Below are 288358 nucleotides of genomic sequence, written 5' to 3'. Positions count from 1 at the left end.
GTATCAGCTCAAGGTCAGGTGTCTCGTTTTTATACTGTTACTATGAGACGTGTGTGCGTGTTTTTTTTTTAATTATTGAAAGATTACTGTAGGCCTAGAGGCCTTTCCAGTGTCACCACGACAGGTGGACGAGCAAAGGCTCAGCCAGGAGGAGTGGGATTTGCTAACAGCTGCCCGAGCGCCTCCGAAAGAGACCTAACAACTCAAGAGCAGCTGCTTCGCGAATGAGTCTACCACCGGATCGGAATCGTGACCCGCTGAGAAGATCCGGCGAGAAACTCAGCGGGCTGATGCATGAGTTATATTGCACGTCGAACTCTTTGTCGAGTTCGACGAGTACGCCGGGGCCCCTTACCCTGCTCCTAGTGTTAGAGCTGAAGGCATATAATGCAAGAGTTATTGGATCTGATGGATCCGTAAGGACGTGTCTAGAGCGTCGACGGTGACTGGCTCCTGCGTGATCAGGATTCGGGTAGTAAGTAGTCAGCGGCGGCAACGATAAGGCGATTATCATGACGCATAGCCTTAGCGAAGTAACGTTCTGACGCTGACCTCATGTGTTTGCGGATCGATTCGAGGCCCAGATCGTCGTGCAGGTCGACGTTCCTCACCAACCACGGAGTCCCGACGGCTAACCCGCGAGAGCGGGATTGTGGGGATTGGAGGGTGTCTATATACGGGGTGTATGCGTGTGTCTTATAGTATAATATTTCTTTTGTTGGCTATCGACTTGTGATCGCCTTATTGGCTTAGCAGTAGCAACTCGGCTTTATTTTTATTTCTTTTTTATTACATAAATGAACGAGCTCACAACCCACATGGTGCTAAGTGGTTACCGTAGCCCATAGACATCTACAACGTAAATTCAGCCACCCACCTTGACATATGATTTCTAAGGTCTCAGTATAGTTTCAACGCATTACTGCTTCACGGCAGAAATAGGCAGGGTGGTGGTACCCACCCGTGCGGACTCACAAGAGGTCCTACGACCAGTATGTATCACGGGTTCCGAGTTCAATCCCGAAGACATTTGTGATTAGATTGGTAAACTTATACTTGTATTTTTTAGGCACATGTATGTACTCAATAGAATAGAAAATAATTCCGACTTGGGGCTTTTGTATTTCTGATGACTATGAGTCATTCCAAGGTAACTGTTTAATAACCCCAACTCAAGTCTCGTCGAGGTGTTTTAGATTTACGAATACTGGCCACATGTAATTTTCTTGCCAAAAATATCTAGCTTACAGAAATCGATAAACGTTTCATACCAATGCAGTTGAAATCTTGTTTGAAACTGGCCGAAATTTGTTATGTCCATGGACTCGTTAATGTCAGACTGACGTAGTGACATTATTCAGCTGCCCAGTTGTAGTTCTAAAGGAAAGTGTGTGTTCGTGATATAGAAAGAGGAGATGGAGCTCCGCGCGGCTATGCGGTCCCGCGCTTCGACGCGGCCCAAGCGACGAGCGGGAGCGGCTAGAGCGCGACACGACGACTCCGACGACGACGGCGCCGTCTCACTGCAGGCTATTAAGAACAAATACAAACAGGGACAGAAAGGTATTTCTCTCTCTCCCTCTCTCTCTCAATCTATCTCTCTCCCCCGCTCTCTCTCAATCTATCTCTCTCCCCCGCTCTCTCTCTCGTTTAATTTTTCTTACACGATGTTACATTATATTCCTTCAGTATAGTAGTTAATCGTGAACAATTTTTAAGTACGACTTTCATTAGAAAAATTTGTATCTGCCAGCGGGATTCGAAAACCGTTGTATCGCTAGATACGCATGCACCGCGTGTCCTTATCCTTTAGGCCTCGACGACTTTAAGACGTATCATTGAACATGGATTTGAAAATCAAAATTGAATAAAAACATTTTAACGTTATAGCGTCGGCCGGAGCGGCGATATACTCGTCAGAATCGGACGCTTCCGACGTAGAGACGCGTCGCGCTCGTCGCTTGGACCGCGCCAAAGCGCTCAAAGACTCGGACGACGAGGGAAGCGACGCGGGCGGCGCCGGCGACTCGCAACCCAGAAGCGGCAGCGGCAGCGGAAGCGGAAGCGCCAGCGGGAGCGAGTAGACTGCTATTGAAGTACTTTGACTTGTCTAACTTTGTTTTTCTGTAATTATAGCTAAATAAAATTGTAACTCGAATGAGATTAAACTACAAAAGTTTTATCAAATCTACCTTACTTTTTAATGAGTCCGATAAATGTCTCAGTAAACTATCACAAGATCGCACTTGTAAAATGTGCGAGCTGACATTAACAATGTCTATGGCCTCTGGTAACGGCATTACATATTGAGCTCCTTTGTTTATTTACGTTTCAAAAAAAAAAAGCTAAAGGGATATACATACTTGAGTACTAATTTAAAGAAATATAAAATATGTAAAATGAATTAAAAAATAATAATATATTTTTTATTTATTATAATTTAAATTCGCATTTACAACCGGCTGTCTGTTGTCTGTGCCAATATTGTTAATGAGGTTATTTAAAAAAAAACATTCCATTACACGTACTCTAATACATAATTCACTTAAGAAAATATTTTTGTTTATTTGGGAAACATACAATATTTAAAAAAATAGCTAAAACAATAGCCAAACATTTTTCACCATCAAAATCACATATAAGCAGAAAGTGAACAAAGTAAGAAAAAAAACTTTTGAGAACAATTCTTCGACGCTTTCCCTATTGTGTTCAGTGACATTATCGAATCAAAGCTAGACGCCGTGATGCAGTACTGAAGGTCTCTAAAGACTGAACGAAGGAACAGATTCATATGTATAATAGCATTAAGCTAATTTATTTACATAGGATTTTCTTCAAATGATACCTTCTTTGCGGTAGGCAGCGGCTTGGCTCTGCCCTTGGCATTGCTGCGTTCATGGGCGACGGTAACCACTCACCGTCAGGTGGGCCGTATGATCGTCTGCCTGCACGGGCAATAAACAAAAAAAAATTACATCGGACTAAAAGGAATGACTGGTATGGCAAAAAAGCATACAAAAGAAAAAAGAAAAACCATTGTTCAAAACAAATTCTAAACGATCATTAAAAAAAAACTGCAAGCAATGGACAGCAAAATGTTAATTGAATTATTTTTTATAATTAATTGAAAACTTGTTGTCCCAGTTAATGTTTGCATCGACCAACATTAGAGGCATGGGTACAGGAGTAAATCGTGATATCAACAATTTTAAGTTAATGGTAAACCAGGAACAACACCAGTGCTGTGAAAAAGTTTTCCTTGCTACAGACAGGCAGACGAGCTCACGGCCCATCTAACTTAATGTGGTCACCGTAGCCCATAGACATCACAACCTACTGCCTAAATAGGCGGCAAAAATAGGCATGGCGATGGTGCCTATTTTTGTTGGTTTATTAGACTACTAATATTTTTGCGAATTTAATTTTTACTATCTTCTTAGATCTTATTCCTTCATCGTGGGAGTCATTATTAATACGTCATGCTTATCTTAATAAATAAATAGATTTATATGTTTTATTTTTTCTTAATATCCATTTATTAGTCATCTCACGTCTACAATTTCCAAGTTATATACTATTTTGTGTACGATTCGTCCAATTCCGATTATGGTCCATCGTCCTTGATCAGTCTTAGTTGTATTATAGACTATGAATTCGCAGTTGGGATCGTTTCCCATCCGATCATAATATCGATCGAACGTCGTCTCTGGAGACGATAATTCGCAGCTCTGTAGATCGATAACCGGTCGGGGTAATTTAGGACGAAACGCACTCCCGATCGGAACTTGACAGTGGACTTCGGAATTTGTTTCTGAAAAAATCGAGTTTTTACGTTTTTTTAAGGGATTTTATGACCTGGTAACTAAGAACCTTAAGTCATGTCTGATTTTAGTTTTTATTCTTATTTTTATGAAAAATGATAATATGGAGTGAAATGAAATGAAATGAAGATGATTAATTTGAGACATTAATCAACTCGGATGAAACTAAAGGAAAATAGATGATATTGGATGAAAAATAATATGAGTAAAATTACTGAACATTTACTGAGATTTTTTCAGTGAACTTTTTGGAGGATCCCGAGAAGTTACGTCCAGCGGCTTTTTTTTCATTTTACCACATATGTGCACTTTCACAGATATTAAACAGTTAATAAATCACCGTTATTACACATTTAAACCTGAAGAAACACTAAATAGACAAAATAAAACAAATCCCACAACTTCACTCCTCGCGTTCCCGCCAAAAAGTCTTTACGTATTGTTTGGTTTTTAATGTTGCCATATCGGTAAATATAAAATTTTCTTTTTCTCGGGAGATTGTTTCGATTATTTACATCAACGAAATACAGCAGGACTATTCTGTGATTCGGATAGTTTCTTACCAAGCGCTTATTTATCCGTCAACGAAAGTGTCGAAAAAGCACAACAAATTACTGAGCTCATCCTAAGGCATCAACTTAGGATGAGCTCAGCTAGTGAATTTACACTATTTAACCATATTTTCTGTAACCCCACCCATAGCTAGGCATTATCTTAAAGGTAATCGATAAAATTGCAAAAACATAAAATCGATCAAGCCAGGAAATTTTGCGAACAAGTCACACTAAAACGATTAGTAGTTAAAGATTCTATTCTCTGCCGTATTTAGTGGTGGTAAGACGTCTTGTGAGTCCGCACGGGTGGGTGCCACCACCCCGCCTATTTCTGCCGTGAAGCAGTAATGCGTTTCGGTTTGAAGGGCGGGGCAGCTGTTGTAACTCTACGGAGACCTTAGAACTCATGTCTCGAGATGGGTGCCGTCGTCTACGTTGTAGATGTCTATGGGCTCCGGTAACCACTTAACACCATGTGGGTTGTGAGCTCGTCCACCCATCTATGCAATAAAAAATAAATAAAAATAAAGCCGAGCCGCTACTGCTAAGCCAATAAGGTGATCACAAGTCGATAGCCAACGAGAGAAATACTACACTATAACACACACACGCACACACGTCGAACCACTTAATACCAGGAGCAGTAAAAGCAATAATATAAATAAACTAGCTGTAACCGTCCGCTTCGCTGGGCATTTAAAATTAACATCATTATTTCTCACCCCCACAAAGATTCTCATCATTAACGCCCCCGCAACTGGTGTAGGGAGTCCAACACTCATATAAATATTAGCCTATCCATTAAGTACATGTATTTTCTACATAGATATCAAGTCAATCGGATGCATGGTTCAGTAGTTATAAGGGAACATCCGTAAAAAACACTGTAGATTTATATATTAGTATAGATAAATCGTACTAACCAATAATTTCGACGGTTATTATTTGAAATAGTTCCACCCAATTGCCGTCGATATCTGGGTAGAAGACACTGAGCACCCAATTGCCGTGGTCGCTTTCGATCAGCGGGCCCAGCGTTATTAGCTCCGAACTATCTCTCCTTAGAGACGTGACGTTTATTCTGATATCATCAAAATCGTTTTTAATGTTGCTTTGAATCGACTCCACCGAGTCTAAATCTATGACGTCACCAGTCGGTGCGTACAAATAGTGATGTGAGTATTTCGTTCTGAGATACGGTGCAGATATAGTTATGGTTTCGTTGAGCTTAGTAGAGATAAGCAGCGGCTCCAGCTCTATTTTGGTGTCGTCTGAAACACAAGAGAAATATTTCATTATGTACTTTTTTGCTGGAAAAAATTTCGATCGAAAATGTTGGTGGCGGTTAGATGAAACAAAATAATTGGTTGTCTGTAAAGTCGTTTTACGTGATAACGTCAGTAGGAAAACAGAATGTGTAGCAGAAAATGTTAGAGGAAAGTCTGAAAGTCGCACCTGTGACAGAGAAGTTGAGAAGTGCGTGTTTGGGATGGTATGGGCATGTGATGAGAAGAAATAACAATGAGGTTGGTAAGAGAGCTTTAACTATTGTTACGCCGGTAAGAGTAACGCCATCTATCGCCGAAGAGTCGAACAAATATCGAAGGATCTAGTGGCATCTAGAACGCTCGAGAAGTACAACGCCATCTATTTGTCAGATACCGGAAACAATACTCGAAATGTGTGGAATATTCTCGATAATTCTAGGGATGTGGTATCGGCTATAAAAGCGTTGCCGAGATTGCAGTCAGTTAGTAAACGGAACTACTCGAAGCGAAATAACGAACGGAGCACCTGAAGCGAAGCGGAAGAAGTAAATTGAAAATTTTAAAGTGTTTTAAGTGTTCTAAGTGTTAATTACAGTGTTAACTTGTAATTCGGTAAAATTTTTATTTATCCCAAACCCCAGCGCGTAACACTTTGAATATGGAAGGCTATCCAGGAAGGGGTAGATTGCGTGAAAGACGATATGTGAAAGAGGGGAGTGAGCGAAGAAATGGTATATGATAGAAGAGAATGGAAGGAGAAAACATGCTCCGACCCCAGGTGAGTGGAATGAAGCAAGAGAATGATGATGGCAGAAATATTCGAATTGTTGGCTCTGACGTCAAGCGAGGAGATTAATCTCTCAAATGTGCCACAAGCCAACGCTTGAGCCGATTATGCCTCTCTATCGCTTGTTCAGGGCTCTCGCTTGCACGCTCAGGCTCAGGCGAAACGTGACACTTTTTCGTGCGTGCAGGCAGTGCTTATCGATCGTTTAAGACTTTGTCAAAAAATGGAACTGTCAATTTTTTATTCGTCGCGACGTACATATTATTATACGGTCAACGGAATTGCAGTCATGCGGTCTGCGCCTTTGTTAAACCGAATGCTACAGCTAAGTTAACATTTGTTTTTGTCTACAGGCAAGGACAAATTGTTTACATCCAACATACTCGTATATGCAGCATAAATACGAATTATAAATGAATTGTATTCGTGAACAAACAACTATTGTGAAAGGTTCGGTTTTGTGCAGTGTTCGATCTGAAAACTTCATAAGTTTTCTTATGGGTAATTATGAGCGATTTAACATATTTGTTTAATAAAAAAAAATCGGTTGTCTGTAAAGTCGGTTTACGGACGATAGTTGAACGTGACAACGTCATAAGAAAATACTGATGGAATGGTTTCATTTTTCAATTATCGCAATTATCGTTGCTATAAACAATTGACACCACATTCATTTTTCACTGAACTTCATACTTGACGAAAACATGTAAATGTATTATTGTATAGCAGCTGTCCACGCGGATGCATCGCTCACTCAAGTAGGAGAGAGACAGATGTCGAACGCTGTTGAACGCTGCCGAACGCGGAGGCCGATTGTGCCTCTTTGTCGCTCGTTGCGCGCTCTCGCTTGCACTTCAAGCCTTAAATGGAACGCCCCAGAGCGAGGTAACGCCGCATGAGTCATGTTTTTTCGTGCGTGCAGCCGGCTCCATCGTATTATAAGACGTTGTCACGTCAAAAACTACCATTATTATCTATACATTGCTGCCATCTAATAGGAAGGTCATTTATGCCTTTGCAATAGAACTCTGGTGATCTAGATTCTACAAACTGTGTGATAGCATTTTGTACTGCCTCCTGAGAAGAAAACTTTTCATCACTTAGAAGATTGTCCAAGTCACAAAAAAAATGGCAGTCCGTTGGAGCACGGTCTGCCTAATACGGAGAGTGACGAATGTTTTCTAATGGCAGTTCCTGAAGAGTTAAAACGGTTTCTCGTGCTGTATGAGGTCTCGCGTTATCATGGAGCAATAATGGTGAAGATCGATTCATGAGGCGGGTCTGTTTCCCTTCAAGTTTTGCTATCATTGTTCGGAATTCGGCACAATAGATATCTGCCGTTATTGCTTGACCAGATCGGAGAAACCTATAGTGAAGAACGCCATGCTGAGACCACCAAATAGTTACCATTACCTTTTTAATGGTCATCTTTGCTTTAGGACACTGTTACGGCGTTCGACCTGAGGCCAGCCATTGCATTTTTCGCTTACAGCTATCGTTTTTTTTTTTCTCTACCTATGCTGATAGGCTTGAGAGGCTATTTCAACTTCTCCTTGACGTGGAGGTGAGCTCACGGAGCTCTAACCGGGAGTGTTGTTAACACTGGCCCTAGCAAGAGCAGTGCTTCGCAGAATCTACCATCGGATCGGAAACGCGACCCACTGAGAAGATCCGGTGAGAAACTCAGTGAGCTGTGTATATGGGTTCGTTCGTTAATTCGCTCGACGAGCGAATTAACCCATATACACAGCTCTAAGTAGCAAGCCTTGCTAAGTAGCAAGCCTGAAGTCTGAAGTATAATTTACCAAAATGACCACTGCGTATGCTTGATTTCGTAACATAGCATAGCTTTTGGCTCACGATGGTTTGATGGCTATTTCGATTTTGCTTAATGGTATTTTTACACCCTGTATAAGAATTCAAGGCCAACTAGAAGTAGTCGTAAATTATTTTAAACACTAGTATGACATAAATTATTTTAAGTATCACTTTAAGTGACAAGTGACTGTCACGAGTCATCGCACAAGAACGCTTAAGAATTGCAATCGAATTTTTAAATCTGTTTATTTTGATATGCGCGCAATGTAACACAATAAATAATAAATAAATAAATCAAATTGATTATCTACTGGTGGTAGGACCACTTGTGAGTCCGCGCGGGTAGGTACCACCGCCCTGCCCATTTATGCCGTGAAGCAGTAATGCGTTTCGGTTTGAAGGGTGGTGCAGCCGTTTTAACTATACTGAAACCTTAGAACTTGTATCTCGGGTGGGGGGCGCGTTTACGTTGTAGATGTCTATAGGCTCCAGTAACCACTTAACACCTGATGAGCTGTGAGTTCGTCCAACCATTTAAGCAATAAAAAATAATATTATCTAAAGATATTGGAATCTAAAGGATATAAAAACATTTGAAATGCCAAAATATAAAACTGTGTCAAAAACCACCAAGTATATATACACCGATAAGATACTCACTATGAACAAGATATCGATTGTCGAACGGTACACTGCTGCTCGTAAGAACAATTCGAAGTACGATGGTGACGAAACATCGACCGCGCATGACTGCGATCTCCAGCGCACTGATACGAGAAAGACTTAAGACCGATACTGATACGGGCGTTACGCTTATTTGAACGACTACAATTATTTATTTCAGCGGTATTAAAAGTCATTTGTGTACATACATGTACGCTGAAAAAACAGTACTTTCGTGTTCTTAAAAGAATTCATATTAGGCTGCATAATGTTATCGAGCGTGTTTTTTAAACGTGTTCTGGTAATCTCGAGGGATTATACTAGATTCTCCGGGCGCGTAAATGAGCTCATGGGCCTCTTACCTGCAAAGCAGTGCTTCACAGAATCTGCCACCGGATCGGAAACACGACCCACTGAGAAGATCCGGCGAGAAACTCAGTGGGCTGTGTCTATGGGCTAATTTACCGAGCCGAGCCTTTCGTCGCAAGGGACGGGCTCGACGAGAACGATGACCGGTGCTTGAGGTACCTAAAAACACCGTTGGTGGATCGAGAGGATCTGAAATGACTTGTTTAGGGTGACGTCAACTGTTTACCATTCGGTCTGCAGGATCGGGAATGTAGTTACCGGCGGCCACGATGAGAGGGTTCTCGTGTCGTGTCGTTTTTTCGAAATGACACATTGATGCTGACTGTAGATACTTACTGATAGACTCGAGGTCCAGGTGGTCGTGGAGATCCACGTTCCTTACATATCACAGTGTGTCGAGCAACTGACTTGCGATGACACGTGGACAATGTGTTGACTACGGGTTCGTCATTTTTCGATCTAGAAGTCTAAATGAACCCTATCACTTGGGGTAGTGAGCTCTTCTCTCAGAGTTTCCTAGTGATCTAGCAGACGCTTCACTCCAACGGGCGAAGAAGAGAGATTAATATAGACACTGAGCATTGGATATTGAAAATTTCACCGTATACTGGTTACAGTAGCTATCGCTGCCATATCGCATATTTAACATTGAAATGGCTCGATCCGAAATTCTTATTTATTTAGTAAACTACAAACGTATAATTGAAAAATTGTAATTGTTTTAGTTTTTCGATTATAATACTTTAAACTATGCGCTTGTTTTAAAAGCTACGGATAGAGTATGTTTGTCATTTTCCGGAGGGCCAAAACGCTACTTTGAAAAAGCGGCGAAACACGATATTCCTCTTATCGTGGCAGTCGCTAATTACTTCTCCGACCTACGCGACGGGGCAACGCAAAGTCGTTGTCGCCCGAAACATGTCTTGTCGGATCCACCGAATCCACTTTCGGTGTTTTTAGGCTCCTCAAGCACCGGCCACCGTAATCAAACGACACGGGAACCCTCTCATCGTGGCCGCCGGCAACTACATTTCCGATCCTGCAGACTGAATGGTAAACAGTCGATGTCGCCCTAAGCACGTCATTTTGGATCTTCCCGATCCACTAACGATGCTCTTAAGTACCTCAAGCAACGGTCACCGTAATCGTCGAACTTCGATGGCAACCTAACCCATGGACACAGCCCACTGAGTTTCTCGTCGGATCTTCTCAGTGGGTCGCGTTTCCGATCCGGTGGTAGGTTTTGCGAAGCATTGTTGCTGGAGCTAGTGTTAGCAAATTCACTCAGGTTGAGCCCGTGAGCTCACCTATCCGCCCGAGCGTTCTTAAGGCAAAAAAAGTTGTTTTCTGGATAAAAGAGGACTGTTTAATTACTTACGGACCGTTTAAGTACTATACTAAGACCTTAGAACTCCTATCTCAAGGTGGGTGGCGGCATTTACGTTGTAGATTTCTATGGGCTCCGGTAACCACTTAACATCAGGTGGTCGTGAGTCGTTCGAAGTATGAATATAATTTTCTTAATTGTTTTAGTTAAGCCACTTTCATTCTAAAGGTACGATATCATTATGTTCTGCGTGTTAAGGGAGTAGCGCATTTTTTTTTGTTTTTTTTTTTATTGCTTACATGGGTGGATGAGCTCACAGTCCACCTGGTGTTAAGTGATTACTGGAGCCCATAGACATTTACAACGTAAATGCGCCACCCATCTTGAGATATAAGTTCTAAGGTCTCAAGCATTGTTACAACGGCTGCCCTTCAAGCCGAAACGCATTACTGCTTCACGGCAGAAATAAGCAGGGTGGTGGTACCTACCCGCGCGGACTCACAAGAGGTCCTCCCACCAGTAAATTATGAGCAACGCTCTCTTTTTGTCAGATTCTCGCCTTGTGGAAAAACACAACCTTCAATTTCATTATAAAATTAAATTAGATTCTACAAAATATTTATTTGTACATGATTCACGTAATCACACAGAAACATAATACCCAGACTTTAGTATTTCTGGTTCTTTTTTGTTATTTAAATTATCTACGTTATCTTGTAGCGTCAATGTTTTTATCTTAAAATTTTTATAATGGAAACATAATGTTTTAACGGCAGTAAAACAATATTATTGATCGTTATTTAATGGCGTGTAAGATAATAAACTGTATAGGTAGTAATGTATTCTGAATCAATATTATTTTGTCGAATTATTGGTGTTCAGTTAAATATATCCTGTAGCGTGGCATGGACATGTGAGGCGTAGAGAGAAGATGCATGTGACTAGGAGATGTATGGAAATGGTAGTGCAATGGTAGTGGTAGTGCATGACGATATGAGAGAGAGAGAGAGAGGAGTGAGTGTTGATATGACGGCTCATAGAAGAGAATGAAAGAGAAAAATTAGTTCTAAATTAATTCTAGTATCTCAAGGAAGCTGGTTATCCATAACACATTTAGGCTATGCTGTTTCGGCCTAGGAAATGAAATTCACATAATCAAGAGCCTTTAAGATAATGCTTATTTAATTTCTTTATTTATTGTAGAAATGATTGATAGGTTTTATTCTAGCTAACCAATAACAGAGCCACAGAAGATTTTAAAGAAGGGTAAAGTGTAAAAGAATCTATATCTACTATAATATGTTAAAATGCAGCCGAGTACATAAGAACACACATGGTACAAAATAAAACAAACTTATATATGTCGGAGAAGCCACAATTATTAACATCATCATCAGACATCGTAGGGGCGAATAGGGTGATCGAGCTAAGAGAATTAATTAGTACGCCAGTAACGTTTGTTGTCTTAGAACTATTTAGAAATCTTCTTTTGACGTTAGCAAACGAAAACGAATGACAGTTCTTAGGACAGAGGCACCGCTCTTCAAGAAGGCTGGTTGGTAAGTAAGTGTAATGGCGTCTACGCGCCTCCATCGGCTAGGCTCTGTCGTAGCACGAAGTTAGCCGAGTTCCGACGATACCGCAAACATACTGCCATCACATGCTACCAAACTAATTACCGTCTCCGACATATAAATACGAATCAGGAATATATGTAATTAGCTATAAATCGTATATATCATCAATCAATTACGATAACAGGAAACGCTGTTTCGTTTGTCTTTTGAAACATTCGATGTTCTGGCTTCAGATCTTTTAAGTTAGAGTTCTATAATTGTCTTGATGGCTAATGCATCGCCGTATCTTTTTTTATTCATGGGGAATCTCACTTAACGGTTATGCGGCCGTCGGAGGTCGAGACCGGATTATGTCGGACTCAGGCGCCTCCAGAGAGTTCGCAGACCGAAATCTTCGCCCTCTTCCAATTGATCCTAGGAAAATACGCCTTTTGGAAGGCGCGCGAGGCAGCCCGCAGCGTGAGCCGCCCAAGATCCGCCCCGTAGAACTTACTACCGACTTAAGTCCCAAAGAGCTCCTCCTTTCCGATTAAGACGGTACCCACGACGGTTCTACAAAGATGCGCGCCACGACCCGCCGTATTTACTAAGAGTGGGTACCAAAAGCCCGAGAAAAAAGTAGTCAGCCAAGCGTGGCGAGGTAGGTATGAGATAGTTAAAGCTCCCACGCTGACGTGGTGGATTGTGAAGATTAAAATGGAGGAGGAAAAGGATGTGATAGTAACTAGGCCTTGAATTTCGTAATGGAGTACTAAAATTTTCCCATTTTTTAAGGAATTTCAAGAAAATTGTACGTATTTAGATAGATAAGTTTGGAATGCATTCAGTGAATGGCAATCAATAACTGCAATATGTTTTTTCGTGCACATGTCAAAATTACTTTTTATTTATTTACTGATTTAAAAAAGTCATACTTGTACAAATAAGACATTAAAATAGTTAAGTATTTTCGCGATAGTCGAATAGGCTATGAAACAAACTTAAACAAACAATCGATTTATCCTCTGTTATCTATTTATTGTAAGTTTTTTTATCTATTTACGCGGCAGTAGCTGTAGACACAACCCATTGCAAGTATGGAGAGAGTCGGGTATTAATACCCGGGTACCGACCCTGTGCGCAACCTTCGGCCCAAGAGAACACTCCTACTACGGCGCCGTTATCCAAAATAGGGCTTCCATTGTCACCCTGAAACAAAAAAAAAAACAATTCAATGTATTCAATCCAAAAAAGAAGTAATATTATCTTAATCATTTTTAGTATGTATACGTGTTTAGGTTTGTGTGTGTCTATAAAAATTTAATTGGGTACACCGCGTGTAATTCGTTTCCAAATGATTATTGACCACCTGATGGGAGTTTGGAAGAGATCGCTCTTACCTATCATATCAGGCAGCCGATTGTATTTTTTTTGTATTTAATGTTTCACATCATTTTTTTTAGTCTCTCTCTTTTGTTAGTCCTATGTATAGCTTGGTACAATTGTTACTAGCTTTTCAAGGATTTTTTTTTGCCTTAATACCGTTCGATGAAGATTAGATGGTGCGCTAGGAGTTTGTTGATGTACCTAATACATTTTACGACAGAAACAGAGAGTGAAATTTCTTAAAAATTATTTATGACTATTCAATATTTTTTCATTCATTAATGTATTATTAATATCCATTTATTAGTCATCTCACGTCTACAATTTCCAAGTTATATACTATTTTGTGTACGATTCGTCCAATTCCAATTATGGTCCATCGTCCTTGATCAGTCTTAGTTGTATTATCGACTATGAATTCGCAGTTGGGATCGTTTCCCATCCGATCATAATATCGATCGAACGTCGTCTCTGGAGACGATAATTCGCAGCTCTGTAGATCGATAACCAGTCGGGGTAATTTAGGACGAAACGCACTCCCGATCGGAACTTGACAGTGGACTTCGGAATTTGTTTCTGAAAAAATCGAGTTTTTACGTTTTTTTAAGGGATTTTATGACCTGGTAACTAAGAACCTTAAGTCATGTCTGATTTTAGTTTTTATTCTTATTTTTATGAAAAATGATAATATGGAGTGAAATGAAATGAAATGAAGATGATTAATTTGAGACATTAATCAACTCGGATGAAACTAAAGGAAAATAGATGATATTGGATGAAAAATAATATGAGTAAAATTACTGAACATTTACTGAGATTTTTTCAGTGAACTTTTTGGAGGATCCCGAGAAGTTACGTCCAGCGGCTTTTTTTTCATTTTACCACATATGTGCACTTTCACAGATATTAAACAGTTAATAAATCACCGTTATTACACATTTAAACCTGAAGAAACACTAAATAGACAAAATAAAACAAATCCCACAACTTCACTCCTCGCGTTCCCGCCAAAAAGTCTTTACGTATTGTTTGGTTTTTAATGTTGCCATATCGGTAAATATAAAATTTTCTTTTTCTCGGGAGATTGTTTCGTTTATTTACATCAACGAAATACAGCAGGACTATTCTGTGATTCGGATAGTTTCTTACCAAGCGCTTATTTATCCGTCAACGAAAGTGTCGAAAAAGCACAACAAATTACTGAGCTCATCCTAAGGCATCAACTTAGGATGAGCTCAGCTAGTGAATTTACACTATTTAACCATATTTTCTGTAACCCCACCCATAGCTAGGCATTATCTTAAAGGTAATCGATAAAATTGCAAAAACATAAAATCGATCAAGCCAGGAAATTTTGCGAACAAGTCACACTAAAACGATTAGTAGTTAAAGATTCTATTCTCTGCCGTATTTAGTGGTGGTAAGACGTCTTGTGAGTCCGCACGGTTTGGTGCCACCACCCCGCCTATTTCTGCCGTGAAGCAGTAATGCGTTTCGGTTTGAAGGGCGGGGCAGCTGTTGTAACTCTACGGAGACCTTAGAACTCATGTCTCGAGATGGGTGCCGTCGTCTACGTTGTAGATGTCTATGGGCTCCGGTAACCACTTAACACCATGTGGGTTGTGAGCTCGTCCACCCATCTATGCAATAAAAAATAAATAAAAATAAAGCCGAGCCGCTACTGCTAAGCCAATAAGGTGATCACAAGTCGATAGCCAACGAGAGAAATACTACACTATAACACACACACGCACACACGTCGAACCACTTAATACCAGGAGCAGTAAAAGCAATAATATAAATAAACTAGCTGTAACCGTCCGCTTCGCTGGGCATTTAAAATTAACATCATTATTTCTCACCCCCACAAAGATTCTCATCATTAACGCCCCCGCAACTGGTGTAGGGAGTCCAACACTCATATAAATATTAGCCTATCCATTAAGTACATGTATTTTCTACATAGATATCAAGTCAATCGGATGCATGGTTCAGTAGTTATAAGGGAACATCCGTAAAAACACTGTAGATTTATATATTAGTATAGATAAATCGTACTAACCAATAATTTCGACGGTTATTATTTGAAATAGTTCCACCCAATTGCCGTCGATATCTGGGTAGAAGACACTGAGCACCCAATTGCCGTGGTCGCTTTCGATCAGCGGGCCCAGCGTTATTAGCTCCGAACTATCTCTCCTTAGAGACGTGACGTTTATTCTGATATCATCAAAATCGTTTTTAATGTTGCTTTGAATCGACTCCACCGAGTCTAAATCTATGACGTCACCAGTCGGTGCGTACAAATAGTGATGTGAGTATTTCGTTCTGAGATACGGTGCAGATATAGTTATGGTTTCGTTGAGCTTAGTAGAGATAAGCAGCGGCTCCAGCTCTATTTTGGTGTCGTCTGAAACACAAGAGAAATATTTCATTATGTACTTTTTTGCTGGAAAAAATTTCGATCGAAAATGTTGGTGGCGGTTAGATGAAACAAAATAATTGGTTGTCTGTAAAGTCGTTTTACGTGATAACGTCAGTAGGAAAACAGAATGTGTAGCAGAAAATGTTAGAGGAAAGTCTGAAAGTCGCACCTGTGACAGAGAAGTTGAGAAGTGCGTGTTTGGGATGGTATGGGCATGTGATGAGAAGAAATAACAATGAGGTTGGTAAGAGAGCTTTAACTATTGTTACGCCGGTAAGAGTAACGCCATCTATCGCCGAAGAGTCGAACAAATATCGAAGGATCTAGTGGCATCTAGAACGCTCGAGAAGTACAACGCCATCTATTTGTCAGATACCGGAAACAATACTCGAAATGTGTGGAATATTCTCGATAATTCTAGGGCTGTGGTATCGGCTATAAAAGCGTTGCCGAGATTGCAGTCAGTTAGTAAACGGAATTACTCGAAGCGAAATAACGAACGGAGCACCTGAAGCGAAGCGGAAGAAGTAAATTGAAAATTTTAAAGTGTTTTAAGTGTTCTAAGTGTTAATTATAGTGTTAACTTGTAATTCGGTAGAATTTTTATTTATCCCAAACCCCAGCGCGTAACACTTTGAATATGGAAGGCTATCCAGGAAGGGGTAGATTGCGTGAAAGACGATATGTGAAAGAGGGGAGTGAGCGAAGAAATGGTATATGATAGAAGAGAATGGAAGGAGAAAACATGCTCCGACCCCAGGTGAGTGGAATGAAGCAAGAGAATGATGATGGCAGAAATATTCGAATTGTTGGCTCTGACGTCAAGCGAGGAGATTAATCTCTCAAATGTGCCACAAGCCAACGCTTGAGCCGATTGTGCCTCTCTATCGCTTGTTCAGGGCTCTCGCTTGCACGCTCAGGCTCAGGCGAAACGTGACACTTTTTCGTGCGTGCAGGCAGTGCTTACCGATCGTTTAAGACTTTGTCAAAAAATGGAACTGTCAATTTTTTATTCGTCGCGACGTACATATTATTATACGGTCAACGGAATTGCAGTCATGCGGTCTGCGCCTTTGTTAAACCGAATGCAACAGCTAAGTTAACATTTGTTTTTGTCTACAGGCAAGGACAAATTATAAATGAATTGTATTCGTGAACAAACAACTATTGTGAAAGGTTCGGTTTTGTGCAGTGTTCGATCTGAAAACTTCATAAGTTTTCTTATGGGTAATTATGAGCGATTTAACATATTTGTTTAATAAAAAAAAATCGGTTGTCTGTAAAGTCGGTTTACGGACGATAGTTGAACGTGACAACGTCATAAGAAAATACTGATGGAATGGTTTCATTTTTCAATTATCGCAATTATCGTTGCTATAAACAATTGACACCACATTCATTTTTCACTGAACTTCATACTTGACGAAAACATGTAAATGTATTATTGTATAGCAGCTGTCCACGCGGATGCATCGCTCACTCAAGTAGGAGAGAGACAGATGTCGAACGCTGTTGAACGCTGCCGAACGCGGAGGCCGATTGTGCCTCTTTGTCGCTCGTTGCGCGCTCTCGCTTGCACTTCAAGCCTTAAATGGAACGCCCCAGAGCGAGGTAACGCCGCATGAGTCATGTTTTTTCGTGCGTGCAGCCGGCTCCATCGTATTATAAGACGTTGTCACGTCAAAAACTACCATTATTATCTATACATTGCTGCCATCTAATAGGAAGGTCATTTATGCCTTTGCAATAGAACTCTGGTGATCTAGATTCTACAAACTGTGTGATAGCATTTTGTACTGCCTCCTGAGAAGAAAACTTTTCATCACTTAGAAGATTGTCCAAGTCACAAAAAAAATGGCAGTCCGTTGGAGCACGGTCTGCCTAATACGGAGAGTGACGAATGTTTTCTAATGGCAGTTCCTGAAGAGTTAAAACGGTTTCTCGTGCTGTATGAGGTCTCGCGTTATCATGGAGCAATAATGGTGAAGATCGATTCATGAGGCGGGTCTGTTTCCCTTCAAGTTTTGCTATCATTGTTCGGAATTCGGCACAATAGATATCTGCCGTTATTGCTTGACCAGATCGGAGAAACCTATAGTGAAGAACGCCATGCTGAGACCACCAAATAGTTACCATTACCTTTTTAATGGTCATCTTTGCTTTAGGACACTGTTACGGCGTTCGACCTGAGGCCAGCCATTGCATTTTTCGCTTACGGCTATCGTTTTTTTTTTTCTCTACCTATGCTGATAGGCTTGAGAGGCTATTTCAACTTCTCCTTGACGTGGAGGTGAGCTCACGGAGCTCTAACCGGGAGTGTTGTTAACACTGGCCCTAGCAAGAGCAGTGCTTCGCAGAATCTACCATCGGATCGGAAACGCGACCCACTGAGAAGATCCGGTGAGAAACTCAGTGAGCTGTGTATATGGGTTCGTTCGTTAATTCGCTCGACGAGCGAATGAACCCATATACACAGCTCTAAGTAGCAAGCCTTGCTAAGTAGCAAGCCTGAAGTCTGAAGTATAATTTACCAAAATGACCACTGCGTATGCTTGATTTCGTAACATAGCATAGCTTTTGGCTCACGATGGTTTGATGGCTATTTCGATTTTGCTTAATGGTATTTTTACACCCTGTATAAGAATTCAAGGCCAACTAGAAGTAGTCGTAAATTATTTTAAACACTAGTATGACATAAATTATTTTAAGTATCACTTTAAGTGACAAGTGACTGTCACGAGTCATCGCACAAGAACGCTTAAGAATTGCAATCGAATTTTTTAATCTGTTTATTTTGATATGCGCGCAATGTAACACAATAAATAATAAATAAATAAATCAAATTGATTATCTACTGGTGGTAGGACCACTTGTGAGTCCGCGCGGGTAGGTACCACCGCCCTGCCCATTTATGCCGTGAAGCAGTAATGCGTTTCGGTTTGAAGGGTGGTGCAGCCGTTTTAACTATACTGAAACCTTAGAACTTGTATCTCGGGTGGGGGGCGCGTTTACGTTGTAGATGTCTATAGGCTCCAGTAACCACTTAACACCTGATGAGCTGTGAGTTCGTCCAACCATTTAAGCAATAAAAAATAATATTATCTAAAGATATTGGAATCTAAAGGATATAAAAACATTTGAAATGCCAAAATATAAAACTGTGTCAAAAACCACCAAGTATATATACACCGATAAGATACTCACTATGAACAAGATATCGATTGTCGAACGGTACACTGCTGCTCGTAAGAACAATTCGAAGTACGATGGTGACGAAACATCGACCGCGCATGACTGCGATCTCCAGCGCACTGATACGAGAAAGACTTAAGACCGATACTGATACGGGCGTTACGCTTATTTGAACGACTACAATTATTTATTTCAGCGGTATTAAAAGTCATTTGTGTACATACATGTACGCTGAAAAAACAGTACTTTCGTGTTCTTAAAAGAATTCATATTAGGCTGCATAATGTTATCGAGCGTGTTTTTTAAACGTGTTCTGGTAATCTCGAGGGATTATACTAGATTCTCCGGGCGCGTAAATGAGCTCATGGGCCTCTTACCTGCAAAGCAGTGCTTCACAGAATCTGCCACCGGATCGGAAACACGACCCACTGAGAAGATCCGGCGAGAAACTCAGTGGGCTGTGTCTGTGGGCTAATTTACCGAGCCGAGCCTTTCGTCGCAAGGGACGGGCTCGACGAGAACGATGACCGGTGCTTGAGGTACCTAAAAACACCGTTGGTGGATCGGGAGGATCTGAAATGCCTTGTTTAGGGTGACGTCAACTGTTTACCATTCGGTCTGCAGGATCGGGAATGTAGTTACCGGCGGCGACGATGAGAGGGTTCTCGTGTCGTGTCGTTTTTTCGAAATGACACATTGATGCTGACTGTAGATACTTACTGATAGACTCGAGGTCCAGGTGGTCGTGGAGATCCACGTTCCTTACATATCACAGTGTGTCGAGCAACTGACTTGCGATGACACGTGGACAATGTGTTGACTACGGGTTCGTCATTTTTCGATCTAGAAGTCTAAATGAACCCTATCACTTGGGGTAGTGAGCTCTTCTCTCAGAGTCTCCTAGTGATCTAGCAGACGCTTCACTCCAACGGGCGAAGAAGAGAGATTAATATAGACACTGAGCATTGGATATTGAAAATTTCACCGTATACTGGTTACAGTAGCTATCGCTGCCATATCGCATATGTAACATTGAAATGGCTCGATCCGAAATTATTATTTATTTAGTAAACTACAAACGTATAATTGAAGAATTGTAATTGTTTTAGTTTTTCGATTATAATACTTTAAGCTATGCGCTTGTTTTAAAAGCTACGGATAGAGTATGTTTGTCATTTTCCGGAGGGCCAAAACGCTACTTTGAAAAAGCGACGAAACACGATATTCCTCTTATCGTGGCAGTCGCTAATTACTTCTCCGACCTACGCGACGGGGCAACGCAAAGTCGTTGTCGCCCGAAACATGTCTTGTCGGACCCACCGAATCCACTTTCGGTGTTTTTAGGCTCCTCAAGCACCGGCCACCGTAATCAAACGACACGGGAACCCTCTCATCGTGGCCGCCGGCAACTACATTTCCGATCCTGCAGACTGAATGGTAAACAGTCGATGTCGCCCTAAGCACGTCATTTTGGATCTTCCCGATCCACTAACGATGCTCTTAAGTACCTCAAGCAACGGTCACCGTAATCGTCGAACTTCGATGGCAACCTAACCCATGGACACAGCCCACTGAGTTTCTCGTCGGATCTTCTCAGTGGGTCGCGTTTCCGATCCGGTGGTAGGTTTTGCGAAGCATTGTTGCTGGAGCTAGTGTTAGCAAATTCACTCAGGTTGAGCCCGTGAGCTCACCTACCCGCCCGAGCGTTCTTAAGGCAAAAAAAGTTGTTTTCTGGATAAAAGGGGACTGTTTAATTACTTACGGACCGTTTAAGTACTATACTAAGACCTTAGAACTCCTATCTCAAGGTGGGTGGCGGCATTTACGTTGTAGATTTCTATGGGCTCCGGTGACCACTTAACATCAGGTGGTCGTGAGTCGTTCGAAGTATGAATATAATTTTCTTAATTGTTTTAGTTAAGCCACTTTCATTCTAAAGGTACGATATCATTATGTTCTGCGTGTTAAGGGAGTAGCGCATTTTTTTTAGTTTTTTTTTTTATTGCTTACATGGGTGGATGAGCTCACAGTCCACCTGGTGTTAAGTGATTACTGGAGCCCATAGCCATTTACAACGTAAATGCGCCACCCATCTTGAGATATAAGTTCTAAGGTCTCAAGCATTGTTACAACGGCTGCCCTACCCTTCAAGCCGAAACGCATTACTGCTTCACGGCAGAAATAAGCAGGGTGGTGGTACCTACCCGCGCGGACTCACAAGAGGTCCTCCCACCAGTAAATTATGAGCAACGCTCTCTTTTTGTCAGATTCTCGCCTTGTGGAAAAACACAACCTTCAATTTCATTATAAAATTAAATTAGATTCTACAAAATATTTATTTGTACATGATTCACGTAATCACACAGAAACATAATACCCAGACTTTAGTATTTCTGGTTCTTTTTTGTTATTTAAATTATCTACGTTATCTTGTAGCGTCAATGTTTTTATCTTAAAATTTTTATAATGGAAACATAATGTTTTAACGGCAGTAAAACAATATTATTGATCGTTATTTAATGGCGTATAAGATAATAAACTGTATAGGTAGTAATGTATTCTGAATCAATATTATTTTGTCGAATTATTGGTGTTCAGTTAAATATATCCTGTAGCGTGGCATGGACATGTGAGGCGTAGAGAGAAGATGCATGTGACTAGGAGATGTATGGAAATGGTAGTGCAATGGTAGTGGTAGTGCATGACGATATGAGAGAGAGAGAGAGAGGAGTGAGTGTTGATATGACGGCTCATAGAAGAGAATGAAAGAGAAAAATTAGTTCTAAATTAATTCTAGTATCTCAAGGAAGCTGGTTATCCATAACACATTTAGGCTATGCTGTTTCGGCCTAGGAAATGAAATTCACATCATCAAGAGCCTTTAAGATAATGCTTATTTAATTTCTTTATTTATTGTAGAAATGATTGATAGGTTTTATTCTAGCTAACCAATAACAGAGCCACAGAAGATTTTAAAGAAGGGTAAAGTGTAAAAGAATCTATATCTACTATAATATGTTAAAATGCAGCCGAGTACATAAGAACACACATGGTACAAAATAAAACAAACTTCTATATGTCGGAGAAGCCACAATTATTAACACCATCATCAGACATCGTAGGGGCGAATAGGGTGATCGAGCTAAGAGAATTAATTAGTACGCCAGTAACGTTTGTTGTCTTAGAACTATTTAGAAATCTTCTTTTGACGTTAGCAAACGAAAACGAATGACAGTTCTTAGGACAGAGGCACCGCTCTTCAAGAAGGCTGGTTGGTAAGTAAGTGTAATGGCGTCTACGCGCCTCCATCGGTTAGGCTCTGTCGTAGCACGAAGTTAGCCGAGTTCCGACGATACCGCAAACATACTGCCATCACATGCTACCAAACTAATTACCGTCTCCGACATATAAATACGAATCAGGAATATATGTAATTAGCTATAAATCGTATATATCATCAATCAATTACGATAACAGGAAACGCTGTTTCGTTTGTCTTTTGAAACATTCGATGTTCTGGCTTCAGATCTTTTAAGTTAGAGTTCTATAATTGTCTTGATGGCTAATGCATCGCCGTATCTTTTTTTATTCATGGGGAATCTCACTTAACGGTTATGCGGCCGTCGGAGGTCGAGACCGGATTATGTCGGACTCAGGCGCCTCCAGAGAGTTCGCAGACCGAAATCTTCGCCCTCTTCCAATTGATCCTAGGAAAATACGGCTTTTGGAAGGCGCGCGAGGCAGCCCGCAGCGTGAGCCGCCCAAGATCCGCCCCGTAGAACTTACTACCGACTTAAGTCCCAAAGAGCTCCTCCTTTCCGATTAAGACGGTACCCACGACGGTTCTACAAAGATGCGCGCCACGACCCGCCGTATTTACTAAGAGTGGGTACCAAAAGCCCGAGAAAAAAGTAGTCAGCCAAGCGTGGCGAGGTAGGTATGAGATAGTTAAAGCTCCCACGCTGACGTGGTGGATTGTGAAGATTAAAATGGAGGAGGAAAAGGATGTGATAGTAACTAGGCCTTGAATTTCGTAATGGAGTACTAAAGCTTTCCCATTTTTTAAGGTATTTCAAGAAAATTGCACGTATTTAGATAGATAAGTTTGGAATGCATTCAGTGAATGGCAATCAATAACTGCAATATGTTTTTTCGTGCACATGTCAAAATTACTTTTTATTTATTTACTGATTTAAAAAAGTCATACTTGTACAAATAAGACATTAAAATAGTTAAGTATTTTCGCGATAGTCGAATAGGCTATGAAACAAACTTAAACAAACAATCGATTTATCCTCTGTTATCTATTTATTGTAAGTTTTTTTATCTATTTACGCGGCAGTAGCTGTAGACACAACCCATTGCAAGTATGGAGAGAGTCGGGTATTAATACCCGGGTACCGACCCTGTGCGCAACCTTCGGCCCAAGAGAACACTCCTACTACGGCGCCGTTATCCAAAATAGGGCTTCCATTGTCACCCTGAAACAAAAAAAAAAACAATTCAATGTATTCAATCCAAAAAAGAAGTAATATTATCTTAATCATTTTTAGTATGTATACGTGTTTAGGTTTGTGTGTGTCTATAAAAATTTAATTGGGTACACCGCGTGTAATTCGTTTCCAAATGATTATTGACCACCTGATGGGAGTCTGGAAGAGATCGCTCTTACCTATCATATCAGGCAGCCGATTGTATTTTTTTTGTATTTAATGTTTCACATAATTTTTTTTAGTCTCTCTCTTTTGTTAGTCCTATGTATAGCTTGGTACAATTGTTACTAGCTTTTCAAGGATTTTTTTTTGCCTTAATACCGTTCGATGAAGATTAGATGGTGCGCTAGGAGTTTGTTGATGTACCTAATACATTTTACGACAGAAACAGGGAGCGAAATTTCTTAAAAATTATTTATGACTATTCAATATTTTTTCATTCATTAATGTATTATTCGCTGCGTATTTTCCTAAATAAAAACGGTTCTCTGATTGATTAGTGGTGATTCGTTGACGTCGCCCAAAACACTTCATTTCGGATCCTCCCGGTCCACTAACGGTGCTTTTAGGTACCTCAAGCACCGGTCATCGTTCTCGCTGAACCTGTCACTTGCGATGACGGGCTCGACGAGTAAATTAACCCTCAGACACAGCCCACTAAGTTTCTCGCCGGATCTTCTCAGTGGGTCGCTTTTCCGATCCGGTGGTAGATACTGCGAAGCACGGCTCTTGCTAGGGTTCGTGTTAGCAACGTCGTCAGGTTTGAGCCCCGCGAGCTCACCTAGTTAGGGTTACGCTGAAATAGCCTCTCAAGGCTATCAGCTTAGGTAGGAGAAACAAAAAAAAGGTGATTCGTAACGACAAGTTACCTGACATTGTCCTCTGACACCGACATCTAGCCACCCAAGACAGACCATGTCGCTAGCCACCGTGAAGCCTAGTTCGCTGTACCTGTTTGAACATATTTGCTGGTCCACCACCCATATAACAGTACGCCTCAGCTGAACCGAAGACGCTGGATCTGTTGACTTGAACGAATGTACATAATTAATATTCACGATTCTAGAAATACAGAAGGTGTTATTTAGCATGTGCTAGAACGGAAATAGGCTAAAACTTCTTTTAAGAATTGCCTAAAAATATATATAACCTCAACCTAACCTATATAATAAATTGTAGAGCGAACTTGATTTACTTATTTGAGGTGTTTTTTTATAGCTTAGATGGATGAATGAGCTCACAGACTTTCTGGTTAGCGGTCTAGCCCACCTTGAGACATGAGTTCGAAGTCTCAGTTCTAGTTTACTGATGGTAGGACCTCTTGTGAGTTCGCTCGGGTAGGTTTTTTTTTTTATTGCTTAGATGGATGGACGAGCTCACAGCCCACCTGGTGTTAAGTGGTTACTGGAGCCCATAGACATCTACAACGTAAATGCGCCACCCATCTCGAGATATAAGTTCTAAGGTCTCAGTAAAGTTACAATGGCTACCCCACCCTTCGAACCGAAACGCATTACTGCTTCACGGCGGAAATAGGCGGGGTGGTGGTACCTACCCGTGCGGACTCACAAGAGGTCCTACCACCAGTGATTACGCAAATTACAATTTTGTGGGTTTGGTTTTTATTACACGATGTTATTCCTTCACCGTGGAACTCAATCGTAAATATTTGTTGAGTACGTATTTCACTAGAAAAATTGGTACCCGCCTGCGGAATTCGAACACTGGTGCATCGCTACCCTGTGGTAGCGGTGGTATCACCACCCTTCCTATTTCTGCCGTGAAGCAGTAATGCCTTTCGATTTGAAAAGCGGGGCAGCCGAGGCCTTAGAACTTATATCTCAAGGTGGGTGGCGCATTTACATCGTAGATCTCTATGGGCTCCAGGTGGGTTGTGAGCTCGTGCACCCATCCAAGCAATAAAAAAAAGTATGAATTATCTATGGATCTACTCCGGCGGCGGAGTAGAGTTCATCTCCAGATGTCTAGTACGGATTTCATTAGAAAAGTTGATGCGTCAAAAATGTATCGCATCATTACTCACAGATACGGCTCCCCATCCAATCGCTTCAACGGCTTGGTCGTTACTGAAAGTGTAAGTTCGGCCTACAAGGCCTGCAGCTTCGACGAGACCAGCCTCGAACTGAATGTTGAATCTGGTCCTGAGAACGGCAATGTCGTTGGCCCGGGTCGTGGGAGAGAAGCCAGTGTGGGGCGTGATTCGGCTTATGATATAGATCATTCCTCCAGAGTTACTGTAGGCTGAGCCAACTCTGGCCCGCCACAAGACCACTTCGTGGGCACTACAAAAAAAAACCAATAATTATCGACGTTTAGTGTTTAATTGTGTTTTTTTTGGGATTGGACAGCCCTTATTGACCCAAAGTGAATCAAAACTAAATTTACGATATATTATTACGTGAAGCAAAAACTTTGTATCCCTTTTTACGAAAATTGCGTGGACGGAGGAGTATGAAATTTCCCACACTTATAGAGAATATAGAGAAGGAGTGCAGAATGTTAATATTTTCTTAAATTATGCATAAAAAATACATTAAATCAATAAAAAAAAACATTACACACACTACCATGTATTTGACATACACACGTATGCATACTATTTGTTTATTGTCAAACTTTTCTTATTGTTTAAAGTCTGTGGTCAATTGACAACAGATTAATATTGTTTATCTTTATTAATATTAGTGTAGTCTTGGCTAAATCTGTGATTATAGAAGTATAATAGTCTTTGACAATAGAATCATAACAGTGTACAAACTTATAATATCAATTAATTATAGTCGAATTTCGACTACGGGGGGACCACTAGTTTACGATAAAAAGAGTACTTGTGATTTAAAGTTGATAGTTCGTAATAATTCCTTCATTATTTAAACACCCATACCTTGACTTTCACGCGAAAGAAAAGAAGCCAGAAAAGAAACTGAACGGAAACATCATTCATGCGGTCGATAAAATTTTTCCTAACTGACTAACTTAACTAATTTTCCTGCCTAACTCTCCATCGTATTTTTACCTTCATTACCTTTACGAGAGTGCTTTGAGCCCCAAAATACTCACTTGTTTCCAGTATAAAAACAAGAAGCTGCCGACAAAATTGCATTTCTCGTTAGAATACTGCCCCCGCATCTATGAGTGAACACACCGCTTCCGGGATTGTTCAATAAAGCCGTAGCAAATGGATAAGATGTAATCGGAACTAGCGTCCCTCCTCCTATTCTCTGACTTGGATCATCTGGAGAAAGATATATTCCTTAAACAACTTTAGTTAGCTACGTAGACATTAAAATGTAAAATAAGTAAAACCAGTTTTGTAATAAGAGTTCGCTTTTTTTATTATTGTTGATAACGATACACTTGTGTAAAAAGAATGTTTTAATTACCTGTAGCAGACACTGCACTCACGTACAAGAAAAACAATGTAATTATACTGTTCATTCTTGCACGTTTTGGTCGCGACTAATCAACAATACGTTTTAATCGCAAAATAATCGACACTATCATTCAAATTAGAGTTTATCTAAAAGAAAATACATTTAATGATTTCCACCTTGAAATTATTATCTATAATCGAAATAATGGACAGGTCTCTCGTAGGCCACATAACAATTGATAATAGCTTTGATATGATTGAATTTAAATACATCATATCTAAGAACAGAGTGTGTTTAATGTGTCGGCAGTCTTTTGAAATACGCAATAGCCTTGATTGTGACTAATAATTTGGACTACGTCTCAATACAACCGTCAGCTGAAGCTTGACTCGTCATAACTGAGGAATAATGATAACAAGATATTATATCTTTGCAATGAACGCGCTGTGAACTTTGATCTTTGTGCTTAGTTTCAGTTTTTTAACGTTCTCGATAGCGTTAAAGTTAACTTAAAGAACAATGGCAGCTTTCTATACAACATTTTACCTGATATCTATTTGAGGCGTCTTGAAACAAAAAAATACTAAAACGATAGGAATAACATAGCTTAAGCTTAATCAGAAATATTTTTGGTATTAGAAAGTCACAAAAAAAAGATATCAACGTGTTTACTTTATAATTTGAGGTTATCTATCAATAAGAGATGTCTCTGATTTTTGTAGGCACGGACTATAACAAATTGAAAAAATAAGTAAACGATATGTTTAAATAACATTTTTAGTTTCATTATCATAGATGAACCAAGGATACACCTCTAATAGTACTCGAGTAGGTACCCTTAGCAATTGCAGAGCTACCTAGGTACATATACATATTATATAGTGTGTTCTTTCTTCTTTGTAAATGTGTAAAAATGTGTGTCAGAGATAGGTACTTTTAACCTTTTGAACGAATTAGTCACATATTTGCGACAAACGAAGGCTTGCAAAGCTAATTTACTATACCTAGTAGAATTATTTTGTCCATGCAGTTTGGGACGTTTGGGTCATAAAAAATCGGAGCGGTGAAGCGAGTATTTCCCTCTCTCTTCCACTCACGAGCCTTATGGACGGGCACAGTGATGCGCATTATGTCAGTTGTCATACTGTAAAAATCATTTCATCTGCAGTGCTGCCATTACTATTACATATTTAGTTATTTAATTAAGTACTAATTGTAACAAAGGATAATTAATATTATTATTTTCATTTTAAATACTGAATATTATCAATTATCAAAAAATATTGCTTTTTTGTGCCAATAGTATAAATGCCATCCTTTACAAATGTATTAAACCGGAAGTACACAAAAATCTAATTAAAAGCTTATTAAATTAACATTTTTTCGTGGCTTTGCCACGTAAATCTAACATCGTATAAAAAACGAGCAAATAAAATGATGAAGTTTCATTTATGTCTTAATCTTAGACGCCTTTTAAAACATTCAGGTAAAAAATTGCCATTGTTCTTTGTATGCAGTTGGAACAGCGCCCCTAGCGGCAAACGTAGCCAAACCTCCACCGCGTAGCAGAAAGTTATATAATTTTTGTAGACATAAATAGCTATTAGTATTCGCAGTAGTAGGCTTAGGATTAGGGTTGTACAGTTAAGAAAAAAAATAAACAAAAATATTAAAACAAATAATGTATTTATTACGAATTGTATTAATGAATTGTCAACAAACATAATAATTATGGTATATATTTCTGTACGGTGTTGTAAACTAAGCAACGAAGGGCATTTTACATTATAATTAGTGTGTAATTGAAATTCAACACGCAAACGATTGAGTAACGCCAATTTTAAGTCTTGTTGTATGGATGATAAAGAAAAAGAGAACTGTGTGAGGTATTTAAATGAAAGTGTTTGAAAATTGTCCAGCCGCAAAAAAACCCATAAAATATCGCCAGTATAGCAAGTTCTGAGTAGAAATATTTGCTCTAGCTAGGGCTAGTGTTAGCAAATTCTGTCAGGTTGAGCCCATGAGCTCACCTACCCGTCCGTGAGAAGCTGAAATAGCCCTTAAGGCTACCAGCGAATAGGTAGGAAAAAAAAATTAGCGAAATGACTTTTGGCCCAATCTTTCATATTAAACCACTTGCTACAGTGGCGCCACTTTAAATTGATAGTTTTCCACTGGACACTTTTTCATACACAGATAGTGTTACCTCCAGCTTCCTTAAGCTGTGTCGGGTTTATTTAAAACCGATCGCAATACAGCTATGCGAACGCGTTTTTCGGACGGCCAAGAGGACAAATAAATCTATCCTGGATCAGCTTCGCATCCGAGTCAGGCTCTCAACAATCTGTTAACAGAGGATCCTCAGCTACTTCGGTCATATTGCCCGCTGACAGTCAGATAATTTGAACAAAGTGATTATGACGGGCAAAGCAGAAGGAAAGAGAACCCGCGGCCGATTACCTAGCAGTTGGTGTGATCAAATAACCGCCCTAACTGGGCTGCCAGTCGCAACCGCCATTCGAGAAGCTGAGGACCGGACGAGGTGGAAACAGCTCACGAGACAGGCCACGGTCAAGTTTCAGGGACACGACCTTCAGCAATGAAGAAAGCGACGAAGAAGCCGCGCGTATAATTCGCATACATATGTACATACGTACCAGCTACTTATAATGTATTTGGTAGCAAGCATGTATTTTTTTATGATTGAAGGATTACTGGTGGCTCGGAGGCCTTTCCAGTTTTACCAGGACAGGTGAGCGAGCAAAGGCTCAGCCAGGAGGGGTGGGATTTGCTAACAGCTACCCGAGCGCCTCCGAAGAAGACCTGACAACTCAAGAGCAGTTGCTTCGCGAATGAATCTACAACCGGATCGGAATCGCGACCCGCTGAGAAGATCCAGCGAGAAACTCAGCGGGCTATTGATCCACACTCAAATATATGCACAGCTGTTTTGCGCTGTCTAAACGCTACCGTCATTAATGATTTGATTAAGATTAAATACGGAATCTTCTAAAGACAACAGGCACTTGATATAAATATTTTTTTAATCTATATATTTTTTTATAAAGGACTTTTATATATCGTCTTTTCGCATTAAAAGTGTACAATTTACATACAATAAATACTGTCAAAAGAGTATAGTTTATTTATATATTTTTTTTTTTAGTTTATCTATGTTTTGAATACTATTAAGAAAATTTATACATAATTTTATCTTACTTTAAAAGAGAGGAAATGTAACCGGTAAAAAAAAATGCTGGAAAGATGATTAATATCAAAAAAACACTCTCCTAGTGCAATTAGTAAGTTTTGAGATTATACAGTTTTAATGCGAGAATACGATATATATCTAATTTTTTTTCCACGGTATATTTATTTTAAGAACACTCGCGGCAAAAATTGTTCTTTTTTTGTTGTTTTTCGTTCTTCTAAACGCCGCCAACAGGCTTCTGTTTCCGGAAGCTGTTCCGGATATTGGTACTCAAACGCGAGACCCGGTCGTACGTCCACTTCCTGTTCTTCTTGGGGCCGAGGCTGACTCCCACCAGCACCGTCGCCAGCAGAATGAACATCACCACGGTGAACAAGTATATCGAATAGACCGTGGCTGAAATTAAATTTATAGAGCTGTTAATTAATAGTATTAAGAGTATTAATTAAGAGGTATTAAGCGGTAGGCAGCGGCTTGGCTCTGCCCCTGGCGTTGCTGAAGTCCATGGGCGACGGTAACCACTCACCATCAGGTGGGTCGTCTGTTCGACTGCCTACAAGGGCAATAAAAAAAAAAGGTGGTGTTAAGTAGTTACTGGAGCCCATAGACATCTACAACGTAAATGCGCCACCCACCTTGAGATATTAGTTCTAAAGTCACAAGTATAGTTACAACGGCTCTCCCACCCTTCGAACCGAAACGCATTACTGCTTCACGGCAGAAATAGGCAGGGCGGTGGTACCCACCCGCGAGGACTCACAAGAGGTCCTACCACCAGTAGAAGTACTCACCGGTCCTCTGGTTTAAGGTCCACAGCAAGTTCTGGGTGCTGGTTCTCGTTATCTCCGTCTGCCCGTGAACCTTAGCGGCCACAGTCCAGGGGTGAAGGTTCAGCGTTGTCTGGTCACGCATCAGCAGTGCGCACAGACCTTCCTGAAGATTACTCAGGCTCTGGTAACCGCTCGGTACATTTTCACTTGTGAATCCTGCGTGATAGTTGCAAAACACGTTATAATTTAAGTCCGTAGTGTTTCGTGACATATTAATCTGTGGATCGAAGTTGGTTGCTGCTTTCTGTCACAGGAGACCATGGACCGCGAGTGTCTTCTATCAAAAGTTCAACTTGTCAAAGTAAATAATGTAAATTAAAATTTTTTTAATCTATCTATCTATATATAAAAATGAATTGCTCTTCGTTAGTCTCGCTAAAACTCGAGAACGGCTGGACCGATTTGGTTAATTTTAGTCTTGAATTATTTGTGGAAGTCCAGAGAAGGCTTAAAAGGTAGATAAATAAGAAAATGCTCGGAATTATATAAAAATAACAATTTTGGTTTTCCTTTGATATGTCCCCTGTCAGATGGATTCCTTTTGTTTTTTTTTTAAGTTTATTTTATACAAAAGTAGTTTCTTTTATTTATCAATTGAGGCACTACGAAGTCTGCCGGGTTAGCTAGTGTAAAATAAAATTTTCTATTGTATTATTATAAATATCAATGCGATCGACCACTTTTACCAAATTGTTTCTGTAGCACGTTTTATCTTTATTAAAATAAAACCAATATCGTAGCAAAAAAAAGTAAAACAAACAAAATAAAATGGGATTATCTTCGACGTAGTCGAAATTAATGAATAGTGCAATTATTAAGGATAACTCAAAAACGAATAGTCCAATCTTAATAAAATTATAATCGATCAAACGATAAGCACTAGCTTTAAAATAAGAAGAATGGATTCATCAAAACCGGTTCATGTAAAAGAAAATTTTGGAGGAAAAAACGCTGGGGAATCCATTTACGGATACCCGGTCGAGGGGGGTAACGGACCGGGTTATGTCGGACTCCGGCGCCTCCTGAGAGGAAGAAGGGGAGAAGAGAAGGACCGAGGTCCTTCACCTCCCCCAATTTCTCACAGGAGACTACGCCTTGAAAAAGGCGCGCGAAGCACTTGCCCCGCAGAACGACTACCGACTAAACCCCATCGAGCTCCACCACACCGATTACACGAAACTTACGGTACCGCGGTGCGCGCCGAAAGTCTCGCCTTAGGCAGTACCCGTACTGATGTTAAGACGGGATTTCATCCCGGGAAAATCCCGTAGAACCTCGTCTCGGGAGACACACCGTGAGCGGCGCACAGGAGCCCCCTTGCACCGCTTCACCACCGGACCAACAGTGGAGTGCCGGGCGCCCCCGCACCTGGCACTCGATAGTCCCTACGAGGGCTGAGCGGCGGCCTCTCGCACGCGCCGTCCACCCCGCCTTCTGCGCTGAGGAGCCGAAGAGGGATCCCGTTCCCTTTCGCGCTCCTCAGCCTCACGAAGCGCCATGACCAAGTCACAGAACCCAGCCATGGCCTCCCACGAACTCCGGTCCTCTACCATACGGGCGACTATAGCCCGCAAAGAGAGGTCCTGCCCCAACACCGCGACGAGGTTTCGCCACGGGTGCTCCCACCGTGGGCACGCTTCTAGCGCGTGCTGAGCGTCATCGTTCGGGTGCCCGCACTGGTGGCAGCCCGTGGAGGAAATCTCAGAAGAAGAATAAAATCGAATTTAAAACATCTTCCTTTTTGTTGATAGGACCACGCAGTTACCATGTATCTAGTTCGATCTGTTACACAATAAACATACAGAAACTTTAAATACACTATTATGTATTCCTATTATTATCTCTCTCTCTCTCTCTCCCCTCAACCGTCACTTGTGCCTTAGATTCAAGTTTCGATCAATGCCGCTACCAAGAGACATGTGCTTTATATCTCAATTGTATAATAAGAGCTATGGCCCGCCCTTCGCACCGGAACGCTTTAACGCTTCGCGGCAGAAATAGGCGGGGCTAAAGTACTTAACTCAGAAGACGCTCTACCAGCAGTTCAAATCAAATCAAAAAAATTTTATTCAACATAAATGAAAGTACATACTTGTTGAACGTCAAAAGAACCACCGCCAATTCACAAAAACTAGCCTCCGTCCCGAGAAGAATTGGCAAGAAACTCAGCGGGCATGTTTTTTTTTTTAATATTAGATTATTTTTTTAATATTAGATTTTTTAAAATAATCATTTTTACATGTGTATAATAACATAACAATTATTACAATATTGAAATGCCCGGAGCGAGCAACTCATTCCCACTTTGTGCTATCTTCTAGTTAAAGGTTCTTCTGCTCCAATTCATCACTCCAGTTTTCCTCTCAAATCTATTGAATAGATCACGAGCGCCACTCACCTAGACCGTCTATGCGCACGAATCTGCAGTACTCCAACTCTTCAGGCGTCTCAACGTCGGCTTCCACCATCAGACCGCGCGGATGAATGTAATGCCTAACTCTCATTTGCTCTGAAAAATTTTAACAACATTAAAAAGCTAAGACTGTTGTTCTGGTGGTAGGACGTCTTGTGAGTCCGCGCGGGTAGGTACCACCACCCCGCCTATTTCTGCCGTGAAGCAGTAATGCGTTTCGGTTTGAAGGGCGGGGCAGCCGTTATAACTATACTGAGACCTTAGAACTTATATCTCAAAGTGTGTGGCGCATTTACGTTGTAGATGTCTATTTACGTTGTAGATGTCTTACGTTGTAGGGCTCCAGTAACCACTTAACATCAGGTGAGCTGTAAGCTCGTCCAACTATCTAAGCAATAAAAAACTCTTTGACACTTAAATCTATGGTTAAAGAAAACAAAAACTTTCTCCCTCTCTTGGTGTTAGACTCAATAATGGTGTTAGTGGTGGTACCACCACCCCGTCTATTTCTGCAGTGAAGCAGTAATGCGTTTCGGTTTGAAGGGTGGGGCAACCGTTGTACTGTTACAAGTGAGACCTTAGAACTCATGTCTCAAGGTCAGTGGCGGCATTCATGTTGTAGTTGTCTATGGGCTCCAGTGACCACTTAACAGCATGTCGGCCGTGAGCTCGTGCACTCGTAAAGCAATAAAATAAATAAAAATGAAGATTTCTGTTTAAAAGTCTTAGTAAATTTAAAATGAATTTATGTGAATTTTAAGAACGATACAGTTCGTTAGTACAACTGATAACATCTATACTAATATATAAATCAACAGTTGTTTTTACGGATGTTCCCTTATAACTACTGAACCGTGCATCCGATTGACTTGAAACTTGGTATCCATGTAGAGAATACATGTACTTAATGGATAGGCTAATATTTATATGAGTGTTGGACTCCCTACACCAGTTGCGGGGGCGATAATGATGAGAATCTTTGTGGGGGTGAGAAATAATAATGTTAATTTTAAATGCCCAGCGAAGCGGACGGTTACAGCTAGTAGAACTATATTATATATAAACAGCTAAACCGAACATCAGTGAGTGAGAAGTTGTATTATGTAAAAAAAAATACGTATGTTCTCGCATTCTATGAATCTTTACCGAAAATATGAAGAGTGATCTCCGCCCGTTGTTCCTGCTCAGTGTCCAAGAGTCCGACGTGGCAACTCCATCGACCAGCATCAGTTGTCAACAAGCCATTAAATCTGACTCCACACTCGCCGGCAGCGAAGCCATTGCCTACATACTCAGTGTAGGTAGAGGTGGCGCCTGAAACAAAACAATTTTTTTTCTCCTACCGACGCCGAAAGTTTGGTTTTCCTCCCGCTGTACAGGGAAGGAAGTCTAACTTTTCCTCCCTGTGTACTGACAAGTGCGCATGCGCGTTAGTGTCTACGTCTGCTCTCACGCACCTAAAATTCTCCGCCATTGTTGTGCTCGGGTAATTTGCAATACCGTGTTTAGTGTAAAAGCGAAATAAACAAAAGGCAATAAAATTTAATAGTGAAGTATTAAACAAAGATGAGTTCATCAAACAGTTCTTGCTTCAATTAGTAGTAGTTTATTTAAAAATTAAAAAACAGTGAATTTTATGAGGGGGGGCTTTGGCTCGGGTGGCAATTTTACACGCAGGAGGAAATGTCCAACTTTTCTCCCTTGGTGCACAATGTACTATTTCCTACCTAAACTTATGGTCTTGAGAGACCATTCAGCGTAACCCTCAAACCTGACGTCGTTGCTGACACGAACGACGTTGAAATCGTCGTGGCTTAACGGATAAGACGTCCGGTGCATTCGTGTTGAGCGATGCACCGATGTTCGAATCTCAGGCGGGTACCAATTTTTCGATCGTGTAATAAAAATGAAACCCGCAAAATTATAATTTGCGTAATTACTAGTGGTAGGACCTCTTGTGAGTCCGCGCGGGTGGGTACCACCGCCCTGCCTATTTCTGCCGTGAAGCAGTAATGCGTTGAAAACACGAATAAAACAACATTTTCTGAAAATAAATCGTAGCTAGATAGATTTATCGCCCCTGAAATCCCCTGTATACTAAATTTTATGAAAATCGTTGGAGCCGTTTCCGAGATTCAAATTATATAAATATATATTTATATACAAGAATTGCTCGTTTAAAGATATAAGATAAATACAAACCAGGCGTAACACTGAATACTGTTCCGTTTTGAGCTCTGAAGTAACAGTATTGTATCGTAGCGGACACAGAGCACGACATCACAACAGCCTGACCTTCAGGAGACGACACGTAACTTGTATCCGCACTCAGGATTGGCTCTGAAAAAATTTAATTAAAAAAATAATAATAATAGTTTAAAAAAACTAACAAAATACGCTTCAGGACGCTTTCAGGATATTATCAAAATAACCCTTCTACTCATATCTGTTAATAAAATATTTATAACTACTGATACCGTGCACCTCACACTTTTTTTTACAAATAAAAACATTTTTACTTACACTATTTTTAGTTCAAATTTATTAAAATTTATTTTCTATTTTTTTTTCTGTTTTTTAGTTGGATTTTCTATAAAAGCGTATTTTGTTAGTTTTTTTAAACTATTATTTTTATTTATTTTTCATTTTTCGGTCTTTAACAAGTCTACCAAAAGCGTTAATCCCACGTTTTGAGGGGGTCAAAATCATATTCAAAGATTCCGTTACAAACATACATACGTCTGAAGCTAATAAAAGCTTATTAATAATTTGATGTCTTCCGGGTTGGCGACTCAATTATATAATGTGCTATGCAGTACAACCTGTTTGTATGCAGTATATACAGACAGCATAAAAAGAAGAGAAATTTCATAAATAGCCACATATAACAATCTAAGTTTTACGACACACTACAGAATCTCGTTTACGCGGCGGTAATGGACCGCATAAAAAGTTCTTCATTCGTTGAGTGAAAAAAAAAAATCGCTTTCGTCACTTGAGCATACAATTTCAATTATTTTAATTTTTTGACGCAATCAAGTCAGTGATTAGAATTTCTGTGACGAAGCAAATCGCGCAAAAATAAATGCTTATACAAAAGATTCACACGATAACAGGTTTAATGCGCCGATGGATCCGACTGGATATATCTGGTCCTAATATAAGGCAGATCCTACAGCCCAAGGATCATGTTAAAGAGTAAGCGCAAGGCAGGTGAAGTGGAGACAACTTGTAAGGACCCTATGTACCAGCAGGGTTTTTTTTATGATTGAAGGATTACTGGTGGCCCTGAGACCTTTCCAGTTTCACCAGGACCGGTGGGCGAGCAAAGGCTCAGCCAAGAGGGGTGGGATTTGCTAACAACTGCCCGAGCGCCTCCGAAGGAGACCTGACAACTCAAGAGCAGCTGCTTCGCGAATGAATCAACTACAGGATCGGAACAGTGACCCGCTGAGAAGATGCGGCGAGAAACTCAGCGGACTGATAACCAGCAGGGTACCCTAGGACTACAACAGTAGTAGACATCACAATGCAAATACTACCATCCGTTTTAAGCTATAAGGTTGAATTGTAAATTCTGCAAAGGTTGTGCACCTTAAAAAATACAGACGTATTCAAATCTACAAACTATAATTTTTATTACCGCACGACTAATCAAACAAAAACTTACCAGTGACAACCTTGTCTTGGATTTCCGATGTGTCCAGTAACCAAGGACAAATAACCGGTAGGAAACCATAGTGAGTCTCGGTTTCAGTTTCCATGCCGCAGCGCCACAGACCCAGGTCTTCCTCCGAAGGGTTCGTCAGCCGGATCCCACACACGTGGCTGGACAAGTCGGACTTGTAGCTGCAGACGCAGACAAATATATCTTTTATATCCACAACTGGCTATTTTCTTTTACATGAACCGGTTTTGATGAATCTATTCTTCTTATTTTAAAGTTAGTGCTTTTCGTTTTGTCACATTTAAATTTTATCAAAACCTGACGATTGGTTTCTGAGTTAAATCCCTACTAATATATAAATGTGAATGTAAGTTTGTTTGTTACGCTTTCACGCGAAAACTACTCAACCGATCATCATGAAACTTTGTACACATATTCTTGGAGGTATTAGAAGTAACATAGGATACTTTTTATTAAGAAAAAAAAAAAATTTTTTTTACGAAAAATTTAAAAATTGTTTGTCAAAAAATCTCAAAATCTAGCTTCTTCAACGCCATCTACCGGTTCAGTAATGAAGTTCCAATCCTGAGTACTGTAAATGAAGTCGCGGGTAAAATTTAGCGTTATGCCAAAGTAACTATTCCACGCAGACGAAGTCTCGTAGCAAAAGCTAGTCCTTATTAATGCATATTTAATTGATTTCGCTACGTTGAAGATAATCTCGGTTTATTTTATTGGTTTTTGTTTTTTTTTTGCTACGATATTGGTTTTATTTTAATAAAAATAAAACGTAAAACAGAAACAATTTAGTAAAAGTGGTCGATCGCATTGATATTTATATTAGTACTAGCTGACCCGGCAGACTTCGTAGTGCCTCAATTGATAAATAAAACACCTAAACTTTTATATAAAACAAACTTAAAACAAACAAAAGGAACCCGTCCGACGGGGAACACATCAAAGGGAAAATCAAAATTGTTATTTTTATTTAATTCCGAGTACATATTTTCATATTTATTTACTTTTTATACCTTCTTTGGACTTCCACAAATAATTCAAGACCAAAATTAGCCAAACCGGTCCAGCCGTTCTCGGGTTTCAACGAGACTAACGAACAGCAATTAATTTATACTAGAGGTCCCGCAGTAGTCGAAATTCGACTATAATTAATTGGAATTGTAAGTTTGTACACTATTATGATTGTATTTTATACTTCTATAATCACAAATTTCGCCAAGACTACACTATAAAAAATATTAACACAGACAAATAATATTTAATCTATTCTCAATTTGACAACAGACGCCAAGAACAAAAGTTTGACAATAAATAGTATGCATGCGTGTGTGCGTCAAATACATGGTATGTAGTGTGTGTAAGGTTTTCTTTATTGATTTAATGTATCTTTTATGCATTATTTAAAAAAAATATTAGCATTATGCACTTCTTCTCTATATTCTCTATAAGTGTGGAAAATTTCATACTCCTCCGTCCGTGCGATTTTCGTAAAAAGGGATACAAAGTTTTTGCTTCACGTATTAATATATAGATGTATATAAAGATATCGTATATACGTAAAATATTGTATCGAGATCCGCAAGGGACAACAATGTAGTTAATTTGCTTATCAAGCTACAAATGATGGCTGAATGGACAGAAGCAATGACCCTATAAGGATTGGCACTACCGTTGTGTCTGTTTTTATCACAAAGCCGTCATACTTTTGTCTTTCATGGCGATAGGACGTATTCTGAATCCACACCAGTTATCAACACCAAACCGTGATTTCTGGCGTTAGTCAGTCGCAACATCAAATTAAAATGTTTTGATGTTAATTTTATTTTAACCCTCACTCTTCCAGCCGCTACGGTGGTTGGTTCACTGTGCACTCTGTGCGTCTGTGGAACTCAGTTCCACACTCAATCCGTGCAAGTCCCTCACTTGAAGTATTCAGGAAGGCATTAAAGGAGCACTATCAATCAATTTAGTATTACTTATATGTATTTATTTTATGTATTTCATTATGTATGTACGTGTATGTATATGTTTATGTTATTTATGTGTGTAATTGTGTATGTATATAGTTTGATATGATGTATTAGTGTTTATTTTTGTTATTTTTATTGCTAATTAGATTGTACTCGTCTACCCACTAATGTAAAGCTTTCCTTCTTTGAGAACGGTTAGCTGGTAGATAACTCAATTGTTGAGTTAAGCTCGCCATTTTTTTTATATCTTATCCCAATTACTGTATTTTATTAACAGTGTGTACAAATAAAGAATAAAGAAAAATGGTTGGACCGGCGTCATTCATTCGCGCATTGACAAAAATGGTTCATCTAAAAAACGCAACTGATACTAAACTTCTTGTCATTAAATTAGCAGATCTGTTGTCAAATCGTCAGTCGTACCTGAGATTCGATATCTTTACTCCGCCTATCTTTATGTCACCTTCCCAACCATCTAGAGTTTGTCGGATTATGTGTTTTCCATAGATATTAAAAAAGGATGGGAGATATCACGCATCCTTGGCGAACACCCTTATGGAATTTGAAACGGCCTGATGTTAAATCTCCTACAGTCACAGTGCCGTATCCTGACTCATACAGCTTACGAACCAGCATTACGAAGACCACTAGTAATTACGCAAATTATAACAAATGGAAGGCTGGCGTAAATGACGATAGAAATAAGAATGTTGTAATTTTGATAATAAACAGCGGAATTTCAAACTAAAGCTTCATATTTGAGGGTGAATAGGTTATAGAAAGAAAACTCACGTCACTTCGGAGCCGTGGTAAGCGTATCTGTCCTCTCCGACTCCGCGTGAAGCGATCAGGACTTTGCCGCGGGGATCGCGGAACTTACAAGCGCGGACTTCGACGTTGCTCGTAAGCGAACAGGATATGACCACCGAAGGACGTTCCCTGCGCACGGAAGTCTGTACTTGTCTGGATCCTGCATGTTTAACGTATATTTGAAGTGAAACTTCTTTAGAATCGTTGTGATTTCAAACTCGATGAAACGAAAAAATAAGTCCATAGAGACACAAACACATAAATGTATAGGATTCAGCCGGCGAGAGAATGAGATAGAACACATTAGACGTTCTCAGTGTAGTGTTTTTTTTAATACAGCGCCATCTACTAGATTTTTTAATACTAACTCGTAGTGAATTTTAATTTAGGAATATACGTGAAGTTAAAATATCAATTCACAGAGGGCGCTACCTCATACTATAAAAGATGATTTACAATTATTTACTAATGACAAAATTTTACATATACTTAGACATTTAGGATAATTGTATTTTAATTTTTGAAGGTTTCACTTCTACCACGTGTGAATTGCACACATGTTTTTTTTTTACTACATGGCTGGGTGGACGAGCTCACGACCCAAAGATCGCCTATTAACCAAAACGTTGCATAAACTTAAACCATTTTAATTTCTAATCATTGTTGTCAATATGAATCTGAAACAGCTAACCTGCACCTCTAACGTGAACTGTAAAAGTGAGTTCTTCAAGTAGAATACGCCCTTGTAATCCAATAGACATCTTCCATTTGCCATTATGGTTTCTTGTCGCTCGATCGACACGGATCACGCATCTGCCGAAACCTTCATATACGGTCACGCCTAATGGATCTTCTAGTTTACAAAACACCAAATCTTCTGGACCGATTTCCGTAATCAGCTTACTACCTTCAATTATTGTTAAATCTTGCACTTGTATTGTACTTCTTTCTGAAAGCATAGTTTTCTTTAAAATATAAGGTACATACCCAATCTAGACATTTTTTATTTATTACCCTAATCGGGAAAAAACGTCCGTAACGTAAGATTTTTTTATTGCTTATATGGGTGGACTTGCTCACAGCCCACCTTGGTCTTAAGTGGTTATTGGAGCTCATAGACATGTACAAGGTAAATGCGCCACCCACCTTGAGATATAAGCTCTAAGGTCTCAGTATAGTTACAACGGCTACCCCACCCTTCAACCGAAACGCATTACTGCTTCACGGCAGATATAGGTAGAGTGGTGGTACTTACCCTTGCGGACTCACAAGAGGTCATACCACCAGTTAGCCAAAACATTTGTTGTTAAAACTTTTTAAAATTCATGTTGCGTATGTCCTCTTAAAGTAACTATAAAAATCGGTACACTGCGCTGGCGGTATGACCCCGAACTGGGTTTTGGCATCCGACAATAAACGTCCCTATTAATCCCGGCGCTGCGCAACATGTTGCCAGTCCGACACTTGGAGCTCACGTTTCATTCCACATCGTTAGACCAGCGGTACTGGGGCCTCCCTACGGGGCGGCGTCTCTCTGGTACACACACCCGCGTACACCCGTTTCACAGGCTCCGCGCCTTTATTTCCACCATCATCGGTATAGTAAACACATAAACAATATCTTAAGAGCTCCAATACTGTTATAAGAAAAGAATCATCAAAAAACTTACCGACAACATTAACATTTATTACAGCTCTGTATAAAATTGTATCTCCATATTGTATTTCCCATTCTCCACTATCCTGATCCGAAACGGCTCTAGCCAAGAATCCACACAGTCTCGCGTTTGGTTCATCTATTTCGAAAGCACGTGAGTTAGGAGCAATGAGTTTGCAGGTGTCTTGTTTGTCTACCGGATTCTTCAGTCTAAGGTATAAATCGTTGCCTTCAGTTATTGTAATGCTTGCAGAATTAGGTTCGACGCGCTCTAAAACAAAAGTAATACTGTATAAGTTTCCCTGCAAGCCTGGAATTGTGTTTGCATTTAGTATGAGATTAGTGTATATATTACTGGTAATGTATTGTGCTGATGTATAAAAAGCTGCTAGAAAATAAATGAGTACAATGGAATGACCTCGGGTAGGGAGAGATGGCGGGATATCGTGAGACACATAAAATCTACCCCCTCCAACACTACATGACGATCACGACCACCCTGTCAAGAGTGACACGATTCAGAAGAAGAAGAAGAAGAAAGAAAATAAATAAGAAACAGTAATAAAAATAATCATTTTTCATTTATTGCTTTGGAAAAACTTTGGAAATTTCTTATTTTTTCACGTTTGTTTAATATTTATTTTTATAAAAATAAAACGGCAATTGTCCAATCTAGCTCATACAAAAAACAATAACGAAAGGAGACCGACCAAAAAAGTAAATCATAGTACTTAAAAATTTTCGATTTATTTACAGTTATTCCAACTGTAAACTACTTTCAGAAATGCCCATCATTAATAATTTTTACACATCTATATGTCTAGAGAGTGTACCGATCTACATTTTACTGCTTTATGTTCTTAAATTTACGTATTCCATAACATACCCGTGCTAATACCTCTAATACCCTAAATCAGAAACACCCAAGAAAATGGAGCCGACTTCAAACAGTCGGGTAGAAGTAACGCAACGGAAAACAATTAATACACATTTATAATATACCGGAATATACGTTTATGTACCTTCAATGTGAATTTTAAATACAAGTCTTCTTTCCATAGGATCAGAGAGCATCGTTACTTTTGAAATTAAAACCCATTCGCCGACCATATCTTCAGATAGCACAGTCATTCTTATTCCACATTCCACATTCGTATCTTCTATAATCTCTATCCCTTGTAGGTTGAAGCCATCCATTAAGGTGTACTGTCTTCCCGAAGGTGTCCTGATCTGACAGAGTTCACTTTTAATGAAATCTCCACGATTTATGATGATCTCGTGGGTCGCACCGATTTCAGTATCGTATTTCCTATCGTCAATCGTGGTCACAATTCTGTCAACATCGTCAATAGGATTTGCAGGATCTAGAAAAATAATAATCATTTTAAGTCATCTTTCAAATCAAGACATGGCAATAATAATAATAAAACTTTTGAAGAAATTTGTATTTGTTGGTTATTTACACCTGAATTTTTAAGTCAAAATAACTCGGTACTATCTAAATCTAACTGATTGATTGCTCTTATACTAAATTTACCTTCGCGTATGACTTCAAAAGGCAATTGTCTCTCGTTAAATATATTTCCATCATTGAATTTCCCGACAATTTGCCATTTCCCAAGCATTACTTCGCTAATGGGACCGATCGAGATACGGCAAGCTGTAATGCCGTCTACATTTACAAACTGAACTCCTTCGAAATTGTTCTTGCCAGTACTTTGATAAGCTTGCCCTGAAGGAGCAACAAATTCACAGCTGTCCATCGTTCCGTGACCACTAACTTCTACTGATATTGTAGAACCCAAATTGATCACATGTCTTTTTGCATCCAAAACAGTTAAATTGTAAGCTTGATTGTAAGGGTTGTCAGTATCTGAAAATTCAATATTTTTTATTAAATTATATAACACACACTGATCATTAAGTATTTTAATTAAGCATGTATGTACGCGACTTTTTATTTATTTATTTGGGAAACAAACAGTACAATATAAATATATAATATTTAAAAAAATAGCTAAAACAAGAACCAAATATGTTTCCACAATCAAAATCACATATAAGTAGAAAGTGAACAGAGAAGAGAAATTTAAGTTACAAAAGCAACACAATACGCACATATTATTTTGCACATCAACTTACACTATAAGACAATAATACTATAGATTATTAACCACAAGTTTATGCCTTACCATACAACTCAAAGTTCATAGGCAAACGGACTTCATTCAGTCCTAGCACTGATCTAAACATTCCATAAAGTTCCCATTGTCCCAACATCTCCTGTGTTAAAGGGCCAATTGCGATACTACAACCCGTTGTACTGGATTCTGCGCGGATGATGCCAGGGTATTTCGTCTCCGGTAAGACGACTAAATCTTCACCATTTGGCGTAACAATATGGCACGTTAACAAAGATCCTGAACCTATAACGACTGGTGTCAAAATTCCATTGAGATTGACGGGATGGTTGAAAAGAGGCTGAGTTCTGGAGTCCCATAACGCATGGGGTGCGTTCTCACTGTCTGAAAACAATTGTGAAAAGGTTTTATTGAACTTGAAACTTACAAATTTTTAAAGCCACGAAACTGAAACTTCTCAGAATTCGAAAATACATTTCATCATAATAGCTGGTTTGAAATTTCTTTTGTTTAATGAATTTCTTAAGATGGGCAAACGATCTTAAAGCTGACCTGATAATAAACAGCTATCGGAATCCATAAACACCACAACGACCTCAAGACACTCGTGTTCACCATTGACTTTCACGATGTAGGAATAACATCGCGTAATAAAACTACTATAAAATTGAGACACTAAGACCTCAAGTTTTTCAAGGTGTGTGGTAGCATTCACGTGGTATATGGCTTCCGGGAACCACTTAATACTACATGTTGTGAGAGTCGTTGAGTTGAGTACTAGAAGTACTAATGAAGAGCGCTGGTGAATACTAGAAGTTGAGTGAGTTGTGAATTCGATTACGCGTCTATGTATTGATTAATCCACGAGTAAACCTGTTGCACGTTCTACCACCATCAAAAATATATTTGGATGTTCTTGTCCAACTTACTCCATTCAATAGTGACGACCTGACATCTTCGCTCCTCAGCACCATCTCGTCTTCCACAGAGAGTCCACTTGCCCAGTAAATTTGACTTCAATGGCCCGATACTGATTCTACATGAAACAAAAACGCTTTTACTTTGTACTTTAACTCCTGGAATTTCTATTTCTGCGGCCGTAATGGTTTTTCTGTCAGGGGTAATGACAGTGCATATTTCATCGTATCCAATGTTCGGTAATGACACATCAACGATTTGTTCAGTTCTGGTGAAGCGTCTGATTTCAGTTAACCATGTAGTTTTGCCATCGTCTTCATCCGTTTCTTTTTTTTCTTCTGATTCTTTTTCTTTTTCTTCTTCTTCTTCTGATTCTGTTTTTTCATCATCGGATTCATCGTGTTCACCTGGAACTGTATCATCGAGTGTTTTCAAAACGTTGTATACACAGAAAATTTAATCCAATCAGGTAATTTTAAAATATTTACCAAAATAAACTGAGCTAGACTGAGTTCGTGCTAATTAAGTCACTAAGCATCCTAATAATTTTCATTACTCACTATAAATAGTTTCTGTGGAATCTTTAGACTATCAAAACACTGTTATCATATGGATCGGTGAAAATAATAACTCAGTAACTACCAAAAAATTGTAGACATGAATTACCGTTATCGTTCGATCAATGATGTTTCGATGCTATCTGGAAACGTGACTGGATACGCGTACGTTTTCATAATTACGTTAATCATTTAATCATGTATTACCTATGTTGATAGTGAAGGGTAATGTTCTCTTCACAGGACTACCGAACGACGTGGCTCGGCTAATGAGAGTCCAGGCGCCTTCTATCTTTTCGGTTACTTTAATCTTAATGCTGCAATCAACCCCCGCTTCGGTTATAACATCAATAAAGTCAAGTTCTTGAAGAGAATGTGGCCCGCCATCTGGAGTCTGGATTAGACATTCGGTATTAGTGAATCCATCGTTTGATGCGATAGAAACGGCTACTGTGTCGCCGATTTTGACGTCGAACTCTTCTGGAGGTAGTTCGTTGACAATGTTACCGGTTACCGTACCTAGAAAAATTTGAAAAGGTTCTTTAACTACTGCAGTACTTCAAAACGATGTAACATAACGATAGCGCGATTCGGAAAACTAATAACGCAATCTATCGTGTAATGCGGTAAACGCGCATAGTTTATTTACTTTAATAACTTTGTATAGAATCGAGATATCATGATCTCTTTCTTGTAGATAAAAATCCAAAAGCCTAAGAAATAAAACTGAGGCAGAGATTGATATCTACCGAGTAACTTTTGTCTGATGAACGCAGATAGTCATTTCCATCTATCCTCAGTGACCTTGAGAGGTTATACTAGATTCAACGCGTTCACGGGGCTTTCACGGGAATTTCCTAAGTCTAGCCCTAACAAGAACAGCGCTTCGAATCTACCGCCGGATCGGAATCGCGACCCACTGAGAAGATCCAGCGAGAAACTCAGAGGGCTGTGTCTATGGGAGCAAAACGGATCACCTATAGCGTATCTTTAGACAGCTACCATTAATTGTATGTGTAATCTATAACACGACGTGTGAAGACAACCCAGGCCGCACACATATCATACTTTCAGAACCGAAATGGCTTAATTAAAGTTTTTATGAAAATGAGCTGCTTTATATTATTCTTTAAAGGATTAATAAAAAATTATTCCAGCAGTTTAAAAAAAAATTTTTTTTTGATATTAAAAATGTTTTTTTTTATAATAAAACATGAAATTTTAAATTTTATTTAGAATAGAACAAAGTACACTATCGGCCTCTTTTAAATCAGATTCAAAGTTTAAAGTATGCGCTTTAAGGCTTAAAATACTAAAATCAAAACTGAAGAATTACAATTCTTCAATTACATTTTGGTGTTTACCAACAAAGCAAGAAATTTAGATTAAACTACTTTAATTCTAAAGGTGCGATATAATTTAACAGGTGTCTCATAAATACGGAACATATGACCCACCTGCCCAGAATCACATTACACCTTTAATCCATAAAATTTTAATTCTATTTTAAATTAGTAGTAATTTTAAATTATTTGTTGTTTGCTGTTTATCGTCGCACGGTGCTATTTTCTCAACTGTTGCTTTCGATTTAATCAAAGGCGCATAGAGAAGTTCCAACATTTATTGTAATGCTGTTTCTTGGATGCTATGGACTAATAATTCCAACTTTTTTTTTTACTGCCTTTGCTGATAGATAGCTTTGAGCGGCTATATCAGCGTTTCCCTACCGATAGGTAAGATCTCGGGGCTCAAACCGGAGGTGTTGCTAACACTGACCCTAGCAAGAGCAGTACTTCCAAGAATCTACCACCGGATCGGAAACGCAACTCACTGAGAAGATCCAGCGAGAAACTCAGTGGGCTATATTCGATGATGAGGGCTTGTCAATACTTTCTAGATGGCTGTGTCTAGAATGGCTTTCTAGATGGTTAATTTACTCGCCGAGCCCTTCGTCGTAAGCGACAGGTTCAGCGAGGACGGTGACCGATGCTTGAGGTACCTAAAATTCTATTCTGGCTCTACGAACTATTTTACTCATTAAAGAGGAATTTGTGCTTGGAAAGAAAAGTATTATACTCTTGTGTTCTGTCTTCTTTGACGTAGTGTTTCACTTGCAAAAGTCGAGAATGTCACCTTTTAGCAGAGGCATAATAAATATTACTAGTGGTCCCCTAGTAGTCGAAATTCGACTATAATTAGTTGAAATTATAAGTTTGTACATTAATATGATTCTGTTGTCAAATACTTCTATAGTCACAGATTTCGCCAAGACTACACTTTAGACAAATATTCATAAAGACAAAAAATTTTACTCTATTCTCAATTTGACCACAGACTTTAAGCAATAAGAAAAGTTTGACAATAAACAAATAGTACTTATGCATGCGTGCGTCCGTCAAATACACGGTAGTGTGTGTAATGCTTTTATTGCTTGATTTCATGACTTTTCACGCATATTTTAAAAAAATATTAACATTCTGCACTCCTTCTCTATATTCTCTATAAGTGTGGGAAATTTCATACTCATCCATCCGCGCAATTTTCGTAAAAACGGGTGTAAAGTTTTTGCTTCACTTATTAATATATAGATAATATTGCCGTAAATAATATAAATAATACAATATATCACACGTAATATACTTTTCCATAAGTCGTTTGTATAAGTCATTTCCTAAATATTTCCTGTGTGATTTTTGTGAATATGAAAACATTATCAATATAATAGTTTTCTGTATTCCTTCTTTTTTTTTTTTTGGTCAGGAGGAAATCGCCGGACTTCCGCCCTTTTCTGGGGATACTGGGCGGGGTATGTCAGAGTCGAACTGACTAAAACCTCCTGTCGCTCAACAACCAACGTCCAAACCTCGCATGAGACAGAACTCAAGACAAGGCAAAGGAGAGAAAGTTAAGCGCTTAGTGCGGAGCACATCTCTCCCATCACCCTCCCCCTCGGGACGCCGGACTGGCGGTCGTCGGCGCCACGACCACCAGCCCTCTCGGTCGGCAGGCTGTCCGGAGCCCGCCTAGATGGCGCCGGTTAGATGTGTACTATATACTCCTTCCGATCTTTATACGCCTTCCATCAATATTGTTAGTACACAAACATGTACATTTAATATTAAAGAATTACAAAGTAAATGTTTGTTTTATTGTTTGTTTTGATTAGTAGACTGATTGCAAATAAAGTTTATCGTATAAATCAAATGCAATGTAGGTACATAAGTAGCTAACTCGAATAATTCACTTAATCTATAATAAATTAAAGAAAAGATAATGCAACGTGATTTCGAAAGATTTGATTTTATTACTGGTGGTAGGACCTCTTGTGAGTCCGCGCGGGTAGGTATCACCACCTCGCCTATTTCTGTCGTGAAGCAGTAATGCGTTTCGGTTTGATTGGCGGGGCAGCCGTTGTAACTATACTTGAGACCTTAGAACTTATATCTCAAGGTATGTGGCGCATTTACGTCGTAGATGTGTATGAGCTCCAGTAACCACTTAACACCAGGTGGGCTGTGAGCTCGTCCATCCATCAGAGCAATAAAAAAAAACATATATTGCGAAAATTCCAACAAAATATCTGAAGGTTCTTAAATAAGTTGGCCATTTGACACCTTGAGATGTGAGGTCGAAATCGGTATCGTATTTCACAGCGACTATCTCAACAATAAACTGCTCTTTGCGCAAATATCTTATCTAGCGATCATTTCAATCAATTTTCCATGAGAGTCGAAGCGATAAGATACGAGTTCAGAAAAATGACATCAAAAATATTTTTGTTCCAAATTCTGGCGAAAACTTACTGCGGAAGGTGACAGTTAGATTGAATGTCAACATTTATCGGAAATAGCTTTTACCCGCGACTCCGTCCGCGAGGAATAGTTAATAGAATAACGCTAAATTTTACTCCCACTTCATTTATGTAGAAAGTGAAAATAGTTTTGAATTATAGAATGCTAAGGAGCTATTTAAACCCCTATTTTGAAACAGTCTTTTGTTTCCGTTGTATTGGCTTTGCCGTGGTGTTATATAGCCTATAGCCTTCCTGAATAAATGGGCTATCTAACACTGAAAGAATTTTTCAAATCAGACCAGTAGTTCCTGAGATTAGCGCGTTCAAACAAAAAAACTGTTCAGCTTTATAATATTACTAGCGACCCGCCCTCGCTTCGCTTCGGAAACATTAAAACACACATGAACCCAAAAAAATAATAAAAAAAAAGTAGCCTATGTTCATCAGGGACAATGTCGGCTTCTAATGGAAAAAGAATTTTTCAAATCGGTCCAGTAGTTTCGGAGCCTATTCGAAACAAACAAACAAACAAATCTTTCCTCTTTATAATATTAGTGTAGAGTATAGATATAAAAAGGTTTAAATGGGGTAAATAATACATAAATATGAACCTTAGTTATTTGTTTCGTATTGAATTCGCCGGACTATACACGTCGAGGGCCGTGGGTGGGACATGTAGGTTTTTTTACAGACAAATTAATAAATTCAGTGTTTACATTATTAATTTGTTCACGAACAAAATGAGAATTACGTCTATTTATAGCTTTGTAATTTGACTAAGATCACCTTTGAATTCTTTTAAATGATCTAGACGCGCATGAATTCTCTATGAATAATTAATATTCATCCTCATTACGTCATTCGATGGAGTCTTAAATCATCCTGACAGATCAGCTGGGCTCGCACTTGTTTTGTATATTTGTAAAATTATCTTGAATCTCCCTGATGGTAGGACCTCTTGTGAGTCCGCACGGGTAGGTACCACCGCCCCGCCTATTTCTGCCGTGAAGCAGTAATGCGTTTCGGTTTGAAGGGCGGGGCAGCCGTCGTAACTATACTGAGACCTTGAACCGATATCTCAAGGTGGGTGGCGGCATTTACGTTGTAGATGTCTATGGGCTCCAGTAACGACTTAACACCAGGTAGCACACCAGTGAGCTCGTCCACGCATCTATGCAATAAAAAAAAAAAAAAATATGTCGTTAGTGGTATTGAGGCATCTGTCAAATATCTTGTGTTCTATGATGGCTACTGGCACAGATTTGTACTTAAGGCGTTAAGCATAATCATATTATAATCGCGCTTTGTGTAAAAGGGACAGATGTACTCCTCCAAAAACTTAAAGCGTCTACTTTTTTTTTGCCTACCAAAGCTGATAACCTTGAGAGGCTATTTCAGCGTAATCTTAACTAGTAGGTGAGCTCACGGGGCTCAAACCGGAGTGATGCTAACACTGACTCTTTTTTTTTTTTTTTGTCAGGAGGAAATCGCCGGACTTCCGCCCTCCCCTGGGGATGGAAGGCGGGGCATGTCGGAGTCGAACTGACTAAAACCTCCTGTCGCTCAACAACCCGCGTCCGAACCTCGCATGAGACCCATGAAAAGGCAAAGGGGGGAAAGTGAAGCGCTTAGTGCGGAGCACATCTCTCCCATCACCCTCCCCCTCGGGACGCCGGACTAGCGGTCGTCGGCGCCACGACCACCAGCCCTCTCGGTCGGCAGGCTATCCGGAGTCCACCTAGATGGCGCCGGTTAGAATGGGTTATCTTACGGAATACCCCGCTGGGTCAGAACCAGCGTGGGTCGAGGATAGCCGGCCTTCCATCACCCGGATGCTCTTGCGTAAAACGCGTGCAGAGCAGCTTGCACGTCGTCTTCCTAGGCCCCCTTCGCCGGTCCCCAGACCGACATATGAAGGGGACCCGAAACACTTAGAGGGCCAGGGCTTGGGCGAGATCCGCCCCCCTGGCCCCCGCTCGACGGCGGCGGGCTTGCGCGTCTCTCGCGCGCCCCGCCGCCTCCTTCTGCGAGATGGTGCACTCGCAGAAGTCGAGCATCGCCTTCCACGACTCGTCGTCGCCGAGCATCGATGCCACAACACTCGGCACCGACAAGTCGTTTCCTATTTTTGCGACGAGGACACGGCGCCACCTCTCCCATGCGGGGCAGGCAACGAGCGTGTGCTCCGCTGTGTCTAAGTCGCAACACTGACCCTAGTAAGATTTCGCAGAATCTACCACAGGATTAGAAACGCGACCCACTGAGAAGATCCGGCGAGAAACTCAGTGAAAAAACAATTCTTCAATAAACGTATAGGTAATATCAAATTATATTCTGCCTTCACTGGCTGTATAAACACGACAACAGACAGTTGACTATAATAAATATTTACCCTGTTTTTCAACAAGACAGGAATGCGATGAGATACAGTAAAAAAAACTTTGAACTTCGTCGCAAGATAACTATACTAATAAATTACCAACATTGCTATTATTGATAAGCGTAAAAAAACAGATTTATTTTTGTATTTACAGTTGTCGTTTTGAATTGAGCACGTCTTGAGTTTGTTGCCGATTCCGCTGTCATGAAATTTGATTATGTATCTGTGGTTACGGCAGGCTCAATCTTTTGTCGGTAGGGCCCAAAAATTCCTTGGGCCCGCGGTCTGCTCCCAACACCTTGCAGATCGTCAAGTCCCACGTACCCTGCGCGCCCCATATGGCACAGGGCTCCTCGTAGGAGGTTCGAACGCGGCCCGAAAAAAAAAGGGTTCAATCTACGCTATCGCGAACATTAAAATACTCGCACTAAGCACGCTGATCAAGGAATTTTAATACTTAAATCGCGTAATGTGGACTAATAAGTGCATAATAATATGTTCCATGCGGGGTAACTAAGAAAAATTACACTTCATTGTCGTGCGGAAGCAATAACTATTATATGATTCAGTGTTGGGAAGAGATGAATATAAATCTATGATGATTTAAGAGAGAAGGGCATTTTACATCTTTACCGGTAGGTGGCAATTACTGAAAACGCTCGCGAAAGTAAAATATTTGCATTGAAAATATGATTAGAGAACGAATTAAGGAAAACGTGACAATTGCCTTGTTGCTCAAATTTCTGGTTCTAGAATGTAATTTGATCGCCTCATAGATCCAGCTAGTAGTGTTTTTGACGTCCGAACGTTTTTCCAGTGACGTCTTTCTTAGGTACCTATCACTCTGTCAATCCTAAGAGTCTTATCTAGCTCTTCCATGCACACACATAAATAACTTATCGCATTTTGCGCAAATGCACGCGATTCTTTGTCAAATCATAGTTTATAAATAGCGTTTGCTGTTATAGCATTAAAATATCCAAGTTCAACGACCCTGTGTAAGCCTTCTAAGAGGAGTACAACCGGATCCCGAATGGCTAGTATCTTCGAAAGAGATATTAACGCTGACCTCATAATTGAGCCGATTAATTACAGCCGTCAGGATTACTACCAAAAAGACCTAGGCGACGATAGTAAGATAAAATCGATACAAAGCATATTGAATAGAAAACATACACTAACAAATAGGCACAAAAATCTTCTGTTTCTAAATAGACTAAGAAAAAAGAACAGTTTTTATTTTTATTACCTTGACCTATGTCTCTCTTTTTGTAACGGAATTTTTCAAAATTAATTTTCGCCTCTTCAGAGCTTCCCGTTACCTTGAAAATTACATTAATCTTATACTTGATACAATATTATTTTATACTTGGGCAAAGAATAGGATAATCAATTTAAAAAAAAACGTTTGAATTTTTACTTCGGCTTGGTGTTTAAACGTGTTTTTATTTTATTTTATTGCATAGATAGGTGGACAAGCTCACAGTCCAATGCGCCACCCATTTTGAGATATAAGTTCTAAGGTCTCAACTAGTTACAACGGCTGCCCCACCCTTCAAGCCGAAACGCATCACTGCTTCACGGCAGAAATAGGCGGGGTGGTGGTACCTACCCGTACGAACACAGAGGTCCTACCAACAGTAAAAATTTTAATTCTGGAACTTTTACATTATATACATTTTTAATCTTCTATATTCCAAACGTTTATATACCTACCTACTATATACCTACTTTGTTTAGTATCTTAATGACGTGCGTTAGTGTTATCGTTCCAAGTCGTCGTGGCCTAAAGGATAAGACGCCCTGTGCATCTGAATCGAGCGATGCGTCGTACCAGCGTTCAAATCTCGCAAGCATGTACCAATTTTTTTCTAATGAAATACGTACTTGATAAATGCTAACGAATAACTTCGACGGTGAAGGAAAAACGTCGTGTAATAAAAATCAAGCCATGCAAAAACTATAATAAGCGTAATTACTTGTAGTAGGGAGTCTTGTAAGTCCAAGCGGGTAGGTTTCACCGTCCTGGCTATTTCTGCAGTGAAGCAGTAATGCGTTTTGGTTTGAAGGGTGGGGAACGGTTGTAACTATACTGAGACCTTAGAACTTATATCTCAAGATGGGTGGCGCATTTACGTTGTAGATGTCTATGGGCTCCAGTAACCACTTAACACCAGGTGGGCTGTTAGCTCGTCCACCCACCTAAGCAATAAAAAAAAAGCAGTAATGCGTTTGTTTTGAAGGATCGGGCAGCCGTTCTACTGTAAAAACTGAGACTCAGAACTCTGGTGGCGTTTACCTTGTTGATGTCTATGGGCTCCGGTAACCACTTAACACCAGATGTAACAGCAGGTTTAATATTAAAAAAAAAAATGTCAACATTTTTTGAAACACTTTCATCTCATCTAAGACTCCAAAAGCCACGAAATTTCAACAACAAAGGGAACAGTCGCGTAAATAATTTACTGAAATTAAGAAAAGAATTAAATAGGTACAGATTAAAGAATAGATTATAAAAAAAAAAAATTATCGATAGTTATAAAATCTGTAATCATAAAAACAGATTTAAAAAAAAACACATTCCGACTACCTCACCAGTTTTTATCTTAGAGTTTCGATCAAATGTGCATCTTGCGCTAATGCTTGCACAGATAATATACATAATAATGTAATGCCCTAAAATAATGATGATAAAAGTTTTGTTAAATTTTAACAATTCAAATCGCGTTTAAAATTATGCCTCAAAGTAGAAAAAAAATAAAAACATAATATACCAGATCATTCCACCACCCGACCCTTTGTAGTCTGCGAAAATGCAAATATATATATGAAACAAATGTTACCTTTGTTGTCGCGTATTTTTTTTTATTCAACAATGGCTGCAATCTGCTTACAGTAATATTATTTTCGATATACGCGAAACGCAATTATAAAGTTAGATACCTTTCTATATACATAGGTCTCTATGTGATTAAGGCGGTACCATAACATCAGGTGGGTTGTGAGCTCGTCCACCCATCTACGCAATAAAAAAAAAAAAAAACCATAATAACGCAATATAATAACGCGTTTAGGGTGCTGGTGGTGCTGCCCCGCTTTTGTAGCGCATCAGGGATGTTTGCAGACGCGCACATAGATTGTTTTTACGCTACCATGCGTAAGAGGTGTGCATCTCTGGTAAGCAGAGTGAGGGCCAGCTCCAACAGTATCCTGAGCATGATCGCAAGCAGGCTGGACTGTGTATACATGGGTCGCTGTGGTGCCATCTCCCATGGGATGTTACGACAGTAATTCATTGTGATGTAAATATAACTACTAACATAGGTCTAAGTCTTATTAACAATTTATATGAGTCATGGTTACTTGCAATAAAACATTATTATTATTATTATAACGTCAAAATTATTAAAATTAAAATAGAAAACTTAAGAATTTAAATCGTAAAGATAGCATTAATACTCGTATATCTAATTAAAATATAGTAATAGAAAACAAAACAAGATCGCGTCTCTAATTAATTATGAATGCGTTTTTTTCATATAAAAATAATTAAAAAATAAATCCTTGTTACCTCCGAAAAGGACGGCCAAAGCCATCCAATGAGACAACCGCATCCTTTGTGCTCACTAACACTACTATAAAATATTATACAAATACGTGGCGTATAAACCGATAAATCCGCTGATATGCATATTATTTTATTACACTTATCATATGAAATTGGTCATGCCTTCACCTGCTTTTAAAAATCGATGTTGTACCTACTATATTTGATTAGCTTTAAAAACGACATAATTGCCTGTCTGATTACAATTTCGAATGAGATTTTCGACAGTTTACCTTCAGACTTCAAAGTAAAATTAACATTGCTTTTTATGAGGGTTTTTATTGAATGAATCAAAATTGAAAAATAGTTCAAATCTTCTTTCAATAAATAATAAATAGGACCAGTTAAAAAATATATTGAAAATATCTTGTGAATAATTTTTTTTATTTTTTTTCCTTCTTATGCTGATAGCCTTGAGAGGCTATTTCAGCTTCGCCCTAACATGTGGGTGAGCTCACGGGGCTCAAACCGGGAGTGTTGCTAACACTGGCCCTGGCAAGAGCAGTGCTTCGCAGAATCTACCACCGGATCGGAAACGCGACCCACTGAGAAGATCCGGCGAGAAACTCAGTGGGCTGTTTCCGTGGGTTAATTCGCTCCTCGAGCCCTTCGTCGTAAGCGACGGGTTCGAAGAGGACGGTGACCGGTGCTTGTGGTGCCTAAAAGCACCGTTAATGGATCGGAATGATCCGTAATGACGTGTTTTGAAACTTTATAGTACATAATGTTAGTATGGAAAATTTCTAGTAATTTGACGACGCAGTTTCTTACTTCTTTTACTTGTTTGCGGCCCACTTATTGTTGAATTACTTATTGGGATTCTAGATATAACAGAGCGAACTCCAACACCACGTGAGCAAATTTTAAAGTTAACCGGACCTTTGGAAGTTGGTGAAAATTAATTTGAAAGATATTGTTGCATAGACAGATAGTGGTCAAACTATTAAGAACACGGCAATGAATGCTTCTTAGCGTTAATAACGTAGGCCTTAGCTTCGTTTATATGATAAATTATAATTTGCGTAATTACTGGTGGTAGGACCTCTTGTGAGTCCGAATGGGTAGGTACAACCACCACCCTGCCTATTTCTGCCGTGAAGCAGTAATGCGTTTCGGTTTGAAGGGTGGGACAGCCGTTGTAACTATACTTATATTTACTATACTTATATTTACTGGTGGTAGGACCTCTTGTGAGTCCGCGCGGATAGGTACCACCGCCCTGCTTATTTCTGCCGTGAAGCAGTAATGCGTTTCGGTTTGAAGGGTGGGGTAGCCGTTGTAACTATACTGAGATTTTAGAACTTGTATCTCAAGGTGGGTGGCGCGTCTACGTTGTAGATGTCTATGGGCTCCAGTAACCACTTAAAATCAGGTGGGCTGTGAGCTCGTCCAACCATCTACGCAATAAAAAAAAAAAAAAAAAAAAAACTTGAGACTTTAGAACTTATATCTCAAAATGGGTGGCGCATTTACGTTGTAGATGTCTATGGGCTCCAGTATTCCTTAACTTTAGGTGGGCTGTGAGCTCGTCCATCCATCTAAGCAATAAAAAAAAACTTGAAACTTGCTACGGACGTTCCTGGAAACTCAGCGAAGTTTTTACTTTATCCACAGATTCGGTAGAATCTGGCGCCAAGTTCCGTTCAAAAATCCCGTTGTAAACGGAGCGCCAGACTACCGACTGTGTTTACTGTGAGCAGAACAGTTTTTTGAGGTTGCGAAATTTTATTTAATTCTACGGTACTTCTGGTTCCTAAATTGTATATTATATCAATCACTCACAACTTTATTTTACTGATATTAACTAGTTATATCAATTACAACAATTAATCTACTTGAAATTATTAATTTTATCACCACAAACTATGGCTCGCTCAAAAATTTCGATCCTGACTTTTTTCGATGTAAAAAGTGACATGCCACAGACTATAAATATTCGAGAATGGTAATCTACGGCCGCCAGGGTGCGCTGGAATTATTCCTATTTGTAATGGATTTTATGACCTGGTAACTGAGACCTTTAAGTCATGTCTTATTTTAATTTATATTCATATTTTTATGAAAAATGATATTATGGAGTGAAATGAAATGTGATATTATGGAGTGAAATGAAATGAAGATGATTAATTTGAGACATTAATCAAATGGGATGAAATGAAATGAGATGAGATGATATGGAATGAAATATAATCTCAGTAAAATGGTGGTGGTCATTTACTAAGATCTCAGTGGACTTTTTGGAGGAAACCGAGAAGTTACGTACAGCGGCTTTGTTTAATTTTCCCACATTTGTGCACTTTCACAGATATTAAACAGTTAATAAACCACTATTATTACACATTTAAACCCGAAGAAACACTAAATAGACAAATTAAAACAAATCACACAACTTCACACCTCGCGTTCCCGCCAAAAAGTCATTATTCCTACATAAACTGTAGCTTCAAGGGGATAGTTTGCAGTTCTTATTGAACGGTTTATACATTAAATAACGTTAATGTTGTTACTGTTAGTATTTTAGTTTAAGTACTGCCGAAGCAAGTACTGTTGTTACTGTTGGAGAAACAATTTTGTTTTGTAATGTAATACCGAAATACTTTACGAGATGGCGTTACAAAAAATCCCTTCCCAAAACTATAAAACCGTTGTGATTGTCTACGAATAATAAATAATATAATAACTAATATTTATTCGTAGGTGATTGTTTAAGATGCTATGAATATTTCGGTTTTGATTTCATCAAAATAACTTGAACTTTACCATTGAATTCCGAAGAAAATTCTAATTAAGGCTGAGTTAAGTTCAGCTTTTTATTTAAGCCTCTTACTGTAGTTTTTAAATTACATTTATGCGGATTGATGTTTCAAGGCTTTCAGATTTTAATTTTAAATTCTGAAATAATTAAGAACAGCGTCATCTACCCTTCACATTTGAAACAAAATTTAATTCGGTTTAAATTTGTAAAAGTTGATGTTGATTATTATTACACTGTAACGCAGCGTTCCGTTTCGCGGGGCAACAGCAGCCAAAGGGAATGTGACTCAGGTCCGTGCCGCGACGACCCACCCCGCGCTACCCGCGCCCGCGCATCTGTTGCATCATTCGCACCCCCAATTAGTGCGCGCCAGACTTTGAAGCGGAATACACGCGTCCCCGGTCGATACCGGAACTGACAACCCGAGAGTCTCATGCCAGTCGGGCACCTAACATTAAACTGGCAGCCCAAGCGCGGGCCCTTTAACTAGTATTTCGGAGTGAATCTACGTAATTACGACACGTACTCGTCGTCAGTCACGGCGTCAATCCGATTTTCAAGACGTTGAAGAAGAAATTGGTTCAACCGCGGGACCGACGCCAACATTTACCGCAAACAACGTGGCGTCATTACAAGAAAGTCAAATGGCAGCATTCGAACGCCTACTCGACCGAGTTTTTGAGCATAAAACTCAACTCGAATCATCAGCAACACCGACGTCGGAGCCGACATCGCCGCCTTCCTCGACGCCCGCTCACCATTCTGGGTACTTCGCGTCATGCACGGCGCGGTTCAGCGGAGCGCCCGGCGACTCACTCGACGGTTTCCTTGACGCGGTCGAATCATACAAAGATTGTGCTGACGTAGGACACGCCATCGCGTTACGAGGACTCTCGATGTTACTAACCGGAAATGCAGCCGTGTGGTGGCAAGGCGTTAAAGCTAGCATCACTTCCTGGGACGACGCTTTATCATCGTTACGAAGCGCTTTCGGTGATTGCAGACCGCCCCATCGAGTCTACTTAGAGCTCTTCAAAATGTCGCAAGGACAAAGAGAGAAGACGGAGATCTTCGTTGCCAGAGCACGAGCCCTACTAGCTCGACTCCCACCTGGTGACCTTAGTGAGAAAGTTCAAATTGACATGCTTTACGGCCTTCTACACCGTCGTGTTCGTAAAAGATTAAGAAGAGACGAAATAACTTCATACGACACGTTATTAAAGAAAACGCGCCATATCGAGGACTCCATCTACGAGACCAGTCCGCCTGAATTTATTCATCATCCTCAGCGAGCGACGCCACGTTCATCGGGTAGTACCGTAGGCGAAGTTCCCGCCGGTGCTTCGACTTCGCAGCATACATACGCGCGGATGACGCCGCGGAAAATATTCAACTCGGGCGCCGCTGGCGGCCCGCCACGCGACGACAGCGCTGCGACGAGCACCGTTCGAGTCCCCGCGCCTCGCTACACGAACACTGATAATGTATCATCTACGTCGATTGTTAAAAGACTGTTCTGTGTTTATTGCAAAAAGTACGGACATATTCGTGATGAGTGTTTAAAATTAGCGTCAAAAACGAAATTCGACAACGAAAATACGCAAGCTGTATCCTCGTGTTACGGGTGTGGTACCAAAGGTGTTACTCGGTCTCAGTGTACAAAGTGTAACGCAAGTTATTACGCCGTCGACGCTGCACGGACCCGATCAGTCACATCCGATTTACCTATTGGTAAAGTAAATACACAGCTGTCAAGTTCAGTGAACTCTATTCATCGCGACAGCTCGTTGCATACAGCTTGCACTTCAAACACCGTAAAGTCGTCCATTTATATTAATAATAATCGTAAACAATGTTTTGTTGATAATGAAAATAATTATTATCCTACCGATTTTAAGGCGATTCTTCCTCCGCGCTTTTTCGGTACTGATAACAAGGTTAGACTTCAAAATTATTCTAGACTTAATCATAATATAAACAATAATATTAGTTCTAGGAATGGGCCCCTGATGCGTTACTCGAGTGGTACCGAACCAAAACATAGTTATTCCGAGGTACCAAGTGGCCGCGATAGGGTGACCATGATGAACGAAAATAGGGTGACCATGGAAAACGTCGGACATTTTTCGACGATTAATTCTAATGTGAAAAGTGTTGCCCAGAGTAACTCTACTGAGCACCAGGTTAGGTTAAGACCAATTTTAAGTGTTCAAATTTTAGGTATACGAGGTAATGCTTTGTTGGATACGGGAGCTAAGAGTAGCGTTGCCGGTGCGTTGCTTTATGAATTGCTGTTAAAGCATAACCATCCGTGTGAGGAAACCAGGCGTCGGGTGAGGCTTGCAGACGGTTCCGCGCGCACCCGCCGAGTTTTGCTCACTACTCTAGAAGTAAGGATAAGTCCCGAAAGGTCAGTAACCCTTGAATTTACTGTTTTTCCAGATGCTCAAAATAATGAAACTTTGCTTGGCATGGATTTTTTGGTGGCGGCAGGTATTGTGCTTGACTTTGCTTCATCCACTTGGCATTTTTCGGGAAAACGGGTTACCTATCCAATTGAATATGAGTGCCCTAAGCCATGCATGTTTGCTTCTACTGCTGACTTCCTGCGTGATGATAAGGGTTCTATGCTTGGCTCCGATGAACGGCAGCAGCTATCACATTTATTGCAGCAGAATGGAGACATCTTTAGGGTGGGGGGAGCCCCAACCCTTTACGCCGAGCACCACATTGATACCGGTGATCATCCGCCTATATCGGTACCGCCGTATAGGCTCACTCCTGTGCTTCAACAGCGAGGAGAGGTTCTCGCAATCGATTTGTTCGGGCCACTGCCAGAAGAAGAGCAGGGGGAGCGATGGGTACTCCTGGTAGAGGATGTAGCTACAAGATGGGTAGAACTCTACGCACTTGTTGATGCCACCGCCGTGGCTTGCTCCCGAGTCCTACTGGAAGAGTATTTCCTTCGTTATGGCTTGCTTATGCGTCTAGGGGTGTAACACGTAAGTTCATGCCACGACGGGATGGCCCGTATCGCGTAGTAAAAATAGTTAGTCCTACAACGTACTTCATAGCAGACTTGTCAAACAATGTCATCGGCAAGTATCACACCGCGGATTTAACCCACTCTCCGTCAAATTCAAGTACGGATCCAATTATGCCAAAGAGGCAGAGAGGAAGGCCGCGTCTTCAGACTAACAGTCCCAAGTTGGACTCGGGACGCGTTCCCAACTTGGAGGGGGAGTATGTAACGCAACGTTCCGTTTCGCGGGGCAACAGCAGCCAAAGAGAATGTGACTCAGGTCCGTGCCGCGACGACCCACCCCGCGCTACCCGCGCCCGCGCATCTGTTGCATCATTCGCACCCCCAATTAGTGCGCGCCAGACTTTGAAGCGGAATACACGCGTCCCCGGTCGATACCGGAACTGACAACCCGAGAGTCTCATGCCAGTCGGGCACCTAACATTAAAACACTAATTAATTGAGCGTTTCATTAGCTTTTAAGCTGAGTGACTATAATTAATTTATTTTTATTAAGTAATAAATGAGCAAAAAATAATACTTAACAAAATGATTTGAAATCCGAACAAAAACAGTTTCACTGTAAAAAATTGCGCCAAGTCCACGTTTATAAAACTCATCTCAATAACATTTGCACTTTACAAAAAAAAGAAGACTTCAATAGCTTTCATTCTCTACAAAAATATGTGAAATACAAAAAAATACCAAGAAACCGTCATAAAGATGAAAAAATTAAAAAAAAATTGTTGAAAATTTAAAAATAAAAAAATAAAAATTTTATCGTACTTGGCGCGCGTCATTGAGTACCCCAAAATTTTTCGGAAGAATTTCAACCCGAGAAAAAAACCATTTTGCTTTAATATACAGTGAAAGCTGAAAAAGTTACCCAGGTTGTCTTTTTCGCTCTTGTTAGCGTTTTATGAGAAATTGAGACAGAACTACGGTAATTTTCAACAGCTCTCACTATATACCTATGGGCTATTATATGCCAAATCGACCACTTTTGCGTTCGACCCCTTTAGATTCAGCTGAAACTTTATTATTCTTTTCTACCCTTTGAAAAACATCTTTGAGAATTTTTTCAAATGTTTTGAAGCCAACGTATACATACGTATCGACTCGTAAGTAGCTTGTATTTGTATAAGCGAACACGAGAGGGTGTTTAGTTCAAATCATAAAAGATGAGTGGGAAATGAAAAAAATTCAAATAACATACATATGAGATGTCGATTTTACTTAACTTTTGTAAAACTTATTATGAAATAATAATTCATTAATTACATTTATGCATTTCATAGGTTGACCTACTTATAAATTTCTAAACATTGAAAGGATGTTCATTTATCCTGAAAAATTTGGGGTACTCAATGACGCGCGCCAAGTACGATAAAATTTTTATTTTTTTATTTTTAAATTTTCAACAATTTTTTTTTAATTTTTTCATCTTTATGACGGTTTCTTGGTATTTTTTTGTATTTCACATATTTTTGTAGAGAATGAAAGCTATTGAAGTCTTCTTTTTTTTGTAAAGTGCAAATGTTATTGAGATGAGTTTTATAAACGTGGACTTGGCGCAATTTTTTACAGTGAAACTGTTTTTGTTCGGATTACCATTTACGCACAACAGACGACAGAAGTTAAAAGTATTTCAAACAGTCGTGGCTTAGTAACAATTACTCATGTGCCCGGCCGGTTTTATTCGTTAAAATTAAACTATCCATATGATTTACGAAATACAAGATACAGTCCTGCCTATAATCTCTGATCGAACTTTGTCGTAATCTGTTCTACTTTGTAATCTTATCAGAATATACTTGTTATAATCATATGCAATCGGTACTAACTAAAATTTTTAAAATCATTCGTGACAATGAATGAAATTTAATGAATTCGATGAAAATTTATACGTTTTTTTTATCGTGCTTAGTGATAAATCTAGCAGTATTTAGTATAATTATTAAATAGGCTTTGAGTGAGCTTGAGATATAATTGCGGCGGTTCTCATCAAGAGAACGTACTCACATGGAGATAACAATTAATCACGGGATATCGTACGCCTTTACGGAGGCACGTAGCGGGATTCCGAGGCCCATCGGAACCCCTCTATCGGGGAAAATCTCCCTACACTATGGGACACAGGAGGCTTACTTGAGGGTGTACGAGAACTGATGTCTTTTTTACGACTATAATATATTTTTACGATTTTAATATAATTGTATAACCTAACTTGTATATTAGTAGATCAATACATAAATTAATAAATGCACAAAAAAGCCTAAACTAACTCGGCAATGAGTTGAGTTACCCGAACCCATCTCACTGGTCTGACCATAAATACTGTTGCATAAAAACTTTTCCTTTTTTTTCAGCTTTATAATTAATCTGAATTTGGAACATATTGTATATTATTTTAAAAACCTCTTTCGATTTTGCACCATTTTACATATTTTTTTCGTATTTATTATCAAAGCTTATTCACGATTGAAGACCACTACAATAAGCAAAATGATAAAGTATACGCTCACAGTTCTAAAGAAGCTGCTCAAGTGGTCGGAAGGGTCATCATCTTGCGTCAGTGACGGTTTGGTGGGGCGTGTCTTATCAACGACTCACAAAACTACATTTTTGTGAAAAAGAATGAAAACTTCAGCCAAAGTGTATCAAGATACAGTCTTGAATCATGTTGTGAAACCTCTCAACAATACCTACTCTGCACCTGGTCACAAGGCATGAACTACTCAATCTTGACTTGAAATCAACGTTCCGGACTTTATAAGAGCTGAAGACTGGCCCTCATCTGGCCCAGACCTCAACCCTTTAGACTTTAAATTATGGTCAGGTTTAGAGGAAATGGCCTGCTCTAAGCTACACGGCAACTTTGGGTCTCTTAAAAAATCTTTGGAGCAAGCAGTGACGAAATTTCCCTTGGAAGCAGTGCGTAAATCCATAGATTCGTGGCCATACAGATTAAAGGCCCGTATAAAAGCCAAAGGTGGCTATTTCGAATAGAATTTGATGAATATAGAATAGATGATGATAAAATAGATAGATGAATTTAAATCCACTGGATTTTTTTAACTGGGGTTGCCTGAAAGATAAAGTTTATGCCAAAACAATGGCAACAGTTGACGAAGCGTCAAAGAATCTTGGAGGCTGCAGAAAATATGAACAGAAGGGTATAACGGAGACTCATTAAAATATCATTTTTAACAAGTGTGTTGACGTAGATGGTCAACAATTTGAACATTTAATTTAAGTACGCAATAAATATCTTAATTTCTCATTATGACTTTCATTGAAAGTCTCAAAATCCTTTTTTGAACTGTAAGTAATTTTTTCAAAAACTAAGCTAAATAATCCTTTTTGTGTCTTGTTAAGAGAATTCTTAGAATTTTTGCAAGTGTTGTCATAGTATTGCAGCAAGCACCATTTCAGAATTGTAATGAGTTGCGCTATCTTTTGTAATAACATGCTTTAATACATTTCATCCATTTTTATTACACAGTAGCATGTCAAAGTTGATAAAAAGTTAAAATATTCTAAAATTTTAAGAAAAAAGATTTTTTATTTTATTTTTATATTAAAAACTACGAATTTTGGACCTATTTGGAACTGCAATTAATAGTTATGTTACTTAGGTAGCTAATACAAAAAAATGTGGTATGTTCACATTTGTGACCACTGTATCTAATCATAGGGTGTAGAGTATCAAATTACATTTTTCAAAAAAGGTAATGAATATTTAAAAAAAAAGGGCTAGATTGTTTATTTTATTTTTCCTTGGGTAGTTATTGATCCGACCATACACTGGTATCGGGATATCGTATCGATATTACGACCGCGACCGTCTCCCTATCTGCCAGAGTTCTGTAACCGTTCTTTTCGTCACCGATTTGAGCCACGTGCTTCGTTAATCGAGGGGAATTCTAGGTTACGGCACGGCGGTCGATGGCCCATACCGTCTGCTGATATAGGGTCATCAGGGGCGCGTCTAACCGCATTGTCCGTTCGTCGACTTACCCTATGGCCCGCATTAATCACAACTTTATTATTTTTTATAAAAAACCTGTCGTCTTGTTTGGCTAACTAAGTTTGTTTATATTATTTTGATTTATTTGGAAACCGATAGGACCTTTGCTCGAGTGTAAAGTAGTGATGTGATAATTACCTGGAGCCACTGCGTTCATCCACAGTGCGTTTCCAGAGATCTTTTTTGCCACGTACCATCCGGCTTTAGAATGAGCTCCTCTCTACGGTGTTTCTCGAACTCTGTGACATGTCCTTCTTCAAACGAGGCTTGTGGAGAATACTTAACGGTAGGCATTGGCTTGGCTCTGCCCCTGGCATTGCTGAAGTCTGTGGGCGACAGTAACCATTCATCATCAGGTGGACCGTATGCTCGTCTGCCTACAAAGGCAATAAAAAAAAATAAAAAAAATATGTGGGGAAACGGGAAGAATGCTCCACGAAATTGTTCGAGATGTTCCCATCACTAAAATTTGACGATGGTCAGGGGTGATGAGACCGTCGTCGCTGTACAGTACATCAATATTATCTTGGCGACCGCTTGGCATTGATTATGCCCATAATCGAGAGTAGCTGCTTACGTTCAGGTGCTCACCAGTAACAGCAATAAAAAAACCTGATGTCCTTCTTTTTTTTCGCAATTTTTGGTTGATCAGTCGTCGGGTTCGCTGCTGGGGCAGTAGACCGAAGTATCGTAGGGACCTGAATTCGGTATAGTACCGAAATGAGAACTAACTAGTCTGATGCTGTCATCAGAAAAATCTCATACTGAACGATGAATATTCCCTCAAAGTGTGCAGCTGTTATTTTATTTGCGTTTCACTCATTGAAAGTGAACTGTCATTATGCAATAGTATCTTCAATCTTGTCCTTAAGATGGCTCCGGAATTCACATTGCGTTGACTATAGGCTCACCTATTATTAATAGATTGGTCGTTCGCACAAACTAAGCAATAAAAAAAAAGAAACTTTAGGGTTTTTGTAACCGATTATACCGTAACTGAATATTTATACTTATTTTTCAGATCAGTAAGCATCAAAAGCTACGTGCCCGTCGACGTGTGAAAGTACTTTGCCCACACACGCGTGCACATTAGCCGGACTGACCTGTTTTGGGCCAGATAATTTTAACGCTCTTGTTAGGGTTTCTATTCAGGATATTTCTGCCTCGTAGCAGTCATAGAGCTCATCATGGGATCAAGATAACAGTCGTAACATTTCAATGTAAAGTTATCTTGATCCAATGGTGATGGGTGTAGCTACGAGATTCAAGATTCGAGATTCAAATCCACCAACTACACGACGTATGCCCACTAAGTTTCTCCCCGGATCTTCGTGGGTCGCGATTCCGATCCAGTGGTAGATTCTGCGAAGTATTGCTCTTGCTAGGGCTAGTGTTAGCAAATTCTCTCAAAAGGTTGAGCCCGTGAGCTCACCTACCCGTCCAGGCGTAGCTGGAATAGCCTCTTAGGCTACCAACGAATAGATAGGAAAAAAAATAACAACGTATAATGATCCCGCACAAGGGAAGGGGAGATGAGGAAGTATCTTATCTACTTTTGCCGTGAAACAGTTATACATTAAAGGACATACATCTTCTTCTCTATATATAAAAATGAATTGCTGTTCATTAGTCTCGCTAAAACTCGAGAACGGCTGGACCGATTTGGCTAAATTTGGTCTTGAATTATTCGTGGAAGTCCAGGGAAGGTTTAAAAGGTGAGAAAATATAAAAGCTCGGAATTATATAAAAACAAGCAATTTTGTTTTTCCTTTGATTTGATTCCATGGACAGCCAATAAAAAAAAAGAATTAAAAAAGAGGGCTATTATTAAATCAATCATTAACAAGTCGTCGACTTTCAAACAATCTTAATGTTCTTAATTTTGTTTCGTATTTAATTTAAATGTAATCTGATCGACATTCTAAAGTCCCAATGTATGACTCGTTAATTGTAGCTAGTAGTATAAAATTATTATAATTATTGCATGTGTTCGTAATTTGTACTTGTTTAACGTGGCAAAACAAGTTGAGTGGCGATATTGTCCTTTCGCCTATGCTCCCTGCTCGAAAGAAATGCGTACAAATAAGCAACAGCGGCACACACGGTGACACGAAACTTATTCGGAGCAAAACTAAAATGTTCTACAATAAATATTGCAATTATGATAATAAATTTAGTTTTCTGCCCAACAAAGTCGGTTTACGTTTAAGCTTTGGTTAGTGTTATAAGTCGTTTTGGAACCGTACCATGCAAAACTGGCGCACCAGTGGCGATGCGGCGCGGCACCGCACGTCATCAGTCGAACTCGAGTCAGCGTTGAGATAGAACAGTTGTATACAGATTCAAACAAGTATTTGAATTATTAACAGTATAAAAACAATTAGAAGTATTGATCATAACCGTGTTTTTACAGATAAATTGTGTCGCGAATACTTAAAGTGTGTGTTCCTTATTAACAAGGATTAGGTGTTCAAAAAGTAAGTATGTTATAAATATATAGTTTAATTCAAATTGATTTTTGTGCTTTTTAATTTGATTTTCCATTAAACTAGATTATAAAAACGTACCATTGTGTTGTTCACAACCTTTTAAAATGTAAGTTATTTAGTTACTCGTAATTATACTAAATATTTTTTACAAAATTTGCTAGTGCATAGTGGAATCACGTTGTGTTCTGTATTCCGTTACTTGTGTATTCTTTCGAACTTGCTTCGCCAACCAGTCAGCCGTATCATAACCCAAACAGCATATCCAAGCGAGACTGTTCAGTTTATGTTTCGTAAATATTTTATGTCATTATTTACTTACATTCCATCTCCGGACTTCGACGCTAGTTACTCAGTGATTAATATGCCTGGATGCTTAAGTTTATCTCTATAAACTGTCTGACATGCGGTCGCACTTTGAGGTTTGTTTATTATTTATTATACACATTATCTCGATCATGATGCTATATTCAGACATTTCCTCTAACCTTTTTGGAAGTAAGATCTGTATGTGTATGGAGAACTATGAAGTATGGAATTAATTGTTAACTGACACGTCTTGAACTAGGTTAGTAATCCAAAAATGAATTAGTTTACTTCGTGAACAATTAAAACAAGATCAATGCGAGAAAAAAAAATGGTGTCACGATAAAACATAGATTTAATATTTCTAAAACGAATTTTAAAAAAAAACAATGGAACATCTAACCGAATTAACAATCTCACATATTTCACACACGAATAAAGAAGATGCGTTGAACTCACAACAACGGTATAATAATAGACAGAATTAACACGTCATGTCTGTAACCAGAAGAGAGACGGAAATTGATGGTAAATAATCAATGTGCAATGGGATTCGCTGACTTCCTTAAACGAACTCTAAGGAATTGTCAATGATTTATTAATATTTACATTAAAAGTCGTTAAAACGGACATCACGATGGATGCGTTAAACGTAAAAGTTGAAAGGTTTATTTGAATATACGGAAGCCGGGAAACTGTAGAGATCGAAACGGAATGGCAAACCGGACACAACCTTCACACGAATGAAGGGAACCACTTCTAGAATTGGATGTGCTGTCGTGATGTTTAATTTACTGTTCGACTCGTCATTTACGGATCATTTTCCATTGTGTCTAGTAGCTGGATAATTGTTTTAAACATGTATCGTAAAATACGTGTTGACTAGCATAAATATTGCCATACCCTCATTGAACCTAAATTTTCTGTTTTTTGTTAATTCAATCTCTTATTAGTCGGTCGTGAAATTAATTGACAACCATCAAATTATAACTATAATCATTGAAAAACGTGAAACGGATAAATATTTTGTAATTTATTCAAAAAGGCATTTACAATTGTTAGAATCGATTTAGATTATGAAAAGGGTTTTCGATTATGTGTAAATGGCGAATTTTAAAACAGTTTTTTTTCTTACTTATGCTGATAGCCTTGAGAGGCTATTTCAGCTTCGGCCTAACACGTAGGCTCACGGGGCTCAAACCGGAGTGTTGCTAGCACTGGTCCTAGCAAGAGCAGTGCTTCTCAGAATCTAGCACCGGATCGGAAACGAGACCCACTGAGAAGATCCGGCGAGAAACTCAGTGGGCTATGTCTATGGGTTAATTTGCTCGTCGAGCCCTTCGTCGCAAGCGACGGATTCGACGAGGACGGTGACTGGTGCTTGTGGTACCTAAAAGCACAGTTAAAACGAGTTATGGTGTTGTTCTATACCTATAGGAACATACATTAAGAACCCATACACATTTTTATATGTATATTGCTGTCCACCTTGGAGCATAAGATCAAAACCGGCCCTTCAGACCAGCCCGTGATTCCTTCCAGCAGGAATAAACTATACTAACATGTCCGATCTCAACTTGTGCCGATGAAAGGAAATACGAAAGTAATTAATATGAAGATCCACTTTTCTGAGCAAAATTAAGATAAATAGCTCCAGGTAATTTGCCACGTCTTCTGATGACCAATAATTATCGGCTTATTTGACACAATCTAAGGTTTGCTTCAAACTTGGATATATAATAAACGCATTGTATTTTTGTCTTAAGCATCTGCTAGAGTCTAAATATGTCCGCAATGGACATTTTAGTCTGAACTGAGAGCCGATTTAGACGTTCTACATAACAATGTTACAGGAAGCATAGCCGTATGCAAAGATTGATGATCCGTCTAAAATATCGACTAGATTTTTTCGCATTGTTTGCTAAGAAACAATTACACACTGTACTCTAGTCAAGTCACGAATGAATTACGAAGAGTTCGTTGCCCAACAGTGAGATAATTTCGAAGCTGTGACTCAGACGCGTGTCACTAAATATGTTCAAGAGTTACGAAATAAATGAAAAAAATTAGGTAACGGTTTTGTGGAAGGTTTTGCTTGTAGGCAGCGGCTTGGCTCTGCCCCTGGCATTGCTGAAGTCCATGGGCGCGGTAACCACTCACCATCAGGTGGGCCGTATGCTCGTCTGCCTACAAGGGCAATAAAAAAATAAATAAAAAATAGCTCATTCGTATCTCTATAGTTCTTTGTTTATTGACTTAGATACATAATTAATGTTATAATACGTGAAGCATAAACTTTGTATCCCTTTTTACGAAAATTGCGCGGACGGAGGAGTATGAAATTTTCCACACTTATAGAGAATATAGAGAAAAAGTGCACAAAGCTAATATTTTTTTTAAATAATGCATAAAAGATACATTAAATAAATAAAGAAAACATTACACACACTACCATGTATTTGACGCACACACGCATGCATACTATTTATTTATTGTCAAACTCTTGTTCTTGACGTCTGTGGTCAAATTGAGAATAGATTAAATATTGTTTGTCTTTATTAATAGTTTTCTATAGTGTAGTCTTGGCGAAATTTGTGATTATAGAACTATAAAATACAATCATAATAGTGTACAAACTTACAATTTCAATTAATTATAGTCGAATTTCGACTACTGCGGGACCACTAGTTAATGTTAAAAGCTACATGCTTATTTTTTATGGATTGAATGCTATTCGCATCGATTTTCCTTGTGTTACATAATTGTGAAAATAATTAAATTATTAATAGCATTTTGTTCGTTATTTTTGTTTTTTTTTTTATAAAACTGAGATTTACAAATTAATGTATTCAACATCTATTCTATTTATTATATTGCTATTAACCATATACTTGTATGATGTCCCAAAGTTACTACCTATTTTCTTTGTGTCGTTTATTATTATTATTATTTTATTGCTTAGATTGATGGACAAGCCCACAGCCCACCTGGTGTTAAGTGGTTACTGGAGCCCATAGACATCTACAACGTAAATGCGCCACCCACCTCGAGATATAAGTTCTAAGGTCTCAGTATTTACTGAGTCAGTATAGTTACAACGGCTACCCCACCCTTCGAATCGAAACGCATTACTGCTTCACGGCGGAAATAGGCGGGGTGGTAGTACCTACCCGTGCGGACTCCTAAGAGGTCCTACCACCAGTGATTACGCAAATTATAATTTTGCGGGTTTGATTTTTATTACACGATGTTATTCCTTCACCGTGGAAGTCAATCGTGAACATTTGTTGAGTACGTATTTCATTAGAAAAATTGGAAGATCGGTGCATCGCTACATACGAATGCACCGGACGTCTTATCCTTTAGGCCACGACGACTTCAATAATACGACTTAAGAAATAAGCTATGTATATTTTTGGAGCTAATAACTCTATAACATCTACGAGTCATTATGTCTTCAAATATTTTTTTGTTTACAACTATTACACAATTAATGTAGAAAATCATCGTCACCAATTTCAAAACAGACTCACTTACGAAATGCGTTTCTAAAATTCACATAAGAGATCTTGATCACTTGCATACTACCTATTTCCTTGATACATATATTTCTGTCAACCTATTGACCCACTACAAATTTCAACACAATCTTGATTTCACTTTGCCAATTCAACAACAAGTTATGGTGAATCTTCTGTTTTGAATAGAATACAAATGTTCACGATTGACTTCCACGGTGAAGGAATAACATCGTGTAATAAAAATGAAACCCGCAAAATTATAATTTGCGTAATTACTGGTGGTAGGACCTCTTGTGAGTCCGCGCGGGTGCGTACCACCACCTTGCCTATTTCTGCCGTGAAGCAGTAATGCGTTTCGGTTTGAAGGGCGGGGCAGCCGTTGTAACTATACTGAGACCTTAGAACTTATATGTCAAGGTGGGTGGCGTATTTACGTTGTAGATGTCTATGGGTTCCAGTAACCACTTAATACCAGGTGGGCTGTGAGCTCGTCCACCCATCTAAGCAATAAAAAAAAAAGTTACGTTCTCACATGGAATTAGAACGCTAATGTTGATTTTAAACCAGAGCGTATTATCTGCCCTAGTTCATACAAGTTAGGTTCAATATTTCATAAGTATTTATTGTTATTTCCTTAACAATAGCCGTGCGCGCACAAGGAATAACTTCGTATATATTTTCTAACTTATACGTAGCATTACAACACAATTGAGTATTCGTCATAATATGTGAGTTTCTTAAAATAAATGCGCTTGCATGATCCAAGTAAAACTAATGACAACGAGCCGTATGTTTTGGCGATTTTATTTCGGTAAAACTCAGCATCGGTCAGCGTTTTCGTGGAACTTCGAACTAGTTCGTCATGCAACCTAACCCATAGACAAAACTCACTCAGTTTCTCGCCGGATCTTTCTTCGTAATGGGTCGCGACTTCGATTCCGTGCTAGATTCAACGAAGCAATGCTCTAGCTATGACTAGTGTTAGCAAGAGCCTCGTGAGTTCAGCTACCAAACCGTGCATTCAGCGAAGCACTGCTTTTGCTAGGGTTAGTGTTAGCAAGTCCTCCTAGGCAGTGTCCCGTAAGCTCACCTACCAAACCGTGCGTATCTCGAATATTCCCTCGAAACTACCAACGATTAGGTAGGGGAAAAAAGGTAGAAGATCATTGTATTCATTAAAAAAAAGCTAGGTTAATGAATCATTTAATGAAAAAAGAATTTATATTGCCTCATTTATCGGCCGTCTGGTGTAGTGGTGACATGGTCACTACACAAGGGGGTCGCGGGTTCGAATCCCGCCAAGCGAAGATATTTGTATGATAAATATAAAATGTCTTTTCCAGGGTTATGGATGTATATTAAATATATGTATGTGTATAATAAAAATCTTACATTTATTTCCGTTATCTGGTACCTGTAACACAAGTTCTTTACGAACTTATCACGGGACCAGTTAACGTGGCGTGATTGTTAGTAAATATTTATTTATTTATTATTTACTCATTGATGTCTTAATGTGTAATCGTTTAAAGCTTAAAAATTTTGGTCCCTAGTTTTATGGGAAGTTAGTTTTGGTCTAGTATTGTAAACTTAAAACGCTACTAATACTATTTCATTGCTAATTTTTGTTTTCGACGGTCGGCTATTTTTTGACTAGTTGTTTTACGATAAATTTTTGACTGATAGCGGATTCAATGGCTTATTTTGCTAATTTAGCAATAACTAAAAGCTATCTCTAGAAAAAAAACTTGTCAGTATAGATATTTCGGATCATAGCTTGGAAGAGAATTGGAAACGCGATTCCATAGGCAACCGTGTCATAACAAAACAAAATCCGTTTTCCTTCACCGGTTGATGACTGTAATTGTATTATTAAATCTTACTAGTACTTACCACTAACAATGGCTCGTGACGCAAACGTCGACAAACATGCACACGAGAATATCTTATTTCGAAATAATCTTAGTCCAAATTGAACCATGTCCACATAACATTATAGTCTCGATTCCACCGGCAGCCTATGAGTGAATTTGTGTGTAAGAATTTGGATAATCCGTTTTTACAGATGTACTTCAGTGAACGTGATTCATCTTCAAGAACAGTATCGTTGGTGCTAATTCAATTGTTTATATCAAAACGTTCGCATATAGTTTCAAATTAAGAGTTTTAATGGATATAAACTATTTGTATGTATATGCTAATTTTGAATGGATGCTTAATGCGGGATACTTAGCAAAATAATTTAGTTATATTGTATTTTTCGCTACCTAATGAACTATTAATGGAGTTAGGTTAGTGGCTATGATTTTCTCTTTTATTCAATTGTTTATATCAAAACGTTGGCATATATTTTCAAATGAAGAGTTTTAATGGATATAAACTATTTGTATATATGTATATGCTAATTTTGAATGGATGCTTAATGCGGGATACTTAGCAAAATAATTTAGTTATATTGTATTTTTCGCTACCTAATGAACTATTAATGGAGTTAGGTTAATGGCTATGATTTTCTCTTTTATTCAATTGCTTATATCAAAACGTTGGCATATATTTTCAAATGAAGAGTTTTAATGGATATAAACTATTTGTATATATATGCAAATTTTTAATGGATGCTTAATGCGGGATACTTAGCAAAATAATTTAGTTATAGTATATTTTTCGCTACCCAATGAACTTAAGGTTAGTGTTTAGTGGCTATGATTTTCTCTTTTAGGATTTCTAATTGACCCGGATTTTCTTCGGAATATTTTGTTTAGAATACTTATTATTTAGGTAATAAATTGAAGGTAAAAAATTAAACATTCAAATACTATATTATTATTCTCAAAATTTTATATATACTAGAGGTCCCGCAGTAGTCGAAATTCGACTATAATTAATTATGATTCTATTTTCAAATACTATTATACTTATATAATCACAAATTTCGCCAAGAACTATAGAAAAATATTAATAAAGACAAACAATATTTAATCTATTCTCAATTTGACCACAGATGTCAAGAAGAAAAGTTTGACAATAAATAAATAGTATACATGCGTGTGTGCGTCAAATACATGGTAGTGTGTGTAATCCTTATTTTATTGATTTAATGTATTTTTGAGACATAATTTAAAAATATATTAACATTCTGCACTCCTTCTCTATATTTTCTATAAGTGTGGGAAATTTCATACTCCTCCGTCCGAGCAATTTTCGTAAAAAAGAATACAAAGTTTTTCCTTCACGTATTAATATAGATATAGATAAATGTCAAGTTCTGCATATTTCTATACCGCGGGAAATAAATAAATTCAAACAACGTTAATTCCACTAAGATTGGCATTAATAAATGAATGCATATATCTGGCAGCCATTTTGAAAAAAGTTGCCTTAACTGAGATTTATAAATAAAATTTAGGTCGGACACACACAAATCAGACACAATTTCATGTGTATGTGTTTACTTCACAATGTTATCTGTAGACAACGATTTATTCGCTCAGGTATCTCGGTCAAATATTAATAAACTGGCAACACTCGTTAGAGTTTCGTAACCAGTGAACTATTATTAGTCGATTAGACTGAGAGGAAGGCATTCTGGAATATCGATATATTTGCATCATATAGTTAATGCAATTGTAAAACTTTTTTGTATCAAAGTAGAAATGAGGCCGTCAACGTAAAAATGGCTTAACCCATAGTTTTTCATCTTCGTGCATTTATATTGCAATTTATTTAAAACATAGTAAATTTTGATGTAAAACCGGCCTATTCCTAGTTTCACCCATAGATAACATATGACTTTGCAATAACTAATTTTTGGCGCGTATTGTTTTTGTCAACGAAGCAGTGCAAAAGTAAATTCAAACCTCATTATATTCAAACTATAGTAAACTTATAGGCCACTTTTCCGCTGACGGCCTCAAATATGCATTTGTTTTGATTTACAACTAAAGTTCTTTTCAAAACTGTACCCCTTTGGGATCGGTATTAGAATACGTTTTAAACATTATGAAACGAACCAACATAAAGTTTTTTTTAAGGGATTTTATGACCTGGTAACTAAGACCTTTAGGTCAAACCAACATAAAGCCATATCTATATTTTTTATAGGGATACTTCTTAAGGGGCGATTCGATAATCGATACATAAGAGGGCTAAAAATGAGTGTAAAATTTTAAAGTGACATTTTAACGCACATTTCGTTACATGACAGAGAAGAAATTTACATATCCAAAGAGAAAGATAGCTATATATTTTGACACCACAGAATTAAAGCAAAAGAAAGCGACCAATATACAACAATTAAAAGGTATCTTCAATAATCAGTAAAATACGTGATGGACATAATTTAATAATAGTTTGTGTATTGACAACAAAATTACTAAGTCAACTCTCATACAATCATAAAGAGAGCTTCATAATTTTATTTCTAAATTCGGCTTTGATGTTCTATTATAGCCGACCTAGTATCAGAAGCGCACGAATTTCTAACCAAGAGTTCGCTCGACAAGGCGAATTGTCTGCTTGTCTAAATAGAAGCAAGTAGTAACCTTTGAATGTCTTTCGAAGTACCAGGTTGTGATAAATGTAAGCAGTTCTCTTTGAATTCGTTCTTTAGAATTTGATAACACTAGCTCTAGCAAGAGCAGTGCTTCGCAGAATTTACCACTGGGTCGGTATCGCGACCCACTGAGAACCGTTTCAATATTAGTGCTCTCATCGCCTTTCCAATCCTCCAGGCCGAGTTGTAGGCTGTTTCTCGATTAATAAGGCTCCACTGTTAGCACGTGCACACGCAGTTTTTCTCATACCTGTAATTATTAAGGGATTTTTGCATTTCCCTTAATACGCGACATTTATCTAATTTAATTAAAGTAATTAAAGGTCCGCTTCATCTGGTATTAGCATCAACAATTCGATGTTCCTAATTGAATTTCAATTAAGTTTACCCCATTCACATTCTGCATTCATTATTCTGAAGTATTTATTAATTTTTTATGATATTCTTTCCAAAATTTTAAACTTTAAATGTCTCTCCGGTAATGTTCCAAAAATGTCGCTTTAACCAAATACTCTTTCACTTCTCGATATATAACACGGATCTAAATCTGCCGCAAAACATTCACGAATTCCGGTTTGAAAGGTGGGGCAGCATTTTGACATTATCATCGAGATGATGACCACATTACTAAAAATGCCATTCAAGCCTAAGAGCCATAGACGAACATATAAGATACCACACAAAGGTTTTTTTGGCACTTTATGTTCGAAACTCTAAGCTTTTTTTTTATTGTCCATGTAGGCAGGCCAGCATACGGCCCACCTGATGGTGAGTGGTTACCGTCGCCCATGGACTTCAGAAATGCCAGGGGCAGAGCCAAGCCGCTGCCTACCAAAATGCTTTGCTTTTTTGTAATCGATAGTTTGAAATAAATAATACTTAATAATAATACCTAAATGTATTATTTATGGGCCCCTGTAACCTCTTAGCGCCAAGCGAGCCGTGAATTAGTCTTTCAATAAACGTTACTAAAATAACTTCTCAATACAATATAGCGAACATTGTTATTCACATCACATACGAATAATAAGGAAACATCAATAAAAGTATTCAGAGTTCACACGTGACACGTACGTTCTGTGTATCACTACTAGATAAAACATCCGTAGTAACACATTTTAATGACGTCATAGATTTATATCTAATATTAGAAACTAAAGTCGACGACTTCGGCTCGATCGCAAAAATAAAAATAAAGAATAGTTTAAAAAAAAACTAAAAAAATACGCTATTATAGAAAATCCAACTAAAAAATAGAAAATAAATTTGAATTAAAAATATTGTAAAAAAAGATGATTTTATTGTAAAAAAAAGCGTGAGGTGCTTTTCAGGATATTATCAAAATAACCCTTCTACTCATATCTGTTCATAAAATATTTATAACTACTGATACCATGCACCCCAGTTTTTTAAAACTATTATTTATTTTTCAAAATCATTTTCAAAGATTCCGTTACATACTAACATGCATACGTCTGAATCTAATAAAAGCGTATTAATAAAAGTAGATGGAACTTCCTGATTCTTGAAAATTCTAAGAAAAATTACAAATATAATTAATTAAAATTATAGAGGAAAAAAAACTGACGCAGCGAATTTGGCAGCGGTAAGCGCGCAATGTAATAACTTTTACATATGGGGTCATTGGCTTAGAAACGGCCTATTTATCTGGCACAAATACGAGAGGAACTTAAGCAACATCTATTACTGAAAAAACAAGCATCTTGCGCAAGAATACCAATTAAATTGTCAACAAAATCCGAATGAAACAGGGAACTGGTGGTAGGAACTCTCATCAGTCCGCGCGGATAGGTACCACCACCCTGCCTGTTTCTGCCGTGAAGCAGTAATGCATTTGGGTTTGAAGGGTGGAGCTGCCGTTGTAACTATACTTGAGACCTTAGAACTTATGGTGAGTGGGTGGCGCATTTACGTTGTAGATGTCTATGGTCTCCAGTAACCACTTAACACCAGGCGGGCTGTGAACTCGTCCACCCATCTGAGCAATAAAAAAAAGTTATTAATTACAAATAGTGCCACAACTATAGCGAAGTCTGGATTAGCCAGAGTTAAATATAACCGTAACAATTCAGTACTACTCTTCTTTCTACGTGAATATAAACCGGTTTTCCATCTTTCAAATCGAAACCCAAGACTGCTTCGCGACCAAAAATAGGGAGACTATAGTAGTTACCCCACCACACTGAGGCTAAAGACAAAGGGAAGATTTTCCACTGAGCGGATGAAATTGCTCGGTAGGCTGACGACCCTAATGTTGTTCGTAACTTGTATATATCGTCGTTGTCAAACCAAAATCTGCTATGTGCACCTTTTGAGATTTTTACTTTTTGACCTTTTCATATAGTTCATAGCCCTATCTACCGTATAAAAAAACTGTTATGTCTATAGCTTTAATATTTATCTATAGCTTTCATCTATACTTCTATATTAATATTTTAAAGAGGAAAGATTTGTTTGTTTGTATTGAATAGGTTCCGAAACTACTGAACCGATTTGAAAAGTTTTTGCACTGTTTCGAAGCTACACTATTCCCGAGTGACATAGGCTATAATCCTTTTTGAAAAAAAATAGGGATCCTTATCAAAACTCCAATAATGTAACCGAAGGTGTAAAAAAAATACCTAAAATATTTTTTCAATCGCGTGCCTTGCGAAAACTATTGATGATAGAATAAAATAATGTACTAAGACTTTGTAGAACACATTATTAATCAAAAAAAGTGTCGCGACAGCATATGTCTAAGTATTATAGTTATGCCGCAATAAGTGTTCTTTTATTTAAAAAAATAAAACAATGTCAATTATCGTTGAAATTTTTGTTAGACCCGAGCGGAGCCGGAGCGGGCCGCTAGTTTGATAGAGTTCTTAAAAATTCACCTTCATATAAAATTTTATACGAAAATGTTTTTACTCGTTAATTCAAAACAGAGTTTTTGCATATAGCAGATTTTGGTTTGCCAGCGACGATATACAATATTATCTTGAAAATGTCTTAAGCGAGATTCAGGCATCTATCAAAATATCTTGCTACCTTGTCTACCGCCACAAATACAATAAGAAAGCTATTGAAGCGCGGCACTAAAAGCTTGTTTTGGTAACTAGAGCACGAACGCGTTCTACAATGAGCGCTGTGTAGACAATGTCGAAACGGCATTCGGGAAACGTAACGTGAAAACAGGACAAGACGGGAATAGAACCGCGGCCCGGTTGCCATGGTAACCGCCTCCCCGACGCTCCGGAATAGCACGCAATTCCCGTTTGGAAAACTTCGAGAAACGTCTCTAAACATTCCACGTGGGTCGCAATTACTCTTCAATGATAATATCTGGATGAGGGAGGCCGTGCAATTGGACAGGCGTACGTCCAGCAGTGGACTGCTTGCTATAGACCAGTATCAACATCCTTGTCAAGCATAAGAGCCAAATATAGATATAACACAGAATTGAAATTTATACAAAGAGCCATTTTTTTAACACTCATACATACTTACTAGGCAAGATAATGAGCAAAATTCCGTGCCTGAACTAAATATTTCGCGGAAGAGCCGCGGGTTGCCGACCACTGCTATAGGTTAATGATGATAATCGGTTGCTTGTCCGCACATGACTTCAGAGATTTGCTAACACTAACCCTGGTAAGAACAGTGGTTTGCTGTATCTACTAACGGATCGGAATCGCGTCCCACTGAGAAGATGCGGCGAAAATTCAGTGGGTTCTGTTTATAGGCTAGTTCGCACGTGGAGTTTACATGAGGACGGTGACCGGTACTTCTAGAGCCTAAAACCACCGAGAGTGGATCCCGGGGATCCGACAAGGCATGATTTGGGCGACGTCTGCTTTGCTTTTCAATCTACCGTTACATTCTTATACAAGGTACATGTACCCGCTCAGAGCATCGCAGTCTCATATGCGCCTAATGCTAATTAAAACGAAATATGATTGAGTCTCACACGCCAGAACTTACGAAACACGCTTGGCTCACTCACTGTATCAATGACACAGAATTTTACCAAATGTTCGTGTGCCAATATACAGCTTTCGGCTTTCAGACGTCTCGTGCTGATCGGTGCCAGAATATAAATCCATGATATACCCTGACAATATTATCGCCTATTTCTCGAACAATAGTGTGACATACGGTCTTTCCAAACTTCGAAAATTTATGTTAGAAACAAGAAAAAATTAATAAGAAATGAATATACAGTATCCCTCTATAACACGGTAGATTGGTTCAACAGGCGCTGTAGGAGTATTCTCACATAACGCGCTTGCATGACCCTATATAACGCGTTATGTACAAACATAATACAATATAACCAATGTTTTACGATTCAAAACATAAAGAACACAGATTCTATAAATTCATTTAATTTAATTTTCTAACAATAAATTTGACCAAAGGTGTGCGAAATTGACTATGAACTGTACAAATAATTGTAAATTTTACAGTACAAAAATATAAAATATGAAGTCACCGCGTTATTTGGGGGAATACTCGTGTTATACCAGGGACTGAAATCGCGTAATATGAAAATGCGTTATAAGAGTTACAAGAGTAAGAGTGATAAGGGCGTTATTGTATATCTACATAATATGTCTACGAACTTGTGCAACAACACCCTCACAATGAGTAATTAGTTTAGACTTTTAGAGAAATTCCCTGAGAAACGGAATATGATGTTTTTTTCGTTTTTCGAGAAACGTTTATATAATTAAAACAATTTTTACAGTTTAATTTCTTATCGTGAAATTATTTCCGAATTTGAAAATACTTTACAGTTTTCGTGGTCGCGGACGATGAAATTACCAACGTAGTCGTTGAGAAAAACGAGAAAACAAATCGTAAAAGAAATCTTAACAAATACATATATGACATATAAATTTAGCATCATTAAAAGTAAAACCATTTATTTTCGAATTCCTAATTTAACAAATTTACATATTTATTAACTATTTTGTCCCGTAATTCATGAAATAAGTTTAATTAAGTTTTTCTTTTTTGTTTTGAAATAAAAAAAAAGATAAAATTTAACAATACTATTTTCTTTCTAACAAATCAGATTCGCATAAGAGTGAGACGTAAAACTTTGTGGTTCAAAGTAAATAAAAATAACCCTGAAATTGTGAAAAAGTGGTTTTTTGCAAACATCACGCACATAGCAGAGTACTAACAGTGTATTTGAATAGTGCCGTTGCCCTTGACAGAGATTGTATCTGTTATCTTTCGCTTACGAAATAAATAACAAAGTTGTTAACGGTGTGAGAAAATATATTTACCTTTTGTCCGTCGATCATACAACGTAACTGTAAAATTGGTTACATAAAAAAAATGTATACTGGGGTTTCGGCAAAAATAATCATGGCATATGTAGTCGTCGTTGCCTAAAGGAGACGTCCGGTGCATTCGTATCTAGCGATGCAACGGTGTTCGAATCCCGCAGGCGGGTATCAATTTTTCTAATGAACTACGTACTTAACAAATGTTCACGATTGACTTCCACGGTGAAGGAATAACATCTTGTAATAAAAATCAAACCCGCAAACCCTCTTGTGAGTCCGCACGGGTAGGTACCACCACCCTACCTATTTCTGCCGTAAGGCAGTAATGCGTTTCGGTTTAAAGGGTGGGGCAGCCGTTGCAACTATACTGAGACCTTAGAACTTATATCTCAAGATGGGTGGCGCATTTTCGTTGTAGACGTCTATGGGCCATTTACATTTATTTAACACCAGGTGGGCTGTGAGCGCGTCCACCTATCTAGAGAAAAAAAAAATAGCTACGTCTGGACGGGTAGGTAACCTCACGGGCTCAACTTGAGAAAATTTGCTAACACTAGCCCTCGCAAAAGAGGAGAGCTTCACAGAATCTACCATCGGATCGGAATTGGGATCCACTGAGAAGATCCCGCGTGAAACTCAATGGGCTGTGTCTATGGGTAGATAAAAAAAAAGTATCGCAGTCTCAGAGTCCTGGAGGTATCTGACACGCAATCGCGCTCTATGATGCTTATTAACAAACGAAGCTTGTTCGATAAGAGCCAGCCAAGAGAATGCGTTATCGTTATTCGTGATGTGAGAGGCGATCGCGACCTCAGACGCTGCTGGCTATTCAATACGTTTACATACTAAACGCTTAGCATTACCCTCGCACGGGTCAGGGACGCGAAACAAAATTTTGTTGTCTATACGAAAACAAAAAAGAAACTTAATAGGTAATCGTCCTCATATAAAATTTTATTGAAATCGTTATACAAAATAACTCGTGAATGCAAAGAAGACAAGTTGCTTTGAAGCACATCGTAAATATATCACTACATAGTATAAAACAAAGTCGCTTTCTCTGTCCCTATATCCCTATGTATGCTTAAATATTTAAAACTACGCAACGGATTTTGATGCGGTTTTTTTAATAGATAGAGTGATTGAAGAGGAAGGTTTATATGTATAATAACATCCATTAAATAGTGGAGAAATCAATAATAAATTACAGTTTCCGAAGCGAAGCGAGGGCGGGTCGCTAGTTATCATATGAAACAAATATTTTGAAGGAAACATATATTTATTCTTTGATTTATTTATTTAATTAGATATCTCCAACAAACAAACTAACAAACTCGAACAGATGACAACAACTTTAAAAAAAATAACAGAATAATTGAATAACAATATGACGATGAGACTTTTTGGCGGGACCGCGAAGACTAAAGTTTTTTTTTATGATTGAGGCTTTACTGGTGGCCCGGAGGCCTTTCCAGTTTCACAAGGACAGGTGGGCGAGCAAGGGCTCAGCCAGAAGGGATTAAAGTTGTGTGTTCTGTGTGAACTGTTTTATTTATCTTTTTTATAGTTTTTTTGTCCCTTCAGCTTTAAATGTTGTAATAACGGTTGTTTATAAACTTTTTAGTATCTCTGAAAGAGCACAAATGTGAGAAAATGAAACAAAGCTGGACGTAGCTTTTCGGGACTATCCGAAAAGCCCACTGAAGAAGTCCCAATAAATAACCACCATTTCACTGAGACTATATTTAATTCCATATCATCTCGATTCATTTTAATTCATCCCAATTGTATAATGTCTCTTTTCATTTCGCTCTATATCATTTCTTATGGAACAGAATAAACAAAAGACTGCACTGTATGGTGACTGACTGACCTCCGCTTTTCCATTTGGAAAAAATAGAACTGCTACCAGTTATACAATGAAAATATATTTTTAGCAACGGCTTAATAATTTAAATAAATAAAAAAAATACAAAAGTGGGCAGGAACGATCGACACAGAATATTAAATCTAAGACAAGTGAACGCTGCGCGCGCTTCCAGCAAAAGTGATCCGAGGTGGCGTGATGTCCCCGCTGGTCGGTCGGTTGCCCCTCCAGATGACGAGTTGCCCCTCCAGATGACGTCACGAGTCCACGTGAGTGCTCGTCGTCAATGGCTCCGCCCATCGACTTTGACTTAAGAGGGAGTCGCCTCTAATACGGCCTCTCCTGACTGGTGGACGTCCACGTTCACCTCGATGTCATGACCGTCTTCAATCTCTGACGATGCAGGACTCACTGTGTGCACAGCGTTGCTATCGGGGTGTTCTATGATATCGTCATAGAAATAGATTGTTTGCATTACAATCATGATTTTGGTACCATGAACCATTAGTAAAAGTTAGTAGTTTTTGTGAGCATTTTACATCACATTTCAGTGCGTTCATGTATAGTAGGCTCTTGTTGAGTTACGTTAGATGTACTGACGACACGGCACTGTTACCATATCGGGTGTATAATATACTGTGAGAGTAAAGTCTGGTTGACATGGCCAAGTTAACATGTCAAGCTAATACACTCGTAACGTGAACTGCTTTACCACGTCACACCTTTACGTGAACTTTGTTACCACGTCATAACATATACGTGAACTATGTTACCACGGTACAACATCTACGTGAACTATGTTACCACGTAAATCTCTGCGTGAACTATGTTACCACGTTACAACATCTACGTGAACTATGTTACCACGTAAATCTCTGCGTGAACTATGTTACCACGTAAATCTCTGCGTGAACTATGTTACCACGTTACAACATCTACGTGAACTATGTTACCACGTAAATCTCTGCGTGAACTATGTTACCACGTTACAACATCTACGTGAACTATGTTACCACGTAAATCTCTGGAAGCATGCAGTCAACCCCAAGAATGTTTGACATTACGCGTCACTGGTGACTCAACTAGTGCCTGAACCCTACGAGGACTCGGCCTAACCTGACCTCCACCAAAAATTAAATCAACTCGTGAATCTGTAGACTAGCGTTCGCGAGTCAACCAGAGGGCCCATTATGCCCCGTATCATTATTAAAGTTCCGAGTTTGTCAGTCAGACCTCTGACCATCTTAATACAGAGCAACGATCTCCTGGCGCACTCGACGTATGAGGCAAAGCAATCTGATGCTAATTGCATAGCATTATAAAGAATATTGGCATACTCTAACTTTCGCGGACACAACGGCTTAAAGTCTTTTACGAAGTTACCCCACGTCCGGTCACTAGACAATCACACGTGTAACTAAGTACGCTCATCACTCTTAAGACAGCCCAAAACTCGTGACAGATACTCAGTGCCTTCCCAGTTAAGGATCTAGTCCATTCTACTTCCTTACACAATGTGTCTATGTATTGCACGGCAGGGTAAAACTTAGAAATAAAGTAACCATGAGCTAGATCTGAATTTACGAATCTAATGGATTCGGTTAACTTCCGTGCTGGTGTGGTAGTTGCCTTTTTATTGTCACAACGCGTGGTGGAACTATTTTACATCTATTCTCAAACGCGGGTACAATCGACACGGCGATGGAGCAACACGGCGTCCCGTTTGCATGATCACCGACCTGGACAGTCGGACTGTTGTCTAATTGACGTATTGATGGAGTGTGTTGCCGACTAGTAACATTTTGAACCCTTCGAATGTTATTTCCACCCATCGAAACTGAGCATTCAGTCTCGAGCATGTTCTATCGCGTCAATAAAAATAGACCGTAAGGTCGGTTGTGATAAAGTCGTTGAGCTAGTTACTTGGTGATTTATTACATTTCATAAGAGGGTATCCGACAAAAAAATCTACTTCGCACCAAGAATCGATATCATTAACGCTGGGGTCAAAATTAGAAATATAAAAATGGTTCGACCTTACTTTGGACAGTGCACTTAATGCTCCGATGATCCTGTCTGTAGCGTCGTACGCGCGGGACTCTGACGGCGGCGGTGATGTGATTCCCAACGCCACCACGGGTCCGGCGCCACCACCGTCCGCGGTCGAGGGACGTGCGTCTTCTATCTGCGACCCTAGCGGGCTCGACTCACGCGCAACGTTCACATTTGAGTTTTAAGCAATTAAACGCGCCAATATTATTCTCCAATATTGGTCTCGAACATTCGGCGAATGCGAGCGTCCTCCAGTTACACGTATATCGGTCATTACGTTGTTAATTTAATGCAAATTTTAAAAATAAACTGTACGCCAGGATAACCCAAAAGCGGATAGGGCACAAGCCCTATCCCACTTCTGATTTTAGCAACGGCTTAATAATTTAAATAAATAAAAAAAATACAAAAGTGGGCAGGAACGATCGACACAGAATATTAAATCTAAGACAAGTGAACGCTGCGCGCGCTTCCAGCAAAAGTGATCCGAGGTGGCGTGATGTCCCCGCTGGTCGGTCGGTTGCCCCTCCAGATGACGAGTTGCCCCTCCAGATGACGTCACGAGTCCACGTGAGTGCTCGTCGTCAATGGCTCCGCCCATCGACTTTGACTTAAGAGGGAGTCGCCTCTAATAATATAGAATCCAGAATAAAATAACTTCACATAAATAACAAAATATACACTTAATTAGAAGAAAAAAAAATACAATATATCAAGAGCCTTGCCCTTAATCCCGGTCGAAGTATTTTACATCTTAACCAAGATTTCTAGCAGTTATAGTCAATTAGTATTTAATGTAGTTTATAATACCTATATTATTATTAATGTATTATTATGGATTTCATATTTCTTAAAATTACTCATTTTAATTTTACTTTTCTAATTTCAAGATGTTTTCTACTATTGCACTGTCGATTGCGCCTATAATTGAGGTGACATAATATTTGTCATGTACTTATTGACAATTTGGCAATGCTTTGTATTGATTATCACTTTGTTGGTGCAACTAAACCAATAAATAAATATTAAATTTAATTAATTTATATATATACGTAGATGCTTTAACTGTAACAAGCCCTGAATGTTAGTTCAAGCTTCGCAACGATACGAAACATATCCATATTTGATTAATATCCGAACAATTTTTTTTTTTTATTGCTTAGTTGGGTGGACGAGCTCACAGCCCACCTGGTGTTAAGTGGTTACTGGAGCCCATAGACATCTACAATGTAAATGCGCCACCCACCTTGAGATATAAGTTCTAAGGTCTCAGTATAGTTACAGCGGCTACCCCACCCTTCAAACCGAAACGCATTACTGCTTCACGGCAGAAATAGGCGGGGTACCTACCCGTGCGGACTCAAAAGAGGTCCTACCACCAGTAATTATGCAAATTATAATTTTTGCGGGTTTGATTTTTATTACACGATGTTGTTTCCTTCACCGTGGAAGTCAATCGTGAACGTTTGTTAAGTACGTATTTCATTAGAAAAATTGGTACCCGCCTGCGGGATTCGAACACCGGTGCATCGATACATACGAATGCACCGGACGTCTTATCCTTTAGGCCACGACGACTTCAAAACAACAACAACAAACAATTGTAATTTTTAAAGACGCGATAAACAATTTGCGCCGTTCGTACATCTATCGGATATGGTTCAATAAACTATTCACATTTGGCGGTCCCAAGTTCGGATTTCACTGGGGTCTAAGTACCGAAAACATCCACTTTAGACACAAATACAGCCAAAGTCTAATGCATATAATATGTAACGAATATGCTGATTCCGATAAGAATCTAACTCGATCCCCCCTGGTCGGGGTCACTGACCTCTAGATTAACGAGGCGGTCTAATATAGAAGAAAATAGATATAGAATATAATTGACGAAGATACAGGCTTTTAATTTTATTATTTTTTATTATATTACTATTAAATCGAGGGGAGAAAAGGCTATTTGGTTTAAGGGACATTTCGCTTATAACGCGACATTTATTATTATTTAATTAAAAGCGCCTTTTATTTAGTATTAGCATCACCAGTTCGGTGTTTTTAATTGAACTTCAATTAAGTTTACTCCATTGAAATATATGAATAAGTTTTTTTTTGTTATAATATTATTTCCAAATTTTAAACTTTAAATAGCTCTCGTGTAAAGTTGCAAAAATTTAGCTTAAAGCAAATACCCCTCGATAATTATTATCTTATTTTATTTTACTATGTTAATAGATTTATAGCAGAAATGTTTTTGTCACGGAAAATTCTTCCGAAAATAAATTCCCGTATCACAAATACTATTTGGATTTATTCAAAACGTCCAAATGACTGTTTTACCCTCGTCGAATCAGAGATCCAATTGCGCCAATCTATTTAGTATATTTAAAAATAACTAGTACGTTTAGTTAGGATTAGCTGAGTCCCGCGATGTTACCCGCGATTATTGTCGTACCGCGGATGCCGCCGTGGGGCGAAGCTAGTCTAAAAAAGTAGCTTAAGTTACTCCTTATATCATCAGCTAGCAGTGAAAGTCCCGTAAAAATCGGTCCAGCCGTTTTTTTTTTTTTTTTTTTTTTATTGCTTAGCTGTGTGGACGAGCTCACAGCCCACCTGATGTTAAGTGGTTACTGGAGCTCATAGACATCTACAACGTAAATGCGCCACACACCTTGAGATATAGTTCTAAGGTCTCAGTATAGTCACAACGGCTGCCCCACCCTTCAAACCGAAACGCATTACTGCTTCACGGCAGAAATAGGCGGGGCGGTGGTACCTACCCGTGCGGCTTCCGTTCCAGAGATTAGCCGGAACAAACAGACAGACATACAAAATTAAAAAAATATGTTATTTTGGTATATGTACTGTGTATACATACTTACGCATTTAGTAAAAAGTGGTTATTTTATTATTACAAACAGACACTCCAACCTTTATTTATTTGTATAGATATAAACAAAATAACAAACTAGGCGTTGGATGGGCCCGCATGGAAAAATCAATAATGTAGATTCGTGACTCCGATATATTTGAATAGAAATTGTCCAATTTACTTTGGCTGTGGGTGGAATGTCACCGCGTGCATTTTCCAGTGAGACCCTGCCGCTGCTCCACGCAGATTGCTTGGTCGGCATCAGTAAGGTTAATCAGTGTTCAGAGACCCATCCACGGATGAAGAACAAATTCGAATCGTGGTTATGATCGTGCTGTTATACGGGATTCTATAAATTTAGACTGGATTTAATTAAAACTTTTACAATAATTACGAAATACAAAAGATTTAGTATGGTATGGATACAGTATACCCGATCCTATAGACCGAATGGTAAACAATTGACGTCGCCCAAAACACGTCATTACAGATCCTTCCGATCCATTAACGGTCCTTTTTGGTACCAGAAGCACCGGTCACCGTCCACGTCGAACCCGTCGCTTGCGACGAAGGGCTCGACGAGCGAATTAACTCATAGACACCGCCCTCTGAGTTTCTCGCCGGATCTTCTCAGTGGGTCGCGTTTCCGATCCGGTGGTAGATTCTGCGAAGCACTGCTCTTGCTAGGGTCAGTGTTGGCATCACTCCGGTTTGAGCCCCGTGAGCTCACCCACTAGTTGACGTTACGCTGAAATAGCCTCTCTAGGCTTTGAGCTTAGGTAGGAAAAAAAAAGATAGGCGCGAACGCGGCGAAGGATGGAGACGAACTGATTAAATGGAGCGGGAGTGGTAATGAGGTATGGTATGGACAAGGATATGGCAAAGCTGATGCAGCAGGAATACGGTAGGGTCTGCATATTTACGGTACTGAGGCCCGGATATAACAGTGCGGTGTATAAAAATACAAATTGCAAAGACTAAGGAAAAGGCATTAGGAAAAAGCTCGCGCGATTGAATCCCTACTCGAAAATACAATCATAACAACCTTATTATATCTAGTGCCGTTCCATTATTAACGTTCTTAAAACGGCTTATCCTCCTCCTTGCATCGATAATCCTCAATACTGAGGGTCGTGGCCTCCTTTAGTAACTTTCTCATGGATTATCCTGCGTCACCCCTGCCTATTCTCGGCTGCGCGGATAGGAACGTGGGCTGAAGTTTTGAAAGTAGAGCGTTACTGATCCGACCAGTGTGCTTATTGCGAGTTCTTTAACGCTCTCGATAACGTGACAGTTAATTCGTATGGAGTTGGAATGATTGCCTACGTTTGCCGCTAGGGACGCTGTTCCGACTGCATACAAATCTGAGTTAACTTTACGCTATGGAGAACGTTAAAAAACTCGCACTAAGCACTCAGATTACACTTCTGCCTTCTGCCTTTATCCGCACACCTTGCCAACAGGCAAGTTATGGTAACAACCAATATCAATAAAAAAACGAATACAGCTCTTGAAAATCGGAAGCCAAACTCGTTAAATACTAAACATACATGACCGATGCTTTTCATATATTTCCTAGTATTACGTATGTTTCTTTGTTCACCAACATAGTTGCAAGGCTTCGCAGTATGAAATGGCTCATTAGCCACAATGTGATTGATTTCAAATCGACTTCGACTTTAAAGGCCATAGCGGGTGGCGCTGTTCACGTTGATGTCCAAGGGCTCAGGTAGCCATTTAAAAAAAAAATATTATCACATTTGGAACAGCAGTAAGAAAGATCTAATTGAGAAAATGAGGGTGCTCAAGAATTACGCTACTTTATAAAACTACGTTGACTCTACAGTTTGGATATTAAATTGATACAAATTTTTTACTTTGATATTTTATTCTAAATCGATTAATGAAAATGTGAAAGTAGATCCTCCACTTTGTGTTTGAAAGATCATTAGAAAAGAGCTCGATGCTAATTTTATCACCCAAACTAAAATTCTAAGAAGAGGTCGACGAGCGAACTAACGCCCATTGAGTTTCACGCGGGATCTTCTCAGTGAGTCGCAATTCTGATCCGATGGTAGATTCTGCGAAGCTCTGCTCTTTTGCTAAGGCTACTGTTAGGAAATTCTCTCAGGTTGAGCCCGTGAGGTCACCTACCCGTCCAGACGTAGGTCCAGACGTAGCTATTTTTTTTTTATTCGCAGCCCACCTTGTGTTAAGTAGTTACTGGAGCCCATAGACATCTACAACATAAATGCATCACCCATCTTGAGATATAAGTTCTAAGGTCTCAGCATAGTTACAACGGCTACCCCACTCTTCAAACCGAAACGCATTACTGCTTCACGGCAGAAATAGGCGGGTGGTGGTATCTACCCGTGCGAACTCACAAGAGGTCCTACCAACAGTAACAGTAAGTAGCTAGAATACCCTCTTAGGCTACCAGCGAAAAGATAGGGAACAAAAAACATCTGTCTGTAATTAGACTGTCTAAAAATACGTGTCGCGGACTACTGCGGTCTTAAAAAGTTCTTACTTCACCACAATTATTCGGACCCAAAACGACTTAAGTCAATTGTTTCAATCTATGTATACTAATATATAAATTTACAGTGGTTTTTACGGATGTTCCGTTATAATTACTGAACCGTGCATCCGATTGACTTGAGACTTGGTACCCATGTAGAAAATACATGTACTTAATGGATAGGCTAATATTTATATGAGCGTTGGACTCCCTACACCAGTTGCGGGGGCGTTAATGATGAGAATCTTTGTGGGGGTGAGAAATAATAATGTTAATTTTAAATGCCCAGCGAAATGGACCGGTACAGCTACAGCAGGTACAGCAGTAAACTTATAAGATTGATAATGTGAACGTTCCGGTCTCGATTTTAATGCGTAGTCCTGATTCCGCCGAGTCCCCGACATTAGCCGAGTCGACTCGAACACGCCCGAAGTCCACCGAACTATGACTCACTGACGCAGGTGCTTCACCCTCTTCACACATTCAGAGATATATTGGGATACAATAAAACCCCACAGCAATGTATGTTGCATTGAATAAAACGTAATTTGTAAGACTTTTCGAGAAAGCGTTTCATTATGCTATTGATAATTTATATTTTACTGGTGTTAGGACGTCATTGTGAGTCCACACGGATAGGTACGACCACCCTGCCTATTTCTGCCGTGAAGCAATAATGCGTTTCGGTTTGAAGGGTTGGGCTACCCCTGTATTGTGAAAAGTGAGACCTTACAACTCATATCTCGAGGAAGGTGGCAGCATTTACGTTGTCTATGAGCTCCGGTAACCACTTAACATCAGGTGGGCCGTGAGCTCGTCCACCGACCTATGCAATAAAAAATAAACCGTCACAACGTCAATGCCAGAGTCGACCTTGATACATTACGCCAAGTCTCAGTTGCTTTGGCTCAAACTGCAAAACCAAAATTCCCTGCGAGCCAAGACTAGCAACATTTTTTTTATTAGACATTTTCTCAGATAAAAGTATTTCACAGAAATATAACAGGACCAAATAAAAATATACTTGTATGAATTAAATAATTCAAAATGCAACCGGACATTAAGTAATAACATAGTTAAACCACTAACGACAACTATATTTGGGAGAGCTTAATGATTTATGATATTAAAACACTAAATAATTTAACCTGATAATTGGTTTTTTTTTTATTCCTACAAATACATATTATACAAATTTGCGTTTTAGTGTGTATGTTTCGTATTTTAGGCTCGATTTACGTCACAATAAGCAAAGATGAATTCTACTATATTATACAACTATAATTCTATCTAGCGGCACATAATAGATAATACTGGTCATCTCTGGAAGAGACCTTTACCTTTAATCGAGAGGATTCTTGTTAACAAAACTATATATGTATATAATTTTTTGATTAAATCTAACTTTTACTAATTAATATCTTCAATCACATTATTATTCGCAATGGAAATAAATTTAAATAAACTACTTAAACATGATATTATTTATCGTTCTTTTTTTTTAGATACATTAAATAAAATAAAATAAAACTTGAATTCGTGAAAAATTCGGTATGCGCACTGTTTTTTTTTCTTTGAAATTGTACTATGAAATAAAAAGACATTTTATTTCATTTATTTATTCATTATTAAGCAAAGACGCGCTTGGCCCCATTCTGTGAACTTTTCACGGGAATTCTGAATGATACGAATCGTCCGATTCCCTGTAATCACTCTTTTATTCAGTCCGAATATAATTTACTAGATCTTTACTATCTTAGAATTTAGAATTTATTCTAGATATTTTTTTTATTTTAGAATTTAGATCTTAGAATTTACTAGAACTTTGAAAAATCGGTCTTCACTGAACAGAACCACGGCTCTTAAATAGTCCGTAAACCAGTGTTTTAGTCTCGGCGTATGTATATTTGCATTTAGGTCGTGCGGCTCCTGTTACAATGGCGACCGGCAAGGCTGCTCCCGCCAAGGTTAAAGACCGGATCGAAACTTGTTATTTTTTTTTATTAAACGACTGATATTTTTCGAATAATGCTTGGTCACGAAAATATCATAATATTCTATGAATTAATGATGTGTATGGCATAAGTTTTCTTGTCGAACGTAATCTGTCACAAATTTCGAACTGTATTACTAACAACATGCTTGCATTTATTTGTAGGTTAGTGACGTTTTCATACCCGATCCTGTGGACCGAATGGTAAACAGTCGACGTCGCCCTAAACACGTCTTTACGGATCCTCCCGATCCACTAACGGTGCTTTTAGGTACCACACCAGCACCGGTCACCGTCCTCGTCGAACCCGTCGCTTGCGACGAAGGGCTCGACGAGTGAATTAACCCATAGCGACACAGCCCACTGGGTTTCTCGCCGGATCTTCTCAGTGGGTCGCGTTTCTGATCCGGTGGTAGATTCTGCGAAGCACTGCTCTTGCTAGGGCCAATTTTAGCAACACTCCCGGTTTGGGCCCCGTGAACTCACCTACACGTCAAGGAGAAGCTAAAATAGCCTCTCAAGGCTGTCAGCATAGGTAGGAAAAAAAGAAAAAAGAAAGTGACGTTTATAAAAATGTTCAAGAGCATCCTCCGTGTTAATAGTAAGTAGGTTAAGTAGTGTAATTGTTTAATGTATAGTGTGAGTAAAATTATTTTCTTACATTATTAAGTTAGATTGTTATCGTGTTTTTTTTGTTGTCGTATAGTTTTAAGAGCCATTGTGTACAAATTCGTCAAATTTGTCTTGCTTAGTCGTGCGCACATGGCGTATAAATGTACATTGCTTCCCGCCAACTGTTTTTCCTGGTCGTTAGCATATTAATAACTGGACAGTATAGAACATATCGAGGAATAAAAATATATTTTGTTTAAGCAACATTATTGCGACTTTGTAGGAGAGCTATTTAAAATTTAAAAATTGTAAAAAATATATATAATAACAAAAGATCTTCTAAGGCTATTTGAATAGAGTAAACTTAATTGAAGTTTAATTAACAACATCGAACTGTTGATGCTAATACCAAATAAAGCGCACCTTTAATTACAAATTACTGGTACAAATTACAAATATTTACTGGTGTTAGGACCTCTTGTGAGTCCGCACGGGTAGGTACCACCGCCCCGCCTATTTCTGCCGTGAAGCAGTAATGCGTTTCGGTTTGAAGGGTGGGGCAGCCGCTGTAACTATACTGAGACCTTAGAACTTATATCTCAAGGTGTGTGGCGCATTTACGTTGTAGATGTCTATGGGTTCCAGTAACCACTTAACCAGGTGGGCTGTGAGCTCGTCCACACATATAGGCAATAAAAAAATAAAAAATAAAAAGATAAATGTCACTTATTAAGAGAAATTTCGCTTAAACCAAATAGCTGCGATATATATTTATTAAAAAAAAGAAGAAGAAAAATGTATAAAATACTGTCAAAGTTTTACTGAGAAAAGGCAATATTTACTTACAATCACTAACTGTTTACGATAAACAAACCACACCAGATGTTCCAATAAGTACTTCCCAAACTATAACACTTAAAGTCCTTATCAACAAAACAATTTCACTCGAAGATCCAATACTTAGGCATGGTTAGACTAAGGACATCTTATCAAGTAAAAGTAAACACACAGCTTCGAATACAATGAAAACTCGACCTTAAAACAGCGGACCAGTGCTTATTATTCCTTTTCTAAAATCAATCTTTATCTGAACGTGTGTTATATCATAGGGTGACTTTCGACAGTCCCCTTCAGACGAGTGCATAAATCAGAGCGCAGGAGCAGGACAGAGAGATAGTCTTTATAAATCACGCACTGAATGCGCAGAGATAAGGCAAGAAATATCCCATTATGAGTATTGAATGTTCAACAGTAACTGTTTATTTAATGACAAATATTAATGCGCAAACTATACCTATGCTAGGAGCGTATAAAATTTTCCTATATTTATCTCACTAATGTTTTATATACAACTAGATGATGACCGGTATTTTTTTTTGATAACGCCATGTTGTGGTCTCTTTAAAGCAGTTAGTTGCTCTCAGTTAAGAAAAATAGTATTATTATTCGCCAATAGATGTCGGGAAGAGTCACAAAGTTGATTATTGAAAACACGAATAAAACAACATTTTCTGAAAATAAATCGTAGCTAGATCGATTTATCGCCCCCGAAATCCCCTGTATACTAAATTTTATGAAAATAGTTGGAGCCGTTTCCGAGATTCAGATTATATACAAGAATTGCTCGTTTAAAGGTATAAGATAAGATAACAATGTGTTTTCACTTCCTTCTCCTCAACATGGTGGTCGTAAATATTCAAGTCAACCACGCGTGGTTCGATTTTCAACCGCAGTTCTCTGTTACGCGCTTCTGTTATTGACGGTATATGGTTACATGACAACACGTCCCATCTGTTGTAGATTGGTTACCAGAGTCTGTAGAAATAAGCTTAAGGCGCCACCCGCTTTGAAAGTCTGGAAACAGAAACTTAGCGTTCAAATTTGAAGTCGTCGTGGCCTAAAAGATAAGACGTCCAGTGCATTCGCGTTGAAGCGATGCACCGGTGTTCGAATCCCGCAGGCGGGTACCAATTTTTCTAATGAAATACGTACTCAAAAACGTATAATTTGCATAATTACTGGTGGTAGGACCTCTTGTGAGTCCGCGCGGGTAGGTACCACCGCCCTGCCTATTTCTGCCGTGAAGCAGTAATGCGTTTCGGCTTGAAGGGTTTGGCAGCCGTTGTAACTATACTGAGACCTAAGAACTTATATCTCAAGGCGGGTGGCGCATTTACGTTGTAGATGTCTATGGGCTCCAGTAACCACTTAACACCAGGTGGGCTGTGAGCTCGTCCACCCATCAAAGCAATAAAAATAAAAAATTGTAAGGCGCTTATGTTTCGCGGCAGAAATAAGTGGTTTTCATATTAATCTTATAAAAATACAGGTTAGTTAAAACTAGTGGTCCCCGGTAGTCGAGATTCGACTATAATTAATTGAAATTATAACTTTGTACATTATTATGATTCTATTGTCAAAGACTAATAAATCTATTTAATCACGGATTTCGCCAAGACTAAATACACTTTAGACAAATTTAATAAAGACAAAACAATATTTAATCTATTCTCAATTTGACCACAGACTATAAACTGACAGGCTGCAATAAGAAAAGTTTGACAATAAACAAATACCTAGTATGCATGCGTGTGTGATCAAATACACGGTAGCGTGTGTAATGTTGTTTTTATTGATTTAATGTACTTTTTATGCATAATTTAAAAAAATATTAACATTCTGCACTCCTCTCTATTCTCTATAAGTGTTGGTAAATTTCATACTCCTCCGTTCGCGCAATTTTCGTAAAAAGGGGTACAAAGTTTTTGCTTCACGTATTAATCTATATATATAAAAGATAGTCGTGTTAGTTACCCTATTTATAACTCAGGAACGGCTGAACTGATTTGGCTGAAAATTGGTGAGGAGGTAGCTTAAAACCAGGAGAAGGACATAGGATACGGATTTTTATCACGTTCCCATGGGACGCGACATAAAACGTGGTATAACAAAACGCAACTGACAGCTAAACGTAATATATTCTATGGTTAATTATAATAGAATTTTGAAGTTGACCGGTTGATGTGTTTGAAACAAACCGTGTGGCCATAGATTATACACTTAATATATTTGAGATAGATGCGCAACTCTCATTTTTATTTTTGCTTTAGTTAGAGCCCAGGACAGCAGGCGTCGCTGCTGTCGATTATTAATCTCCCTACCCCCACCAGGTGGCTTTTTTAGTAATTTTAATATTTTTTATAATTAACTCTCTTTATGAAAAAATCTTATCGTTTAGAATCGCTGAAATTCCCGGTAGTACTTATGAAATATTAAAGAACGTTTGATTGTGTTCAGCATTCTAATCGATAAGACCTTTTCATACAGAGAGAAAACAGTTTTTTTAAATAAAAAGCTGTAATTCTCTGTAAGCTATTTAATTTCCCTATATTACAAACAATTTACTGTTAAAAGATAGTATGAACGTACAATTGTATAAAATTTCGAATAACAATAACTCCTCTAGATTAATCCTACTAGAGTACTTAATAACATTAAATCGAAAGTTATCTAAAAGTTAATTAAGTCTAGATAATCAAATCATTCAATGTCACTTAAGTCATTTGTGCGAAATATAAACATGTCAGCTTTCCATTACAAACATAGTAGACAATTTGAATTAAATTTAATAAATTTGTTTCTTAACTATAGCAGTTCTTGCTTAAAGTTGATCGTGACAGATCATGACCTTGTATGAAAATATTACATCTATAAACACTACCTATGCTTCGTCATACAATAATTGTCATTTATACTAGCATTGTAGAGATAATACACACACTAAAGTGAATACTAAATTATTCTTAGCATTCTTATAAACATTTAGAAATTTAAGAAACGATTAACCCACAATCATGTTCATAACATGTGACATTTTGTTCTGCACAAACGTTTTATTACATGATTTGAAAAACAAAAAATGTTTAAAAAATGTAATGATGATTTAAAGTACTCTTAAATATTGATAGTTTGTACTTAATGACGCTTATAGTAATCTTAGACATGATTACATTAGTTATACTTTTATTCCCTATCTAAATTATTTCTATTCTGACGTTTCTGATGCTTTAGCTTTGGTAATACTAGATGAAACAAACAGCAGATTGAAAGAAAATCATCTTAAAGTTAATTACATTCATTACAAACCATTAGTTTACATTTTGTTAAAAAAGAAACTGGTGTTCGTTACATGCAAATGAATTATAAACATACACATGCAAACATAAAATGTAAATTTATCTTTTAATCCAAATTAAATGTACACTAATATTACATCTAAATAATAGAAAGGGTTTCGAAAATTTTTATTGCACTCAACAGCAGACGAGCACGCAACCCGGCCCGTGATAAGTGGTCACCAGTGCTTATAAACTTCAGCAGTGCCATAGGGGTTGCTGTCTATCACTTAAGTTTTAATAAATTATTAATATACTCAGTCACAAGCATATTGATTTCACATAATGAAAATGTAAGAAACATAATCGTGTTTGGGCATTTTCATTTATATCTGCTCATACAGAAAACACAACTTAGCAAATATATTCCACAGTAAATCTAAATAATTGCAAATAATGCTTTTAAAGACCGTTGACTTTTGATCATTAATTAAAATCATCTTCTCGTAGAATTTACAAAAGGTTATTTACAAAAATTTATATCAGTATTTTCATATATTACTAACTTACTAATTACAACTATTCAAACGTAATACTATAACTATAAGAACTAAACAACCTATTTTAAAACAAAATTGGCATCAATTTAGTTCTTATGAACTATTTCAATTATTAATTTATCAATTATAAACATATTTAAAAAAAATTAAGATCCCTTGAGAGTTCACGTTCCTTGCTGAATCAGTTTCTCTTCTGAAACGGAGAAACAAAGTATCTTAAGTATGTAACAAATATTGAAAAAATACGACCATGAAAAATTTAGTGTTAATGTAATCTTACTTACAAATTAATATATTACATAACACGTTCTGGTTCAAATATAGTGCATCAATATTTTCATGTTTCAGACATTTTAGTGCTCCTTATAATTTTTCCATAAAATTTTGTCATTATCAAACCTTTGTCTACAAAAATAAAAACATTATTTTATATTGGGTAGAAGGATGAACGTGGTCACAGGCCACTTGGTGTAACTTAGTTATCAAACACCAGGAAACAAAACGTGAATGCCATCATCTAACTTTGGATGTGAGATCAATTGTGCTGTATTTTATTTAAACAGGAAAGCATGACTGATTGATCATTCCAAAAAACTAGTTCGGGCCCACTTGACAATAAGCATATAATACGCTGAGTTGCAAAACATAAATACTTCCACCCACTCGAGACAATTTTATTATCTGAGGTGTGTGTGTGATAGTACGAGACTTAATACCGACTGTTTTGATCAAAACTTAACATATATGATAGCTAGGCAGCAGAAATAGGAAGGACCATTAGTTGGTGCTAATTCATTTAATTATATTATGAATAATAATTATGTTAGTAACTGTAAAATTGGTTACATAAAAAAAATGTATACTGGGGTTTCGGCAAAAATAATCATGGCATATGTAGTCGTCGTTGCCTAAAGGAGACGTCCGGTGCATTCGTATCTAGCGATGCAACGGTGTTCGAATCCCGCAGGCGGGTATCAATTTTTCTAATGAACTACGTACTTAACAAATGTTCACGATTGACTTCCACGGTGAAGGAATAACATCTTGTAATAAAAATCAAACCCGCAAACCCTCTTGTGAGTCCGCACGGGTAGGTACCACCACCCTACCTATTTCTGCCGTAAGGCAGTAATGCGTTTCGGTTTAAAGGGTGGGGCAGCCGTTGCAACTATACTGAGACCTTAGAACTTATATCTCAAGATGGGTGGCGCATTTTCGTTGTAGACGTCTATGGGCCATTTACATTTATTTAACACCAGGTGGGCTGTGAGCGCGTCCACCTATCTAGAGAAAAAAAAAATAGCTACGTCTGGACGGGTAGGTAACCTCACGGGCTCAACTTGAGAAAATTTGCTAACACTAGCCCTCGCAAAAGAGGAGAGCTTCACAGAATCTACCATCGGATCGGAATTGGGATCCACTGAGAAGATCCCGCGTGAAACTCAATGGGCTGTGTCTATGGGTAGATAAAAAAAAAAGTATCGCAGTCTCAGAGTCCTGGAGGTATCTGACACGCAATCGCGCTCTATGATGCTTATTAACAAACGAAGCTTGTTCGATAAGAGCCAGCCAAGAGAATGCGTTATCGTTATTCGTGATGTGAGAGGCGATCGCGACCTCAGACGCTGCTGGCTATTCAATACGTTTACATACTAAACGCTTAGCATTACCCTCGCACGGGTCAGGGACGCGAAACAAAATTTTGTTGTCTATACGAAAACAAAAAAGAAACTTAATAGGTAATCGTCCTCATATAAAATTTTATTGAAATCGTTATACAAAATAACTCGTGAATGCAAAGAAGACAAGTTGCTTTGAAGCACATCGTAAATATATCACTACATAGTATAAAACAAAGTCGCTTTCTCTGTCCCTATATCCCTATGTATGCTTAAATATTTAAAACTACGCAACGGATTTTGATGCGGTTTTTTTAATAGATAGAGTGATTGAAGAGGAAGGTTTATATGTATAATAACATCCATTAAATAGTGGAGAAATCAATAATAAATTACAGTTTCCGAAGCGAAGCGAGGGCGGGTCGCTAGTTATCATATGAAACAAATATTTTGAAGGAAACATATATTTATTCTTTGATTTATTTATTTAATTAGATATCTCCAACAAACAAACTAACAAACTCGAACAGATGACAACAACTTTAAAAAAAATAACAGAATAATTGAATAACAATATGACGATGAGACTTTTTGGCGGGACCGCGAAGACTAAAGTTTTTTTTTATGATTGAGGCTTTACTGGTGGCCCGGAGGCCTTTCCAGTTTCACAAGGACAGGTGGGCGAGCAAGGGCTCAGCCAGAAGGGATTAAAGTTGTGTGTTCTGTGTGAACTGTTTTATTTATCTTTTTTATAGTTTTTTTGTCCCTTCAGCTTTAAATGTTGTAATAACGGTTGTTTATAAACTTTTTAGTATCTCTGAAAGAGCACAAATGTGAGAAAATGAAACAAAGCTGGACGTAGCTTTTCGGGACTATCCGAAAAGCCCACTGAAGAAGTCCCAATAAATAACCACCATTTCACTGAGACTATATTTAATTCCATATCATCTCGATTCATTTTAATTCATCCCAATTGTATAATGTCTCTTTTCATTTCGCTCTATATCATTTCTTATGGAACAGAATAAACAAAAGACTGCACTGTATGGTGACTGACTGACCTCCGCTTTTCCATTTGGAAAAAATAGAACTGCTACCAGTTATACAATGAAAATATATTTTTAGCAACGGCTTAATAATTTAAATAAATAAAAAAAATACAAAAGTGGGCAGGAACGATCGACACAGAATATTAAATCTAAGACAAGTGAACGCTGCGCGCGCTTCCAGCAAAAGTGATCCGAGGTGGCGTGATGTCCCCGCTGGTCGGTCGGTTGCCCCTCCAGATGACGAGTTGCCCCTCCAGATGACGTCACGAGTCCACGTGAGTGCTCGTCGTCAATGGCTCCGCCCATCGACTTTGACTTAAGAGGGAGTCGCCTCTAATACGGCCTCTCCTGACTGGTGGACGTCCACGTTCACCTCGATGTCATGACCGTCTTCAATCTCTGACGATGCAGGACTCACTGTGTGCACAGCGTTGCTATCGGGGTGTTCTATGATATCGTCATAGAAATAGATTGTTTGCATTACAATCATGATTTTGGTACCATGAACCATTAGTAAAAGTTAGTAGTTTTTGTGAGCATTTTACATCACATTTCAGTGCGTTCATGTATAGTAGGCTCTTGTTGAGTTACGTTAGATGTACTGACGACACGGCACTGTTACCATATCGGGTGTATAATATACTGTGAGAGTAAAGTCTGGTTGACATGGCCAAGTTAACATGTCAAGCTAATACACTCGTAACGTGAACTGCTTTACCACGTCACACCTTTACGTGAACTTTGTTACCACGTCATAACATATACGTGAACTATGTTACCACGGTACAACATCTACGTGAACTATGTTACCACGTAAATCTCTGCGTGAACTATGTTACCACGTTACAACATCTACGTGAACTATGTTACCACGTAAATCTCTGCGTGAACTATGTTACCACGTAAATCTCTGCGTGAACTATGTTACCACGTTACAACATCTACGTGAACTATGTTACCACGTAAATCTCTGCGTGAACTATGTTACCACGTTACAACATCTACGTGAACTATGTTACCACGTAAATCTCTGGAAGCATGCAGTCAACCCCAAGAATGTTTGACATTACGCGTCACTGGTGACTCAACTAGTGCCTGAACCCTACGAGGACTCGGCCTAACCTGACCTCCACCAAAAATTAAATCAACTCGTGAATCTGTAGACTAGCGTTCGCGAGTCAACCAGAGGGCCCATTATGCCCCGTATCATTATTAAAGTTCCGAGTTTGTCAGTCAGACCTCTGACCATCTTAATACAGAGCAACGATCTCCTGGCGCACTCGACGTATGAGGCAAAGCAATCTGATGCTAATTGCATAGCATTATAAAGAATATTGGCATACTCTAACTTTCGCGGACACAACGGCTTAAAGTCTTTTACGAAGTTACCCCACGTCCGGTCACTAGACAATCACACGTGTAACTAAGTACGCTCATCACTCTTAAGACAGCCCAAAACTCGTGACAGATACTCAGTGCCTTCCCAGTTAAGGATCTAGTCCATTCTACTTCCTTACACAATGTGTCTATGTATTGCACGGCAGGGTAAAACTTAGAAATAAAGTAACCATGAGCTAGATCTGAATTTACGAATCTAATGGATTCGGTTAACTTCCGTGCTGGTGTGGTAGTTGCCTTTTTATTGTCACAACGCGTGGTGGAACTATTTTACATCTATTCTCAAACGCGGGTACAATCGACACGGCGATGGAGCAACACGGCGTCCCGTTTGCATGATCACCGACCTGGACAGTCGGACTGTTGTCTAATTGACGTATTGATGGAGTGTGTTGCCGACTAGTAACATTTTGAACCCTTCGAATGTTATTTCCACCCATCGAAACTGAGCATTCAGTCTCGAGCATGTTCTATCGCGTCAATAAAAATAGACCGTAAGGTCGGTTGTGATAAAGTCGTTGAGCTAGTTACTTGGTGATTTATTACATTTCATAAGAGGGTATCCGACAAAAAAATCTACTTCGCACCAAGAATCGATATCATTAACGCTGGGGTCAAAATTAGAAATATAAAAATGGTTCGACCTTACTTTGGACAGTGCACTTAATGCTCCGATGATCCTGTCTGTAGCGTCGTACGCGCGGGACTCTGACGGCGGCGGTGATGTGATTCCCAACGCCACCACGGGTCCGGCGCCACCACCGTCCGCGGTCGAGGGACGTGCGTCTTCTATCTGCGACCCTAGCGGGCTCGACTCACGCGCAACGTTCACATTTGAGTTTTAAGCAATTAAACGCGCCAATATTATTCTCCAATATTGGTCTCGAACATTCGGCGAATGCGAGCGTCCTCCAGTTACACGTATATCGGTCATTACGTTGTTAATTTAATGCAAATTTTAAAAATAAACTGTACGCCAGGATAACCCAAAAGCGGATAGGGCACAAGCCCTATCCCACTTCTGATTTTAGCAACGGCTTAATAATTTAAATAAATAAAAAAAATACAAAAGTGGGCAGGAACGATCGACACAGAATATTAAATCTAAGACAAGTGAACGCTGCGCGCGCTTCCAGCAAAAGTGATCCGAGGTGGCGTGATGTCCCCGCTGGTCGGTCGGTTGCCCCTCCAGATGACGAGTTGCCCCTCCAGATGACGTCACGAGTCCACGTGAGTGCTCGTCGTCAATGGCTCCGCCCATCGACTTTGACTTAAGAGGGAGTCGCCTCTAATAATATAGAATCCAGAATAAAATAACTTCACATAAATAACAAAATATACACTTAATTAGAAGAAAAAAAAATACAATATATCAAGAGCCTTGCCCTTAATCCCGGTCGAAGTATTTTACATCTTAACCAAGATTTCTAGCAGTTATAGTCAATTAGTATTTAATGTAGTTTATAATACCTATATTATTATTAATGTATTATTATGGATTTCATATTTCTTAAAATTACTCATTTTAATTTTACTTTTCTAATTTCAAGATGTTTTCTACTATTGCACTGTCGATTGCGCCTATAATTGAGGTGACATAATATTTGTCATGTACTTATTGACAATTTGGCAATGCTTTGTATTGATTATCACTTTGTTGGTGCAACTAAACCAATAAATAAATATTAAATTTAATTAATTTATATATATACGTAGATGCTTTAACTGTAACAAGCCCTGAATGTTAGTTCAAGCTTCGCAACGATACGAAACATATCCATATTTGATTAATATCCGAACAATTTTTTTTTTTTTATTGCTTAGTTGGGTGGACGAGCTCACAGCCCACCTGGTGTTAAGTGGTTACTGGAGCCCATAGACATCTACAATGTAAATGCGCCACCCACCTTGAGATATAAGTTCTAAGGTCTCAGTATAGTTACAGCGGCTACCCCACCCTTCAAACCGAAACGCATTACTGCTTCACGGCAGAAATAGGCGGGGTACCTACCCGTGCGGACTCAAAAGAGGTCCTACCACCAGTAATTATGCAAATTATAATTTTTGCGGGTTTGATTTTTATTACACGATGTTGTTTCCTTCACCGTGGAAGTCAATCGTGAACGTTTGTTAAGTACGTATTTCATTAGAAAAATTGGTACCCGCCTGCGGGATTCGAACACCGGTGCATCGATACATACGAATGCACCGGACGTCTTATCCTTTAGGCCACGACGACTTCAAAACAACAACAACAAACAATTGTAATTTTTAAAGACGCGATAAACAATTTGCGCCGTTCGTACATCTATCGGATATGGTTCAATAAACTATTCACATTTGGCGGTCCCAAGTTCGGATTTCACTGGGGTCTAAGTACCGAAAACATCCACTTTAGACACAAATACAGCCAAAGTCTAATGCATATAATATGTAACGAATATGCTGATTCCGATAAGAATCTAACTCGATCCCCCCTGGTCGGGGTCACTGACCTCTAGATTAACGAGGCGGTCTAATATAGAAGAAAATAGATATAGAATATAATTGACGAAGATACAGGCTTTTAATTTTATTATTTTTTATTATATTACTATTAAATCGAGGGGAGAAAAGGCTATTTGGTTTAAGGGACATTTCGCTTATAACGCGACATTTATTATTATTTAATTAAAAGCGCCTTTTATTTAGTATTAGCATCACCAGTTCGGTGTTTTTAATTGAACTTCAATTAAGTTTACTCCATTGAAATATATGAATAAGTTTTTTTTTGTTATAATATTATTTCCAAATTTTAAACTTTAAATAGCTCTCGTGTAAAGTTGCAAAAATTTAGCTTAAAGCAAATACCCCTCGATAATTATTATCTTATTTTATTTTACTATGTTAATAGATTTATAGCAGAAATGTTTTTGTCACGGAAAATTCTTCCGAAAATAAATTCCCGTATCACAAATACTATTTGGATTTATTCAAAACGTCCAAATGACTGTTTTACCCTCGTCGAATCAGAGATCCAATTGCGCCAATCTATTTAGTATATTTAAAAATAACTAGTACGTTTAGTTAGGATTAGCTGAGTCCCGCGATGTTACCCGCGATTATTGTCGTACCGCGGATGCCGCCGTGGGGCGAAGCTAGTCTAAAAAAGTAGCTTAAGTTACTCCTTATATCATCAGCTAGCAGTGAAAGTCCCGTAAAAATCGGTCCAGCCGTTTTTTTTTTTTTTTTTTTTTTATTGCTTAGCTGTGTGGACGAGCTCACAGCCCACCTGATGTTAAGTGGTTACTGGAGCTCATAGACATCTACAACGTAAATGCGCCACACACCTTGAGATATAGTTCTAAGGTCTCAGTATAGTCACAACGGCTGCCCCACCCTTCAAACCGAAACGCATTACTGCTTCACGGCAGAAATAGGCGGGGCGGTGGTACCTACCCGTGCGGCTTCCGTTCCAGAGATTAGCCGGAACAAACAGACAGACATACAAAATTAAAAAAATATGTTATTTTGGTATATGTACTGTGTATACATACTTACGCATTTAGTAAAAAGTGGTTATTTTATTATTACAAACAGACACTCCAACCTTTATTTATTTGTATAGATATAAACAAAATAACAAACTAGGCGTTGGATGGGCCCGCATGGAAAAATCAATAATGTAGATTCGTGACTCCGATATATTTGAATAGAAATTGTCCAATTTACTTTGGCTGTGGGTGGAATGTCACCGCGTGCATTTTCCAGTGAGACCCTGCCGCTGCTCCACGCAGATTGCTTGGTCGGCATCAGTAAGGTTAATCAGTGTTCAGAGACCCATCCACGGATGAAGAACAAATTCGAATCGTGGTTATGATCGTGCTGTTATACGGGATTCTATAAATTTAGACTGGATTTAATTAAAACTTTTACAATAATTACGAAATACAAAAGATTTAGTATGGTATGGATACAGTATACCCGATCCTATAGACCGAATGGTAAACAATTGACGTCGCCCAAAACACGTCATTACAGATCCTTCCGATCCATTAACGGTCCTTTTTGGTACCAGAAGCACCGGTCACCGTCCACGTCGAACCCGTCGCTTGCGACGAAGGGCTCGACGAGCGAATTAACTCATAGACACCGCCCTCTGAGTTTCTCGCCGGATCTTCTCAGTGGGTCGCGTTTCCGATCCGGTGGTAGATTCTGCGAAGCACTGCTCTTGCTAGGGTCAGTGTTGGCATCACTCCGGTTTGAGCCCCGTGAGCTCACCCACTAGTTGACGTTACGCTGAAATAGCCTCTCTAGGCTTTGAGCTTAGGTAGGAAAAAAAAAGATAGGCGCGAACGCGGCGAAGGATGGAGACGAACTGATTAAATGGAGCGGGAGTGGTAATGAGGTATGGTATGGACAAGGATATGGCAAAGCTGATGCAGCAGGAATACGGTAGGGTCTGCATATTTACGGTACTGAGGCCCGGATATAACAGTGCGGTGTATAAAAATACAAATTGCAAAGACTAAGGAAAAGGCATTAGGAAAAAGCTCGCGCGATTGAATCCCTACTCGAAAATACAATCATAACAACCTTATTATATCTAGTGCCGTTCCATTATTAACGTTCTTAAAACGGCTTATCCTCCTCCTTGCATCGATAATCCTCAATACTGAGGGTCGTGGCCTCCTTTAGTAACTTTCTCATGGATTATCCTGCGTCACCCCTGCCTATTCTCGGCTGCGCGGATAGGAACGTGGGCTGAAGTTTTGAAAGTAGAGCGTTACTGATCCGACCAGTGTGCTTATTGCGAGTTCTTTAACGCTCTCGATAACGTGACAGTTAATTCGTATGGAGTTGGAATGATTGCCTACGTTTGCCGCTAGGGACGCTGTTCCGACTGCATACAAATCTGAGTTAACTTTACGCTATGGAGAACGTTAAAAAACTCGCACTAAGCACTCAGATTACACTTCTGCCTTCTGCCTTTATCCGCACACCTTGCCAACAGGCAAGTTATGGTAACAACCAATATCAATAAAAAAACGAATACAGCTCTTGAAAATCGGAAGCCAAACTCGTTAAATACTAAACATACATGACCGATGCTTTTCATATATTTCCTAGTATTACGTATGTTTCTTTGTTCACCAACATAGTTGCAAGGCTTCGCAGTATGAAATGGCTCATTAGCCACAATGTGATTGATTTCAAATCGACTTCGACTTTAAAGGCCATAGCGGGTGGCGCTGTTCACGTTGATGTCCAAGGGCTCAGGTAGCCATTTAAAAAAAAAATATTATCACATTTGGAACAGCAGTAAGAAAGATCTAATTGAGAAAATGAGGGTGCTCAAGAATTACGCTACTTTATAAAACTACGTTGACTCTACAGTTTGGATATTAAATTGATACAAATTTTTTACTTTGATATTTTATTCTAAATCGATTAATGAAAATGTGAAAGTAGATCCTCCACTTTGTGTTTGAAAGATCATTAGAAAAGAGCTCGATGCTAATTTTATCACCCAAACTAAAATTCTAAGAAGAGGTCGACGAGCGAACTAACGCCCATTGAGTTTCACGCGGGATCTTCTCAGTGAGTCGCAATTCTGATCCGATGGTAGATTCTGCGAAGCTCTGCTCTTTTGCTAAGGCTACTGTTAGGAAATTCTCTCAGGTTGAGCCCGTGAGGTCACCTACCCGTCCAGACGTAGGTCCAGACGTAGCTATTTTTTTTTATTCGCAGCCCACCTTGTGTTAAGTAGTTACTGGAGCCCATAGACATCTACAACATAAATGCATCACCCATCTTGAGATATAAGTTCTAAGGTCTCAGCATAGTTACAACGGCTACCCCACTCTTCAAACCGAAACGCATTACTGCTTCACGGCAGAAATAGGCGGGTGGTGGTATCTACCCGTGCGAACTCACAAGAGGTCCTACCAACAGTAACAGTAAGTAGCTAGAATACCCTCTTAGGCTACCAGCGAAAAGATAGGGAACAAAAAACATCTGTCTGTAATTAGACTGTCTAAAAATACGTGTCGCGGACTACTGCGGTCTTAAAAAGTTCTTACTTCACCACAATTATTCGGACCCAAAACGACTTAAGTCAATTGTTTCAATCTATGTATACTAATATATAAATTTACAGTGGTTTTTACGGATGTTCCGTTATAATTACTGAACCGTGCATCCGATTGACTTGAGACTTGGTACCCATGTAGAAAATACATGTACTTAATGGATAGGCTAATATTTATATGAGCGTTGGACTCCCTACACCAGTTGCGGGGGCGTTAATGATGAGAATCTTTGTGGGGGTGAGAAATAATAATGTTAATTTTAAATGCCCAGCGAAATGGACCGGTACAGCTACAGCAGGTACAGCAGTAAACTTATAAGATTGATAATGTGAACGTTCCGGTCTCGATTTTAATGCGTAGTCCTGATTCCGCCGAGTCCCCGACATTAGCCGAGTCGACTCGAACACGCCCGAAGTCCACCGAACTATGACTCACTGACGCAGGTGCTTCACCCTCTTCACACATTCAGAGATATATTGGGATACAATAAAACCCCACAGCAATGTATGTTGCATTGAATAAAACGTAATTTGTAAGACTTTTCGAGAAAGCGTTTCATTATGCTATTGATAATTTATATTTTACTGGTGTTAGGACGTCATTGTGAGTCCACACGGATAGGTACGACCACCCTGCCTATTTCTGCCGTGAAGCAATAATGCGTTTCGGTTTGAAGGGTTGGGCTACCCCTGTATTGTGAAAAGTGAGACCTTACAACTCATATCTCGAGGAAGGTGGCAGCATTTACGTTGTCTATGAGCTCCGGTAACCACTTAACATCAGGTGGGCCGTGAGCTCGTCCACCGACCTATGCAATAAAAAATAAACCGTCACAACGTCAATGCCAGAGTCGACCTTGATACATTACGCCAAGTCTCAGTTGCTTTGGCTCAAACTGCAAAACCAAAATTCCCTGCGAGCCAAGACTAGCAACATTTTTTTTATTAGACATTTTCTCAGATAAAAGTATTTCACAGAAATATAACAGGACCAAATAAAAATATACTTGTATGAATTAAATAATTCAAAATGCAACCGGACATTAAGTAATAACATAGTTAAACCACTAACGACAACTATATTTGGGAGAGCTTAATGATTTATGATATTAAAACACTAAATAATTTAACCTGATAATTGGTTTTTTTTTTATTCCTACAAATACATATTATACAAATTTGCGTTTTAGTGTGTATGTTTCGTATTTTAGGCTCGATTTACGTCACAATAAGCAAAGATGAATTCTACTATATTATACAACTATAATTCTATCTAGCGGCACATAATAGATAATACTGGTCATCTCTGGAAGAGACCTTTACCTTTAATCGAGAGGATTCTTGTTAACAAAACTATATATGTATATAATTTTTTGATTAAATCTAACTTTTACTAATTAATATCTTCAATCACATTATTATTCGCAATGGAAATAAATTTAAATAAACTACTTAAACATGATATTATTTATCGTTCTTTTTTTTTAGATACATTAAATAAAATAAAATAAAACTTGAATTCGTGAAAAATTCGGTATGCGCACTGTTTTTTTTTCTTTGAAATTGTACTATGAAATAAAAAGACATTTTATTTCATTTATTTATTCATTATTAAGCAAAGACGCGCTTGGCCCCATTCTGTGAACTTTTCACGGGAATTCTGAATGATACGAATCGTCCGATTCCCTGTAATCACTCTTTTATTCAGTCCGAATATAATTTACTAGATCTTTACTATCTTAGAATTTAGAATTTATTCTAGATATTTTTTTATTTTAGAATTTAGATCTTAGAATTTACTAGAACTTTGAAAAATCGGTCTTCACTGAACAGAACCACGGCTCTTAAATAGTCCGTAAACCAGTGTTTTAGTCTCGGCGTATGTATATTTGCATTTAGGTCGTGCGGCTCCTGTTACAATGGCGACCGGCAAGGCTGCTCCCGCCAAGGTTAAAGACCGGATCGAAACTTGTTATTTTTTTTTATTAAACGACTGATATTTTTCGAATAATGCTTGGTCACGAAAATATCATAATATTCTATGAATTAATGATGTGTATGGCATAAGTTTTCTTGTCGAACGTAATCTGTCACAAATTTCGAACTGTATTACTAACAACATGCTTGCATTTATTTGTAGGTTAGTGACGTTTTCATACCCGATCCTGTGGACCGAATGGTAAACAGTCGACGTCGCCCTAAACACGTCTTTACGGATCCTCCCGATCCACTAACGGTGCTTTTAGGTACCACACCAGCACCGGTCACCGTCCTCGTCGAACCCGTCGCTTGCGACGAAGGGCTCGACGAGTGAATTAACCCATAGCGACACAGCCCACTGGGTTTCTCGCCGGATCTTCTCAGTGGGTCGCGTTTCTGATCCGGTGGTAGATTCTGCGAAGCACTGCTCTTGCTAGGGCCAATTTTAGCAACACTCCCGGTTTGGGCCCCGTGAACTCACCTACACGTCAAGGAGAAGCTAAAATAGCCTCTCAAGGCTGTCAGCATAGGTAGGAAAAAAAGAAAAAAGAAAGTGACGTTTATAAAAATGTTCAAGAGCATCCTCCGTGTTAATAGTAAGTAGGTTAAGTAGTGTAATTGTTTAATGTATAGTGTGAGTAAAATTATTTTCTTACATTATTAAGTTAGATTGTTATCGTGTTTTTTTTGTTGTCGTATAGTTTTAAGAGCCATTGTGTACAAATTCGTCAAATTTGTCTTGCTTAGTCGTGCGCACATGGCGTATAAATGTACATTGCTTCCCGCCAACTGTTTTTCCTGGTCGTTAGCATATTAATAACTGGACAGTATAGAACATATCGAGGAATAAAAATATATTTTGTTTAAGCAACATTATTGCGACTTTGTAGGAGAGCTATTTAAAATTTAAAAATTGTAAAAAATATATATAATAACAAAAGATCTTCTAAGGCTATTTGAATAGAGTAAACTTAATTGAAGTTTAATTAACAACATCGAACTGTTGATGCTAATACCAAATAAAGCGCACCTTTAATTACAAATTACTGGTACAAATTACAAATATTTACTGGTGTTAGGACCTCTTGTGAGTCCGCACGGGTAGGTACCACCGCCCCGCCTATTTCTGCCGTGAAGCAGTAATGCGTTTCGGTTTGAAGGGTGGGGCAGCCGCTGTAACTATACTGAGACCTTAGAACTTATATCTCAAGGTGTGTGGCGCATTTACGTTGTAGATGTCTATGGGTTCCAGTAACCACTTAACCAGGTGGGCTGTGAGCTCGTCCACACATATAGGCAATAAAAAAATAAAAAATAAAAAGATAAATGTCACTTATTAAGAGAAATTTCGCTTAAACCAAATAGCTGCGATATATATTTATTAAAAAAAAGAAGAAGAAAAATGTATAAAATACTGTCAAAGTTTTACTGAGAAAAGGCAATATTTACTTACAATCACTAACTGTTTACGATAAACAAACCACACCAGATGTTCCAATAAGTACTTCCCAAACTATAACACTTAAAGTCCTTATCAACAAAACAATTTCACTCGAAGATCCAATACTTAGGCATGGTTAGACTAAGGACATCTTATCAAGTAAAAGTAAACACACAGCTTCGAATACAATGAAAACTCGACCTTAAAACAGCGGACCAGTGCTTATTATTCCTTTTCTAAAATCAATCTTTATCTGAACGTGTGTTATATCATAGGGTGACTTTCGACAGTCCCCTTCAGACGAGTGCATAAATCAGAGCGCAGGAGCAGGACAGAGAGATAGTCTTTATAAATCACGCACTGAATGCGCAGAGATAAGGCAAGAAATATCCCATTATGAGTATTGAATGTTCAACAGTAACTGTTTATTTAATGACAAATATTAATGCGCAAACTATACCTATGCTAGGAGCGTATAAAATTTTCCTATATTTATCTCACTAATGTTTTATATACAACTAGATGATGACCGGTATTTTTTTTTGATAACGCCATGTTGTGGTCTCTTTAAAGCAGTTAGTTGCTCTCAGTTAAGAAAAATAGTATTATTATTCGCCAATAGATGTCGGGAAGAGTCACAAAGTTGATTATTGAAAACACGAATAAAACAACATTTTCTGAAAATAAATCGTAGCTAGATCGATTTATCGCCCCCGAAATCCCCTGTATACTAAATTTTATGAAAATAGTTGGAGCCGTTTCCGAGATTCAGATTATATACAAGAATTGCTCGTTTAAAGGTATAAGATAAGATAACAATGTGTTTTCACTTCCTTCTCCTCAACATGGTGGTCGTAAATATTCAAGTCAACCACGCGTGGTTCGATTTTCAACCGCAGTTCTCTGTTACGCGCTTCTGTTATTGACGGTATATGGTTACATGACAACACGTCCCATCTGTTGTAGATTGGTTACCAGAGTCTGTAGAAATAAGCTTAAGGCGCCACCCGCTTTGAAAGTCTGGAAACAGAAACTTAGCGTTCAAATTTGAAGTCGTCGTGGCCTAAAAGATAAGACGTCCAGTGCATTCGCGTTGAAGCGATGCACCGGTGTTCGAATCCCGCAGGCGGGTACCAATTTTTCTAATGAAATACGTACTCAAAAACGTATAATTTGCATAATTACTGGTGGTAGGACCTCTTGTGAGTCCGCGCGGGTAGGTACCACCGCCCTGCCTATTTCTGCCGTGAAGCAGTAATGCGTTTCGGCTTGAAGGGTTTGGCAGCCGTTGTAACTATACTGAGACCTAAGAACTTATATCTCAAGGCGGGTGGCGCATTTACGTTGTAGATGTCTATGGGCTCCAGTAACCACTTAACACCAGGTGGGCTGTGAGCTCGTCCACCCATCAAAGCAATAAAAATAAAAAATTGTAAGGCGCTTATGTTTCGCGGCAGAAATAAGTGGTTTTCATATTAATCTTATAAAAATACAGGTTAGTTAAAACTAGTGGTCCCCGGTAGTCGAGATTCGACTATAATTAATTGAAATTATAACTTTGTACATTATTATGATTCTATTGTCAAAGACTAATAAATCTATTTAATCACGGATTTCGCCAAGACTAAATACACTTTAGACAAATTTAATAAAGACAAAACAATATTTAATCTATTCTCAATTTGACCACAGACTATAAACTGACAGGCTGCAATAAGAAAAGTTTGACAATAAACAAATACCTAGTATGCATGCGTGTGTGATCAAATACACGGTAGCGTGTGTAATGTTGTTTTTATTGATTTAATGTACTTTTTATGCATAATTTAAAAAAATATTAACATTCTGCACTCCTCTCTATTCTCTATAAGTGTTGGTAAATTTCATACTCCTCCGTTCGCGCAATTTTCGTAAAAAGGGGTACAAAGTTTTTGCTTCACGTATTAATCTATATATATAAAAGATAGTCGTGTTAGTTACCCTATTTATAACTCAGGAACGGCTGAACTGATTTGGCTGAAAATTGGTGAGGAGGTAGCTTAAAACCAGGAGAAGGACATAGGATACGGATTTTTATCACGTTCCCATGGGACGCGACATAAAACGTGGTATAACAAAACGCAACTGACAGCTAAACGTAATATATTCTATGGTTAATTATAATAGAATTTTGAAGTTGACCGGTTGATGTGTTTGAAACAAACCGTGTGGCCATAGATTATACACTTAATATATTTGAGATAGATGCGCAACTCTCATTTTTATTTTTGCTTTAGTTAGAGCCCAGGACAGCAGGCGTCGCTGCTGTCGATTATTAATCTCCCTACCCCCCACCAGGTGGCTTTTTTAGTAATTTTAATATTTTTTATAATTAACTCTCTTTATGAAAAAATCTTATCGTTTAGAATCGCTGAAATTCCCGGTAGTACTTATGAAATATTAAAGAACGTTTGATTGTGTTCAGCATTCTAATCGATAAGACCTTTTCATACAGAGAGAAAACAGTTTTTTTAAATAAAAAGCTGTAATTCTCTGTAAGCTATTTAATTTCCCTATATTACAAACAATTTACTGTTAAAAGATAGTATGAACGTACAATTGTATAAAATTTCGAATAACAATAACTCCTCTAGATTAATCCTACTAGAGTACTTAATAACATTAAATCGAAAGTTATCTAAAAGTTAATTAAGTCTAGATAATCAAATCATTCAATGTCACTTAAGTCATTTGTGCGAAATATAAACATGTCAGCTTTCCATTACAAACATAGTAGACAATTTGAATTAAATTTAATAAATTTGTTTCTTAACTATAGCAGTTCTTGCTTAAAGTTGATCGTGACAGATCATGACCTTGTATGAAAATATTACATCTATAAACACTACCTATGCTTCGTCATACAATAATTGTCATTTATACTAGCATTGTAGAGATAATACACACACTAAAGTGAATACTAAATTATTCTTAGCATTCTTATAAACATTTAGAAATTTAAGAAACGATTAACCCACAATCATGTTCATAACATGTGACATTTTGTTCTGCACAAACGTTTTATTACATGATTTGAAAAACAAAAAATGTTTAAAAAATGTAATGATGATTTAAAGTACTCTTAAATATTGATAGTTTGTACTTAATGACGCTTATAGTAATCTTAGACATGATTACATTAGTTATACTTTTATTCCCTATCTAAATTATTTCTATTCTGACGTTTCTGATGCTTTAGCTTTGGTAATACTAGATGAAACAAACAGCAGATTGAAAGAAAATCATCTTAAAGTTAATTACATTCATTACAAACCATTAGTTTACATTTTGTTAAAAAAGAAACTGGTGTTCGTTACATGCAAATGAATTATAAACATACACATGCAAACATAAAATGTAAATTTATCTTTTAATCCAAATTAAATGTACACTAATATTACATCTAAATAATAGAAAGGGTTTCGAAAATTTTTATTGCACTCAACAGCAGACGAGCACGCAACCCGGCCCGTGATAAGTGGTCACCAGTGCTTATAAACTTCAGCAGTGCCATAGGGGTTGCTGTCTATCACTTAAGTTTTAATAAATTATTAATATACTCAGTCACAAGCATATTGATTTCACATAATGAAAATGTAAGAAACATAATCGTGTTTGGGCATTTTCATTTATATCTGCTCATACAGAAAACACAACTTAGCAAATATATTCCACAGTAAATCTAAATAATTGCAAATAATGCTTTTAAAGACCGTTGACTTTTGATCATTAATTAAAATCATCTTCTCGTAGAATTTACAAAAGGTTATTTACAAAAATTTATATCAGTATTTTCATATATTACTAACTTACTAATTACAACTATTCAAACGTAATACTATAACTATAAGAACTAAACAACCTATTTTAAAACAAAATTGGCATCAATTTAGTTCTTATGAACTATTTCAATTATTAATTTATCAATTATAAACATATTTAAAAAAAATTAAGATCCCTTGAGAGTTCACGTTCCTTGCTGAATCAGTTTCTCTTCTGAAACGGAGAAACAAAGTATCTTAAGTATGTAACAAATATTGAAAAAATACGACCATGAAAAATTTAGTGTTAATGTAATCTTACTTACAAATTAATATATTACATAACACGTTCTGGTTCAAATATAGTGCATCAATATTTTCATGTTTCAGACATTTTAGTGCTCCTTATAATTTTTCCATAAAATTTTGTCATTATCAAACCTTTGTCTACAAAAATAAAAACATTATTTTATATTGGGTAGAAGGATGAACGTGGTCACAGGCCACTTGGTGTAACTTAGTTATCAAACACCAGGAAACAAAACGTGAATGCCATCATCTAACTTTGGATGTGAGATCAATTGTGCTGTATTTTATTTAAACAGGAAAGCATGACTGATTGATCATTCCAAAAAACTAGTTCGGGCCCACTTGACAATAAGCATATAATACGCTGAGTTGCAAAACATAAATACTTCCACCCACTCGAGACAATTTTATTATCTGAGGTGTGTGTGTGATAGTACGAGACTTAATACCGACTGTTTTGATCAAAACTTAACATATATGATAGCTAGGCAGCAGAAATAGGAAGGACCATTAGTTGGTGCTAATTCATTTAATTATATTATGAATAATAATTATGTTAGCAAATAATATACCGGGAAAATAGTGTAAACTCACCGTTATCAAGGCATCCGAAATAGCATTTCATTTTCGATCTTCGAGGCATGCTGATTTTTAATAATAAACATTCTGTAAGAAATGAAAATAGTTACACAGGCTTACGAAACGCTAACGAAGAAAAAAGTATTGGAGCCAAGTTATGTCTAAAGAGAATTCAAAACAGAGTTTCTCAATGTCTAATCGTCTAATATTCTCATAAAGCTAAAAGTTGCTCTAAATTAATACTACAACGTAAAATAACTCACACCAAGACCAAAAAAAAACGATTTAAAAAATTAAATCGTTACGACATTTTGAAAACTTTTTTTTTTTTTTTGAGATTGTTTTACGGCCCTGGAATTTTGAAAACTTCAAAGCAGTGTTTCCACTTACGTTTTTTTTAACACATTTTACCCTAGTTTCTTTTGAATTTACCCTAGAATTTCCTAGACAACTTTCATAAATCCTTTATATGAGTCGACTATTATCAAAGCCGGCAATCTGACTTTTGGACAATGATTGGTAAATCAGAAAAACGAATTATTGACTTTATATTCCATTGGCAGTCACAAAACTCTTCGGAACGACATCTTAGATAAATAACAGGTTAACTATTAACCTTTATTTAATGCAGGTTTTGAACCGTATTCTTTGAAGGAGACGATTATATTCAAATAAATCTGTATTGACATATCAATAAAATTTTTTTGTCCAAATGCACAGATTGCCACCTTTGATAATAGACGACTCATATAGAAAGCGTAAATAAAATACAGAAAATAAACCACAGCATATTATTTAATGTAGGTATATATAATATAAACGCCCCCAGAAGATCATAGATCTATAGGATTAGAATTTTCAAGGAAGTCGACGCATTGCTTTTATATTCTTTTGCTGCACAACCTAACACTGTTCGGTTCTAAAATTGAGCAATTGTTTGCTGGCAAAGTTGGGAACTTTCTATGAAGCAAGCCGTTCAGGGTTTCATTAGAAAGCCTGTTTCTTTTGTCAGTTTTTAAATTTGAGAACACTGAATAATCTTTCCACCTCAGTCTTTGAAGAAGGAACTGCTAGCAAAAGTGAAATGACAATTACAAGGTTTTCGTAAATGAAATTACCATGATAATCTTTCATGGTACATGAAGTACCTGTATATTACAATACAAGTAAGTTCTGGTGACATCAACGAAAATAGGTAAATAAAAATTTGGCGGATTATACTTATTGGGATTCTGGGGAATCCCTAAGAAAAAGCAGTGGCTTAATCTATGATTTACTTTACTAGAGGGTTACTGTTGAATCAAACCTTTATAGTTTTTATACACAACTCTGTTTTATTCTTTTACTTGTCAACTCGACTTAATGTCATTCTCTCTCCATAAAATAAAATGTTCATTGTTTTACTTTAATTATCGTTTATTTTAAAATTCACAACAGTTACTAGTATAGGCTTTGCTTTTTACCCCGAAATATCCTAAATCCTGGTATTTTTTAAATTGTCTTTATCATCCAAAATATCAGCTATTTTTCCCTAAAAAAGGGAGAATTCCCTAAAAGTGGAAGCACTGCTTCAAAGTACGCTACATTTTTTATTGAGTCAGAACTCATATCTGCCATCTAGTGAGTTTATTAGATCATTAATGCCTAAAAGTTACAAAAATGACGTCGCCACAGGAGTAAGATGACGCTAGTTGTATGTTATTTTCCTTTGTATGGCAGTTGCACCCCCCTGCGTGTGGCGGAACAAAGTTCGTCGGGTCCACTAGTATATATAGATATAGAAATGTAAGGGTTTCGTTTTGGACATGACATCAGTGATGTGAAATCATTATTGTCAACTCGTCTTTCCCTGTGATTGGCGATTGAAGCTTGAGCTCATTTCGTTGCATTTTCTCAATAAATGCATATTCAGTTTCGATTTGTTACCCAACCAACTCAATTTTTGGAACACGGTTATTTAATCAACTCATTATATAATCGCGAAACGATTTGTCGGCCGAGATAACTGTTCTTCGTGGTAAATCATAAGTTGCTCGCATTAAGAGAGGGCAGTGACGTCATCTCGCCCCGATACCATCCAATGAAGCTTTAGTTATAAAACAGAATTTCGCATTAAATCAACCAACACTTGTGTTTTTGTAAGAATTTTTGGAACATTTGTTTAATGTAAGTCGACGCATAAAGATTTTTACACGACACCACGTTTATTAACCCTTTTAGTGCTGAGTTTATTTTCACATACATATATTGCAGAAATTGCTAAAGTATTTTTGAAAAAGGAATATATCCTTATACTATTATTATATTTTGCGTTGTATGATATAGCTACCGCCACAGCACAATCTTAAAACCAAAATATCGAAACCACTGGAACAACTCTCGAATGTTCTAGAACATTCATTGAGTGTTATTCCAGTACAAGTAACGCGATCTGTCGTCAAATAACATAAACAGATATCGAAACAACTGGAACGTCTCGAGAATGTTCTGGAACATTGTAGTCTTTGTCGAAACGACAAGAAAAGCGTGGCATAGTCGACATGAGGAGAGTTCTATTTGAAACAAATCGAGAACGGATGATCTCAAGAAAGCAAAGACGTGGTCGACGTGGATTGTTATAGTGGTCTTCGTTAATTGTCGTAAAAAATCTATATAATAATATAAAAATTAATTGCTGTTCGTTAGTCTCGCTAAAACTCGAGAACGGCTGGACCGATTTGGCTTATTTTGGTCTTGAATTATTTGTGGAAGTCCAGAGAAGGTTTAAAAGATAGATAAATATGAAAATGCTCGGAATCAAATAAAAATAACAATTTTGTTTTTCCTTTGATGTGGCCCCCGTCGGTGGGATACTTTTTGTTTGTTATAAGTTTATTTCATAAAAAAGTTTAGGTGTTTTATTTATCGATTGAGGCACTACGAAGTCTGCCGGGTCAACTATTAAATAAATAAATAAAACATTTATCCTGAGCCACAACTCCTAATACTGCAAATTCTTTAACAATTCCTATTACCAAATGTCTATTACAACATCTAACCTAACGGTCATTACGCGCTGTGTGAATCAGAGAAAGTCAATGTTAAAGACTAGATCGATTGTCTGTGAACCGCCTTAGACTGTAATTGTCAACGAGAATATAATTGAGCTTTTTATACGCCAGCGTTAAATAAAAATCAAGAAAAACAAAGAAAAATCGTTACAAAATTATAGCTTGGGGCTTTTGGAATATCAACTCATTCAGTTCATATATGTAGCTTTCGATTCCCACCATAATTTAATAGAAATGTTCATACATTGAAAATGTTTGCACGTTATAGAACTGTTTTTATTCGTTAAGAGCGTTCTCGCGTCCCGCGCCATGTATCTGAGCTTAAAATGATGTTTTTGGAAATTTATAAATCTAAAAAAAACTAACATTCAAAGCATATTGGAGGCTAAAGTAAATGATCTGTTTGGTGTGTTTACATGCAACATGACTTAAAAAATCCTGCCCTGGTAAAACTGGTAAGGCCTCCGGGCCACCAGTAACTTCTCAAACATAAAACAAAAATTAAAAAGAGACATCAAAAATTTTGATTAAAATGTAGAAATTAATGTCCATTACATTAATGTACAATTATGTCTTGATTTATCGAATGCTATGCCGCATAGTCGCAAAATATTTCAAACATTTTCGTGATCCCCGAGAAATATAATATAACAGCTTTTTTTTAAATATATACAACCGATAAAATAATCATAGAAAGTTTCATCAAATCATAGAAAGAATATTTGAGACGAGATGAGCATACGAATTCACACACACCAGACTAGTTGTAACCGTCCGCTTCGCTGGACATTTAAAATTAACATTATTATTTCTCACCCCCACAAAGATTCTCATCATTAACCCCCCGCAACTGGTATATGGAGTCAAACACTCATATAAATATTACCCTATCCATTAAGTACATGTATTCTCTACATGGATACCAAGTTTCAAGTCAATCAGATGCATGGTTCAGTAGTTATAAGAGAACATCCGTAAAAATCACTGTAGATTTATATATTCTAATATAGACTAGAGCCATCAATAATGCTGGAAATCAATATAAAATCAAAAGATTAACGATTCGCTAATTAACTAAATGAAAACCGGTCGGAATATAACACATAATTAGAAAATGATATCGTTTCGCTTTCCCTTTCGTTCTGTCACCAACTCGCTGATCCACGGAAGCTTTCACCCAAAGCCACATCCCAATAAAAAAAGCCCACATCTAAGCGAATCGCAACGAAAAATTCGTTTCGTATCTCTTTAGTCTATCTACAAATACAACTTAGTTGGTTTTCATTTAAACCTCCGAATCCAGAATGACTAATCGGCTGATGATGAGAATAACTGATGGTAGGATCTCTTGTGAGTCCGCACGGATAGGTACCACCACCCTGCATATTTCTGCCGTGAAGCAGTAATGCATTTCGGCTTGAAGGATGGGGCAGCCGTTGTAACTTTACTGAGACCTTATATCTCAAGGTGGGTGAGCCTATAAACATTTACGACAAATTCTGATACATGTAAGTATAAAGAAATAAGAAACATCCCTATTATTTATTACTTGCCTAGAACGAGATCATTGACATTATAATTTAGGGGGTTTTTTCCACTTCGAGACATTAGTTCGAATCCTGATCACGCAGGAGCCAGTCACCGTCGACGCCCTAGACACGTCCTTACGGATCCATCAAATCCAATAACCTTTGATTTAGACACCTTCGGCTCTAACACTAGGAGCAGGCTTAGGGACCCCGGTAGCCGTACTCGTCGAATTCGACAAAGAGGACGTGATTCTGTCGCGATTCCGATCCGGTAGTAGATTCATTCGCGAAGCAGCTGCTCTTGAGTTGTTAGGTCTCCTTCGAAGACGCTCGGACAGCTGTTAGCAAATCCCACCCCTCCTGGCTGAGCCTTTGCTCGCCCACCTGTTCTGGTGAAACTGGAAAGACCTCCGGGCCACCAGCAATCTTTCAATCATAAAAAAAAACATGTGTTCGAAATAGTAATACAGCGGTCTTCCTAAAAATGAGAAGGCAAAGTTATAGCTTTTACCCGAGCGGGCTAACTATACGTCCAGTACAAATATTTGATTTCCTTATTCCCATTAAATTTCAGAATAAAAAAAAATGCTCACAAATTTTCCTAGTATCGGAATGTAAGAATCGGGATGCATTTCCTCTTCATATCCACCACGCAGGCGTTTAGCTCCGTGAAACATTTAACAAATTAATGAAACAATAAAACTACTGTTGCTGGAGATGATATTTGTGTGACCTACATCGTGGAAGGTCCGTGCGAACTATGTGAAGATATCGTTCCGATCGTATCGAAGTGTAGTGCTGTGTCGCATGTCTTTTGACTGACAAGAGATGGGATGAGATATGTCGATGAAATATATCTAGTTTTTTTTTTTTTTTTTGAGGTAGTTTGGCAGACAAGTTGACTGTGCATCTGATATATAAAGAGATCAAATTCGATTGAATCTACAAAATTGGCAGAGTAATCCGGTATAAAAATTGAAAAAGTTTAGGAAAAGTATAATATAAGCGTGGAACACGTAAGACGTAACTACGGCCAGTCTTTATTTAGAAGCTAGGTCTTGCACGCAGCTTCGCTTGCGTGATTTATATTTTATACCAAATTTCGTAAAAGTCGAATCAGCGGCTTGGGCGTTAAAACGTAATAGACAAAGTTACTTTCGTATTAATGATAAAAGGTTATTTGGTTTAAGCGACATGTTGGCATTTTACAGGAGATCCATTTAAAGTAAAAAATGTCATAACAAAAACCTTATTCAACTATTTGAATCAACGTAATTGAAGTTCAATTAAATACATCGAACTGTTAATACTAATAATACCAAATAAAACGCACCTATAATGACAAATGTAAATGTCGCGTGTTGAGAGAAATGTTGCTTAAACCATATAGCCTTTCACCACTCGATATGTAAATTCCAACTAACAACATCCAATAGTACAAAAGGAAATTTATTTATTTTCAACGACGAAAATATTTTTGCTATAATATTCCGCTTCACGAAACGAACCTCAAAGAAACACACCAGTGTGCTTAGTGCGAGTTTTTTAACTTCTCGATCGCGTAAAAGTTAAGTCAAATTTGTATGGAGTTGGAACAGCGCCCCTAGCGGCAAACGAAGGGAAGCAACTCCAACTCCATACAAAATTATCACTAAGGACGCTGACGGTCACCGTCCTGTCGCTTGCGACGAAGGGCTCGACGAGCGAATTAACCCACAGACACAGCCCACTGAGTTTCTCGCCGGATCTTCTCAGTGGGTCGCGTTTCCGATCCGGTGGTAGATTCTGCGAAGCACTGCCCTTGCTAGGGTCAGTGTTAGCAACTCTCCGGTTTGAGCCCCGTGAGTTCACCTACAAACGTTAGGGCGAAGCTGAAATAGCCTCTCAATGCTATCAGCATAGGTAGGAAAAAAAAATTTTTTTTGATGAAGAAAAAAAAAGAAAATTCGCTATGTTCAGTAGTGTTACCAGTCTTTATTTAGCTAACCCCTATTTTGGTTACTTTTATTAAAATGAACAGATTGTTTTTATTTTAATGTTAAGCAATTTTAGAACTATTTTTGTATGTAAAATTTTAATTGTACGCAATAAAACGGTGTGAAACTTACCGTTACGCGGTACAACAGTCTATCTCTGAACAAACCGGTTTCAAATGATTACCCACAAGACTGTGTGATCTCAAGTGGCTACTTTCTTTACCACAAACAATAACAACGTGTTCTAGTAGCATTATTACTTGAAACCACACGTTTTCACTCTTCACACATACCACGTTATGGTAGGTTGAGTGGACTTATCGATATTTACCACCATTTATTCTAACGATCGTTAATAGTTTACGATGAACGCCTTAATGAGTTATGGCCACTTCATAAGTAACTAGTTTCGTATCGATTCTGGGAAAGCATTCATCGATTTATCTTTCTTTTCAGATCTGTTATCAGGACAATCATGACATCTACCTTATCAGTGCGGGATCGAGCCTCGCCAAGTGACGTCGTTTGAGTCGATATTAAAAAGTTAATCCATAGCCATAATAAAATTCAGTGCGTAACGGGATCGCCTATCGATAACATTCGATCGGTAAATCGTTCGCATCCCTAGAGCTTCCAAATTTCAAACGAGTACTTCGAAATTCGATTTGAAAATATTTAAATTCGCGCCGCGTCCGTTAAGTGGAAACGTTTTTCGAATTTTGTAACCAGTGTGTAAGTGGACAGACAGTACAGAAGTCAGTAAACAAAATGGCGAGTACCGGCGGTGAAATTTGGCTTCAGTGGTTCGCGTGCTGCTACCAACCCGCGGCTCAGGCGCAACGAACCCGCCGGAGAATAGACAGGTCCATGATCGGCGCGCCCACGAACTTTCAACACACGGGCCACATAGGTGAGTCGAATTCATAATCATTTGTATGTTTTATAAAGGAAATCCTTCATCTAAATTCAATTTTATTCAAGACTACACAACATTGTACCGATGATTGAATACGAAGTAACATTTGTTGCATTTCAATTAATTCAAAGATCTGATTTAAAGAAAATGCATCAATCGCGTGTTCATTTGCTTAAATCATTGATTTCGTATGTGAGCCTGAGCAGATGGGTAACGCCATCCTTTTTTTCGCTACCTATGCTGATAGCCTTGAGAGGCTATATCAGCGTTACCCTAGCGTGTAGGTGAGCTCTCGGGGCTCAAACCGGAGGTCTTGCTAACACTGGCTCCAGCAAGAGCAGTGGCTTCGCAGAACCTACCACCGGATCGGAAACGCGACCTAATGAGAAGATCCGGCGAGAAACTCAGTGGGTAAATCGCCACGAAGCAACCGTGAGAAAATGGATACTTTAACATCATTGTCGATAGCAGCGTTCACGATTTGGGCTTTGGCCACTGCTTATCATCAGATAGCCTGCGAACTAGTCCGTTAAAAAAAGTCATATAGTGTAGATTTATGAATATTAAAATTCCTTCTTCAAGATTCATTTCTATTCATATATATACATGTACAGGGTGTCCCACAAGTTAACATATCATATATCATAAATGTAAATATATCTGACTGGTATTACGCAGTTGAGATAATAATTATCTGCAGGTAAATGTCGAAATAATTCTTATCAAAAACACTTCAGGGTGATCAGGTGTAATCCTTGATATCGATAAAACGAATGTATGCACTATCGATAACCTTAGTTGGGACAAGGTGAACGACCCAGCGACAACTATTAAGGGTGGTTTAAGGTTTAACAATTTCTATAAGTTCGAAATTGGGCATCTTCCCTTAGAGAAGGAGATTGATGAAGTGGCTTTAAGGGATAATTTCGAGTCGCCATTTGCGTTTAACGTTTACGATCGTGTAATTATTATTATTTTTAATTTTTTTATTGCTTAAATGGGTGGACGAGCTCACAGCCCACCTGTTGTTAAGTGGTTACTGGAGCCCATAGACATTTACAACGTGAATGCGCCACCCACCTTGAGATATAAGTTCTAAGGTCTCAGTATAGTTACAACGGCTGCCCCACCCTTCAAACCGAAACGCATTACTGCTTCACGGCAGAAATAGGCAGGGCCGCGGTACCTATCCGTGCGGACTTACAAGAAGTCCTACCACCAGTGAAAACGGTCAATCCAGTCAATTTACGGGAAATCAATTTTTTGTTACGGAGTACAAATAACAAAGTCAATTTTTGAAATTGGTGTCGAAAACAATTATGGCACCCTAGACATTCTAGAATATTCTTCTATACTGTGTCATCGTAAGGGTGGCTAGACAAAAAAACAAAATTTTATTAAAATTCTCATTACAAATAAATGTAGTTGACGGGTAGATACCCAAAACTTTGTAGATCAATAATCTTTTTATAGAATTACGGTCTTTGTGATAACATGGCAACACATTTTGAAGCTAAGTCAACAATATCTAAAGCAATTCGTATTGACGCTAGTAACGTTACGTCTTACCGTAGTTAAGGTCGTTAGGAGGGTAATATTGCGCGTGGCGCCCTAACTACGTCATACGTGTGCAATCAGTTTCCATGTTCAAAACGAGATTAGATTGTATTTATTTGAATGTTGGTAGCTAGTCTGACAAATGACTCGTTTTTGCTAACGTAAATGTTTGTCGAGAAATCAGTGTTTATTTACATGTTTAGAAAGAGACAGCAATATTGAATCAGGTTTGGCGGGATGATGATTCCCATACAAACAACAACAAAGAGAGCCGCAAGAACATTACAATCTCGATCAGATTAAGATTATGCGAGATTAATAATAGACCTTTTAGCGTTTGACATAATGGTTAGTTTCTAATGGACATCGTATATGTATGTATACAACTGTTACGTAAAACTAATTCGATTCGTATTCAGCATGCATTGGCGTTCGTCCGAATTTGGTTCGCCGAGAACTGTACCGTGTCTATATTAGTAAAAACTATGCGTAAAGTCAGAGCCTACAACTTATTCGGTTATTCTAGTGAAAAGAAAATGTCGAAAAATACATTCTAAATAACAATAATAGCATGTCCAAATTCGAGGGTATTCTTTGAACAAACCTCAGGCAGGGGTGAAAGTGTGCAAAATGTATAATAAAATACTAAAAACGAAATATTCACGATAAGTAAATAAAACACATGTCTACGTAAATAATTTTACTGGTGTTAGGAAATCTTCAGTCCGCACCTGCCTATTTCTACCGTGAAGCAGTAATGCGGCTTGGTTTGAAGGGTTTTTTTTTGTCAGGAGGAAATCACCGGACTTCCGCCCTCCACTGGGGATGGAGGGCGGGGCATGTCGCAGTTGAACCGACTAAAACCTCCTGTCGCTCAACAACCAGCATCCAAACCTCGCATGAGACAGAACTCATAAAAAGGCAAAGGGGGGGAAAGTGAAGCGTTTAATGCGGAGCACATCTCTCCCATCACCCTCCCCCTCGGGACATCGGACCGGCGGTCGTCGGCGCCACGACCACCAGCCCTCTCGGTCGGCAGGCTATCCGAAGTCCGCCTAGATGGCGCCGGTTAGAATGGTCTATCCTACGGAATACCCCGCTGGGTTAGAACCAACGTGGGTTGAGAATAGCCGGCCTTCCATCGCCCGGATGCTCTTACATAAAACGCGTGCAGAGCAGCTTGCACGTCGTCTTCTTAGGCCCCCTTCGCCGGTCCCCAGACCGACATGTGAGGGAGACCCGAAACACTTAGAGGGCCAGGGCTTGGGAGAAATCCGCCTCCCTGGTCCCCGCTCGACGGCGGCGAGCCTGCGCGTCTCTCACGCGCCCCGCCGCCTCCTTCTGCGAGATGGTGCACTCGCAGAAGTCGAGAATCGCTTTACACGACTCGTCGTCACCGAGCATCGATGCCACAACACTCGGCAACGACAAGTCGTTTCCTATTTTTGCGACGAGGACACGGCGCCACCCCTTCTATTCAATTCACAAGAACCGGGCGAATCGCCTCGACGGTCCTACGACCAGTCGAAGGATTAGCCAGCCGTCTGGACCATGACTCCAGCTGGTTTGAAGGGTAGGGCAGTCGTTGTACTGTTAAAACTGAGACTTTGAACTTATGTCTCGAGATAGGTGGCGGCATTGACGTCTTAGGTGTCTATGGGCTCCAGTAACCACTTCAAACCAGGTGGGCTGTGAGCTCGTCCACTCACCTAGCAATAAAAAAAATTTAAAATGATATTTTATATGGTCAGACAAGTTTACAGTGCACCTTCTATCCTCGGTCACAGCCCACTGAGTTTCTCACCGGATTTTCCAGTGGATCGCGTTTCCGATCCGATGGTAGATTCTGCGAAACACTGCTCTTGCTAGGACTAGTGTTAACAATGTCACCAGGAGGACACCAAAGCCGAATGAGACACCATACTCACGTATTATGTTAAGTATTCAAATTTAAAAATCTTTTTCTTTCTCGTAATACATAAACTCCAAAAACCTACTTAGAAACTCAATCTAGGTCGTTAGGTCAAACTTTAATGTAAAATACAAACATTTAGAATCGTAAAATACGATAATACGAAGCAAAAATCAACACGGAACATAATACAACGCGATGTCCATCTCTGATTTCGTTACGTATTCTATAAAGCAAAAACAGAGTCCGGTTCACACTGCATTACAACATCTAGGTGTTTAGGTTAAACACAGTTTAGAAATACCGCTACGGAACTTTCTAGAACGAAAATAAACAATGAAAACGCGATCGTAGATTAAAGAATTAATTAAAGGAATTGATTCAATGTACTAACGAGTTGACGTCCCGTCTTATGTTAAGCGACTGCTGATTCGCATAGACCAGTGGACGGCAAATCGTGGCTCTTTTGTTCCTCGACTACGAACCAAGACGCCTTCAGCTCTAACGCTAGGAGCAGGCTTAGGGATCCTTATAACCGTGCAACGTAACCCATGCATCAGGCCACTGAGTTTCTGACCGGATCTTCTCAGCGGGTTGCGATTCCGATGCGGTAGTACATTCATTCGCAAAGCAGCTACTCTTGAGTTGTTAGGTATCCTATGAAGGCGCTCGGACAGCTGTTAGCTAATCCCACCCCTCCTGGCTGAGCCTTTGCTAGCCCACCTGTCCTGGTGAAACTGGAAAGGCCTCCGGGCCACCAGCAATTTTTCAATCATTAAAAAAAGGCGAACGAAATGTTTCCGTATTTAATAGCTATGTAATTATTTCTGGAATAATGTCCCTTACTAAAGCAAAGCATATAATGACTCTTTTAATAAATTTCAACTGTGCATTATCTATATTTGGCTCTTTTGGATGATGATTGGACGAGGCATAGACGTATGCTGATGCCCATAGTTCGGTACGTGAATCGATCAGTCAGAACTAAGGAGTAGTATCGAAACAACACTTCTAATGCTAATAAAAGCTTATTTGTCATTAAAGCTATAATACTATTTCGCTAATTTACGTTAAAATGAAATAATAAAACTGAAATAATATAAATTAATATAAGTTAGAAACCTTTGACAATATGCAACGTTTTTTTTATATATAATTCGCCAACAGGCTTTTTTCGATTATTTCCAATAATTTAAACACTCAGTACGTTTTAAAATAATATCCTTTCAGCACATTATGACAACATAAGTAAAACAATTGCGTATTCATTAATTAAAGAAAACGAATAATACAAAATATCAACATGGTATATTAAAATATAGGTAAACAAAAGCCAAACGTGTTTCCACAATAAAAACAACACAAGAGTAGATGGCGAACAGAAATAATTGAAATTAATGAAATTAAATTTACGAAAAAAAAATATTTAAACAGTAAAAAATACTACTTAATAAGTGCTTTTGTGACACCAGTCTTTAAACTCACGTCCAGTTATCATGAACCTACATTTATAAAACATCTTAAACATTTTTAAATTAATTATGAGTTGAATTATTTATCACCGGATAATTGATGAGGTATTCCGGGATTGATTAAGCTGGTATTTGCGAAACAATTCTTAATCAGTCATCATGAAACAAGATAGCTTCATAAAAATTTTAATTAAAAATTAATGTTAATTAAAAAATTACTTAAAAAAGTTTATCCGTGTCAGATACCAATACACAATTCAATTGTCAAATAATATATGTGTCCGTACTTTAAAAACTTAATGAAAAAAAACACTTAAATACCAAACTAAACTAATGATGAAATTAATTTTCTCGTATTGATACTGATTTGGATTTTAGAGGGAACCTAGAAAATTATTATAATGTCATCGGACCTTGATGCGTGAGCAAATATTCAAGATAATCGGAGCTTTTGAAGTAGGCGAAAATGACATTAAAAGATTTTGTTACATACAAATTAAATATACGTACATACATCAAACCCAATAAAGAGGTAGATCTAAAGGAAGTTTGAAAATGGCATCTGTGACAGAGAAGCTGAGAAGTGCGCGTTTGGGATGGTATGGACATTTGACGAGACGAAATGAAAATGAAATTAGTAAGAGAGGGTTAACTATGAATGTGGATGGATATAGAGGAAGAGGTAGACCTAAGAAGAAATGGATGGATTGCGTGAAAGACGATATGTGAGAAGGGAGTGAGCGAAGAAATGGTATATGATAGAGGGGTATGGAAGGAGAAAACATGCGCCGACCCCAGGTGACTGGGAGAAGGGCAGGAGAATGATGATGATGACATCAAAGCCAATAAACGTGTTTTAGAAGGAGGTTCGATCGAAAGACTGAAGTTTTTTTTCCTGCCTAAGCTTACAGCCTTGAGAGGCTATTTCAGCGTAACCTTAGCTAGTAGGTGATCTCACGGGGCTCAAACCGGAGTGATGCTAACACTGACCCTAGCAAGAGCAGTGCTTCGCAGAATCTACCACTGGATCGGAAACGCGACCCACTGAGAAGATCTGGCGAGAAACTCAGCGGGGTGTGTCTATGGGTTAATCCGCTCGTCGAGCCCGGTGCTTGTGGTACCTAAAAGCACCGTTAATGGATCGGGTGTATCCGTAATGACGAGTTTTGGGCGACGTTGACTGTTTACCATTCGGTCTACAGGATCGGGTATGTAGTTTCCAACGGCCACAACAAGAGGGTTCTCATGTCGTGCCGCCTTTTCAAAGTGAGACTGAAGTAAGGAGGGAAATAGATATTAAAGAAAAAACTGAACACGCCTTAGTAATCTTAGGTATTTGTGTTCGACGGAGAAGCGCGCGCGCATTCATGCGTTACAGAGATCGTTTCGGTATTTCGTCTCGTAAATATAGAATACGCTAGTTAGGGTTGACAAGCACACCGGATATACACATTCGAGATTTATAATTTTTATTAGTAAAGGATTAATTAAGAAAAACAATACTTTGATGACATCCATAGGGTTGGTACCTACAATATAATATTCTTCTCGAGTACCTTTTTGAGTTATGAAAACATTCGACATATCCGAAAAATTATGATTAACGCTCTCATTTCGTGTGTTGTTTTGGTTATTGGAGCCCGCAGGCTTCAGCACGTTAATACTTTCAGGGGCGTTACTAGATTTTTCGGAAACTAATTAAAAAAAACTGGAAGTAATGGCGATAACTCGTGAGGCACATAAGATCTGTAACGATACTGAATGACGACCACGACCGCTCTGACAAGTGTGATACGACAAAGAAGAATATAAAAAAACGGTGTGCGTGCAACTTGGTGCACGTGAATGAAGTGAAACTTCTTTTTCGATGTGGAGTATTGTGGTTTTCTTCATTTTTCAACCTTAAATCAGATTGCTCTTGTAATAGGGAATGCTGTGTATAAAAGATGTGACATCTTCAACATTTATATTATATATATGTCGTGGATAACGACTTTTAGTTGTCGTGGATAACGACTTTTAGTAATATTAAGACGGTGGTTTTGATTATTATTTTAAATGATGAAATGTTGTTTTGATAAATATCACAAAATGAAGGGTAGACTCCGTAACGCCACAGTATAAAATGGCGGTACGTGGACAGAGTCGTGGCATTTCCGTGTCAGACAGTCATTCCGTCCGTCTCAGTCAGTGAGTCTCTGGCAGTCACTGGTGGTAGGACCTCTCGGGAGTCCGCACGGGTAGGTATCACCACCCCGCCTATTTCCGCCGTGAAGCAGTAATGCGTTTCGGTTCGAAGGGTGGGGTAGCCGTTGTAACTATACTGAGACCTTAGAACTTATATCTCGAGGTGGGTGGCGCATTTACGTTGTAGATGTCTATGGGCTCCAGTAACCACATAACACCAGGTGGGCTGTGAGCCCGTCCATCCATCTAAGCAATAAAAAAAAAAAAAAAAAAAGTCAGTCAGTCAGTCGGTCTGTCGGTATGTGCAACGAAACTGTCGGTTTATCCTGTCATTGTGAAAGTTGTGTGTGTTGAGTTTCAATAATTATTATTCAAAAGGTTTTATTGACTTTTTATAAACTGAGTTCTACCAAATACGAGTGATCACGGAAACTACCGCTCAGCCATCCCTGACGTGTGCCAACATATATTTAAAAAAATATTGGTTCCTTTTTTTTTTTTTTTTTTCCTACCTATGCTTATAGCCTTGAGAGGCTATTTCAGCTTCACCCTAACGTTTGTAGGTGAGCTCGCGGGGCTCAACCGGAGAGTTGCTAACACTGACCCTAGCAAGAGCAGTGCTTCGCAGAATCTACCACCGGATCGGAAACGCGACCCACTGAGAAGATCCGGCGAGAAACTCAGTGGGCTATTGGTTGCTAACGCTCGGGCTGACATATATACTACGCGCATACGTTCGAGTGCCACGCATTCACTCTCGCTCTGTCTCTTTCTAGTATTGGAAGTCACATTAAAAGTTTCACTTCAAAAAATAATGCCAACCCTATATGTGTAGTTGTTTGGGGACGATCCAAGTTAGTCCGTCCGGACATGGAGTAGCCGGCGCGTGACTCATCTAATGCATTCTGCAGTCTGCTCACTTCGATCACCACATACATACGTACGCACGCTAACTCATCAACTTGCAATTGTGTCGAAATATCACTTGGAATATGCAGATTGTTGAAAAATTATGAACTTTGTTGACGATTAAAAAAAAATTGATTTGCATCGCATTCTTTCGTAATTAATACCTAAACAACGTTATTATTACAAGTGCGATGCAAATAAATAATTAGATCGTTTTCATTATCTACACTTATATTACGAGTAATAGGTAGGCAGCGGCTTGGATCTGCCCCTGGCATTGCTGTAGTCCATGGGCGACGGTATCCACTCACCATCAGGTGGGCCGTATGCTTGTCTGCCTACAAGGGCAAAAAACAAAAACTTTGTACCTCATTTTACGAAAATTGCGCGGACGGAGGAGTATGAAGTTTCCCACACTTATAAAGAATATGGAGAAGGAGTGCAGAATGCTAATATATTTTTAAATTTAGCATCAAAAATACATTAAATCAATAAAAAAAACATTACACACACTACCATATATTTGACACAACACACATATACACTTTTTTGTCTATTGTTAAAGTCTGTCAATTGAGTGGTCTAATTGAGAATAGATTAATATTATTTGTCTCTAGTGTAATCTTGGCGAAATCTGTGATTAAAGAACCATGCTTATAGAAATGTGACAATGGAACTTTGTTAATGTTCAAACTTATAATTAAAATGTCAAAATGAAAATAACTTAGGGAATTACAACAAGAAATACTTTAGTACGTTTTTACAATGACCTTCTGTTTTTGTTTTGAATGCTTTAATGCAGAAAAGACCATAGTTCATCCGATGTTGACATTAGCGTGAGCAGATACCATATTATAAACGTCTGACTTTGTTGATACTGAAAAGATATTTATAAACAAGGAAAATGACTACAACCAGACCACAAATATTCAAGCCATAGAATCTTATAGATCTCTGTAGTCAGGTCAGTCAGTAGTCCAGTAGTCCAGCCCGCTCTTTTCTTATTATAATACAGTATCTTTAAGCTTGAATTATAATGCCCGTCACTATGATAAATGTCGTCAAGAACTACAATCAATGTAAATTTTGATTGAAAATTTTTACCTTGGTTTTCGCGCGTCAGAAGTAAAGTACTTTTAGTGACATGCACGGCGATGATCAGAAAAACGGTAAAATATTTGGGACCTCGAAAATAACAAAGTTGAGAGAAAAGACTAACCCATAGATAGGACCCACTGAGTTTCTCGCCGGTGCTTCTCAGTGGATCGCGATTGCGATCCGGTGGTAGCTTCAGCGAAGTGCCGCTCTTGCTAGGGAGGATGTTGACCAATTTATTCAGGCTAAGCTCCGTGAGATCGCCCACCAGCCAGGGTGAAGCCAGAATAGCCCCTCGAGGATACTAGCAGATAGGAAAAGCCGTTTTAACTAAATACAGTTGTTTGTTAAGTCTTTCTTTGTAGTTCGAATAAACTAAACGATTAGTTTTTTATTTAGATTAGATTTAAGATGCTAACTTAAAAATGGAACTAAAAAAAACAATGAATTAAATCGAGCTAACATTATCACGTTACGAAACCGCGACATCTGTTTCTTCATGTACATGTCTTGAAACCACATATGGCCAACAGGAAGATACGTTACGGACACATTATTATTAAACCTCACTCCGCTTGGTGAACTCATTGAGATATATTTCGCAGATAATTGCATACAAACTAATTTACATATCGTCTATAATCCATTCGTTTTTTTTTATTACTTAGATAGGTGGACGAGCTCACAGCCCACCTGGTGTTAAGTGGTTACTGGAGCCCATAGACATCTACAACGTAAATGTGCCACACACCTTGAGATATAAGCTCTAAGGTCTCATGTATAGTTACAACGGCTGCCCCACCCTTCAATCCGAAACGCATTACTGCTTCACGGCAGAAATAGGCAGGGCGGTGGTACCTACCCGCGCGGACTCTCAAGAGGTCCTACCACCAGTATTAAGATTATGCATATTACTTAATTACTAATATTATAAATGTGAAAGTGTATTCTTCTTGTTCTTTCCTTCACCTTGAAATAAAGCAACGGTATGGATTTTTTTTAAAGTGTATTAGCACTAGCAGTCGTATTGGAGGCGGATGTTGCGAATACTATGGATTTTGTTTTTTACCTATGCTGATTGCCTTGAGAGGCTATTTCAGCTTCGCCCTAACGTGTAGGTGAGCTCACGGGGCTCAAACCGGAGTGCTACTAACACTGGCCCTAGTCTCCCTATCTATGGACGGCGCGCCAGACCAACTTATCCATTCTCAAGGAGTTCGCTATTGCCATAAGGCTGTTCGCTATCTGCTTCCAACGTATTCTCACTTCTACTTCGGTCACATCGCCCGTAGAGGCCCCGGTAACTTATAGAAGTTGATGGTAGTTGATCAGGTTGACGGTAGAAGATCACGCGGACGCTCACTTACGCGCTGGTCAGATCTGGTAAAGACGCTCACCGGCCTGCCAATAACAGAGGCTATAAAGACCGCCGAGGACAGGAAGACATGGGGAAGCATTGTGCATCGAATGGTCAACATTTCAAATTAGACACGACCTTAAGCATTGATGAAACCGACTCAGAAGAACTATTATTATTATTATTTCTTTATTGATTAGATGGGTGGAAGAGCTCACAGCCCACCTGGTTACTGGAGCCCATAGATATCTACAATGTAAATGCACCACACATCTTGAGATATAAGTTCTAAGGTCTCAAGTATAGTTACAACGGCTGCCCTATTAGCAGTATTAGCCTAAGATAGAGCATAGGCCTTCCTGCAAAGAGCCACAAGGCCTTTCAAAGACACGACCTTCAGCAATGAAGTATGCGACTAAGAAGAGAGCCCAATAAAGTGACATGGACAAACTCGGAAAGACTTCTCATTGCGAAATTGCACTGACAATTTCCTTGTCCACCATAAGCAATACGAAGAGAGCTCTCGAAGCGAAGTGACCAAAGAAAGCGACAAAGTGAATTGTGATTATGAAGTCTACCTTAATAGTCGCGATCGAGTTTTAAGTAGCTTTTTTTTTCGTAAACAGATTTTATTTATCCTGAACTCCAGCTCATAACATTATAATTAGATTTTTCATTAGTACGTATTGGCGATGTGATTAGTCCAGACTAATATAATTATGAGATAGGCCCACTGAGCTTCTCGCCCGATCCTCTAAAGGGGTCACGATTCCGACAGCTACTGTTAGCAAAGTCTCTTAGATTGAGCCCATGAGCTCACCTACCCATCTGGACGTAGCTAGAATATGCCCTAAAAGCGACCAGCAAATATTTAGGGAAAAAAACAAGACGGCTTCCTTTATAAAACTTTCAAACAACCCCAATGCCACCCTTTGCGCTATGAACAGATTTTATTTTACGTATTATAATTTTTTTTTTTTTTATTGCTTAGTTGTCTGGACGAGCTCACAGCCCACCTGATGTTAAGTGGTTACTGGAGCCCATAGACATCTACAACGTAAATGCGCCACCCACCTTGAGATAAGAGTTCTAAGGTCTCAGTATAGTTACAACGGCTGCCCCACCCTTCAAACCGAAACGCATTACTGCTTCACGGCAGAAATAGGCAAGGCGGTGGTACCTACCCGTCCGGACTCACAAGAGGTCCTACCACCAGTAGATATTCATCTTCTGAGGAGATAATATACGAATTCGTGCTATGTATGTTGTATTTTATATATAAAACACATTAAATTAATAATATCGTTTTTTAGTTTTAAAATATTTATGAATTTTAATAAATTTTATTCATCAAAACGTTATTCAGTGAGAAATTTACCAATTAAAATGCTTTTAATAGGCCAATATGTAACGGAACATTTGAATGTCATTTCGCTCGACTTTGAGACGTCCGATTGACTTGAAAATTTGCATAAAATTCGATGACAATACGTATCTTCTTTTTCTCCACTTTATCCCATTAGGTGGGGTCGGCACAGCTAATTTTTCTCTTCCATTCTCTTCTATCAGCCGTCATCTCAACACTCACTCCTCTCTCTCTCATATCGTCATTCACACACTCCATCCATGTCTTCTTCGGTCGACCTCTTTCCCCCTCTACCTTGCACTACCATTTCCATACATCTCCTAGTCACATGCATCTTCTCTCTGTCCATAGCACGCTACCACCTACGTTCTAATGTCCTTACCAGTATCAACGTGTTCAAAAAAAGATGAAATTAATTGTTAGTTATAGCTAACTGTTGGCCCGAGGGTCGTGAATTCGGTTCCCAACTCAGTTTTTTTTGACGAAGAGACATGTTGGCTCTTTATCTTGGTTCTTAATTATATTATCTATATTTGTCTATATGTAAACGTAAAAAAATATTTCCGGTTTCCATAGCACAGGGATTTCTAGTTTGCGGCCAAATGGCATTGTTGTGATCTTTAAAAATGTATTATTAGAGGCGACTTCCTCTTAAGTCAAAGTCGATGGGCGGAGCCATTGATGACGAGCACTCACGTGGACTCGTGACGTCATCTGGAGGGGCAACCGACCGACCAGCGGGGACATCACGCCACCTCGGATCACTTTTGCTGGAAGCGCGCGCAGCGTTCACTTGTCTTAGATTTAATATTCTGTGTCGATCGTTCCTACCCACTTTTGTATTTTTTTATTTATTTAAATTATTAAGCCGTTGCTAAAATCAGAAGTGGGATAGGGCTTGTGCCCTATCCGCTTTTGGGTTATCCTGGCGTACAGCTTATTTTTAAAATTTGCATTAAATTAACAACGTAATGACCGATATACGTGTAACTGGAAGCAGGGTGGGAGGACGCTCGCATTCGCCGAATGTTCGAGACCAATATTGGAGAATAATATTGGCGCGTTTAATTGCTTAAAACTCAAATGTGAACGTTGCGCGTGAGTCGAGCCCGCTAGGGTCGCAGATAGAAGACGCACGTCCCTCGACCGCGGACGGTGGTGGCGCCGGACCCGTGGTGGCGTTGGGAATCACATCACCGCCGCCGTCAAAGTCCCGCGCGTACGACGCTACAGACAGGATCATCGGAGCATTAAGTGCACTGTCCAAAGTAAGGTCGAAACATTTTTATATTTCTAATTTTGATCCCAGCGTTAATGATATCGATTCTTGGTGCGAAGTAGATTTTTTGTCGGATACCCTCTTATCAAATGTAATAAATCACCAAGTAACTAGGTCAACGACTATCACAACCGACCTTACGGTCTATTTTTATTGACGCGATAGAACATGCTCGAGACTGAATGCTCAGTTTCGATGGGTGGAAATAAAATTCGAAGGGTTCAAAATGTTACTAGTCGGCACACTCCATCAATACGTCAATTAGACAACAGTCCGACTGTCCAAGTCGGTGATCATGTAAACGGGATGCCGTCTTGTTCCATCGCCGTGTCGATTGTACCCGCGTTTGAGAATAGATGTAAAATAGTTCCACCACGCGTTGTGACAATAAAGAAGCAACTACCACATCAGCACGGATGTTAACCGAATCCATTAGATTCGTAAATTCAGATCGAACTCATGGTTACCTTATTTCTAAGTTTTACCCTGCCGTGCAATACATAGACACATTGTGTAAGGAAGTAGAACGGGCTAGATCCTTAACTGGGAAGGCACCGAGTATTTGTCACGAGTTTTGAGCTGTCTCAAGAGTGATGAGCGTACTTGGTTACACGTGTGATTGTCTAGTGACCGGACGTGGGGTAACTTCGTAAAAGACTTTAAGCCGTTGGGTCCGCAAAAGTTAGACTATGCCAATATTCTTTATAATGCTATGCAATTAGCATCAGATTGCTTTGCATCATACGTCGAATGGGCCAGGAGATCGTTGCTCTGTCTTAAGATGGTCAGAGGTCTGACTGACAAACTCGGAACTTTAATAATGATACGGGGCATAATGGGCCCTCTGGTTGACTCGCGAACGCTAGTCTACAGATTCACGATTTGATTTAATTTTTGGTGGAGGTCAGGTAAGGCCGAGTCCTCGTAGGGTTCAGGCACTAGTTGAGTCACCAGTGACGCGTAATGTCAAACATTCTTGGGGTTGACTGCATGCTTCCAGAGATTTACGTGGTAACATAGTTCACGTAGATGTTGTACCGTGGTAACATAGTTCACGCAGAGATTTACAGCCTGGCCACGGGACATTCGCCGATACGAATATTCGCGCGGTGCGAACGGCGAAGCGTCTAGCGACTAAAATAAGAGCATAGAAATGTACCTATAGTAATCGGCAAACTTCTTGAGCAAATGACCTTGACTGCGCAGAACCGAATTTTAGATCACTTTGGTGGTGAGGGTGAGGCGCGACGGCAGGGGAAATCGTATCGAGCGCGTTATTGGTAGATCAGTCGAACCTTGCGTCCCGCACCGCGCCCTCATTCCGCTTGCTCCCAAAAGTACGCTTGCGCACAGTGGAAAGTCTATCGTTATTAATCGTTCAGTTATTTGTTATAATTGCTTGTGGACTTTGTTGCCATTGCTATTTGTTGAGTGTTTGTTGATTTTTTATAAAACATACACTATGCCGTGACAAACTGGTGTAGTACTTAAAAGAAAGGGTAGAAAATTTGTGTACGACGTATATTGCTTCTTTATAAAACAGGGGAAGAATGATATGGAAAAATTAAAACAGACTTCGGAAGCAACAAAAACATCAGTGAGTACTGTTAGGTGCATTATTAACGAAGCTAAAGGCTCTGGCTTGCTCGCCGTGTTTCGGACTCCGGGTAAGAAAAGATCAGGGAAGAAGAAAGTTACCGGAATGGATAGTTTCGTTCAATCTGTAATAAAAAGATGTAATCATAATAACTACATAACAAGCAGCGAAACTCCGTACCGTAGAAAGGCTTCGAAAAATTTAAAGAAGATATAAATTTTAATGGCTCGGAATGAAGCTTACGACGGATTATGAAAGAGCTAGGCTTCAGATGGAAAAAAAGAACAGAAAATAATCGGAAGCTGGTAAATGAAAAAAGTAACATTCGATTACTACGAATCGAATATCTTCAAAAAATAATTAATTATAGACAAAAAAGAAGACCGAATCGACCGAGTTGTAAACTACGCCGATGAGCCCTATGTCGACTCATCACGATGATAGCGACTCGGGTGATGAAAACAGTGATGATGATGATGGTCAAGATTATGATAACGAAAAAAAAATTACAAATACCAGCTTCGCTTCAACTGAACCAAGACCTGGCAACAGCTCTAGTTTTGACTTAATAGAAGGAATATCTATTTTACCCCAAGATTAAATTATTACAATTATTAACCTATATGTTTTGTTGATGTTCTAATAAATATATAAATAAATACATATGTTGATTTTAATAATTTAATAGCATTATGACGCAGAGTAAGTAATGTTTTTGCACGTGAGTGTACCATGCGCAAACTTACCCCCACTACGTCAACAAATGCTCAAGAAGTTTGCCGGTTATTATAACAAGCCACGCGCACCGGCGACCGGCGAAGCGACCGGCGAAATGTACCGAGCGAATCGCGCGATGCGGCGGGCGAGCAAAACAAATGCATGAATACGGACGGCGCGAGCCACGGAGTCGAGCGGTAGTCGCGGCGAATAGTGCAGTGATTAAATGAGTTTAGTTGTTTTCGCCGCGAAAAATTACCGCCGAAATTTTTATATTTTTTATTTATTTTTTATTTTATATTTTTAAAGTCGTCGTGGCCTAAGGGACGTCCGGTGCAATCGTGTTGAGCGATTCACCGGTGTTCGAATATCAGGCGGGTACCAATTTTTGTAATGAAATACGTACTCGACAAATGTTCACGATTGATTTCCACGGTGAAGGAATAACATCGTGTAATAAAAATGAAATCCTCAAAATTATAATTTGCGTAATTACTGGTGGTAGGACCTCTTGTGAGTCCACACGGGTGGGTACTACCACCCTGCCTATTTCTGCCGTGAAGTAGTAATGCGTTTCGGTTTGAAGGGTGAGGCAGCCATTATAACTATACTTGAGACCTTAGAACTTATATCTCAAGGTGGGTGGCGCATTTCCGTTGTGGATGTCTATGGGCTCCAGTAACCACTTAACACAACGTGGGCTGTGAGCTCGTCCACCCATCTAAGCAATAAAAAAAAATTAGCTGAAATACTAGCTAGACCAGCTATTTGGAAGTCTAGCCACCCAAAGTATTTCTCGTACTTCTTGTGGAATTCTCCATCTTTAGGTATACTCCGATTCTTATTCAAATCATGTACTTCTCAATCTTTTCCAAATAATAGGTCCTGAACCAAAAATCTATTAATTTGTAAGCAATATCGAGATAATTTCGATATAGACATTTCGCTGTCGGACTTCCTTACTAGTCGCGGCGGCGAACGTGAGTACCCGTGGCCTGCAAACGGTGCTGCGCGAATGGTCGCCTCGTCCACCGCTTCGCTGTTCGCACCGCCGATCCCCGTGGCCAGGCCGTTACGTGGTAACATAGTTCACGCAGAGATTTACGTGGTAACATTGTTCACGTAGATGTTGTACCGTGGTAACATAGTTCACGTAGATGTTGTAACGTGGTAACATAGTTCACGTAGATGTTGTAACGTGGTAACATAGTTCACGTATATGTTGTGACGTGGTAACAAAGTTCACGTAAAGGTGTGACGTGGTAACGCAGTTCACGTTACGAGTGTATTGGCTTGACATGTTAACTTGGCCATGTCAACCAGACTTTACACTCACAGTATATTATACACCCGATATGGTAACAGTGCCATGTCGTCAGTACATCTAACGTAACTCAACAAGAGCCTACTTACTATACATGAACACACTGAAATGTGATGTAAAATGCTCACAAAAACTACTAACTTTTACTAATGGTTCATGGTACAAAAATCATGATGGTAATGCAAACAATCTATTTCTATGACGATATCATAGAACACCCCGATAGAAACGCTGTGCACACAGTGAGTCCTGCATCGTCAGAGATTGAAGACGGTCATGACATGGAGGTGAACGTGGACGTCCACCAGTCAGGAGAGGCCGTATTAGAGGCGACTTCCTCTTAAGTCAAAGTCGATGGGCGGAGCCATTGATGACGAGCACTCACGTGGACTCGTGACGTCATCTGGAGGGGCAACCGACCGACCAGCGGGGACATCACGCCACCTCGGATCACTTTTGCTGGAAGCGCGCGCAGCGTTCACTTGTCTTAGATTTAATATTCTGTGTCGATCGTTCCTACCCACTTTTGTATTTTTTTATTTATTTAAATTATTAAGCCGTTGCTAAAAGTATATATTAAAGTCTGTGTTTGAAAAAAATGTTTATTTTATTTTATTTTAATGCCTAGATGTGTGGACGAGCTCACAGCCCACCTGGTGTTAAGTGGTTACTGGAACCCATAGACATCTACAACGTAAATGCGCCACACACCTTGTTCTGTATAAACGTTCCGGAGCCATCACAATCGGATGTGATGCAATTTGGTACACTAGGGAAGGCTTCTGTCCTATTATCTTCAACGTATGTTAGATGGCAAGCGAAACGTTTCAAGAAATCAATATTTTTAATAAAAAAAATGAATTGCTGTTCGTTAGTCTCGCTAAAACTCGAGAACGGCTGGACCGATTTGGCCGATTTTGGTCTTGATTTATTTGTGGAAGTCCAGAGAAGCTTTAAAAGGTAAATAAATTTGAAAATGCTCGGAATTAAATGAAAATAACAATGTTGTTTTCCCTTTCATGTATCCCCTGTCGGACGGATTCCTTTTAGGTATTTTATTTATCGATTGAGGCACTACGAAGTCTGCCGGGTCAGCTAGTTTTTAATAAAACCAGCTATAATATACAATTTAGAACGAGAGCCGGCTTTATTACAACACAAAACAATCATTCGTCCAATAGACCTAGAAATCACTATTATAATAAAAACAATGCAACGCACACACTTAATGTCGAAATAAAGCAATTAGAGCTATCTTTACATGTTTTCATTTGAATTCGGTTGCATTGTTTGGAAATATTCTTGATTCAGCACGTTACTTATATCATTAACACGTGTAATTTAAAGTTCATTAGTCGTTAGATGCGTTCTGAGTGAGCACGTTCAACAGATGAGTCGTTCGGAGAGCAAGCCCAATACACGATTTACCAACTTCGCAAAATTATAATTTGCGTAATTACTGGTGGTAGGACCTCTTGTGTGTCCGCGCGGGTGGGTACCACCTCCCTGCATATTTCTGCCGTGAAGCAGTAATGCGTTTCAGTTGGAAGGGTGGGGCAGCCGCTGTAACTATACTTGAGACCTTAGAACTTATATCTCAAGGTGGGTGGCGCATTTACGTTGTAGATGTCTATGGGCTCCAGTAACCACTTAACACCAGGTGGGCTGTGAGCTCGTCCACCCATCTAAGCAACAAAAAAAAAAAAACATGTCTACTAGTTTAAGAACAATGACGTATGCCCGTGGCTAACAAAATAAAACTTAAAATATCTATGCACACAATGCCCACTTTTTTATTTATTTATTTTATGAAAACCAAAGATTTCAAGGTAATCAATGAACGAGGATATCCGCATTATTCCGCGGTCACGACTTATTATCCGATACTATCCGATGCGCGGTCACATAAATCAATTATTATATGCGATGCGTGGACGAGCTCTCGGCTTCCCTGATGTTAAGTAGTTACCGGAGTTGACAGACAACAAAGTGAACACCCCCCACCCTACAAACCGAAACGCATGCTTCAGCGCAAAAATAGGCAGGGCAGTGGTACCTACCCGTGCGGACTCGCAAAACGCCCAATCATCAGTATCGATTGAACATCAATTGCATCATGATCATTGCATTTACTGGTGGTAGGACCTCTTATGAGTCCGCACGGGTAGGTACCACCACCCTGCCTATTTCTGCCGTGAAGCGGTAATGCGTTTCGGTTTGAAGGCTGGGGCAGCCGTTGTAACTATACTGAGACCTTACAACTTATATCTCAAGGTGAGTGGCGCATTTACTTTGTAGATGTCTATGGCCTCCAGTAACCACTTAACACCAGGTGGGCTGTGAGCTCGTCCCCCCCAATTAAGCAATAAAAAAATAAACGTATAACACGAACGAAACCACCAACAAAGTCTTAAAAACTATCTAAATAAAAATTATAAACAGGTTTTAATTACCTGTTTTAGTCACTAATAAATATGATTGAAGATTCATTGGCGTTTCTATAGTTCCTGCGTTATTTGACTGTGGGCTCCTATTTTTCACCGGTCACGGTTCTCGTCGAACCCGTCGCTTGCGACGCAAGGTTCGGCCAGGAAATATAGCCACAGACATAGCCTCTCGCCTCAGTTTCTCGCAGGATCTTCTAAGTGACTGATGTTTCCGATCCGGTGGTAAATTCTGCGAACCACTGCTCTTGCTAGGGCCAATGCTAGCAACGTCCTCAGGTTAGAGGTCACTAACTCGCTCAGTTACATAGCATAGCCTCTAAAGGCTACCACCAGCTTAGGTAGGTTTTTATTTGTGGTAGGACCTCTGAGAGTCCGCGCGGGTGGGTACCACCGCCCTGCCCATTTCTGCCGTGAAGCAGTAATGCGTTTCGGTTTAAAGGGTGGGGCAGCCGTTGTAACCACGGAATAGATAAATAAGGTTGGAATGGTAATGTAGGCGGGGCAAGCGTGCTACAGTTATGATTCTACAATCATAACTCGACCTATTCTTTCATTCACCGCGTTTAATGCGCTTCGGACTACTTGGGCGAACAGATCTCCGCTTTATAATGCCTGTTGTGCAATTATAACTTGTAAAACAAAAAGTCAGACCTCAAGTATAGAGCGAGGAGGTATATCTTTCGATCGGTAAGTCGAAATTACCATTTAATTACAATATTATTTGTCTAAAACATAAAAATATACTGAGCATTATGAAATTCCAAACATTAACAACATTATTGCAACAAGTCAGAAATAACATACATTGCGCGATGTGTACTCGCCCATTGAACGCAATGACCAAGTCCGCTTCCAATGTACTACATGCATTGCGTTCTCTACACTTTAATCTTTGAAATTTCGGCCTTTGCCCTGATTGGCCGTGGTGCACGGCGTTAGTTTGTCGATAGTGAGGTGACCATGTGGTGAAATATAATCATCGACAGAATTCTCGACTATATTTACATTTGACATGGATAATTTTTGTATTATTTTATATTTAATTAATGATATCTAGTATATTCTTAGTGAGACGTATTTTGAGTAAAATAAATATGTATAATATAAAGGGACATGTAGACCTCTCATTTACGGGTATTTACTATATTGTCTAAGACGTATTAAAATCTAAGTAAAATGCTATTTGACTTATGCAATAAATTATAAATTTTAGGCTTCCTAAAGAACCTAACGCCAGGGAACAATGGATTGACGTGACAGGTAGAAACTGGAGACAAAGACGAGTACCATTTGCTCTAAACATTTTACTGAAAATGATTTTACCATAAAACACTTTGTTTTGAAAAATTCATTCGCAATTAATAGCAAGCGCCAACTGCTTAACAAATACGTTTTATTCCAGGGACAGTGATTATTTGTAATTAATAAAAGTAAAATAGTTTTTTTCCAATATTTATTTCATGTTTCATTTTTCCCCATTCATTCGTCAGATAATTTATCGTTAAAGAATATCGGTTTTATCAAGCACTAGCGTGTATGAACATTTTTATTGCCTTTTTGCGTGTGTGAGTGTGTATGCATACAGGAGTTTTGTGTTAGTTTGCGAACGAATATCTGCCCTGAGATTTATGTGTGGGTGTTTTTGTTGTGTGCGAAATATTTGTAATCATAGTTTGCGTATGTGTAGAAATTAAAATAGTGGGGATGAAGCGGCGACACTAGTTCTAATACAAAATTAAAGCAAAGGCCTTTCCAACCTTATTTATCTATTCCGTGGTTGTAACTATACTGAGACCTTAGAACTTATATCTCAAGGTGGGTGGCGCATTTACGTTGTGGATGTCTATGGGCTCCAGTAACCACTTAACACCAGGTGGGCTGTGAGCTCGTCCACCCATCTAGGCAATAAAAAAAAAGGTTAGGGAAAAAACCTACCTAAACCTTTTATCCTACTCATTTGCTGGCAACCCAGGGGCTATTCCAGCAACGCACGGACAGGGCTTCCGAACAGTAACGTGCTAAACACTAAAGCTGCTTTCAGATTACGCTATAATATAATAGCATATAGTACATAGTTCATAGCACAACAATATCGCGCACCATACATTGTTGTGGATACGTTCACGCTGTGCTGTACTATATATTATTGGCTTACTATGCTATACTATATGGTATAGTATTTTATTTTATTTTGGTCAGGAGGAAATCGCAAACCTCGCAAACCTCGCATGAGACAGAACTCATGAAAAGGCAAAGGGGGGAAAGTGGAGCGTTTAGTGCGGAGCACATCTCTCCCATCACCCTCTCCCTCGGGACGCCGGATTAGCGGTCGTCGGCGCCACGACCACCAGCCCTCTCGGTCGGCAAGCTAACCGAAGCCCGCCTAGATGGCGCCGGTTAGAGTGAGCATATGGTACTATAGTATAGCGTAGTCTGAACGCAGCTTAAGCGACTAAAACATACACGAAAAACCAGATAAATTTAAAAACTACACTATAATCGTTTTAATGGATGCGACCTTCGTCCAAGGCGAACACATTTGAGCGTGGAGCTGATAGCAAAATGAACAGCGTTGTATATAAGTGGCTTCACCCGTATTACCATGAGCATAGCGCTTCCTCTAAAGAGTCAAGGTCAAATAATAATTATAAAATTCGGAATCTTTTACAGTGTCCTTTACGCAAATTTTTTCGACTGGCCAATAGTTAAACCGGTTGTCGATAATACCAAATCAGGGAGAGCGTCCAGAATAGTGCCATTAACGTGTGATAGGTGGCGTGCGAGTTGTTTCAATAAATGTGTGTCACTTATATGGACAATTATTTAATTTTTTTATCTATGTATTTATTGGGCCACCTCTAATTATTTAAATGCTTATTTAGAAATAGTTATAGCGAAACGTGGCTGGGATTTACCAGTCAGAAATAAATACAAAAACTTGATGTTAAGCTATTTAAATTACCAGAGTAGATAGAGCTTTAATGACCTGGATTCATGATACAAAATTTTAATTGAAGCACAAAGTGCAAACTAAGACGTTCCTTCGGCTAAAGCAGAGAGGCTCGTAAACTTATTTTGTCTATTGCCCACTTTGAGAATAAATTATTTTATAGCGCCCCCATTTTTTCACCCTTTAAAAACCACTATAGCGAGTGCTCAGTCGGTGTCTAAGAGTCCTCCTAGATGAAATTACAAATCGCCTCGCAAGCCTTTACACAACGCCTCCATTTTTTTCTGGGTCTCTTGCTGCCCCCCTTTAGGACTGCAGCGCCCGCAAGGAGGTGTTATCGCCCACTTTGGGAAAGGCTGGACTAAAGGGCCACGCAGCTCATTTCCATACGCGTATTGTTTGATAGCTGCAGTCTGTGGTTTGTAGGAAGCGTTTAACCGCTTAAGTGGTGACCTTTATGGCGCAAACGGTTCAGTAAGATAGCCTCACCGGTGAGCACCGTGGTCCGAATGAAAATACTCGATTTGTCATATGGCGTTCAACGCGTTAAGTAATTTAAATCACTTGCATAGTTTCTCCTTTACAACTAACATCTCCGTGGGAGGAGATTTATGGTCCGGTCCATGGAAAGATTTACGATATGTTCTCACAGCGAAAGTCTGCGTGCGGTGATACTGTCACATATGCCCCTCAATAATAACGCAATATAAATAATAATTAGATGATGACCGCGCTTTGCTCGGTTTTTTTTTATTACGACATCTTGCCTTGCCATCGCCTTTAAAGCGGTTAGTTGCCCTCAATTAAGAAAAATAGTATTATTATTCGCCAATAGATGTCGAGAAGAGTTGATTATTGAAAAAAAAACATTTTCTGAAAATAAATCGTAGCTAGTAGTATTTATCGCCTCCGAAATCCCCTGTATACAAAATTTTATGAAATTCGTTGGAGCCGTTTCCGAGATTCATATTATATAGGTATATTAATATACAAGAATTGCTCTTTTAAAGGTATAAGATTCAGAATAAGGCATTCTTGAATGCATGGTTTCTATATAAAGACGATTTATTACTAAAGCGCGGCCGAACAGATTTGGCTTTAGTAGCGGAAACACACATCTTTTGTACTATTTCTTTTATAAAATAAACACAGTGCCAGTCACAGTTTCCTTTTTTTTTAAAAGAGCTCCTGAATCCACCCCGTAACAGTACTATACCATGAGACCGATAACATTGCAATAAGTAATCATCATTATCATATAACATATTTTCTCCTTCCATACTCTTCTATCATATACCATTTCTTCGCTCACTTCCCTCTTACCCATGTCGTCTTTCATACAATCCATTCATTTTTGTTAGGTCTACCCCTTCCTCTATATCCTTCCACATTCATAGTTAACACTCTCTTACCAACCTCATTTTCATTTCTTCTCATCACATGTCCATACCATCCCAAACGCGCACTCCTCAGCTTCTCTCTCACAGGTGCCACTTTCAGACTTCCTCTAACAATATATACATTGCAATAAGTAGTATTCATAAAGGAATCGCTTTGGTTACAAAATAACATGCTGCTACTGAATTGATGTCGTGAAATAAATCATTTTTGCCAACAATCACAAGGTACCGCGAAAATATGCATAAACAAATTAAATTTCTGTCTTCGATAAATTGTTGAGTAATAAAATCGATAAAATTTATTAAAATGATTTTATTATTAATTCAATATTCTTCAAATGTGAATGTCAAAAGTGGAATGAAAAAAAAACAGTATTGCAAACACAGACGTATCAGTAGTATTAATATTCTATTTAAATTAGTTTTTATGAACTATATATATGAGGCTATTTGTGGACGTCAATAAAATTTATTTTACGATCATTTTAATATTTCGAATGTTGCATAGTTTGAGGTACTGTGGCTTAACGGACTAGTATTATGTTAGCGGTCATACCTTCAGACGACACGTCTCAAAGTTAGTGAGATACATGTGGATACTGCCTAAGATTTTTTTTGAGTCCCCAATAGCTCTACTATGAGGTGTTTCAGGATTATCCATTCTTTCTGGGACACCCTGTATATTTATTCACACGACCAAAGTAATTTCAATGTCGTGCGTTATCAGTATTAACTTGCGTGTTATTCGAATGAAGCATTAATGTCACGAAATTCATTATCAACCTACCGTATTTCAGGGTCAACGGATGTCGACATTCCGGCGTCGCTTCTCCACTCTATGCAGAACCAGATGCAGAGTAAAGGTGGATACGAAATGGCGTACGGCGTCAAGGTAATTAATATAAATCATTAATAATAATTAAGTTACGCCGGTAAGGCCAACGCCATCTATCGCCGAATAGCCGTAACGAATATCGAAGGATCTAGTAGCATCTAGAACGCTCAAGGAGTACAACGCCATCTATTGTCCGATAGCGGAAACACACATCGAAAGTACGCGACATGTGAGGAATGTTCTCGACGATTATAGGGATGTCTATCGACTATAAAAGCGTTGCAAAGATGGCACGCAGTCAGTCAAAGCCCGAGCAGAGGGGATTGCCCCGAGGCCCCAAGGGGACACGAAGACCCAACGACACGCAGTCAGTTAGTAATCGGAACTACTCGAAGTGAAACAGCGAACGAATCGCCTGAAGCGAAGCGGAAAAATTGAATTGAGAAATTTAAAGTGTTCTAAGTGCTAATACAATTTCAATTTATACTTCGCTGGGGCGCGTAACAATAATTAATAATAAAAAAAAGCTTGTATTTCCATATCCTTAATTTTCATTGCAAATGTTTTTTTTTAGTGCTTAGATGGATGGACGAGCTCACAGCCCACCTGGTTTTAAGTGGTTACTGGAGCCCATAGAAATCTACAACGTAAATGCGCCACCCACCTCCAGATATAAGTTCTAAGATCTCAGTATAGTTACAACGGCTACCCCACCCTTCGAACCGAAACGCATTGCTTCACGGCGGAAATAGGCGGGGTGGTGGTACCTACCCGTGCGGACTCCCAAGAGGTCCTAACACCAGTGATTAGGCAAATTATAATTTTGCGGGTTTGATTTTTATTACACGATGTTGTTCCTTCACCGTGGAAGTCAATCGTGAACATTTGATGAGTACGTATTTCATTAGAAAAATTGGTACCCGCCTGCGGGATTCGAACGCCGGTGCATCGCTACATACGAATGCACCGGACGTTTTATCCTTTAGGCCACAACGAAAAATGTGGTATTTGTTTGTTAATGTTTAGTTAGTTATTAATGCTTTGTTTATTGTCTATAGGTTAATAAGTTAGTTTTTGTTATTGGATATGTACGACTCCTCGAAGGCCTCCTCCAGTCCTTTCTACTCATCTCTGTCCTTGCCGATAATTTGCCAGTCCTTATCTATTGTTTCGGTTGTCGTCAGCCCATCGTCTTAATAATAATTAAGCAATTTAAAATTATGAGGGTAGTTAAAGCTTTAGTGGCCTAGATTCATGATGCAGAAAAAAAGCACAACTTTAAGTGAAGCACGCTTTATACTGGTGGTAGGACGTCTTGTGAGTCCGCACGGGTAGGTACCACCACCCTGCCTATTTCTGCCGTGAAGCAGTAATGCGTTTCGGTTTGAAAGATAGGACAAGTCGTTGTACTGCTAAAACCTGAGACCTTAGAACTCATGTGTCAAAATGGGTGGCAGCATTTCCGTTGTAGATGTCTATGGGCTTCGGTGATCACTTAACATCAGGGGGGCCGTAAGCTCGTCCACACACCGAAGCAAAAAATAAAAAGAACGTTTTGTGAGTCCGCACGGTAGGTACCACCACTCTGTCTATGTCCGCCGACGAGTAAATTAACCCATATTAAGATAGCACTGAGTTTCTCGCCGGATCTTCGCAGTGGGTCGCGTTTCCGATTCGGTGGTAGATTCTGCGAAACACTGCTCTTCCTAGGGCCAGTGTTAGCAACACTCCCGGTTTGAGCCCCGAGAGCTCACCTACACGCTAGGGTAAAGCTGAAATAACCTCTCAAGGCTATCAGCATAGGTATGAGAAAAATGACAACTCCATCCACGAGTTTCGACCTCACGATGTTGTCCCATGGCATCATGTCCTCGCCTAACCGCAGAGCATACGCGACTACATATTAATTTGTATTCTTTGTAAATATTCCAGGTTTACTGATGCCCATCGCACCATCAAGGACCATAGTGACAAAACAGAGTCAAGAGTGGCAGAAGGACGGTGTGTCTTATTATGATCTAATTAAACGTATTTATTTTAAGTTTAGTTTAACCTCTTGTTGTGTATATGTATAGGAAGACCATAAAAAAAATTTAAACGAAATTGTAACGTTACCTATTTTATTATATTTAAAAAAAAAAATTAATATCGTTTTGGGGACTATGAATTTAATTTAGTTAGTTATTTGAATTTACGTTAATTAAGTTCCTTTGTGTGTTTAAGTTACGATTGTACCGGTTCGTTGAAGGTGTTTAACGGTTTTTGTACTTTATTTTTTTTTTGTATTGGAAAAGAAACCGTGAAATTAATGTTAGTAAACGCGTATATTAGTTTGCCGCGTTACGATCGACGTGAGATTGAAATATAAAATCGCATATGTGTGTACTTTTTTTTCCTGGCAACTACAGCTGTTTTTGGCGGGACGAGGGACGTTTTGTATTAATTTTGTCGAAGCCCGTTCTAAAAAGAATAAAAGAAAACTAATTGGAAATTAAATTGCTGGATACGGCTTCGCGATCCTTCTAAAAAGTCTCAACGAATTCCCGCCATTTTACTTTAGATTAATAAAACAACATACGGTCTTAAAGTAATAAAAGCCAATTAAAAACCGCAAAATAATATGAGTAATCAAAAAAAACAACAACAGGGATACGAATTAAAAAAAAACCTCAAGTTTACAGTTCAACGTGAAACAATTGTAATTGCACATACCTGCATATCGATACAGTCATTATATAAGTTATAATATATATTTAATAATAAAAACCTTTAAGATTGTGTACTCACTTCGGCGGTTCGTTCTCAATTTGTTGAAATTTACGTAAATAATATACAAAATTTGGTTTCCACGACAACATACAATAGCAGTTATGTACATTGTACATAAAAATTCGTTACCAAATATTTGAAATAGAATTTTGATTACGAAATATCTTAAGCTTAATGGGAATAGTTAAGGGCACTTCGAGGCAACTCAACGAAGGAACAATGTTTTTATCATAAATTACTAGCCGTTAAGATGAGATTGTCTTTGAATTTATAACATCTAAGACCGTTTTGTAACGGAACCTTGGACCGGACAACACTTTAAATAAGATAATAGAGAAAAAAATGTTTTACATTAAACGCAATCTAAGACTAAATTCAGTTGACGCACGGGGTCGTTGTCCTCATGCGACGCATGGTGCGTACGCCAGCTACCTACCCTCTAGATCAGGGCTGTCCAAACTACATACCTTTGCGAGCTAATTAAATTTACTACAAAAGCTGCTGCGGCTGCGGAAAAAATATTTAATAAAAATAAGAAAAAAAAATACGGGGTAATAAATACTTTCCAGAATTTTCCCAATAATATTAAAACCTTTAAATGATATCATGGGAATGAAATGTGACTCAAAAAAAATAATATTATACCAAATATTGATTATATGTTTTGTCAAGGTATTCTATTATCCAAACTATTTATATCCATAACTATTTTCTGATTAAAATATGGGTCGCGGGTAGTATGAAAACGGGCTGTAGTCTGGACAACCCTGCTCTTCATAAAATCTGTACTTACCAAGCCGACAGGTATAGTTGTTGCAAAGTACGAGCACACGTGGCCTTTATTTGTAGTTCTTACTGGTGGTAGGACCTCTTGTGAGTCCGCACGGATAGGTACCACCGCCCCGCCTATTTCTGCCGTGAAGCAGTAATGCGTTTCGGTTTGAAGGGTGGGGCAGCCGTTGTAACTATGCTGAGACCTTAGAACTTATATCTCAAGGTGTGTGGCGCATTTACGTTATAGATTTCTATGGGTTCCAGTAACCACTTAACACCAGGTGGGCTGTGAGCTCGTCCGAACATCTAGGCAATAAAAATAAATAAATTGTAATTGTAAATACACATTTTCATTTGTGTGACGGAGCAGTTCTTTCCTTTTTTCATACCTATGCTGATGGTCTTGAAAGGCTATTTAGCTTCTCCTTGACGTGTAGTTGAGCACGGGGCTCTAACCGGGAGTGATGATAACACTGGCCCTAACAAGAGCAGTGCTTCGTAGAATCTACTACCGTATCGGAAACGCGACCCGCTGAGATGATCAGGCGAGAAACTCAGTGTGCTGTGTCTATGGGTTAATTTACTCGTCGAGCCCTCGAGGATTATAATGGTATTTTCTGGTATGGTCTGGCAGCCATGTTTATGTTAAATAACACGGGATAGTATCTTAGTATGGTAGAAATTTTTAATTTAGAAAACTTTGTTGTTTTTTCTAAACATTTTGAACTATTTGAGTCGATTTGAGACATTGCAATAATTTTTTCCTTTGACATATTAAATTCGTGTATTTTCACGCAATTATTCTTGTTGTCGTTACAAATCCAATTAGTTTAATCACTCCACTATTGAACCTAATTGAAGAACCTCTTTTATCTCGAAAATATGTACTTTTTTGTATACAAAAAAAAATTGACGCAATTTTATCGTCAATTGTGTATTTTTAGTCAAAATATTCTCATAAACTTTAGAATATTCATAGTTTTATTATATATAATATTATAGTTAATTAAAGATTACTTACTGTCTTAAGAAGTGTGGTAAAATATATTATCAACTACCGATGAAATTTTATATGAACTTCTCATAAAGTTTGATTTGTTTACAAACAATTTCCGTATACTATAAGCTAGTGGTGATATGGTGATCCTATTCGGGTATTTTAAAAGTTGTTATTAAAATCAGTTGTTAAATAGAGACTAAACATTTGTTAAAATTTTAGCTGCCGCATTCACACAGAATGCAATAATTAATTATACTGGTGGTAGGACCTCTTGTGAGTCCGCGCGGGTAGGTAGCACCAACCTGCCTATTTCTACCGAGAAGCAGTAATCCGTTTCGGTTTGAAGGGCAGCCGTTGTAACTATATCTTAGAACTTATATCTCAAGGTGGGTGACGCATTTACGTTGTAGATGTCTATGGGCTCCAGTAATCACTTAACACCGGGTGGGCTGTGAACTCGTCCACCCATCTAAGCAATAAAAAAAATTGCTAGAATCATCAGAATCACCTAACGCGTTTAGTGCAATAAAAAAATTTCACTTAAATTGATACTTCTTAAACATTGATATGACAGTTCTATCAGTTCCATGTCAAAGAAATGTTACACTTCTCAGGGCAGTATTTGATTACGTGTATGTCCTTATGTGTGTACAGTCTTCTTGCCCGAACGTTTTTTGGGCATCGAATGACTGGAGAGTTTATACAGGAGACTGAAACGCAAATATATTTCATATACAAACGAATAATTAATTGAATTACGCATGTGATACGACCGTGTTATAAGTGAATCGTATTTACGCATTTTCATTCTGTTGCATTAAGGGAACGTACCCATACTACATGACCATTTTTTTTTGTTTTTTCGACCTCTCCCTCCCCTCTGTGATCACTCGTAGTATATACCAAGACCCCCCCTTTCCCCCTTTAGTTTTCACGTAGTAAATCATAATTATGATTTTTAATCATATCACACGCAAAAATTAAAAAATAATAATAATAATTTGGTTCGCGCTATATTCGAATATAGGTCGAAAAAATGTAACTTATCTCTTCAAGTTTACTTATTACTTTACTTAAGACAATATCATTAGCCATTAATTCCCGAATAGACTGTTTTTAAATCAAAAAATTGATGCGAAGAAAATGTAGTTCAATTCACTTATTCACACGGTCATTGGCACAAAACATTCTTCCATAGTAGTTGTTTTATTGGCCGTATTATCGCATAATATACTATCGTTTTATAGATCTATCTCTTCTAATATGTAACGCGTGATTATTACCTATATGTATTTCTTGCATCTCTGAAACGATTCGAATCAAGTTTTGTTTTTAAAGTTTACCCCTATCCGTTTATCTCTTTACAAAAAAAAACACAATTTTAGACACAATAAAAACATGTTTCATAACGCCATCTCGTAGATTTCTGAAGTAGTCTCATAATTACTACTTAAAACCTATAGTAGAATTATTTTGTCCGTGCAGTTTGGGTCATAAAACATAGCCCGACTAGGGCGGTGAGCATGTTGGGCGGGCGCAACGCCATTATCGATAAAAACAAATGAGTCATCAAAGGCAGGTTACACGGGGGCGGGGTGGTATACGAAGGGTGATGAGACATTGCTATTTTATGAGTCATTTGTTACTTACCTGCAAATTATAGGTACATTATGTCTAAGGGAAATGTGTTTTTATGCATTCGTTTTCTGAATTTCTTTAGTGACACAATGGCTACTCCTTTGTTTTGTATCAAAACGGCAGAATTTATTCATATTAGTAATATGAATATTATATTGTTACCACAGAATTATACTAGATGGCGTTACAAACATGTATTGGTTACAGCAAAAATAGAATGAAATATTTTGATAGATGCCACCAAGTTAATGAAATTTGGATGTATGTATATTAATAAGAATCGATATAGCCATTTTCAGACATTCTATATATCGGGATATTAATTGGATAAACTTCCGTCTCGGTAATTCTAATAAAAATATATTGCTTGGCCATTCAAGATCGCGAAAACTTAAGTTACTTTTGATGTTATTATATTATTTTATAAAAAACACGTACTTAATGGTCGTGCGGTCACGGGTCATCACCTTTAGTGATTTGTTGGCAATATTGAGATATTACAAAAAAAAATGAGAGCGATTTTTTCGCCCAAACACAAATTGCTGTTTCTATTGCATTAAAACAACTTTTAGACTGTTTGGAACGATGGGCTACTAATAATCGTTTGCACGAAGGACCGTCTTTAAGAAACGGGCCAGATAAAAACTAAGCAATAGTTTTTTAACCCAATCGTCTCAACAGTAGAATTCATGAAAAAACACATTTCATGTTATTAATTAGTTGAATAGACTATTAAATATTATGCGATAATACGTATCACATAGAATATTAGCACAAATAAGGCCGTCAGCGCAAAAATGGCCTAAGCTTACCATAGTTAGTATAGAGATGATGAGGTTCGAATTTACCCTTATAATACTTCGTAGGCAAAAAAAATACGCCCTAAAATGATGTTTACAAAGTCATCTGTTATCTACGGATGAAACTAGGGATAGGCCGATTTTGCATTAAAATTTATATATAATATGTTTTAAATAAATTGCGATACATAAGCACGAATATGAATTGTGGGCCTAACCACTTTTGCGCTGACGGCCTGAAAAATCGTATTGTATTTGTCTGACGAATTTTATTTTGTAACACAGAGTTTTTTTGAAAAGATTTTGCCGTTTTTTGATTAAAACGACAAAGTACTGATAAGCGAATTCGTGATGTGTTTACATGTTTACATATTATTGTATAGACAGTTTATAACGGATTTGTTCTATTAAAGAACGTGAAAATATATAATTTTGTTGTTTTATTAATTTTACCATCAAAAGTATTTGTTTTTTTATATTTGAGAGATTACTCGTGGCCCGGAGGGCTTTCCTGTTTTACCAGGTCAGGTGGGCGAGCAAGGGCTCAGCCAGGAGGGGTGGGATTTGCTAACAGCTACCCGAGCGCCTGCAAAGGAGATCTAACAACTCAAGAGTAGTTCCCAAACATCGTTCCGGCAATTTGAAGCGGTGAAAGAAGTTCTCCGCTACAACTTGCTTCGATGATCTATCTAGTGTCGAGGTGATATGTAACGTTAAAACTTTGAAATATTTGCAGGGATGCCACATGTCCATTTCATTCATCTGTATTTACTATATACTCTATACAGTGTACTCTTTATTTCATCTTATGCCGATATTACTGGTGGTAGGACCTCTTGTGAGTCCGCGCGGGTGGGTACCACCACCCTGCCTATTTCTGCCGTGAAGCAGTAATGCGTTTCGGTTTGAAGGGTGGGGCAGCCGTTGTAACTATACTTGAGACCTTAGAACTTGTATCTCAAGGTGGGTGGCGCATTTACGTTGTGGATGTCTATGGGCTCCAGTAACCACTTAACACCAGGTGGGCTGTGAGCTCGTCCACCCAACTAAGCAATAAAAAAAAAAAAAAAAAAAAAATATTGAAATCCCGGAGGCAGATAATAATTAATTTTTTAATTAACGAATAAAATTCGCTCTTGAATCACATTCACAGACTTTCACAATGAAGGAAATATTTTCACCTATTTAGAATCAAAATAAAACTAATAGTCCAATAGGTTCTCGACACGATACGAAGAATTATACTCTCAAATTAGTTATTGTAGCAACGATATGAGGAGTGCACGTAAAGCATTTTTATACCAGAGTTTCTCGTCAGATCTTCTAAGAAGGTCTCAATTCCAATCTGGTGGTAGATTCTGCGAACCACAGTCCTTGCTAGTGTTAGCAAATTTTCTCAGATTGAGCCCGTGAGCTCACCTAACCATTCGCAAAAAGCTGGAATAGCCCCTTAGGCTCCTAACATTTACCTATTTAGGTAGTAAAAGGAAAGTCAAAAAACGCAGAAACTATAAAAAAAAAAATACCCAATGGATTTTCAATCATATTTATTAGTGACTAAAACAGGTATTTAAAAAATTAAAAGTTACAAATATCCAAAACTTGACAGTATAAATTATCGAAAACAAATGCACGTTAACACTTAAAAAATATTGTATGTTTTTTTTTTGGTATACTTTATAGTGTGCTTTTGGTTCGCTCATCTCTTCCTATTGTTATGTCTGTGCTCTGATCGAGCCCCACTTGGTTTGGACTTTTCTTTGTAACGAGATTCATCTGAAATAAGAATAACTTAAAAATCAAACTTATATCGTCAGTGGACAACAGAGTTGTGCAGATTATAAAATAATTAACATCATTAGCACAACAATTTTTAAATTGATGCTGATTTATAAAAAAATAGTAAATATGTAGTTGTTCCAATTTTCAGATTTTTTTTTTTTGCTAGATAGATACTTCACTATATTGCGCACGATATTAGTACCTACCAAATAACCTTATTCTGGGTTCAAAATTTTTTTATTGCCCGTGCAAGCTGATGATAAGTGGTTACCGTCGCTGATTGACGTCAGCAATACCAGGGGCAGAGCCATGTCGCTGCCTTTTTTTTATTACGTAGATGGTTGGACGAGCTCACAACCCACCTGGTGTTAAGTGGTTACTGGAGCCTATAGATATCTACAGCGTAAATGCGTCACCCACTATGAGATATAAGTTCTAAGGTTTCAAGTATAGTTACAACGGCTGCCCCACCCTTCAAAACGAAACGCATTACTGCTTCACGACAGCAATAGGCAGGGTGGTGGTACCTACCCGTGCGGACTCACAAGAGGTCCTACCACCAGTGTAATGTAGTGTTCGATTAGTGATTTTTACTTTCATTTTTATCACTAACCCACAAACTGACAAAACTAAATACACTATCGATAACGCTTATCGACAACAATAACGCGCATCTCTATACCCGTCCATAAGGCTCGTGAGTGGAAGAGAGAGCGAAATACTCGCTTCATCGCTCCGATTTTTTATGACGCAAACTGCACGGACAAAATAATTCCACTATAGTTACTTTTATCTTTATGTCGGTGCCTCCGTTCTCGGGAGCCGCCGGAGCCGCGGGAGTCTGGCGAGGAGCGTCTGCGCGGGGAGCGCGGCGGCTCGCCCCACCACCACGGCGGCACCGACGCGCGCCCCCGCAGCGCCGACCCCGGACCCGCGCTCGCAGCCCACGCCCCACGACCGGCCGCCTGAAACTGGAATACACAAATTACATACCGGCATCAGGAAACATTCACATGTCTATTATTGCTTGACAGCTACATAAATATATTTTTTAATAAATAAAAGATGTCAAAAAATTGCAGTTCTAGACATTTCGCAGAGGGTACCAAAATGTCATCAATGTATCACTAATGAAAATCTGATAACACGCCAGACCATGGTCGCGCATTATCAGTGGTCGAGGTGGGTAGATTGATTTTATATACTTGCGTCAAGATATTATAAAATGGACATGCCATTATGATTTTTTTTTAAATTGAAAAAAAATATTTTTAATTTCCATACATACAATATACAGATACAATTTCTATATTTTTGAGATAATATAACAAAAACCCTGTCTAAGTTTTGTCTCATACTGACAAGCGTCATTTCTAATTCAATAGAAAGGGACAAAATACGGTGTAACTATTCCATGGTGTTTTTTTATAAAATAAAATACTGATTTCTTTCACCGTTAGCTAGTACTGGTAGCGTAGATTAATATTGTTAATACGTTTTTCACCTTAAACACAGATTCATGATAATTTCAAAATTCCGGAACAAATATCACAATAAATATGAAGTTCCGGTATTTTAGAGGCATATCCATATTATCCTCTACGTTTGACGTCAACGACCTTAAATCAATCTACCTACTCCGACCTCTACTCATTATACACAGCTCATGATGTACAAACTCACCAAACCAAACAGTTTTATTATTATTATTAATTGTATCTATCAAAAACTTTTTTTTTTAATCGCTGGGGAATCCATTTACGGATACCCGGTCGAGGGGGGTAAGAGACCGGGTTATGTCGGACTCCGGCGCCTCCAGAGAAGAACAGGGAGAAGAAGAAGACAGGGGTCCTCCTCTTCTCCCAATTCCTGGCGGGAGACTACGCCTTGAGAAAGGCGCGCGAGGCACTGCACGGCGTCAGCCACCAAGAGTTACCCCGCAAAACCGGTCTATCAAAAACCTACCAAATACAAGTTGTAACACAGTGAGAAAAACCACTAAACAACGTTGACAGTGTATAGGAATTAATCTTACTTGTGGGTAGTTCGGCGGTACACGGTACGGCGCAGCGGGTGCATTGACCTCGCCCTCGGCACACGTCGCGGGAGGCGCCGGTAAACGAGTCGGACTTTCCGGAGTTGTTAACTGTCCATACAATTAATGAAAGTTTTACAAGAATTTTATCTTGTTTTTATTGGTAAATTCAAAATTTGGTCTTTTGAGTCCGCGCGGGTAGATACCACCGCCCCGCCTATTTCTGCCGTGAAGCAGTAATGCGTTTCGGTTTGAAGGGTAGGGCAGCCGTTGTAACTATACTGAGATCTTAGAACATATGTAGTCGTCGTGGCCTAACGGATAAGACGTGCGGTGCATTCGTGTTGAGCGATGCACCGGTGTTCGAATCCCGCAGGCGGGTACCAATTTTTCTAATGAAATACGTACTCAACAAAATTTTCACGATTGACTTCCACGGTGAAGGAATAACATCGTGTAATAAAAATGAAACCCGCAAAATTATAATTTGCGTAATTACTGGTGGAAGGACCTCTTGTGAGTCCGCGCGGGTAGGTACCACCACCCTGCCTATTTCTGCCGTGAAGCAGTAATGAGTTTCGGTTTGAAGGGTGGGGTAGCCGTTGTAACTATACTTGAGACCTTAGAACTTGTATCTCAAGGTGGGTGGCGCATTTACGTTGTGGATGTCTATGGGCTCCAGTAACCACATAATGCCAGGTGGGCTGTGAGCTCGTCCACCAATCTAAGCATACCTTCTGTTTTAAGTTATTGAAATCGTTGCTCATGTCTCGATAGCGCTGCAAGCACTCCTGCCACATCGACGCCATCTCTGCCATCTCGGAGCGTTGCTTATTTATTTCTTCCTGGTAAATAAAGAAATAGAACAATACTTTGTGTTTCATTAAATATTCGATAAAAAAATTCATAGACGCAATCTGTAATCGTGCTTATATTTATATGTGTATTATAATTTAAGGTAACAAAGACTTGTATTGGACTTTCTATCTAACTCAATAACTCAACACAATGTTATTGTATAATTTATTCCTATCAAAGGCCGTATAATTGTATTACTTTGGCCTAACATTCAGATTCAAAATTCAAAATCATTTATTTCAACTTAGATGTCAGTATGACACACTTGTTGAATGTCAAAATAAAAATAACAATGTTAACTCTACCACCGCACCGGTTCCAAAAAAAGCCACAGTCCTGAGAAGAACCGGCGAAACATACTCAGCGGGCTTTTTTTTGTTTTTTCTCAAATAAATATCTATTTTTTAAATAATTAAAAATATTGACATTAATCAAAAAAACAAGTCAAAAAATACAGTTAAAAATAATAATAATAATAATGAAAAAAAGGGTATTCTGAGGATATGCCAAAAAAAATTTAATTTTTATTTCCACTACATACTATTTATGTTTTTATTTAAATTTCGCAGCACTTGTGCTGTTGGAAAATGAATTTGGGACAGCGACCACGTAGGATCGCCAATAATTTTCATTGGCTGTCGATATTGGCGGCTCACATTGACCATCTTCCTTCTGATTTCTCATCAAAATTTTAGATTCGAACAATGATGTAGCCGTTTTACAAGACAAGTATCATTTTTGTAGAGCCGATTATTGGTTCACGTTGCATTACGTAGAAGCACAGATAACCCCCAAGATTATCAGTGGGGGTTATCTGTGCGTAGAAGGATGGTGGATTAGATTGTGAATTAGAAGAGAATGTGGTGCATTCAATGAGACCAACACTCAGCATTGGGTGGACGCGGGTTGAGTATTGTGACGTTACGTGGGTGACAAGGGGGTTGGGGAGTTACGTGGGTAGTAAAAAATACAAAGATTAAGCAATGCGTGGTATGTGGTAACCATAAGTCTGGCGTCAGTGTCTCCCACGTCTCTGGCGACAGTCTCGTAGCGCCGCATGCACTCGCGCCACAGCCGCAGGTGCGCCGCTGCCGACTCGCGGACATTGGAGGCGGACTCCTAAACGGACATACAATTTGGTTACACTGCATCGAAACTATTGCGCTATTGCAATGTGTTCACAATTATAACGCGTCTGTGTCGGTAATATTCCCCTTTTTTTATCTTTATTACTTAGATGTTTGGATGAGCTCACAGCCAACCTGATTGTTAAGTGCTTATCGGAGCCCATAGACATCTACAAAGTAAATGCCGCGACATACCTTGAAACATGAGTTTTAGTTTTTACAGTACAACGGCTATTCCAAACCGTTCAAACTAAAACGCGTTACCTAGTGCTTCACAGCAGAAATAGGCAGGGTGGTGGTACCTACGGAACAAAACTAACATTTTTGGTTCTTCGAGCCGGATCGAATCGTGAAAATTTATATTTTTGTTGTTACGATGATAACTAAAAATGGCAAGAGGTGCCACCAATTACCATTTTATCAACATTTACCATTAATTTCTCAATGTTTATACAATAGCAAACTAAAGATATCGTCTACACAACTTTTTTTATTATTTCATAAGAAAAACAAATGCCAATCAACTTAATTGCGGATTTAAGAGAACCGTTCTCAAACATGAAGATGAACTAAATAGATAAAGAATACCAAGAAACAGTTACATTAAACAAATCTTAATACAACACGGAAAGTAACAAGAGTTACAACAACAACACTGTGAAGCAAAGATTAATGATAAAAGCTTGTAACAAAAGCCTGATTATCGTTTATCGTAGATAGACAAAGCTCCAATAAAACTAACATGAACACTTTTATCTGGTCCTGGAGTTTGTGAAACCCCTTTAAAACACCTCATTAGTTCCTTCCACAATTTCATCATTTTATCCATTGCTTCTCTTTGTTCTGTGATTTCTTGCTAAAAACAAAAATATTCTTATAAATTTTTTATTGACCTTGTGGGCAGACGTGCACACGGCCCACTTGTTGGTGAGGAGTTACCGTCGCTCATGGACTAGCAATGTCAAGGTCAGAGCCAAGCCGCTGCCTACCGTTAAGTACTCTCCACAAGCCTCGCTTGAAGAAGTTTGAAGAAGGAATGTGATGATAGAATTTTTTAGCATCAATTTATATTTATTTAATAAATATAATCATATGGCCCCAAACTCCAAATATCGAAGGTGGGAGAAATGGGACAACTTATTCGAAGAGAACTTGGATATACCTTTGCGCGAAATGGACATATTATAATCACACAAAATGCTTTATTCAGCGTTGTCAAGCACTGTGCCAGCTAAAGCCAGCTCTAGCCCCTTCCTGATACTTATTTCGGCAAGGGAATCGGACCCACTTGTGGAAAAACAAGGGATTCTTTAGTTTAAGGATAATACCTCAACACTTAGCATCATGATCATCGTCATGATCATCATTAGATTATGTGTTTTTTTTATTATTATTATTGTTATTGCGTATTGTATCAATAATTAAATTGATTAGATTGTACTGTTCTACCCACTTTTGTAAAGCTCTCCCTCTTTAAGAACGGTTAACTGGTAGATAACTCAATCGTTGAGTTAAGCTCGCCATTTTATAACTTTTCGCCATTATTGTATTGTGTTAACTGTATGTACATGATGTGATACAAATCTCAGACCCCAAAAAGGCTTGTCCAACTTGCAGTCTGCAGCTGGCTTTAACTAAATTTGTTAATGTTTAAGGTAAGTAAGAAAACGAACCTTGACAAATCTCAAATAATTACTTTTCCCGCTCGCAGTGCTCGTCTCTCCGTCGGCCACGCTAAGCCCCGAATCTCTTTCTCTCTCCGAGTATCTATCCCTGCCTTCGTCCTCGCGAGATTCCACAGAATTTCTATCATAGTTCCTCCTGCTTCTCTGTTCGGCGACAGACAGACGACTTTCAATCGGTTTTCTATCACAATACTTGGATCTCTCAATGTATTTTCTCTCATCATACTTCCTGTCCCTCTCGCCATCTCTTCCAACGTATCTCTTACAATCGCTTCCCTCATCGTATCTCCTAGTGTTATCACTCCTGGACGTCCGTCTGCATCTATCATCATTTCGATTCACCTCAAAGCTCCTAGACGCCTTCTGTTCAAAATATCTTCGTTTATCTGCGTAGTCCGTGTCTCGCTCCGGTTGCCTGTAACGATCGTACTCGCTCCTGGGACTGTCGCGTCCGGGATATCGATCTTCGTTCTCCATTTTTGAATGCTTCACTACTAATTTGCTCGCATATTTGGGAATATCTTTCGAGTAGCACGAGGCGCATCTATCGATAATCCGTTCGTCGATTCTACCCTTGCTGCGAGATACATCTGGATAGATATCGTGACACCTCGATCGGTTCGACTCGATCTTGTCCCTAGATCTATCGTGGCTCTTGTACCGCTCGTGGCTCCGGTCAACGTTGTAAGAGTCGCGTCGCGTCACTTCACACTGTAGAGATTTGTGGCTTTGCGTTCGTGGCTGTAACAGAACCCGAAATTGAGTCAATTCAATGGCAAAAATTTAAACAGCTTTGTAACAACGAATGCACTTCTGGTGCACACTTTGTACTGGTGGTAGGATATATAGTGAGTCCGCCCGGGTAGGTACCACACCCCTGCCTATTTCTGCCGTGAAGCAGTAATGCGTTTCGGTTTGAAAGATGGGGCAGCCGTTGTAACTATTCTGAGATCTTGGAACTTATATCTCGAGGTGGGTGGTGCGCTTACGTTGTAGATGTCTATGGGCTCCAGTAACCACTTAACACCAGGTGGGCTGTGAGCTCGTCCAACCATGAAAGCAATAAATAAAAAAAACTTGCATTATTACCACTGGAAATACTTTCTTATCGTTCATCTGAGCGCACAATTTCGCAAATGTCTCGAAAAGTGCAGTCTGATCAATCCCCGGCGACGGAGATACGTCTTTAGTTGGCCTGAAAATCCAGTTCATAATGTTTTTATCGTGAACTTCAATATTTGCATTACGTTTGTTTAAATACAATATCGGCGATTAAAGACTATTTGATTGAATCAATATTTTTGTAATTTCACAAAAGAGCCATTTAAAGTTTCAAAGGAAAAAATATCATGACAAAATAACTTCTTCACCTACATAATTGAATGTAGTAAATATAATTGATGTTCAATTAAAAACAACGAATTCTTGATGCGAATACCAAATAAAACGCATCTTTAATTACAAAGATATCGCGTATTAAGTTACCAAAGTCGTCGTGGCCTAAAGGATAAGACGTCTGGTTTCGTATTGCGATGCACCGGTGTTCGAATCCCGCAGGCGGGTACCAATTTTGCAAATGAAAATACGTACTCTACAAATGATCACACGATTGACTTCCACGGTGAAGGAATAACATCGTGTAATAAAAATCAAATCGCAAAATTATAATTTGCGTAATTACTGGTGGTAGGACGTCTTGCGAGTCCGCACGGGTAGGTACCACAACCTATTTCTGCCGTAAAGCAATAATGCGTTTCGGTTTAAAGGGCGGGGTAATCGTACTGTTGCAAGTGAGACCTTAGAACTCATGTCTCAAGGTGGGTGGCGACATTTACGTTGTAGATGTCTATGGGTTCCGGTAACCACTTGTAGATGTAGTAGTAGTAGTATAGTGCTGCTTCTAACTGTATTAGGTAGGCGCTGACACGAAGGGTGGTTTACACAGTGAGTATCAATATGTACTGCTTTGAATAGTTTATTGAAGATAAAAATATACACAAACAAACTATAACACAAGTGGTATGAAAAAGAACCAACATGTAGGAGTAATAAAGGCATTGACACGGACGATGGGTAACAAAGCGAATATCGATATGTACTGCCCTCAGTTTTTTAAGATTCCGAAGTGTTGAACGACAATAATGTATGATTGCCTAAATTCATAAGCGACAGCGATTTTGTTGAATTGTAAGGCGGTTGCCCAAGTAGTGGCGGGTAAGTGAGTCGCGACACACTCAACACGAGTTGGGTAATGAGCTCGTCCACACATCTAAGCAATAAAACTTAAACGAAATAGCCTTTCACTATAACATTATTATATTTACTTTTCGCGTTCTTTAGAAGGCACGTCGTCCCGTCTATGTCGGTGACGTCGGTGCTCTCTAGGAGTGGAGGCTTCTCGCTCACAGCTTCCATGGCGATCGTGACGTCTGCGGTGTCGTTGCCTAAACAAAAATCATAATTAACTAGTAGTATAATTGAATATGCAATTTCGAAAAGGGCACATGTCGCATATTTTGTCAAACACGTTTTTTCATATACGTATAGTTTTGAGGCTTACCTACACCCATTTTATAATAATTCCACTAATTTTCAATTGGAAATTAACACTATGTATATCTCAAAAGTTAATATTTTAAATTTTACACTGCTTTAGAAAATGATCAGTTTTTTTTTCATTTCCTGAACATTTTACATTTTCAGAGATGTGCCCTTTTCGAAATTGCATATTCAATTGAAATCGCGCAAAATTAGCGATTAAAATTTTTGAAACCTAACAAATTTTTTGTACCTCTTTTCTCTTTTATTGTGGACGTTTTGTAATGGAAAAAATCTTCGTGGCCTAAAGGTGAGAAGCTCGGTGAATTCGTATACGACTTGTGCCGGTATTCAAATTGCGTGGGCACATTGTGTCAATGTTTTTCAATTATATACGTACTTAAGGTAAGTATAAAGTCGTGTAAGAGAAATCAAAAATTTAATCACACATAAAAATTACAATTTGCGTACTTACTGATGATAAGGCCTGTATGGTAACCACTTAACATCAAGTGGGCCGTGAACTCGTCTACCCATCTAAGGAATATAAAAGACTGAACAACTTGTCACAAGAATTTTGTCATTTTGGATCCTCCCGATCCACTAACGGTGCTTTTAGGTACCTCAAGCACCGGTCATCGTTCTCGCCGAACCCGTCGCTTGCGACGAAGGGCTCGGCGAGTAAATTAACCCACAGACACTGCCCAGAGTTTTTCGCCGGATCTTCTCAGTTCAGTGGGTCGCGTTTCCGTTCGGTGGTAAATTCTGCGAAGCACTGCTCTTGCTAGAGTTAGTGTAGCAACGTCAGGTTTGAGCCCCGTGAGCTCACCTACTTGTTAGGGTTACGCTGAAATAGCCTCTTAAGCCATCAGCTTAGGTAGGGTAAAAAAAAATCTCATCTGTTCACTCCAACTGATTTTTTCCTTTTCTTTGTCTGCTAGCTATAGATGCAATTTAATTTATCAATACTCTTTTTCGAAATAATATTTTTTTAAATCACGTTAAAATATCAGAACATTTAAAAAACAAAATGATTTTTTTCGAATTTCCATCATTCATAAACAAATTTAGATATTTCTACTTATAGTTCACGGGGTCTCTCATCATTAGAAGCATACTTTTTCTTATCCCTTTTAATAGCTTCCTCGAGGAATGCATAAATGAAGGAGTCTTGATCTCGAGGTACAGAATCAATGCCGCCGTCACCTTCCTGAAAATTATAAAAATTAAATAGAAAAGGCTTTCCAAAGGTAAAACAATAAAAAAAAAGATGTGTGGTGTAGTGGGACACCGGATAGGAACGAAATTCCTTATTATAAAAATATTAATTTTAAGTTCTATTCGAGGTATAAAGAAAATAAAAAAAAAATTCATTTTTGTACGCTATTACAAAGTTAAGTTGTATACTGCGTGCATTACTAATTTGTACGTTATTACAAAGTTAAGTCGTACACTGTGTGCATTAGGTTTTTTCCCGGTTAGGGTGCCCCTCCGCATCGTCCCATAAGGAACTTCGTTCCAACACACACGCACGCATATACGCACTCACACACACAGGCACACACTTCCAAATCTTACTTGATTGGGAGAGATGGATCGAGGCGTTGAAACCATTCCAGCTTTCAGAGCAAGTGAAATGCCGTCCCTTCTGAAATTGTGTTAAATTTAAAACATAAAATACCCAGTTTAAATAAGACATTACACATTATTCAGCTCTATTTATCTATATCCATTTCATCGCATTATTTTATCTATCTGTGTTGGGATAGAGTTGAGATAGCCCACGACCTACTTGGTGTAATACCTGCATACTAGTAGCGTTTTTTTTTATGATTGAAGGATAACTGGTGACCCAGAGGCCTTTCCAGTTTTCCCAGGACAAGCGGGCAAGCAAAGGCTCAGTCAGAAGGCTCAGTCAGGAGGGGTGGGATTTGCCAACAGCTACCCGAGCGCCTCCGAAGGAGACCTAACAACTCAAGAGCAGCTGCTTCGCGAATGAATCTACTACCGGATCGGAATCGTGACCCGCTGAGAAGATCCGACGAGAAACTTAGCGAACTCATGCATGAGTTATGTTGCACGTCGAACTCTTTGCAGAGTTCGACAAGTACGGTTACCGAGATCCAAGTCTTGCAGCGGATTTGTTCAGAATATAATGTAATTACTATATCCTAGCTAGTGCCTAGCTTCCTTTTCTCCGTTTCTTTTGTATATTAGGTATCTTATACTGTAACCTACCAAAACATCATAAGCGTTTATAAAATTGTGTGATTGACTTATTTATTTCTAAATCCAAATTTCCCGCTAATGTGAGAGTAAATAAACTAGATGCTATATTAGCTCATTATCGATAATAACAGCAATAATTTATATTTAAAGAAATACGGAAGCCGATTTTTACGGAACATGAATCTTTCTATCCGATTTAAAGATTTTATGCTTGTACCGAGTAATCTTTTAGAGACAAATCAGACGTCTGCTAAGTGCTGCATTCACGCTTTTTTTTTATGATTGAAAGATTACTGGTGGCCCGGAGGCCTTTCCAGTTTCACCAGGACAGGTGGGCGAGGAAAGGCTCAGCCAGAAGGGGTGGGATTTGCTAACAGCTACCCGAGCGCCTCCGAAGGAGACCTAACGACTCAAGAGCAACTGCTTGAACTGAACTGAATGAATCTACTGCCGGATCGGAATCGCGACCCGCTGAGAAGATCCGGCGAGAAACTCAGCGAGCTGATGCATGGGTTAGGGGCATTCACGCTATGGAGGCAAGCGTATTACAAACACAAATGTAACCAATGATTGGTCAATCTATCTATTTATTGATATTATTATTTTACAGAGAAAACATACGTTGATCGTCGATGCCGTCTCGGTGATCGGAATGATCGATGTTCGTTCATTGGAGATGGAGCCAAAGATGGACTGCTCAATTCCCTATTTAGAATAATATATAAGATTCCCGCTAAATTGTATGTCAAAGGAAGCACAATATGAGCTCCTTAACCATTTGACTGTCATGTAAGTCATCAGTGCCTTACAGTAATTATATCGATATATGTTACTAAGGCGCCGTAATATCTAGTATACTCTGGGAAAGACGAACCTGAAGATACTGAGAAAGAATCTATTTCTCACACTAAGGCTACCTTCACACATAGTCTCCGTGTATACGGTACCCGTTTTAACGGATACGACAAAAAGTTATACTTTGTTCACACATAGGCACCGTATAACGTTCAACGTATCCGTCATTGCTGGATACGATGTTCACAAGCAAATTCGTAGTATACCGCCGCTATACTCATTACGGATCCTCCTGATCCATTAACGGTGCTTTTAGGCACCACAAACACCGGTAACCGTCCTCGTCGAACCGTCGCTTGCGACGAAGGACTCGACGAGCTAATTAACCCATAGACATAGCCCACTGAGTTTCTCGCCGGATCTTCTCAGTAGGTCGCGTTTCCGATCCGGTGGTAGATTCTGCGAAGCACTGCTCTTGCTAGGGTCAGTGTTAGCAACTCTCCGGTTTGAGCCCCGTGAGCTCACCTACAAACGTTAGGGTGAAGCTGAAATAGCCTCTCAAGGCTATCAGCATAGGTAGGAAAAAAAAACTGCTATGGTGAAACTTAGTCTAGCTGCACCGCCCGCCGGCCCCCTCACCCCCGCACAGTTTCTATCCGATAAAACCGTACGGAAACATGACGGATACATATTCCGTTCATCCAGTATTCGATGACAAAACGGAATGTCTATATATTTATGTATATGTATTTATTTAAGTACTATGTATTATGTATGTTATATATATACACATAATATATGTTTAAGTAATATCCCCTTCACACTACACCTACCAAGCTTCATCTCTGCACTCCCCTAAGGTAGACTGTTAGAGAATGCCTATGGCATTAAGTCCGCCTTTATACTTTCTAGTATAAGAAGTTATAAATAAATAAATAAATAAATGTCATAATTTACCGGACCGTTTTTTTTTTTACTGTATACAGTGTGCTTAGTGCGAGTTTTTTTTTTCGTTCTCGATAGCGTAAAGGTTAGCTCATACTTGTACTGGAATGGGATCGTTTGCGTATGTTTGCCGTTAGGGGCGCTGTTCCAACCCACGGCGAAACCTCGTCGCGGTATTGGGGCAGGACCTCTCTTTGCGGGCTGTCGTCGCCCGTATGGTAGAGGACCGGAGTTTGTGGGAGGCCATGGCCGGGTTCTGTGACTTGATCATGGCGCTTCGTGAGGCTGAGGAGCGCGAAAGGGAATGGCATCCCTCTTCAGCTCCTCAGCGCAGAAGGCGGGGTGGACGGCGCGTGCGAGAGGCCGCCGCTCAGCCCTCGTAGGGACTATCGAGTGCCGAGTGCGGGGGCGCCCGGCACTCGACTGTTGGTCCGGTGGTGAAGCGGTGCAAGGTGGCTCACGGTGTGTTTCCCGAGACGATGTTCTTCGGGATTTTCCCGGGGATGAGATCCCGTCTTAACATTAGTACGGGTACCGGCTAAGGCGAGACTTCCGGCGCGCACCGCGGTACCGTAAGTTTCGTGTAGTCGGTGTGGTGGAGCTCGATGGGGTTTAGTTGGTAGTCGTTCTGCGGGGCAAGCGCTTCGCGCGCCTTTTTCAAGGCGTAGTCTCCTGTGAGAAATTGGGGGAGGTGGAGGACCTCGGTCCTTCTCTTCTCCCCTTCTTCCTCTCAGGAGGCGCCGGAGTCCGACATAACCCGGTCCGTTACCCCCCTCGACCGGGTATCCGTAAATGGATTCCCCAGCGTTAAAAAAAAAAGGGGGGGGCGCTGTTCCAACTGCATACAAAATTAGCTTAACTTTTACGCTATCGAGAACGCTAGGAAACTCGCACTAAGCACACTGAATACTGTACCATATGTGAAGTCGCTCATACGACTCCATGCTCCATCGATGAAAAAAAATGTATCCGTCAAAACGGACCAGTAAAACAGAGACCATGTGTAAACATACATTAAAAACAAAAGAAGGCAATCCAGGCGCTTAGTAACAGAAATCGACATATGACTTCAGTGCGCCGCGTAGGGCACCGGTGACTTACATGGAAGTCAAAGGGGTTAATATTTACTTTTTCTAAAAATATGTACTGTTCTTTTCATTTCTAAATTCATTTTCAGAAAATAAACGACAATCTTCTTTAATAATAGAAGTATTTAGATCAAGATCTTAAAGCACTGAATAACAGGCACCCATTGTTTGAGTGACACGCTTACCGAAAAACCGAATACTGTACCATTGATTTATAAAGTACTTTCAGATTTGGTTGAATCAACTGGTTACTGGCGGTAGGACCTCTTGTGAGTCCGCTCGTGTAGATACCACCATCCCGCCTATTTCTGCCGTGAAGCAGTAAAATGCCTTTCGGTTTGAAAGGCGGGGGCAGCTGTTGTAACTATACTGAGACTTTAGAACTTATATCTCAAGGTGGGTGGCGCATTTACGTTGTAGACGTCCATGGGCTCCAGTAACCACTTAACACCAGGTGGGCTGTGAGCTCGTCCACCCATCTAAGCAATAAAAAATAAATCTGACAGAGATATATATACTGAACCTTTTCACATTTTTGACATCAGACCGTCCTTCGGAATTTTGGGCAACAAACAACTCCTGTAGACTTGGTTTGGCAGAATTGACTCTGCACATGGTAGCTTGGGAGCCCTGTAGATTTACTGGAGTTTAATCTTTATTTTCAAATTATCACTAACCATGTAGGTACCCACTCCTCATCGTGAAAACAATATGAACCAATTTGCGACAAAACAAAGCCTTCGCAGAACTTCAGTTCACACTTGTCGTCGTGGCCTAAAGGATAAGACGTCCGTTGCATTCGTATCTCTAGCATTGCAACGGTGTTCGAATCCCGCAGGGGTGTGGTAATTTTTGTAATGAAATACGAACTTGACAAATGTTCACGATTGACTTCCACGGTGAAGGAATAACATCGTGTAATAAAAATTAAACCCGCCAAATTATAATTTGCGTAATTACTGGTGGTAGGAAAGCTTGTGAGTCCACACGGGTAGGTACCACCACCCTGCTTATTTCTGCCGTGAAGTAGTAATGCGTTTCGGTTTGAACGTTGCCGTTGTAACTATACCGATGGGTGAGTGGGTGGCGGCATTTACATTGTAGATGTCTATGGGCTCCAGTGACCACTTAACAACAGGTGGGCTGTGAGCTCGTCCACCCATCTAAGCAATAAAAAATAAAATAAAAAAACTTCGGGCAAATATTCGTTTTTACGCCCGTCTTCTAATAAGTATATTTTTAGTATGTAAATATGTATCTTAATATTTCCTATAGTAAAACTTAATTTGGAGCCACAGAACCGTGTGACTTGACGTAACTAGACTAGAAAATTTTCTATACCATTTTATCTACACATGGGTACACTACACATAGATGACCTTCACCTCCTATATATCAGCATTGGTTCTAATTTTTAGTTTAGTTATTACATAAAATGGGCCCCAGATACTACTGGCGCAGAAACTTACACTAGATATTTCATCATTGGCGTTGTCTTGTCCCTCCCGTTTCTTCCTCGCACGCTTACATTTTGAGTCCGATACTTTGAACAATTTTTTGCTATCGCTTGGCTGACACTCCATCGAATATAATCAAATGGATCTCGCGACATCAGAGCAACCCACTGTTTCAATTTTGACTCCACGAATTTTGTTCCAGATTCGTAACCATAAAAAGAGAATTTTCAAGTATAACAAAACCGAAAAAATATCAAATGTGACAGAAGGTGAAAGTTGAATAAAGAATAACAATAAACTTGACTTTTCTCTTCTGCTTGCCGAAGTTCAAATTTAAAAAGCTAAAATCTATTCGTGTATTGTACTGAGGTTGACTTAGAATAGAGTGAAATAAAATTTTATGCGGATCGAGAGCGTAGTATTTGTAATTTATTCCTAACCATAAATGCAGTTCGACTCATAAATTATAATCATCAATTTTGTGCATGACTGTATAAATCAGGCTGTATAATTCAAATCAGAGTCGTAATGAAATCTTCTCTATTATCTCCACGAACGTGGGAACGTTTTCCAGGTCAAACAGGACGAGCTGCATTAATGATTGAAAACTGAAGTGTTGTTCCAACACGAAAGGTGAAAGTAACGTTAAAGCCAATCAACAAAAGAAAAGTAAAATTTCAGATTCAATTTCAATATATTATAGATTATTGTAATAATTCACATTAAACTTAACTAAACTTATAGCCCACATAAGCTCCTCACACTCTTCCACTAGGTTCTCTTATAGACAAAGGCGCTAAGGGTACTTCGGTATAAATTCTCCATCATAAAACCAATAAACAGATTCAAGTCCCATTTTATTATAAAAATCAAAATTACGAGTTATAATACATCTTTCTCAATCGAACAATAGAAATCGATTATAGCACATTGACATCCGTGTAAATAAACCATCATGGACATAAATAACAAAGAAGTTTCGTTCAGTCGGCGAGGGCGGCGGTCCGTAAGCCTATATGTACAGAGCACCCGCGGGGTAACCGTCCGCCGTCACTCACAGTCACTATCACTCGACTCAATGTTCCTGGAGGTCGTCGTCCACGCGCTGCTGGCTGCAGAAGTACAGCACGTCCGCCAGCTCGTGCGCCACCTTCTGGTCGAGGATCTGGCTCATGACCAGCGAGAGCAGCCGGCGCTCGTGGCGGCGGATCAGCGGGCGGTTGTCCGGGTGGCGCGCCAGCCGCAGCAGCGTGGCGGCCGCGCGCCGCAGCATGTCCAGGCTCGTGCCCATCGCGTCCGGGTTGTCCCGCAGCGCCGCCACGCCGTGCTGGTTGGCCACTCCCAGCGCCGTCTGCTCGGCGCGCTCGATGAAGGCGACCAGCTGCGCCACCGCCGGAGGGTGTCGCGCCACCTCGCGCGCCGCCGGCTCGCCAGCGCCCGCCAGGTAGTGCAGCAGGTTCACGGCGAACTCTCGCACCACAGGCCGCTCCGGCCGGCACAGGTCCCGCGCCAGCCCGGCACACAGCGCCGCGATGCGACCGCGCGGCGGTGTCGCCAGCACCAGGTCCACGTTCGCATCCGTCACGCAGAGCTTGCACAGCGCCTCCAGCGCGAGCCTGCGCGGCGACAGAGGGGAGGCGGCGCCCGCGGCCGGAGGAGCGTCTCCCGCGACGGCAGCCGGACACACGCTCCAGTGCAGCAGGCCGTCCAGCAGGGGCCGCGCCACGGCCTCGGGCTGCCCCGCAAGTTCCACGCCGCCCGCTATGTTCGCACAGCAGACGAGGGCGTCTTCGCGGAGCTGCGCCAGCGTGTCCCACCACCACTCGGCCCCGCCGCGCAGCGACGAGCAGCAGGCGGCCGCGTCCGCGTCGTCCCGCGCCGCGCGCTCGTAGGCGCGGGCCCGGGCCGCTCGGGGCGCGTGCTCGTGATGCAGCAGCAGCAGTTTGCCGGCTAGCGCCAAGAACGCACCTGACCGTGAAAATTCTACTTCGTTACCGGGAACGAAAGTGAGTCCGCGCAAAATGTTCGATAGGGCGATGCAACGTCGCGCCAGAGCGTCTCTTGTTTCACTGATTAAATTGAGACTGGGTTCGTCGCGTTCATAACATTCGTCTTCATAATCCTCGAGGCGGCGCCGTTTGAGGACTCCGGCTGGATCGCGCACCACTAGAGCGGGCCTGCGCTCCGGTTCTAGATCCATGGGTTGTTCATCGAGATCGTCGGAATCTGGTCGCGGCGTTTCCGGCGGAGGGGGCGGGGTGGCGAGGCGGGGCTCGGGTGCGGGTGAGGGCGGCGGGGGGGAGGGCCGCCGTCGCGCCGGCATGACGCGCGCAAACTGGAGATGTAGATGCTCGGCCCGGAAGCAGGGCACAAGGTGGGCGGCGGCCGGCGGAGCGGGTGAGAGCTGCCAGGGCTCCAGCACGTCCTGGACGCCGTCGGGCGGATCTTCGGGTTCGTCCTCTGGCGCAAACAGTTCGTCATCGGAGCGCAGGTGCACGGGATGCCGGCGGCGTGACTGCAGCGTGTAGTTCTCGCCGGAGATCACCCGCACGCGGTGGGCGGGGTCGGGCGGGGCGGCGGCGGGTCGCGGGGCGGGGGGAGGTGTCGGCGACCGAGGAGGCGCATACCACGGATCTTCATCTGTGGGAGGCGCGTCGAACACGTCGCTGAGGCTTCGGTGAAAGTGTTCGAGCAACAGGTCGAGCAAGCCCGGCATGTGCTGGAGTCCGAAGTATCCTATGCAATTGTCGTCGAAGAGTAGAATGTTGAGGATATCGAGCGCCCAGCAAGTTTCTGCCAGAAGGCCGGACTTGAGGGCCATCATGATACGCCAGGCGTCGACGGGGGCCACGTCAGCGCGGGTGAGTCGCCGCCGCTTCTCTGCGCTGGGCACGGTGCCCTCGACGCACTCAGTGGGAAACGTTAGTTCTCGCTTTATTTGCGTTCCAGCTGTCGTCACGCCCTGTAATGAAGTTTAATAATTGATTAAAACTCTAAAATTAATATGTACCAGTGAGTAACCACCACCCTGCCTGTTTTTCACATACTAGTGATCGGGTTAACACTTAGAGGTTAGAGCGTCTATGAGCTCTTCTTTTCGTTCCCGTTAATGACATATTTAAATAAATACATTCAGGACAATTGTTGAGTTTTCTCCTGCTGGTTACATACATGGTCATAGTGCTTGCTAGTCACAGCAAAAAAATATCGTGACCTTAATATATCTTAAAATCATGATAAAATCCTGGGGAACATGAGTGAATATGTATTTGCATTTGGTTTATCTAATAATAAGTTCCCAAAGATATTTTTGTATTTCCTTAGAAAATTATGCTAAAAAAATGAACTTACAGTCGATGGAACAGATGATGGTGGATATCCGTCTTGGGTGGGAGGTCGCGGCGCTCCGCCCCACGTTGGACCACCGCTCGTCTATAATTAGGGCATTTTCAAAATTAACAATTTATTAATTAAAAATTAATAAATTAAATAAATTGTTCAGAACTATTTATAATCTACACATTTGTACTGTTTTACTGCAGTTCATAACGAACATCAAAACTAAGATTGTTTTTTTTTCTATTTTTTCTATACCTTTTTTTTATTGCCTTAGCAGGCAGACGAGCATACGGCCCACCTGATGGTAAGTGGTTTTTACGTACAGCGGTGGTATGGACAGCGACAGGACAGAACATGTCATAGCGTTCGGGAAACACCGTGGAGGGGAACTTATTCCAAAGCCGGATGGTACGTGGCAAAAATGATCTCTGTAAATATATATTTTTTGTTCTGTACCTGTGAGGGGTAAGGTTGGTGTGTCCAGGCTGGTGGCGGCTGGGGGCCGGCGGGCGGCGGGCGCCACGCTGCCGAGGGCGCGGGCGGTTGTGGCGCGCGTGGGAAGGCGCCTGCCCACGCGCCGCCGAACCTGGCACCCGCCGCGCCCACCGCGCCCACGCCGCCCACCGCACCCGGCGCACCGGCGTACCCAGCGCCCTCGCCTTTCGCGAAGTCCGGATGTCGGCGCGGACTGCTGGCGCCGCCCGGGGCAGCCCCGCCTCCCGGTATCGGCTTGCCGCCCCCATACTGAGCACACAATTCCAACGTTCTCAATCTATTAAAACTATACAGTTCACTGCGATTTCACCCTGTATTGTCAATCAATATAACAACAACATAGGTAATTAACAATCAATTATTTATAATATGTATCGAAAACATTGATCATTTAAGCACAATACAGAGTGAAATAATTTTCGACCTCATTAAATGCGTCAATTTTCCAAAACGATATATAAATACATTTTCAATTTACATTATATACTATCGATGTTTAAGAACAAGTTCCACCGTTAACCGTTGTATCAACAACTTAAACTAACTCAATAGACCTTAGACGGACGCAAATAGTGAGTTCGAGAAGCGACAGTAAATTTTACGTTGGCCGTGCACCCATAATGTAGTACGCATTAAAATGATTATTTCATACAAAAATCGATTAACGAAAACGCTAATAGATTTTCGTAAATATTTTTACACAGAAGCTACGGCTCCATTACGTTGTAGCCAAGCAAACATGATAAATATAATATATGAAACTGAACGCATGCACATGATTTAGTGACCGGTAGGTAATAATTCATCGTAAGCCACCACCACACACTCTAAACCTTGACTTCCATGTTTCGATTATTTTAATTTTGTTAAATTTTGAACCATCGAACGAAATTTTAATGAGATGCCGGTGTCCGGCGTCGAGTTGAAAAGCCAATTAATCACACCGCAAGCCAAAAATTTTGTTAAACGAAAAAAAAAAATAATTAAGAGAAGAAATAATAAACAGTGACAGCTGAATAATTTCTTTTGTTTTAAGCGAGTGGTAAATATTATTCGTAATAGTAATATCAAATGAAGCCAAAACCACGAATGATTTCTGCCCCTCGCGAATGTCTTGTGTGTAGTAAGTAGTAATAATAATTGCCTTAGATGAAATTATGTTCAATAACTTGATAGCACAGTGTATTTTTTTTTTCTCTAATGGTAATTAAATGAGGTACAAACAACTTGTGTATATTTTCATAAACATCACAACTTTTATCAGCAGAGATAAAAAAATACATACAATAGCTAATCTATCATTTTACTGTCTGTGAGTCATATATTAGTTATAGAATGTCTTATAGTCAAAACACTTTTTAAATTTTAATACATTACACTAATAGTTCATTATTGTAATCTAAAAAAAAATATTTTCTGTACATATTACTATTAATTAATTTAAAAATATTGCAGTTAGCATTGTTAACATAGAAGTAGAGACACAATCATAATTTTGCATTTGTGCTTGAACTGGAGTGCAGTAAGATTGAATATGTTAGTGTTTATGTTCGTTGATACATGTGTGGTGCTTAGTGTGGTCACAGAGTAAATAAACGTACAGAGACAAAGTTTCAAACAGCCGCACCACGGTAGGTACATCACTACAAGTAAGATGAGTCACGTACGGAACGAAACCTGTTTATACTGGTTGGGCCAGTGCTCAAATTTGAATTAGAAAGAGTGTAAAATATGGTTTATTGTACTGAGCGCATGAACAATAATCGAAAAAATAAAAACACATCTTTTTTAAATAAATACAAAGACTCCACTAGGTAAGTAAGTAATAATAATTTAATTTAATTTTTACTTAGATCAGACAGATACCTCATATATGATTGTAAATTTGATATGCTGTGCAAGTGCTTTCCCATTGATTATAAACTTTATATTAGATTTAGAATTTATCATTCCATTAAGAGGTATAACAAATTATTAAAAATACAAAAAAACATACTATTTAGAGCAGGGTTTCCAAACTTATTTTGTCTACTGCCCACTCTGAGAATAGATTATTTTTTAGCACCCCCACTTTTCACCTACTTAGAAACCACTTTAACGAGAGTTCAGTCGGTGTTTAAGAGTGAAACTATAAATCCTAGATGAAATTACAAATCGCCTCCCAAGCCTCTATCTACACAACGCCCCCCTTTATTTCTGGGTCTCTTACCGCCCCCCCTTTAGTCCTGCAGCGCCCACAAGGGGGCGTTGTCGCCCAATTTGGGAAAGGCTGATTTAGAGTAAGCCATTTGTAAAAAAAATATACATATTTAAAAAAGCTGACAAATTTTAATTCCCTGTGCCAACTCTATCCGAACAGGTAACATTTTTTTCGCTCTTTAGAAGCTTGGTCTCTGTACGTTTATTATCAACTCTGTGTTGTGGTTAACATTGTATCGATGCAAGGGGCAAGGGGCAGACATCGCGAGGAAGCGGCGTGGAGTGCGTGCGTGGGGTTACAAACGGCGTCCGTACGTAGGGGCGCGCGGCGGGCGGCAGGGGCGCCACGAGCTGCCGCGCGAGCTGCGAGCTCATTAGGTTACCGACACTCTGCGCCTGCACCACCAAACACACACGTCTTTTTTTTTTCACTACCTAAGCTGACAGCCTTGAGAGACTATATCAGCGTAACCTTAACTAGTAGGTGAGGCAACGTTGCTAACACGAGCCCTAGCAAGAGCCGTGCTTCGCAGAATCTACCACCGGATCGGAAACGCGACCCACTGAGGTCAGGTGAGAAACTCAGTGGGCTGTGTCTGAGGGTGGGCGCACACGTCACTGCGGCGCTACACCACACCGTGCGAGCCGCTAGGGTAAACTCTACAATTATTGCCACTTTACTTATGATTGTACATTGTGAATCTGTGAGTGTTTTCTCTGCTTTTATCATCTTGACCACACAAATTTAATACCAGATTTAAAACATTGAATATTTAATGCACAAACATAACTTCATAAGTTTTATTTACAGGCATTGCAAGTAGACAAACTTACGGTTCACTTGATGTTTTGTTGTCACGTTCACTGATTAAACAATAACGTCACAATTTTAACCAATTAGTTACTTATAAAGATTTAGAAATTGAAAATAACTTAAGGCGAACCCTTCTTTTCAAAGGAGAGAGCTAGTCACGGTGGGAACGTGCCAATAATAGTATAGCTTACCCTATTACACGTGTGCACCGATTTTCTTTTTAAAGATAGTGGGACTCGTGGCCCACATGACACTGTTAAGCAGTTTCCGGGGCCCCACAGACATCAGGTGATTGCAGTTGTCCATTTTAACAATGACTATTTCCCTTCAAAACGGAACCCACGATTGTTTTGCTGCAGAAATAGGCATTACAATGATGATAAAGCCACAAGACGGTTTTAACAGACTGCCTTCCGATGACAGAAAGAAATATTGCTAGTATGTCATAAACTCCAATTCCCTAACCTTGCTTACTACATAACAAGTTGTCAAAATTTTCCATAAAAAATAAATAAACTACATACCTATAAGAATATTACTTTAAAAAGCGAAATTGAGATTGCAAATAACAAAACTCTCGTAAATTTAAAAATTCCATATTAATAAGTTCAACGGCATATTCCTTTTCATATAAAATACATAAATCAAAGACTAGCGGCTCGCGCCGACACTACATACTTCGCATTACAACATACATATGCGCGGCGCATGCAGACGACAAAAGCTACATCGATGAGATTCGACAGATTACTTTGTGGCGTCACATACGTATGTAATGTTCTTTGTAAACCTCCTACAGTAACATGCCACGTGTTTTCAAACGACACGACTCCTGTGTATATATTTAAACTCACACAATGCATTATATAGCAAGTTCAACGCTTCTTGTGCTAAATTTTTAACATGCGCAAATTAGACATACATCGCCTTAAAGAGATACAGAGAATTATATAAGAAGACTCACTAGTAAGCCAATACAATTTAAAACACTACAGTTTTTTTTTTTTTACTTTCATTCCGAGTGCTTTAGATTATATGGTAGAATATTTATATAGCGGAGTTTGATTTACTCAGAGCAACAATTGAATTGTTGCCGTTGTATCAATTAGTGAGTTTGATTCAAATAATTTTGATTTTAAACGTTTTTGTTTACCTCGTAAAGCAAACCAAATTCCGCTACGGTTTAAATCACTGTTTCACTGACAGAGACGATATCTAATACCGCAGCGTATAAGCTGACAGTTCTATATCGAAGACAATACTAATATCGTGTCTGACAGTGAATCAGCGTGCCTGGTCGTATCGTTAGCGGTCGTGGGGGGGACCGGTGTTACGTACGTCGTGCGGGGGCTGATGCGGCGGCTGGTGTTGCGGCGGGTGCTGGGGCGGGTGCTGGGGCGGGTGCTGCGGCTGGTGCGGCGGCTGGTGTCGGTAGTAGTCCGGGTAGGGCTGCGCGGCGGGGGGCGGGGGCGGCGTGCCGGGCGGGGCGGGCGCTCCGCCGCGGTAGGCGCCCCCGTACCCCCCGTACTGGTACTCGCCGCCGCCTCCGCCAGCGCCGCCGCCCGGACGGTACCCCCTGTAATATAAATAACATTCTTATTAAAAACACTTGTCAACTTCATAATATCACTATCACTGGTGGTAAGACTTCTTTGAGTCCGCACGGATAGGTACCACCACCCGGCCTATTTCTGCCGTGAAGCAGTAATGCGTTTCGGTTTGTAAGGTGGAGTAGCCACTGTAACTAAACTGAGACCTTAGAACTCATATCTGAAGGTGGGTGGGTGGCGGCATTTACGTTGTGGATGTTTATGGGTTCCAGTAACCAGTTAACACCAAGTGGCCTGTGGGCTTGTCCACCCCCTAAAGCAATAAAAAAAATTGTTTACAGTATATGATACGTCATAACAGAAAACAGTAAGAAATTAAATTAGTATCAACTGAGGCCAAATTTACAGTTAAGAGATATTTTAGTCTTCTAAAATTAGTCATTGAAGTCTCAATTAAATAAAAATTTATATAACACACACCTGTCACCTTCAGGGCCATAGGGTGGGTAGACCGGCCTGTTGGGCTGGTACGGGGGGCCATACTCATAACCGTAGCCTTGCTGGTAACCTGGAAGTTTCAACAAAATTACAATAATTATTATAAATTCAAATTATGCACTAATTAGAAAAAAATGAATACACGTTTTATTTATGTACATACGTACATTTAAACTTTAAAATCTGGATTATTTACAATTTCATTACAATCAGCTTGCATGCTTCGTAAAACCAAAATTATTGTGAAATCAATATTAGTGCGAGATAAGTGTCGTCATTTTGGTTAATTAAATAATTTTAATATAAAGCTATTAGTAATCGTGTAAAGGGAAATGGTAAATTTGTACAATATTGAAAACGATGGCTATACTGCAAATCTTTAACAACGAAACTTGAGAAATATTTCTCATTTATGTACATATATATTTTTTAAATTAAATTCAATTACAAATTATATTTAAAATCTTGACAGTCGATATTTGTTTATTTCAGCACTATTTATTGTTATTAAAATACAGCACACTTGACTCTTCTTCAAGTTGGCCAATGTTTTACCAATGTTTGTGATTTGAACTCGACATAAGAGTCCCCTTCAGAATGCACATCTATTACTTTAATGGTTTGACCGATGAGTATCTATGAAAACTTCGGTTTAGCCTATTTGACGACCCCAAAATTATAAAATTTAGTTTGAACTAAACCCTTCTTTTTTATGAACGCTCCAATGTCTGAGCTGATTACCAATTCATTGGCGAATGAGTACGATGGTGCAACGTATGTGCCGAACCCGTAGGCTCTACTGCGTGTCAGAAAACAGATTTTTGGCGATGGACATCTTGTGAATTAGTTGATGGACATGACTTTTATATATAATTTATATTGAATATACGTAAATAAAATTTCCCGTTAATCGAGTGAGATGAACAGAAGAATCGTTATTATTATTTTTTTATGACTGGAGGAGGATTACTGGTGGCCGAGCGAAGGCTCAGCCAGGAGGGGTGGGATTTGCTAACAGCTGCCCGAGCGCCTTCAAAGGAGACCTAACCACTCAAGAGCAACTGCTTCGCGAATGTATCTACTACCAGATCGGAATCGCGACCCGCTGAGAAGATCCGGCGAGAAACTCAGCGGGCTGATGCATGGGTTACGAGTACGATTACCGGGGTCCCTAAGCCTGCTCCTAGTGTTAGAGCTGAAGGCGTCTAGATCTTTATTGTTTAGGGGTTGCGTGGTTAGAGATTTGTGTGTAGGGGTTGTGGGGGGTGATGTGATGGTGATGTGATGGCGGGTACCTGGAGGGCGGCGCGGCGGCTCGTCGAATGGGTTGGAGGCGGCGAGGTTGTCGCCGCCCGCGCCGCCGCCTACAAATGTCACACTTGTACCACAACCGTTTAACGACAACAACTGACTTCCATTACCGCTTTCGAACGAGATGATATCAGTTCACTTCTTGTGCACTCAAATTGTGATTTAAATTTATTTTTTTATTTAAACACAGATAGAAGAAAACAGTTCAATACATTTATAGATATTCAAATTCAACTTGCTTCAATGTTTAATCTGTAATTAAATAATCATCTCATTCCAAAGACGTAAGGGAATAAAAACTTGACGCGCTCAAAACACTCGTCGAGACATTTTGACTTCAATATTCACATACAATTAAATAATGTAAAGTGTAGTTTATCCCGTTAAATGAACAATTAATTAGTGACAAGCGTTATTATTAGCCCAATGGGTCGTTGTGCATGATGTAAGTCGACAGAGCACGTGCAGTATGGACGGTGCAAACAATATACAAACACACATTAAAAAGTCAATTCAATTCAATGTCGATCACTCTTACTCGAAAATCAACTATATGCGACCTGTTTTTTTTTATATATGCAACATTACATAATTTCTGATATGGCAACACCGATCATAATTTAAATCGGTACATTCGTGTGCGGAGCGTGCGTTTTGTAAATCACTTACATTTGAATTGAGCATGACTGTACATGACGGCGGCGTTCACTGGTCAAACACTACACGGTAACTTTGTGCATCAAGCACGTGCGTCACAGTGCGGTGCGAGCACGTGCACGTAGTTTCCCGCCACACACAAAGGTCGACATCAAGAAATCTTACGGATCCCGACAACTTATCGGCATACCGCACACGCGAGTACTAATAATACGGAATGCTATCGGAATCGGATACAGTATTATTAAAAGTATAAAATCGTAACGCGTCGATGCCAAGTATTTTTTATCATAAAGATAAAACCGAGGTAGATAAGAAACGTATATATTCGCTATAAGGCGTGGAAGTTTTTATTATTATTTTTGAATAAACCTCTGCAATTAAACTTTTTGTTAGCGCTACATTTAAAATGAAAAATAAGTGATGTGATTTTATTTTTAAATTATGAAAAAAGGCTTTTCCTTGTAACTTGCTTAATAAAATCGTTACTAATCTACAGCAATTTATTGAAATCATTTTTTTTTACAAACAAATACTTCAGTAGTTCCGTAATGCAGTGCGACATAGGGACTTGAGGGAACTTTTTTTTTTAAATAGCATACTCAACACAAATGTATACACACAGAAAAAACACGTACACACACCGTACTTTAAATATTTTGTTGCCAAAAGATTAATTAAGTTAAGACTGGTTAGTTTTGCTAAAATTTTTAAGGTTCACAAACCAGACATGTCTTTATTAAACAGTCAATCTAAATTTCAAGCAGATCGCATATGTATTTGTGTGAAATTCAAATTCAATATCAACTGCAATAAATTTAGGTTATGATCATCCATTTTGGGTCAAACACAAGCTCGGGTTGGACAAGTTTTGTTGGGCCTATTGGGTGTGGGTGTGAGTGGACGTACCCTGGGCGTGGTTGGGTTGCGGCGGGTAGGGCGCGTACTGCGGCGGGTAGTCCAGCGGCGCCGCGCCCGGCCCGCCCCCCGCGCCGCCCCCCGCCCCGAACGACTCCGCCGCGTTGGACGAGCCCGCTGCACGCACACACAGAACCAACGCTTTATTCAACACAACAGCACTCCGTATTCGATCTACCAGTCAACACGAATAGAGCAGTTCACAGAGAACCCTCCACAAGTACAAAAAATTGTGGTTACACAGATACAAATGTCTGCAACATCTCCTTTATTGTGCAAGAGTAAATTTAGCTAGTGTCGGTAGCAATTTAGATATTATTTAAAAATCGTCTATACTGAGACCTTAGAGTTCATATCCCAAGGTGGATGGCAGCATTTACGTTGTAAATGTCTATAGGCTCCAGTAACCATTTAACACAAGGTGGGCTGTGAGCTCGTTCACTCATTGAAGCAATAAAAAAAACATAAAAGTCATGGTCGTGTTGGTATTCATTGCATGTGGATATCAATAAAATGCCATTTTCATAGAAATCCCAGACAATGAACTCTTCAGACGTGAGTGAGACGGCCAGACGTCCGTCCCTACAGGACTGGTTTTATTTTTGTTAATTAAAATCAAGAAACAATCACATATAGTTTACTAGCGGACCGCCCCGGCTTCGTTTGGGAAGTAGCGCACGCGATGTAAAGAATTTTAGGTAATTTTGTTACACATTGGGTTACATTATTGGAGTTTCAGTAAGTAAGTTCACTAATTTTTTGAAAATATAATAAATAAAGCCTATGTCACCGGGGGATAGCGTGGCTTTCTAACAGTGAAATATTTTTTTTAAATCAGTTCAGTAGTTTCGGAGCCTATTCAATACAAACAAACAAACAAATCTTTCCTCTTAATAATATTAGTATAGGTAGTATAGATAACATCCATTAAATAGTGGAGAAATCAATAATATATTACAGTTTCCGAAGCGAAGCGAGGGCGGGTCGCTAGTTAAAATATAGATAAAAGCAGTTGCAGTTACCCGCGCTGGCGGCGTTGTTCGCCTTCCCGCCCTTCTTCTTGGTGGAAGCCTCGACCTGGTTGATGATGGGCTGCGGGTCGATGCCGCCGCGGTCGAAGTGGCACTCGTACGCCAGCAGGTTCTTCGTGTAGTGCTTGCGCAGCGTGTACGCGGCCGACGACGAGGCGCCGATGCCGAGGAGCCCGGCTATGTCCTTCCACGTCTTATTCTTGGTCACCTGTAACCAGAACCATACAAAGTTCATGCAATGAGCCACAGGTGAATTGTAAGCAGTCGACGTCACCCTAAATTCTGGTACCACCACCCTGCCTATTACTGCCGTGAAGCAGTAACGCGTTTCGGTTTGAAGGGCGGGGTAGCCGTTGTAACTATACTGAGACCTTAGAACTTATGTCTCAAGGTGGGTGGCGCATTTACGTTGTAGATGTCTATGGGCCCCAGTAACCACTTAACCCTAGGTGGGCTATGAGGTCCTCCACCCATCTAAGCAATAAATAAACGTCATTACGGATCCTCCCGACCCGATAACGGTGCTTTTAGGTACCACAAGCACTGGTCACTGTGAACCGTTAAGGAAATTAACCTACAGCACACAGCCCACTGAGTTTCTCGCCGGATCTTCTCAGTGGGTCGCGTTTCCGATCCGTTGGTAGATTCCGCGAAAACTGCTCTTGCTAGGGTTCGTGTTAGCAACACTACCGGTTTGAGCCCCGTAAGCTCACCTACTAGATCGATGAATCTAGAATAACCCCTCGAAGTTATTAAAATAGGTAGGATATTTAAAGACCAAAAAGAGCCACGCTGCACTATCGCCTAGTGCACGATAATGATTTATTGTCGGCGTGTAAGGTCCGCGCGGTTTATAGCGCACTCTCGCATAAGCCGTGCGATGCATGCGCTTACATAAATTACGTAGCGACGATGATATTGCAAATTTTTTCGGTTTGAAAGGTGGGGCAGCCGTTGTAGTTACAATAGAACTTATATCTCAAGGTGGGTGGCGCATTTACGTTGTAGGTGTCTATGGGCTCCAGTAACCACTTAACACCAGGTGGGCTGTGAGCTTGTCCACACATCTAAGCAATAAAAAAAATGTCTCATAATGCATTCTAATACAGATTCCTTTTAGTCGTATTGATCGTAGTGTCGGAATTGGAAGAGTTTGTTATAAATTCAATAACAATCGTTTATAGGTGAATTCGGTTTGTATATCGGGACACTTAACAGCTGAACCATATGATTTTTTAAATTAAAATCTATCTATGTTTTTTTTTTATATATTGGAAACATGAGATTATTGCATTCGGTCCAAATTTATTAAGAACAATCAAAAATTATAGAATTTACATACATAATCATTTAAAGTCTGATATTACTATACGTATAAAAATAATACGTATTTGCATGTTTTAAGTTTTAAAAACTAAGACCCTTACTGTCGTCCACATCTCCTATCCTCTCTACTCTCGAACTACATTCACATAGAACATTCGTGGAACATTTGTATTATTGACTTTTGGACAAGCTGTGGTATTAGACCTTTCCCATAGTCCCCGATATCTAAGGTTAATTATGTCGGTATCGCAAAGGTCACCGCTGCCCACTGAGTTTCACGCCGGATCTTCTCAGTGGGTCGCGTTTCCAATCCGGTGTTAGATTCTGCGAGGCACTGCTCTTGCTAGGGTCAGTGTTTGAGCCCTTTTTTTTAAATCCTACCTTAGCTGATAGCTTTGAGAGGCTATTTCAGTTTCACCCTAACGTGTGTAGGTGAGCTCACGGGGCAGAATCTACCACCTAGGAGCTCGCAGGATCGACCACCGGATCGGAAACGCGACCCATTGAGAAGATCCGGTGAGAAACTCAGTGGGCTGTATTTATGGGTTGACTCGCTCGTCGAGCCCTTCGTCGCAAGAGACGGGTTCGATGAGGACAGTCACCGGGAGCCTCGTGAGCTCTTTTTGAAGTTATATTTCTTTAGGCGCATTATGAAAATTTGATGAGAGTGAAATTTTACGATGCGCGCGCACCGTGACACAAAATTAACAGAATGAAGTTGCCCACTAAATCGCTCATTACAATACGACCGACGTAACTTGGCGAGTCTGAATATAGCCGCAGGTGAACTTTCCGAACCGTACCGAGAATTGCCGAATTTATACGATGTCAAGAAAAGGGATGTCCAATATGCGTGTTTGAGGATGTTGTTTAATCGATTTTTTTTCAAGTTGATTAAAATGTTAATAAAAAAAAGGGAAATAAATTTAATAAAAATAAAGTATAACTTGTTACGCGCGTGCATAAGTACACGCACCCTTTTATTTATTTATTGCCTTTGTAGGCTGACGAGCATACAGCCCACCTGATGGTAAGTGGTCACCGTCGCTCATGGACGTTAGCAATGCCAGGGGCAGAGTCAAGCCGCTGCTTACTATAAAGACCTATAAAAACCTACTAGTTAAGATAACGTTGAAATAGCTTCTGAAGGCTATCAGCTTAGGTAAGGAAAAAAAAGGTCACCGCTTTTAAATTTAGAGAGAAAACGAGTGGAGGTTGGTTAGCAGGAGGTTGGTTGGTTGGTTAGTTACCTCGACGAAGCCGCCGCGGTCCCGCACGAGCAGGTAGAGGCGGTACAGGTCGAGCGGCTGCTTGGAGATGGTGGGGCAGGCGGCGATGGGCGTGCGGCGCTCCTCCATGAAGGCGAGCAGGCGCTCCACCCAGCCGCGCCGCTCCGGCGACTCGTCCATCTCGTACAGCTTGCCCAGCGAGTCCGACTTCTGGCCCAGACACACGCCATCACGCGGCCGCCTCCGCCCCGTCGCCGACCGACAGGCGCCACAAGAACCTTCTCCGATACCAACGATCCGGAACTAGCGGGTGCTCTTTACCGCGCTATACGAATACTTATACGACGAAAGTTCTTGTTGTAAAGCGAAACTTGCTCGCGTCTCGGCGGTCGGCAACGGTCGCGATCGATAAATCGATTTGTCCAAGCAAAAATTCTCGCCGTCCATTTAAGTTAGTTAGAACAGACAAAACTATTGCTTCGACAGATCATTCATAAATTAGAAAAAAAAAATTAAAATATAATAAAAAAAAAAAAAACAGATATCGTCGCTCGGCAAACGATAACCGCGCAAGTCAAATTTGCTTAGTTTTATAACCGAGAGAAATATATGAGTCAGTATAAAATTGTATATGAAATTCGCAGTAGACGTCTCTGGTGCTCAAACTAAGGACACTTGGCTGGCGGCGGGCGGCGAGCAATGTATGTCGATGTGAGCATTACCGGGCCTGACGAAGACTCTCCTACGCGACGTTTCCTTTGGTTTTCAGCCTAGAACGAAAATATCTACTATTGTTTACATAATACGACTGTTTTTTCTGCATGCGTTCGTCAGTCCCGTTTCTTTTTATTAAAAAAAAAACTCCTCATCTTACATTTAAACATTCAACATTCATTAACAAAATTAATATAAGAAACATATTATATCGTAGTTATCAAACCAAAATCTACTATGTGCACTTTTTGACCTTTTCGTATAGTTCACAGCCCTATCGACCGTTTAAAAAAAAAACCTTTGTGTCTATAACTTTAATATTTATCTATAGCTTTCATTTGATATAGTTCTTAAAAATTCACCTTCATATAAAATTTTATACGAAAATGTTTTACTCGTCAATTCAAAATATAATTTTTGCACATAGCATATTTTGGTTTGACAGCGACGATATATTATCCTCTTTAATTTCTTTAAGCTAAATATTATTAGGAGCGAATGAGGAGTTTTTTTTTATAGCGTCACACATTACAAGCTTTTCATTTCTTACGACTAAATTTGATTTTTTTTTTTTATATTTATTTATTTTTTGAAACGGACGACTCATCTAATGTTGTTAAGTGTAATGAATGCGGGTGCAAGCTATATATAATAAGGGATACGCTCACATGCTATCTGATCTAAGAGCAACAATGCGATCCTCAATGAGGCAGACTAATTGAAATACTCTACATTGAAACACAACAAATCGAATACGAGATGCGATCGATTATACGACTATGTCCGTTATTAGACACAGACGTAACAAGCTGACAGGCCAACACCGCTACGCTGGTATTGCTACAGGATCTGTATGCTTAGTGCGAGTTTCTTAACGTTCTCGATAGCGTAAAAGTTAAACCAATTTTGTATGCAGTTGGAGCAGCGCCCCTAGCGGCAAACGTACGTAAACGATTCCATTCCATACAAATATGAGTTAACTTTTACGCTATCGAGAACGTTAAAAAACTCGCACTAAGCACACTGTACACGGTTGAAGCGACAAAGCCGTCCGGTTATTATATATATATGTATATATACAGTCGTGGTCAACTAATTAGGGACATTCAAGATAGTGAAGGGCTATAACCGGTTATGTACATTTAAATATAAAACCCTATTGATTTCTCAGCACCTATTATTTACATAATGTGGTCCGATTATTATGCTATAAATGGCTGTAAATAAAAGATTTAATAAATAGAAAAAGTATTTAATATCAAAGATTAAACATGTATTAAATATTAAGGTACAATTCTGTAGTGGACATTTAATTAAGGACAGTAAAGTATAATGAAAAATACAGTTACACAAAACTTATAATCTTCAGTGTTATAATATCTTTAACAGCTCATTTTATTACGTGTAAAATCAGTACCCAGTAGCAAAACCTTTGTTAGTAATTACCGCTTGACACCGATGTGGCATAGACATTATCAGTTTCTGACATGTTTCGACAGGAATGTTTGCCCATGCCTCACAAAAAGCTTCATAAAGTTCATCCAAATTTGTATTACGATAAGTGGTAAGTTTTTTCTTGATTTCGTGCCAAAGGTGCTCAATTGGGTTGAGGTCCGGGCTATTTGCTGGCCAATCTAGCACCGATACAAACTGACTGGTAAGAAACGACTTGACTGAATGGGCGGTATGTTTCGGGTCGTTATCCTGCTGAAACGTCTATATAATAGGGAGATGCTCCTCAGCATAGGGAAGCATAGTTTCTTCCAATATTGCCTTGTATTGATGTTGGTCTAAGTTACCCTGAACTTTTCTCATAGGTCCCACTCCACGTCCAGAAAATGAACCCCATATTTTAATGTTTCCACCCCCATGTTTCACCTGTTTTTTTGTGAATCTTGGATTCATTTCCGCTTTTACAGGACGCCGTACATATTGCCTTCCATCTGAAGAAATCAAATTAACCTTGGTCTCGTCAGAGAAAAGTACATGTTGCCATTGGGCGTAGGTTCAATGTCCATATTTACGTGCAAATGCCAAACGAGCATTTCTATGTTCTTTCTTCAACAACGGTACTTTGCGAGCCACTCTTCCGAACAACCCTGCTTCTACCAAACGTCGTCGAACGGTCCTCGCAGACACACCGGCTCTTTCGTTTGCCCCAAACACTTCGTGTTTAATTAAAATAGAGCCTAGAAACGGATCTTTCTTAGCTAACCTGGTTATCATTCTATCTTCTTGCGGAGTCGTTTTTCTCGATATTTTTGTTCTGGACACATTTAAAGCTGTGTTATAGCGCTTGAAATGTTGCACTGCATTGCATACCATAGTTTTTGAACAATTTAAATGTTGTGCTATCCTTCGATATGACCAACCTCGCTCGACAAACCTCATGATAATTTTTCGTAGTGTTGGATCGCAACTTTTATTTTTGCCCATTTTTCTTCAAAATAATTCTCAAAACTTAAAATAAAAAATCTGGATTGCCGCCAAAACGACCACTAAACAATAAGAAAAGAAACAAAAAAGTATTAAAATTCCAATTTGAAAATTAGAACGCAATACCTCAGTGTCCCTAATTAAATGGCCAGCCAGCATTCTTTGAACCAATAGCACTATGATATTGTATCAGCTATACTGTAAAGAGGTTTAATGTTTAAGAAGTTGTTATTGTTTGTATAATCGCGCACATAAATGACTAATTACACTTACATCTAAAAGATATGGAATATTGCTAAGACTCGTTGGAAAATAAAAAAAATATTCACAATTTGGCTTAACTAGAGATTGTCCCTAATTAGTTGACCACGACTGTATATAGCGACGCAAGATCTGGCAAGATCGGAGCTGGGTCCGAACTCCGAACGCTACAAGAGCATGCTTATGATTTTTAACTTGATATAAACCTTTGATCTGTAGGTCTCCGGCGGTATGTGACTGTTAAACACCTGAAATAGACGAAAGATGCAATGCCTAATGTACAATGATGACACACAAATCGATTATATAATAGTTGACTACGCACATACAGAACGTTTTTGGGATATATTTTCTGTACGGTTGCTTTATACAATCATGTAGGTCGATATCGTCTTTCAAAGTTATGAATGTATTTCTTGTTTACATTCTTTAAATTTACTATTAACGTTCTAACAGTTCAGATGTATTCACAAATTAACGAAATGACAATATTAGAAAAATGCCTACGCCGTTTTGTTTCTTCATTATATATTGTTTTAAGCATTTACGATTGAGACACGTTTTGAGTCTTAGTTAAAAACAAATGACCGGTTCTTTATTTGCTTCGTCGCGGCGTCTACAGCGCCACTCTCAGAGCCAAAATGTCGGATATCCGTTTATTAATAAAAATATAATAACATCATTTATTTGGGAATAAGTTGATAACGGTGAAAAATAACTGATACTGTATTAACAACGAAAGGTATCTAAAAAAAAGCTTGAAATAATAATGCCCTTATGTTGTAAGTTTAAAGCTAACCATACCAATGATAAACGAAAATATTTTTTATAAATCTCTTTTGACATAAAGTTATTTTAGCTCCAATTTCACACTAGATGGAGAATAGAACGTATTGCACAGTGACGTCACCGTTCAATAGCGAATTTTTTTACCAACACTCGACTTCCAGAAAAGGTATGCGATATAAATTTCCACCAAATACTTTAAAACCTGATTACTAAGTATTGTTTAATGAAACATATCTACATTTATATACATTCCCATGAAATTAAATTTTATACACGGCATCCGTCAACCATCCGTTTGTACTATCTATCAATTTCTTGTATTGTTCAGTAGAATTTGTGGATGTGTGGTCATTAGAGACAAACTATAATTTATATAAATTAAAATGAACCTTACGTATATAAGAAGAAAGGCTTAGCAATAATAATATTCGAATTAGATTTTCGTAATAAGTTTTTGACACACATGCTGTTGAATAATTTCTTTTTAGATTTCAATAAATTTTAAAATTACAATTCTATAAGTTGAGACGACACGAACACAAAAACGGTCTAAAGGTCGGTCTATTGATTTAGTTTTTTTTTTTTCTAATATTGGTATTGTCATTTCGCGTCTGAGTGTAATGCGTAGTGAGTGAGGGTCGGGTACTGACGGGCGAGGAGGGCGGACGCGGCCAGGAGGAGGGCGACGCGTCGTAGTCATCGTGCAGCGAGGAGTGGGACGCGCCTCCCGGGGAGGGCGAGGGCGCCGCGCTGCCGCTGTACTCCTTGCGGCCCTTGCCGGACGAGCACTCCTCGCCGGAAGCTGCAACAGACACACCATCAATATAAACATACATAACACACACGAACCAACAAAATGTCTTACACCCATATGCTAATCTTAAACGAGTAAGCGATCTGTGCATACTCGTTTCGTAATACCATGAACTATTTAAAAGCGTGACAAATTGCTTTTTTTCTGGCGTTTTTTATTAATGTGCTATCTAATCAAACTATCTGTGGTAGCAACCACCTTTCTTTCCCAAAATAATCCCTGCCCCTCCCATAACATTCCCATACTTACACTATATTATCTCAAGTTGATGGTAATATCTGTAATTACTAGTGGCAGTACCTCTTATGAATCCGCACGGGTAGGTACCACCACCCTGCCTATTTCCACCGTGAAGCAGTAATGCATTTCGGTTTCAAGGGTGGGCCAGCCGTTGTAACTATACTGAGACCTTACAACTCATACCTCAAAGTTGGTGGCGGTATTTACGTTGTAGATATCTATGGACTCCGGTAACCACTTAACACCAGGTCACGTCACCACGTCACGGTAAATAGATCAGCGTCGGACTGGTCACCTGCGGAAGCGTTACTGAGCGTGCTCTGCTGGCTGCCCTCGTCGAGGGGCGCGCCGTCGGGGCCGGTGGTGACGAGCGCGGTGGCGGGCGGCGCGGGCCCATTGTCGTGCTCCAGCGGCGCGGTGGGCGGCGGCATAGCGCCCTCCCCGCCCGCGCCCATCGGCCCCATGTGCCGCGCTCCCGCCTGCTGAAATCAACCACAAACACGGACATCAATGCGACATTCCCTTCCCGAGATCAAAACGTTACCGGAACGCCGGTTATCTTCTTCTTATCAACCCACAGACGTCCACTGCTGGACATAGGCCTCCCCCAAGCCTCGCCACAAAGACCGGTCCTGCGCTGCCTGTATTGATTGGACTGCGACATTTAAGTGGCAGCGGGCAGGACACATTGCTCGTAGAACGGAAGGCCGTTGGGGCCAGAAAGTTCTTGAGTTACCTTGAGCGGTGGATAATGCTGAGGCGGATGCGGCGGCGGCGGCCGGTATCCGTACGAGTAAGGATGGTGGTTCCTGGCCGGCGGATATCCGTAGGGCGGTTGCGGGGGGTAGTGCGGCGCCTTGTACGCGGCGTGGTGCGGATAGGGCTGAGGCACCATGGCGCCCGGCGGCGGCCCGGCACCCGGCGTCGGCGCCCGCGCCTGTCCGCCTCCCTCGGGCATCGACGACGGCGTTCTCGGCGGCATCGCAACGTTCTGTGTACCTGAAATTTAAACGACTCTCATATTACTTTCTTATTATAACACAAACAATTAAAATTCAATTTGTTTCAATCTAAAACTATTACATGATCGCTCGATCGTTAAATCAATGTAATCGAAATGATACGAAACACGTGCTCCATTAACAAAGTACACGCATCGAAAGCATTGTTTATGTTTGGGTTTTGCGGTTCGTAGTTACGTAGGTATCGGTGTGTTATCGAGAGCGGGAGTTCGCCGGTCGTCCCCGCACCAACACACGTAGAGGTACGATTTGAATAGTACAGTTAACGAGAGTTAGCCTAAGCCGGGCCGCCGGCCGGGCATCAATCGAGGGAGGAGAGAGACGCGCACCCGATCACTTTCGTTTTCTGTCGGCACGTGAGCGCGGCGTGCACCGCTAGTTCGCGAATTCTCACTGCACTTTATTGCATCCGTACATATACGTACGACATGCACGCAACGCGCATTGACCGAGGCCGAGATACGAGCCCCGGTGATTTGCGAGGACGAAAGTGGTATTGCAGCTTTTATGCGAATCGATTCAGCTATATATGCGCTAGTTTTACTTGCAGCTCAAGTAGTTTAACTTTACGTGGGTACACGCAATAAAAGCATGATCGAATGACCGCGAGAAATTAACATTGTTTTGATAAAACTCAAAAAAAAAATAGCGCACGTGTGAAGCTCTTTATTTTAATCTCATCAGCTGGTCACTATCGGGTTATTATAACATTACAACTACCTATACTACAGTACACATGTTAGTCTGTACAATCAGACGTTGGGCAGACGGCGAGGCGGCGATGATTCATTGATAACAATTTCGTGCCATACACACCTATCTATATCCACATCTATTTGTTTACGGCGACCTTTAATGAGTGCAGCGCTGAGGTAATAATGAGGTCGTCCCGGTCCGGTCCACATACAAACATACGTACGACCAATGCTTCGTAAAAATAGCGCACGCGGAACGCAGAATGTTAGTATGCTATTAATGCTGTGGGCGAGATTTCTATTTCTAGATCAAGGATAAACTTTCTCGTTCAATGTTTATCAATAAACAAAACAATGTGAACTATGAATAGAATCGTTTTCCGAGAATCTTTTTATATAGAGTGACTAGTAATCAATGAATGAATGTGTAATGAATAGAGGATAGACCATGTGCATAACAATTTCATTATACACATTCAAATTATATATTGAATTATGATAAACGTGTTTCTGTGTGTAGTTTGGACAATGGACTTGTAACGTACAAGGAATTTCCTTAATTATTTATTTCGTTTAGTAGAAAACGAATCAATTCACATTATCAAAATCATAACTGAGCTGAACATCGATAAAATCAATTTAACGTTTACAAAATATATGAGCATAATGCATGGGTAGGTAAGTATACGAACTCGTTTCGCGAATCTTATTCTCTAGACACGGATAATAAAGGCCAAGACACACTGAGTGTAATCGGTTCGAGCTTTAAAAGTATCATTTTTTTATATCATAATTAAGTATTGTATACATACACAGACGTATTAGAACGATAGTTACAGCGAAGGAACATTGTCGTTGTACAATGGATATATCGACTACATCTCTCATACACATTCGCAATTGTGATGTGTATGAACTCAGACACTTAAAGACAACAAATAGGCCACGAGTTCGTATAATACCATTACACCAGTACACAATCTATATATTAATACGTGAAGCAAAAACTTTGTATCCCTTTTGACGAAAATTGTGCGGACGGAGGAGTATGAAAATTTCCACACTTATAGAGAATATAGAGAAGAAGTGGACAATGCTAATATTTTTTTTAAATAATGCATAAAAGATACATTAAATCAATAAAGAAAACATTACACACACTACATACCAGGTATTTGACGCACACAAGCATGCATACTATTTATTGTCAAACTTTTGTTCTTGACGTCTGTTGTCAAATTGAGTATAGATTAAATATTGTTTGTCTTTGTCTATATTTTTTATAGTGTAATCTTGGCGAAATTTGTGATTATAGAAGTATAAAATACAATCATAATAGTGTACAAACTTACAATTCCAATTAATTATAGTCGAATTTCGACTACTGCAGGACCTCTCGTCTATACTAATATATAAATCTACATTGGTTTTTACGGATGTTCCGTTATAACTACTGAACCGCGCATCCGATTGACTTCAAACTTGGTACCCATGTAGAAAATACATGTACTTAATGGACAGGCTAATATTTATATGAGTGTTGGACTCCCTACACCAGTTGCGGGGGCGTTAATGATGAGAATCTTTGTGGGGCTGAGAAATAATAATGTTAATTTTAAATGCCCAGCGAAGCGGACGGGTACAGCTAGTATATACATAATAACAATGAAACAAGAATGAACGTTATTGGTATTGAGGCGACCGTGCACCAATATCGACAGTGGTCTAAACTGGCTCTGTCAAGGGCAGCGCCCGTCACCAACGTCGGACCGCGTGTCCTTTACGGAGACCGAGGCCTTTGTATTCTCATTATTAATATCAATTAAACGTTTAAGAAAATCCTACATTCACATCTAAACCTTTGCAACTTTCGAAATGTTAAATTGTGTGAACACAAACAACAACAAAACTAGTATTTTCTTCACTTAACCAAAACAATGATTTATGCAATGTTTGTATGAAAATATATTTACTGGTGGTAGGACCTCTTGCGAGTCCGCGCGGGTGGGTACCACCGCCCTGCCTGTTTCTGCCGTGAAGCAGTAATGCGTTTCGGTTTAAAGGCTGGGGCAGCCGTTGTAACTATACTGAGACCTTAGAACTTATATCTCAAGGTGGGTGGCGCATTTACGTTGTAGATGTCTATGGGCTCCAGTGACCACTTAACACCAGGTGGGCTGTGAGCTTGTCCAACCATCTAAGTAATAAAAAAATAACTAAAAGTCATGGATGTTATTGCAAAGATCACACAGGATGTTCGTGAATACCGTCGGTGGGCTGGGGTTTCTGGGAAACAGACCTCAACGCCCACACGCCGAGTGAGTGAACTCCGCAAATTACTTCTCACCGGCTAATAAGCTTAAGGCTTGGCAATCTTTTAATCGACATCAATGGCCTTTGCTCGAATTATAGGACCGATAAAAATCTAAAATCGGTGATTCAGATATCTATCTGTGAAAGTATCGTATTTTTTTAAAGTATGAAAAATAACAGACAGATTTCTTGTATCCGTTCAATAATAAAAGTTAATCTAATTCGATGCATTTTACAAAAAAAATTGTTAACATATTTTTAGCCCCCTTCATCCTAGAGACACAAGATATTTTGCAGAATTTTTACATTTGTGTTCGTGTACTAGACTAGACCATCTATCATTATATCCTGTAAGAAAAATAGGCCACCTTACTTTGACTGCAATTATCGAACATAGTTTTTACTAGCGACCCGCCCAGGAAAAATAAAATTTTATTATTGATAGGCGAAGCCCGTCATATTGCGCGCGGTACGATAACTGCGGGTGACGCCGCGGGGCGAAGCTACTTTAAAAAAAGGTAGCCTAAGTTACTCTTTATATCATCAGCTATCTATCAGTGAAAGTCTTGTCAAAATCGGTCTAGCCGTTCCAGAAATTAGCCGAAATAAACAGACAGACAAATAGACAGACAGACAAAAATTGTTAAAAAATGTTATTTTGCTGTATGTACCGTATATATATATTCATATGCATGTAGTAAAACGCGGTTATTTCAATATTACAAACAGACACTCCAATTTTATTTATATGTATAGATTAATATTCGACATCATAAAGCTTATGTAATTCGAAATTTGGATAGGCACGTAAAAATAGAAGTTCTAAAAATGAAACGTATTACTATTTAAACTCTATATTTAACGCAAACTGTTTGAAAAGTTATTAACTTAAATATGTCAATAAGCTTGGTAGGCCTAATTGATATAGATAACAAGTACTTGAATAGGAAAATTTGAGTCCATTGATCTCATAATCGTTACTCAATAAAGATACTCGGAGACATCATTATGTAATCTATATTCATTACTAGCTGACCCGGCAGACTTCGTAGTGCCTCAATCGGTAAATAAAAGACTTAACTTTTGTATAAAACAAACTTAAAACAAACAAAAGGAATCCGCCCGACGGGGGACACATCCAAGTAAAAACAAAATTGTTATTTTTATTTATTTCCGACCATTTTCATATTTATTTACATTTTCAGCCTTCTCTGGACTTCTACAGATAATTCAAGACCAAAATTAGCCAAATAGGTCCAGCCGTTCTCGAGTTTTAGCGAGACTAACGAACAGCAATTCATTTTTATATATATAGATAGATAGAAGATAAATAAAATTCCTCTACCTATTCGCTGGTAGCCTAAGAGATTATTCTAGCTACGCCCGCCCGGACTGATAGGTGAACTCACGGGCTCGACCTGAGAGAATTTGCTAACATTAGCCTTAGTAAGAGCAGTGCTTCGCAGAATCTACCATCGGATCGGAATCGCGACCCACTGAGAAGATCCGGCGAGGACGTTCTCAATACACCAACACGCTTCGCAAATATTTAACATTTAATCAATTCACACCCAACAACCGAGAGACTACATCCATTTACGGACGTTAACATTAAACTAGCTAATGTCAAAGTCACGTTGCCACGAGCGAACCGATTAGTAGGCACGGTTCTTATTAGATTAGTGTGACTTGGGTAAATGCCACTCATCTATACTTACAGGGCGAATGGGAAGCCAAAACGGCAATTATTTACTATCTATTGATCATCATAATCTCATCTATGTTTAACCAATTAATTCAAAAGCCTATTTCATTAATTAGAATTAACCAACTAAATTAAGCCACCTTAAGTTTCAATAAATCTCTACTGTTTGTGTATTATGAGAATTGTGAAAAAACCTTTACATTTCTCGGCACCAAAATACAGAGGATATAAATTTTCGCAAAAAAAAAACACATTTTAGATACTATCATATCGATTTTCTATTCTGGTCTTACTCAGTCTTTAGACTGTTCCTTATGTTCAGTATTCAAAGAAATCTTACTCTAAGAGTAGACGCCTAGAAATTCATAATCTGTATGAGAGAGTTTTTTAATCGGTTCCAATTTCGAGCAATAAATCTGAAAATTTGAAATCATGGTATGCCGATTTTTATATTATTTTTATGGTTTTCTAATACCAATGTTGAAGGTGATGGAGATCAGAATAAAACCACATTCCTTGGCTACAAAGTATTGAGAAGTAACCAATATGAGCTGACCTCACATTTGCGCCTACGAAACCGCTAACAAACATTGTTAGACATAATATAATTTTTACGATATCCGTCGCTAAAAGCAATTTCATTACTCATGCTATCCGGTTGTTGATGTTCTTTAAGAAATACGAATTTTCCACGTTTCGCAAAACGGGTTCGCAAACGGTGTGGTAGTCAGAGTTTCTTGTTCGCAAATCCTAAGTGAGTCAGAGACTGACTAACGACGAGGAACCGAAGATACAATTTCCTTTATAAACCAGTACTAGGCACAGGTTAGCAGAGTTTATACCTGCGTCGAAGTGAGACAATAATATAATAGTTCCCAAACACGAGTCGTTATACAAACACAGCCCAGACAATGGCGTTAATAAGAGCGGCCTAGTTGAGAGCGTACGGACGCGACGCGGCTACAGTGCGTTTATAAAGTCGTTTAGTTAAATGTAGTGACATTGCAGACGCTGCGGCAGAATTATACTCCATTCGACATTATCTTAGGACACGATGCGATTAAATACATGAATAGATCCTAATTAATTACAATATAATAATCCTAAGTAATTTAAAGCAATGATGCAAATTTTGTTGGGCTTTCGGAAGTCTTATACCTATTACGGTTTAATCTCGCGTTTATTGTTTACATTTAATTCGACGTTTCATTATTTCACCTTAAACTTCATTCATTTACAACATTTAGTGAGATTTAAAAATGAATGAGCAGAAAAGTTATTAGTACGTATTATTATTAATCTATAATTGAAAACCATTAATAAAAACAAACCGTATCTATCACGTGTCAAACGAAAAGCATTAAGATTAATTTCGATATAATATTGTAATTATCACAAGACAAAACTTACAAACGAAGTAGGTATGTAACGTGACAAATAGTATCTCGGATATCTGAATGGCTATTACAACAAAACAAATCAAACAAAAGCTTTTACAAGTGTTTCATTGACAAATTTAATCTCGTTTTCCCTTTCAATCCGACAACAATCTGGGTAAGTGGGACTGAGAGTAGGGTGGCGGCTGGTTTCATACTTATCGAGGGGGGTAGGTAGGTTGGTAGGTAGGTATGTACCGGTGGCCTATGTGTATAGCATAACGCAAACCGGGTAAGTCTAGCCGAGGTCGGGGAAAGAATGTCCGCACCATTAACTGAGGGGTAGCCGAGAACGGGGTGAATGGACTGTCGAACCCTCCGACGACCTTGACTCGCAGAGATTTATCACTTTTCCGGGGTAATCTGAATACAATTAGGCGATGGCCAGCGGCCTCGGTGGGACCGCGAACAGAATCAACAGGTCAACACATCAAAAGTAAAACGCTTCAAGCGTAATGATCGTTACATTTCACAAAAGAAAAAAATACATAGTCGCAAGAATAGCGTGGTTCTCAGCTGATTAACAATGACCGTCTATAATTTATCGAAAGAAAGTAGAGTTGAGAACTGACCAATAAAAAGCACCGATAAACTTCAAGTTGCTACCAGGAACTGTTGATGCAGAACGCTATAAATAACAATAACGACCTCATCGATAGCGATACAAAAAAAAACAACTCAAAACACGCAGTCTTCGGTTTACGTGAAAACGATCAAAACAAATATTACGAGACGGGATCGGGACAAAAAGAGTTTTTTTTTGTTTTTTTATTCAAAAGCAGGAGTTCGTCGGCCTTGTCAAGGACGACACGAGGCACGTGGCTGGCTGCTTATTATTGAGGAATTTACGACATGGGAAGCGCTCCACTTTTGGCAACGGAACTTTTGATCATATTCAACAACTAACCTTGACCAACCGTAAAATTGTTGATCAATCAATATTAATCAATAATAATATTCAATTACGTAAATATAAAACTATTGAAGCTAACTCTGTAACTAAAAATCTGTTAAGACAAATTCCGTTTCACTCTACAAAAATAGGTCTCGAATGTCACAGTGAAACAGCTCTCCGTGTTTGTCCCGAGAGCCTGCCTTATCTTTGTTGATGGAATTCCATTGCTCGGTCGCCGATACGCACGACGGGCGACTGCGAAACGCTTTTAGCGTTCTCGCATTGAACAAACCACCGTTCAAAGGAAATTCAACTTTACGGTTGTACATCGCAAGGTTCGGAAAAACACGACGCGATGAATTATCATACTTTCTGCGATAGAAACCTTATTGGATGAAAATTAAAGTCGTTTTCTCGAGTCACGTTGGTAGCTAGCGTCAAACAATACGCAATTCACCTTCGAACGCGTCGGGTTGCGGTATTGCGGCTTTATTGTGTTACGACTAACGATGGAATTTGAATAGGGAGTCGTCGGCCGGTAAAGACGATCGATAAAATACAACTTTGTGCAATCGTGTGATCGAAAAATGGAACGATCATTTTACATTATAGTGCTTATCGAGTCGATTCAGGTATAAGAAAGAATTGAAAGATGACAGAACAGTAAACTACTTTAAACATCACTGAAAATGGGATATGAATCATCAAAAAATATCGCAAAATCGCGATTTCTTTCTTGAATGATCTATCAATTTCGAATGCGAGACTAGATATCCAGTCGTTGTTTGTCGAGAGCGGAGGAGTCCGACGAGCCGAACCGTTGACGTCATGCAGTCATAAGTCTACACCACCATATAACGTAGGTGGTGATGCCGAGTCACGAGAATCACATACACAGACGACTCGGTGTTCAAAGCTGCGTTGAGCGTTGAAGTAATGGAGCAGTGGATAACGAAATAAACCGCTTCGCTGGAAATATCGAACACACGAAGCGAGGATATATTGCGGTCATATAACCGGTATTCGACTGGCGCGGCAGTCGCCAGCCGGGCCAGTCTCTACGGCTCAATGTTTTGAGAAAGCCACATTCGGCGACGGCCAAACGTTAACAAAACGTGATTTGCTTTTGCGGTTGACGTTCTTTCCAGCCAATTCGTAACCAAGCTGAGAATTCTTTTAATTTTTCTTTCAAAATTATTTTGCATCTATTTTAATACGACAATGTGAATCAAAACAAAAACGCGTGGCTTATGACTCATTTGTTCATTTCACTTGAATCATATTATTACTTTATAATAATTCTTAAGACGTATCCAAGACCAAAATAGCATGACATTTGTTACACTGATAACGCAAATCGATGGAGCGGCCACTTGACGAGCATTTATTATATTTTATAATAGTCAACATTGTTTAGTCATACAGGCCTCATTGTATAGTGATTTAATATTTTGACTGGTTTAATATTACTGGTTACTATTTCTGCCGTGAAGCAGTAATGCGTTTCGGTTTGAAGGGTGGGACAGCCGTTGTTATTATACTAAGACCTTAGAACTCATCTCAAGGTGGGTGGGTGGCGGCATTTACGTTGTAGATGTCTAAGGGCTCCGGTAGCCACTTAACATAAGGTGGGTTGTGAGCTCCTCCATGGATGGGTCATGCAATAAAAATATATATAAAAAAACATTTACAAAAATATTTATCGAGAAATTTTAAGCCACAGCAGACGGACATGTGTCGTTATGGCCTAAGGGATAAGACGCCCGGTGGATTTATATCTAGCGATGCGACTGTGCCTGTGTTAAAATTCCGCAAGCGGGTACCAATTTTTCGAATGAATTATGCACTTAACAATATATTCATAAATTATTTCCATGGTGAGGGAATAATGTCGTGTGATATAGGCAACTGCGGCTTGGCTCTGCCTCTGGCATTGTTCAAGTCCATAGGCGGCGGTAAACACTCAACCTCAGGTGAGGTGGGCCATATGCTCGTCTACCTACATACAAGTGCAATAAAAATATATAAATATCAAACCCTCATTAATTATAATTTGCGTAATTACTGGTGGTAGGGCATCTTGTGAGCCCTGTGCCCTGGGGAAAATAAATAAACAATATTTAGAGAAACATTACGTAAAACTCAAAAAAAAAATCGAGTTAATTTCAGAATTTTGGTTAAGGACAACGTGCTGTACTAAAATTTTGTTGATCCAGATATTATTCCGGTAGGACCTAAAGGTGTAGTTTTAGCATTATATCGGTGAAATAATAGGGATTTCCATGTATTTAAAGATCAATAACATGAAGTGATCATCGAAATTTGGCACAGAAAGACTCTCGATAGAATTGACGTTAAAAGTGATAACCCTTTTATATAAAGGCCAGTATTTTACCACGCGCTGTTTTTGTTTAAATCTTACGTCTTATTTAAGTTTTATTTAGTTTTTATTGCTTCTTAAAGTTATTCTTGCCGTCGAGTGTTCATTCATGTATCAACAAAAGCCGTCATTAGAAATCAGAAAAAAAGTCATTTACAAGGACAGTGATACGTAATGATTTAGAAGAAAACGTTACTGTAAAACTAACATTAGAAGATAAAACAAATAAAACATATTTCCAAAAATCGAATACATAAAAATACATAAGGACACAAATTAATTTAAAAAAAAACAACTAAATAAGTTAAAAATGGTAAATTCAGACTAAATTCTGTGACTCTCGATTGCCCGGAAACAAAATTTACATTTAATAAGTTATACAACTTAATACCACAGCTAGGAAAGGGTTAACTCGATATTCATATCGTATACCTATTCGTACGTAAAATTTTATAGATAGTTTGATAATTTTGAAACATTCAGTCTGTGTAGGTCTCACAGACTTTTATTTCGGAGAGTAAAAATTTTGCTCGTTATTTTATACATAGTAAGTACAAAATGAGGAGAGTGTAATTTATTCATCGTTTCATGAATGAGACTGTAGTAACCCGTCTTACTAGAATCAGATGAAAGGCAAAAGGCCTCTTATGTAAACATTATGTATGTTCTACTCTGGCAAATCGTGACAGTGGGTTAGTACATAAGATGTGGCGTCCCCGGTGGGTGAACGCGCCAAGGTCACTTCGAGGGAAGCCCTATAAAGGTGTTATTGAAACCTTTAGCTCTGACTTAGTCGTGACGTCATCTCGTTACTGCTACACAGTGAAAGTTAGCTCGTAAACAATTGTTTTACGACACGGTTAGTAGCTGTTTGGTTTCATTTTAATGAGGCGAGATTTTTTTTATTTGCTATTTAGGAACAGTTAAGCGTGAATTCAATTGCTTTTGTTTTCTATTTTTACCTACTGTGACAACCCTAGTATTGAGTTTCAGGGCGCACAATTATTATAAGCTGTTTGTCGTATACATAGATCAAATGAGGTGTTTACTGACAGATTAAAGTACAATTTATGTATTGTTTAGATTTATGCGATGAGATCTGCGGTCCGGCTCATAAGAGCGTCTCGTCGGGCCTCAGGGGTGGCAGGTCCTGTTTTGCGTGCTCGCCCCGACCGCCGGTGGGGGTAAGTTTTTCACGAGGCCCTATATACCGCGACCACCCCGACTCGTACATAAGGTGGGCGGGCAGGGGTGGTTCGCGCCCGCAAAAGGGGCAAAATACGGCGTACTCTGGGCGCCCGCTCTATGTGGGTCAATGTCGGGAAAGCCCGTGTCTACCGGTGACGGAATATGCACAACGATGCTGATCAACACACTCATGACAAAACAAAACACGCGCGAGAGCCCGAATGAGCCACACCTAAGCGCAACTGCGATAGCGGCAAAGTTGAAAAGTTCAGTAGCAGTAGCACCGGAGATCGCGCTGCTCTACATAAAATTATAGTTATGATTGCAGTATCTTTGACACGTGTAGATCAGCATTAAACTGAGGATTATGGGTGATATAGCGATGATTACAATTACATAATTGACTGACTTGTGAACTGTTAAAGTAATCAATAATATTGTTAGAACCTTCACTCAGATCGGCTATCAAAAGTAAGGTAACACGTGTTATAATAAAGATCTTAGTGCGTTTAAGACATTGTCGTCGGATTCGACTTACGGGGTCTGTGTGTACTTATGTCCTGTGTGTTTTCGACGCCCGTAGTTTAAGTAAAAACGTTCTAAATTGAGAACGTCGGGTGTGGAACGTATTCTTTTGAATCGTTCTAATTGTAAGGGAATGATACACCGCCCCGCTTAGCTGACTAGGCAGTTTTGTTAATAAGCCATATACGTGTTTTTTTTTTTTATTGCTTAGATCGGTGGACGAGCTCACAGCCCACCTGGTGTTAAGTGGTTACTGGAGCCCATAGACATCTACAACGTAAATGCGCCATCCACCTTGAGATATAAGTTCTAAGGTCTCAGTATAGTTACAACGGCTGTCCCACCCTTCAAACCGAAACGCATTACTGCTTCACAGCAGATAAAGGCAGGGCGGTGGTACCTACCCGCGTGGACTCACAAGAGGTCCTACCACCAGTAATTATGCAAATTATAATTTTGCGGGTTTGATTTTATTACACGATGTTATTCCTTCACCGTGGAAGTCAATCGTGAACATTTGTTAAGTACGTATTTTATTACAAAAATTGGTACCCGCCTGCGGGAGTCTAACACTGGTGCATCGCTACATACGAATGCACCGGGCGTCTTATCCTTTGGGCCACGATGACTTCATGTATGTTGGTCAGTGGTTAATGTGTAGCGATCCACCGCGGTCGTTGACGCGAATAAATTTGCAATTATACTTAGTGTTATATTGACCGCTCCGATGAAGTTTCCGGAGGGCAATACAAACATTATTATCTCGCGTATGTGAAGGTTAAGAAACGTATGACTTACCAACAGCGGGTGACATCGATCGCGAGCCGCTGGACCCGGTTGGACTGGGCGTCGGTCTCAGGTGCGGCGTGGTGGCGCGACCCGCACCTCCGCTTCCACCAGAGTCATTGCTGTTCTGCCCTGTCAGATCCTAAAACAAAATAATTTTCAATTATTGTTTTACATTCCACTGGAAAACTTTTAGAATTTTATAGATGATGCCTCTTGTGAGGTTCAAAAGTTATAGTATTTAAGTGCAATTTAATATCGTATGAACTTATTTTTAACGTCATGTAAGTAGGTATACCATATCAGGTTTCAGAACGGGGTTTGGTGGTGTGGGATGTTTAATGACCAGTGGTCGGAGTAGGTAGATTGATTTTATATACTTGCGTCAAGATATTATAATATGAACATGCCATTTTATCCATAATGATTATTTTGTTAAATTGAAAAAAATATTTTTAATGCTCATCGCTAACGACAAATGGAAGATCTTCCACCGAGCGGCTGATATTGCTCGGTAGACCGACGGTCCGTATGTTGTTGTTCAGACCTTGTATATATGCACGCTTATCTTGAAAATGTCGTAAGCGAGATTCAGGCGTCTGTCAATTATCTTGTATTGTATGATGGCTACCCATCACAGTGGTAAGCGTGTGATTAAAAAAACTACAAACATCATCTAGTTTATTTTTAATAACTTGGGATTCAAGTGCTCACGGGATTACAAAAGTTAAGAAATCTGCACTGAATATTAAGCACAAAATCATACCGGATTTTGTGATATGTTATGATTTATTGATATGTTTGTTATTTGTTATGATTAATTCTACATATTCACAACACCTTCACAACAATGTTGCGGTTGATCTTCACCAGACCCACTAATCTTTGGAGAAAAGCCTGAACACATCACGGATACGACCCTTCAAAAATTTAAAATGCAGACGATGGGTAGGAGGACTCTTTTTATTACCCAATTCACTTTCATGTCAACTAAAAAATAGAAACGAAATTAAATGAACTTAGAAAAAAATATTCAAATCTAAGTAAACTACCCATTATTTCCGATTTAGAGGTCATCACCTTGACACTTTCACCTCGACAGACGAGAACAATAGTTCGTGTCAGTGGAGCAGGGTCACTTTGTGATCGTTACCAATATGTGAAACAACCATGAATGTATGTAAAATAAATACACAGACATACACACAAATAGACTAAAATTCACATAAGTCGACTCGCATGTCTGTACTATATAAATAAGACAAGCGGCCTGCTCCGGCTCCGCTCGGGTCTTTAACAAAAATTGCAATGATATTTGATGTTGTTTTATCTATACTAATATTATAAAGAGGAAAGATTTGTTTGTTTGTTTGTTTCGAATAGGCTCCGAAACTACTGGACCGATTTGAAAAATTTTTTTTCCATTAGAAGCCGACATTGTCCCTGATGAACATAGGCTACTTTTTATTTATTTATTTATTTTGGTTTCATGTGTGTTTTAATGTTTCCGAAGCGAAGCGAGGGCGGGTCGCTAGTTTTTTAAATAAAAGAACACTTATTGCGGCATAACAATAATAGTTAGACGTATACTATCGCGACACTTTTTGTAAATAATAATGTGTTCTACAAAGTCGTAGTACATTGTTTTATTCTATCATCAATAGTTTTCGCTGTTGTTATGGAGAAAATATGCATTCTTTAGCGTATTCCTTTCCTACAATGTCAATTTTAAAGGAATGGAAAATGGTATTAAAGTTTGTTGAAAAAAACATAGTTGACATCAATGGTTTAATAGATAGCGATTCCCAGTTTCCTGAATCATACTATAGTAATATTAGACAGCTGTGTTTAAATTATATTGACCGAAGGTTCCATATTATTTCGGTCTGTAAAAAGAGCGAAATGGTTAGCTGTAAGTACTGTATCTAGTTGATGGATGAACGAGCTCACAGCCCACCTGGTGTTAAGTGGTTACTGGAGCCTGGAGCCCATAGACATCTACAACGTAAATGCGCCACCCACCTCGAGATAGTATAGTTACAACGGCTACCCCACCCTTCGAACCGAAACACATTACTGTTTCACGGCGGAAATAGGCGGGGTGGTGGTACCTATCCGTGCGGACTCACAAGAGGTCCTACCACCAGTTTAGTAGTAGGTATTCATAATATTGCGTGAGTTTATGTTTTACTGACTTCTTCAACAAATAATTAGAAATTTTAATACGAATATCTCAATAAGATGTTACCAGAGGAGACAGTTTCTGATGATGAATGCAATAATTTCTGACATTCACTTCAAACGTTTGGTCAGGAATCCAACTAATGAAACATACCGACACATGTTGTGAATTATGTAAGTGTTACGTAAAAGAGATTGAGATCACATGATCTCTACATCTACCACGGACGCATTCAAAATTCGTGTTCTGAGCTTCAAAAAACAAACGTGCGCCGCATTACAAACTACACACGGCATTCAAGAATCTATATATTATATATTAATACGTGAAGCAAAAACTTTGTATCCCTTTTTACGAAAATTGCACGGACGGAGGAATGTAAATTTTTCCACACTTATAGAGAATATAGAGAAAAAGTGCACAATGCTAATGTTTTTTTTTAAATAATGCATAAAAGATACATTAAATCAATAAAGAAACCATAACACACACTACATACCATGTATTTGACACACACACGCATGCATACTATTTATTGTCAAACTTTTGTTCTTGACGTCTGTTGTCAAATTGAGATTAAATGTTGTTTGTCTTTGTTAATCTTTTTTATAGTGCAGTCTTGGCAAAATTTGTGATTATAGAAATATAAAATACAATCTTAATAGTGTACAAACTTACAATTCCAATTAATTATAGTCGAATTTCGACTACTGCGGGACCTCTGGTTTAAATAAAAAAGTTAAAAAACTTTAAAACCATTTATAGTTTAATTCTCTTTGATTTCAATCTAATAATTTTGTTATTCCTGGTGAAGCTCATCAGAATATTACTCGTAAAGTAATGAAGTTAAGTAAATGTAATAATATTTTTTTTATACTGTCATCGGTTGTCGTTACGTGTGCAACCTTTAAAGTTTAACTTACATCTTAAAGAGGATAAAAGTTACCATGTAAGATGCCGTTACATGCAATCACCATCTATACAAACACGAGTATATATTAAGAAGTGAAGGGGAAGGTAAGAACGATACTGATCTCACAATGAGAAAAATAAGTTCTGTGGCGGATAGCGAAAGAGCAGTGTCTGGGAAAATGCTTACACATTATTCGTTTCCACAGAATGTAACAAGTTATGTAGGTGTGACAGATTCAAATAATACACAAATACAATAATAATAGAAGAGCTATAAAGTATTAGAATACTTCAATAATAATGATTTATAATTAAACAATTAAGTTCGTCACAGTGTTTACATACCAAAAAACTTTAATAATTTTGATATACTTAAATATGAAAAGATTTTCTTAAAATTTTCAAGCGTTTTTCAGTTTTTGTTGCTATTCAAAACGGAATTCAATGTTAAATGAATATTTTTCTAAATACTTTAGTACTTTTCCTTAAAATATCAATAAACATAACAGACGAGAAAATGTATATAGGTACAAGTAATACGTACTACTCGTATATTTTAAACAAAAAATTAGAGACGAAACAGGCCACTTAGATTTCTCGCCGGACCTTCTCAGTGGGTCGCGTTTCCGACCCGGTGGTAGATTCTGCGAAGCACTGCTCTTGCTAAAACCAGTGTCAGCAACACTCCGGTTTGAGCCCCGTGAGCTCACCTACATGTTAGGGCGAAGCTGAAATAGCCTCTTAAGGCTATCAGCATAGGTAAGAAAGAAAAAAAAAAGAGACTTCAGCAGTAAAAATTTTGATCATAAGGCGAAGATCGGCGGTATAAATCAAATATGTATATTTTTTTTTGGAAATTAATAATTTTGTTAACTTTACTTCAGTAGCGTTATGTTTAAATATGTGACGTTAAATGCAAGTTTCGAAATAAGATATTTCTTACTATATACACATTATTATATAGTATAGTTTATGACCTAGATAACGTAGATAGCATATAGCGTACATTAATGTAGATTATAACAGTGAAATCGAACTTTTTTTTTCGATATTGAAAGCAAACGGTTTCAAGATATGTACATTTATTTTTATGCATAGGTATATACTTAAAAGTTTCCTAACGTATGATTGATAGTCACAGCTACAGCTTAGATTGTAAAATTTGATCATTTTTTTAATCTAAGCGATGCGCAAAAATCTCATTTTTGATTGAACTCCTTGAGGGAATCAATAAAAAGATTACGAGATAAATTTCGTTGTAATTGAAATTTTAAAAATAGTTCATGTCAGGAGTTTGTATGTTTAACCTTTTCTATCGAGACATTATGACATGAATTGTTTAATAGTTGGGGCTCACAAACCAGGCTGGTTACTTTTCGCAACACAAATAAACAAAAAAAAAGTTTTCAAGATTATTTTTTTACTTTGAATAATTGAAATGGTGCCTTTTAGAGAAAACATAAAATTCAACAGAAGTCAGTATTCTACGTCACCTACGAGCAAGTCAGAAATACAGCCTAATTAGGGATATATATTAGAAATGATGGTGGTGGTTTTATTAGAAGATACCAACGTTTATAAAGAAATAGATATTCTACAGAGCGACATCGTTTTCACCAAAGACTTCTGCGAATAATAACGAATTACGATTCATTAATCGATACAACGAATGATGAACATCGATAATATGATCAATCGAGGTTTTCGAAGAGTACCCAGCCGGTGAGCAGCCGCGGCTTAGCTGTACCCCTGGAATTACTGACATCGACGATAACCACTCATTGTGGTGGCTCCTATGTTTGGATGGTGGGATCAGCCTTTGTACTGTTTATACTGAGACCTTAGAACTCATATATCAAGGTAGGTGGCGGCATTTACGTTATAGATGTCTATGGGCTCCGGTAACCACTTAACACCGGGTGGGCCGTGAGCTAGCTAGTCCACACACCTAAGCAAAAAAATCAATAAAAAAATTATCGGGTTTTGGTGTAATAAGTCAATTCTATAAACTCATAAATTAGTGTAATTAATGGTGTCCACAGCGCGGGCTCACACTGATCTATTGTGCCCCCCTCTGATACATAGTAGTCACGCGTTTCGATCTGAAAGGTGGGAAAGCCATTCGGCCTATCCTATTTCGGCCTTATGTCTCATGATGGTGACGTTCATGATAAGGTTATGATGCCTCCGCGATGCGTCCACTAACCACTCTACCACTAATCTAACTAATAAAAATTAAAGAATCTATAAATCATTCATGTACTGTGTCTTATATTGTGTCAAGTGAGAAGACAAATTAACTAATTTATTAAATACAAATTGAAATTATAAGTTTGAACATTATTAAGGTTCTAATGTCAAAGACTATTATTCTATTATACTTCTTTATTCACAGATTTCGCCAAGACCAAACTATAGACAAATAATATTAAAGATAGACAATATTAATCTATTCTTAATTTGAACACAGACTTTAAGAAATAACAAAAGTTTGACAATAAAAAAAGATTCTATATTATGTATGTATATGTGTGTGTGTCAAATACATGCTAGTTGTGTAATCATTTTTTTTAAATGATTTAATGTATTATTAATGCATAATTAAAAAAAATAGCATTCTGCACTCCTTCCCTATATTCTCTATAAGTGTGGGAAATTTCATACTCCTCCTTCCGCGCAATTTTCGTAAAAAGGGGTACAAAGTTTTTGCTTCACGTATTAATTTATAGATTTACAATTTAAAGTTTACCCAATTTATTTTGTCTTAGCCTGTTTCACTGACGATTTCGAATCTGTCTATTTAAGTTTTAAGTGTTGTAGCATATTCTACACTAGACTATTTCAGATTTTAGTAGCCTCGAACGACTTGTCCATAATTACTAAAGAAAGCCTAAAATATTTGAACGTGAGAAATTATGAAATTTAAGACAACCGCGACATTAAACCATCCAAACGTTTCACAGTCACATTTTAATAGTTTTCCTGGTGTTATTATACTTGGTAATGAATTCCAAAATAATGCATCAACAAATTCCTGAAAAGTAAAGTTGGTTAATAGGTAGATCGGTCGAAATTCTATGAAATATAAATTAAATGCATATCCAGAAACGCTAATATTTACACGTTATTGTGATACCCTAGACGTCTTTACTTCCAACTCCATCTAAAATCATTTTCATGACCCTATACTTTAGACATTGTATTTTAAGTACATATACGTACCGTTTCAATGATGTGAAAAATTTGTTCGACACGTAATTTCGGGGATCCCTTTCGGCCGCCAAGTGCAACAACGGTAAACGCAATCAAGCGCTATATTCCGAGAGAGCGAATTGAAACGAATGCGTTATGTCAAGCTTTTTAAAGTTCTTTTTTTAAAATCGTGTGAGGCGATAGTCCGAGAGCTCTGGGTACAGAGTACGAACGAGCTCAACGAGGCAAGTCACGACCCCCCGCTGTCGAGGTTGCGAGAGGCTCCGGTGTCGGACGGACGAGTCCAGTCCCTGGGGGAGACGTGCGGGACGAGGGGCGGGAGCGCGATAACTGCGGCAATGTTTTTGCTGTGCTCCGGCTCGCTCGCTCTGCGCACCGGGCGCGTTCTTCATTTCGTACAGAGTCCATTATCTGTATGTGCGTCTCGCTCGCACTCGTGCGGGGCTCGTCGCGCCTCGCCGCACCGGCCGCTGTTTTATTGCCAGCCGACGTTTTTAACGTGTGCTCGCAACGTTGGACGAAGCACAAAAGTTTTTATGGAAATTTCATTCCGAATGCGGCTCGTTCGCTTGCTTGCTTGGGACCGTCAATATAAAAGCACGATAACGAACGGACGAGTCAATTAATTATTATTGTTGGAAGCTGTCGGAACACGTCGGGCGGTACCATCTAGATATAGTGTTTGTTGAGCGGGACTTTATTTCTCTCCATTGTCTTTCTTTTATCTTACAATCGGTTGTTGGATTAACTTAAAACCAGTCTTTAAGATATGTATTATTTAAGAGGTAATATAGTTAGAATCTATTAAGTAAAGCGTATCAAATTTTCGTTACTTATGACATTTACAGAAAAAATATATCCTACGTTCGTGATCTAAGTTAAGTACCTAATATTCGCATGATGTAGTTTAAAGTTTAATAGTTTTTTTAAGCTTAATAAAATTGTCATGTGAATATTTTATTTGATCAATCGCCGGGTTTTCTTTTAGTGCAACTTTTCACCAATATCGTGATAATCGGTCATAATCGGAAGACACTAGACTTGTTCTTTCTGAACAAAATTCTAGCATCAAATTACTTTCAAAACTAGAACTCTTCGGTGAAGACAAAGCTTCATCATAAAAATAATGAATTATTAAAACCTTTGAACTCATTCATATTCTTGTCTCAAAACGAGACGTACCAATCAAACAGTGCAAATGATGTTTATCCGCGACTAGGTCTTTAGTTTATTTTGAAGAGATTTGCCATAGTTTCGTTACGCGGGGCAACAGCAGTAAGCACTCGATTTTGTTAATTTCGTGACGTGACATAATTACGTGACAAATTCATTAATTAGCACGTGTTTGTAAAAGGTATACCTTTAATAATGTCTTATACAGTATAGTATCAAAGAATTATAAACAAATTTAGATCACAAAACCAAAACACCAAAATACATTTTTCAACTTTCATAATTCTAATTATACCAGATTAAAACGAAACCAAGTCGATGTTGGGTAACGTACTTACACGTAACATTACAAAATGTGTCAGAAGCAGGTGCTCTTCCCCTCGGCTATTGAACAAGTTAATACTTTCTGCGTATACATGTTTCATGTCTCTAGCACAGAGTACGTACGAGCTTGTTGTAATACTTGAAAATCACAAATAAAAAACAAGCTATATTTTTTGTCGGAAAAATAATACGTAATAAGAAAACGATAAAATGAATATTTGAATAATTACTATTGACACATGCCATGTGTGACATTTGAATTACTATTTTATTAAGAAAACTGATTAAAAATTGATTTAGGTAAAGATGTTCATTTTATTTTCTTCATCATCTATCTATAAATTAATACGTGAAGCAAAAACTTTGTACCCCTTTTTACGAAGATTGCGCGGACGGATTGGTCTGAAATTTCTCACACTTATAGAGAATATAGAGAAGTGCAAAATGCTATATTTTTTTTTTAATTATTCCTTGAAAATACATTAAATCAATAAAGAAAACATTACACACACTACCATGTATTTGACACACACATATTATTATACTCTTTGTTTATTGTCAAACTTTTGTTATTGCTTAAAGTCTGTGGTCAAATTGAAAATAGGTTGATATTGTTAATATTATTTGTCTATAGTGTGGTCTTGGCGAAATCTGTGAATAAAGAAGTAAAAATAGTTTTTGACATTAGAACCTTAATAATGTTCAAACTTATAATTTGAATTAATGATAGTCGAATTTCGGCTACTGCGGGACCACTAGTTTTATTTAAAGGCGGATGGATGTCTAATGATTTAAACCACATTCGGTTTTTTTACAGCGAAATTCGTAATTGTCTTCAAACTCATGACATTTACTGTCATAGTGTCATCACCTATCGAAATCCACCTAGAACAGGCTTTGGTAGGCAGCGGCTTGGCTCTGCCCCTGGCATTGCTGAAGTCCATGGGCGACGGTAACCACTCACCATCAGGTGGGCCGTATGCTCGTCTGCCTACAAGGGTAATAAAAAAAAAAAAAACATTATGTGAGTTTTAATTGACGGACATTATAGTACTCAAATATTCAATTAACATTGTCAATACACCCTACTATTCATGTTAAGAGCTGTGACAGTGCTAAACACTTTAGAATGTGTACAGATGGTGTGTTTCTTTTTTTTATTGCTCGTGTAGGCAGACGAGCATACGGCCCGCCTGATGATGAGTGGTTACCGTCGCCCATGGACTTCAGAAATGCCAGGGGCAGAGCCAAGCCGCTGCCTATCGTATGTTTCTAGTTTTGATCAACAATAGAGAATGCTTTACTTCACGATCAAATTATACTAAACGACGCGATACTAAGATATGCTATGTCACTGGTCTGTGTCAAATTCACATTTATATCTATAAAAGCAATTCAGTCATAATGGAAGATATTCTGCGCCAAGTTGTGCTCACTAAAATCTATTATAGTTCATATCTATCTAGCTGGGTCAGTGGGTCGTCAAGTAAAGTTGGCTCTTGGATTATGGGATCGTTTATTTAAGATTTCAAAACAGATTATATATTATTCGATATATTGACAACGTTTGGTTAAACTTGTAAGATTTTTATTTATTTATTGCTTAGATGTGTGGACGAGCTCACAGCCCACCTGGTAAGTGGTTACTGGAGCCCATAAACATCTACAACGTAAATGCGCCACCCACCTTGAAATATAAGTTCTAAGGTCTCGGTAAAGTTACAACGGCTACCCCGCCCTTCAAACCGAAACGCATTACTGCTTCACGGCAGAAATAAGCGGGGTGGTGGTACCTACCCGTGCGGACCACAAGAGTTCCTACCAGTAAGTAGTACTTAATGTACCAAGTATTTAGTGAAATACATCAAGTTAGCTCTATAGCGTATTCAATCCGTTTGACAGATTCGTATCGAGAGTATATGAGACGTACCTACGTAGCCTGCGTATACATGAGTGCAGCTAGCGAAGACCGAGATAATTAGAAACACAAACACATCTATGCAATCGCACAAAGACAGAGACATGTCGCGATTAATCCGCGTAAATACATTCCAAGATCATTCGAGAGTTCGTTGACCGGCGTGCGAAAATGTTGTCGTAAATAAATAATTCACAAGGCTAGTGTTCTCGGTTGGGGCACGTGGTGTGCCGCCGGCCACGTGTAGCAGTAGTAGGTACGTAAACATTTACATTACATAACCGGCTCGTCATCGACGACCGCGCGCTATCGAGAGCAAGTCTTGCGAATTGTTGCACCATCCTTCAATTTCACCGGCGCCCGTTTACTTTCACGGCCTAACGAGTTGCCTTATCGGAACACGACGTTTCTCAGCTCACTGTGTCACGATACAGGGTCTAGTTTATAATCCTCTCATTACACGTACTGTAAACTAGGGCTATGTGTAGCAAATAGCTTGGTTATGGCATGAAACTAATCTAATCCAAACACCGCCATGATAATATGTTACACGTAGAGAAGTGTTCAACAAAGGCCACTAAAAAGTTCAAAATATTAAAATCTATCTGAACCAACAGAATGAAGAATTCAATGCCTGAGAAAAAGTAAACAAATCAGTTTCGGTAAAAATTCAAAGAGCGTACAAAAACCAGGATTTCGAACCGAGTATGCTTATGTGTGTGTTAGTATTTGTGTAAAATAGACGGTTCCGCAACGAAGGCAAGTGGTACATACAACACACTTTATTGAATGTCTTTATAGGCCACCTGTTACTCGGGTCTGTGTCGACGAACCAGCTGATAGGGCCAGATCAAATTATTATTATTATTATTGTTGTTCTTGTTGTTCTCGCATGCCGACTCTGCCTTATTTATTTGTGACGAGAAGGGTGGGGGAGGTTCCCTTTTCAACTTCAAAGTCAAGTCTCCCTAATAACTTTCGACTGTCGTTCTACTGTCACTTGACGAGTTAATCACGTGGTACTTTGAACCCGTCCAGACATGAAAAGTTGTGGAACAGTCATAAGGACTAAACAACAATGTTACACAAAAAAAAACTTTGTGTAACATTGTTATTCTTAGATCTTACACTGGGCTGAATTAGTATTGTAGTGTAGAATTAGTACTATTTAAACGCCTCAACTTTTACATTGGGGTAAAAAACATAACTGTGGTCAAAACAATATATGAAGTATGTAATAGCAACTAATAGTAACTATGATATCATCGACAACCGAATTCATAAATCAACCAATTCAGACAATCAAGCCAGCTAGCAAAGTATCTACACCAAAAATCTGAGTGTCCTGAATAGTAAGTACGTAAAGGTTACTACTTACTATCTGCAGAACAACAACATTCAAAATAATTCAAAAACGATAAATTCACAAAAACCGAAAAATGATCGTTTGACAATAAGACTAATCAATGTTGTTTGTCATAAACAATAGCTGAAAATAAATAATAATAATCAAATAAGAATTTTATTGTATATCTCCAATTGAAGAAATCAGTTGTGACATTCAAAACAATGTGATGAATGTACATATCTTAAATTTGTAAAGTAGCGCGGATTGAGTAACGAAACATCTTTGAAAAACAAAACGCGATCCATATTCAGCGGCGACACACCAAAAAAAAAAATCGGGGAACAATGTAAATGTCCAATTAAACGGATCTCGCATACGTCATCGAAAGGTGTTTCCCGAAGAACGCACGCACACATTGACGATCAGCTGACTGCTCCGATTTTAACCCACACCACCGAACAGACTGTTAGAGAACATAAATAATGACGGCCCACCTACCTAGCTATACGTAATACACATCGTATAATTTGTATGAGCCACCGACGAAAGAGAAACGCGTGATACGCCGCTCTTCCCGCGAGCATTTTAGTTTTTACAGCCCCAAGCAATAAAATCGACGATTGATTTGTTAATGTCGGTCGTTTACGACGTTCTTCCACGGCTACCGCAAAGCGTGAGATCGTGTTTAATAATCAGTAACGCATACGAATATAACAAACACATGCGTCCCTGATAACAATGCTACTTTAGTAGTCAATACACACTGAAACACAATTGTTAACGATCAAATGGAAGAAATATCTGCATTCTTTGTAAACAAACAAATAGTATCAATGATTTATGTACTCAGTTAATAGCGTCTCAAAACCACAAATGTTATTATTAACTTTTAACAAAAAATATGAACAAACAAAATATTCCTTGAATTCACAACAAACTAAATGCGGTTATTCAGCAATTCCGTTATTTCAGCAGTTTAGTTATTTTCTTATGGAACTTACGAATACCGGTGACCTGTAAATCCTTGAAATTCTCATAAAAATAGCCTGAATTTATCTGATAAAAACAATTAAAAGCCGAGACATGAAACGAAAAAAAAAATACAAACTGGAAATAGACACATAGATGCCGGTAAAACAGAACCAATTACAATTAGAAATGTTTAATTTGAAATGTTGAAATTATGGATTTCCGGGCGCATGGCTCTGATGTTTAGAATAATTAAAGTTAGAGGTATAATTAAACGATAGCAATAACTAAGGCTCACTTACATGTATATTGTAGCCCTACACAGGAACATTACAATCAGCAAAAGGCTTCGATTTCATTGTATACAAATTTAACTACCTTTTTTTATCTATATATTCCTAAGGAACGATATCAATTGAAGTAATAGGTGGAAATCAATCAATCCTTCTAATATGTCAAACAAGGGGTTGTATTTAGAGCCATCGAATGCATGTTCGATTATAATGTACCAATTTGCCTATTTCTGCCGTGAAGCAGCACTGCGTTTCGGTTTGTAGGGTGGGGGGCAGCCGTTGTAACTATACTGAGACCTTAGAATCTCAAGGTGGGTGGGTGGCACATTTACGTTGTAGATGTCTATGGGCTCCAGTAACCACTTACCAACAGGTGGGCTGTGAGCTCGTCCACCCATCTAAGCAATAAAAAAAATATCTAAAAAAAACATGAAAATGAAAACCTTTCAAAAATTTTGTTTGCTGTTTTGTAGAATTCCTATGGGATACAATAATTAGTGATAGATTTGTCATCTTCTAGCCAGAAAAAGATGAATTGCTACTAGTGTTAGTAGAGAATTACGTTTAATAAGACGGACTTTCGAACTTTATGTTCAATAATACCTAATTACTTACAAATAAATAAAATAGTGTTAAATGAATAATAATTGCCAGTGTGTTTGTGAAGTGCGTTAACTTTTAAATTCAGTATTTTGAAACAGAAAAACATAGAGGAGTTAATGTGTAATTACATGTTATAAAGTTCTATCAAAAAAGAACACTAAAGGAAAATCCTTTGCGGAACCCGTTTTTGTCCTTTCTCTGTTAATAAACTAGTCAAATCTGGTCTTAAAAAATTTCATAAATTAGTCTACATTTTGTTGGACTAGGTCGTGACCTGAACTTTATAACATGTAATGAGTAAATTGAGTCTTGTATGTGACTCAGAAAATATACGGCTACCAACAGTTATTGCCGTCGGGTACCGACGGAAAACGCAAATCGTGCAATATTTTTTTTCATTCCATACCAAATATTATAACAGTCTTTTAGCTAATTCTCCATGATTCCGACTTTTTTGAAGTATGTATATTATTTTAAATGAAACATTTATCTAAATTTTTAAGGTAAATTAATTAATTGATGAATTCAATGTTGCAGTTTTAAGACCCGTAAAATAATAAACGCATGTGAATGAATTAAAATCTAGTTGCAGTAAAAGCAGCCGCTCGTCATATTATGATAATAAAAACAAACATAGCTGCTCTGTCACAAAATAGAACTGAATATTGAGCCAAGGCACGGCACACACACACACACACAACAGCGGTCGAGGCGATCGGATGTCACGCACACAACCCCGACCCCGCGTCGTTTCGCCCACGCACACATCTGCAATAGATAAGAATCGTCCTATTTTACAACGAGAGTCATGCGGTCCAACGTTACTTACTGATGTCGCGGGCCGCCTTATGATGACAGCCGTTTTGAATACTTTTAGTGACGACTGTTAAACACAAATTGGGTCGAGATGCAGGCATGCACCTCTCTCTCACATACACACACACACCGACACTCGAACGCGTTTAGACGAGGACAAAACAAAGCTCAACCGCTTTTAGTGAACTTGATAAATTACAAATCAACGCAATAGATACGGATCTAAACTGAAGGCAAAAGCGGGAGCTGCAAGCTAAGACTTGTGTATGAAATATCGTGAGTTCGATTGCGTTAGCAGTGCGCGCGTTTCAGTTGGCGCACGGTGACTGGCGCAGGCGAGGCGTGAGGAGAGACGAAGCGGGCGGGCGAGCGATTTCACCGGGCCGATATTGCGGCGACGGCACGCCGAGCTCGCTCCGTCCCATATGTATAGCTACTGACGCCCGAGGGCACGAAGCGAGCCTAGTGCGGGGACTCGTTAACACCGGTGTGCTTAGTGCGAGTTTCTTAACGTTCTCGATAGCGTAAAAGTTAAGCCAATTTTGAATGCAATTAAATATGCAATTTCGAAAAGGGCACATGTCGCATATTTTGTCAAATACGTTTTTTCATATACATGTAGTTTTGAGGCTTACCTACACCCATTTTATAATAATTCCAGTCATTTTCAATTGCTAATTAACACTAAAATATAACTCAAAAGTTAATATTTAAAATTTGACACTGCTTTAGAAAATAATCAGTTTTTTCATTTCCTGAACATTTCGCATTTTCAGAGATGTGCCCTTTTCGAAATTGCATATTCAATTGGAACAGCGCTCCTAGCGGCAAACGTACGCAAACGATCCCAATTCCATACAAATATGAGCTAACTTTTACGCTATAGAGAACGTTAAAAAACTCGCACTAAGCACACAGAAAACGTTCGTCGTTCGTTCCTTGAAGTACACAATCTATTCGAAGGAAATACCTACAACCTAATAATTGAATGGAAAAATACCTGTCGAAAATCATCGTGGTTAAATGGGTGATTACAGTGAGTTGTTATGAATAAAACCGGTTGCGTGGTTGAAAACTATCACGGTTGAAAGTCAAAGTATTATAAATACATTATTCTAAAGGGCCGTTAAGCGAAATTAGAGCATCTCAAAATATACTGAATATTTTGTTTAATACAATTTTTTACGTATATAAAAGTTATTTTTCGACTTATGTGCAGATATCTACATTAGAATTATTTTGATCCTGATATACCTATAACACGTATTAGTGTTCCACACTTTAACGGACCTTTAAATTTTCATCGATATAATGCCCGCGGTGTCCGTATGAAATATTGTGATGTACAGAAAGACGGGCGCAACAAAAAATAGTAATTTTTTTCATTTTAAACTCATAAAATGATAATTGAATTTGGAAATGATAAATCCAATTACATTATATAATTTATTTTTAACAAACGTAAATAGAAGACCGAACCGTCGTGGTATTAAGTGGTTACTGGAGCCCATAGACATCTACAACGTAAATGCCGCCAACCACCATGAGATTTGAGTTCTAAGGTCTCAGTATAGTTACAACGGCTGCCCAACCCTTCAAACCGAAACGCATTACTGCTTCACGGCAGAAATAGGCAGGGTGGTGGTACCTACCCGTGCGGACTCACAAGAGGTCCTACCACCAGTAAAAACATTGCGGGCTCACAACACATCCTTATCATTAACGAATGAAAAGAAAATGAAAAAAATATTCAAAGTAAAAATATTAAACATGCTAAAACAAGAGTTCAATGGCATTAATCATAATTAATCAAATGAATCACGTTTTCATTCAATACCTCTACAAATATACAAATAAATCTTTATGCAAATGAGTTATTGAAAAACTTCGTGCAAATTTGTTAAATTATCAATTTATAATATTGACAGAATACGTTATGATATGAACGACAAAAACAAAAGAGCCGATATGTAAAATAACGAAAAGTTGCTACAGACACAAATAAAATTGTTTAATACAGTCAGACTCAAGCCGACTTAACCTAATAGGTGTATGGCTCTAATAAAGAATGAAAAAAAAAAATACAGTCAGCAACAACAGTGTTAATACAAATTGTGCAACTTCACTGGGTACATACATATGTTATGCATATTATATCGCATTAGCGCGAATTTACACGGAGATGGCCTATTGGGAATGCGGGTCAACGCACATAATATTATTCTGTACTCAAATACAACTGATACCGATATTAGATACTGACCGTTGCAATAAGCCGAACAATCAATTAAAATTCCGAGGGTTCTAATAAGTAACAATTATGTGCTTAATAGGTTACGAACAATTTCATTGAAATATATAAGTAAAACGATTTTATCGTAGAATTCAATGTACGTTTATAAAACCAGTTCTGAATTCTGAGTAAAGCCAGTCTATAAGTGAGGCTAAAGCCACGAGGCAGGCAGTCGGCAAAATAAAAGAAATATGCCTTAGTGGGTTAGCCACAGCGCGATCGTGTAATAAGGGTGCGATTAATTGTCGATTAGTTACATAAGCCGCCTGTCGTGCCGCAAATTAGTTCGTAACTCAATCATTATAGATTATTCAGATAAAGTGTTTAAATTAATAACGACTTATAAACAATGTTTCAAAACTCAAGCTTTATTTATAAACCAAACAGCTTTGGTTTTATCACTCGAATATCACTAGGTAGCGCCTTGGCTCTGCCCCTGGCATTGCTGAAGTCCATGGGCGACGGTAACCACTCACCATCAGGTGGGCCGTATGCTCGTCTGCCTACAAAGGCAATAAAAAAAAAACTTGATTGAATTGAGTTTAAGTTTATCATTATTATTTATTAAGTTTATCTTAAAAGTTTTTTTTATGAAAAATTATCATTAATTAAAGTTTAAGTTCATTTATCAATTATTCTTACGTCAAATGTATGATTTTAACCTTTTTCTATCATCTCACCAATAACTTTGCCATGTGACGTGTAGCGCCATCTGTGGATCGTCGCCGACGACGACCACTTCTAACCGGATACCTAACCAGTTCCGTAGTGACACACGACACCTGCCAGAACTGAACAATCTACATGTTCTGTTGTAACATCTTTTAGGAATAAAAGCTTTGAGAGTCAACGAGTTATGATAATGGAAATTGCTAACTTTTGACAATATGCAACTCTTAATAAAGTTACTTAATACTTTATTGTATTTATTTTAATGTATATTAGAAACAGCCAAAACTCCGATACATACTAGTAGATTCTGGACAATATCCCGAAGGTGGTGTTCAGAAATAAAGTTTTATTCGCGACATACATAAGTGGCATGATTTCGATGCCTCCAATGAACACTGCTCTAACTCAAAATTTTGAAATTTTCGTTTTTCACGCAAATCGCTTCACCATGCTAAAAGTATTACAATTAATCATTATTGATGGGGTTCGAAGCAAGAGTAAATCAGCTAGTTACAAAAAAAAACCATAAATATATCTGCAATAATAAAGATTTTATCAACTTTTTTGCGTTTAAACACTCCTCCTTACTAAATCTACGAATTTGGAGTTAGCGTAGTTGTTCATTGGAGGCATCGATTTATTTTATTGTATATTAGAAACAGCCAAAACTCCGATACATACTAGTACTAGATTCTGGACAATATCCCGAAGGTGGTGTTAAAAATTACGTTTTATTCGCGACATACATAAGTGGCATGAGAACAAAGTCTAATTCCGAAACACCCGTACTTACGTTGTTTGCATGACGAGAAATGTATTTATTTATATAGGGGCGCCAGATATGCAAATCGTGAATCCTTTGTGTAGTGAGTGTCCTTGTACGTCGAAACAATACCGCGTCGTTGTTGTTGTTGTTGTTACGTAATCGTAAAGAAGCGTCAACGGCATCTCGACCCTGCCTCTGTTCTCGTCAGTGACCCACATTACTCACTCGTTTCACGCAATAACAATAACGGTAAACTCGTTACATAATTTTGCAAGTTGCCGTAATTACATTGCAAGCTCAAACGAATTCAAACACGACACTGGTTTTTAATAAAACGAACGGATAGGTTTTCTATCGTTTTTATATCATTATTTTAGCGATTTTCATTCGTATACTTTTCGACACTACGTAGATTTGAGTCGGGCGCGCTGAGTTTCTCGCCGGATCTTCTCAGCGGGTCGCTATTCCGATCCGGTAGTAGATTCATTCGCGAAGCAATTGCTCTTGAGTTGTTAGGTCTCCTTCGGAGGCGCTCGGGCAGTTGTTAGCAAATCCCACCCCTCTTGGCTGAGCCTTTGCTCGCCCACCTGTCCTGGTGAAACTGGAAAGGCCTTCGGGCCAGTAATCTTTGAATAATAATAAAAAAAAAAGATTTGAGTCGGCAATCACTTGTGATGTAAATTAGTAAAGATTTGGTTTGACGGGTTAAACGTTACAAACAATCCTAAATTATCAATAAGAGTTTATCGTTAAAAGCGGAGAGACGAGGTCTGGAGGCACACCTGGCGTTAAGTGGTTACCTAGACGTACAAGGATCTGCTTCCAGACATAAGTTTGAAACTCTTGATCTGCGTGTTTCGTAACAGAACCCAAGATTCGTTTGGGACATAATGGATGGTTGTTACTCCTTCCATCAGAAATACCAAGAGTTTCCTCGGGGCTTTGAGAAAAACGCATACGCGTGACACAAGATTTATAGGAAGTAAATGAAAATGGAACATAGCGTTAGGTTAGTTCAAAAACAATGTCAAGATAACACTGCTACACAGTAACGCCGGATGTACCTACTTTGTTTAAAGAGATCTTATCTGATGGAACGCTAAAGAGTCGTGCGTGGTTTATTAAAACGTTCAAAGATAATAAAAAAAAACATTCGTAATGTAAACAAACAAATGAATATTCGATTCTTATCGTCGCACTAGAGCACGTCAAACAGATAGATTCACATAATATATTTATTTATAGAGCCGCGACAAGTGTCGAAACATTGAATGAACTTTTCTTTTCGTGACGTGAAGCGTGGGCGTGTGTGCGTGTGTCCCGGTGTCAATGTAGGCCACTGTCAAGGTCGAATGTTTAATATAAAGTCTGGCGTCGGGACATTAAAATGGTCGAACCCTCCCCAGACTCCCCTTATCCCCGGCTTGGCGGTCGCAATCGCTGCACTCGTCTATTTATTATCTGGAGACATACTCCAAGCGCCAAATTCGAGCACTGAATGTAATTATTATTAAAAACCTACATTTTAATATATAAAAAAAAAACACATACCTACTCGTAACTTTCCATGTCATTGATGTCAAAAAGTAAATAATATAAATGAATGGTTTTATCTTTTTACGTCAGAGTTTAATTCAACAAGAACAATCTTTGAGAGAAAGAGAGAGAGAGTATTCTTTACTGTACACCAGAAAACAAATAAACAGTGCGACACATTAAATACAAAAAAGTACAATTGGCGGTCTTATCGCTAAGAGCGATCATTTCCAGACAACCATCAGGTGGACAAGACTTATTTGGAAACGAACTACGCGCGTTACATGTACCACTCCAGTGAAATACATATACATATATGTACACATACATACAATTAATACACAATGTATTATAATACTTTGCGACATTTTATAAACGCTTTATTTTTTAATCTACTGAAATTTCTGCAAGGAGCACTGAATCCCGTGTAGTTGTTTTGTTGGAGACGCCACATTATGCGAATCTGGTAGTGTCGGTCGCTCCGTTGATACCGAGAGCGTTCTCTGTACAAACTTGAAACTCTCACTTTCAGACGACGACGACGACATGTTTATACATCTATAGGTTTCTTATCCACACAATTCCAGGACGTGACATTAACCTATATTACACAGAGACTCGTAGTACCGCTTCCGAGAATCGAAGTTTCTTCAAACACGAAAAAGAGAACCGACACGCACACACATACTCACACTGACCTATTTAAAGTCCATAATTATTAAATTGTCTGGTAAATGCAGGGGATACCCCGTTGGACGGCTGCCAACAGGAAGGGGTCATCTTAAATAAATCCCGAATAATAACGTATTTGTAAACACAAAGATTAAACTGTATGGTGATTTTTCGCGCGAAGAAGATTAGCGATTTCGAACGATTTGTTTTTATAATTCTCTAAGAGTATACACATACGTGTCTATTTACAATAACCCATCACGACGTTTAAATAAAATTTATTGTAACTATGTATAAAGGCACGTTTCTAGTCTGAAGTACGTACACAACGTTATGGGCTGTTCGAAGTCTCGGTCACGAATTGTTGGCCAAAGGTCTAGGTGTGTTTGCCAATTGCGATCAAATGACATCACTGCCGTGTTCACTCGCATTTCATTGGATTCATCTATTGAATCTATCTATATGAAGTTTGTCTTTTTTTAAATATCGCATATACGGTGCGATTACGTCACTTATGCAAATTATGTAATTTTTCAGGAGAAACGTCGGAAAATTCAACATCTTATTATATAATTCTTATATAGTCTTGCTAGGCTATAGAAATAAAATGAACTACAAACTTCACCAGTAAAAGCAAACACATCTCTCGTCTCACTATAAAAACTATTAAAAACTATTAAAAATACTAATAACTATTAAAAAATGTATTTTCTCATACTCAGTTCAGAGTTAACAAAAATTGCATAAGTGACTTTATAGTACCGTATGCGCGATATAATAATAACAAATTTACATTTATTTATTTATAACTTTATATACTAGACAGTATAAAGGCGGACTTAATGCCATAGGCATTCTCTGACAGTCTACCTTAGGGGGTTGCAGAGATGGATCTTGGAAGGTGTAGTGTAATAGTGATATTAGTTATATGTGAGTTGTCGATTTACATTCCCAACATTTCAACATCGTTATGACCATCAAAATGAAATTAATTTCAAACTATTGTTAGAGATTAAAAAAGATTAAAAGCGAAATTTCAAGGCGGCAGATTAATGAGGTGAATTATTTTTTTTGGGCATCCCTATTGCAGTATAACGTAGAATATTTTACGGTGACGTACCATGGAACAGCCGGAAAGATTCGTGTTCCACAAGCGGCGAAACGTCACAAAACCCAGGGTGATTGATTGCGGCTGTGACAGAAGGTTGCGTCACAACTACAAGGGGTCACGGGGTCAATGCCATTTACAAGTTAACCCACAACGATTACCCCATCACGTTTAATATTATTGTACAGTACGTGAAACTCGTGCAAAATAAGATTTATCATATTATATTCATTAATAATCAATTGTTAATCCGTCAACGTAGTCCATTGCCATGACTTATAACGTACATAACCAATTTAATGTTATGAATGCCAAAGTCAGTATCCAATTGATACTTACTTCTAACTACGAAATAGATTATCATGAAATTTTACATCAAGGGCAAATAAAATAAGATCAGGTACCCTTCATCAAGAAAAGAAATAGGTACTAATCCAGAGGTTTTTTTTTTCTTACTCGAACGCGAGTAGAGTCGCGTGTAAAGGCTAGTGTTATAATAAATGTTAAATATTCGTAAACAAGCATCGAGGGTGGTCCCGAGTTACGTGTTACGACCACCCGGCCCGGTAACACCGATCCCACATCGAGGATGTTAAAGACAAAACGTCTTTATGCCAATGATGGTGGGTGTTATTGCAACGTTTTTCTTTATACAAAAATCAAGGAAGGGTATGCGCGCAATTTCATGTGTTCTTTAAAAATATATTAAAGGTTTTTAAATTTGCCCACCAAAACCATTGACGAAAGCTATTTCAATACATCATTTTAAGTAATTGCGAAGTTTACCTATTTATCGAAAAGTAAAAATAAAAAACGAATGCATATATTGAAAGTGTATAATTTTTCGACTACTAATACTGTTTATTGACTAGAAACGGCAGATTATATTCAACAGAAATCTAAGGTTTTCTAAAAACTTATTGCTCTAATCTATACCCAAGTATATAATTATTATGTGGTAGGGGCTTATCCTAACTTGTTTGTATTGCTTACACAGGCATAGTTGGGTATGGCCAGTAATGGCAACACAGGGTGCGATGATCATCGTCAATAATGCCAAAGGTACAGCTAAACCGCCGTCTACAACAGCTGGGGACTCTTCTCAATCCTCATTTGTAAAACGACATATCATAAAGATCAGGAATCACCGTGGGAGTTCCGAGAAGCGCGTACGGACATCATCATACGTTTACTTTTTTTTTCCTACATATGCTGATAGCCTTGAGAGGCTATTTCAGCTTCACCCTAACGTGTGTAGGTGAGCTCACCGGGCTCAAACCGGAGTGTTGGGAGTGCATCGGTATGGGCCAGTCCTGTTGTGGTGCCAAATGGGGTGAACCATGCACTCGTTTATTGGTTATGGTCACAAGTGGGTTTCCTTATGACGTGACAACGTCTTATAATTCGATGGAGCCGGCTGCACGCACGAAAAAACATGACTCATGCGGCGTTACCTCGCTCTGAGGCGTTTTTTTTTTTTTTCCTCCTACCTATGCTGATAGCCATGAGAGGCTATTTCAGCTTCGCCCTAACGTTTGTAGGTGAGCTCACGGGGCTCAAACCTGACTACGATGCTAACACGAACCCTAGCAAGTCGTGCTTCGCAGAATCTACCACCGGATCGGAAACGCGAGCCACTGAGAAGATCCGGCGAGAAACTCAGTGGGCTGTGTCTGAGAGTTAATTTACTCGCCGAGCCCTTCGTCGCAAGCGACGGGTTCGACGAGAACGGTGACCGGTGCTTGAAGTACCTAAAAGCACCGTTAGTGGATCGGGAGGATCCGAGATGACGTGTTTTGGGCGACGTCGACTGCTTCCCATTCTGTCCGCAGAATCGGGAACGTAGTTGCCGGCGGCCACGATGAGAGGGTTCTCGTGTCGTGCCGCTTTATCGAAGTGGCGCATCGACGCCGACTGTAGATACTTACTGACGGACTCTAAGTCCAGGTCGTCATGGAGGTGTTTTATTATGACGTTGTCACGTTCAACTATCGTCAGTAAATCGACTTTACAGACAACCGATTTTTTAAATTTACGATATTCGAGCAAGTTAAATACTTAAACTGTTACAAAGTAATCTCTAAGGCTTGTCGAATGTTAACCATGCAACCAGACGGCAGTTTAAAGTTTATAGCGCAACTTTTATACCTTCAAGTTGTATACATAAAATTAAATATGTTTATTAGAAAAAAATACCCTTTTTTACGATGGCGAAACTTTGTACTGATGGTAGAACCTCTTGTCAGTCCGCGCGTGTAGGTACCACCACCCTGCCTATTTCTGCCGTGAAGCAGTAATGCGTTTCGGTTTGAAGGGTGGGGCAGCTGTTGTAACTATACTTGAGACCTTAGAACTTATATCTCAAGATGGGTGGCGCATTTACGTTGTAAATGTCTATGGGCTCCAGTAACCAGTAAACACCAGGTGGAATGTGAGCTCGTCCACCCATCTAAGCAATAAATAAATAAATAAACTTATATAAATGTACAAGAAATTTACTAAATAGTTTTAGATAAATACTAGGCTGAGGTTAGTTCGGAAGACGTGCCATAAGATCTATGCTACGGTCGACTGATGAAATATTCGGGACCGCAGAGAAGTCGTGCATTAGCATGGCCGACGATTGTACATTATGGCATAAAAAGGGGAGGTCCATCAACACTGGATACTAAAAGGGTGATTATGATGATGATGATGATGATTAAATAAATTCGCTGTATGTCTGTCTGTTTCCCCGCTTACTTCTTTCAAGCCACGCAAACGACTTTGAAAATTAAATAATGATTTATGAAGAAAATTTTTGTATTAATAATTCTTAATTACACGGAACATCATAGTGTTTATTATAATTATCTATGTAAATATTTTTGAGATAAGATTTTTTTTAATTATTTGCAACATTATTGTAACGAGATAAGGCCAAAATAATAAGCCACCAAAATCGAACAGAATATAAATTTATTGAAACCGCACAAATGATTAACGACAGTAAATGGTTAACCCCAATATTAACGTACTAGCTGTTACCCGCGGTTTTGCCCGCGCTGTCAAAGAAAAGTGTTAGTTTGCTCCCGAGGGAACGAGATTTTGTCGGTATAAAAGTTAGCCTACGTCACTCTCCTGACCCAATACATCAATTTTAAAAAACTCATATTAATCCGTTGCTTCGTGTCAACCTGAAAGAAGGACAAAACAGCACAAAGAAACAAACAAACTAACATACTTTCACATTTATAATATTAGTATGGATCTAACAAAGAATGAAGTTTTCGTTTAGATAGAGCGTTCTCCTCCAGGCAAACTTTTGTCGTCGTGGCCTAAAGGATAAGACGTCCGGTGCATTCGTATGTAGCGATGCACCGGTGTTCGAATCCCGCAGGCGGGTACCAATTTTTCTAATGAAATACGTACTCAACAAATGTTCTCGATTGACTTCCACGGTGAAGGAATAACATCGTGTAATAAAAATCAAATCCGCAAAATTATAATTTGCGTAATTACTGGTGGTAGGACCTCTTGTGAGTCCGCGCGGATAGGTACCACCACCCTGCCTATTTCTGCCGTGAAGCAGTAATGCGTTTCGGTTTGAAGGGTGGGGCAGCCGTTGTAACTACACTGAGACCCTTAGAACTTATATCTCAAGGTGGGTGGCGCATTAAAGTTATAGATGTGTATGGGCTTCAGTAACCACTCAACACCAGGTGGGCTGTGAGCTCGTCCAACTATCTAAGCAATAAAAATAAAAAAAACTTCAAACATTTAGAAATAAATAGCTGTAAAAAGTACTTTCAGCTCGTGATGTTAAGACTTTTAAATTGATAAGAAACAAAGATAAATTAATAATTTATAAGCATAACCTTAAGCACGCATCGAAGGTACTATTGCGTTTAGTTATTAAGCTCAGAGTTCGGTTTACAACCTCGTTACCGGCGATCCAACGTTTTTACAGCGCGATTAAGCTCGAACCGAAGACCTCTCCTAATACGGCTAAATCTTTTTATTATACAGCCGAACTGTAAAAGTACCCGCACGGAGAGATAGAATAATAACACATCTATACATATAAATAAAATTGGAGTGTCTGTTTGTAATATTCAAATAACCGCTTTTTACTACATGCATATGAATATATACATACGGTACATACACTAAAACAACACTTTTTACAATTTTTGACTGTCTGTCTGTCTGTTTGTTTGTTCCGGCTAATCTCTGGAACGGCTGTACCGATTCTGACGGGACTTTCACTGACATGTAGCTGATGATATAAGGAGTAACTTAGGCTACTTTTTTTAGACTAGCTTCGCCCCGCGGCGTCACCTACTGTACGACAATAACAGCGGGTAACATCGCGGAACTCACCTAGTCTATACATATAAATAAAATTGGAGTGTCTGTTTGTAATATTGTAATAACCGCTTTTTACTACATGCATATGAATATAATATACGATACATACACCAAAATAACATTTTTTACAATTTTCGTCTGTCCGTCTGTCTGTCTGTTTGTTCCGGCTAATCTCTGGAACGGCTGGACCGATTCTGACGGGACTTTCACTGACATGTAGCTGATGATATAAGGAGTAACTTAGGCTACTTTTTTTAGACTAGCTTCGCCCCGCGGCGTCACCTGCGGTACGACAATAACCGCGGGTAACATCGCGGGACTCACCTAGTCCTAAATAAAATCAGTTAAACGAATTCAAAAATAAAACCAAAACGTGCGTAATACTTTTTCAATGTTCATCTGAACGTACCTAGTTAGTTGGGATTTAAATTTGTTCGAAATTGAAATAACACGTAAAAGCTTTGTCTCTGTTCCGCGCGGGTCGTGTATGTATAAATTATTATTGAAATGCAACAAAACGAGCGAGCGACCACATTTTGTTCGCCTCGTCCCAACTCGTGGCGCATTATCGAAATCGGACCGCAATAATTACATTCGAAATGAACGCGACCGCTCCATCCATCTGTCCAAACGAGTCAATATATTATATGTATATAATATGTATTTCGGCATCGACAAAACTGTATCAATGAAATATTCTGCATGCATGTTTATAAATACGTGAAGGAATTTATAAACATGCAATTGAAAAAAACCCTCCACGGTGTTTCCCGAGCGCTATGACATGTCCTTCTTCAAACGAGGCTTATGGAGAGTATTAAGCTGTAGGCAGCGGCTTGGCTCTGCCCCTGGCATTGCTGAAGTCCATGAGCGACGGTAACCACTCACCATCAGGTGGGCCGTATGCTCGTCTGCCTACAACGGCAATAAAAAAAAAAAAGGAAAAGCTTTGTATCCCTTTTTACGAAAGTTGCGCGGACGGAGGAGTATGAAATTTCCCACACTTATAGAGAGAGAATGTTAATATTTTTTAAAATAATGCATAAAATATACATTAAATCAATAAAGAAAACATTACACACACACTACATACCATGTATTTGACGCACACACGCATGCATACTATTTATTTATTGTCAAACTTTTGTTCTTGACGTCTGTGGTCAGATTGAGAGAATATATATTGTTTGTCTTAATTAATATTTTTTTATAGTGTAGCCTTGGCGAAATTTGTGATTATAGAAGTATAATAGTCTTTGAAAATAGAATCATATAGTGTACAAACTTATAATTTCAATGAATTATAGTCGAATTATAGTCAACTACCGAGCGACCACTAGTAATCTTTATTCGTTCTGCAAAACGACACGACATTTGAACGAAAGGCGACGCGGTTGTCTTTTTTACATGACACTTTCGACCGTCTCCCGTACAGTTAATAAATAATAGTTTAAAAGAACTAACAAAATACGCTTTTATAGAAAATCCAACTCCAATTCCTCCTCCAATTTCGAGTTAATCCGACGTTTTGAAGGGGGTCAAAATCATGTTCAAAGATTCCGTTACAAACATACATACGTCTGAAGCTAATAAAAGCGTATTAAAAATGCAAATGAAGATCTAACAGGCTGCTTACTTTGAACACTTGTGAGCTATTTAATTTAGAAAAACTAGAAACGCAGTTAACCACAGTCCAGTGTTGAACAAGCGACATTGTTAATAATACATTACAAGCACGCATGGTACGGTTTTGTCACAGAATAGGTAATAAATTATTGTCCTAAATACTTTTCCTTTTTTTTATTGCTTCGACGGGTTAACGAACTCATATCCCACCTGGTGCTGAGTGGTTATCGGAACTCACGGCACGACACGAGAACCCTCTCATCATTGCCGCCGGTAACTACATTCCCGATCCTGCGATCCGAATGGTAAACAGTCGACGTCGCCCAAAACACGTCATTTCGGAACCTCCCGAACCACTAACGGTGCTTTTAGGTACCCCAAGTAACGGTCATCGTTCTCGTTGAACCCGTCGCTTGCAACGAAGGGCTCGGCGAGTAAATTAACCCACAGGCACAGCCCACTGAGTTTCTCGCCGGATCTTCTCAGTGGGTCGCGTTTCCAATCCGGTGGTAGATTCTGCGAAGCACGGCTCTTGCTAGGGTCCGTGTTAGCAATAATGTCAGGTTTGAGCCCCGTGAGCTCAACTACTTGCCCGGTGATGCTAATATGGTCTCTCAAGACCATCAGCTCAGGTAGGAAACTCAAAAAAAACCCCTTTCAAACCGGAACACATTAATGCTACGGAAAGATAGGTGAGGTGATGGTAACTACCCACCCACCCGTGCGGATGGACCTACAAGACGCTGTACCACCAGAAAAGCTAGTCCATCCTTGTTCAAGTATTCGGCTTAACGATTTTATTAATTATCTTTCAGTATCGATTAGTATTGATTTGGTGTTTGTTTTATTAAATTCTAAGATTTATTTGTACAAGAATAATATTTCGAACACGAATCAGTAAAAATATCAGGTACCGGGTTACGATGCGGTTGTTTAAATCGTGTGAATTGAAAGCGAAAAGATCGCCTTTAGTGAACCATCTGGCAAACGACATTCTCGCCTTCTCGGACTTGAGCAGATCTCGTAAACTAGTGATACGGCAGAGCTGTACAGTCAGCAATAAAAGTTAATATTTTCAGATGCATTAAGCGATATTACTATTCAAATATTCATATAACTAACAATGCATATTCGTTTAGTTTTTGCATACGAACTGTGCGTCAAGGGGTCGCGCCACCAGACGCCTGATTACAGCGTTCGTTGTGTATCCCGTCATTCATTTACATGTGTAGTACTATACAAGCTCGCTCAATCTCGTTTATTATGAACGCGCAACCCCGTTTTACAAATATTAACACTACGTGCAATACAGTGTAATAGTAGTAGACATTGTTGGCACATTCGTCTTTTTCCACGAGCTCGTGATAGAGCACACGGCGCTCGCTCGACTCACAATTAGTTGAAATTGTTTTTAATTGAAGTGTTCTCGGCAAAGTTCAAGCTTTTAGCAGCAGTAAAGCGTTTCATTATTTCACGGGAAATTAAATGCCTTATTTTTTAAATGTGCGTCGGTGGCATACACACAAAAAACAACTCGCTATTAAAATTTTAATCAGTCCCTCTTTGTTCTCCAGTTTTTTTGCGATAATAATCGAAAAACAGTCTTTAAAACTTGCTGGCTGGTTACAGTTTCATTCCAATAATAAACATGGATGGATCAACCATTCTCCGTTACGAAATCAGCTGATCCATTCAAAGAAATCTTAAAAAAATCACAACACCACAATCACAAAGCACATTTAAAAGTTCCTTGACAAAACGAAATGGGGTGAGGGAACCGAGCCCTACTAAGCCGAGAGCCATAAATTATTGCTACGTTCTGCTGCCGGTTCACAATAAAACTTTTTAAGTTTAATTATCTTTCAGGAAAATAGACGTGTCATCTCCAGTAGCATAGTTTGTATGTTTTTTTTTTTAGGATATGTTGACAATACAAAATTTACTACTATCAAATTATTTTTACTAGCTTAATGGCTAGCTTGTGTTAAGCACTTATATGAGATGAATGTCTCAATTTCATTAGAACAACAGCTGTGCTGTTCACCGAAACTCATAGCTGCTTTCGAGTAAATACATCTCAATTCAGATAACATTCTTGGTTACAAAATTTCCATACATCTACCGACGGGTTCAAGAGCCGAAGTACGACACGGAGGAAATCCCCCTCGAGCGGGGCAACTTTCGTTGCTTTCATTACAAAAAGCGTCACATCGCGAAACGGGGCTCCCGGCTCAATAATTCCACTCATTTGGGTTCCCCCGGGCGGGCCAGCGAGACAATACCCGCCAGCCTAACGGTATCAATCAACATCAAACAGCCCCGCGTTCTATCTATACACAAAAGTTTAGAGGGTCCAACAATTTCGTTGTTACACAATGTTCAATAACGAATGGTTCAAACTAAAACTGAATGTATGTGGCGTTTCTAGAGATGCATTTACGTTTCGGATTGGGTAAAATTGAAAAAAAAAAACTTGGCAAAGTAAAATTCGCGTGTCTATCAGTCCCTTTAAATAATTGTACCTATTCAGGGAATCTCTTTTCACAAACAGTTTAATATGTTCCGTTTCTTTTACCTCAGTAATATATTTATTGATAATGGGGAACACCCAGACGTGGCAATTCCGCCCACTGTCGTCGACACGCATTCGCACGTGTTTTCTTTTGGTCAATGACATTCATTAAATTCCGTTAAATTATTCAATTTGATGCAAAAACCAATTTCAAATATAAACTTTATTTTAACTTTAGAAATATACGAAACACCAGCGTTTTCTAACATCTATACTAATATTATAAAGAGGAAAGATTTGTTTGTTTGTTTGTTTCGAATAGGCTCCGAAACTACTGGACCGATTTGAAAAATTCTTTTTCCATTAGAAGCCGATATTGTCCCTGATGAACACAGGCTACTTTTTTTTAATTTTTATTTATTTTATTTTTTTATTTCATGTGTGTTTTAATGTTTCCGAAGCGAAGCGAGGGCGGGTCGCTAGTTCTATAATATTTATCAACCTAAAACTGCAATATGCAGATTTCAAATATTTTTACGTCTGCACAATACAAATGTCCATAGATAATTTTATATTATTTTGGAAAAAATTATGTTGTTTTATTAATGTATTTTATTTATTCGTGATCTGCGTTCGAGCGATTTTTACCGGTAGCATTGAAGTACAAAAATGATGGGCGAGTATAGTTTAAAAAAATGGGAGTTTTTATACATTTAGCGATAGTCACAGCGGAGCGTATGGCCTCATTTCAGTAATCGTAAATACAGATTAACGGTGCTAGAAGAAGTTTTTTAAATAAACCTTACAAGTTCTCTAAAAAAAAACACTTTTTTATTTTTCTTACCTAAGCTAACAGCCTTGAAAGACTATGTCAGCGTAACCCTAACGTGTAGGTGAGCTCTCGGGGCTCAAACCAGGAGGCGTTACTAGCACCGGCCCTAGCAAGAGCAGTGCTTCGCAGAATCTACCACCGGATCGGAAACGCGATCCTCTGAGAAGATCCAGCGAGAAACTCAGTGGACTCAAATTTTTTACGTTATTGTGTACTATTTATACAAAGAACCAAAACCGGAAAATAGTAGTCTAATCTACTCACCCTTCTGTTCTAACGGTTCAGGTTTAGGTGTGATGAAATATCACCTGATAATACTTTTGGCTTCAATTTATATTCCATGAAACACACGTAGACGATAAATACGTTTTTTTTTCTTCTATCTAATAAAACTTCATCAGGCACGGCTTAGCAAAAGCGTAGTCAATAAGAATCTTTATTTTTAAAACAAAGTTAAAGCGGCGCGTCTCTTCAATTTCCTCCCAGTGCTATCTCGCGAGGAAATTGCCTCACATTTTTCAATTGGAAACAATAAAGTTTGCAAAACATTTATTGACAACCAACCTGATTCAATTGATCCTAATGATCAAACGAGATGCTAATGGTAAGCGCAATATTTTTTAGATTTAGTATCATTTTTTTTCTCTATATTGATCTTTCTACAAAATTTCTTTAATAATCCAAGATTTAAAAGAACAATTTGTTCAAAAATCATGCTGCAAAATGTAACCAAGCTGACGGCGTACCCAAGAAACACAAAGTTATTGTTATGAGATTTTTTTTAAATAGCGCATATTTTTTTGTAACGCATTTCGTACACTGTGAGCTCACGACTGACCGGGTATTTATCGTTTATTCATTTGAATGCCGCCCACCTCATGAGTCGTTCTCTAATTACATTCGAATAAAGGCAGCTCTACTATTTGAAACAGAACAACTCGTCAATTACAGGGATATTACGAGGGAGTTTCCACTGAGTTTCTCGCCGAATCTTCTCAATGGGTTTCAATTCCGATCCGATGGTAGATTCTACGAAGCACAGCTCTTGCTAGGGCTAGTGCTAGAAAATTCTTTCAAGTTGAGCCCGTGAGCACACCTACCTGTTCGCGGGAATCTGGAATAGCCTCTTAGGCTACCAGCGAATAAGTAGGGAAAAAAACCTAAGCGCATGGTTGTTTCAAACAAGATATGTGTACACATAGGATTCACCATACCAATAAACACCGCACCTTACAAAAATCCTTTTTGTATACTAAATACCATATTTTAAATGTCAAATAATCCTTGAAAAACATAAACAGAGGGAAAGCAACTTCGTTAAGTACAGAAACATTGTACTTTGTTCGTTACGTGACTTCTTGTCTATATTATTCAGTCATTAGTGTACTACTAGAGTCGACAATACCGAACATTGCTTCGTCATTTGCCTTGAGCGCTAACGTATATACAATTTTACTTAACATTGACGTACGCAATCTATTTATAGATATAGATTTTTACTATTACATCGTTACTCATAAACATGTATTTATTTATCAATTTATTTTGAGTATTGAATGCATAAAACCGTCCGTTGTAAGCTTAAATTACGTGTACGCACCGAATTGCATTTAACATTGTTGCATAATACCTTTTTAAGTACACATAAAAACGTATAGCTGCAGTTACAAAATGCATCGCGATGATAATCTTTTTCGGGAACAATTTTATACAAATATGTAGTTAATATTATAAGGTTTTTCTTGAATCATTTAGGTTGTGTGTGTGTGTTTCAAGTTGATAGCTTTTTAATTCAAGGTTCCGATGAAACGTCAAGCACATGGTTGCTGCTTTTCAAACTTGTGTGTGCGTAAACGTCATGCAATCGCATCATTACGTACATATACATACAAGTTGTATAGAATAAATAACTTACAGATTCTGGGTCTTGGGTGTTTGGAGTGGACGTCTGCGGTGGCCTTGACGGAGGAGGGTAACCCTGTTGACAAATGTTCAATTATTTAAATATTCAATAAATAAAATATTTTTCAAAATTATTAAGTATTTAATCGTAATTAAAACAAGTTATTTAACAAAAACAACACCGTTCAATGTACATAAAATACAATATTGTTTCATGGAAGCAATGAAAAGCAATCAACATCAATGAGACCACATTCTTTTCAATTTCAGGACTTTTTGGCGGGAACGTGTGGAGTGAAGTTGTGTGATTTGTTTATTTTGTATATTAGTGTTTCTTCAGGTTTAAATGTATAATAACTGTGGTTTATTAACTGTTTAAAATCTGTGAAAGTGCACAAATATGGAAAAATGAAACAAAGCGCTGGACGTAACTTCTCGGGATCCTCCAAAAAGTCCACTGAAAAAATCTCAGTAAATGACCACCATTTTACTGAGATTACATTTCATTCCATATCATCTTCATTTCATTTCACTCCATATTATGATTTATCATAAAAATAAGAATATATATTAAAATAAGACATGACCTAAAGGTCATAGATACCAGGTCATAAACCCTAAAAAAAATATATTCAATTCCATGTAAAAGTAAACTCGTGTTTTCCTCATCATTTATTTACGTACATTGTATCTTGTATGTAGGGCTGTTGAGTTAATGCAACTGTTAAATTGACGATTTCAATTTCAACATTAATATACATTGCTTGGGACCTTGTGCAATGCTTTTACGAGAGACCGAATACGCGGAGGAGTGTCCGCTTTGTGGGTACTAACTAAAACGTTCTGTTGACGATCTACTTAACCTTTTCCCTGCAACATCGACTAATTGCTTCGAATTCAGTGCGTACAATCACTTGGCTTGGCAATCGAGTAAGAAACGAATTGAATTTAAAATGTTTAGCATCCTTTTTCTTTTGGCGTACATAAGCAAACGAGATGCTAACAAAGTTCCAAACTCAAAGTTCAGGATGTAGTCAAACTAATTTGCCATTCGAACGAGTAACAATGACAAAAACTGAAACTAAAAGTTTACCATCGACGCTACAATCTGTTTTAGTGCCACACAGAACTAACATTGTAAACTAAATTTTTTTCTTTATAAATTTCCGCAGTTTTTATTCATTACCGCATTATGTTTGTTACTTGGTGATCCTTTTTTATTGCATAGGTGTATTAACAAGCTTATGACCCACCGGGTTTACAGTGGTTACCGCGGCCCATAGGCAACATAACGTCGCCGCAATGCCACCATTCACCTTGAGACATGACATCTAAGCCTCAATTGTGTATGATAACATCTGTCAGACCCTTTATAAACGCATCACTACTTATGAATGTGAATAACAAAAAGGAATCCACAAATTTGTATGTATTAAAAAAAATCGCTTGACTATCTTGTGTATCAGTTATTGTTTGTTACGATATTACATGTAATACCAAACTCCCACCAAAAAGATCACGTAAGAAAAGGAAACCGTAAAACTTATTCAAATTAAAATAAGTAAATTTGCCATAGGGTTGTCTATAAGAAAACTACGCTTGACAAAACATAAGCACGTACTTAGTTCAGTCTGAAAAGTATAAAAGACAGAAATAGCTTTTAATCAAAATGTTAATAACATTTTAGACACACAATAGACAAGAAAAACGTCAGATATTTTTCTCTTTAACAATTGAATTGCATTATTTTGCAGAGACTGCAAAAAGGGAACTGAGGGGCATAATTTATCCAAGTCGGCAATTCCCGACAGCCCTGCCATGCCGGTACGAGTCCGCCGCAGGAGAATGTTCGCCTCACAGTCAGCGCTTTAGAGGTTTCCAACCGGGAGCGAGGTTGCCACACTAAAGTTCCGAGAATCTAAAGCATTTTGCACTTTGTTTATTATGAGTCGAGGAGGCGATAACTTGCTCTCTTTATACTTACTTACAAAGAATACGACTACGACGTTTTCCTTTTTTGATAGTTAAAGTGGTGTTTTTGAGTTTCGGGAGTGCTCTTAAATTTTGTCTATTTGTTGGCCAATTGTAACGTTTCTTTTACTAAATTTCATTATAATTTTTTTGTGTAAAGTGTAAAAAGTCGGACAAAGTTAAGTCGCATCCTTGTTTCTACTTTATAATTTGTAATTATACATCATTTTTCCAGTGAAATAAACAAATGAGTGAAGAACATTGATTAACGCGCCTGAAGCCCTAATAAAATCGTATTTCAGGGTATTTACGTCGCGTCCGCGTCGGTTTAATAGTGAAGTCCAGTAAAATATAATTAGTGATTCCTCATTAGGGCGCGGGCGGCGTGGCCCCTCTGGACGTCGGTGCGTCCGCCGGCTTATGGTTATTAATAACGCGAGCCGCCTGCGCCCCCGACCCCCCCCCCACGCTCGCCAGCGCCGCACGTCTGACATTTTAATTCCGGAGCTGCGCTATAACTCCGTTCGCTCACTGTTATGCCATGTTCCATCGAGTATTTTATCGATGTTTTTTTACACATCTTTAATCATCCAGAGGCATTATTCATAACTGTTGTCAAATGTTGTAAATACTTTTACCCAAGCATTAAACAACTTTACATACCTTGTGTACGCATTAGATTTATTTTATATTTTAAATAACACGATTTTAATCAATTTTGTTAGTCAGTTTTAGATTTTTATTACTGTATTTTATTTTCTTATTATATTTAAAAAAAAAAAGTTTGTTTTGTGTCAATGTTTCCTTGGTGTTTAAATTTTTTTTTACACAATTTTCAATCCTTTACCGATAATATGATCTATCTTATTGCTTCTCGAATGTAATGAAACACTAAATTACTGCAAAAGTAATATTATATTAAAAGTTGATTCAATATGTATTACTATCGAGTTAATTGAGTACATCACTAGATACAAGTATGAACGCTACAATGGCGGTCGGGCGAGCGCGGGTCGAGCGCAACATGGCTGCCTGGTAGGCGGTTCGAGTGAGGGAGACGCAGCGAGCATCGACAGCTTCTCTCCTACTCGCACTCGCACGCAATGCTCGCATCGATCTCGACTCTGTGTGCTCGCCCCGGCACCAGAAAGGCGGAACTAACAAAATTACAAAGCGCTTTCGAGCCGCTAATCATAAAATAAGATACGACGTTTCATTTCGAGCGTACAACTCACGAGCGATCACGACGCTGGAATGGTCCTCGACTCAAAATTCTCGACTGACATTTCGAGAGAGACTTGTTCGGAATTCATTGAGCCCTGACTAGTGTTTAAAGTACCGGCTTTTCCGTTTCTCTCTCAAATTGCCACAGTGGGAAGCTTCCTTTAACTTTTGTTTTTGTTTTACACAGTAAGCTAGTGTTTTGCAAGCTAGTACGTAAAATTTAATTTATTAGAAAGGGGTGGGGTGTTTGATTTTTAATTACGTAACTTTGATCGGAAACCGGAATTCCATTATTTCAGGTAAAGCCTGAATGTTCCAAAGTAGAACGGTTTACCCACATAAAGCTTTTCATCTAAGTTAAGAGGCTTAGCGCCGAACTTTTGGATTAAAATAGTGTTTCATTCCGTTGGTTTCTTGTACCATACAGTAAAAACAATTGTTACAGATTGAATTAGATTATGGTTGTTTAAAGTTTATGAAGTGATTTTTCAGCGGTAGGCACCAACCGGCTTGGTCCTGGCGCTGGCATTGCGACATCTATGAGCGACAGTAACCATTCAGCATCAGATGGACCGCATGCTAATCGGTCTACAAGGACAATATATAAAAAAGTAAACATAAATTACCATCTAACCGACAGGAATTACGAAAACAAAATTTCTGTTCAGTATTCAAACAGTGTACACACTATACAAACGACGTTGGCGAGCAAATATGCAAACACGTGCCGCATCTTCATTATAAGCAGAAAATGGCTAGACTGGCCACATGCGGGCTGTATATCTTCTACTAGGGATGTGTCGGAAAGATGCAAATCTAGCAATACCGTATCTAAGAAACTTACACATTACATTTACCGATAAATAATGGGTTGTTGATGTATGAAGAACTGATCATTTACGTTTTTGAACTTAAGAGTTGGTTCAAGTTTCTTGTTTAGGTTTTTGTTCAATTAGGTTTTCGTGCTCTAGTTATTGTATGAACTGACATCAACCACGTGCGATATTATATAACAACTAGCGGCCCGCTCCGGCTCCGCTCGGGTCTTTAACAAAACTTTCAACGATATTTGACGTTGTTTTATTTTTTTAAATAAAAGAACACTTATTGCGGTATAACTATAATAGTTAGACATATTATTATGCTGTCGCGACACTTTTTGTAAACTATAATGTGTTCTACAAAGTTAGTGCATTATTTTATTCTATCATCAATAGTTTTCGCAGGGCACGCGATGTAAATAATATTTTAGTTAATTTTTTTATACCTTGGGTTACATTATTGGAGTTTTAGTAAGGATCCCTAATTTTTTCAAAAAAGATTATAGCCCATATCACTCGGGAATAGTAAAAGAATTTTTCAAATCGGTTCAGTAGTTTCAGAGCCTATTCAATACAAACAAACAAACAAATCTTTCCTCTTTATAATATTATTATTATTATAGTATAGAAGTATATATTCTGGACATTGTCACACCATCGAACGAATATAACAATTTACAAACAGAAAAGCGATTATAATAAGTCACCAATAATAAACCGAGCCGATTTCGCGTAACCTTTATGGTAATCGCTTTGGGTTCGAGCAAAAAAACATAATAAGAAACGGTAAGGAAAGCGAAAGTTGCCCATTAAAGCGAACATGACCATAGAACGTTTATTGAAATAGTTAGCAGCCAAGGAAGCTGATTTAAAAAATAAAAAAAAACAACTAATCCGCGTTATGTACAATCGTAGCAAGTTTAATGTATTGCTATAACACTAAAGTTCATAGCCAAAGTTATATCCGCTCGCGCCCTGGATTAACAACACTTTCCATACAGTGTCTTCAATTTCGTTAAGCTGTACGTACAGATTCTTATCTGTTACGGTGTCGACGGTTGTATTGTTCCAAGCGCGTGAAAACCGGGAAACGTTTTAAGCTCATCTGATATTGTTCACAAAACAAACTTACTGAAACATATTTTGTTTTGGTTACTCAGTCGTTTTTATTTATCCTACTGGTGGACCCAGAAGTCGAAATTCGACTATAATTAATTGAAATTATAAGCTTGTACATTATTATGGTTCTATTGTCAAAGACTATTTTTTTTATTTATTGCTTAGATGGATGGACGAGCTCACAGCCCACCTGATGTTAAGTGGTTACTGGAGCCCATAGACATCTACAACGTAAATGCGCCCCCACCTCGAGATATAAGTTCTAAGGTCTCAGTGTAGTTACAACGGCTACCCCACCCTTCGAACCGAAACGCATTACTGCTTCACGGCGAAAATAGGCGGGGTGGTGGTACCTACCCGTGCGGACTCACAAGAGGTTCTACCACCAGTGATTACGCAAATTATAATTTTACGGGTTTTTGATTTTTTATTACACGATGTTACTCCTTCACCGTGGAAGTCAATCGTGAACATTTGTTGAGTACGTATTTCATTAGAAAAATTGGTACCCGCCTGCGGGATTCGAACACCGGTGCATCGCTTCATACGAATGCACCGGACGTCTTATCCTTTAGGCCACGACGACTTCAAATTCTATTTATTATACTTCTATCATAGATTTCGCCAAGAATACACTTTAGACAAATAATATTAATCAGTTCTTAATGTGACCACAGACTATAAACAATAAGAAAAGTTTGACAATATACAAAGAGTATATGCGTGCGTGTGTCAAATACATAATAGTAGTGTGCGTAATGTTTTTTTTAAATTGATTTAATGTATTTTTTATGCATAATTAAAAAAAAAAAATTAACATACTGCACTCGCTTCTCTATATTCTCTACAAATGTGGGAAATTTCATGCTCCTCCGCGCAATTTTCATAAAAAGGGGTACAAAGTTTTAGTTTCCCGTATTAATATATAGATTCCTAGTTACGAGACAAATATATATGTACATAGAAACACCATGAAAATTACATTATGAATAACGGTAGTTATAAGGACTTTTTTTATTGCTTAAATGGGTGGGAAAGCTCACAGACACAACCTGACGCTAAGTGGTTACCGGAGCCCATAGACAACTATAACTTAAATGCCACCCCCACCTCGAGACATGAGTTCTAAGGTCTCAGTTATAAGGTATAAAGTTCTTATAATATTATGAAATTTTATTATTACGTAACACATTAACCGTGCAGAATCTTTAAGCAAAGTTCGGATCGAGTTTCTTCAACATTTTCGTATGCGCTGCGGTCTTAATCGAGATGACGACGCCGATACACGAAATGTAAACATGACAACGCCGCTCCCGATACTTGCCGATGCACAGATATATTGTCGTATATTAAAAATAAAGCATTCCCTAAATCATATTGAATGTCGACTGGAAATTTAATAGACAATTTGCGGAATAATAAATAGGACAAAAAGTGTTAGCGTAATTATTGTAAGATAAAATACAACTTTCTTGCGTGTATGGTTTTATGTAGTTCACAAATTTTCGACTGAAACATAGAGCTAAATGGACGCATTTTGATTACGTAAATATTAACTAGACGATGACGATGATATTTTTTGATAACGCCATCTTGTTGTGTCTTTAAAGCGGTTAGTTGCCCTCAATTAAGAAAAATAGTATTATTATTCGCCAATAGATGTCGGGAAGAGTTGATTATTGAAAACACGAATAAAACAACATTTTCTGAAAATATATCGTAGCTAGATCGATTTATCGCCCCCGAAATCCCCTATCCCGTATACTAAATTTTATGAAAATTGTTGGAGCCGTTTCCGAGATTCAGATTACATACATAATTTATATATTAATATACAAGAATTGCTCGTTTAAAGGTATAAGATTACGAGACCGTATTACTGCACTCTTTGGATAGACGAGTTTACGTTCCACCTGATGATAAGCAGTCGCCATAGACCTTAAACGTCACAACATGACGAGTAACCGCTAATATAAAACTTTAAAGGTAACTGGAAAAATGGTTGAGGCCTCAATTTTATATTGGATCACCCAAAACAAAAATGATCAAGATTTTTCCTGGTGATGGTGCTACTTTTGGAGTCCGCACGGGTAGGTACCATCGCTTTGTCTATTTCTGCGGTGAAGCAGTAGTGCGTTTCGGTTTGAAGGGTGGGGCAGCCGTTGTACTGTGGAACCGAGACTTGGAACTCATGTCTCAAGGTTAGGGATCATGTCGACATTGTTGATGTTGATGGGCTCCAGTTACCACTTAACAATAGGTGGGCCATGAGTTCATCTAAGCAATAAAAAAGTATGCTGGTATTTAACAAGCCCGTTCGGGCTCACATTACGTGTACCACCCGTAATCTAGAGGGTTTCTATATTATGCTGGTTAGATTTTTACATTAAGTTATTATTTCATGGTGGAAGTTTCATTAGGAAAGTTGCTACATGCTCTTGAGATTATGGCATAATAATATGATCTAAATATCACAAGCAATAAACTGATGTAGAGCCGTTAAAAATGATATCATTAAATCTGAAGTCTCATCAAAATTGTACTAATTCCAAAAATTCGCGTCTACTTTGTGCCAATAAACTGAGCAGGCTGCAAGAAGATTGAGCTTATGCCCCAATTGAATGAGAAACACTCAAACCTTGGCGAAATGTCGTAAATTTCAAAATTTATTAAGACATTTTTTCTGAAAGCAAGTGTAATATTAAAACTGCAATGCATTTAGTGCTTTACAGTAGGAAAATAAAATCTACATTTGAAACCGTCGCTTTTTAATTAAATAAATTTACCTGGTCAAATCACACTGGATTTGTAGTGCCAAACATAAGCATGTCTTGGTATTTCTGAGATAGGTTTCCGACCAGCCTCCAACGCTGCTGCCTTCATCGAACGTAAGTACTACGTGTATAAAAAGATACGTACTTGATGCTGCGGTGGCTGTGATCCATGAGGTGGCATATGCGGTGGATGTTGCGAGTCTTGGGTTGGGGACATCGCACCTGGTGCACTCGAGGCCCCAGGACTGGGCGCGCCCGGTGGCTGGGATTGAGGTTGCGGGGAGCCGCCCCGTTCATATCCCTGGTAAACGGCAATCTCATTTATATACATATAATTTTAACAAAGTACAAATATCTATGTTATTATATAGAGCAGGGGTAGCCAAATTGATTGACCAAGATCAACGGCTTACTGACGAAACTGTATACGATCTATCAATGTAATTTCTTGAAATTTAATGAAACAATGCAGCTCAGTATACAAATAAGTAGTATATTTTCTTTTATTAAAAATATTACATAAAACTGAAATTATATAATAAAAGAGAACTATTGTGTGGAAGAGAGTATAAATAATAGGACTTAATGTTCATTAACAAATAAACAAGATGAAAATGATGCGTGCAGCAAATGGTGATTACGTTGCACATTCTGTTCTATGTATTTATATTTTTTTGTCTTGCCACGATCGACTGAACTAATAGCCACGATCGACAGGTCGATCGCGATCTACCGGTTGGCCACCCCTGATATAGAGGGACTGAAGTCAGAGGAATAAGCAAACAATCATTTCAAATTAATTGTTTGCCACAAAGTTAACTCTACAATATATTATAATTTCTTAGCTTGTTACTTGTCAACTATACATTTTTAGTGGATATCTTTTCAATTTATATGAAGCTTCATATGAAAATTATATTAAAGATTTTATTTCTGGGTATTTATAAAACACTATAATAGTTTTTGCCCAAACACCGATATTCGACAATAATCAGAGACTACTTCTAATTTAAACTGATTTATTACTTTTAATACACTTATCTTGTTGATGTTTAAAGAAAAGACCTACATTTTAGGAAAAAGAACTTGATAATACAAGTGACAGTTAAGAAAAGAAAATAGTATTCGACTGTTTTGTTTGCCTATCCCTATATGAATAAAGATTTTATTATTTTTTGGCAATGCATATTTATAAATACATCGTAAAGTTTAGATTGATCACGAAATCATCATCATAATTCAGATAGAACGTGCGACAATCCTATTTTACGACATTGTTTTCACTTAATTAATTCAATTCGATCAACAAAAAAACAAACTAGTATCCAAGTTCCTTTGTTTATAATTGATGAGAGAATGTTAAGTAGTTAACTCTTGTTTTCATGTTATTTTCAAATATACTTTTTTTGTCGTACTTTTTTAACATTTAAATTTAGCGTATTTTTCCGCTGTTTGTAAAATTGCTGTAACATGTCATAGTTTGTTATAAGAGATTGCTGTACATGCCTGTAACTGGCTTACATACCAGTACTTAATTATATACATGTTAATTTTAAGCTTGAATGTTTTGTGTGTATTGCTGTTGGTGTGTCTAAATAAATAAATAAATAAACATATATTTTATGAAATAGATGCTGATTGCCATGATTGACATGATTGCTTCTTCTCAGCACTGATAAAATTATCTATTTTTAAGAAACACTACTATTTTTAATCGCCCTAAGCATCACAACTGACATTAAACCAAACTATTATGATGATTGCATCAAATATCACTTTTGAATATGTCAAATACATTTAATATTTATTTGCATAAAGTAAAATTACTTTATAATTAGGATCAACATAAGCCCGTGGCACTAAGCTATTTTGAATTTGAGGCAGTCAGGTAAGTCAGGTCAGGCAAGTCGGTACTTTCTTTGTGTCCTGAAGCTGATTTTTGTAGCAATAGATATTGTTTAGACCAAGTATTGTGCGACAACATTGAAATTATGGCGGTCATCATAGAACACAAGGTACCATCCACTTTCGGTGCTTTTAGGCCCTTCAAACACCGATCAACGTCCTCGTCGAACTTTTCGTCGTAATTGACGAGTGAGCTAACCTATAGACACAATCCACTGAGTTTCTCGTCGGATCTTCTCAGTGGGTCGCGATTCCGATCCGGGGGTAGATTCTGCGAAGCATTGCTCTTGTCAGGGCTAATTTTAGCAAATTCTCTGAAGTTGAGCCCGTGAGCTTACCTAGCGGTCCGGGCGTACTTGGTATAGCCTCCTTACCAAGGAATCGGGAGGGAAAATTAACAACGACAGCTTACGGCATTTTCAAGATAAAAGACAATTTCCGCCCAACAACATTGGGAACGTCAATCTACCAAACAATTTTATCAGGTCGGTGGAAAAATTTCCCTTTGCCGTAGCAATACCAAAAAAGCATTCACTAATATATAACCTTTACATAAATACATTTCATCGTAAACGTATTTAATGTATGGATCTGCATATATCATCATATCTATGACAAGAATCGAAACAAAATTCACCTAAACCTTTCTATTAATCTTAGTTCTCAAGTGAGCAATAAGTTCGTACTCAAACATCTTCAGAAATGCTGAATAATGCTTAAATTCTTAGAACATTCTATTTAATCTAAACGAAGTAGGTAACGTTCATAAAACACTCTTAAAGAACTTCATAAATTATAAAAAAATCATATACGGGATATTCGTGTGATTGTTCAACAACAAACTGAAGATGCCACAAATACTGTTGTATGAATATATAATAATGTAAGCTATTGACAGGTACAATTAAAATTCCTCTATTTGCAACAGAAACATATCTGGCATTGCACGGGTAATATCTATAAGGCGAAAGCAGTGAAGGAATTAAATCGAAGAAATCATTTTCGAATAAAAATTACCATATCCTGTATTTTAAACGTGATTTAGTATATGCAGCTTATCAGGTACGTATTGATTTAATTACTTAATCGATAACTTAAACATGAATGTAATGGTAAAATCAAAAAAACTATTTAAGTAGTACAAATTATTGAAGAGATTTTATTTTATTGAACATCATTTAAAGCATTGACACAGTTTATGCTTAGTTTTTTCAAAGGAAGCTTCTCAATCGGTAGCGTACAACCTGGACATGTTAGTTATGAAGAACCACAAAGTCACATTTTGTGAAAAACTTATCAAACCATCGGTCGTGGTGACAAAGATACGTTTTTTTTTTAAGGTGGTCATATCTCTTAACAACACCGTATACTAATACTGAAGAGCGACCAACGTAGCTGAGTACAAGTTCATAAAGCTCAATCCACACAAGTTTCGCTGGAAATAACCTTTTCTCACTTCTTCAGAACTAAAAAGTGACGGTCGTTTACTCGTTCTTAATCAACTTTTTTTTTGTTACTTAGATGGGTGGACGAGCTCATGGCCTACCTGATGTTAACTGGTTACCGGAGCCCATAGACATCTAGAACGAAAATGCGCCACTCACCTTGAGATATGAGTCCTAAAGGTTTCAACTTTTAACAGTATATTCTAATTCATATAAGTATTCATGGTTATTTTAGTTAGATGCCGCGGTAAATTGTTTTTGGTGTATACAATTTTCATGAATTATAATGTATTTCATTTTAAACTATTTACGATATTAACAAGAGTGCTAATCTTGATACCGTCGCGTCGGGCCAAACATTTAAGTTGATAATAAATACTTTTTTTCCTTTTTTTTTGTTCCTACCTAAGCTGAGAGCTTTGAGAGGCTATTTCAGCGTAACCTTAATGAGTAGGTGAGCTCACGGGGCTCAAACCTGACGACGATGCTAACTCTAGCTCTTGCTAGAGTTAGCAAGAGCTACTAGAGTTCTATCTACCACCGGATCGGAAACGCGACCCACTGAGAAGATCCGGCGAGAAACTCAGTGGGCTAACTTTCCGGTATTTGTTAGCCACTCACTCCACATCTGTAGCTCCTGTGTAGCTAAGAGCCACAGTGCTGACCAGACAAAAATGGTTTGAACGATGATTTTCAGCCGAACCGAGACAAATTCAAACGACAGATCCCTACTGAAAGCCCTTTGCATAATACCGTTTAGATTTATTTGACCCATTTTGTAGGATGGTAAGCTGTGGACAATTCAGACCTTCTTAAACTATAAGTAGTTGGGTAGATGCCTAGATTTCAAAGGGTATTTTTGGATGTAGTCTTTGAATATTAACATGTTACAAAAATTCCGTATTTATTTTATTGTGCCTATAAAACAAGTTCAGAATAAAATTTTATACTTTGCAACTATAATTAAATCGAAAGATGATTCGCATGTTACACATAAAAATTAAACATTAATATTATTGATTACACTTGAGGGTTTAACGTCGTTTTTTATTATTAAACAAACTTCTAGGCTCAATATTTCATTTAACAATTGCTGTTTCAGAGATGACCAACAACATTACGAATTAATCAAACGATGGACTATGCAAGACCCACAAAGAAATTAGATTCGTTTGGAAAACGCGTTTCCAGTACAAGTGTTCCTTCGCTTGTTTGATTGCCCAAAAATTAATGTTGTTTAACTGGACGAATGATTAGGTAACAGTGACGTTGAGCACAATTAAGCTATGATTTTAAAAGAAGAAAAATAACTATAGCTACATGTGCAAAAGATTTTCGATGGAAATTTCAGGCAATTCCTGCGTGTAAAACTTCGTGTATCAATAATGTCTGATTTGCCCTTAGCCTGCTAGAAGGGTCCTATGAAAATTTTAATAACCATTCATCATCGCGTGATCTCCTAAAAATAGAAATCGATGATATTACGAGAACGAAACAAGCTTTAAACACATATTCGTCTTCTCGCATTAAAACTGTATAATCTCAAAACTTAGTAATTTTACAGGAGAATGTTTTTAAGGTTTAACATGTGATATTTTTAATATTAATCGTCTTTGCAACATTATTTTTTTTATTTTTTACCAATTACATTATCTGTATCTGTATCTTTTAAAGTAAAATAAAATTATGTATTAATTTTGTTAATAGTAATCAAAACATAGGTAAACTAAAAAAAACTAAAACTAAACTACGCTCTTTTTTGACCAGTATTTTTCTCAAAAATACTGGTGATACAAAATGATTCCGCATATTAACTCAATTTCGAATATTTTTGGAAATTGTGCACTTTTAATGCGAAAAGACGATATATAAACCAAAGGATTCGAGAACTAGACAAGCGAGAATTGATCGTGAAGTTAACGGTACCGTTATACATAGATAGATAGCACATTAAACAATCGAGCACGTGCAGAAGCAGGTCGGCGGCCAAACCCGGCCTTGACCGTGCATCCATTATGCACACCCGTTTACTTGCAATCGAGTGCACTGCAACACACATGCACAAGATGTCTATTGCCAACTAAATGAAAGTTTTTACTTTAATGAAACAAACGGAATGACTACGAGCTGCGCCGTTAGTGATTATTCTGTCAGTTAACTTTTAAAGTGGCATATTCTGGTTTGACTATGAACGAACTATTTAAGCATCAATTAAATAACTAAGGTACAATACAGGGGAAACTTAATTAGGGTATTTCATAAAATTTAGTAGTTACACAATTCGTATGATTCGTAACGCAGTACATGAATAGATAGATATAGCTCTTCTTTTTCTCCATCTTATCCCACTAGGTGATGTCGGCACAGCTAATTTTTCTTTTCCATTCTCTTCTATCAGCCGTCATCTCAACACTCACTCCTCTCTCTCCATATCGTCATTCACACACTCCATCCATGTCTTCTTCGGTCGACCTCTTCCCCCTTCTATCTTGCACTACCATTTCCATACATCTCCTAGTCACATGCATCTTCTCTCTTCGCATCACATGTCCACACCACGCTAACCGTCCGCTCTTTAATTTGTTGATTACCGGGGCTATTTCCACACTTCCTCTGATATATAAATAGATGCAACTGTAGTTTCCTTTAAAGTTGTCTCACCGAAGTAATCTTGCCCTTTTGAGCCTTAAGCGGCATTGCAAACAAACTTTGCCTAGCAGCAGATTTTAACGAGAAGCCCGGTCAATCTATTCGAGAGTGATTAAATATTTGCTTATAGCTTGGCTGTTCACATCAAATTGATGCCGTCCTCGGCACAGGCCAGCGTCACCGATTTTGCAGTAATAAACCAAGTAAATATATTTTCTGATCGCTAATTCGATTAGTGCGTAGCTTTTGCTATCACAACATTACAGAAATTCGGCAAAAACCTGTCTTTCAATATATAAAATATAAATATAATATAACCAACATATAAAAATTGCGAAGAATGAGTTTCTGACCGTCGACTTACCAAACATACTCACTCGGTGGAAGCTCTTCATCATCATAGTTATAACTTTAAAAAAAACATGTTAAGATTGTTAATTTCTTTGACTAATTTAGGCAGACCAGTCCACGCTCAATGTAATGCGGTTACCCGGGACCTTAGACCAATACGTGAGCACTACTGATGCATGTAGATGGGGCATCTCAAGACATAGCATTCACGTCTCGATAGCATTGAAACGGCTGCCCCGCCATTCAAATTTGAACGCATTCATTGAAATTTAAGAACTCATTATATTCACTCAAGACAATTTACATAATATTAAACCACTGTAGGCTAATGATGATTGAATTATATCATTAGTTTATCGGTTCAAGGCCTGCTCGCTAAGTTTTTTATTGATAAGGAAACAATAACAATAGAAATGGCGGTAAAACTTCAAAGTATTCTATTTTCGATCTTGTTTTCTTATTTTCAACTAGCGACCCGCACTCGCTTCGCTTCGGAAACTGTAATTTATTATTGATTTCTCCACTATTTAATGCATGTTATTATACATGTAAACCTTCCTTTTCAATCACTTTATCTATTATAAAAAACCGCATCAAAATCCGTTGCGTAGTTTTAAAGATTTAAGCATACATAGGGATATAGGGACAGAGAAAGCGACTTTGTTTTATACTATATGTAGTGATACGTAATTGATTCAAAAGTTTATTAATCACATAACAAAAATCTGGTTATAGCAGTAAGTAATAATATTAAAAAGGGAACTAGCTATTCTAATCAGCTTAAGAGTGATGACGGCTTAATGGGCTCCGACTAAAGGGTCGACTTTAGAGCCTGGCTGTCGTAATTGGATATGTTGCGCCTCATTTGCCGAAGCCGAAACCTATTCAATACCTGGCGATACGCGATGGGATATCGTTTATCGTTAGCGTTAACGCCAAACGGTATTTAACATCAAAAGCGATACAACTTTTTTCAAAGCGATAAGATTTGTGTATGTGCATTACTATATAATTCTCATGTTGCATTTGTTATTTTAACTGTTCTACAGATACTCATCACTTTTAATTATTATTATCATAATCCTCTCGCAGGTCTGCTGGAAGAGATTACTTAAAGAAATAAGCAGTGCTTTTGTACATAATTTTCCTATTACTCTGTACTATGTCTTCTTTTTTGTGTGTACATAAATAAAATAAATAAATAATAATAGATTTTATTAAGTTCGTATTTAAAACAGATTTTACACGAATTAAACACAATAACACAACGAAGTCAAGAGAGCAACATAAAGAATTATATTCAAACGACTTTCTCTGAATAGCAATTATACGTTCAAAGTTTGTGGAACAGGATTGCCATGAAATCGAGACGAATGCCTCGCAGCTCAGTTTAGTTGAGTTTTAGTCGAACATTCACACCGACCGACAACCAATCCATCAAAGGAAGGAGACCGAATCGGGTGTGGGGGTATGACACCCTCGTGCCCACATAAATATTGCGGGTAGGTGAGTACAAACCCTTTGACCGAGTTCTGTTTACTTTCGTTTTCGCTCAGCTGACGGGGCCGCCGCACTACTCAACCTCCCTCCAACCCCTCCACTATTATTATGATAATTAGAGACGTTTCCCGGCCTGATACAACATCGTAGTCAAGTTGGAAATAATTGCTATTGTGTTTGATTAATGTTTAACGAAGTTAATTTACAAGTCATTCATTGCGTTGAAGGATATTATTGTGATGAAGAAAGTTTACATCGTTAACAGTGTGCGAAAGAGCTTTGAAAGAACACAAGGTTGCAACGAGTGCGGCAGACAGGGTGTAGACGTGCATTATTAGGTGGGTGTCGGAACACCCGCGGGAGCCCTGTGGGGTGGTGGGGTGCGAGTACGTCATCACCTGAGGTGCGCCCTTGAAATCGTAGTAGCATTCATTGCACCCGCGTCGTATCTCAGAGCAACACTGCACGTATCTTTAACGGCTCACGACGTTTTACATCCAAAACATTAGAAATTCTTCAAACGTTGATGCGTACTGTTGAATCCTTTCAGAATAATTATCACATACATATTTTTACTCAGGGGTCAAATATCGATTTATGTCCACCGGTGATAGCTTAACATCCGGTGGGCCGTGAGACAGTTTACTCGTTTACATCTTCAACAACATCTAAGTTATTGCTTAAACACATGTTACCGAATGACTACGCAGCACACAGGATTATCTTTCAAACATTGACGAACGAAAAGCATCCTAATATTGTTATGTATAATATTTATTATTAAAATCTCGGTCATTTTTAACTTTGACAAGATAAACGTGAATCGATGCTTTGTGTATATCATCGATACCAATCAAAGAGCAATGAGTTGAAGGCGATATGTCAATTTTTTCATTATTATTATTAAAATTAAATATCGTTGGGTTATTGTTTTTTGTGTCATTTTAATTTATTTATAAGATATACATTATTATAGCTGACGAAGAGATAAAAAAATCACGATTTAGCGCATTACGGTACAACATGGTTTTTGTGCGTTACGCATTATCTGTTCAAAACAAATTATTTTATTACTTATCTGCTATATATTATCATCTTCCGTCGAGAGTAAATGATTTCAAGTTAATTAGTTGTTTGTGCGCTTAAAATAAAGAAAAAATGTACAATTTCGTAATATAATTGTACACTATGCTGGTACAAACAAATCTAGAATAATACTTGCTATAGAAATATCCAGAGCACATACACCAGTTACTTCATTACGAGAAAAAAGTGCCATGGTTGTTACATTTTTTGTGAACATTGCAACAAGCAAAATTCATCACAGGTTTTTTTTTAAACGTTATTTTTCAAAAAAGTTTTTTATTATCTTGTTGAATAATTGAATAATAAATATTATAAAGAGGAAAGATTTGTTTGTTTGTTTGTTTCGAATAGGCTCCGAAACTACTGGACCGATTTGAAAAATTCTTTTTCCATTAGAAGCCGACATTGTCCCTGATGAACATAGGCTACTTTTTTTTTTTTTTTTTGTTTTACTGTTTCCGAAGCGAAGCGAGGGCGGGTCGCTAGTGTTGAATATATTTAATGAACGGTGATGATGAATTTTGATGAATAATTACCACAGATAGGAATACTATGTGGCTGGGATATTGTTGAATGTGACTTCCAAAATTGAATGTACCGTATTATAAGAGAGAAAACTCACTATGGCGGGAGAAAAGGTTATATTAAATTATATGTGAAAAGTAAAGCTTCACACGAACAAAAAAAAATCTGTGAATACTTATTTAGTATATTGCTAATTTATAAAAAGGCAGCAAAATTATTTTCATTTTCTAATGCATTAAATCAACGCAATTATATCGCGGCCACGGCATGGACAAACTGGCCGTGGTTTGTTTCACAATGACCTTGTTCTTCTACGAATCGTTTCTTAATAACGATTTCTACACGAGCTCACACCAAGAGCCCTGCCTGCCTGCTTAAAGCGTACCTCGGTCTTCGTTGCACAACGACTGGCTTACGTCAGCGGGCGCGCACAGCGGCTTACGTCATTCGAGCGTATCTCGAACCTTCTAAGCTAAGTTAGAACGTGCGTCTATTGCTTTTAGAGCGGTGTTCCCTTGAGGAGGGCTTAAGTATGACAGAACGTTTATGTTCACGTGAGTAGACGAGGCTCCAGCGCGACGCCGCCGGCTCAACGATTCTAAGAAACATTCTAGGCGAGAAGTTCTAGTTTCGGACTTAAAATTTAAATCGTATCATGTAACATTTTCTTTGTCATCATTCAAACGTTTACATATTACCTACATAGTTTTATAAAAAGTAAGAAGACCGTATTGATAATGATTCAAACTTTTAAACTAAATCTTTTATGCAATTAACTTTATAATGAACTTGTAGGCTATACGAAAATTAAATAAAAAAGTAGGCGCGTTTTTTTTAAAATCTAACCACAGTCCAGTGTTGAACAAGCGACATTGTTAATAATACATTACAAGCACGCATGGTACGGTTTTTTCACAGAATAGGTAATAAATTATTGTCCTAAATACTTTTCCTTTTTTTTATTGCTTCGACGGGTTAACGAACTCATATCCCACCTGGTGCTGAGTGGTTATCGGAACTCACGGCACGACACGAGAACCCTTTCATCATTGCCGCCGGTAACTACATTCCCGATCCTGCGAACCGAATGGTAAACAGTCGACGTCGCCCAAAACACGTCATCTCGGATCCTCCCGATCCACTAACGGTGCTTTTAGGTACCTCAAGCACCGGTCACCGTTCTCGTCGAACCTGTCGCTTGCGACGAAGGGCTCGACGAGTAAATTAACCCTCAGACACAGCCCACTGAGTTTCTCGCCGGATCTTCCCAGTGGGTCGCGTTTCCGATCCGGTGGTAGATTCTGCGAAGCACGGCTCTTGCTAGGGTTCGTGTTAGCAACTTCGTCAGGTTTGAGCCCCGTGAGCTCACCTACTAGTTAAGGTTATGCTGGAATAGCCTCTCAAGGCTACCAGCTTAGGTAGGAAAAAAAAGTTGCCGTTCGGTTAGTCCCAAGGACCTGAATTTTAAAACTTAATCGAAAATATACTAAACGAGTCAATTCTGACCCAACATTCATGAAATGCATTGTTACTGGTAGCGAGACGTGGGTTTACGAGTTTGACATGCAAACTAGTCAACAAGCTTTGGAGTGGCGCTTTCCAATTGAAATGGAACCGAAAAAACAAAGTCGGTCAAAAGTCAAAGTCATGTTGACTGTTTTCTATGAATATCGCGGTGTTGTGCACTTGGAATTCTTGCTGGAAGGTCAAACGGGAACTAAATAACATTACTAGAGTGTTTTACGGCATTTAAAAGTGCAAATTCGACGTAATATTCCAGATTTGAGTTGAAAAAAAACCCATCGATTTTGCACCACGATAATTAATACGCCTTAACGCAAGGCCATAATTGAAGCCGTCAGCACAAAACTGCCCTAGCACACAATTTTTCATACTTGGGCTTATAAATTGCAATTTATTGATAACATAACTAGATGACCCGGCAGACTTCGTAGTGCCTCAATCGATAAATAAAAGACCAACCGAAAGTATTTAAAATAAACTTAAAACAAACAAAAGTAATCCGTCCAACGGGGGACACATCAAAGGAAAAACAAATTTGTTATTTTCATTTAATTCCGAGCATTTTCATGTTTATCTACGTTTTAAACCTTCTCTGGACTTCCACAAATAATTCAAGACTAAAATTAGCCAAATCGGTCCAGCCGTTCTCGAGTTATAGCGAGACTAACGAACAGCAATTCATTTTTATATAATATATAGAAGAAGAAGATAGAAGATAGATAAAAGATAAATTTTAATGGAAAACCGGCCTATCCCTAGTTTCACGCATAGGTAACAGATGGTTTTGTAAACATTATTTTAGCGAGTATTTTTTTTGCTTACAAAGCAGTGTTAAAGTAAATTCAAACCTCAATATCTCCATACTAATTATGATAAGCTTAGGCCACTTTTGCACTGACGGCCTCAATTAGTGAACGAATTTTTTATCAAAATCTCAAGTACCATCGAGCATCTACCTTATTCACCAGATATGACAACTCCAGCCGACTTTTTTCTTTTTCCGAAACTCAAATTACCGCTTCGTGGGATCCATTAGAAGACATAAAGGAAAATTCACGGTAAGAACTGAACTCAATTCCGGAAAAAACAATTAAAATGTTTTGTGATAAAAATACATTGGGACCAATACCTAACATTTTGTGTATTTTGGATTTATTTCTTCGCATAGAGTAGCTATGTATTATCTATTATAGCCATAAGGACAAAAAACTTAATATTTCTGTATAATATTCAAGTAGTCGCGGTTTAAAAGGATAAAATGTCTGATGCATTCGTATCGAGAGATGCTACTATGCCGGTGTGTATTGAAATCCAGCAGTCGCGTGTACCAATTATCGTAATAAATTACTTCTAAACAAATCAAATTCACAAATGACTTCCACGATGAAGGGATAACGTCGTGTAATAAAAATCAAACGCTCTAAAATATTAATTTGCGTGATTACTAAGGTAGACTGTCAGAGAATGCCTATGGCATTAAGTCCGCTTTTATACTGTCTAGTATATAAAGTTATAAATAAATAAATGAATAAATTACTGAAGAAACGGCGTCTTGTGAGCCCGCACGGGTAGCAACCACCAAGTCGCTCATTTCTGCCGTGAAACAGTAACGCGTTTGGGTTTGAAGGGTGGAGCAGTCGCACAGTGGGTCGATACTGTGATTTTAGTGACTTAGGGACCAACTTTATTTTTTTATAATTTTTTTTATGTAGATAGATAGAGCTCGTTAATCTCAATAATAATTGTTTTGGGCAAAAATTACAAAAACTTTATAGTTTGGTCAGAAAAATGTGTTTTGTGATTTTTTTGTATGGAGCGGGTCACATTAAATTAAATTCCTGCTAAGTACCGAGAGGTCCCGCTTTGAAACTATATTTTCCTTATACCTTGTCTAGTCTACTATCATTTGATGCTATGAACATGTGCATAAAGTTGCAACTCTGCCAAATAAATGGATCGAAAAAAATTAATAAATACATAGAATAAAAACCTTTATATTTTTTTTCGTAAATGCTTTTAAGTTAAATTTGATATGGATTAGTAAGTAAAAGCACGTAATGATACCCATAATTACATAATACCTAACAACAATACATTTAGTAGGTCTCTAATTAAGCAATCTCTCTAATTATTAAGATAGTTAACATTATTTAATGAGGATAATTAGTTAAGTAGCCATTACTGGGTAGTAGAAAATATAGTAAACATTTGTTTGTCTCTGGAAGTATAAAGTGACCATGTTTATTATATACTAACTAGTGTTCGTTTATTCGTACTACTACTAACATCTCGTGATTGTCGTTGTGATCTTGCTGTCTCCGTTATAATTGATAATTTTGTTAACAATTTAGGATTATTTATGATTTTAAGAGAGCAACTACAATCGCTGTCTGATAATAAAAAACTCTTTCAATTCCTACAAAATCAAATAAACGTGACCGAAGAGAAAAATGTTGAGCTCCAAAAATTCAGTACGCAATTTTGTTCAAATATAAGTGCAATATGGAAACGAAGTAGTCGCATGTTAGCACAGTTTATAAGAAAAAAATGTGATTGGTTAGAATGTGCAATAAACTGGCCCGAAGGAATGATACCTGAAGCTATCAACACTGCACATGAAAGGCTCGAGATTTCTAATACTGAAGATGTTGAAAATGTACCACCCTCAAATGTACTACAGAAGCCTCGACATCTATTTTTGCACCTCGAAAACCTTTTGAAGAATTGGGATCCAGGCAAAAACGAAGACGCATTGGCAGTATATAAACCTAAGAGAAGCAGCAAGTGAAAATGGGTCTGATTTATACCCTTCTTAATATAAAATTAAGCAAGAAAAGACCAAATGTTATCCAGGGAAAGACGAGGTAATTATTACTGAAGAAGGAGCTGCTATTAAAATGCAAGCCTTACTAAACTTGGCGCTATATAGGCTTTTAGATGTGATTACTTCGGATTTGGACTCTGCAAGAGAGCTACTGCTTATAAGCAAATAGGCTTTGATAGAGCCCCAGGTCAAAGTAATTATAAACAAAAAACTGAAACAGAGTTTGATGATTCATCTATTTTCATGGTCAGTCTAGTTCCTATAAGGCTTCAGAAATTTGATGGAACAATTGTTTGGGAAAACGACCTCATCAACTTTTTATTGCCGTCCAATAATGTTTAAATTTACAAAAGAAACGCAGTCAACAGTGACAATTATAAAAGCTAGCATAACAGAAGAAATAGAAAGACTTCAGCCATCAAAAATCAAACAAGTTGAAGTTAAGCATCAATTGCACATGATGATGATAGACGGCAAAATAACCTCATATTTTTCAGAAACATTTTCTGCTGTCTGTGATATTTGCAAAGCAAAACCGTCAGAGTTTTTTGGAGTGACTTGCTTATCAAAGAGAAAATAATGAAGAAATATTCCAATATGGAATGCCATCTTTACATGCCTGGATAAGATGCATGGAGTGCTTACTTCATATCGGTAAATATAATTTTATTACTTCACAATTTTTTCATCGTATGTAGTTTCCTGTGAGATTATTTTTTATATGACACTTTTTTGTTTGCGTCTTATCGTTTGGACTTCAAGAAATGGGGTTGCAAGGGGGGATGACAAAGAAAAAATATCAATCAGAAAGAGCGCTATACAGCAAGCGTTTAAAAAGGAATGCGGTTTACTTATAGATGTTGTCAAGCAAGGAGTAGGAACAACCAATGATGGCAATACTGCCAGAAGATTTTTCAGGGATGCAGAAGAAACAGCCCGCATAACAGGAATACGTAAAGATTTAATAGAGAGGCTTCACGTGATTCTTCACTCTGTTGCATCTGGAGAGCGCGTTTCCAAATTTTCGGATTTTTTTAGATATACTGCAGAATTGTATGTTAATGTATATCCCTGGTATTATATATGCCTTCCAGTATCCATAAATTGTTGGCACATGGCAGTGATATATAGTAATGAAGAACTTTGGTGCCATTCATATAGGTAAACTCTCGGAAGAGGCAGCGGAAGCTCGCAATAAAGATTTTCGGAAATATACAGAGAGATGTTATTCAAGAATGAGAAGTAGAAGGTCGACTAATGAGGATATTTTACACAATCTTCTTTCGTCTTCTGACCCAAAGATCGAAAGGTGAAACAAAATATATAATATTTAGACAGATTGCATAATTAGAGACCTACTAAATGTATTGTTGTTAGGTACTATGTAAATATGGGTATCATTACGTGCTTTTACTTACTAATCCATATCAAATTTAACTTAAAAGCACTTACGAAAAAAAAAAAAAAGGTTTTTATTCTATGTATTTATTAATTTTTTTCGATCCATTTATTTGGCAGAGTTGCAACTTTATGCACATGTTCATAGCATCAAATGATAGTAGACTAGACAAGGTATAAGGAAAATAAAGTTTCAAAGCAGGACCTCGCGGTACTTAGCAGGAATTTAATTTAATGTGACCCGCTCCATACAAAAAAATCACACAACACATTTTTCTGACCAAACTATAAAGTTTTTGTAATTTTTGCCCAAAACAATTATTATTGAGATTAACGAGCTCTATCTATCTACATAAAAAAAATTATAAAAAAACAAAGTTGGTCCCTAAGTCACTAAAATCATAGAATCGACCCACTGTGAGTCGTTTTACTATAAAACTGAGACTTAGAACTCAACATTTTAAGGTGGGTGGCCACATTTGCGTTGTTGATGTCTATGCCATAGACTCTCGCCCAAAACACGTCATTACGGATCCTGCCGATCCATTGACAGTGCTTTTAGGTACCACAAGCTCCCGGTCACCGTCTTCGTCGAACCCGTCGCTTGCGACGAAGGGCTCGACGAGCGAATTAACCCATAGACACAGCCCAGTGAGTTTCTCGCCGGATCTTCTCAGTGGGTCGCGTTTCCGATCCGCTGGTAGATTCTGCGAAGCACGGCTCTTGCTAGGGTTTGTGTTAGCCACGTCCACAGGTTTGAGCCCCGTGAGCTCACCTACTAGTTAAGGTTACGCTGAAATAGCCTCTCAAAGCTATTAGCTTAGGCAAGAAAAAAAAATAGACTATGGGCTCCGGTAACCGTTTATAAAATCTTCAATGTTTCGTATTGCGGTGAATGTATGTACATATATCCTGTAATCATTTCTACACACACACTACACGATTCAAGAACATAAAATATATAACATCTAAATTAAAACATAAATATTGTTTATTTTAACAAAATACTATGAGCTACGTATTTGCCTACAATCATTGTTTAATTTATTGTAACACATAAATTTATCCGCCTTATCTCAGTATCATCGGTTCCGATGTTCGTAGTCATCTATACAATACGTATAATATCTGGCATTGTAAACAGAGGGCATTGAACTCGGTTTGCATATCTCAGTATCTTGGTCATCAATCAGAATTAATCCGTATGTATAGTAACCATACAAATGTATAGACTATCCACGTTGCAATTAATGTGTATGTATATAGTGTTTATGTGTTGTTTACACATATTATCTATGACATACTAATGCAATAACGTAATGAGAATTGTGATATGCTGACGGTATATGTATCTAGTATTATGAGAAGCTTACGACTTAGTAAATTTTATATTGTGGACTAAATCAAGTATTAGATAAAACTACTTAGGTTGATATCATTGTATGTTAACTCATTATTACTTAACAATGGCTTTGTTGTGAATGTCTTTATTATCAACATTTGGTGTATTTTCCTGTTTTTCGCGAGTTTTAGACATAATTAAAAATATTTCTCGTTAACATTATGATATTGTGCTAATTAGCGTCTATTTTTAGGCGAATAACACTTCAGTCGTCTCCGACTACGAAAACTGTAAAAAAACGCGAGTTTAAACCGCAATCGCAGTTTTAATTATGTCAACATGTTCATTTAATTATTTCTTACGATTTTCAACAGTATAATACCGTTTGATTGAGAATCTCTTTTATGGGTAAAAATGACATAAAAAAAGAGAATTTAACTTACTTGATGTGACGAGAAGGGCGGTCGTGAATTCGGCGCTCCGGGCGGGCCAGGCGGCGGCGGATACCTTTGAGGGTAAGCACCTGGAGGGCCATAAGCCCCCGGGGGTTGTTGGGGTCCTCCTGGCGCTCCAGCGCCGTAAGGAGGTGCTACGTATCCCCGAGGTGGCTGTTGAAGAATAACAAAATTATTTCTAAGTTTTAACGGAGACAAAGAGATAAATCTATTATTTAGAATACCATAAAATTCTTTGACCCCTACCCTAAAAGTATCGAGACTAAAGGTATCTTATTGAATAGTGTCATTTGTATGAAGTTCTTTTTTTACATAATACGTTCATAGTGGGTGCCACAGAGCAAATCCATCTTGTTTGAAGCGACAAAAAACAAATTTAGAATAAATATTGACCAACGCAAGACGTAATTAAATATGCTTTGTATAAACTTCACAAAAAGTATTTAATATTAAAAAGTGATTACGACATATAAAGAAAATTTCCGTGAAATCCAGCAGATAAATAAAAAACCGATTTGAAACTATCTGAATACTATCTGAATTGCCTAATCATCTAGTGAATTCCAGTGGATGGGCGCTTTGTAAACCTGCAACGGTAAGGTGCCTCTTGACTACTGACTCTAATATTTCGTCGATCGATATGAAAATGAATTAATCTATAAAGAACCAATGAGATCCCATCACTAGGTCTTTAGTAATTTCACAGACGAGACATGGACTTAACCTTTCCAGTTAAAAAGAAAAACAATGTAATGTTTGCGTTTGTATACGCTAATAACTGAAATCTGAGTAGGTATTGGGGTAACATTCAGTACTTTATTCATTGAGTGTTCGAATCTAGTTCTTACGTTCAAAGATATAACATTGTTTAGTACCGTATCATTTTTATTTTATTGTATATGTTTTTAGTTAATTCATTCTTTAAATAAACTCCATAACTGGTATCATTAAGCTTCCATGTAGCTATTTACTGAGCAAATCACTATACTTTATTAAGATAAATTTGATAAACCTTTAATTAAACAAATAAACCAGCCCGGTCTACATAAATTAGCGAACTTTTAATGTATTTTATTTTGCATCATTTTGACGCAGATACCGTGTCTAAATAATTGACGTCCAAAATAATTCACTATGCCAACAAAGTCGCTCGCTTCAGTTTTCAACTCTCATTTTGTTCTATGATGGAAATTCAATTATTCGTACGAGCCCCGCTGGTGGAGCGGGGTGGAATGAGCGTCGGGTTCGGCGTTCTCTTTGATCAATGTTTTACATCTCCAAACTCCGGCCTCGTTCTGAAGGTTTCCGGATGTAGTTTGACTAGAAGATACGAGACTGGCGTTCGCCAATTAGAGTTACATTTTTACGAACATCGGGGTGTTTTATGGCGGATTCAATGATTTATGGGGGCGGCGTTGCGGGGTGCGGCATGCGCGAGAGGGGAAGGCGAGGGTTGCGCAGGGCGAGGACGACGGAGGGGCGTCGGCGCGCTATTGGCCAACTCGGCATCGATCGCACGATGAGCTCGTAGCGACCCGCCCGTGCCATCTAGCCTCTACCTACGTTAATAAGTAATCATTCGACCCGCAATACCTCAGCGACTTTTCCGAACAGAGCTGGATCCGCCGAGACGGGCCTCGTATCTCTCAAGTCGACTGGAACAAAGAGCCACCGCATAGGGCGACATCCGTATTGATTTATGCAATAATTGACCCTCGGATGAATGCGCACCCACCCCGCGTATCATCTCCACCCACTACGCACCTACTTACTACTCTGTTTCCTTATAAAACATTTCTGGGCACACCTTACAATTTAACATAAAATATCCGCGGCCAGTTCAACGAACCTTATACTACTATGTGAACTATGTACATAAAGAAAATCAATAACTATTATCACAGCACATCACTAATAATACATATACAATGTTTTAATTTTATCTTTCTTCTTGGATAGGATTGAGTATTTGCAAATGAAATCAAATTGTAGCTAAACTGAAACGTAAACTAAACAAAAAGTAAATGGACTGCAGTGGTACCTCAATATACAAGTGTTTTGAAATACGAGCCGCCAAGCAAGCGATATCTTTCGTTGAGATGAGAGCAGGATTTGAAATACAAGGAATCGCACACTACACCTAACAGTCTAACCGTTTCTCCCACCTCAGACTAGACCTCAATCTGTATGCTTGTTTCTCGCGTTTTCGAAGCATTTTTGACAAGTTGGGTTTGCGTTTTTTGCTTTTTGTACATTTATAAAACACTAGTTGTCGCCCGGTAGTCGAAATTCGACTATAATTCATTGAAATTATAAGTTTGTACACTATTATGATTCTACTTTCAAAGACTAATAAACTTCTGTAATTACAGATTTCGCTAAGATTACACTTTAGACAATTATTAATAAAGACAAACAATATTTAATCTATTCTCAATTTGACCAAAGACGTCAAGAACAAAAGTTTGACAATAAATAAATAGTATGCATGCGTGTGTGCGTCAAATACATGGTAGTGTGTGTAATGTTTTTTTTATTAATTTAATGTATTTTTAGGCACAATTAAAAAAAAAAATAACATTCTGCACTCCTTCTCTATATTCTCTATAAGTGTGGGAAATTTTATACTCCTCGGTCCGCGCAATTTTCGTAAAAAGGAATACAAAGTTTTTCCTTCACATATTAATATATACATGGTCACATTTATTTTTGTAACTACGGGTCCTAGAGTTCGTTGATAAAAATCACAACGAAAAAGTTGCAACTGGTCGTGCATTGAAATTGTTCAACGAAACTTGCTTAACACATTTCCGCCATATCCTGAAAGGGAGGAAAAAACAAATCTACTTCGACAGTTTTTTAAACGATCTGCAGGTGAAAATGACCAAAGCGTGTTGAAAACTAAGCGCTTCCGTAGGTACTTCTTGTAACTATACTTGAGATCTTATAACGCATATCTCAAGGTGGGTGGCGCATTTACGTTGTAGATGTCTACGGGCTCCAGTAACCACTTAACACCAGGTGGGCTGTGAGCTCTTCCACCCATCTAAGCATTAAAAAAAAAATCTTTTATTACGTTTTTATAGAATATGTGTGTTTGTTATTTATAAATAAATGTTTCTTCTTGTAAATACATATTTTTATTTAAAAAAACACCTAACAAAAACGACTGAGGTGGTTTTTTGGGAGATAGAACGGATTAATGGCATTTCAATTAATTTTAATGGGGAAAATTGCTTTGAGATACGCCCAATTTCACATATGAGCAAGGTTACGACGGAACTAATTAAGCTCTTATGACGATATATCACTGTACTCAAGTTCTTCATATTGCTTGCGGAAATCAACACAATTTAGGTTATCTTCTTCTTTGATTGACTCGAGTGCTGTGAATTTGCTATTGTAGGCCGGGGTTTTGGTTTGCTATAAGGCGAGTTGGAATTCTATCTGGATATTTATTTGTTCTTTCTTATCAATAACGCGTATTAGTTGACCATTAAAAATAGAAATTCCTTTTGTGGATGACGAGTTGGGAGGTATGTACATACATTCGTAAGTCTGAGCTGTCTGTAACAGACGCTTCAACAAAATTTTCATCAACTTCAAAACGACCAATAACTTGACAGTTTACACAATAAACAGTACGATATAATATTTTATTACCTTGGCTCAATATTCGAACCAAGATAACCCGACAATTTGTTTTTTTTTTTAATATCTTTTCCGTTTACAATTTATTTTTAAAAATACATTAAAAATATATATTTATCACCTTCTTCAGACAAAGTTTATCGATTATTGACTCAATTCGTACAAAACAAAAGCTAAATTTACTTTGTACAACGTTTTTCGAATCTATACTTACTAGATATATTCCACGTTAATCCAGAAATAAAAAAATAAAAAAACAAAACCAAGTAACAACGTGTATTAAAATAATGCAAATTGTGCGTGAACAAACCGGTTTGTAGTAAAACAGCTGTGATATGTATCTGTGACATAAAGACACTGTTCGCATTAAAGGAATACTGACGTCACAGCTTACACATGACTCGTTATTACGCAGAACTGCTTAGAATAATAATTGTGTAGGTTAACAGATTTAAGATTACGAGTATGATACTGATACATTTGAGTCGACTATTATCAAAGCCGGCAATGTGACTTTTGGACAATTATTGGTAAATCAGAAAAACGAATTATTGACTTTGTATTCCATTGGCAGTCACAAAACTTTTCTGAACGACATCTTAGATAAATAACAGGTTAAGTATTAACCTTTATTTAACGCAGGTTTTGAACCGTATTCTTTGAAGGAGACGATTATATTCAAATCAATCTGTATTGACATATCAATAACATTTTTTTGTCCAAATGCACAGATTGCCACCTTTGATAATAGACGACTCATTTATAGATTTACTACACAGTTGGCTCGTCCAATAAATGCTAAAGCACAGAATTGGAGGATTCTGATATCTAGGTAAGGGCTCCTTTGTACCATTTACTTCAATTTGAATCCATATAAAGTGGGAGATTCGGACTGGCAATCTAGAATCTCAGGAACAAGAGGGACCTTGGAGGGAATCTATTTGTTGTTTGAGATGATTCAGTCCGTTTTATCTTTACTATTCGCCAGCTAGCGGATCTAAGTAAAATCTTTGCTAGTTGGAATCACTAATCTCGTTTAACCTTCACGGCGTTTTTAGAATTTATTATCCATGAGCGAAGGTAACCACCACTCACCTTGTGGTCCTTATACTGATCAACTTTCTAAATCAAAAACAAATCTACTTATAGCAACATAGCAAGTCTTTTAACTAAGTTTATTTTGTAGAGTATATCAGTTTACTAATAGAATTATTTTAGTACATTTCAGATTTTGGAGTTATGATTTGAGCACTGCGTCGTCTGCAAGAATCCAGAAGTCTTGAATCTATACCGCATTGAGTGGCCTAGAGACCCATTCAATAAGTGAGCATTACAGCCAACACTAAATGAGCTGGCCATGTAATCTTAGCGACGGACGCACTGTGGTCGTTTAGACGCAAGTCAGATAGCAGACTTCTGTCGGGAGTCTCGCTTCCCTGCGCTTGTGATACGGATCTCAATTAAGGAGCTGCCACATCGTGAATGATTATAATTGACGCTTTTGCATTGTCGAACAGCAAAGCTAAACATTCGATCCAGCCTTATTTACGCTATGATCTGATTATTATCAGGCTTACATAATAGGGATCAACTTGTCAAAAAATACCTCAAGCAAATATGGCGAGCGCGAAAAAACCACAACGGATCAGTTTTTCAGTCAGCTTTGACAAAAGCCCTCTTGTGGGACTTAGAAGCGACACATAAAGGGGGTACGTCTGTCCCCGGTATCTTTAGTCGTTCACACGAGCTTAACTCGACCGGACTCAACCTCCAACGCGAGTTTTGGTATGCTTAATCGTAAAAATAAACTCCACTCAAACGTCCGTCGAAAATTTTCCTCACCGGAGTGGAGTAAAGGAACTGTCAAGTCACGAGTTATTCGTAAATATGTGTGCGTGCAACTAAAACATCAAACAAGTTCAATGCTTCTAGTGTCAAACAGACAGTGGCAGCTTGACTTTGACATTAAACAATGACCATAGACTGCAGAACTCTATGGGTTTGATGCTAGCTTGATCAAATTTGCCTCAAACTGATGACGTCGTCGTATTGCGTCAATACCACGACTCTACCTCACTCGAGTAAAGCGGAGGAATAATGTAATGGTCGACTAAAAATACCAAACTCGAGTAAGTTTGGGAGGAATGCTCGAGCGTCATCGGATGAGTTAAGAGTGGAGGCATATTTGACGAAATGTCTAAAGATACGGACTTGTATCTCGATCAGTTTGAGGTAAGGTCGAAATCTCAATCGTATTGGAATCACGAAACGAGTTAGATTAATAAAATCCAAAAAAATAATTTTACTCGATACACTTTCTGTAGCTAGTTAGACAGACTAACTAGTTATATCTAACAACACAATTAAAAAATAATGTAATCGAACTGCATGACTCATTTTATTGTGATAGGTTAGTTAGGTAAATTCACGTGTTATCCAATTGTAAATTAATTAATTAAATCGTCAGTTTCGTTTTGTTTTTTATATTTTGATACAATGGGGAAAACTAAATTTGTTAATTATTATATTGTTTATATGCGCTATTGAGGAACGATAATGAAGTTGAATATTTTTCCACTATACTGTCTGTTTAGATTGATTCTTGCGGGATACGATGCACACACTGTTCGTGGTATTATATAGATGCCCTCAAATATGCTTTATTAATATCTTTTCCAATATTTTTTTTCGCTCACTCGAAAGATTGAATGCAGAGTAGTAAAACGTAGTAGTATTCAAACAGATTTTAGAGTTAATGTAGTTTTTTCAATAGTCAAAGTTTTCTTGTCGACCGAAAAAAATATTATAAGGATATCAAATGCATAAGACATCTTTTAGACGCTTATCAAGTAAAATATCTCTATTGTGTAATAACCAATAACATGCACTTTTTTTCTTAAACGCATGGTATTTACATGTACACAATCACAACCTTGCCATTATTGATATTTTATCAATAACTTCAATATTTGTTGTTAGAGGCACAAAATTCTAGCAATGCGTAAATATGAGTAAGTAGTCCAGGCTAGGCGTTGCCGAATTAGTCAGATAAAACAATTCGTATCATTTATATTTAACAAACAAGTACTAAACCTCGGAAAAGCATTAATATCCATAACTGGTTATGCGACATGCGATGCATTACGGGTTAAAATCCAACCGAGTCCGTAGCGACAGTGCAAGCGTGTGCCGTTAGAAATGCGACCGGATTCCAACGGACTTCAGAAAGGGCGCGACTTACTTTACTAATGTCATTCATTATCATTATCAACGACCTGTTAACCCTGATACTAATTTGTTTCATTGAAGTTCATTTACTATGGAATTACTGTTTGTAGTTAAGTTAGTAAATACTTAATTTCTCGTAGAGTAATACGTAAGTAGTTATAACTAAGCTGTTTTGTTTTTTTAAACTTTTTATTAAAAACATCATAAATCTTGATGTATTTTTTATTGGCAGACTGTTCTCTTCTACTTATGACTTCATAGATTTGAAATGTGAAAAATTACCCCGAATACAGAATATCTCTCCCAAAGATTCCGACTTCGATCGGGTTCGAATCCAAAGCTCTCAGTTCAGGAGATAGAATCTCTATACACACATTTCGACCAATTATTTCATAGGTGGTCAGCTTTGATATTGCATTAGTTTTAAGAAAAACATTCAACAATTAAAAAAGAGCATTAACACTGTTACACACGTCAACTTACAACAATGATGTCGCTTTTGATTCAAATGCTAATTTGTAGACATAAATTTATATACCAAGGTAACGTTAAAAGAATATTGTTTTGAACAAAATGTAAACACGATTTAACAGTAATGTTAATGACCTATGACTAATACAAGAAGTATGTAATGTATAACATTGGCATACGTACAAACAGTGGCATCGGTGTGCGCCGACGGATACAAGCAAACATTACATAACTTTGTTTGTAAAAAGTTGGGGATTCCCTCTTCCACATGCGCATCTAACACGAATACACCGCAATTGTGTGAGTGTAACCTCGCCTTCTTATACATTTTAAACGCCGCCGATCCCTTTACAAGTCTCTACAAAAAAATAAGTTCGTACAATACAAACTAAAAATGAATGAGATTGAATATTTGCTGGTATTATTATTTCAAGTTTAGCGTGCTCCCGGTAAAGTGTAAACCGATCGCTGACCGGTTCCCTTTTTGTACGTATCTGGTACAAACAATGGCATGTGAACAGTTATTTGAATCATCTGTTCGCATACGTAAACAGTTTATTCAGAACTGCAGCGTTGGACAAACACAAACAAAAGTACGTTTCAGTTTCTTTTATCTCACTTAACTCTTTTGATTAATTTAATTCATTTCGGTCAAAGTGTAACACTTTCGAAATTACATTGACAGACAAATGATTGCATTTTTTTTATTTTTTTTATTGCTTAGATGGTTGGACGAGCTCACAGCCCACCTGGTGTTAAGTGGTTACTGGAGCCTATAGACATCTACAACGTAGACGCGCCACCCACCTTGAGATATAAGTTCTAAGATCTCAGTATAGTTACAACGGCTGGTCGACCCTTCAAACCGAAACGAATTACTGCTTCACGGCAGAAACAGGCAGGGCGGTGGTACCCACCCGCGCAGACTACCAAGAGGTCCTACCACCAGCATTACGTTAGAACGTTTAACGACGCTAGAGCCTACGAGTCACGGACTAAGCGAAAGGTAAATACAAATGTCTGTGTATTTAATTATAAGATTCTATAAATAGAAGGAGCATTACGTCTTGTTATGCGGTCGGTTACGGAGAGTTATTTCGGTCTGTGGCGTCACGATCCCCGTGAATGTCAAGCGCGCAGTAACTAGGCGCCCGCGGTTGTAACTCAACAGGTGGATTGCACTTACAACTAAGTTCATGAGAAAACAATTTACATAATCTCACTTACGAAGCGTAAAATTCAAAAGTTTATTCTAATACCAGATCCAGATAAATGTCGTAATTTTACGTAACTTGGTTCGGTCATTTCGGTAACTAATTTCAATGTTTATGTATTTAGACTAACATTAATTTTTGTTTGTTCATTTTCAATTTTGACTGCACACAAAACAATAGACTTGAAAAATTCATTTGTAACGTCGTAGTCGTGAACCGGGGAGACAAATCAATTTTATGTGAATTATGTATTAACTACTACAAAATATATATTAAAATGTAATCCATATTATGAATAAATCAACGCATGTCAACATTAATCATCGCTAAAAACTATATTTCAGGAACGACCTAATTGTATGTGCTCAATGTACACAATACTTTTTTCTATGAGACGATGAAAATAGAATAATGATTATGGAATAATGAGAACTAGAGGTCCCGCAGTAGTCGAAATTCGACTATAATTAATTGGAATTGTAGTTTGTACACTATTATGATTGTATTTTATACTTCTATAACCACAAATTTCGACAAGACTACACTATAAAAAATATTAACAAAGACAAACAATATTTAATCTATTCTCAATTTGACCACAGACGTCAAGAACAAAAGTTTGACAATAAATAGTATGCATGCGTGTGTGCGTCAAATACATGGTATGTAGCGTGTGTAATGTTTTCTTTATGAATTTAAAGTATCTTTTATGCATTATTTAAAAAAAAATTTTTAGCATTGTGCACTTCTTCTCTATATTCTCTATAAGTGTGGAAAATTTCATACTCCTCGGTCCGCGCAATTTTCGTAAAAAGGGATACAAAGTTTTTGCTTCACGTATTAATATATAGATAACTTTCGCTAACTAATCAGAAAAAAAAAAAAAAAAAAACGTACACTAGTCTTATGAGAGCCATAAACGCCAGACAGTATTGCAAGTAGTAAAATTAATGGCGGTCAACCACTACTCGAATTAGTCCCACTAGTATTCTTATTTTATTTTCCCAACACGAACGAAACAAACTTTGTTGTTGTTTACTGCAAAAAAAAGTATAGCACCGCAAGTGTAAACAAACAAATACAAGTGTTACTGACCTAATAAACCGACCCCTTTTCCACCCAAGACAGTTCAATAAAGAACTCCCTTTAGGTACATAGTATCTGGAGTAGGTACATTAGAGTGGCGGTCGTGACCTTTTAATGTAGATATACTTCAATGTATAGACCGCCCTCTCTCGTTATGTGCTGACAAAACGTGGAGCTAATATTTACGCCTCCGTCGGATACGGCATGACTCAGCAGATTTTAAACTTTTCTTAACATATTCAAGTACTATGTATGGAAATTTGGTTTAATAATGATGTTGTTACACAAATTCTCGTTTTGTATAAACTTATACTAGCAATCTCACAAACAATCTGATGCTTCGTGATGCTAGCTATTGATCTTTACCCAGTTTTCTTTCTTTTCCTAACAAAAACGTGAAAATACACTTGGCTGTGTAACATCAACCTCTTATGATACCACCTTATATCTTCCCGTGGGTGTCGCAAAAGGCGACTAAGGGAGTCTTCAAAAAATACACAGTAAAATTCTTTATACGACAATGCTGCAAGTGCCAACCGATATTTGAGTCGACTATTATCAAAGCCGGCAATGTGACTTTTGGACAATTATTGGTAAATCAGAAAAACGAATTATTGACTTTGTATTCCAATGGCAGTCACAAAACTCTTCTGAACGACATCTTAGATAAGTAACAGGTTAAGTATTAACCTTTATTTAATGCAGGTTTTGAACCGTATTCTTTGAAGGAGACGATTATATTCAAATCAATCTGTATTGACATATCAATAACATTTTTTTGTCCAAATGCACAGATTGCCACCTTTGATAATAGACGACTCATTTAATGGTAGTGGGTCGTATTATGAACATTAGCATTATTAGAAACAACAATGCTTGTCGATCTGAAGTAAAGTGGGAGAGCCGTTTTGCAATACAATTTGAGGCTTTGACCTTCCTTACATCTCTGGGTGGGCAGTATTCACGTGATATCTGGTAACCCTATCATACCACACATGTCGTGATATCATCTAGGTAGCATTAGGTGCATTAAAAGAATGTAAAATATTAACCATATTATTATAAGATTGTTTTAAGTAATTAATTACAGAAAAGCAACGTTTTCTTGAAATATTAATTTATGGTAAATTTGCGTTTTTAGACATACCGACTTTTATTGTTGAATTCGTAGCGGTAGTTTTCATAGGATACAATAAAACTGATAAACCTGAATTTTGCGAAAGACAAAAATAGTCTCTGGTATATAAATTATACCCAAACAATAATTTAAGAGCTGTTGGTTTGTCGAGCAAAAACACGCCCTCGGTGTTAATCTTCCTTTTGTAGTCTTTGACAATAGCACCTTCACTACATGTCATTCGTATTGTACTTAAAGAAAGATTTGTTATTTTTATACTCACGTGTTTTGAACGTTACAGCTAAATGTCGAACGGGTGCGAATATGAAACCGATATTCCTACAATCATCAACATTCTCCTGACATAATTCCTCTCAAATAACACTAGACTGTAAACGTACGGCATTGGTGAAGTCCATGGGCGACGGTAACCACTCACCATCAGCTGGGTCGTATGCTCGTCTGCCTACAAGGGCAATAAAAAAGAAAAGAAAAAGTACTGGCGTTGTGTGTTGGGATAAATTTTTGCGTGGTTTCAACGAGAAATCGAACTCACGATGATCGTTAACAGCGAATAAACAACAACATAAAAATTTGGTCTTTTCTTCTGTTTTTGCGGGTCGCAGTTATAAATATACCAAATAAATTAGTTACTTTCACAGTTTAATCACGAGTTGTACTAACTAACGTCTAATTTCTAAGATATACTTTGAACGAAATAAGATTAGGAAACAGTAGACGTCAATTTAGCACATCCGACCCGATTATAAAGTGGTTACCGGAACCCATTGATTCCTCAAGAACATAAATGTCAGTACCCACATTGAGACACGAGTTCTAAGCTTCAGTTCTAACAATATAGGCTGCCCGAACCTTCAAATCAGAAAGTATTACTGTTTCGCAGCAGAAATAGGCAGCCCGTGAGAGTAGTAATAAAAGGTTTTCATTAACGATTGCACGAAATATAACAAAAATAAGTTGCGATAATATTATCTGAACTCATTTACTGTTTATATTAGTACTATGATTTTCTCTAGTAAAAATAAATGATCACCTCCACATAAATTCCACACAAACAATCCCAAAGTTGATATTAATTCAGACCAAAGTTATCTAATTAAAACACGATAAATGTTCCAAGTACATACATACTATAATAAAATAAACGTATTTTTATGGCTTTGAATAATAATGAAATCAATCTAAATGACGTAATTTCCATGACCGATACGTCGGGTTCGTGGTCGTCGTATACGTGGTGATAATGTGCTTGACCTACACGGAACTCCCTTGTTATTAAATCGGATCGTTTTGATTTCAACGACGACCTGCGTAGGGAGCGGGCAATTACGTGACGTCACCGCGGTTTAACGACCCCATTACTATATAATATTGTATGAATGAATGCAAGCCACGTGACGAGTGACGTTTTTGCTCGCCAATTCCGCGAGACTCTCCAACGGCGCAATGTGCGTTCTAAAAGTGTCCGACGTTTTTATTGTTATCGAAAATAATGAGTAAATTAATTTTGTCTTTTTTGTTATTCTGACACCAAAGAGTAACGAGCCTATGGCCCATGAGATGATAAACGAACATAACCGTTAATAAGCGTCTTTTTTTTCCTACCTATACTGATAGCCTTGAGAGGCTATTTCAGCTTCTCCTTGGCGAGTAGGTGAGCACGGAGCTCAAGCCGGAGTTTTGTCACACTGGCCCTAGCAAGAACAGTGCTTCGCAGAATCTACCACGGGATCGGAAACGCGACCCACTTAGAAGATCCGGCGAGAAACTCAGTGGGCTAATGAGCGTCAGGAATGTCATTGTTACAGCAATCCCGTGCATTTTTCTGATCCCTTGTAAGTCTTATTTGATGATACTCTTCGTAGCTTAGAAAACAACAAGAAGAGGGATTCATTGTAGGACCAAATGGTACCATCATAACAATGAGATTAGCTCTACCAGACAATTCTAATAAGAAACTGAAAAGTTAGGATAATTATACTTCCTAGGCACCACTAGCGACTTTCTGTCATCTCCGACTAAGGTGCGCCACTGACTTTGTATAGGAAAAAACCTACATTACTAAATTAGCACAGGGACTCGTTAGATTTAAGAAATTATTACATAGGGGGGGGGCGATCTTCTACCGCGGAGTTCGTCGATTTATACCTTTGAAGCTTTATACACGAGTAAATGCTACGACCATTCTAATGTTGTTCCACTTTAAATAATCTACGACCGAAATTCCGCAAGATTTCAAGATCGACATTTGTTTTGCCGATTTTAATGTAATAATAAAGAGCAGTTAAACGGTCGTTGACCTAATGCGGTAGACGAGACCGTATCCATTATCCAAGCACAGCACAATGACACGATTATCGGTCGGGCACGCGGCGAGCTCCAGACGGTTCGCATTGATTTTACGAAATCCACATCACGGACTCGGAACGAACGGTCTCAGTTGGCGCATTCATCTCGTTTTCATGTACACATCGCCGCTATTGTGATACGAAAGTGAGAGCGAATTCAACTCGGGCTGTATGTACTACGCACCGCAACACTAAGCTTGCTATCCTAAATACGTGTACGTGCTAGTATTATTGTTGACATTTAGCAGGTTAGAACTCAACACAGACACGTCGATTTCGAATATGAATCCGATATAAGGTGATCTGAGGCCTATAAAATCAAAGGCAGCTAAACGCCTTGATGTCGTAAAATGGATTAACAATGGCGCTATCTTGTTTAGTTAGTTGGACACGCTTTAGTGTTTTCATGTTATAACAAATGCAGCTAAATCTCTAACAAATTCAGTTCAAAAATTTTATTTTTACTATGTACTAAGTACTAATAAACGAAGTTTTATCATTTAAAATTCAGATTATTAGTAATATGTATTCTCATTCTTTATAAATCTGCTTTAAAATAAAGAATATCGTAGCTATCCGAACAAAGTTATTTCAGCGTGTTGCTAACATTGGCCCTAGCAAGAGCAGTACTTCGATGGATCGGGAGGATCCGTAATAACATGTTTAGGGCCGATTTTTGTAGTTTACCTCAACCATATTTGACAGACTTGGATTTAGCTGCCTTTGATTTTATAGGCCTCATCTGCTACTTTATAATGACAATCAGAATATGTTAACCCAATGTGAATGTAATTATATATGTTCGTTCTTGTTTCAGACGAATGAACTTATGAATCACTCTGATCTAAAGACGACATCGGACATCAAACCCCTGAAATTATTTAGAAACTGGAATATTGTAACAAATCCGAAAGTATTTATAGCTTAAGCCTTTATAACCTAATCTGCGCAAACTTCAGCCCATCGACTTACAACAAGACTGGTAGCCATATCGGAAGAAACGGACTAGCGTTCAATTTGGGTTATTAAGTCAACAATGTTATAAAATATAATATGTTACGTAAATCTCAAAAACATTCGTATTCAAAAGGTCCGATCGCAACGAACCATCGTTTATTATATGATTAGGCGTATCGTTCCTTGTCTAGGCGAAGTATCGTTTCATATTCATCCAATTCAATTAAATATCTTCTCAATAAATTACATCTAAATATTGAGAAGCGTAGATGTAGCTGCATTGTGTCGTTTGGGAGGAATCGACCTGCATGGGATTCCAAATGCAAGACCATCGTGTAGGTGGAGAAACGCACACATTTCTACATCACACACAGCTAAATCTAAATATAGCGGGCGCCGATATCAGCGGCTCGCCCTTGAACCAGTCGCACGGAAACATTTTATTATTATTACCGAGCTGTCGGCGAGCACGAGTATATCGGGTCGACGACCCCGCCAACCACGTGTCTCCTTATCGACAACTATCTAACACGATTGTGGGTAAACAACATGCCGAGATAAATGACTAATTCCACAATGCTCAATTATTTAAGCCATTCATAAACAACGGTCACGTGACGTGACGTTACGCTTCAAATAACGACGCTCGAAGGGCGTCGATGGAAATAGTTGCCAAATTGTCATAACAATCGAATCATGATTCATAATTTGCCTACAAGACGCGTACCATTTTAGACTCAACAACAGTGTAGTCCATTTAATCAAATTAATCTCTATAGTCGTTGCGGCTTCGCACCTACCAAGATGATTTTCGAAGCATCAAATAATTAAATGTAAAATAACAAAAGTTTTAATTAGACTTGCTCCAGCCTTCACCATTGCTATCCTGTGCAAACCAATAACTGAATGTACCTAATAAAACTTAAAAAGCCCTGCCCGACGGAAGTCCAAACGTGCCGTGGGAAGTGGGACATTGTTATGTAACCGGTATTTGTTTGCCGGCCACCTACACAGGCAGGTTGCATCCTTACTAATACGACCTTGAATGTAAACTCGAAAGTGTAAACAGGCACGTGTTCGATGCATTGTTTTATGGCCGACCGCCGCTCTGGACTACCGCTAACTACAAACATAAGATTTCCCTTTGAAGTATATGTAGTTAGTTATCGGAAGCGTACAATAACAAACTTTACGATGTTTTTCGTCAACAAACGTGACTGTTACTTATGATAGTATTTAAGATTATTTCTTCACTTTGGTTTAACAGATGATCTCACGGTCTAGGTGATGATACGCGATTACCCGAGCTATTATATCCGTACTCCGTGCTAAGGAAAATAAATATACACATGGAGAGCCGTTATTCCAATGAAACTGAGACTTCCAAACTAGTGTGACGAAGTGGCTATATATAATTAAAATGTGTAGGGACCTAAGAGAAATAGGCATTACGGAATATCCGAGATCAACATTTCAGGGCAGAGCCTGCAGTTATTTGATGCAGTTGAGGAAAGAGACATAGGTTACTTTTGCTACGGCGCACCAGTATCGATCGACAGGTAGACTATTGAGGGTGTAAAACAAAAAAAATACTGCTTAGTCAACGGTTTATAGGATATTATTGTGTAAAAAAGGGTTAGTACGGAGGTGCTACCACCAGCGCTGGTTCGTGTTATCCCTTCAGACTTAGAGAAATACAATGTCGCATGTCAATGTTCTGCACTTTAATGGTGGACCATCCGTATATTTATTTATCAATGCGTGACCAATGCATAATAGAGAGACCTACAACAATTTTTGTGTGTTTTCTTAACTAATCAGGTAACCTTAGAGGGATATGCCAGCGTAACCTGACTAACAGCATAGCTCACGGGGCTCTAATCTGGTGAAGTTGCTAACACTAGCCTTCCAGTAATGGTTATTATCTAGAAGTTCTTTCGATGTTTATGACAATATTTAAGAAATTAAACGCTTTCAATACATTATGCAGTTTCTAAAAGGGTCAGGTATTTCTTTTTTACAATGGAAGGATTACTGATAGCTCGAAGGCTTTTTTTAGTTCCACTTCGACAGGTGGGCGAGCACGAATTCAGTCAGGGTGGAGTTTGCAAACAGCTACCCGACTGCCTCCGAAGAGACGTAATAGCTCAAGGGTCCTGCGAATAACTACCGGATCGGAATTGCGACTAGCTGAGAAGATCTGACGAAAAAGTCGGCCGGCTGATGTTGTGGCTTAGGTTTCATGCTTGCGTAACCCCCCGACACTACTGTAAGTATCTCGATACGAATTAGGCACGGTAACTCTATTCCCGCCATTAACATCTTTGGCCAGCCTATACCTTGGGCTTCGAAGGCTAAATACGCAGGCGTCGCTCTCGACAGAGGAATGACATTCGGGCCCCACATTAAGAAAGTACGCGACCCAGCCACGTTCTACTCTATGGACTCTACTCCATAATCTGCACGCGAACTGAACTCTCCCTTCATAAGGTGACACTCTATAAAACTTGCACACGTTCTATCATGATCTATGCAAGTGTAGTATTCGCTCACGCGGCCCGTACACACATTAACTCTCTCCAGGTCATCCAATCCCGTTTCTGCAGGATAGCCGTCGGAGGACCGTGACATGTGAGGAATGTAGATCTTCACGACGACCTAAATCTAGTACCGATACGAAGTATCTTAAGGACGCGTCAGAACGCTACTTCAACAAAGCGGCGCGACACGAAAACCCTGTTATTGTGGCCACCGCTAATTACTTATCCGCCCGCGACGGGGCAACCCAGAGCCGCGGCCACCCGAAGGATTCCATCCTCGTCGAACTTGTCGATTTCCTCTTGTTATTCGCTGGTACCCTAAGGAGATATTCCAGCTGCGCTCGGACGGGTAGAGGAACTCAGGGGCGCAACCTGAGAGAATTTGCTAACACTAGCCCCAGCAAGAGCAGTGCTTCACAGAATCTACCACCGGATCGGAATCGCGACCCACTGAGAACTTCTGGCGAGAAAATCAATTGGTTGAGGTCTCAGTCTATAATCATAAATTGTTCGTGGTGAATGGTAGTCATACGTCTCAACAGCAGTATTTACTCATGTTACGGAGTACAGTAGACCCGCACGATGTGCACGGTAGTCGAGTGCATTTCCAGAAGGTAACAATGACCAGAAGTTTCGTATCGTCAGAAACGAAGAGCTTTGGTCAAGTGTACAGGTCGTGGCTCGCGATCATCTCTTCAGTGCCTACTACTGAGAATAGATTGAATTCTGATTACACATTGGCAAGTATACGATCAGTGCAATTATACTAAATCTAAATTAATCCTTTATGCCTCCATTTTAATGGAGAAATATTCATCACTCATATTTCTTTACAGCGATTTACACAATGTTTATACACCAATTGTAAAAGCCTAACAAACAACATCATACAAAACGTTCACAATGAATATGAAAATACCCAACAGTAAATCTACACGTGTCAGATGTCAGACTTCACTCACGTTGATTCCGTCAAATACACGTACATACATTCGAGTCGTGTGATACGAAGCAATGTAAAGCATATGTATATGAACATGTGCAAAGGGGGAGGTGGTAGGTAAAACGCTCGAGAAGGGTTCACTTTCGCGTGCACTTTACACCGCTTTGGAACCGAGATACGGACGCACAAATCTCCGCTTGGAACCGAGTAATATTTGCCTACACATCAAACTTTCACTATCATCGCTTTACTTTCGTTTTTATTTCCGCAAAAACAGACGCCGCGACTATGTTTCTACAGTTTTTATTTGTACTGTTAGTATCTAGTGACCCTAATCAATGAATATACAAGCACGATTGTCTGATAGTTTTATTTATTTATTTTTGACGCTTTGAGTCTAAGCTAGTAATTAAGTGATCCCTTTCTTTGATCTATCAAAATGTATTAATTATAAATACTAAGTATAAAAAATTTATAATTATAAACATTCGTATAACCCATTTATAATGGCCTAATATCAATAACTTTCATAATTTTTTATCATCATTACCAGTAAACAGAATGGTCATGGCTGAATGTTCCCATGTTTCTGTGTATATACAAATCAATATTCAATAAGTAAATAAATATTGGTCAGTATTACTGCATAGGTATGTAGCCCGTGGCTTTTGATTGAATGATGATATTACAGTATAAACAAAATTTTAGAAACAGACCGATCCATTTAAATGAATAAGTTTGATCATTATTAAGGTATTATTTCAATAAGATTAGCACAATTACTTTAAATTACTCTTTATAATAAAATTACTATCAATAATCCAATAAATATCAAATCATTGATGAGTCTAAGTCCATACATCTTATTCGCTATGTATGCTTTTAAATCATCGTAGTTAAGTAGATACCAACATCCCGTCTCTATTTTTGCTGAAGTGCAATAATTTTTTACAATTTGAAATCAATAATAATTGGTGGCCAATTGCAAGTTTGTCTTATAAAATTGATAAACATACATACCCCCCAAAAAAAAAGGAAAAACGAATCACCATACACTAAAAAACGAAACTGCTTTTTGACAACAACCTAGAAAAACAACCAAGTATCATGTTTTTTTAGGAAATCATTTAAAATCATATGATAGAATAATAATAATATATTACTGTTTAAAGCATAAGCTATTTAAATATTACTTGACTGAATGAGATGTAGTAAAATCAGTGTCATTATTGTGGAAGGTAGAATCATAAGCTATATATCTAAGCCCAAATACCAGTTTCAATGAATACTCCAATGATAATGAATGCTATTTTTTTTTATATTAGTACCAAGTACCAGTATATATTTACCTCAGCAGACACAAAAACAATTAGAGCATTGGACACCAAGAACAAGAATATCTAAAGAGTAGTGTGTTAGTTGTTTAAGGTATTTTATGTTAATCAAATTAAAACCTCCATGCCAACATTTATTTTCATTGGTTTTTTCATGTCATAGACTATTCTTATGATTTCTTTAGTTTATTTTGAAGATCTCACAGATTTCATGGTCAAAGATGATGAAATGATATTCATATCTTTCTAAAAGTAAATAAATGTAATAAGTATTTCAAAATTTGGAAATAATAAACACAGGATTATAAAAGTAGTTACTCACTAATTTTGTCTATTTTTTTATTGCTTATATGGGTGGACGAGCTCACAGCCCACCTGGTGTTTAGTGGTTACTGGAGCCCATAGACATCTACAACGTAAATGTCACCCAACCATCTTGAGATATGTGTTCTAAGGTCTCAGTATAGTTACAACGGATACCCAACCCTTCAAACCGAATCGCAATACTGCTTCACGGCAGAAATAAGCAGGGCAGTGGTATGTACCCGTGCGGACTCAAGCGAGGTCCTAATACAAGTAAATAATACAATTTTAAATCACAAAATCAAATCTATCTATTAATCCTAATATGTAAGCATCTTTTATTTGTCATCAAATTAAATAATCAGTTATTATTTGTGTATCTGTATAAAACTGTGAATATCTTGTTCTATATTATAGTTCCAGAATGCCATGCTATCTATCATCAGGTTTGCAGTAATGTAAATAAAAATTATTGACCTAGAATACTATTTTTATTTATTTTATTTTAAATAGATAGACTACACAATTTGAAGATTGATAAAAAAGCGGACAAATCTTGCATAGCTGCATGCATGTGATTTGCCATTCAATGTAGGCAGCAGCTTGGCTCTGTCCCTGGCATTGCTGACGTCCATGGGCGACGGTAACCACTCACCATCAGGTGGGCCGTATGTTCGTCTGCCAGCAAATGCAATAAATAAATAAAATATTGTTTTTAATGCGGCCCAACAATTGCTAGTCATAGGTCGTCTTGAGAGTCCGCACAGGTAGGTATCACCAGCCTGCCTGTATCTGCTGTGAAGCAGTAATAATACATTTTGATTTGAAGGGTGAGCCCATTGTTACACTGTGATAGCTGAGAACTTAAAACTCATGTCTCAACGTCTAGATAATGTCTATGGACTCCAGTAACCACATGACACCAAGTGGGTCATGAGCTCATCCACTTATGTAAGCAATAATAAAAAAACGCAACTTAAAGAAAGTGTCATTCGTTCAGTCAAAGAAGTATCAAATATTAATATACAAGATTCTAAGGTTTATTGTGCCTTTGATAAAGCCATTAGACTCAGGACTCTTTTCAAACCAATTTTGTAAGACGATAAGATGGGATATACGATTTTGGGAATTTTATACTGGGGCTAAATTTCACAAATGTAATCTCTTGAAACACACTATGGATGAGAAATGAGAGATAATGTAATTATCTAGAACAAATACTTCTTAGGACTTAAATTTGAAGTCGTCGTTGCCTAAGGGATAAGACGTCCAGTGCATTTGTGTTGAGCGATGTACCTGTGTTCGAATCCCAGGCGGGGTACCAATTTTTCTAATGAATTACGTACTCAAGATATGTTCACGATTGACTTCCACGGTAAAGGAATAACATCGTGTAATAAAAGTGAAACCCGCAAAATTATAATTTGCGTAATTACTGGTGGTAGGACCTCTTGTGAGTCCGCACGGGTAGGTACCACCGCCCTGCCTATTTCTGCGGTGAAGCAGTAATGCGTTTCGGTTTGAAGGGTGGGGCAGCCGTTGTAACTATACTGAGATCTTAGAACTTATATCTCAAGGTGGGTGGCGCATTTAAGTTGTAGATGTCCATGGGCTCCAGTAACCACTTAACACCAGGTGTGCTGTGAGCTCGTCCACCCATCTAAGCAATAAAAAAAAACTTAAATTTGTAAAAAGCATAGAATTAAGTCCCTCTGTACATTCTTCAGAACAGGGTGTCAGAAGCAGTGAGTTTGTGAGAAAATCATCTTTTCTGTCTTGACTACTTATTGTCTACCCGAAGTATTGTTGATAAAGCATGCTTTGATCCGTGCTCAGGTGGGTAAATATGCATTACAAGTTTAAAGGAGAAATTATGGCTAATGTAATTAATACTGTGATCTTATGTCTCAAAGTATCAAAAAACATTTCGGATAGTCTTTGAGCTTACTTAACCATTAAATAAGACTGAATAAGAAATAAGAATAGGAATAGTGACTTGTATTCATTTTATAAAAAATGTTTCATGTGCCATTTTGTTATACCAAAACAACAATAAGAGTATCAGTTCGATGATAAATAGTTGTGTGTAATTTATCAGTCTAATCACTATTATTAAATCTTAACATCAGTGGCATAGAGTTGGATGGATAATAATATTTCTTTCTATTTGAACCAATAATTTGTAATTAATTGGTTCTAAGATAATAAAGATATCTATTTGTTTACTTCTTTAAAAATATGTTCTAAAATATTATTAAAAGAAAGAAAGAACTGCCAACCTTTGCAAACAGTAGATCTTTATCCTAATCTGATGAATATCACTTCTAAATAATTTGAAGTTTTACCAAAACATGACACTGTTTATCCTGTTAATAATTTCATTTTTGGATCTGGTAAGAGATTTATTTTTAAATAAGTAGTATATTTTTGCATGACCTTCATTTTATATTGTTATTGTGTAGATAAACTGATAAATTTTGTTTTTGAAACAATTTTACAATTTCTTGGTATTTTTGATCATTGTCAAATGTTTTGGCAACATTGGAGGAAGCTGATGCAAAAACTGGACCAAGGTGGTCACGACCCTCAGCAATGAGGAAACGACAAAGAAGAAGAAGAAGAAGATGTTTTTTGACTTTTCATTTAATTATGAGTGTTCGGTCAAGTTGAGGATTAAATAAGGTTACTTTCAGTAACAAAATACTCATGATGCTGGTAACTTTTGCTAAATAAAATTTTGCAAATTTCATTAGTTCTCAGATTTTTCAGGTACAGAAACCAATTTGTTATATTCAAAATTAAATTATTGTCCAACTAATCATAATTGTTTTAAAAAGTTACTGTTTTAGATTTAAAATTTTGAGCAAACCCTTAATATATCATTTACATTGGTCAATACACTTTTTCAGGTATATAGAGTTCCAGTTTGAGTAACAGAATTACTTTCAAGGCAATAAATTACCCTTTCTTCTTAAAAACAAAGAACTTGATTTCGAGTTATATTTATAATTTTAGCTATCCATTACTAACAGTAAATTAAATGCCCATAAAAGTAAAAAAATCATAGCTAGCCTACTGAAGAATGTTTGTTTATTTTTGCTGAGAAATAATAGTTAAAACTTATTTGTACAATTTACGTTATTAATTAGAGACATTAATATTATCAATTAGAGGTAATGAAATTACATAATTATTCCTTATAGATACTTTGAATCTAATTATAATGTAGAGAAAATCAATTCATCTACAAATTAATATGAACAGTGCATATTAATTGTAGTTTTTTTTAAAATACTAGATTGATATTTCATGATTATATTTCAGTTATGTTATAAATTTACTGTATAGGTTCCCAAATGTTTACTGTTAACATGTTAGTAAATGAAGTACAAAGTTAAAGATAATAATTTTGTAAAGGTTGTAAACTATTAGTGTATATCATGATATAAAGAATTAATAAGATTGCAAGACATTTATTGAAATATAAAATCGGTGTACTTACTGTTGAATTTCTATATGGACTGCTTTGAGGATTGTAGGGTGGCATAGGGCGTGGAGGCCATCCTGGCCCATAGCCCGCCGGGGGTTGTTCGTAGCTGTTTGGGTAACGATGTGGCGGCGCCCCGCTCGACTGTAATAGCGAGTTTAACGTCGGCGTGGGCCCTGGTGCTTGTGATACCGCTTGCCCAGGAAAGAAACGTGGTTGCTGCGGAGGTGGCCTTGGTTTACCGGGAAAACCAGGCCGCGCGTAATACGGATCTGCGGCTTCCGGGTATCTATACTGACCATACTGGTCCGTTAACGGCCGCTCTCCGGGCCGATCGTGGCCGGGCGCCTCGCCACCGTCGCGTGGCGGGCCCGTTTCGGCCGACATAGGCGACTTGCTCTTTGTGTTCACGACGCCATCGGGCGGAACGCGCCCAATGGTCTTGTCGGTGCCGTTTTGTAATAGAGCGTTCCGAGATTCACTGAGCTGTTCCGGAGGATTTTGCTCAACGTTCGCTTCGCTTCGCTGGGACTCTGCCTGCGTCGCAGCCATGTTCGGCTGGCAACGGCCGTCCCTGCTTACACTCGCTTTTGCGATCGACCGGCTCGCTTACGTTACATCGAAATCGGGCGTCGGATTCCAAAACCGCGACGTGGACACTTCCATCACTAAAATACTGATTAATTACGCACTGATTGTAATGAAAAACGTACTAAATATCGTTTGTCGACGAACACACATCGATCACATATCTACTTCATTGGCGTAAACGAGGTTAGGGAAAAGGTTACATATCTAGCAGGCGCTTTTGTCACGTCATAATACAACATTTCAATACACTTGCACGATTATCACACACCGTATACGTCCACATATACCGACGCGCATTCCTGGGTACGTAAACAGCCTGAATTACGAAAAACAGAACAATAGGTTCACAAAACTTCCAAATTATTAGCGTCCGCCATTACGGACTTCAATTTCTGCAGCGCTCGACGGCGCTTTTGACTATGTTCACTTCGGTTATAAATTGGAATTATTCAATTTTAATTTCAAATGGAATGGTGATACTATTTTACCAAATTTATTGATACAGATAGTTACAGAATAGATAAAATTATCAATTTAATGAATCATTATGATTCTATTCGTAGTATTATCAATACATGTTTACATTTTTGAGATCTACTGCGACCACGTAGTTATGCAGGTGTACCAACATTAAAAAATTAACTCACTTCCCGTGGCGCCAATGCAATCGTATACAACTTCAGAACATTTAACTCGTATCTTTTATCTTAATAATATTTAAAGAAAATTGATGACATATTTAAAAAACCACCTTTAGATAAACCATAACATTTCTATTGTTGTATAGTATTATCGAAAGATTTTAGTATCGCATATTTACGAGAAAAACTCCGCTATTGCAACACCGACTTTGAATAGATCAGCACTTTTACCAACATATTTTGTAAATTTTTTGACATGTTGTAAAACATAGACTATGCACAATATGTTAAGAGCCCTCGCCATAGAGTTAGTTGTAGGTACTTATTAACTCCATGGCCCTCGCAAACCTACAGACTACATAATAATATGCATGTAACAACAAACTTAGATGCTCGGTACGCCCATAAAAGCAATAAGTCTTCGACTACTATTGAGTTGACTACATATTTTAATCTAGAAATCTGTTTACTACATGTGTTAAACCCGATTTCTGGATGGTTTATTTTATTTTCATAATCATTAATGTGTAAAATCTGCTCATGTTTTGTAAGTTAACTTAAAATGAAATGTTTACAAAAGTGAAGTATAAATAAGTCACTTGGTGTCCTTTTACCAACAAGTCGCGATTCAAATTCGGTGTAGGTTTATTCACAAAGCAACGGCCTTCAGTAGCTTATTATCGATACTTATTATCGATATCTCTATTTCCTTATAACTGCCTGAACCTCCGAGCCTGTCCATATGTTTGACGAAAACTAGCTATTATTTTCACACAACTATTATTTATTAAACGATTCATAGTCGTATAAATATATGTAGTCGGACAAATAACAATATTAATTAGCACCAAACAATTCAAACGAAACATTCGGTCCACAGGATCGCGTATGTAGTTACTGTCGGCAACAAGAGGATTTTCGTGTCGCGCCGCTTTCTCGAAATGGCGCACTGATGCCGACTGAATATACTGATGGAGTCTAACTCCATGTCATCATGAAGAACCAAGTTCCTTACGAATCACGGTGCTCCGACGGCTTTCCTACAAAAACGGGATTGGATGACTTGGATGTGTTTTAAACCAGTGCGGGCTGCGTAAGCGAACACTAGACTTGCATAGGTATGGTTCGATGAGCTCGGGTGGCAGATAAATATTATTTGCACGATTTACAGAAGACTCCATCACGCAGCAGAAGCTACTTTAGGCGCAATTTACCACGTTTAAATATTATTATAGTTCAGCATTTATGTAGTTAAAACTACAAAACAAAGTCAAACTGATTTTGTTAAGGCTTTCACCGTTCGAGATTAATGAAGAACAATAAACGAGGAAAGTTCGTACATGTAATTCTTTTTAAAAATTTGTACAGAATTTCTGTACTGTGACGGTGATAACTGACATAAAAAGGCTCGTTCGGTAACGCTGGCATAGTCCTCTAAGGCTACCAGCATAGGTAGGAATAAAAAAAAGACATAAAAAAAAACGTTCGTACGCTTATATGATTAACACTGTTCAATAGAACATCGACCTCCACGACAACCTGGACAGTAGAGTCCATCAATAAGTATTTACAGTTGGCAATAATGCGCCATTTCGATAAAGCGGCACGACACGAACCTCTCATCGTGGCCGCCGGTAGCTACATTCCGATCCTGCGGACCGAATGGTAAACAGTCAACGTCGCCCAAAACACGCCATCTCGGATCCTCCCGATCCACTAACGGTGCTTTTAGGTACCCCAAGTACCGGTCATCGTTCTCGTCGAACCCGTCGCTTGCGACGAAGGGCTCGGCGAGTAAATTAACCAACAGACACAGCCCACCGAGTTTCTCGCCGGATCTTCTCAGTGGGTCGCGTTCCCGATCCGGTGGTAGACTCTGCGAAGCACGGCTCTTGCTAGGGTTCGTGGTAGCAAGAACGTCAGGTTTTAGCCCCAGAGCTCACCTACTGGCCCGGTGACGCTGATATGGTCTCTCAAGACTATCTATCAGCTTCGGTAGTAAAAAAAAAAAAAGCTGTTCAAATCTTAACAAAAAGTGTAGTCCATGCGTGTAGCTGCATACGTAAAGTTTTTATGGTGTATATTAACGAAAGATATGACCAGGACTAAAGATAAACAATGCTTCGCAAATGCGGCACTACTTCAAAACAGTACAGTAGCGCCATCCTTATTTAGTACCATTTTAAAGACCCTCTTAACACGCATTAAGTAGAAAATGATGAGATCCATGCTTTATAAGAATTAACCAGTTATTAAAATATTAGTAATTTCCTAGATAAACCGATTATCAAGCCGAAGAACTGGTGAATTTAAAGCATTTTCTATAGCAATTGTAAAAATGGCCCCATAAAGCCTTACGGCCGGTACTTTTATTTTATTTGTTCGAATGGATAGACAAAAGGATCACAAATCGTTAAGCCAAAAATGTTGTGCTAAGCCTGAAATTAATTTAAAGTTATCAGTGAGGTTGATTTGGAGTGAAGATGAATGAATTTGCGAAGAGAACATTTTATATCCTCTCAGTAAAATGGTGAGAGTAGAAAACACTAAAACTTCAATAACTTTGGAACCGAGAAACCACATTCAATCTTTCTTCCCCACAAGCCCTTTCAAAAATACTTAGCATTAATTAAACCACAAAAACTAAAGTCGAGTTTAACTGTCTAGTTACTAGAAAAAGAAACTAAACATTAACTA

At 38.5% G+C, this 288358-nt stretch overlaps 9 protein-coding genes and 3 long non-coding RNA genes across 27 annotated transcripts in view; 3 read left to right on the top strand and 9 right to left on the bottom strand.

Moving 5' to 3' along the window:
- Atu (Another transcription unit) overlaps nt 1-2187 on the top strand; it is a 10165-nt gene extending 7978 nt beyond the window's left edge. For both annotated transcript variants that reach the window (XM_028169666.2, XM_028169667.2), the window contains exons 9-11: nt 1-13; nt 1407-1563; nt 1891-2187. The exon at nt 1-13 is cut by the window's left edge and continues 203 nt beyond it. In XM_028169666.2, coding sequence (XP_028025467.2) covers nt 1-13; nt 1407-1563; nt 1891-2084 — 364 coding nt within the window. In that variant the 3' untranslated portion in view covers nt 2085-2187. The remainder of the gene's footprint in view (nt 14-1406; nt 1564-1890) is intronic.
- A 225-nt stretch (nt 2188-2412) lies between these two features.
- LOC114239370 (uncharacterized) lies at nt 2413-9077 on the bottom strand. The gene is made up of 3 exons (XM_028169532.2): nt 8909-9077; nt 5299-5646; nt 2413-3811 (listed from the first exon to the last, which is right to left on the bottom strand). Exons 1-3 carry the CDS (start codon nt 8994-8996, stop codon nt 3543-3545), a joined length of 705 nt encoding a protein of 234 aa, XP_028025333.2. The 5' UTR covers nt 8997-9077; the 3' UTR covers nt 2413-3542.
- A 3959-nt stretch (nt 9078-13036) lies between these two features.
- LOC149502662 (uncharacterized) lies at nt 13037-19353 on the bottom strand. 3 transcript variants are annotated; one of them, XR_016323331.1, is made up of 4 exons: nt 19179-19346; nt 15612-15959; nt 13564-14125; nt 13037-13372 (listed from the first exon to the last, which is right to left on the bottom strand). XR_016323331.1 is itself a non-coding variant. In XM_089728717.1 (4 exons), the coding sequence occupies exons 1-4, from the start codon at nt 19264-19266 to the stop codon at nt 13223-13225; spliced, it is 846 nt and encodes a 281-aa protein (XP_089584843.1). In that variant the 5' UTR covers nt 19267-19353; the 3' UTR covers nt 13037-13222. The 3 variants fall into 3 exon arrangements, 2 of the variants coding, with proteins under 2 accessions (XP_089584843.1, XP_089584844.1); XM_089728717.1 differs by having other exon boundaries at nt 13866-14125; nt 19179-19353; XM_089728718.1 differs by having other exon boundaries at nt 13890-14125; nt 19179-19352.
- Nucleotides 19354-23451: 4098 nt separating this feature from the next.
- LOC114239367 (trypsin, alkaline A) lies at nt 23452-27222 on the bottom strand. Its single transcript, XM_028169530.2, has 5 exons — nt 27064-27222; nt 26741-26915; nt 25704-25962; nt 24529-24687; nt 23452-23647 (listed from the first exon to the last, which is right to left on the bottom strand). Exons 1-5 carry the CDS (start codon nt 27116-27118, stop codon nt 23498-23500), a joined length of 798 nt encoding a protein of 265 aa, XP_028025331.2. The 5' UTR covers nt 27119-27222; the 3' UTR covers nt 23452-23497.
- A 1501-nt stretch (nt 27223-28723) lies between these two features.
- On the bottom strand, nt 28724-55111 carry LOC114239340 (uncharacterized). Its single transcript, XM_028169495.2, has 15 exons — nt 54991-55111; nt 45454-45765; nt 44701-45102; nt 43823-44155; nt 43168-43503; nt 42653-42994; nt 41644-41901; nt 40665-40922; nt 39956-40133; nt 37179-37357; nt 35711-35848; nt 34655-34822; nt 33494-33604; nt 31057-31251; nt 28724-30661 (listed from the first exon to the last, which is right to left on the bottom strand). The coding sequence occupies exons 1-15, from the start codon at nt 55031-55033 to the stop codon at nt 30483-30485; spliced, it is 3432 nt and encodes a 1143-aa protein (XP_028025296.2). The 5' UTR covers nt 55034-55111; the 3' UTR covers nt 28724-30482.
- Nucleotides 55112-58295: 3184 nt separating this feature from the next.
- On the top strand, nt 58296-60783 carry LOC149502661 (uncharacterized). The gene is made up of 2 exons (XM_089728697.1): nt 58296-59718; nt 60002-60783. Exons 1-2 carry the CDS (start codon nt 58426-58428, stop codon nt 60077-60079), a joined length of 1371 nt encoding a protein of 456 aa, XP_089584823.1. The 5' UTR covers nt 58296-58425; the 3' UTR covers nt 60080-60783.
- Nucleotides 60784-67128: 6345 nt separating this feature from the next.
- On the top strand, nt 67129-151594 carry Spec2 (CDC42 small effector protein Spec2). Its single transcript, XM_028169665.2, has 4 exons — nt 67129-67310; nt 122847-123300; nt 147673-147767; nt 149643-151594. Exons 2-4 carry the CDS (start codon nt 123159-123161, stop codon nt 149649-149651), a joined length of 246 nt encoding a protein of 81 aa, XP_028025466.1. The 5' UTR covers nt 67129-67310; nt 122847-123158; the 3' UTR covers nt 149652-151594.
- LOC149502660 (uncharacterized) lies at nt 96277-98005 on the bottom strand. The gene is made up of 2 exons (XR_016323330.1): nt 97875-98005; nt 96277-97783 (listed from the first exon to the last, which is right to left on the bottom strand). It is a non-coding gene; the product is annotated as an uncharacterized LOC149502660 (long non-coding RNA).
- LOC149502659 (uncharacterized) lies at nt 113676-116205 on the bottom strand. Its single transcript, XR_016323329.1, has 4 exons — nt 116099-116205; nt 115851-115922; nt 115274-115394; nt 113676-115182 (listed from the first exon to the last, which is right to left on the bottom strand). It is a non-coding gene; the product is annotated as an uncharacterized LOC149502659 (long non-coding RNA).
- Nucleotides 151595-156221: 4627 nt separating the features above from the next.
- Nucleotides 156222-171535, bottom strand: LOC114239323 (uncharacterized). 4 transcript variants are annotated; one of them, XM_089728714.1, is made up of 14 exons: nt 171243-171535; nt 170297-170403; nt 167567-167650; nt 166295-166364; nt 165835-165926; nt 164503-164622; nt 163268-163373; nt 162167-162919; nt 161236-161349; nt 160369-160485; nt 159243-159353; nt 158509-158619; nt 157261-157444; nt 156222-156467 (listed from the first exon to the last, which is right to left on the bottom strand). In XM_089728714.1, the coding sequence occupies exons 1-14, from the start codon at nt 171354-171356 to the stop codon at nt 156391-156393; spliced, it is 2160 nt and encodes a 719-aa protein (XP_089584840.1). In that variant the 5' UTR covers nt 171357-171535; the 3' UTR covers nt 156222-156390. The 4 variants fall into 4 exon arrangements, with proteins under 4 accessions (XP_089584840.1, XP_089584841.1, XP_028025274.2 ...); XM_089728715.1 differs by lacking the exon at nt 161236-161349; XM_028169473.2 differs by lacking the exon at nt 167567-167650.
- Nucleotides 171536-171905: 370 nt separating this feature from the next.
- Nucleotides 171906-285892, bottom strand: osa (trithorax group protein osa). 10 transcript variants are annotated; one of them, XM_089728703.1, is made up of 20 exons: nt 284445-285892; nt 261718-261882; nt 244871-245026; nt 236830-236892; nt 204809-204938; nt 192588-192850; nt 192147-192333; nt 191448-191599; nt 190215-190256; nt 187320-187367; nt 186619-186807; nt 184034-184250; nt 183003-183128; nt 181421-181489; nt 180108-180195; nt 179416-179653; nt 177579-177659; nt 175026-175313; nt 174582-174662; nt 171906-174192 (listed from the first exon to the last, which is right to left on the bottom strand). In XM_089728703.1, exons 1-20 carry the CDS (start codon nt 284979-284981, stop codon nt 172306-172308), a joined length of 5007 nt encoding a protein of 1668 aa, XP_089584829.1. In that variant the 5' UTR covers nt 284982-285892; the 3' UTR covers nt 171906-172305. The 10 variants fall into 10 exon arrangements, with proteins under 10 accessions (XP_089584829.1, XP_089584830.1, XP_089584831.1 ...); XM_089728704.1 differs by having other exon boundaries at nt 186619-186804; XM_089728705.1 differs by having other exon boundaries at nt 192147-192330; nt 284445-285871.
- Nucleotides 263478-272205, bottom strand: LOC149502658 (uncharacterized). The gene is made up of 2 exons (XR_016323328.1): nt 272070-272205; nt 263478-266007 (listed from the first exon to the last, which is right to left on the bottom strand). It is a non-coding gene; the product is annotated as an uncharacterized LOC149502658 (long non-coding RNA).
- Nucleotides 285893-288358: the final 2466 nt, after the last annotated feature.

Source organism: Bombyx mandarina, chromosome 07 (assembly GCF_030267445.1).
Source record: "Bombyx mandarina strain Sakado chromosome 07, ASM3026744v2".
Taxonomy (NCBI): domain Eukaryota; kingdom Metazoa; phylum Arthropoda; class Insecta; order Lepidoptera; family Bombycidae; genus Bombyx; species Bombyx mandarina.
This window is presented reverse-complemented; position numbering and strand designations above follow the sequence as displayed.

Bases quoted from the DNA above. Each gene is read 5' to 3' on its own strand.
- LOC114239370 (XM_028169532.2), bottom strand. From the start codon at position 8,996: ATGCGCGGTCGATGTTTCGTCACCATCGTACTTCGAATTGTTCTTACG. The intron at 5,647-8,908 runs GTGAGTATCTTA...CTTGTGTTTCAG, and splicing joins CAATCGATATCTTGTTCATA to ACGACACCAAAATAGAGCTG. The intron at 3,812-5,298 runs GTTAGTACGATT...CGATTTTTTCAG, and splicing joins AATAACCGTCGAAATTATTG to AAACAAATTCCGAAGTCCAC.
- LOC149502662 (XM_089728717.1), bottom strand. From the start codon at position 19,266: ATGCGCGGTCGATGTTTCGTCACCATCGTACTTCGAATTGTTCTTACG. The intron at 14,126-15,611 runs GTTAGTACGATT...CGATTTTTTCAG, and splicing joins AATAACCGTCGAAATTATTG to AAACAAATTCCGAAGTCCAC. The intron at 13,373-13,865 runs GTGAGATGACTA...TTTTTGTTTCAG, and splicing joins ATAACTTGGAAATTGTAGAC to GGTGACAATGGAAGCCCTAT.
- LOC114239367 (XM_028169530.2), bottom strand. From the start codon at position 27,118: ATGAACAGTATAATTACATTGTTTTTCTTGTACGTGAGTGCAGTGTCT. The intron at 26,916-27,063 runs GTAATTAAAACA...ATCTTTCTCCAG, and splicing joins GAGTGCAGTGTCTGCTACAG to ATGATCCAAGTCAGAGAATA. The intron at 24,688-25,703 runs GTGAGTAATGAT...CATTCGTTCAAG, and splicing joins TTGGATGGGGAGCCGTATCT to TCAACAGATCCAGCGTCTTC.
- LOC114239340 (XM_028169495.2), bottom strand. From the start codon at position 55,033: ATGCGGTTGTCTCATTGGATGGCTTTGGCCGTCCTTTTCGGAG. The intron at 40,923-41,643 runs GTAAGTTTTTTG...CTATGCTTTCAG, and splicing joins AATAAATGTTAATGTTGTCG to AAAGAAGTACAATACAAGTG. The intron at 34,823-35,710 runs GTTTGTATTTAT...GTTTTGTTTCAG, and splicing joins AGTATTCAGTGTTACGCCTG to GCGCCACCTCTACCTACACT.
- LOC149502661 (XM_089728697.1), top strand. From the start codon at position 58,426: ATGGCAGCATTCGAACGCCTACTCGACCGAGTTTTTGAGCATAAAACT. The intron at 59,719-60,001 runs GTTAGACTTCAA...TTCAAATTTTAG, and splicing joins TTTTCGGTACTGATAACAAG to GTATACGAGGTAATGCTTTG.
- Spec2 (XM_028169665.2), top strand. From the start codon at position 123,159: ATGGCGAGTACCGGCGGTGAAATTTGGCTTCAGTGGTTCGCGTGCTGC. The intron at 123,301-147,672 runs GTGAGTCGAATT...ACCGTATTTCAG, and splicing joins TCAACACACGGGCCACATAG to GGTCAACGGATGTCGACATT.
- LOC114239323 (XM_089728714.1), bottom strand. From the start codon at position 171,356: ATGGAGTGTCAGCCAAGCGATAGCAAAAAATTGTTCAAAGTATCGGAC. The intron at 166,365-167,566 runs GTATGTTTTCTC...ACACAATTTCAG, and splicing joins AGACGGCATCGACGATCAAC to AAGGGACGGCATTTCACTTG. The intron at 161,350-162,166 runs GTTCGTTTTCTT...TTTTGTTTTTAG, and splicing joins ATTATTTGAGATTTGTCAAG to CAAGAAATCACAGAACAAAG.
- osa (XM_089728703.1), bottom strand. From the start codon at position 284,981: ATGGCTGCGACGCAGGCAGAGTCCCAGCGAAGCGAAGCGAACGTTGAG. The intron at 245,027-261,717 runs GTAAGTTAAATT...GCCGTTTACCAG, and splicing joins CGCCCTTCTCGTCACATCAA to GGATATGAACGGGGCGGCTC. The intron at 190,257-191,447 runs GTCAGTACCCGA...CGTCTATTTCAG, and splicing joins CGCGTCCGCCCTCCTCGCCC to GTGTTTAACAGTCACATACC.